Raw genomic sequence first — 274,988 nt, 5'->3', positions numbered from 1 at the left:
AAGTGGGGAATGAACTTGGAATATATGTAAATAGTAGGGAAATGTCCACATATACCACACAAACAAGTGTATATTTTATTCCCTGAGAGTCTTAGGTGGGGAATGAACATGGAATATATGTAGATAATAGGGAAATGTACACATATACCACACAAACAAGTGTATATTTTATTCCCTGTGTTAGATAAGTGGGGAATGAATATGGAATATATGTAAATAATAGGGAAATGTCCACATATACCACACAAACAAGAGTCTTAGGAGGGGAATGAACATGGAATATATGTAGCTAATAGGGAAATGTCCACATATACCACACAAACAAGTGTATATTTTATTCCCTGAGAGTCTTAGGTGGAGAATGAACATGGAATATATGTCGATAATAGGGGAAGGTCCACATATACCACACAAACAAGTGTATATTTTATTCCCTGAGAGTCTTAGGAGGGGAATGAACATGGAATATATGTAGATAATAGGGAAATGTACACATATACCACACAAACAAGAGTATATTTTATTCCCTGAGAGTCTTAGGAGGGGAATGAACATGGAATATATGTAGATAATAGGGAAATGTCCACATATACCACACAAACAAGTGTATATTTTATTCCCTGAGCTTCTTAGGTGGAGAATGAACATGGAATATATGTCGATGATAGGGAAATGTCCACATATCCCATATAAACAGGTGTATATTTTATTCCCTGTGTTAGATAAGTGGGGAATGAACTTGGAATATATGTAAATAGTACGGAAATGTCCACATATACCACACAAACAAGTGTATATTTTATTCCCTGAGAGTCTTAGGTGGGGAATGAACATGGAATATATGTAGATAATAGGGAAATGTACACATATACCACACAAACAAGTGTATATTTTATTCCCTGTGTTAGATAAGTGGGGAATGAATATGGAATATATGTAAATAATAGGGAAATGTCCACATATACCACACAAACAAGAGTCTTAGGAGGGGAATGAACATGGAATATATGTAGATAATAGGGAAATGTCCACATATACCACACAAACAAGTGTATATTTTATTCCCTGAGAGTCTTAGGTGGAGAATGAACATGGAATATATGTCGATAATAGGGGAAGGTCCACATATACCACACAAACAAGTGTATATTTTATTCCCTGAGAGTCTTAGGAGGGGAATGAACATGGAATATATGTAGATAATAGGGAAATGTACACATATACCACACAAACAAGAGTATATTTTATTCCCTGAGAGTCTTAGGAGGGGAATGAACATGGAATATATGTAGATAATAGGGAAATGTCCACATATACCACACAAACAAGTGTATATTTTATTCCCTGAGAGTCTTAGGAGGGGAATGAACATGGAATATATGTAGATAATAAGGAAATGTACACATATACCACACAAACAAGTGTATATTTTATTCCCTGTGTTAGATAAGTGGGGAATGAATATGGAATATATGTAAATAATAGGGAAATGTCCACATATATCACACAAACAAGTGTATATTTTATTCCCTGAGCTTCTTAGGTGGAGAATGAACATGGAATATATGTCGATGATAGGGAAATGTCCACATATCCCATATAAACAGGTGTATATTTTATTCCCTGTGTTAGATAAGTGGGGAATGAACTTGGAATATATGTAAATAGTAGGGAAATGTCCACATATACCACACAAACAAGTGTATATTTTATTCCCTGAGAGTCTTAGGTGGGGAATGAACATGGAATATATGTAGATAATAGGGAAATGTACACATATGCCACACAAACAAGTGTATATTTTATTCCCTGTGTTAGATAAGTGGGGAATGAATATGGAATATATGTAAATAATAGGGAAATGTCCACATATACCACACAAACAAGAGTCTTAGGAGGGGAATGAACATGGAATATATGTAGATAATAGGGAAATGTCCACATATACCACACAAACAAGTGTATATTTTATTCCCTGAGAGTCTTAGGTGGAGAATGAACATGGAATATATGTCGATAATAGGGGAAGGTCCACATATACCACACAAACAAGTGTATATTTTATTCCCTGAGAGTCTTAGGAGGGGAATGAACATGGAATATATGTAGATAATAGGGGAAATGTACACATATACCACACAAACAAGAGTATATTTTATTCCCTGAGAGTCTTAGGAGGGGAATGAACATGGAATATATGTAGATAATAGGGAAATGTCCACATATACCACACAAACAAGTGTATATTTTATTCCCTGAGAGTCTTAGGTGGGGAATGAACATGGAATATATGTCGATAATAGGGGAAGGTCCACATATACCACACAAACAAGTGTATATTTTATTCCCTGAGCTTCTTAGGTGGAGTATGAACATGGAATATATGTAGAATAATAGGGGTATGTACACATATATCACACAAACATGCACATATTTTATTCCCTGAGCGTCTTAGGTGGGGAATGAACATGGAATATATGTAGATAATAGGGGAATGTACACATATACCACACAAACAAGTGTATATTTTATTCCCTGTGTTAGATAAGTGGGGAATGAATATGGAATATATGTAAATAATAGGGAAATGTCCACATATATCACACAAACAAGTGTATATTTTATTCCCTGAGAGTCTTAGGTGGAGAATGAACATGGAATATATGTCGATAATAGGGGAAGGTCCACATATACCACACAAACAAGTGTATATTTTATTCCCTGAGCTTCTTAGGTGGAGTATGAACATGGAATATATGTAGAATAATAGGGGTATGTACACATATATCACACAAACATGCACATATTTTATTCCCTGAGCGTCTTAGGTGGGGAATGAACATGGAATATATGTAGATAATAGGGGAATGTACACATATACCACACAAACAAGTGTATATTTTATTCCCTGAGCTTCTTAGGTGGAGTATGAACATGGAATATATGTAGAATAATAGGGGTATGTACACATATATCACACAAACATGCACATATTTTATTCCCTGAGCGTCTTAGGTGGGGAATGAACATGGAATATATGTAGATAATAGGGGAATGTCCACATATACCACACAAACAAGTGTATATTTTATTCCCTGAGCTTCTTAGGTGGAGAATGAACATGGAATATATGTCGATAATAGGGGAGTGTCCACATATCCCATATAAACAGGTGTATATTTTATTCTCTGTGTTAGATAAGTGGGGAATAAACATAGAATAAATGTGATGCGATTTATTTTTTGAAAGGAGGTGTAGATTTGGTGCAGGAATATGGTGTAAATTTCACCCCCAAATCTGCATCTCTTGGCAAAAAAAATGCACAAAAACGGTTTTCACGTCATTTCGGTATGGTTTTTTGCCAGGAGGTGGAAGTTTGGTGCTGTAATCTGAAAGCTGGATAGCTTTGAATGATGTAGAATACATGTTCTCAACTTGTGTGTCCTGGAATTCGTATTCACAGATGATCTTTTACAGCAGCAAAGAACACTTTTTTCTTTCGTCTGATCCCTGGACTTAGATGTGTGTGTACAGCAGCTGATTATATGTCTCTTCCGGTGTTGCGCTCACTTGGGGTGGTTGTGTGATTCACACCATTATCATCTATATCCTGTTTTTTAACTAGTTAAGACCCTATTGCACCTCTTTGTTCCCTTATTACATATTTCTTATGCCTATGGCACAGTTGTGATGACAGCTGTCATTACATAATGAGACAGTGGCCCCTTACAGTCGCTTGCACAGTTGGTTGGCACAATGTACAACACAAATCTCTGGTTGATCCACTTCAAGTTTATCTTCCACCACTTCACACTAAACTTGGTTTACTAAAGAATTTTGTAGTTACAATTGATCATTCTAGAAATGGTTTCCAGTATTTGAAGAAGTTGAGCACACTGAAAACTGAGGCTAAAATAAAGGTCGAAATTGGCAGCGAAATCAACAAACTAATGCATGATGACCCATTCCGAACAAAACTCAGCAGCTTGGACCATTTGTGCTCGCTGTACAGAACTGACTTGGGAGCAGACGAGCTGAGCAAATAGACAACATGGCTATAGCATATGAACAACATGGCTGCCAAATGTCAGTGTAAATGTATTTTTTACAGTTCTATTTTTACTTTTTTGCACCTAATTTGGGAGACGTAACTGACGAACATGGAGAAAGGTTCCATAAAGACATTTCTACTCTGGAGATCAGATACCAAGGCTGCTGGAATCCCAATATGACAGGGAACTAGAGCTGGATTTTACCAGGACCGGGTCTTGCTCCAGAAAGACTTTTAAACTGGAATACGAGACCTTTTGAAAATTTTTTATTACATTACAATTGCATATAACTGTTTTCTCCGAAAACTTTAATGCAGATCATGTAATTATTGGTGTAAAACTCGTTCTGTACAGAATAATCCAAAGCTTTCCAAGTGCTTGATTCATTTGGCCAAACTTCTGCATAACAAAAGTTTCTGATGTGTTACAACAACTTTGACTTTGGAATCTGCTTTCCATTTAGTATAGGACATATGGATTTTTCCCAGTAGCAGATGAACATTTTTTGAGGATTTGATCTTTTATTATGGACATAATATAACTAGGCCTCTGTAGACATTAATATAATTAGCATTCCCTGCCCTATCTAGTGGGGGAGTGCGGCCTTTGTTCCTCTCTCTGCAGGAGACCTTGATGTTACACAATGTTACAGACATTATGGAGTTCTGCACACTTTGAATTGAATGTAAAGGCCCAGTCACACACAATGACTTACCAGTGATCCCGACAATGATACGACCTGATAAGGATCGCTGGTAAGTCACTGGGAGGTCGCTGGTGAGATGTCACACAGTAAAGGGGGCTTTACACGCAGCGATATCGCTAGCGATATCGCTAGCGAGCATACCCGCCCCCGTTGGTTGTGCGTCAGGGGCAAATCGCTGCCCGTGGCGCACAATATCGTTAAGAGCCATCACACGGACTTACCTGCCTAGCGATGTCGCTGTGGCCAGCAAAGCGCCTCCTTTCTAAGGGGGGCAGTTCGAGTGGCGTCACAGCGGCATCACTAAGCGGCCGCCCAATAGAAGCGGAGGGGCTAAGATTAGCGGCTGTAACATCTCGCCCACCTCCTTCCTTCCTCATTGCCGGCGGCCGCAGGTAAGCTGTAGTTCGTCATTCTCGAGGTGTCACACATAGTGATGTGTGCTGCCACGGGAACGACGAACAACCTGCGTCCTCAACAATCAACGATTTTTTGAAAATGAACGACGTGTCAACGATGGATGATTTGGTGACTATTTTCCATCGTTAACGGCCGCTCGTTGGTCTCACACGCAATGACGTCGCTAACGATGCCGGATGTGCGTCACAGAATCTGTGACCCCAGCGATATATCGTTAGATACGTCGTTGCATGTAACGGGGCCTTTAGACCTCACCAATGACGCAGTAACGATCAGCGACCTGTATGACGATCTCGGCGGGCATTGGGACCGTGTTAGGAGGTCGTTGGTAGGTGTCAAACACAGCGATGCATCCTGCCCAGCAGGACATCGCCTTTGAAGAAAATGGTCTGGACCATTCGGCAATGACTAGCGATCTCACAGCAGGGTCCTGATCGCTGGTAGGTGTCACACATAGCGATCTCGTTGTGTGTGACAGGGCTTTTATAGTTGTTTAAAGAGGTGGGGTATAATCTTACCCCTAGAAGCAGAAGAAACTAAAATACACATTTTTGAAGGATGTTGGTGCTGCGTATTGGAAGCGTTCAGATCAGCCACTACTTGGGTTGTTGGAGAATGTGAACCCTTTCAAAACGTGGTCTTGTGTGGTCTTGCCTCTGCTGCATTTGGAGAATAGTTATGAGGACCATTGTCTTATTTTCCTTGATGTCGGTTTACTGGGTAGAATCCCCTGATTTATTCCTTTCGCTGTTCCCTGTGTTACAGACTAATCGTTACTTTTTGCCATCTATCTATCTAGACAGACTTTCACAAAGTGACATCCGTAAATACACAATATAACGTAAATGTAAAAATGGTTACAAATACTTTGTACATACTTCAAGTTCATTCTCCACATAACAAATACAAGGAATATAATAATACACACTGTCCCACATAAAAGATTGATAAGTAAAATGAGAAAGCTTGGGCTCGGGGAAAATGTGTATAGATGGGTAGGTAGCTGGTTTAGTGATAGAAAACAAAGAGTGGTTATTAATGGTGCATTCTCAGATTGGGCCATGGTTGCTAGTGGGGTACCACAGGGGTCTGTATTAGGCCCCCTACTATTTAATATATTTATTAATGATCTGGTAGATGGCTTACAGAGTAAAAAATCAGTATTTGCAGATGATACAAAACTAATCAAGGTAGTTAACACAAAGGAGGACAGTTTGCAACTACAGATGGATTTGAGTAAATTGGAGAATTGGGCTGAAAAATGGCAAATGAGGTTTAACACAGATAAGTGTAAGGTTATGCACATGGGAAGGAGAAACAGATGATACGATTACTTACTAAATGGGAAACTGCTGGGGAAATCAGACATGGAAAAAGACTTAGGGGCCCTTTGCACACTACGACATCGCAAGTCAATGCTGCGATGCCGAGCGTGATAGTCCCCGCCCCCGTCGCAGCTGCGATATTTTGTGATAGCTGAATATTATCACTACGACAGCTTCATATGCACTTACCTGCCCTGCGACGTCGCTCTGGCCGGCGACTCGCCTCCTTCCTAAGGGGGCGGGTCGTGTGGCGTCACAGCAACGTCACACGGCAGGCGGCCAATAGAAGCGGAGGGGCGGAGATGAGCGGGACGTAAACATCCCGCCAACCTCTTTCCTTCCGCATTGCAGACGGGACGCAGGTAGGAGATGTTCCTCGCTCCTGTGACTTCATACACAGTGATGTGTGCTGCCGCAGGAACGAGGAACAACATCGTACCGTCGCAGCAGACAAAATAATGAAAATGACCGACACTACACCGATCATACGATACCGACGCTTTTGTGCTCTGTAATCGTAGTTAAAACGATTTACACACTACGATGCCGGAAGTGCGTCACCTGCGATGTCGTAGTGTGCAAAGGGCCCCTTAGGCATCTTAGTCAATAAGAAGCTAAATTGGAGTGCCCAGTGTCAGGCAGCTGCCACCAAAGCAAATCACTCGTCAGACTACACTTGGAGTATTGTGTGCAATTTTGGGCACCGCTGCTCAAGAAAGACATTACTGAACTTGAAAGGGTTCAGAGGCGGGCAACTAAAATAATAAGTGGAGTGGGTGCATTACAATACCCAGAAAGGTTATTAAAATTAGGTCTATTTACTCTAGAAAAGAGAAAACTTAGAGGAGACCCAATAAATATGTACAAGTATATCAGAGGGCAATACAGAGATCTCTCCCATGATCTGTTTGTACCAAGGACTGTGACAAGAACAAGGGGGCATTCTCTTCGATTGGAGGAAAGAAAATTTCTGCACCAGCATAGAAGAGGGTTCTTCAGGGTAAGAGCAGTGAGGCTCTGGAAGTCTCTTCCTGAGGAAATGGTGATGGCCAACTCACTGAATGAATTTAAGAGAGGAATGGATGCTTTTCTTGAAAGCAACAGTATAGAAGGTTATGACTAACATAATATTACAGGTATAGTTGACCCAGCTTAGGAGTCAGGAAAGAATATTTTTCCCTATGAAGAAAATTGGCTCCTACTCTGTGGGTTTTTACCTTCCACTGGTTCAATACTGCAGAACAGCGGCACTAAAATAGGCTGAACTAGATGGACATAATGTCTTCCTTCAGCCTTACAAACTATGTTACTATGTTACACAACTGTTTATATAGGATAAATATTCATTCCGCTGTAATCTGCCCACATTCCTTGCTCATTGCTCACCAAAGAAGCACAGAGAATATAATGTACACCTATTTATATGGTATATGTGTTCATTTCACTATTATCTACATATAATCCTTGTTCATTCCACACATAAGAAGCACATGGAATATAATATACACCTGTTTATATGGAATATATGTCCATTTTCCTGTAATCTACATATATTCCATGTTGATTCTCCATCTAAGAAGCAGAGAGAATATAAAATTCACCTGTTTCTATGGGATATATATTTATTTACCTGTTATCTACATGTTCTCCATGCTCATTCTCTACCTAAGAAGCTCAGGGAAAAATACATATATTCCATGTTCATTCCCCACATACAGTTAGGTCCAGAAATATTTGGACAGTGACACAAGTTTTGTTATTTTAGCTGTTTACAAAAACATGTTCAGAAATACAATTATATATATAATATGGGCTGAAAGTGCACACTCCCAGCTGCAATATGAGAGTTTTCACATCCAAATCGGAGAAAGGGTTTAGGAATCATAGCTCTGTAATGCATAGCCTCCTCTTTTTCAAAGGACCAAAAGTAATTGGACAAGGGACTCTAAGGGCTGCAATTAACTCTGAAGGCGTCTCCCTCGTTAACCTGTAATCAATGAAGTACTTAAAAGGTCTGGGGTTGATTACAGGTGTGTGGTTTTGCATTTGGAAGCTGTTGCTGTGACCAGACAACATGCGGTCTAAGGAACTCTCAATTGAGGTGAAGCAGAACATCCTGAGGCTGAAAAAAAAGAAAAAATCCATCAGAGAGATAGCAGACATGCTTGGAGTAGCAAAATCAACAGTCGGGTACATTCTGAGAAAAAAGGAATTGACTGGTGAGCTTGGGAACTCAAAAAAGGCCTGGGCGTCCACGGATGACAACAGTGGTGGATGATCGCTGCATACTTTCTTTGGTGAAGAAGAACCCGTTCACAACATCAACTGAAGTCCAGAACACTCTCAGTGAAGTAGGTGTATCTGTCTCTAAGTCACCAGTAAAGAGAAGACTCCATGAAAGTAAATACAAAGGGTTCACATCTAGATGCAAACCATTCATCAATTCCAAAAATAGACAGGCCAGAGTTAAATTTGCTGAAAAACACCTCATGAAGCCAGCTCAGTTCTGGAAAAGTATTCTATGGACAGATGAGACAAAGATCAACCTGTACCAGAATGATGGGAAGAAAAAAGTTTGGAGAAGAAAGGGAACGGCACATGATCCAAGGCACACCACATCCTCTGTAAAACATGGTGGAGGCAACGTGATGGCATGGGCATGCATGGCTTTCAATGGCACTGGGTCACTTGTGTTTATTGATGACATAACAGCAGACAAGAGTAGCCGGATGAATTCTGAAGTGTACCGGGATATACTTTCAGCCCAGATTCAGCCAAATGCCGCAAAGTTGATCGGACGGCGCTTCATAGTACAGATGGACAATGACCCCAAGCATACAGCCAAAGCTACCCAGGAGTTCATGAGTGCAAAAAAGTGGAACATTCTGCAATGGCCAAGTCAATCACCAGATCTTAACCCAATTGAGCATGCATTTCACTTGCTCAAATCCAGACTTAAGACGGAAAGACCCACAAACAAGCAAGACCTGAAGGCTGCGGCTGTAAAGGCCTGGCAAAGCATTAAGAAGGAGGAAACCCAGCGTTTGGTGATGTCCATGGGTTCCAGACTTAAGGCAGTGATTGCCTCCAAAGGATTCGCAACAAAATATTGAAAATAAAAATATTTTGTTTGGGTTTGGTTTATTTGTCCAATTACTTTTGACCTCCTAAAATGTGGAGTGTTTGTAAAGAAATGTGTACAATTCCTACAATTTCTATCAGATATTTTTGTTCAAACCTTCAAATTAAAGGTTACAATCTGCACTTGAATTCTGTTGTAGAGGTTTCATTTCAAATCCAATGTGGTGGCATGCAGAGCCCAACTCGCGAAAATTGTGTCACTGTCCAAATATTTCTGGACCTAACTGTACCTAACACAGTGAATAAAATCTACACCTGTTTATAAGGGATATGTGGACATTTCCTTATTATCTACATATATTCCATGTTCATTCCATGTCTATGTCTAAGAAACCTATTATTTATCTTAATAATTTGGAACCAAGAAGATATTATGTTCATTCTTTTTGCTCATTCTTTTTAGTATGTCCTCTAAACTCCTCTCCAGGTTTGCAATGCTCCTGAGTGTTGTGAGCTGCATATTTAGATCAGTTACCTGGGCTTCCAAATATGTAACACGCTGACATCGAGTGCAGACATATTCACCCTCCAACGGCTGCTCAAGGAATGCAGGGGAAAAGGAAAAGGGTGGGCCCAGCACCAAAAAAATCGGGAATATTAAAACATCAAAATTTTATTGGATATCTAAAATTACAGAGAGTTAAAAAATGAGAGGACACGCATAAGGGCACCTTACACGTTTCAGACAATAAGTAAAAACAAGTCCTTAATCATAGGTGAGTATGCGTACATCAGACGTGTGTTAAATACCCAAAAGCAAAATTCTAAAAGGCAGGCATAATCTGACAAGACACACACCTGGTAGCATTGTCCATGGAGCCGCTATTAAATGGGGATGAACAGTGCAGATAAAAGCAAAAAACAATGGGAAACCTGTAAGGAAAACTCCAAACCCTGCTCTTGTGTCACACTATGATATTGTGCTTATACTATGCACTTCCCGGCCCCCTCAGACTTTACTGCCCCTCACAAGCTCAGTGACCCTCGTTACTGTGGCCGGGGGAAATAGTTCTGGAACAATCTAGAAACAGCTGTGGCTACTGCCCCCTCAGACTTCACTGCTCATCCCTGGATTTCCAGGATATCTGCTCCATGTCCGTCCACGGCTTCCAGGATGTGTCCTGTCTACATACAGCCTCCATTACCTCACTGTGACCCCCTGACATAACCTCCCCTCACCCAGCACCATGACACCCAGCACAGCAGAGCCCTGCATACACTGAGGAGCTGATCATGTGACCCCTGACTCCTCCCCTCCATGTGACATCATCACAGGTCCTGTAAGCACAGAGCAGCCATATATCCGGTGCGCGGCTCTGCAGGTGGAGGTAGGTGCAGAGCAGTGGCGTACCGTCAATAGAGGCAGGCCACGCCACTACTATGGGGTCCGTGACCTTAAAGTTGCCCCATGATGGTGTAGAGCGCTGCCACACCCCAGGCCCTTGGGATACTCGGTTCCGGGTGGTGGATAATGGGGATCCCCGTCACAGGTGGCCGTGCCCGGTTCTGTTACCTGGGGGCGCTCAGTAACAGGGTTATTTTGTATGTCAGTCATTTGTGACATCACTGGCGGGTTGCGGTAATAAGATGTCCCGCCGCTGCTGTAGTTTTAGGGACACATGGTATAGCAGCAAGTGTGTTTGCACCCTCCGCCAGTAGAGGCTTAAGTCCCATGTAGGTGTGCTGCACCTTGTGGTGCGCCAGTAATAGACACGACACAGTTCTTGCAGATTAACCGGTATTTACTCGCTGGATGTTGCAAGTGCAGTTTGGCACGGCTGGTCAACCGACTTTCCTTTGTCCCAGGGCTGACGTGAGTCCCAGTTGAGCCCTCCGTGCACATGCAGAGCTGATGGTCCCCTTGCCTGAAGCTGTTGGTGACCTGTGGCGCTTCGCTCCTTTGTATTTCCGGGTCCAGTATGACAGGCCTCACGGTCCCTTGTGGGGTAGGCTACTTCTCGGTGCCCTCTCCCGGGTCCTATATATGAGGCTGTGTCCCTGAGCCTATGGGTGGTGTGGTACCCTGGAAGTCACCACACACAGCTGGATCAGCAGACCGCCTTGAGCTGTCGTCTACTCTGGAGTCCAGTACCCCGTCGTGCGTAGTACCTGGGATCTTCTCTCTATCTTCAGGCTACTACCTTCTAGTTGCCCTTTTTGGGGTCTCCTCACAATCCTCACACCCCTCTCACTCACTGACTCCTTTCAACTGCCACTCCTTCAACTGTCATTTTTCCTCTCTGCTAACTCTGCCTAGCAACACCTGTTGCTTCCCACAAGCCACACCCCTTTCCCAGGCTAACACCTAAGGGATTGGTTCTCACATCTGACCACTGTTAACCCTCTACATGCTGCGCCCAGGTCTCAGGGAATGTGCCCCTACCTGTGTGTGAGGTGTGGGTTGTCAGCAGAGGGTGTTCCAGAAAGCCTTAGGATCCTGCAGTCCACTTGGCTAGCATATCCCAGGGGGCTGCATTGGCTGCCCGCTGTGTCTGCGATTTCACTTTTCTCATTTCCAGCATGGGCTGCCCGGTCAACAAGCAGCTGATTAAGGCCGCAGGGGGCCCGCACTGTTTGTACAACTGCAGTCCACTGCAACACAGAGGAGCAGACATGCCCACACTGCACACTGCGTGGTCTCTGCTGAAGAGGAGGGAGTGGCCAGGCAGCATCTTCTTCCAATCAGAGAGGTGTAAGAGATGCCAGGAGGAGAACAGCCAATCAGGAGAGGGGGCGGAGCTTGTTCAGTACAGCGTGCCCGTGGCAGAATGAAAATATGGTAGGGCAGAAGGAGCAGAGACCTGAGCATTGCACGTAGAGAAAAGAGGGAGATTGAGCAGAGAAAACGAGAAGGGAGAACAATAAGAATAGAAAGAAAAAGCAAAGGACAGGATCTGAGCACAGCCAGGAGAACTCACAGGAAGTGCATGCAATAGGAAGTCCGGAGGCTGCCACTCACAGCACAGGCGCAGGTGTAATAATGTACAAATGTCTGCCTGTAACACTACAGAAAGAAACTGTCCTGTCACATCACTGTGTGTGTTATCCCTGTACTTTGACATCACTGTGTGTGTTAACCCTGTACTGTCACATCATTGTGTGTATTTACCCTGTACTGTCACATCACTGTGTGTGTTAACCTTGTACTGTCACATCACTGTGTGTATTAACCCTGTACTATCACATCACTGTGTGTGTGTGTTAACCCTATACTGTGACATCCCTGTGTGTGTTACCCCTGTACTGTGACATCCCTGTGTGTGTTAACCCTGTACTGTGACATCTCTGTGTGTATTATCCCTGTACTGTGACATCGCTGTGTGTATTATCCCTGTACTGTGACATCCCTGTGTGTATTATCCCTGTACTGTGACATTACTGTGTGTATTATCCCTGTACTGTGACATCACTGTGTGTGTTATCCCTGTACTGTGACATCACTGTGTGTGTTATCCCTGTACTTTGACATCACTGTGTGTGTTAACCCTGTACTGCCACATCACTGTGTGTATTAACCCTGTACTGTCACATCACTGTGTGTGTTAACCCTCTACTGTCACATCGCTGTGTGTGTTAACCCTGTACTGTGACATCGCTGTGTGTATTACCCCTGTACTGTGACACTGCTGTATTACTCCTGTACTGTCACATCACTGTGTGTGTTATCCCTGTACTGTAACATCACTGTGTGTATTAACCCTATACTATCACATCACTGTGTGTGTTATCCCTGTACTTTGACATCACTGTGTGTGTTAACCCTGTACTGCCACATCACTGTGTGTATTAACCCTGTACTGTCACATCACTGTGTGTGTTAACCCTCTACTGTCACATCGCTGTGTGTGTTAACCCTGTACTGTGACATCGCTGTGTGTATTACCCCTGTACTGTGACACTGCTGTGTGTATTACCCCTGTACTGTCACATCACTGTGTGTGTTAACCCTGTACTGTCACATCATTTTGTGTATTAACCGTGTACTGTCACATCACTGTGTGTATTAACCCTGTACTGTCACATCACTGTGTGTGTTAACCCTGTACTGTCACATCACTGTGTGTATTAACCCTGTACTATCACATCACTGTGTGTGTTAACCCTGTACTGTCACATCACTGTGTGTGTTAACCCTGTACTGTCACATCACTGTGTGTATTAACCCTGTACTATCACATAACTGTGTCTGTTAACCCTGTACTGTCACATCACTGTTTGTGTTAACCCTGTACTATCACATCACTCTCTGTGTTAACCCTGTACTGTCACATCACTGTGTGTATGTTAACCCTGTACTATGACATCACTGTGTGTGTTAACCCTGTACTGTGACATGGCTGTGTGTATTATCCCTGTACTGTGACATGGCTGTGTGTATTACCCCTGTACTGTGATATCACTGTATATATTACCCCTGTACTGTGACATCAATGTGTGTATTACCCCTGTACTGTGACATCACTGTGTGTGTGTGTGTGTGTGTGTTAACCCTGTACTGTGACATCACTGTGTATTATCCCTGTACTGTGACATCAATGTGTGTATTACCCCTGTACTGTGACATCACTGTGTGTATTATCACTGTAGTGTGACATGGCTGTGCGTATTATCCCTGTAGTGTGACATGGTTGTGTGTATTATCCCTATACTGTAACATGGCTGTGTGTATTATCCCTGTACTGTGACATGGCTGTGTGTATTATCCCTGTACTGTTACATGGCTGTGTGTATTATCCCTGTGCTGTGTGACATTGCTGTGTGTATTATCCCTGTACTGTGACATTACTATGTGTATTATCCCTGTTCTGTGACATCACTGTGTGTATTATCCCTGTACTGTGACATGGCTGTGTGTATTAGCTCTGTACTGTGACATGGCTGTTTATTACCCCTGTACTGTGACATCACTGTGTGTGTGTTATCCCTGTACTGTGACATCACTGTGTGTATTATCCCTGTACTGTGACATGGCTGTGTGTATTATCCCTGTACTGTGGTACTGTGACATCACTGTGTATTAACCCTGTACTGTCACATCACTGTGTGTGTGTGTTAACCCTGTACTGTCACATCACTGTGTGTTAACCCTGTACTGTCACATGACTGTGAGTGTTAACACTGTACTATCACATCACTTTGTGTTAACCCTGTACTGTCACATCACTGTGTGTATGTAACCCTGTACTGTGACATCACTGTGTGTGTGTGTGTGTGTGTTAACCCTGTAATGTGACATCGCTGTGTGTATTATCCCTGTACTGTGACATCACTGTGTGTATTATCCCTGTACTGTGACATCACTGTGTGTATTATCCCTGTGCTGTGCAGTGATTTATTATGGTACCTAAGGCTATAAAGGAGGTCATAATTTTTACTATTATATGGGAGAGACATCTGAAAATGTATATTGTGTGTGTGGTGAGGGGCACGAAAGAGGACATCGCTACTTTAGTTTAAGTTCACATACTGCAGATTGTTTTGGGGATTTGCGGTGTGAACTCACTTGTCTTTGTGCAGTGGACTTTGCTCAGTAACAGGATGGTGCTTATATTCAGACTCCATGTGGTGATAATATTTGGTCATGGTGTGGCGGTATTATTTTGCAATGTATAGTAGTATTACTGGTTTTGGTATGGTGGGTGCTGTTCAGTAACACTTTATAGTATGTGTTATTTGGTAATTGTATGACTATTTTGTCGCAGGATTACTCAGCGAGCGTCAGGCCCTGCGGTGCCCAGCGAGCGTCAGGCCCTGCGGTGCCCAGCGAGTGTCAGGCCCTGCGGTGCCCAGCGAGTGTCAGGCCCTGCGGTGCCCAGCGAGCGTCAGGCCCAGTGGTGCCCAGCGAGCGTCAGGCACTGCGGTGCCCAGCGAGCGTCAGGCCCCGCGGTTCCCAGCGAGCGTCAGGCCCCGCGGTTCCCAGCGAGCGTCAGGCCCCGCGGTTCCCAGCAAGCGTCAGGCCCTGCGCTCCTCAGTACATCGCACACAATCACAAGACAGGAGCACAGACACACAGCACTGCCTAGACTGGTCCTCTGCAGACGGAGCCAGGCCCGGTAATAGTCTATTTACTGGACTGGTAGATGTAGAGCCTGGCTAGGATAAAGATTAATTCATGATGTGTATATGCGTCCCCAGTCACTTTTCTGCCCCCCACTGGCTTCGGGGGGGGTTGGCATTCAGACTTTTGCTATGGGGCCCCATGATTTCTATGTCCGCCCCTGGTGCAAAGTCTCTATTATTTGCTCTCATTCATTTTCCTGTTCCTGTCGTCGTCTTTATTGTTTCTTTGCTTTTATGACGAGGCTGGAGTCGGTTTCTTATTCGGGTTTTTTCTGTTTTGTTTTTTTACAGATTTTATCAACAAAAATAAAAACTCCCAACAATAAAATCCAGTGCAGTGCGGAGCCCGGATGGGAATAACTTACAAGGAAGGAAATAAGTATTGGATCCCTCGCTGATTGTGTAAGTTTCCCACTGACAGAGACATGAACAGTCGATAATTTTAAGGGTCGGTTATTTGTAACAGTGAGAGAGAAAATCTACATACATAATCGCCAGTTTCTGTAACCCTATTCCGGCATGCACCGCGGCACTGTCAGTTGTGCAGGTGCAGTTCGAACTGCGCCTGTGCAAGTGATATCCACGTCACTGCAGCGTCCGGGCACGAACTGCGTGTGCGCAAGTAGCGGTGACGTTACCGCTCGTCCCACACACGCAATGCATGTATACACTGAACACAGACACACACATACACACACACACCTGAATACTCACCTCACCCCAGAGCTGCTCTGGCTTCCATCTCTTCAGTGCAGTGAATATTCAGTTAGTATAATGAGGAGCGGTCAGGATCAGGAGGCAGCAGAGCCGAAGAAAACAGCGCTGGATACAGGTGAATATAGAAAATCTTTTTATTTAAAAGACCCGTGTTTTCTCCGTAGGTAGGGAGTAGAGATGAGCGAACTGGTCGCGGTTCGGCTTGAGCTCGGTTCGCCGAACCGAGGTCTGGTTCGCGTTCGGTTCGGCGAACCACTCGAACCCCATAGGAAACAATGGGAGGCAATCACAAACACAAAAACACCTAAAAAACACCCTCAAAGGTGTCCAAAAGATGACAAACAACTCACAAAACAACAAAAACACATGGGAAAGTGACATATACTCATGCGAAAACAAAAGAGCTGGAAAAGGAAAAAGAGGAGGAGACACAGACATAGGCATGGCATGCCCTTCTAAAGTGATGTAAAACACCGCAAGGTGACTCAAAGCGGAGTCTCCCTTTTTTCCAAAAATTGGGCCACACAGACACCACTTCAGTGGCAGCACTTGTGCCCCAGTTGTACACTTCACAGGTAGATTTGCATCAAGCACATTTAAAAATACGCCATCCTTAACTGTCCCCAGGATTGCACCGGGGTAGGTAGCAAAGTCTTTGCTGAACCATGACTTGTTCATCTTGGCTCCTTTTAAAAACCACAGCAAGGGTTACTCCAAGCAGTCTCCCTTTTTTTCCAAAAATTGGGCCACACAGACACCCCATCAGGGGTAGCACTTGTGCCGCAGTTGTACACTTCACAGGTAGATTTGCATCAAGAACATTCAAAATTACGCCATCCTCAACCGTCCCCAGGATGACACCGGGGTAGGTAGCAAAGTCTTTGCTGAACCATGACTTGTTCATCTTGGCTCCTTTCAAAAAACACAGCAAGGGTTACTCTAAGCGGATTCTCCCTTTTTTCCAAAAATTGGGCCACACAGACACCCACCCCTTCAGTGGCAGCACTTGTGCCCCAGTTGCAAACAGGATGTTTTGATTTGCATCAAGCACATTCCAAATCCACAAGCATTTACTCTCCCCAGGATGACACAGGGGTAGTAAATTCCTTGTGGATCCATGACTTGTTCATTTTGATGAACGTTAGTCTGTCCACATTGTCACTGGACAGACGTGTGCGCTTATCTGTCAGCACACACCCAGCAGCACTGAAGACACGTTCAGAGACAATGCTGGCAGCTGGACACGACAAGATCTCCAAGGCGTAAGTGGAGAGCTCTGGCCATTTTTCAAGATTTGAAGCCCAAAATGAGCAAGGCTCCATTTGCAAAGTCATGGCATCGATGTTCATTTGGAGATACTCCTGTATCATCGGCTCCAGCCGTTGACTATGTGTCAGACTTGTTGTCTCTGGTGGCCTTGCAAAGGATGGTCTAAAAAAATTCTGAAAAGATTCAATAAAATTACAGTTACCAGCACCAGATACGGTGCTGCTGGTACGGGTAGACTGTTGAAGATGACGAGACCGTCCCATGTTTGTCAAGTTAAAACTGGGAGATTCACTCCGTGCACCACGGTTGTTTGGTGGAAAAGCCGAGTTAAGATCGAGTAACAGCTTTTGCTGATACTCCTGCATACGTGCGTCCCTTTCTATGGCTGGAATTATGTCACAAAATTTGGACTTGTACCGGGGATCTAATAGTGTGGCAAGCCAGTACTCATCATCACTTCTAATTTTGACAATACGAGGGTCATGTTGGAGGTAGTGCAGCAAGAAGGCCCTCATGTGTCTGGCGCAGCCATGCGGACCAAGTCCACGCTGTGTTTGTGGCATAGAGGTGCTAACCGTTCTTTCTTCCTCTGACATCTCCCCCCAACCTCTTTCAACTGAAATTTGACCAAGGTCTCCCTCATCCGCTGAGTCTTCCATGTCCATGGACAGTTCGTCCTCCATTTCTTCATGTTCTCCTGCACCTTCCTCAACATTTCGCCTGCTACCATGCGCCCTTGTTGATCCCTGTCCCCCATGGTCCCATGCCTACCGCCTTGGTGATGATGAACGTCTGGACCTTGGTGATGTTGTTGTCCCTTGCGCATATGAATCCTCCTGTACTTCCTCCCCTTCCTGTTGTCCCACCCCCTGACTGGACTGGAATTGTCATGCTGATAATAGCATTGTCAGCGCTAAACATATTCGTCGCCATGTCGAAACTGTGCAGAAGGGTGCATAGGTCCTTGATCTGAGACCACTCCATCAGGGTGATCTGCCCCACCTCTGCATCTCGTTGGCCCAGGCTATACGTCATGACGTATTGCACCAGTGCTCGGCGGTGCTGCCACAGTCGCTGTAACATGTGGAGAGTCGAATTCCAGCGTGTCGGCGCATCGCATTTCAGGTGATGAACCGGCAGGCTGTAAGACTTCTGGAGCGATGCAAGTCGCTCAGCTGCGGCGGTTGAACGGCGGAAGTGAGCAGACAGTTTTCGTACCCTGTTCAGAAGGCCATCTAGGCCGGGATAGTGTGTTAAAAATTGCTGGACAACAAGGTTCAACACGTGAGCCATACAAGGCACGTGTGTCACCTTGCCCAGGCGAAGGGCCGCACCCAGGTTTGCAGCATTGTCGCACACAGCCTTACCAGGCTGCAGGTTGAATGGAGACAACCATTTACCAAACTCAGTCTCCACAGCTGCCCACAACTCCGCCGCTGTGTGACTCTTAGTTCCAAGACATTTCAAGACAAAGACCGCCTGATGCCGTTGCGCTCTGCTGCCAGCATAGTAATGAGGGGTGCGTGATTCCTTCTGCGCAGTTCCAACGCTGGTGGTCTGACCAGGCAGGCTTGGGGCGGAGGTGGAGGACCCAGACGAGGTTGAGGAGGCAGAAGCAGTGGAGGAACTTGGACAGACAGAGGATTGACGCCCAAGTCGTGGGGACAGAAAGACTTGTGCAGCAGACCCTTCACCATCTATCACCATAGTTACCCAGTGTCCAGTCAACGACATGTAACGTCCCTGTCCATGCTTACTGGTCCAAGTATCGGTGGTGAAATGCACCCGTCCACACACAGAGTTTCCCAAGGAAGCGGTGATGTTGTGTGCGACATGCTGGTGTAGCGCAGGCACACCTTTCTTAGAGAAGTAGTGGTCACTGGGCATCTGGTACTGGGGCACAGCGACAGACATAAGGTCTCTAAAATCCTGTGTGTCCACCAGGCCGAAAGGCAGCATTTCGGTAGCCAAGAGCTTACAGAGGGATAAAGTCAACCTCTTAGTTTTGTCATGGGTCGCAGGAAATGGCCTTTTATTTGTCCACATCTGAGGGACAGAGATCTGGCTGCTGTGTGTAGACGGTGGTGAGTAGGGTGTCCCTGAAAAAATGCAGGTTTGTGAGGAAAGTGCAGGCGTAGACATGATGTTGCCTTCATCCAATGTTGATGCTATCGATGTCTGAGAGAGCTGTACACACGCACTTGTTTCCTCTTCCAAACCAACTGACGACCTACCAAGCAAACTGCCTGTTGCGGTTACAGTAGTGGAAGTTGTGCGTGGAAAACCAGGTGTGACAGCTGTCCCCACAGTCCTAGAAGATGAAGAGCGCGCGGATGCACTGGAAGGGGCAGGCGGTGGATGGTTCGCTCCGCTAGGCCGCATTGCAGCACGGTGAGCTTCCCACTGGGACATATGATATTTATTCATGTGACGATTCATGGAAGAAGTTGTCAAACTGCTGAGGTTTTGGCCTCTACTAACAGATTCCCGACAAATTTTACAGATCACATAATTTGGGCGATCCTTTGCAAGGTCAAAAAAGGACCAGGCTAGGCAAGGCTTAGAGGGCATGCGACCTGCTGAGCCCCCCCGACTAGTGCTCAGAGGCAGAGTGGTGGCTGAGGATGCAGTTGTAGACATGCTACCAGTACTCCTCCTCTGTCCAGGAAGGCGCAAGGTAACTTCGTCGTCAGTAGCATCCTCCTCCACCGCCTCTGTTGACCTCCTTGAGTGCCTGACTGTGGGTTGACAGTAGGTGGGATCTAGAACTTCCTCATCAAGCGTTGTGTTTGCACTCCCCTCCTCCTCAGACCGAGCCTCTTCCTGCCCTGAACAAATATTTAAGTTGTCATCCCAATCTGGTATCTGCGTCTCATTGTCATCAGTATGTTCCTCATTGTCTATTACAACAGGTGTTTCAGTTTGTGAATGAGGGTCTACATTATGCTCAGAAACTTGGTCATCACGGCCTGAATCTGAGTCACAAAGGTTCTGGGCATCACTGCAGACCATTTCCTGGTCTGTACTCACTGTAGCTTGGGAGCAGACCTCTGATTCCCAGGCTATAGTGTGACTGAACAGCTCTGCAGACTCAGCCATCTCTGTTCCACCATACTGTGCAGGGTGGATGGAGACTTGAGAGCTGGGAGAAAGCAAGTGTGATTGGGATGACAACTCCGAGGACTGGTGTTTTTTGGATGCGGTAGTTGAGGTGGCGGAGAAGACACTTGTTGGACCACTTGAGATCCATTCAAGCATTTTCTTTTTTTGGCCATCATCTACCTTTGTTCCAGTTGTTCGTGTTCGTAAAAAAGGGAGCACATCTGATTGTCCACGGAAAGTAGTAGACATCTTACTTTTGCTGGAAGATGGCCTATCTTCAGCAGATGTTAATGGAGCTTTGCCACCTTCCCCACGGACACAAACTTTTTTTTCCTTTTCCAACACGCCTGTTCCCCTTTCCACCAGCATCTGTCATTTTGCCACTCATTTATATTGCGACAAGATTGTGCACTTAAAATGTGTTAGTAAAAATTGAGAGGTGGTGTAGATTGCAGCGGTGGTCTACCTTTATTGACAGCAGAATAAACAACAATAATTATCACTGACAATGCAACTACGGCCCTTAAACTGGCAGCAGTGTTTGCTAGTATAATGGCTTAGTAACAATGAGTTTGAGTGTGCAATGCAGAGGTGCTGCAAATATCTTGGCACCAGTGGGACACTATTGAAGTCCAACAGCCACTTTTAGGATGCCACTAAGTTTCCTCAGTGTTTGCTAGTATAATGGCTTAGTAACAATGAGCTTGAGTGTGCAAAGGGCAGGAGGGTACAGTGGCCGGGTTGTGGGCCAATGTAGAGGAAAGGAAGCCTCACTTTCTATCCCTCCTAATGGTGAAATGTAGCAAGGAACTCCCTGACCTTAGTTACACAAACACTCTTACCTGTAGCTGTTAAAATCTGTTTCCAGGACCTGACTGTCACCTATGGCTCTGAGCCTGCTGTAATTAGCCCTTACAAGGGCTGAAAGAAACTTTTATCCCTATTCTGTATAGCGCTGTGTGTAGAGCGTACACAGGAGTATCGGAGACAGGAGCTGCGCCAGCGGTGACTGACACCCAGACGCAGAAGGCAGATAATGGCGTCCAGACGGGCAGATACCCGTTTTTATAATGCAGGGACATGTGACATGGACAGCCTATGACACATGCCCTTGCTTCTCTGGCAAAAAGTCCACTTAGCTGTGTGTGTGTCTGGGATTGGCTGACATGCTGGCCCGCCCAACTACACGCGCGCTTAGGGAAGGAAGACAAGGAAAAAAAAAAAAAATGGCGATCGCCATTATCCCAGCAGCAGTGATCTGAACGCGCTATTCCCGCACACTATACGCTGAAATTTCATAATAGTGTGAGTCACAGAGTGACTTACACTATTACAGCGAAAAGCCAGCTAGTAATTAGCTTGGCTTTTTGCTGCTAGAACCGTTCTCGAACGTAACTAGAACTATCGAGCTTTCAGCAAAAAGCTAGAGTTCTAGTTTGATCTAGAACAGCCCCCAAAATCACTCGAACCACGAACTGGAGAACCACGAACCACGAACCGCGCTCAACTCTAGTAGGGAGGGAGAGAAAGAATGCACACACACAAACCTATACACAGATGACACGTACACACAGCGTACAGCCATATACACACACATGTACACAGACAAAATGTACACACAGCGTACAGCCATATACACATACATATGCACAGACGACACATACACACAGCGTACACCCATACACACTCCCACACATGTACACAGATGACACATACACACAGCGTACAGCCATATACACACACACACACGTGTAAACAGATGACACGTGCATACAGCGTACAGCCATATACACACACATGTACACATACAACACGTACACAAAGCGTACAGCCATATACACAGGCACACAGACGACACATGCACACAGCGTACAGCCATATACACACACACTTGTAAACAGACAACACGTACATACAGCGTACAGCCATATACACACACACTTGTAAACAGACAACACGTACATACAGCGTACAGCCATATACACACATATGTACATAGACGACACATACACATAGCGTACAGCCATATACACACATACGTACACAGACGACACGTACACAGCGTACAGCCATTTACACACATGTACACTGACGACATGTACACACAGCGTACAACCATATGCACACACATGTACACATACGACATGTACACACAGCATGCAGCCATATATATACACGTACACAGACGACATGTACACACATCACAGCTCAAGAAACACAACACCAGATACCAATATACAGCACACAACAAGGAAGAGACACACACGGGTGAAAGACGTCAAATAATGCAACACATACAATACACAAATGCGGAACGATGGCATACAACAGATATGTTGGAAAGTGCAAACAGTGTGACACATGTCCACTGCTCCTGTCAGCACCACTAAGCATAGACAGATGTTCATTTCACTGCACTCCCGATGCGATAGCATCGAGCCTATTTCTAGTCAATATTAAAATCCAGAAAATTACATTGTTTAAATTATATGCATTTATTTGCATTTTTTAGAGAGAAATAAGTATTTGATCCCTCTGACAAACAAGACTTAATACTTGTTGGCAGCGCAGCAGTCAGTCGTTTTTTTAGTTTGATGATGAGGTTTGCGCACGTCAGGAGGGATTTTACTTCTCTCCTCTTTATAGATCATCTCTAAATCATTCAGATTTTAAGGCTGTCGCTTGGCAACTCAGTGCTTCACCTCCTCCATAGGTTTTAAGGTCTGGAGACTGGCTGGGCCACTCCATGACCTTAAAGAAGTTGTCCAGTTACTTTTTTTTTTTTCTGATAAATCTTGCTAATATGTGCCCCTCAACACATCTATTATGTTTTTTCAGCAAAATTACCTTTTATTGTGCACTAGCAGCACACGGTCATTGCTGGCTCCAGCTCTGATGGGGTTAATCTCTCCTCTGACTTCCTGTGTTCAGTTCCTACAAGTCCCAGAATTCTTTGTGGCTCTAGGGCGGTGTCTGGCTTATCTAACACACCCACTGTGTCTAATACACCCACTCTGCTCCCACCCAAACCCTCCTCCCTGCCTCTTCCCTGTGGATGCACTGAGATCAATCATACAGAGACAGCAGCAGCTCTACACAGCCAGGGGAAGAAAGTGTGTGTGCGCGTATATACAGTGTATGTGTATATACAGTGTGTGTGCGTATATACAGTGTGTGTGTATATACAGTGTATGTGTGTATATACAGTGTATGTGTGTATATACAGTGTGTGTGCGTATATACAGTGTGTGTGCGTATATACAGTGTGTGTGTGTATATACAGTGTGTGTGTGTATATATACAGTGTGTATGTGTGTGTGTATGTCATACTCACCTGTCTGCAGGGTCCCGGTGCCATGCCTGCTTCCAGCTCCTGTCTCGGTACCGCCGCTCTGGCTGTGTGCAGTCTCACCGGGGCACGTACGAAGCTTGCAGGACCTGGCGGTGTATCACCTGATGTAGTCACCTGACGCATCAGCTGATCGATTCTCGTGGTGTCGACGGCTTTTTCGCGGCCGGCTATCAGCTGATCCTGCCGTCAGGGGACTTCATCAGCTGATTACCGGCAGCTCCTGCAGTGATGGGCCAGGATCAGACTCCCCTGCATGAGCTGCCGGTAATCAGCACAGACGTGAGTATTTTTTTTTTTTTTTGCACTGATGCTTCAGCTGATTGTATAATCGGCTTTTATACAATCAGCTGATGTGTCATGTGATTCACGTAGTTTAACCTGACACATCATCTGATCGCTTTGCCTTCCAGCAAACCGATCAGATGATATTGGATCCTGATTGGACGGCGCGGGACCCTAACCCAGGATTACTGCGGAGGGGGGTTTATTTCAATAAAGATGGAGTCACTAATTGTGTTGTGTTTTATTTCTAATAAAAAAAAATTTCTGTGTGTTGTGTTTTTTTTTTTATCATTACTAGAAATTCATGGTGGCCATGTCTAATATTGGCGTGACACCATGAATTTCGGACTTAGGGCTAGCTGATAATATACAGCTAGCCCTAACTCCATTATTACCTAGCTAGCCACCCGGCATCAGGGCAGCTGGAAGAGTTGGATACAGCTCCAGAAGATGGCGCTTCTATGAAAGCGCCATTTTCTGGGGTGTGGTGGCTGCGGACTGCAATTCGCAGTGGGGGTGCCCAGAAAGCTTGGGCACCCTTCACTGTGGATTCCAATCCCCAGCTGCCTAGTTGTACCCGGCTGGACACTAAAATTAGGCGAAGCTCACGTCATTTTTTTTTTAAATTATTTCATGAAATTCATGAAATAATTTTAAAAAAAAGGGCTTCTCTATATTTTTGGTTCCCAGCCGGGTACAAATAGGCAGCTGGGGGTTGGGGCAGCCCGTACCTGCCTGCTGTACCCGGCTAGCATACAAAAATATGGCGAAGCCCATGTCATTTTTTTTTTCTTTTTGGGTAAAAAACTGCATACAGTCCTGGATGGAGGATGCTGAGCCTTGTAGCTCTGCAGCTGCTGTCTGCTCTCCTGCATACACTAGTGAATGGAGGATGCTGAGCCTTGTAGTTCTGCAGCTGCTGTCTGCTCTCCTGTATACAATGAACATTTTGAATAAGGAAATGACATCAGACCTTTTTTTTTTTTTTTCATCAACAATCTTTAATGGCATTGTGCACTGATTAAAAACGCAGCAAAAAAGGCACCAAATCGCGGCAAAAACGTGACATGCAGCACCGCAGGTGACAGAGCAGAGCAAGTTGGTGACATGCTCTGCTCTGACACATAGTGTGCTGCATGTCACTGTATCCACTCTGGGACTTGTTGTGCAGGTGACCGGATGATACATGTCACTAACTGCCCCACTCTGTGATTTCTGCTGCATAGTACCAACTGTATACACTCTCACCTGCACAAGTCCCATAGTGGAGACAGTTAGTGACATGTAGCATCCGGTCACCTGCACAACAAGTACCAGAGTGGAGAAAGATAGTGACATGCAGCACACTATGTGTCAGAGCAGAGCATGTCACTGTCTCCACTCCGCTGACCTCACAGCCCGTACACGCTGCGATGGATGCAGGGGGACACAGAACAAGTAATCGGCCGACACTGGAGTCATCTGATTACTTGGGATGAATTGAGCAGTAAAACGCTCTGGTGCTCGATGGGTGTAGCCCATGCCGATTTTTTTTTTAAAAAAAATTCATTAAAAATAAAAAAACAAAAAAAATCACATTGTTTGTGGGCTCCCGCTGCATTTTCTATTGCTAAGGGTAACCAAAGCAGCTACTGGCTGCTAGCCCCCGCTGCTTGGTGTTACTTTCACTGGCAATAGAAATGCAGGGAAGCATTTTTTTTTTATAAAGGTTTTTCCCTGAAAACGTTTTTAAGAAAATGACGTGGGCTTCGCCATATTTTTGTATGCTAGCCAGGTACAGCAGGCAGCTACGGGCTGCCCCCAACCCCCGGCTGGGAACCAAAAATATAGAGAAGCCCTTTTTTTTCATGAATTTCATGAAATAATTAAAAAAAAAAATGATGTGGGCTTCACTAAATTTTTGAGTCCAGCCAGGTACAACTAGGCAGCTGGGGATTGGAATCCACAGTGCAGGGTGCCCAAACTTTCTGGGCCCCCCACTGCGAATTGCAGTCCACAGCTGCCCCAGAAAATGGCGCTTTCATAGAAGCGCCATCTTCAGGCGCTGTATCCAACTCTTCCAGTGGCCCTGGTGGCAGGTGGCACGCTGGGCAATAAGGGGTTAATACCAGCTATGTTTTACCAGCTGGTATAAAGCCCGAGATTCTTAATGTCAGGCCAAGTTTAACCTGGCCATTAAGAATCTCCAACAAAGGGTTTTAAAAAAAAAAAGACATCACACAGAGAAAAATACTTTATTAGAAATAAATACACAGACACAGTAGGGACGCCATGTTTATTACTCCCTCTCACCCCTCGATGGAGAGATTTCTGTACTGACCATGCCAGGAGAGAGCGAGGAAAAGAGAGCGAGCGGGGGGGGGGAAGAGAGCGAGCGGGGGTGGAGAAGAGAGCGAGCGGGGGGGAGAAGAGAGCGAGCGGGGGGGAGAAGAGAGTGAGCGGGGGGGAAGAGAGCGAGCGGGGGGGAAGAGAGCGAGCGGGGGGGAGAAGAGAGAGGGGGGAGAAGAGAGAGAGGGGGGAGAAGAGAGAGAGGGGGGGAGAAGAGAGCGAGGGGGGGAGAAGAGAGCGAGGGGGGGGGGGAGAGAGCGAGGGGGGAGAAGAGAGCGAGGGGGGAGAAGAGAGGGGGGGAGAAGAGAGAGGGGTGGAGAGAGAGGGGGGAGAAGAGAGAGGGGGGGGAGAAGAGAGAGAGGGGGGAGAAGAGAGAGAGGGGGGAGAAGAGAGAGAGAGAGGGGGGAGAAGAGAGAGAGGGGGGGAGAAGAGAGAGGGGGGGAGAAGAGAGAGAGAGGGGGGGGGGGAAGAGAGAGGGGGGGAGTGGGGGGAGAGAAGAGAGTGGGGAAAGAAGAGGGGGGGGGCAGTGGTGCTCTGTCACCAACTGTCTCCACTCTGTGACTTGTGGTGCAGGTGACAGAGTGCAGACAGTTGGTCCCATGCAGCAGGACAGGTGGCAGAGCACAGCGGTTACATGCCTGTCAGTGTCTTGCTGCTGGGAGGAGCAGATGATCACACTGCCCGACACCGGCCGCTCTCCTGACATCGCAGCAGAGCGGGCGGGTGGACAGTGTGATCACATACTTACGTGCAGGGGGGGATTCAGCTGAAGAACCCCCCCCTGTACTGCACACTGGCGCCCCGTGCCTCACCATCTGCAGGACGCTTCCGGCTCCACACTGACGTCCTCCGGATCCTCCCCTCGATGCTGGGCTGTGACGTGCGGTAGTCACCGCCCACAGCCCTGTCACTCAATCTGAGTGGCGCCGGCATCCTGTGACGTACCCGTCTTGTTTGAGAGCCCGGAAATGCCGGGACGTCAGAGGATGCCGGCGGCCACAGCTCCAGGGGGTCATGTGACAGGCACTGAGCGTGCAGCATAGCGCCACTCAGTGCCAGAAATGGAAACACAAGCCAATGGAGAAAATACCTAGAATTGTAAGTAGAACTTCGACAGAAAATAAAAAAATGGGTGAACCACCCCTTTAATGTGCTTCTTTTTATGCTTGGATTTTCCTTTTAGGAACAAAATCACTTAATGGTTTGAATCTGAGACGCGATGTTATGTTTCCTTATTGGAATTTGTTTATGCTGTTATACATTTGTATTTTTATATATTTGTATATTCATAAATCATCATATAAGTAAACTATTGTATCTTTTCCTTTTTCTTTTTTTTCCTTTGCTTGTATTGATAACATGTGTATTGTGTGTTTCTACTATTAAGTCCACTCCATATCTGATTGGCTGGCGTGAACTTATATACTGTACCTTAAGGGTAAATTTTCCCATTAGGGTTGACAAAGAACACAGACCATGTTTGAAACGTGTTGCTGTTTCCATGTCTTTCTGGCTCCATTTCATTATATTTTGATGTATGTCCATGTCCATTTTTTTCTGGATTTTAAATGAATAAAGAATTGCAAACTTTTGTAAGGACAATTCGGAAGCTGGATCTCTTCTTCTCCTCAGCCCACCAAAAAAGTGGACACCCTCAAAAGAAAGCAGAACCCCCCCCCCCAGACCAGTTCCCCAACAATTACAATTGGCAAGTACCGATGGTGGGTGGGCTCTCACACAGAGATCTGTGTCACTGTCAGGTCCCTCGCTGTTCCAGCTGCATTGCACCGCAGAGCTGTGTATACAGTGACAGAGATGGCAGAGGCAGTAATATACCGTCTATGCCTTATGTAGAGATGGACGGATTTCCTCTCTGTTGCTACATGTTTGTGTATAGATGTACTGATATGTAATGACATTGCAAAACATCATTGCAGAGTAGGAGTCAGATAAAATGGGCATGTAAAGTATACAAGCTCCGAAACCAGTTTAGGACATCTACATTTTTTTATTTACAGAATTTTTCTAGTTTAGCAGTGAAATATAATGTGGGCACATTTTGTAATTGGGATAATTTTCACTATTTTGCTGCCTTCATACAAGAAATGGGTGGTAAATTGTGCGTCAGCGAGTACACAGATCCGTACGCCATGTGTGCGCCCCTCTTCTTCCATTAGAAGCAAGAATACATTGAACCCTACCTCCATTGCCTGTTCTTACCTGAAAAACTCAGAAATGTTTTGTTTTTGCACTTTCATATTTTTCTTCTCTTCTTCTGGGAGCAATTACTCTTTTATTTTTCCACCCACATTGTCGTATGAAGAATTGTTTTTTTGAAGATGACTCAAAGTTTTTCATTTTACCATAAAATCTATTGGAAATTAAGTAAAAATTCAAAGTACGGTGAAATGATGAATAAATAGTGGGTGCACACTACATCCGATCTCGCTGTTGTTACCCCCAGTGCGAGCCGATCAAACACTGCAGGTGGCTCACACCGGGCTGAGCACCGAGCGTACCCGAGCACAGCGATGCTCGCGAGATTGGTTTACATAGGTAAAGCATCCGATCTCCGCCCCTTCTTGGAAAAGTCTGAGTTTGTACCGAACACTGTACTTCAGGTTCACTCATCTCTAGTGGTGAATAAAAATCACTTTTGTAAATAAAATCAGTTTGTGTTTCCATCTTCAGACACCGGTAACATTATTATATTTGCGTCGATGGAGTTGAGTGAGGACATGTTTTTGTTTGATGAGTCGACATTTTCATTCATCCCATTCTAGGTGCAATATGAATTGATCACTTTTCATTGTATTTATATTGCTATAAAAATAATGTGCTACTTTTATTGGACGGTTTTACTACTTACATAGCACATTTCATGTTGAATTTTTTTTTTTCTACCCAAGTGATATCTTACCTCCCTTATTATCTGCAGTATTTTACATATGGGCTCATCTCCTTCCCATTCAGGTCCTTATAAAATCAGATCCTTTCAGTGGTTTTATTCTATATAAGAGAATTCTCCTGATTGCCCCGTGAAGGATGGATATGGACAGGGACAAGAAGGCGGAGAGGATATTACACCTCACCCTAGAGATCCTCTTCCGGCTTACTGAAGAGGTGAGAGATTCTGATGACGTCACATTACATCATTCTTATCTATGGGAATAACAGATGGACAGAACTGGAGAGGTGAGGACTCTGGAAATGTCTGGAGTGAGATTTATTACTGTGTCTCTCCATAACCAGGATTACACAGTAGTGAAGAAGACCTCTAGTGAGCGCTGTCAGGCCCCTGTGTCTGAGGGATGGGGAAGACCCCTGAGCCCAATCACGGGGCCTCCACCTCACCCCCCGATACATGAGGACATCAATGACCAGAAGATTCTAGAACTCACCTACAAGATGATTGAGCTGCTGACTGGAGAGGTGACACTGCTGGGAATGCTGGGACATTATACAGTAACGCTATGAAGGGATCGGGGGTGACGGTATCATTGTATGTTTAGTAAGCGGATATGTCTGGCTCACAATTGTGCAATTTAGGTGCCCAGAAAAAATAGTAGTCAATAAAATAGTGATAAATCTGGCACACTGAAGTTATGACACATGAAACGTTTCTTTAGAATGCTGAATCGAATTTATTAGTGCAAAGAGTTGAGAATAATTTATCCAACGTTTCGACCGTATCTTATGGTCGTTGTCAAGGACAAAATTATCTATAGCAACACTGTGAAGATATGCATTCAATGCTAAATGGACATCACCATTGGGTATAATGAGATCAGAAAAATCGATCCTCACATACTATCAGTTAGATATAGGGAAGATGGCCAAGGCCTTTATTGCAGGACTGGAAAAAACGCAAGTTTTTGTTGTTGTTTCTGGTTTACTGGACAGAAACCATAACACAAGACACTAGTGGGAGTAAAGTGATTCCCACACTGAGTGTTTCTTAGTTACCTCCAAATGAGCAAATGCTTATTGCAGTGTTTCTGGACAATGATTGTCAGGTACTGCTACCATGGGAAATAGGGAATACATGTCCCTTTAAGACTCTGGAAAGGTAAATAGGAACTCACAAGCAAAGAGTTGCTAGGTAGATTTGTGGAGGAACAAGTCTTATAATGCTGGTGATGGATATAGGTCCCTGGGTGGCACGCCACCCAGGGACCTATATCCATCACCAGCATTATAAGACTAAGACATAACTAAGAAACACTCAGTGTGGGAATCACTTTACTCCCACTAGTGTCTTGTGTTATGGTTTCTGTCCAGTAAACCAGAAACAACAACAAAAACTTGCGTTTTTTCCAGTCCTGCAATAAAGGCCTTGGCCATCTTCCCTATATCTAACTGATAGTATGTGAGGATCGATTTTTCTGATCTCATTATACCCAATGGTGATGTCCATTTAGCATTGAATGCATATCTTCACAGTGTTGCTATAGATAATTTTGTCCTTGACAACGACCATAAGATACGGTCGAAACGTTGGATAAATTATTCTCAACTCTTTGCACTAATAAATTCGATTCAGCATTCTAAAGAAACGTTTCATGTGTCATAACTTCAGTGTGCCAGATTTATCACTATTTTATTGGTATCATTGTATGTGTCAGGTTCCTATAAGGTGTCAGGACGTCACCGTCTATTTCTCCATGGAGGAGTGGGAGTATTTAGAAGGACACAAAGATCTGTACAAGGACGTCATGATGGAGGTTCCCCAGCCCCTGACGTCACCAGGTAATAGACAGGACTAAATACACACGGCCTATAATTATCTGTATGTAAGGAATGAATTCAGTCCCTGTATGTGTCTCCTCCAGTTCTATCCAGTAAGAGGACAACACCAGAGAGATGTCCCCGTCCTCTTTTCCCACAGGACTGTAAACAAGAAGATCCCGATGTTCCTCAGGATGTGCTTCCTCCAGCTCTATCCAGTAAGAGATATCTACTCATGTACTTTCTGCACTAATTTTGTGTTTACATCTTTAGGCTTTCTGCTCTGTTTTTTTTTCAGCTGTTCATCTGTATTTTCTTTGTTTCTGCTTCTTCTGCTGTTTGTTTCTAGTCCCTTCTCTATGTTGTTATGAGGGCAACTCAAAGATCTGCAGAGGGTTCATGAATACCCTGTTTCCCCGAAAAGACGACCTTCACCAAAAATAAGACCTACACCGAAAATAAGACCTAGCATGATTTTATGAGATTTTTGGAGAATACTTGAAATATAAGCCCTACTTCAAAAATAAGCCCTAGTTACAGTCAGGGCCAACGTTGGGAGGAGTCAAACTGCGCAATGTCTTAGGCACCCCACTCTTAGTGACCCCATCAGTTCTATTCTAAGGTTGATTGTTTGAGGACCTTTGATGACTTCATAGTCATGTGACATGATGTAACCAAAGGTCTCTTAATTGCAGGAGTCTAAGGCTATGTGTCCACGGTAGAATGTACCTGCGGATTTTTCTGCATGAAAATCCGCGACTTTTTGCCGGATTTGCCGCGGATTTACCGCGGATTTGCCGCGGATTTTGATGCGGATTTTTTTTTTTTTCCCATTCTATACCCAAAATCTGCACCAAATCTGCAACAAACAATTGACATGCTGCAGATTTTTCCGGATCAAAATCCGCGGCAAATCCGCAGCGGAAAAATCCGCAGCATGGACACAGCATTTCCAAAATGCCATTGAAATGGCTTGGAAGTGCCGCTGCTGCAGATTTTCGGGAAATCCGCGGCAAATCCGCGGCAAAATCCGCGGTAAATCCGCAGCGTGGGCAAATAGCCTAATAGAACTGAATAGAAGACAGGCTGGCATGCAGGACTGGCATTAGGGGAAAGGGAGAGCAAACTAAGCTATTGCACAGGCCCCCCATTCTCCTAGGGCCCCAGTGTTTTTATGCCGATTATAGGACTGCTTAAGAACCTTTTCAACATCACATCATGTGACCAAAGGTCTCTTAATTGCACGAGTCTAAAGATGAAGAGGAGACAGGCTGGTGTGTGTGTGTATTCACTTCAATTTTAACCAGCTTTGCCAAAATTGGCAGAGCTTGGCCAGAAGAAGGGTGTGATGCCACCGCTTGTCTTCTTCATAACAAACTGCAGCGTTCCCTATGCCAGAAATCTCACTCCAGTCCGTGATGTCATTTTTCAGTGTATTGTCTTATTTGGAGCCCTAATGTTTATCTGCACAGACCACAAGACCCTGCTACCTGTTTTTGTTACAAAGCCTAAGGATAGGCCATCAGCGTTAGGGGTACTTTGCACGCTGCGACATCGCAAGCCAATGCTGCGATGCCGAGCGCGATAGTCCCCGCCCCCGTCGCAGCTGCGATATCATTGTGATAGCTGCCATAGCGAATATTATCGCTACGGCAGCTTCACATGCACTCACCTGCCGTGCGACATTGCTTTGGCCGGCGAACCGCCTCCTTATTAAGGGGGCGGGTCGTGCAGCATCACTGCGATGTCACACGGCAGGCGGCCAATAGGAGTGGAGGGGTGGAGATGAGCGGGATGTAAACATCCCGCCCACCTCCTTCCTTCCGCATATGTTAAAAAATATACTCTTAAATATATTTTTCTTCAAATACGTAAAAGCACATGAAAGAAAGAACTTCAAAAAAATGTAAAAAATAAATGTATTTTATCTATTTAAAAATGGTTGCCAGGGTTCAGTTACAGAAAGGAAAAATAATATACTTTGTTAGCTTAGGTAAAAAGAGTTCATTTAGTCCATACTGATCAATGGGAAATCTTTACCCATCTTTCCTTGGGTCCTGAATGGCAAAGCAGGGGGTGTCATCTCTTAGGCCGGACAGCGTATGTTCGTCCTGCAGCACTGGAGTCGTCTGACCGCAGGCAATGTGGAGGAGCGAGCAGTGGCCCCCTCCATCGTGTATTATATACCAGCTGTTCAGTCCATATAGGGTGTTCTAGTTGTATAGTTCCATATGACATAATCTTCTGGAAGCTTCGGGAAGGATTTATATATATCCTTCCACGTCAGTACTCAAGTATACTCAATATAGATATTTTAATACTTATTCCTTAAAAACTTAATTAATAAACTATGCCCTCCAACATAAACAGAACTGTGAACGTATATGTATTACTATGAAATATTTGATAACTAGATGTATTAATTTTAATGTTTTTACAAACCCCCCTTGAAGCGGGTGGAGTAACCCCGAAAATTAATTAATACATCATTAAAATAACAAATCTTATTTCCTTATTTGGTGATAATGGATTAATATCAATAATAATGATGAATAATAATTAATTTGCATTATTCATGTTGTAAGTTCAATAATATAATAATGTGGATTCATGTTATGATAGGCCATGACTGATCAATCATATAAAAATATATATCTATACTTCGCTAGACCTAAAAAGAAATGTAAAAAACAAATCCGGTCACCATATGATGTCCTCTGAGTTGACGTCTTCTTATCTCCGATGTAATCCGGCATAAACACAGTCTCTTAGAAATAAATCCTTTGATAAAATGAATGGTTACCAATTTACAGTCCCATATTGTGTTTATCATTGTTAGATCAAAGTCCATAAACTTTATTTTTTATTACAAAGTCCATAGCCAATGTTGATAAACCACAGTTCATGAGTGTAGAAGAATAGCAAAAGTCTTTGATGTCTGTGCAGTGTAATTTCCTTCATGCTGCCTGTTGTCAAATCCTGGAACAGATGTTAAGACGTTCTTGGTCAGCACGACAGGGGTTAACTTTAACACGTCATTGCTCTTCTTAGTAACTTTAGGGAGGTCTTAATGCACAGACCATTGTCATTGTCCATCCTGGAATCATAGGACCACTATGTTTCTGAGATGCAAACGCGGTAAGTGTATTTTGTATGTTTCACAGTCTTATTTGTGACGTTACCTTTTGGACCTTTTTGCAGAATCCCTTTTAACTTTAGGATAATTATAAAGTCTTTTTATCTTCTATAATCTTGATTGAAGACTTCATTCCCTAATCTAAATACCAAATATGGCAATAACTATCACTAATAAATGTCACAGCGTATCATAACTCTAATACTATAATACCATGTCATTATTATTATCGTAGAAGTATTAATATAATTGATACTCAGAATGATAAAATACTGCATAATGGTATAGACAATAGTATTTTCTTGTAATGACCTTTTTTGTCGTTGGTGCATTACCCTTCCAAACCCATAGGTGGCAATGTGTTGAATGTAGCCGAAATATAATATAAAATATGAAACACTATAATGTGTACCTATAACATGTATCATATTATAAATATGAAAGGCAACAATGTGGCTTTTTAGTTAGATCATTTGTAAAATTATAAACCAAAGCAAATAACCTTTTAGAAAAGACTGGATGATTTCATCAAAACACAATAATACCCATTATAAATTATTATTGATTAACAATATAATATATATTATTTGTAAATTTAGAAAGGTAAACCTAGATGTACCTTGATCTTCCATCTTTATTATTCTAATTTAATTTATTTGATTTGTCTATTATTTATTAAATAACCTACTATAAGAAAATGTGTAACTATAAGTAATATTTCATCCTTATTGTGTTAACATACTAATATAAAAATAATGTATTACTAGGAAATAAACAATTGTATATATTGATGAAGGAAGTATCTTTTCTTCCAGAAAAGTGGAACTTTTCCCTTTTAATATGATTCATATTTAATAAAGTAATATTCTTATATTCGATATTACTGAACTAAATATTAAAGTGTTTTCTCAATTGAGATATTTAAAATCTGAAGAAAAAATAAAAATTGTAGAATTAAGATTTTGATTAAAAATGTGAATATTAAATAATAATTAATATAAAAAAAAAATAGGAATCAAAGGAAAAATGAAAATCGGAATAAAAAATAAAAATTGAAATAAAAATAAGGCCTTCTATGTATATAACACCTATGTCTTTAATAATACAGAACCTTAATGTTAATAATTAAGTCATGTAACCTTGCAAATAATACACTTCTCTTAGTATATAAATGCATTATGATATCCCGTATTTTTCGGACTATAAGACGCACCTGACCATAAGACGCACCCTGGTTTTAGAGGAGGAAAATAGGAAAATAAAATTTTAACCAAAAAATATGGTCATGACACACTGTTATGGGGCGAGGATCTGCTGCTGACACTGTTATGGGGTAATGTCCCCAAATTCTCTACTAAGGTACCCCATTCTGGTAAGGATCCTCCTGCCTTGTATATGATCCTGCTCATATACCCCCATCCTGTTCATAATATACCCCCCATCCATCCTGCTCATAATATACCCCCCATCCATCCTGCTCATAATATACCCCCCATCCATCCTGCTCATAATATACCCCCCATCCATCCTGCTCATGATATACCCCCATCCATCCTGCTCATGTTATGCCCCCATCCATCCTGCTCATGAAATGCCCCCATCCATCCTGCTCATGATATGCCCCCATCCATCCTGCTCGTTATGCCCCCATCCATCCTGCTCATGATATGCCCCCATCCATCCTGCTCATGAAATGCCCCCATCCATCCTGCTCATGATATGCCCCCATCCATCCTGCTCATGTTATGCCCCCATCCATCCTGCTCATGTTATGCCCCCATCCATCCTGCCCATGTTATGCCCCCATCCATCCTGCTCATGTTATGCCCCTATCCATCCTGCTCATGTTATGCCCCCATCCATCCTGCTCATGTTATGCCCCCATCCATCCTGCTCATGTTATGCCCCCATCCATCCTGCCCATGTTATGCCCCCATCCATCCTGCTCATGTTATGCCCCCATCCATCCTGCTCATGTTATGCCCCCATCCATCCTGCCCATGTTATGCCCCCATCCATCCTGCTCATGTTATGCCCCCATCCATCCTGCTCATGTTATGCCCCCATCCATCCTGCCCATGTTATGCCCCCATCCATCCTGCTCATGTTATGCCCCCATCCATCCGGCTCATGTTATGCCCCCATCCATCCTGCTCATGTTATTCCCCCATCCATGTATATGGCCTGTGGCACAGAAAAAAAAAATAAACGTTTATACTCACCTTTCCTCACTCCCTGAAGCACCGATCTCTGTCTCAGCTGCAGCGCCGCTGTATGGAGCCGTCACCACGTGTGGAGCCTTCCCCCTGCAGCATCGCGCGATGTCTTCCTGTCTGTGCCGGTCAGCTGAGCTGGTGGACACTAGCGGCGCGCACAGCGATGACGTCATCGCTGTGCGCGCCGCTAGTGACCAGATCAGCTGACCGGCACAAACAGGAAGACATCGCGCGATGCTGCAGGGGGAAGGCTCCACACGTGGTGACGGCTCCACACTCGGTGACGGCTCCACACTCGGTGACGGGTGAGTATACTGATTCACTGCACCCCGCGCTGATAATGATGCACGGGGGGCAGTGAATACAGCCGCACATGATCACTCCAGGCTGTAGTTGCCAGGGGTGATCACGGCCGGCTGTTAATTATGCGCGCACCCCCCCGCCCATCACCCCGCCCACCTGTCAGCGCCGTGTTCGCTGAGAGATGATGGGCGGGGGGATGGGCGTGCATATGTAATGAGCGGGCCCACGTGGTCACGGCAGGCGCTGCTGCAGCCTGCTCGTGCTCCCGATGACCCGCTCCACCGCAGCACCCACATTCCCGGCCGCAGCCCTATAGTCAGACCATAAGACGCACCCCCCACTTTCTCCCAACATTTGGGGGGGAAAAAGTGCGTCTTATGGTCCGAAAAATACGGTACTTCAAATATATTTTTTTTTATTCCCAATTCTTCCTTTGTACTTGAAATATTAATTATTAAAGTATCCTGTAAACACATATATTTATCAAATATAAAATGTGTGATTGAGACCAAACCTCCCCCTTCCAATATCATGAAATATGATATTATAAAAATTAATATGTTTAGATTAAATTAAATTAAAATTTGTGTTGTATATTTTCAAGACCATATTATAAATATCACTTCCATATTTGAAAAGAAAAATGATTACCAATCTATGTATCAGTAAAAGAAGTGACTTAACACAAAAGATCCTAACATCTCTATATTAAAGAAATATGTCTAAAAATAATATATATATATCCGGTATAAATTCCTTCATTTATACTTATGTACTATAACCTATTTATTCTAATAGTATATATACATATATTATAACCTCGAAGTTAAAACAAAAATTCCCTTTTTTTTTTTCTGGATCCAAGTACTCTGACTTTAGCAGCTGCTCAAACAATCAATCATTCATATACACATCTATGCACACAAGACTGCCATGGTTCTTTAACATATACTTCTACATAGAAACTGACAGACTCATATCCCTTTTTTCCAAGTATTCTATGCGCATTTCAAAAATTATGTTACTAATTTGAAGTACTTCTCGAAAAAAATACAAATTCCAATGTATTACATGCTGTAACATTTGACCATAGAACAAACATTTATTATTAGCTTTAGTAATTCAAGTCACATGCTCTGGTACGTGCAATGAACACCATTCCAAAACAGCAAGCAGTTTTACTACACTCCAAAGCTCAGATTACATTTCTAATAACTCTAAAGAAGATGCATGTATATTCATAAAAGAAACGTTAAAGTAATAGTTGTCTAGCAATTGGTACCTGAGAAAATAATAATTATTATTATTAATCGTACTTTTGCGATTATCCTTACCCAATAAAATATATGTTACCTGATTGAGGATCAGAACAAATGTATAAATAAAAAGTTAATACTTCATCAATCTGCTTTACTGATAAATTCTGAGGGAAATAAAAGAATAAAATTATTATCATATTCATGATAAAAATGAAACACTTAAAATCTGTTACTTTCTCTTATTATTTTATTTTAAATATTATTATTCATATACAGAGATCAAATTATTAATTATAACATTAAACTATCATTTACTAAATGAAAATATGACCTTAATTTACTGTCACTACCTTTAATATATATATATATATATATATATATAGATAGATTCACTGTATATGAATAAACATATTTATCAAACAATAAATTAATTTACCCAGAAATCCACTTTATTTAACTGAAGACCATACCTAATTTTTTCTTCAAAGATTCGCTTTATTAAATTCACTTTGAACTTATAGGAATCTCGGAACTTATGTAATTCAAGGTTTTCTGTTAAATGAGAGAGAATGTCTCTCTCTGAAAGACCACCCAGCTGTCGCGGACTATCAAATCCCAACCCAGGGAGAGGATCTCCACAAGACACCTGTTTCTGTCTTTCAAAGCTCTTACTCATCATTTGTCTGGAATCCTCAATCCCAGTGACCGATCCCGTCACTGGTGACAAGGGTTTTTCCTGTGGAAAAAGACTTTTAGATGACAAAAATTGGGGTGGATTGTATGGTTTGTAACACGTATGCATCTTCCTCCGAACTTCATACACCCTGTCACAGAAATATCTGGATCTGGGAGACACTGTTGGTTTTTCACAAAAACTCTCCCTTTTTTGTGTTGGTTTTTCAGAATTAATTAATTTCTGTTTTGATTGACTTTGGCGACTTCTAACAAAATCGATAAATGTCGTACATTCGAATAGGGACTTTTTATTTAATGCCACCGCACAGGCTGCATTGTCAAGGAAATGAAATTTCTTGATGAATAAACGTATCATTCCATCCAATCTGACATTTGGAATAACCGCCCTATACAAACGTTCAAAAACGGACATAAATGAGAACATACTCTCATTCTGTTCAATTTGTAATTCCTTCAACATCTCATAATTTGGATCAGATTCATTCCTTGCACAGAAGATGAGATTTTTCAGCCTTATGATATCGTTATCATTTGAACAATCAAATGTCTCATTGTCAGAAGACTTTTTTAATGCCAATTGTCTAAAAAAATGCTGAGGTAACCACATACGGAATAACTGATTCGTCTCACTATTGGTTAAATTTAACTTCTCAACGGAACTTTCAAATATCTCTGAATTTCTGCAAACATGTATTTTAGGATTATATGCGGGAATTAATTTGCATATGTCCAATAGACTCTTCCTAAGTTTAATTCCTAAATTTGTCTGTTCTATTTTTAGAAACTGATCGTCGCCATTTTCTCTCTCCACGTGTCCTTTCTGCACGTCTCCCACTCTGGCTCCTCCCCCTTCTGGCTTCTCTACGTCATTTCCTGCTTCTTTCCCAGTATGTTGAAAATGACCTTGATTACGTAGCACATGTCTGCCGCCATTATCAAAATTCTGATTTGCAAAATTACAGCCAACATTACAGTCAGAATTCACAATATCACTGACTGACATTCCAGGTTCTAAGCAGTCTTTGGATTTCTCTGTCACTGACTCTCCTGACAATTCAGGTTGTCTATTTCCACCATTTTTACACTTTTCTACGATTAACTTGTGAAAATCATAGACTAAATGACAGACATTTCTGATTTTCTGTTTCTCTCTATTAAAAGACCTTACACATTCTATACGTGAATTCTCAAGTTCACACTCCTCATAAAAGCGTAACCAAATCTCTTCCACATTAGAAATATCTGGATAAGTGAACTGAAGTTTACTTTGCTTAACATATGAAGAGATAAAATCCATTTTCTTACCTGAAATGATCAGATGATCTGATGGATGATCCTGTAAGACTTGATTCACCTTGCTCAGCACGTCCAATACTTCTTATGGACTGACTTTGTAAAGATTTTAAAGTTCATTAAAAAAAAAAAAAAAAAAACATTCATGCAACTTGACTTATACGTATTTCCTAGGTTCTGCGTGATTTTTTATAAATTGTCGATTCCTGATCCTTTGCAGGAGATACTTGACTTCGACCCCCCTTATGCAAAGTGAAGGAACAACAAAAAATGTAAAAAAAATTACGAATGACTGAGCTCGCCAAATGTTAAAAAATATACTCTTAAATATATTTTTCTTCAAATACGTAAAAGCACATGAAAGAAGGAACTTCAAAAAAATGTAAAAAATAAATGTATTTTATCTATTTAAAAATGGTTGCCAGGGTTCAGTTACAGAAAGGAAAAATAATATACTTTGTTAGCTTAGGTAAAAAGAGTTCATTTAGTCCATACTGATCAATGGGAAATCTTTACCCATCTTTCCTTGGGTCCTGAATGGCAAAGCAGGGGGTGTCATCTCTTAGGCCGGACAGCGTATGTTCGTCCTGCATCACTGGAGTCGTCTGACCGCAGGCAATGTGGAGGAGCGAGCAGTGGCCCCCTCCATCGTGTATTATATACCAGCTGTTCAGTCCATATAGGGTGTTCTAGTTGTATAGTTCCATATGACATAATCTTCTGGAAGCTTCGGGAAGGATTTATATATATCCTTCCACGTCAGTACTCAAGTATACTCAATATAGATATTTTAATACTTATTCCTTAAAAACTTAATTAATAAACTATGCCCTCCAACATAAACAGAACTGTGAACGTATATGTATTACTATGAAATATTTGATAACTAGATGTATTAATTTTAATGTTTTTACAGCATAGTCAACGGGAGCCGCGGTAAGGCAGGTAGGAGATTTTCCTCGCTCCTGTGACTTCACACACAGCGATGTGTGCTACCGCAGGAGCAAGGAACAACATCGGACCGTCGCGTCAGCGTAATTATGAAATTCGCCGACGCTGCACTGATGATACGATTACGACGATTTTGCGCTCGTTAATCGTATCATCTAGGAATTACACACTACGATGTCGAGAGCGACGCAGGAAGTGCGTCACTTTCGACATGACCCCACCGACATCGCACCTGCGATGTCGTAGTGTGCAAAGCCCGCCTTACAGTCCCAGACAACCCCGTTAAATATCCGGCACATGTCTCTAACAGAGACGGCTCTTAGCCTTTTAAACTTGACTCAATTTTTGACAGAGATATCACAACTCCAGTCGACACCTTGTGACTCGATTGCGGGATACTGAAGGGTTACTAATAGGGATGTGTTCGCCACTATTCGGTATCCGACGGATAATGGGGTATTTGAGGTATTCGCTATCTGACGGCTAATATGGTATTCGCTATCATACTTTCATTTTCATTTCTGACTTCCTGGCGCCTTTATCCAGCCAATGAACACATCTGATGTTGCTTGCCCTCACAGTAACGCCACAGCTATCTTTGTTGTAGTGTTACTGTGATTGGCTTGGCCGCACGACGTCATAGGGGCTATATAAGCCAGCGGCCATTATGGTCAGTCGGTCTCGCCCTCTCCTTTTCTTACTCACCGATCACGGGCGCGGTGCTGCCCGGCTGTCACACTGTGGCGGGTTCTCCAGCTTTTGAAAATGCCGGCCGCACATTAATCCATCTCGTATTCCCTGCTTCCCCCGCCCACCGGCGCCTATGATTATTTGCAGTCAAACACGCCCCCACGCTGAGTGACAGATGTCTTACTGCAATCAATTACAGCCACCGGTGGGCGGGTCTATATCACGTAGCAAAATAAATAAATAATGTAAAACAACGACATGCGCTCCTCCCCCAAATGATACCCAGCCGAGGTAAGCACACAGCAGCGGGCCGGTATTCTCAGGCTGGGGAGGGCGACGGCCATGGTTACGGCCCCCCCTTCCGCAGCTGAGAATATCAGCCCGGTGATGCCCCGAGAATGTCGCATCCATTAGATGCGACTGTCCCGGCGTGTCACTGGCCCTTCCTGATTGCCGTGATGCGGTGGCCATCAGGGTAATAAGGAGTTAATGGCAGCGCATCGCTTCCACTAAGTCCAAGATTAGTAACGGCAGCGGCTATGACACGCTATCACTATCTATAGTGAAAGTAAATAAACACACACCGAAAAAATCCTTTATTTGAAATAAAACACCAAAAAGCCCCTCTGTCACCACTTTATTAACCCCCCCCAAATATCCAGGTCCGGCGTAATCCACACTCGGCGACGTCTGTGAGCGAGTGCTCAATGCAGACTGATTCCGTGAGCGATGCTGCAGAGGTAACTCCAGGTCATTTCTCACGGTCGGTGATGTCAACACATTACCGATCGCGAGAACTGTAATAAAAGCTGTAATATCATCTATCTATCCCTCTATCTATCCCTCTATCTATCCATCTATCTATCTACCACTCTATCCATCTATCCCTCTCTCCATCGATCTATCTATCCATTATCTATCCCTCTATGTATCTATCCCTCTATCTATCCCTCTATCTATCCCTCTATCTATCCCTCTATCTATCCCTCTATCTATCCATCTATTTATCCATCTATTTATCCCTCTATCTATCTATCCATCTATTTATCCATTATCTATCCATCCATCCATCTATCTATCTTCCTATCAAATTCAAATATGCTTTATTGGCAGGAACAAAATACAATTAGTATTGCCAAAGCAAGAGAAATACAGTAAGGGGTACTTTGCACACTACGACATCGCAGCTGCGATGTCGGTGGGGTCAAATTAAAAGTGACGCACTTCCGGCATCGCATGCAACATCGTAGTGTGTAAAGGCTGGATGATACGATTAACGAGCGCAAAAGCGTCGTAATCGTATCATCGCTGCAGCGTCGGCGTAATCCATAAATACGCTGACGCGACGGTCCGATGTTGTTCCTCGCTCCTGCGGCAGCACACATCGCTGTGTGTGAAGCCGCAGGAGCGAGGAACATCTCCTACCGGCGTCACTGCGGCTTCCGTAGAATATGCGGAAGGAAGGAGATGGGCGGGATGTTTACATCCCACTCATCTCCGCCCCTCCGCTCCGATTGGCCGCCTGGCGTGTGACGTCGCTATGACGTAGCACGACCCGCCCCCTTAACAAGGAGGCGGGTCGCCGGCCAGAGCGACGGTCGCAGGACAAGTGAGTCCATGTGAAGCTGCCGTAGCGATAATGTTCGCTACGGCAGCTATCGCAATGATATCGCTGCTGCGACGGGGGTGGGTACTATCGCGCTCGGCATCGCAGCATCGGCCTGCGATGTCGCAGCGTGCAAAGTACCCCTTAGTGTGGTGGGAGGGGATCAGGGTTATGGGGAGTTGGGAGCACAATTTGGGCTCTGAAAGTCCTTTTAAGTCCTTATGTTCCTCTCAGCTTATGACAAGTGGAGACATATTGGGCGGCGATCTCCACCATTGATTCCTCTTCCCCCAGTAGGATGCAGAGTTTCCTCTCCTCGTCCATGAATGGAAAGTCCGGGGTATGAGTGGTAAGTTTCTGGAAGTGGGAGGCCCTCACTGCTGAGTATTTGTCACAGTGCAGTAGGAAATGCGCCTCGTCCTCCAGAGCCCCCTGCTGGCAGTGCTGGCACAGTCTGTTCTTGTATGTCTGTCGGTGCCGCCCTGTTTCCATCTCTAGGCTGTGGGCACTCAGTCTATACAGACTCAGGGTCTGCCTGTTTTTGGGGTGGCGTAACCTTTCCAGGTATGGGGCCAGAGTGTAGTCCCTCCGCAGTGACCGGTAGATGGTGAGTTTCTGGGAGTTCTCTAATTCACTCTTCCAGTCCTCTATGTATTGCATCTTGCAGCTCTCTGAGATCTCTTTTATTTGGGCTTTTGTCAGGGTGTGTTGCTGACTTTGGCTGTACTGGCTGCCGGGGTTCCTTGCTTGCTCTGGACTCTGGCTCAGTAGGGCTTTATAATGGTAGGAGCTGGGGTTGCTGTTCTGTATGTGCGCTTGGTGTTATAGCGCCCTCTTGTGTATACTGAGCCATAAGGGGAATCGGCCCAGCTCTTCCCGACAGGCTATGTTTGAGGTGATGCGATGGACTTGGAGAAGATATTTACAGAACTCCAGGTGGAAGACTTCGGTTGGGCTGGAATCCCACTTTGTGTGGTCTGGGTTGCTCGCTGGGCCCCATAACTTGCTGCCATACAGCAGTATAGGGGTGATGACGCTGTCAAATATCTTGAGAAAGACTCTCACAGGTGGTTTGAGGTGGTACAGTTGTCTTCTGACGGCGTAGAAGGTTCTGCACGCTTTTCCTTTCATGGCTTCTGCTGCTTGCTTGAGGCTCCCGTTATTGCTTAGCTCCAGACCAATGTAGGTATAGTTGCTGGTCTTCTCCAGCGTGGTGCCATTTAATGTGAAGGAGGGAGTGGGTATTTTGTTCTGGTTCCTCTTCTGAAACACCATGACTTTGGTCTTCTTTTGGTTGATGGATAAAGCCCATGTGGTGCTGAATGTTTCCAGCACTGCCAGGCTATCTTGGAGGCCTCTTTCGGTTGGGGAGAGTAGCAGGAGGATAGATAAATAGATGGATAGATAGATAGATAGATAGATAGATAGTGGGATAGATAGTGGGATAGATAGATAGTGGGATAGATAGATAGTGGGATAGATAGATGGATAGATAGAGGGATAGATAGAGGGATGGATAGATAGATAATGGATAGATGGATAGATAGATAGATAATGGATAGATAGATAATGGATAGATAGATAGATGGATAGATAGATAGATAAATGGATAGATAGACAGATAGATAGATAGATGGATTGTAATGCCTGCCTGGATCCACTGACTCAGACGGGCTGTAATGGACAGAGTAGAGGGAAGCCACTCACCCAGCAGGACCCCTAGAACCCTGAAACCCTTTAACCCCTATACAGGGATTTGGAATTACACAGGGCCCCGGAGATCACTACCTGTGGAAGGCTGCAGTCCGATGAGAGTAGTCGTCAGGCAGGGTCAAACCAGGAATTGTAGAACAGGGACAGAATCGGCAGGCAAGGACGTAATCAGAAAATCAAGCAGAGGTCAAATCCGGATCGGGCAGTGAGGTACATAAACGACTGGCAGAAGTGTAGTCAGGAAACAAGCAAGGTCAGCGCACAGGAATCAAAATACAAATCGCACAGGAGCCAGGAATACAAACTATCTCTGGCAGTGGTCACATGACAGGAGGGGGAATAAGACGGGTGTGGTGTCTTCCCATTGGCTGCAGGTGAATGATAGCAACTTCAGCTGAAAGACACACGCCACCTACAGTCAGCCAGTGGTACTGCAGGTTCCAGGGAAACCCAGCCTAGTGGATGAGTGGAGCCTGTGCTCAGCAGAGCCACGGGCACCGACTCCTCTCCCACCACCAGCACTATCCATGGTGGGAACATAGCGTCGCAGGAGAGGACTCCGGCTGGGACATGACAGTACCCCCCCCCTTCATGAGGGGCCACCGGACCCTCAAAACCCGGCTTGTCAGGGAACTGGAGGTGAAATCGCCTGACAAGACCTTTAGCATGAACCTCACTTGCCGGGACCCATGATCGCTCCTCAGGGCCATAACCCTTCCAATGTACAAGATACTTCACCACCCCTCTAACAATACGGGAGTCAAGGATTCTCTGTACTTCATACTCCAGGTTACCCTTGACCAAAACAGGAGGAGGGGTGGCCTGACTGGGTGAATGAGAAAACGATACAACTTGAGGAGGGATTTGTGGAACACGTTCGATATTTTGAAGGACTGAGGGAGGTTCAGGCCGAAAGCTGTGGGATTGATGACCTCGACTATCTCATAAGGTCCAATAAATCTGGGACCCAGCTTAGCAGAAGGGACTTTGAGATTAATATGATGAGTGGTCAACCATACCTTATCCCCAACTCCAAGGCTTGGGCCCATGGAACGCCTCTTATTAGCAGCTGAGGCTTGACCACCCTGTGCCCTCTTCAAGTTCTCTTTCACCTCAGACCAGATAACTTTCAGTTTGTTCACAGTGCTTTCAGCCTCAGGAGTATCCACCGTAGCAGAAGAAAAGGATCCAAAACGCGGATGCAACCCAAAATTGCAGAAAAAAGGTGTAGTCTGGATAGACTCCTGATACTGATTATTGATGGCAAACTCAGCTAGTGGTAGATATTCCACCCAGTTAGACTGATGATCGGACACATAACACCGGAGATATTGTTCTAAGATCTAGTTAGAATGTTCAGTCTGACCATTGGTCTCTGGGTGGTAGGCGGAAGAAAAAGATAACTCTATATTAATCTTTTTACGAAAAGCCCTCCAGAATTTCGAGACGAACTGTGTTCCTCTGTCTGAAACAATATTCTCAGGAACCCCATGTAACCGCATAATATGCCTAATGAACAACCTGCTAAGAGTTTTAGAATTAGGTAATCCGGACAACAGAACAAAATGACACTGTTTAGTGAATCTATCCAGGGAAGGAGTCTTGCGAGGATAATTTGCATATTCCCAGTGCCTTCTGGGATAAGTGAAGAGTCACCGCGAGCTCAAGGAGAACCGGGTTTTGGCCGTTACAGCCGGAAGGAAGACTTCTGAAAGCCAGGGAAGGAGTCTTGCGAGGATAATTTGCATATTCCCAGTGCCTTCTGGGATAAGTGAAGAGTCACCGCGAGCTCAAGGAGAACCGGGTTTTGGCCGTTACAGCCGGAAGGAAGACTTCTGAAAGCCAGGGAAGGAGTCTTGCGAGGATAATTTGCATATTCCCAGTGCCTTCTGGGATAAGTGCAGAGTCACCGCGAGCTCAAGGAGAACCGGGTTTTGGCCGTTACAGCCGGAAGGAAGACTTCTGAAAGCCAGGGAAGGAGTCTTGCGAGGATAATTTGCATATTCCCAGTGCCTTCTGGGATAAGTGACGAGTCACCGCGAGCTCAAGGAGAACCGGGTTTTGGCCGTTACAGCCGGAAGGAAGACTTCTGAAAATTTTAGCCTGTCTTCTTCATTGTGAGCGTGAGTGAGCAAAGTGTGAGCAAAAGTAAGTGTGAGTAGAATTGTTTGTATTTAGTTGTTTAATTACTTAACATTTGTTTAGTGCTATCCCCATTAGAAAATGTGCTCCACTATTGCTAATGCGATCCAGTGTACATCTTGTCTCATGTATGCAGTCCTTGAAAAGCCGTTCGAGGGTGCATACTGTTGTTCGAGATGTGAGCAAGTTGCACATTTGGAAGCCCAGATACTGGATCTAAATGAGCAGCTGGCAACTCTGAGATGCATTAGCAATATGGAAAGGAGTGTGCTGCTCACTGAGCAGCAGCTTGCTGGGTCAGATGTGGGGGAGGATCGTAGTAGGGAGCGGCAGGACGGTGAGGTAGGTAGCTGGGTGACAGTTAGAAAGGGGGGCAAAGGGAAAAGTGCTAGGAAGGCTAGTCCTGAACTGACACACCCCAATAGGTTTGCAAACTTGGCAGATGAGGGGGATGTCATTACAGGGGGAGCATTGCTGCAGCAAGGCATGACCTCTGAACGCCAGAGGAGTGTCTGCTCCAGTAAGGGGGGGAATAGGAGTGCAGGGCAGGCAAGACAGGTACTGGTAGTGGGGGACTCAATTATTAGGGGGACAGATAGGGCAATCTGTCACAAAGACAGTGATCGCCGAACAGTGTGTTGTCTACCTGGCGCTCGAGTTCGGCACATCGCTGATCGGGTTGACAGATTACTGGGAGGGGCTGGGGAGGACCCAGCGGTCATTGTACACATTGGCACAAATGACAAAGTTAGAGGTAGGTGGAAGGTCCTTAAAGATGATTTCAGGGAATTAGGTTGTAAGCTTAAAGCATGGACCTCAAAGGTGGTATTTTCGGAAATACTACCTGTGCCACGAGCCACACCAGAGAGGCAAAGAGAGATCAGGGAGGTTAACAGGTGGCTCAGGAATTGGTGTAGGAAAGAGGGCTTTGGGTTCCTGGAGAATTGGGCCGACTTTTCAGTTGGCTACAGATTCTATGCTAGGGATGGGCTGCATCTTAATGGGGAAGGTGCAGCTCTGCTGGGGCAGAAAATGGCTAGAAGGTTGGAGGAGTGTTTAAACTAGGAATGGGGGGCGAGGGTATTCACTTTATAGAAGGGGAATGTAGTGCAGATAGTGACCAGGGCACAAGTAATGAAATTGGGGGTGGTACGGGGGGAAGGGTTAGGACAGTTAATACAGTAAGCAGGAATACAGGTACAGAGTCATACGTAACGTGCATGTACACTAATGCCCGAAGCCTCACAAATAAGGTGGAGGAATTAGAATTAATATTGTTGGAAGAAAATTATGATATAGTGGGGATATCAGAGACATGGCTGGATGAGAGCTATGACTGGGCTGTTAATTTACAGGGTTATAGCCTATTCAGGAATGACCGTACAAATAAGCGAGGGGGAGGTGTGTGTCTATATGTAAAATAATCCTTAAAACCCATCCTGCGTGACAACATATGTGAGGGTACTGAGAATGTAGAGTCCCTATGGGTGGAGATAAGGGGGGGAGAATGAATAATAAAATACTGATAGGGGTGTGTTATAAGACGCCGAATATTATGGAAGAGGTAGAGAATCTCCTCATAAAGCAAATTGATAAAGCAGCGAGTCTCGGAGAGGTAATTATTATGGGGGACTTTAACTATCCTGATATAAATTGGGGAACAGAAACTTGCAGTTCCAGCAAAGGAAATAGATTTTTGATAACAATGAAAGATAATTACCTTTCACAAATGGTACAGGACCCCACAAGAGGGGGAGCACTACTAGACCTTGTACTAACCAATAGGCCAGACCGCATATCAAATATACAAGTTGGGGGTTACTTGGGGAATAGTGATCACAAAATAATAAGTTTTCATGTATTCTTTAGTAAGATGTCTAGTAGAGGGGCTACAAGGACACTAAACTTCAGGAAAGCAAATTTTAAACGGTTGAGAGATGATCTTAGTGCAATAAACTGGGATGATGTACTAAGTAATAAAAGTACACAAAGCAAATGGGAGACTTTTATGAGCATCCTGAATAGGGCTTGTGCAGAAAATATACCCTATGGGAACAAACATGCTAGAAATAGGAGGAAACCCCTATGGCTAAATAGAGCTGTAAGGGAAGCAATAAAAGAAAAACAGAAAGCCTTAAAAGAATTAAAGAGGGTAGGTAGTGATGAGGCATTATATAATTATAGAAAATTAAATAAAATATGTAAAAAGCAAATTAAGTTAGCTAAGTTTGAGACAGAGAGACTCATTGCGAGAGAAAGTAAAAATAATCCTAAAATATTCTTTAACTACATAAACAGTAAAAAACTGAAAAGCGATAGTGTTGGCCCCCTTAAAAATAGTCTTGGTGAAATGGTGGAAGGGGATGAGGGTAAAGCCAACCTGCTGAATGACTTTTTTTCTACGGTTTTTATACAAGAAAATGCCATGGCAGATGACATGACCAGTGATACCATAAATTCACCCTTGAATATTACCTGCTTAACCCAGCAGGAAGTACGCCGCCGCCTCGAAATCACTAAGGTTGACAAATCTCCGGGCCCGGATGGCATACACCCCAGAGTACTACAGGAATTGAGTTCTTTGATAGATAGACCATTATTTTTAATCTTCTCAGATTCCTTAATAACAGGGTCGGTACCGCAGGACTGGCGCATAGCAAATGTGGTGCCAATATTCAAAAAGGGGACAAAAACTGAGCCGGGAAATTATAGGCCGGTAAGTTTAACCTCTACGGTTGGTAAAATCCTTGAGGGTTTCTTGAGAGATGCTATACTGGAGTATATCAAGAAAAATAACCTTATGACAGAGTATCAACATGGGTTTATGAGGGATCGATCCTGTCAAACTAATTTGATCAGCTTCTATGAAGAGGTAAGTTCAAGCCTGGACCAGGGAAATGCAGTGGATGTTGTGTATATGGACTTTTCAAAAGCTTTTGATACGGTGCCACACAAAAGGTTGCTACATAAAATGAGAATAATGGGGATAGGGGAAAATATGTGTAACTGGGTTAAAAACTGGCTCAGTGATAGGAAACAAAGGGTGGCTATTAATGGTACGTACTCGGACTGGGTCTCAGTTCATAGTGGGGTACCACAGGGGTCAGTATTGGGCCCGCTTCTTTTCAACATATTTATAAATGACCTTGTTGGGGGCATGCAGAGTAGAATTTCAATATTTGCAGATGATACTAAACTCTGCAGGGTAATCAATACAGAGGAGGATAATTTTATATTACAGGGAGATTTATGTAAATTGGAGGATTGGGCTGAGAAGTGGCAATTGAAGTTTAATGTAGATAAATGTAAGGTCATGCACTTGGGTAGAGGAAATAACATTTATGATTATGTACTTAATTGTAGAACACTGGGTAAAACAGACACAGAAAAAGACTTGGGTGTATGGGTGGATGGTAAACTTCACTTTAGTGGACAGTGTCAGGCAGCTGCTGCCAGGGCTAATAAAATAATGGGATGTATTAAAAGAGGTATAAGTGTTCATGAAAAAAATATCGTTCTACCTCTGTACAAGTCACTAGTGCGACCGCACTTAGAATACTGTGTACAATTCTGGTCACCGATATATAAGAAGGACATAGCTGAACTGGAGAGGGTGCAGAGAAGAGCGACCAAGATTATTAGAGGAATGGGGGGAATGCAATACCAAGACAGGTTATTAAACTTGGGGTTATTTAGTTTGGAAAAACGAAGGCTTAGGGGGGATCTAATCACAATGTATAAATATATGAGGGGACAGTACAGAGACCTTTCCAAAGATCTTTTTACACCTAGGCCTGCGACTGGAACACGGGGGCATCCGCTACGTCTTGAGGAAAGAAGATTTAATCATAATCACAGACGAGGATTCTTTACTGTACGAGCAGTGAGACTATGGAACTCTCTGCCGCATGATGTTGTAATGAGTGATTCACTACTTACATTTAAGCAGAGCCTGGATGCCTTTCTTGAAAAATTTAATATTACCAGTTATGTATATTAGATTTTATGACAGGGTATTGATCCAGGGAACTAGTCTGATTGCCGGATGTGGAGTCAGGAAGGAAATTTTTTCCCCATTGGAACTTGTTTGCCACATTGGGTTTTTTTTTGCCTTCCTCTGGATCAACATGTTAGGCTACGGGTTGAACTAGATGGACTAAGGGGCACTTTGCACACTGCGACATCGCAGGCCGATGCTGCGATGCCGAGTGCGATAGTGCCCGCCCCCGTCGCAGCAGCGATATGTGGTGATAGCTGGCGTAGCGAAAGTTATCGCTACGCCAGCTTCACACACACACTCACCTGCCGTGCGACGTCCCTGTGGCCGGCGACCCGCCTCCTTGTTAAGGGGGCGGGTCATGCGGCGTCACTGCGACGTCACACGGCAGGCGGCCAATCAGACCGGAGGGGCGGAGATGAGCAGGATGTCAACATCCTGCCCACCTCCTTCCCTCCGCATATCCTACGGAAGCCGCAGTGAGGCCGGTAGGAGACGTTCCTCGCTCCTGCGACTTCACACACAGCGATGTGTGCAGCCGCAGGAGCGAGGAACAACATCGGACCGTCGCGTCAGCGTAATCATGGATTACGCCGACGCTGCACCGATGATACGATTACGACGCTTTTGCGCTCGTTAATCGTATCATCCAGCCTTTACACACTGCGATGTCGCATGCGATGCCGGAAGTGCGTCATTTTCAATTTGACCCCACCGACATCGCACCTGCGATGTCGCAGTGTGCAAAGTGCCCCTTAGAGTCTCCCTTCAACCTTAAAAACTATGATGAAACTATCCACTACTACCCAGATTCAAGTCTTCCCTTCCGAGGGTGGGAGGTCAGTGATGAAGTCCATGGAGAGATGGGTCCATGGACTTTCTGGAAGAGGTAGGGACTGGAGAAATCCAGCGAGACGGATATGGGGTGTCTTGGCTCGAGCACAAGTTTCACAGGCCAGTACGTATTCCTTACAGTCCTTTGCTACTGTTGGCCACCAAAAGTTCCTAGTTACAAGTCGGAGGGTATTGCCTATACCAGGGTGACCTGCAAGGAGAGAATTATGGGACTCCTTAAGTACCCGTAGACGAAGTGGGGGAGCGACAAACAGTTTACGATCAGGAGTGGTTTCAGGGGTCTGGTCTTGGGCATCACGGATTTGTTCTATCAAATCTATGGATACCGATGACACAACAATGCCTTTAGCTAAAATAGGGACTGGTTCGATGTTTTCTGAGTGAGAGGGACAGAAGCAACGGGAAAGTGCATCAGCTCTTGTGTTCTTGGTACCGGGCCGGAACATTACCACAAAATCAAATCTGGAAAAGAACAATGCCCACCTAGCTTTCCTAGGATTAAGTCTCTTAGCAGATTCCAGATAAGTGAGGTTCTTATGGTCTGTGATGACTGTGACCTTATGTTTGGCGCCCTCGAGGAAGTGGCGCTATTCCTCGAAGGCCCATTTAATGTCCAACAGCTCACGATTACCAATATCATAGTTTCTCTCGGTCGGAGAAAATTTGCGGGAAAAGAAGGCACAAGGACGAAGTTGAGTGAGAGACGGAGTACCTTGTGATAGCACCGCCCCCACTCCAACCTCGGATGCATCGACTTCTACAATAAATGGACGCGTAAGGTCAGGCTGAACCAGAATAGGGTCTGAGGAAAAACATTGTTTTAATTTAGAGAAGGCATGGATCGCCTCTGGCTTCCAATTAATCACATCAGCCCCCTTTTTAGTCAAATCGGTGAGGGGTTTGGCAATGTTGGAAAAATCCTTAATAAATTTGCGATAATAATTTGAGCCAGATCAGACACACCATACTTTGCACTGACGAGGGGCAAGCACCCCGAAAACACCATGTCTGCAAATTGGGATTCTGATCTGGCATAAAATCCTAAGTCATATGCAAAGGATTGTTAAAAATCCACTTCTGACTTTTCGGATCACTACTTCCAATAGGTGGCGCTGCGCTAGATTTTTTCCTTTCCTGGAGATACAATTTCGATAATAATTTGCAAACCCAAGGAAACGCTGCAAGGCTTTCAGAGACTTGGGTTGCACCCACTCCTTAATCGGTTGTAGCTTAGAGGGATCCATGCGGAAGCCTTCTGCAGACAATATATAACCCAGGAAATTAACCTCATCAACAAAAAAAACACATTTTTCATACTTAGCAAACAGGAAGTTCTCCCTGAGTCTCTGGAGTACAGTGCGGACATGTTTGACATGTGACTTCGCATCAGGAGAATAAATCAGGATGTCATCCAGATAGACCACCACATATTGACCATAGATATCTCTGAAAATGTCATTAACAAAGTTCTGAAAGACAGCCGGCGCATTACTTAACCCAAAAGGCATTACCAGGTACTCATAGTGTTTAATGCTATTTTCCACTCATCTCCTTCTCTGATGCGGATTAGGTTATATGCACCCCTGAGATCCAGCTTTGTGAAGCACCGGGCTCCTGTGAGCTGGTTAAAGAGTCTTGGGTATGAGTGGCAGAGGGTACTGATTCTTTACAGTAATAGCATTAAGTTCATGGTAGTCAATACAAGGTCTGAGGCCACCATCTTTTTTCTCCACAAAAAAGAATCCAGCGCCGACTGGTGACCTGGATGGTCTGATAAGCCCTCTCTGCAGACTGTCTGCTATATAATCTTTCATGGCCTGACGTTGTGGACCAGAAAGATTATAAATCCTACCTTTGGGGAGTCGGGAATTGGGGGAACTTGGGGCAGTCATAATCTCGGTGTGGAGGTAATTTTTCAGAGTCAGAAACAGAAAACACATCAGCAAAGTCTCTGAATGCATGAGGTATGAGGACAGGTTCAGCTCTAGTCAGGTTAATAGATAAAGACATACATTTTTAGAATTATTTAGAAAGAAATTTAAAAAAAATGGGATTCCCCTCAAATTGGTTCATCAGCCAAGGTAAAGCAGACAGCTGTGGTTCTGGTATTCTCAGGGTAGGAAGGTCCATAATTATTGGCCCTTCCCAGCCTAAAAATAGCAGGCCGCAGCCGCCCCAGAAATGGCGCATCTCGTTGCCCTGATGCGGTGGCAAATGCTGTAATAAATGGGGTTGATACCAGATGTGTAATGTCACCTGACATCAAGCCCAGCAGTTTGTGATGTCATGGTGTCTATCAGATACCTGACATCACCAACTGTCAGTAATAAAAGTAGAAAAAAAATAGATGCCAAAAAAAAAATTATTTGAAAAAACACTCCCCAAAACATTCCCTCTTTCACCAATTTATTGTAAAGAAAAAAAAATCTCTTGTAATCCATTTTGGAAGTCCCACGACGACTCTGGACCTTCTAGAATATAGGGGGCATGCTCAGGGAACGTGTCCCCCATTTTCTAGGAGTTCAGACGCTCCATGTGAGGCGTGTGGGTGAAAAGAATCTGCACCTACCCTCCCCAGGTCACAGCAGCAGAGTGCGTGCATTCAGCGCAGCTCCACAGCCGTTCTCACGGAACACAGGAAGCTGAGCTGAGCTGACAGCCGTGCTCTGCGCATGTGCATAGTGTTCATTGTGAAGGAGGAGGGACGCGGGGGATCAGCGCTGCAAAAAGGTAAAAACAGCAGGGGAACAACGGGGGCGTATGGGGGGGGTGACTTAGCTGGACTCGGGGAGTAGTTTTCTGTCGCATGTGTCATGGCTCATGCGACAGAAATCAGAAGAAGAGGGGGAATTCGGGCGGCGTGTTAGTGTGCGTCCTATCATCTTGGATGAAACGGGAGAGGGCAGAGATGCAGTGAGGCACCTTCTATAGGCTGTGCCCATACTGTTTCTGCCTTTTCCCATCCATTTCCGCCTCTTCCTCAGTCACCACAGCTCACCGACGGGTCCAACATAAAATTATTCTGGTTTCCCATAGACTTGCATTGGGGGCTGAATATTCGTGAATAATCGAATAACTGTGAGGTATTCGTCGGATATTCGGCGGAGCGAATAATAGGGTATTTGATCATCCCTAGTTACTAAGTTCATTATCGCTGCTGTATTGGTGCTCTTTGAATGTTCAAAATATAAAATTAATTACAACAATCCATAAACGTTCGAGAAAAGTTGATGATATAAGATGTGTTTTTTCACCACTCCTCCCTGATCAGTCGCGCAGCAGCAGGAACTACAGAATGGAGCGGATACAGGTGAATTGTCACATAGGAGCTAATTTTTTTTTATTAGATGTGGCTTTAACTATTTTATTTTCAATAAAAAAATCTCTTTGAAATTGTCTATGTTGTGGATCAATGTCACAAGGAGACTTTTGCAGGCATCGTCAACTGTCATGGCGGCATCAGGATCTGTAGAAACTACTGATTCTGACACTCTGCCTGTTAACTTCTTTGATGTCTGTGATCAACAAACTGAGTCTATTTAGTCTAGTAAGGTTATTCTCTCCTGGGCTGCTTGTTAATGTCTTTGATCATATGCTGTAGGGAAGATAGTGTCATTCCCTTCCCTCCTGTATATGCCATTAATGCCAGCTATTGTTTACCTATACAGGTGTGATGAAGTGTTGTGATTCAAACTAACTTCTGGTATTTGTGTTCATTATTTCTGTGGGCAGTTGTGGTGTTATCCTTTGCTGTCTTTTTGTTGCTGTCTTCCTGCTCTTGCTTTTCTCCTTAGTCTCTCACTCTTTATTTCTGTGCGTTCGCAGTGTGCATGAATTTTGGTTTTCCCATCTGTTTTAATCTGTGTTTCAATCATACTATTGCCCCTTCCTTCCCTTGGGGGATAACAGATTAGATCTGGTCAGGAGAATAGTAAGGCACAAGACTCTGGCATCTCCTCCTTCAGGGGTAATCCAGAGGTTAGGGATAGCCTAGGGTCTTCTCACATGAGGAACAGTATAGGAGCCCTCTGTCCCTCGTTATCCTGCAGTCACATTGTGACAATCACTCAAATTATTTATTGTAGCACATTTCAGAGAACTGGTACTACTGGAGAGATAACTTGGATACAGGAATGGAAGGTCTCAACTAACAAAGATGTAACTCTTAGATCTCAAAATTGGAAAACAGATTCAGAATATTTTTTTCCCTAATTTAATTTCTGCTGTTATGGTTTAAAAAACTGTACTTTCAAAATAATATCATTAAATAACATTATGTTTATTTTTAGCGGATGACTGTATTGGGAGTTCATCTGGACCTCTAATATCTTCAGAATTTAAAACAGATGATCAAAGTATCACACATGATACATATGAAGAGCATGCTGCTGTCCCAGATATACCTTCAGTCCTTCCTAGGAAAAATCTATCATCAGCTGTTTTCAAACAAGTCCAGAATTGCGATCATCAAAAAACTCACACAGGGGAGAAACCATTTTCATGCTCAGAATGCAGTAGATGTTTTACTCAGAAATCAGATCTTGTTATACATTACAAAATTCACACAGGGGAGAAGCCATATTTGTGTTCAAAATGTGGGAAATGTTTTATTCAGAAATCAGATCTTTTAAAACATCAAAAAACTCATACAGGGAAGAAGCCATTTTCAAGCTCAGAAGGTGAAAAATGTTTTACTCGGAGAATAACCCTTGCTAACCATCAAAAAAATAACTCTAGTAAGAGTCCATTTTCATGCTCAGAGTGTCGGAAATGTTTTATTCAGAGATCACATCTTGTTAGACATCAGAAAATTCACACAGGGGAGAAGCCATTTTCATGTTCAGTATGTGGGAAATGTTTTATCCACAAATCACATCTTGTTACACATCAGAAAAATCACACAGGGGAGAAGCCATTTTCATGTTCAGAGTGTGGAAAAAGTTTTCTTCGGAAATCAAACCTTGTTAGACATCAGAAAATTCACATAGGGGAGAAGCCATTTTCATGTTCAGTATGTGGGAAATGTTTTATCCACAAATCACATCTTGTTACACATCAGAAAAATCACACAGGGGAGAAGCCATTTTCATGTTCAGAGTGTGGAAAAAGTTTTCTTCGGAAATCAAACCTTGTTAGACATCAGAAAATTCACATAGGGGAGAAGCCATTTTTATGTTCAGAGTGTGGGAAATGTTTTGTTCAGAAATCAGAACTTGTTTCACATCAAAGATCTCACACAGGGGAGAAGCCATTTTCATGTTCAGAATGTGGGAAATGTTTTATCCAGAAATCACATCTTCTTACACATCAGAAAAATCACACAGGGGAGAAGCCATTTTCATGTTCAGAATGTGGGAAATGTTTTGTTCAGAAATCAGAACTTGTTTCACATCAAAGATCTCACACAGGGGAGAAGCCATTTTCATGTTCAGAATGTGGGAAATGTTTTATCCAGAAATCACATCTTCTTACACATCAGAAAAATCACACAGGGGAGAAGCCATTTTTATGTTCAGAGTGTGGGAAATGTTTTGTTCAGAAATCAGAACTTGTTTCACATCAAAGATCTCACACAGGGGAGAAGCCATTTTCATGCTCAAAATGTGGTAAATATTTTACTAGGAAATCAAGTCTTGTTTACCATCAAAAAAATCACACAAAATAAACCATTATTATGTTTTGAATGTGCAAAATGTAATCCTCAGAAATCAGATCTTGTTAAACATGTGAAGAAGCCGCACAGGGAATGAACCTTTTTCATGTTGTGAATAATTGAAATGTTTAACTGGTAAATCAAGTTTTGCCAACCATCAGAAAACCAACAGAGCGGAGCAGCCATTCTTGCTTTCAAAATTTGCCAACTGTTTTTTTTATCATTAATCAGGTCCTGTTGTCAGATGAGTGTTAAAAATATATCCCTTAAATATATTTTTCTTTATATACGCGATGAGATATAAGAACCGATAGACTTCAAAAATGTAAAAAAATAAATAATGTATTTTATATTGAGTATATCACAAAAATAGAACAGTTTATTAGTTCAGTAACAGAAATGAAAAATAGTATTCTTTGTTCGCTTACGTGAAGAGTTCAATAATAGTCCATATCTTTAACTAAATCTGTAGAAGTCTTCATTCATCTTTCCCAGGTTCCTGAATGGATGACATGCTGGAGACCCGCATGTGTTGCTTCTTCTTGGATGGGTGGATGGTTCAGCCGCTTGACATGTGTATAGCTTGGCTCTTCAGAGCAAGAGAGACCCCTCTCCTTAGAAGTATCATGTTATATATGCAGCTGTTCAAAACCATATAGGGAGATTCTGCTGAACGCATGATGTAAGCCTCTAGAAGTTTAAAGACAGTATATATATATATATATATATATATATATTCAATGTCAGCATCTAGCTATATTCAATAAAGACTCAAAATATTAATTTCTATAAGTACTGTTTTCAATAAATTATGCCCTCCAATATAGACAGGACTGTCAACAATGTTTTTACAATTCCCCCTTGAGGCGGGTAAATTATTATTAATGAAACCCACAAAATAAATTAATATATCATTAAGATAACAGATCTTCTTTCCTTCTTTGGCGATAGTGGATTAATGTCAATAATAATGATGAAAATGATAATCAATTTTGCATTATTCATGTTGTATGTTCAACAATATAATAATGTGGATTCATGTTATGGTAGGCCGTGACTGATAATCATATAAAATACACAATTATACTTTCCTAAAACTAAAAATATGCAAAACAGATCCGGTCATCATCTGATGTCCTCCGGGATGATGTCTTCTTATATCCGATGTCATCTGGCATAAATACATTCTTTTGAAATAAATCCTTTGATAAAAAATGAATGGTTATCGATTTGATACAGTCCGTTATTCCATTTGGTATAGTATTATGTCTTATTGGAGTATTTGATACACAAATTTGCACTTGTCCCATCTATTCCAATAGTGTTTAGTTCACACAGGACTAAGCCCTTGGCCTAACCTTATATGTATTGTATTGTACTATTGCAGGCCAGTACTAATTTGTTAGTCTAGCCAATGTGATTATATCCTTGCTATAGCTGTAACTGCATTAATATATGTATTCTATCGGTCCCTTAGGCATTGACCTATCTATGTCTCTTCTGAGGAGCTACATGTGAACATTGCTATTCTGTACTCATTTTGCATCGTTTTTCCAGATACTATGTATAGCTATAGGCCTTAATTAATTAACATTTGTTTTTTGTTTTTTTGCCTACCAGTTTCATTATAGAGAGGTTCCTACAAGCATTTTATATGCTACTATTTCCTCATAGAGGGTTCTGACTTTGAACTGTATGCCTGATTGGCTTTTTTAATTGTTTTTAATCTACATTTCTTGTGTGTCCCACACTGCCAGTGTGTTCGGTAGTGTGGTTTCTGTGCTTTCAAATAAAGATTATGTATCTATTTAATACATGTGTTTGGTGATCCCTTTTATGGTATACTCTTTTTCTTGATGGTCTAGTCCGTTATTCCATTTATCATTGTTAGATCCATAAGCTTTATTCTTTATTTGCAAAGTCCATATATTTAACCAAAGTCCATGATCAAATGTCGATAAAACAGAAAGGTCATAAGTGTAGAAGAATAGCATAGGCCTTTGATATCTGTGCAGTGAAATTTACATTAGTCACCTTGGATCCTCTGCGCTGCCTGTTGTCATTCCTGGAACAGGTGATGAGACGTTTTTGGTCAGCACGACAGGGGTTAACTTTAACACTTTCTTGCTCTCCTTGGTAACTGTGGTTAAGTCTTAATGCACAGAACATTTGTCAGGGTTGCAGCTTCCTGACAATCCCGCATCTTGAAGGTTTGGAAATGATAACAAAACAGAGACTTTTTATAACATTGTCCATCCTGGCGTCATAAGATTACCATTCTTCTGCAGTCCAGAAGCGGTCAGTGTATTGTAATTGACACAGTCTTATTTGAGACGTTACCTTTTGGACTTCTGGGTATCAGCTTCTGCAACTTTTTGTAGCATCACTTTTGACTTTTTTAGAAAATAGTAAAAGTCTTTTGTCTTTCTGTAATCTTGATTGAAGACTTCATTCACTATCTAAATACCAAAATATGGTAATAGTACTACCACTAATAAATGTCACGGCATATGATAAATCTAGTATTATAATACCATGTCATTATTATTATTATCGTAAAAGTATTAATATAATTGATACTTAGAATGATGAAATGCTGCATAGTGGTATATACGATAGTATTTTCATGTAATACAATTTTTTTGGCATTGGTGTAATTATTTTTCCAACCCATAGGTGGCAATGTGTTTGAATGTAACCAAAATTTAATACTAAATATGAAATAATATAATATGTACCTATAATATATACCATATTATAAATATAAAAGGCAACAGTGTGGCTTATTTAGTAAGATCATTTGTAAAATGCTAAAGCAAAGGGGTAATAATTGACAATCAATAAAACAACCTTTAAGAAAAGACTGGATGATTCCATCAAAACACAATATTACCATAAATGATTATTATTGATTAAGAATATATTATTGTAGGACGTTAAACCTAGATGTACCTTGATCTTCCATCTTTATTACTCTAATTTAATTTATTTGATTTGTCTATTATTTATTAAATAACCTACTATATAAGAAACTGTGTAACTATAACCAATATTTCATCCTTATTGTGTTAACATACTAATGTAAGAATAATATATTACAAGGAAGTAAATGAATGAATATATCGATGAATGAAGTGTTCTTGTCTTCCAAAAATTGGAACTTTTCCTTTTTATTGTGATTCATATTTAATAAACTAATATTCTTATATTAGACATTACTTAACTAAATATTGAAGTGTTTTCTCAATTGAGATATTAAAAATTAGAAGGAAAAATAAAAATTGTAGAATTAAAATTTTGATTTACAATTCAAATATTGAATTAAAAATAATCAAAATAAAAAAATAGAAATAAAAAGGAAAAATGAAAATCGGAATAAAAATAAAAGATAAATTTGGAATAAAAATAAGGCTTTATATGTATATGACACATGACCTTAGTAACACAACCTTAATATTACCAATATCTTATATGATTTCCATACCTGTCATATCATATGATATGTCATATCATTAACCTATAGAAATAATTAAGTCATGCATGTAACCTTGCTGATAATACTCTTCTTTAGTATATAAATGCATTGTGATTACCATACTTCAATTTTTTTATTCCTGATAATTTTCCTTTGTACTTCATTAATATTGATTATTAGAATAATGTGAAGACATGTATATTAACCAAAAAATATATAATTAGGACCAAAACTTTTTTCCTCTTAATATAATAAAATGTGATGTTATAAAAAAAAACTCATATCAAGTTTAAATTAAATTAAAATTTGTTATTTATCTTCAGGATACAACTTTACATTACTTTTATATTTGAAAAGAAAATGTTTACCAATCTGTGTATCAGTAAAATAAATAACATAACTGTATAAAAGTAAAGATATTGGGAATACTTTTCTAAAATAAGAGTCTTCGGAGTAAACCTTTGAAATGGGCACTGACACACATCTATACTAAAGAAATATGTATATGAATAAGATATATTCTGTATAAATTCCTTCATTATTAATGCTTATGTACTTTAAACTTATTTTATCCTATTTATATATTTTTTAAAATAATATAATATATATATATATATATATATATATATATATATATCCATATAAACTTTGAAGTTAAGAAGTGGTTTGTTTTTTTCTTTTAAGCTTCAAACGTTTCTGGATAGAATTTCAGTCAACAGCTGTTCAGTCAATTAGACTGTAAACTCTCATGTATATACAGGACTGTCCACATAGACATTGACAAACACATATTCCTTTTGATCTCCAATTATTATTTATGTGCATTTTAAAGATATTATCATTTAATTTGAAGTACTTCTTTAAATATGCAAATTACATTTATCACATATACTCATGAGTAATACAAATACTGTACTTTTTGGCCACTAACAGTCACATATTATTAGCTCAGTATTCAATGTCACATGCCTTAGTTAAGTACAAAGATGCAAAGAGCATTCCATCAACAACAATACGCGTGTAAGTATTCCACTCCAAAAACTCAGGTTACACATATTAGTTACATTATTAATAGTACTAAGAAAGATATATGTATTCATATTCCTAAAAAGAAATGTTAAAATTGATGGTCCTCTAGCGATTGGTACCTGAGAAAATAATAATAATAATTATTATTATTAAGCATGCTTTTGTAAGCCTTACACAATATAAGATATATGTTACCTGTTTGAGGATAAGAATTAATTTATAAATAAAGAATTTAATACTTCATCAATCTGCTTTACTGAGAAATTCTGAGGAAAATAAAAGAATAAAATTATTATCATAGTACTGAGAAAAAATGAAACACTTAAAGTAAGTTATACTTATTCCTTATCATTAATTTTTAAATATTATTATTTATATACAGATATAACATTTATTGTTTATAAAATTAAACTGTAATTTCTTAAACTAAATGAAAACATAACTTGGATTATACGGTCACTAATTTTAAGTATACAATATACTATATGAAAATAAATATATAAATATATATATATATATATATATATATATATATATATATACTAGAAGGTGGCTCGATTCTACGCATCGGGTATTCTAGAATTTATTATGTAGGTAATGTATGATTTGTGTTATATATATACAGTGCCTACAAGTAGTATTCAACCCCCTGCAGATTTAGCAGGTTTACACATTCAGAATTAACTTGGCATTGTGACATTTGGACTGTAGATCAGCCTGGAAGTGTGAAATGCACTGCAGCAAAAAAGAATGTTATTTCTTTTTTTATTATTTTTTTTAAATTGTGAAAAGTTTATTCAGAGGGTCATTTATTATTCAAACTCTCAAACCACAAGAATTCTGTTTGGTTCCCCTAAAGTATTAAGAAGTATTTCAGGCACAAAGAACAATGAGCTTCACATGTTTGGATTAATTATCTCTTTTTCCACCCTTTTCTGACTAATTAAGACCCTCCCCAAACTTGTGAACAGCACTCATACTTGGTCAACATGGGAAAGACAAAGGAGCATTCCAAGGCCGTCAGAGACAAGATCGTGGAGGGTCACAAGGCTGGCAAGGGGTACAAAACCCTTTCCAAGGAGTTGGGCCTACCTGTCTCCACTGTTGGGAGCATCATCCGGAAGTGGAAGACTTATGGAACTACTGTTAGCCTTCCACGGCCTGGACAGCCTTTGAAAGTTTCCACCCGTGCCGAGGCCAGGCTTGTCTGAAGAGTCAAGGCTAACCCAAGGACAACAAGGAAGGAGCTCCGGGAAGATCTCATGGCAGTGGGGACATTGGTTTCAGTCAATAACATAAGTAACGTACTCCACCGCAATGGTCTCCGTTCCAGACGAGCCCGTAAGGTACCTTTACTTTCAAAGCGTCATGTCAAGGCTCGTCTACAGTTTGCTCATGATCACTTGGAGGACTCTGAGACAGACTGGTTCAAGGTTCTCTGGTCTGATGAGACCAAGATCGAGATCGTTGGTGTCAACCACACACGTGACGTTTGGAGACTGGATGGCACTGCATACGACCCCAAGAATACCATCCCTACAGTCAAGTATGGTGGTGGCAGCATCACGCTGTGGGGCTGTTTCTCAGCCAAGGGGCCTGGCCATCTGGTCCGCATCCATGGGGAGATGGATAGCACGGCCTACCTGGAGATTTTGGCCAAGAACCTTCGCTCCTCCATCAAGGATCTTAAGATGGGTCGTCATTTCATCTTCCAACAAGACAACGACCCAAAGCACACAGCCAAGAAAACCAAGGCCTGGTTCAAGAGGGAAAAAAAAATCAAGGTGTTGCAGTGGCCTAGTCAGTCTCCTGACCTTAACCCAATTGAAAACTTGTGGAAGGAGCTCAAGATTAAAGTCCACATGAGACACCCAAAGAACCTAGATAACTTGGAGAAGATCTGCATGGAGGAGTGGGCCAAGATAACTCCAGAGACCTGTGCCGGCCTGATCAGGTCTTATAAAAGACGATTATTAGCTGTAATTGCAAACAAGGGTTATTCTACAAAATATTAAACCTAGGGGTTGAATAATAATTGACCCACACTTTTATGTTGAAAATTTATTAAAATTTAACTGAGCAACATAACTTGTTGGTTTGTAAGATTTATGCATCTGTTAATAAATCCTGCTCTTGTTTGAAGTTTGCAGGCTCTAACTTATTTGCATCTTATCAAACCTGACAAATCTGCAGGGGGTTGAATACTACTTGTAGGCACTGTATATAGATGTTGCTGTGTGTAGTTGCCAAGTGTGTGTGTAGGGCACTGTAAATGTTCTGGGTGTTGTCTGGGGGGGGTGAGAGCGGTGTTGTTTGTGTGTTGCGTTGTGTGTTGCGTTGTATGTGGGGCGCTGTGTGTCTGTAGCATTGTGTGTGTGTGGTGCTGTGTGTGTTGCACGGTTTGTGTGGGTGTGGCTGTGGGGTGCGTGTGTGTGTGTGTTTTGGGGGAGGTATGTTTTGTGCAATGTGTGTGTGTTGCGCGGTATGTGCGTATATTTGTGTGTGCCGCGGTGTTTGTCTGTGTGTGTGTGGGTGTCTGTGTAGGGGGGTGTTTGTGGTTCCCAGTGTGTGTGTAGTGTGTGTGTGGCGGTGTGTGTGTGTTTTGGGGGGAGGTGTGCACCCCCCTTCGTGGTCCACCCCCCCTCCCACCACCATTAGCGTAACATGGGGTTTGGACGTCATCGGCACCACATGTCCTCACCAATGCTAGCATATTTCACTTCCATTTCTTAGGGGAACAATATGTCGGCGGTTCTGATTGGCCCTTGGCTAGTACGACTTTGATTGGAGATTCTCCATATATAAGGATGACTTTTTTGAACATGAGACTGTGGCGCCCCTGACTTGGTCAGGCACCACTGAGTACTGCACCCATGCTGGGGGCAGTGCAATACAGGTAATCCAGAAGGCTGACCGAGGTGTGACTACACAGGTGCATAGTAATCAGGTCTCACACATCTACCTTTGGGAGGACTCCTGAGAGATTCCAGGAGGGGGCGTGGCCTCCATGTCCACTCAAGGGGTGTGGTAGAGAGCCTAAACCCGACCTGGTGTTCTGTAATGATCCTCGGTAGAATCATGGCCAACCTGTTAGCCATGATCTTGGACATTATTTTTAAATCCTGGTTTATAAGCGATATGGGCCTATAGCTAGAGGGATCATCTAGGTCTTTGGTCCCCTTGGTGAGTAGTTTGATGTATGCTACATTAGAATTTTTGGGAATTTCCCCTCCTTCCAGGAATGCATTAAATACAGCCGTAAGATCCGGCGAGATCATATCCTTCATAGCCTTGTAAAATTCGCTATTAAAACCGTCAGGTCCCGGTGCCTTGTTGGTCCCCAGTTTTTCTCATTACCTCCTCCACTGTAATAGGTGCATTCAGGGCACTCAAGTCTTCCTCATTTAACCTGGGCATGTGTGCTTGTCTCAACCATTCTGCGTCGTCAGTCATGTCATTATCTCCTGGCCCATATAATTTTCTATAATAATCCAGCAGTTTATTAATTTCCTTAGGGTCCGTGGTTATCCCTCCCCCCTTTGTTTTCAGTTTGGAGATCACTGTCATCTTTCTGCTGCCCCTTACCAGGTTTGCCAACATTCTCCCCGCCTTGTTGCCGAATCTATGCAACTCAGCTTCTTTGTGCGACCAGAATAATTGTTCCTTCTTTTTGGCCCAATCATCAAATCCCCTTTTCGCCTCCAGCCATCTGTCTTTAGCTGTGGGAGATCTGTTTGCCAAGTACTTAGTGTAAGCTACCCGCACTGCTTCACTCAGGGCATTATAGTTTTCATTAGTTTTCCGTTTGATCATGGCCGCATACCCCATCAATCGACCCCTCAAGACCGCCTTTGCCATTTCTCAATATAACACTGGTGTCCCTTTATGTTCCTTGTTGTCTTCTATGAAGTCTCCCCACCACTCTTGCAATATTTTTTGGACGTTTTCTTGTCTAAGAAGAAACGATGGAAATCTCCATATGATATCTGTACCTCTCTTGAATTTTTCTCTAATGCCCAATCTCACTGGACTATGGTCTGATATCACCATGTTCTCTATCTCACAGTTTTGTACTCCATTCACTAGGTCTTGAGATATCCAGAACTGGTCAATACGTGACCAACTATCATGTGGGTGTGAGAAGTGCGTATATTCTCTATCATGCGGATGCGTTAGTCTCCAGATATCTTTCAATCCTACATCTTCTAATGTTACCTCTCTATTGTCTGACCTCCTGTCCATGTTTCCTACCCACTCCTCCCTCCTCCTCCTATCCTCCGCTGAGTCTGAAACTGTGTTAAAGTCTCCTCCCACAATTATGTTAGTTCCCCCCCCCTCTGTTAGTAAGCTGGCCTTTATGCCTTCATGAAAGGAGTTCTGTTGTGCGTTTGGACCGTAAACATTATAAATACTAAGTTTGCCCGCTGGACTAATGATTGCTAAGTGTTGCCACCTTCCCTGGTCATCAGCCTCGTGTGTCACTACTTCATGACTTAGTTGTTTATTTATTAGAATCATGGTACCCGCTTTCCTGCCTTGTGCCTCTGCCCCGTATACGGTGCCCACCCAGTGTTTCTTCATGCGGAAAAAATCCTCCTTCCCCAAGTGCGTTTCCTGTAATAGTGCAATGTCTGTTTTAAGTCTTTTCAGGCGTCTCAATATCATTGCTCGTTTGTTAGGAGATCTCAGACCTTTAACGTTCCACGTAATTATTTGTACCATGCTTACTAATGCATTCTGCTTTTGCTGGTCCCTCTCCTGTGGGCCCTAGCCTCCCGATAGACGAGACAATCATCACTAAATAAATTGTTAGCCCCCCAGAATTGACACTCCCCTTCCCCACCTTGTAAGTATAACAAAAGTAACAAAAAACAAGTAACTGTGAAACATGTTTTCCCTATCGAGAAATTTTTGGCACTTTTCGCCATGTTAGTGACTTCCACTTTTCCTGACCAAACCATTAAGCTCCCTAGTCCCCCCCCCTTAAAGTATACATTCTATCCCCGGACTATCATGAACGAGCCCCGAATGATATGAGGAGATTGAGACAATATGTTAAAACCTCTTAAGAAAAAGAAAAGAAAAAAAAAACTTTCGGGTCCAACTTAGCTCTAAGTCCTGGAAACCATCCTGACGTTCAGATTAGATCCACTTCATTTGTGTCTGTATGCCGATCTTGAACAAAGGAAAGAGGAGGTGAGGGAAGAGGGGGAAAAAAAGAGGGGGGAAGGTGAAGCAGTGAGTCAAAGGAGGAGGCCCAAAAATTGGCACATAACCTCCCCTTCCACCTCTCACGACCCCTCGCCCCTCTCTCCTCGACAAATGACAAAAGGGATCTAGTTAATTTCAGTTGTCCTGAATCTTCCCCAAGAGTTATTCTCTGTGATCCGAGCGAGGAGTAAGTTGTTGTGATCCTGGGCTTGTTCTCTCTCCTTTCTGCTCTCATCTTGCGCTTGCCCTCCGAGATGTTCCGGATCTTTTCCTGGGCTCATGGAGGATCTTCTTCTGTTGCTCCCTTCTCCACTAGATCCTCTTTTTTGTCCATCTGGCCGGGACTTGTCTTGCTCTGCCATGATAGCATTTTCTGCTTTTTTCTAATCTTTGTAGTAAGCAAACGAGCCATTGAGGTTTTTAACTTTTAGTGTAGCAGGGTACATCAGCTGGCACTTTATTTTTTTGTTATATAGAAATGTGCAAATTTTACTAAATTCTTTTCTTCTTCTAGATACTTCAGCCGAGTAATCTCCAAAAATCAGAAATCTATTGCCTTTTTATTATTATTATTATTTATTTATAGAGCACCATTAGTTCCATGGTGCTGTACATGAGAAGGGGGTTACATACAATGGTAATGTAACGGGCGCTTTCGTTCTCTAAAGGCCCTCAGTATCTCCTCCTTGTGGTTGTAATCTAGATATTTAACTATCACCTGTCTAGCCCTCACCGGGTTTTTCTTGTTGAGATTCTGTTCCTCTCCCTTGTTCGCCTCTTGTTGTCGCAGTGGTCCCACTCTATGAGCCCTTTCTACTCTGAATTTTGCCTTTATGCCTAAGGCCTGAGGTAGCTCCAGCTCACATATATTGTCCAGTTGCCCCAATGATACCGATTCTGGCAGCCCGACTATACGTAAATTATTACGTCTCGATCGATTCTCCAAGTCTTCAGCCTTGTCTTTCAGATATTCATTAGACTTCACTAGACTTGCTATTTGTCCTTGCATAGCCAAAATTGTTTCTTCAGAATCAGATATTCTCTGTTCCGTTTCTGCCAGTCTAGATGCCTGGACGTTTATCTGCTTTTGCATAGCAGCAAATGATGTTTGTATGGCTGTCTCAATGACCACTTTGATGTCTTTTGACAGTTGTGATGCCACTTCTTCAGCTAATTTTTTATAATCTATATTGAGCTCCTGGTTGTACTTGTTTTGGCCTGCAGGTGGTGCTATTGTCTTATATTTCTTATTTTGCACTGAGCTTTTACCTCTCTCTCCCAGCAGTAACTTGCATGCTTGAGACATTGGTGTTCCTGGCTGCTTCTTGTTTTCTTTATAGGGGGTATTAGTGTTTCTGGCATGTAGCTTCTGGTGAGGTCTTTCAGGATTAGGTCCCTTATGTTGCTTGATTATTTTCCCGTCTCTTCCTGCTGCTCCACTGTGCACCCTTTCCTTGGCACCTCCTCCTTCCCCTCTCTCATCCTCTTCCATGTCGCCTTCATCTTCCCACTGAGTTCCTCCCTCTTCTGTCCCCTGCATCCATCTCTCACCAGCCCCCTCTTCTGACTCATCGCTCACATCTCCTTTATCTCCCCCTCTCCTGTTCTGTGTTAACGCGGCTTGCAGCTGGGACTCCGACCCCTCCTCCATCAGACTCTCCGGCGCCATGTTAATTTCTTCCTCCCCACGCTGCACATCAGAATCGCTGCTTCTCCAGGACCCCTCGCTGCAGCCAGCACTTCTCAGCAGGTACCGCTCCATGCCTGCTGGCTTCTGATTCCCCACTGCGGTCTTTTTGTCTCGTCCACGTGTCCGGGTGAGTTATTTTCTGTCGGTTTCTCCGGGGGGTGGCAGGAGCTTCCCCTCTATGCTGTCACCTCAGCCAGGAACTGATCCGGAAGTCCATTTCACACTTTTCTAAGTATTTCATTCCACATGTTTTAATTCATAGTTTTCATGCCTTCAATGTGAATCTACAATTTTCAGAGTCCTGAAAATAAAGAAAACTCTTTGAATGAGAAGGGGTGTCCAAACTTTTGGTCTGTACTGTATGTGTCTCTGATCTTGGTGTATATGTCGTTCTTCCTGGTATATATGTTCCCCATCTTTCTCCCATCCTGGTATATATGGCCTTCATCCTGGGCTCATCCTGGTATATATGATCCCCATGCTGGTATGTATACCTCTCATCCTGGTATATATTGCAATCATACTAATATATATGATCCCCATCCTAAGCCCATTTCAGAATATATGTCCCTTATCCTGGTATATATGATCCCCATCTTATTATTTACAAGTGAAAATGGGCCCCCTTACCTCTTGGGCTGCAGGTTGCACCAATGATATGTCTGCCCCTGCTGTCATCCTGGTATAATATCCCTCATCACATTGCAGAAATAAAAAAATGATTATACTCACCATCCCTCTGCTCCCCCTGTGTGTGGTGTTGTCTTTGATGCTGGCAAGTGAATTCAGTGTATCAGCGGCGCATCACATGACGTCACTGCCATGCACCTGCAGTTACACGCAGATATCAGCTGCCGGAATATTCACTGCTTCCCACACCTGGGATTATGGGCTTGGGGACAAGTGAATTATTAAAAAGAAGTAATAGTCACTGCTCCCCACGCCCATAATGCCACACACCCCTCGATTTTCGCTTCAGTGTCTAGAGGTAGACAGGATTATGGGAGTGAGCAGCAGTCAATATTCACTTTTGTTATTAGAAGGCACACTGTTAGCCCCAGCGCTGGTTCCTGCCTCCTGTGACTCACTCCTCCACTACCACTCCTCCAGCCACAGTCAGGAGCATTCGGACTATGAGACAACCCCCCCCTTCCTGCACATTTTTTTTGGGGGGGGATGTGTCTTAAAGTAGAAAAAATACAGTAATTGTTTAACAATTAATAATAGTAAAAAGAGTACAATAGACAAAATCACATATCATAAAAGGGCACAAATTATTGTGAATCTGTCTGACGGTTTTCGGCACCACCCTCTTTCACTAAACTTCTCTTACATTTCAAAATAAAAAATGTCAAAAGTCACAAAATGTTTGAACAACTAAGGTGTGTTGCACAAAATGTGTGACTTTTACACAATAGTTTGCAGCACAATGTGTTTGATGACTTTCCCTTTAAATACTGCTTATCATCACAAAATATATATCACGGGATCCTTTATCAAGAATGCTTCAAAAAAAAAAAAAAAAGACAGAACTGCTGCTCAAAGAGAGCTGGAAATTACCTTGTTAAGGTTAGAGGCAGCAAAGCAATCATATCCCACTATCCATCTTACCAAACGTATAACGGATATTACATTTCAACTACAAACTTTTTTTGGCAACAAAACGGAGCGAGCACTAAGATGGACGCAAGCGACATACTACAAACTTTCCAATAAAATAGATAAACCATTAGCAAGAAAACTTAGCGATATGGAAAGGATTAACTCAGTATACACATTAAACGACAATCAGGGAGGCCAAACCTCCAATCCTGATAGAGTATACCAGTTATTTTATAACTTTTATCAATCTTTATATACCCAGCCAACACCTGCTACCCCAAATGCAATACATAGCTTTTTAAATTCCATAAATCTTCCTACCCTTACCCCGAATTTCTCAGCAACACTTTAAGCTCGAGTCACTAACGAAGAGGTCGAGGAAATGGTTAAAAAGTTAAAACCTCACAAAGCCTGCGGCCCGGATGGACTCTCGGCAGTTTATTATAAGAAATTAATTCACATTTTGAAACCCCATATTATAAACATATGTAATTACATGCTCGAAGGTAAAGCGATGCCCCTGGAATTTCTCCTAGAACATATAACTGTTTTACCAAAACCCAAAAAAGACCCCCTGCAAGTGAAAAACTACAGGCTTATATCACTTTTGAATGTTGACCTGAAGCTCTTTACCTCTATTTTGGCTAGTAGAATTAATCGAGGACTACAAGCACTTATACATCCAGACCAAGTCGGATTCATCCCGTTTTGCCAGGCACCACACAACATCCGTAAAAATCTCAAAATAATTCAACATGCCAGTAAGTCCAAATCGTCAGTACTCCTTCTCACCCACGATATAGAAAAAGCCTTTGACTCGGTAATGTGGCCATACCTATATAGGGTGTTGGATAGATTAGAGTTCACTCAGAACTTCATCCGAACTATACATTTTCTCTATAACAACCCCACGGCGTACCTAAAACTCCCCACTACTAGCCCACAACCGATACGCATTGGACGGGGTACTAGACAGGGGTGTCCATTATCACCGGCCCTGTTTGCATTAACGATGGAACCTCTGGCCTAGGCTATTAGAGAAGACCCAGACATAGGGGGTTACAAAATTGGTCTTGAGGACTATAAATTAAGCCTATTTGCTGATGATTTGCTCCTGACAATGTCAGACCCTCACATATCTCTTGCTAACTTCTTTTCGCTGCTACATAGATTTGAATCTCTCTCTGGGTTAAAAGTGAATGTAGATAAGACGGAAGCACTTTCCCTAAATACGCCAACCAATATTCAAACCAATATACTCTCAAACTTTAAACCCCAGAGACAATCTCACTATATCCCATTTTAGGGGTCAACTTAACCAATCATAGGAGTACATTGTTTAAATGGAACCTCTCTCCAACAGATGGTACAAGACTTCAAGAAATGGTCACAACCCTCCATATCATTTCTAGGCAGAATTCATGCAATTAAGATGAATACTCTTTCACGATTTTTATATTTATTTCGCTCATTGTCTATACACCTGCCACAAAAAATGTTTAAAAGAATACATGCAGAGATATCTAAGTTAATTTGGAATAATAAAAGAGCGAGGATAGCACAACAAACACTCTTCAGCCATAAAAGATGGTGTGGAATATCCCGCCCTAATTTCTCCCATTATTATAAAGCAGCCCAATTTGCACAAATTTCCGCTATCATGATGGGCAACTAGACCCCCAGGTGGGTCAAACTAGAAGACACCTTGCTGGCGCCATACACTATTAGCAGTTTAATTTGGATGACAGGTCCACTGCCTCTTAAGATGGCGGAATCAGCCCCCTTCTCCTACAATACCGTGATGTTATGGAGGTCAAATCGATTTCAGTATTTACGGCAAACAAACCCATCGCCACTTCTTAATTTTTTTAACAATCCAATATTTTTGCCAGGGGTAACCACTAGAGGATACTCCTGGTTGAGAAATAGAGGTATCACTCGCTTGAACCATCTTCTTACCCCCCCACCTGTTTAGTTTATACTCTAAAGCAGAATTTGTGTCTCAATTCTCACCGCCAGGAGAGGAAACATTTAGGATTGAACAGATATACCATTTTGTGGGTACAATCGCAACAGATAAAATCAAAATTATTTTATTAAAGACATTATTTTAAAAGACATTTTTAAAAAAACAACATTTTTTTGAGAAAATAGAACAATAAAGGGGATATTTGCCAATAAACAATCCTTCCATTAACCACTTCACATACGTGTGTATCACAGGAAACCACAAATATTCACTTAGGGTTGTAATTTTTCAGTTTATCCTTGGCTGGCACTCCTCAATTTACTATAAAGTCAGTACTTCTTTCTAGACAGTATCATTTATCCTAAAACTAATTGTGATTTCACTGCCCTCTTATTTGTATCCCCTTTGGGCATTCTTATCTCTTCTTATATGGGCAAGTCAATTCAAACTTTTACTTTAATATGTTTTTCTGTCTAAAAAAGCCATATTGGCAATAACTCTTATAATATGTACTTGCATGCAATTGTTTCCACATTTATGGGAGAGTGCAATATTTATTTGCTATTGTGAGGTTTTATAAATCACCGCTTGTTCCTTCTTCTTTTCTCCCTGGGGCTGTACAATACTTCCCCCTGGGGTTGTGCAATATTTTCTGGGAGTTTTTCTTTCTTTTAGCATGCTATTTTATCTCCCATTTTCTCTGCACACTGAAAAATTACAACCCTAAGTGAATATTTGTGGTTTTCTGTGACACACACGTATGTGAAGTGAAGTGGTTAATGGAAAGATCATTTATTGGCAAATATCCCCTTCATTGTTCTATTTTCTCAAAAAAATGTTTTTTTAAAAAAAGTCTTTTAAAATAACGTCTTTAATAAAATAATTTTGATTTTATCTGTTGCTATGTACAGTCTTATGAAAAAGTTTGGACACCCCTATTAATGTTAACCTTTTTTCTTTATAACAATTTGGGTTTTTGCAACAGCTATTTCAGTTTCATATATCTAATAACTGATGGACTGAGTAATATTTCTGGATTGAAATGAGGTTTATTGTACTAACAGAAAATGTGCAATCCGCATTTAAACAAAATTTGAATGGTGCAAAAGTATGGGCACCTCAACATAAAAGTGACATTAATATTTTGTAGATCCTCCTTTTGCAAAAATAACAGCCTCTAGTCGCTTCCTGTAGCTTTTAATGAGTTCCTGGATCCTGGATGAAGGTATATTTGACCATTCCTGTTTACAAAACAATTCCAGTTCAGTTAAGTTTGATGGTCGCCGAGCATGGACAGCACGCTTCAAATCCTCCCACAGATTTTCAATGATATTCAGGTCTGGGGACTGGGATGGCCATTCCAGAACATTGTAATTGTTCCTCTGCATGAATGCCTGAGTAGATTTGGAGCGGTGTTTTGGATCATTGTCTTGCTGAAATATCCATCCCCTGCGTAACTTCAACTTCGTCACTGATTCTTGCACATTATTGTCATGAATCTGCTAATACTGAGTTGAATCCATGCGACCCTCAACTTTAACAAGATTCCCGGTGCCGGCATTGGCCACACAGCCCCAAAGCATGATGGAACCTCCACCAAATTTTATTGTGGGTAGCAAGTGCTTTTCTTGGAATGCCGTGTTTTTATGCCTCCATGCATAACACCTTTTTGTATGACCAAACAACTCAATCTTTGTTTCATCAGTCCACAGGACCTTCTTCCAAAATGTAACTGACTTGTCCAAATGTGCTTTTGCATACCTCAGGCGACTCTGTTTGTGGCGTGCTTGCAGAAACGGCTTCTTTCGCATCACTCTCCCATACAGCTTCTCCTTGTGCAAAGTGCGCTGTATTGTTGACCGATGCACAGTGACACTATCTGCAGCAAGATGAAGCTGCAGGTCTTTGGAGGTGGTCTGTGGATTGTCCTTGACTGTTCTCACCATTCTTCTTCTCTGCCTTTCTGATATTTTTCTTGGCCTGCCACTTCTGGGCTTAACAAGAACTGTACCTGTGTTCTTCCATTTCCTTACTATGTTCCTCACAGTGGAAACTGACAGTTTAAATCTCTGAGACAACTTTTTGTATCCTTCCCCTGAACAACTATGTTGCATAATCTTTGTTTTCAGATCATTTGAGAGTTGTTTTGAGGAGCCCATGATACCACTCTTCATAGGAGATTCAAATAGGAGAACAACTTGCAAGTGGCCACCTTAAATACCTTTTCTCATGATTGGATACACCTGCCTATGAAGTTCAAAGCTCAATGAGGTTACAAAACCAATTTAGTGCCTTAGTAAGTCAGTAAAAAGTAGTTAGGAGTGTTCAAATCAAGAAATTGATAAGGGTGCCCATACTTTTGCACCGTTCAAATTTTGTTTAAATGCGAATTGCACATTTTCTGTTAGTACAATAAACCTAATTTCAATCCAGAAATATTACTCAGTCCATCAGTTATTAGAGATATGAAACTGAAATAGCTGTTTGCAAAAACCCAAATTGATATATAGAAAAAAGGTTAACATTAATAGGGGTGCACAAACTTTTTCATATGACTGTACTCTGGTTACTTCATCGGTACTCTTTGACTTTAGAGTTAGCATTTTTGTGATTGGGCCATTAATTTGGTGTTCATTTTGTGGGTACATTGCTGAGAGAAAGGCGAGCATTTTTGATCTGGGAGGGAGAGGTACACTATCATTGATTTATAATATATTAAACTGCCCCACGCCGAATATTAAGCTGAAAGTGATGGACCAATGGGAGAAAGATTTGGGGATTTTGATGACCCTAAAAATATGGAATAACTGCTATGAAAACATTACAAAGGGGAGCAATCAAATCTCCCTTTCTGAAACTTCTATAAAAATATTCCACAGAGCTTATTATGTCCTGACATACCTAAGCAATATGTACCCGGGTACCTCAGACAGCTGTTTTCGAGGGTGTGGTCAAAGAGGAGACATGGCCCATATATGGTGGACCTGTCCAGTGGTAACAGGTCTCTGAGGAAAAGTTGTTTCTACAATAAATAAGTTTTGTGATAGCCCAAATATAAACTCACCAGAAGTTTTGCTGTTTGGCGACAAACCGGTCAGGACAACCAATAAATGCTATAGACTAGTATTGTTTATAACATTGGCGGCTAAAATCTACATTGCAAGTCAGTGGAAAACACCTACTCTATCGGGCACTGTGGTTCTCCAGAAAATCAACAACATTATGCTCTATGAAAAAATAGAAGCGATTAGGAACGACTCCCTTGGTTTGTTCCATGCAGTCTGGGATCCATGGATCCATTCTCAACTTCCCAGTCCCCTGGAAGATATCATAACATTGTCTACGTAATGATGGATCTATCTGCTAATACCTAAAGACTATATCTTAATCATTGTTGTTTGATGGCACATGAACTTTGTCCTATAGTTGGAGGTGACACATGTTCCCTGTGTTTTTTTCCCCTTGTGTTAATGTTTACTCCGATGGTTCTACAATGAATTAGATTTGAGTGATTCAATAACTTGAAAACTAAAGTAGCATAATTTTTTTTTTTTTACAAGAAATAGTTGATACCTGTTTTCATGATCCCATTGGGGGAAGATACTTTGAAAATAGCATAATGTCATTGCATTGTCCGGCGCTGCTGCGGCTGCTGCTGCTCGGTGGCTCGAGCGGTGGGCCGGATCTGGGGACTCGAGCTGCGCCCCTCGCCCCTGAGTGAAAGGGGTGGTTGGTTTGGGGGATTTAGTCCGTGACGCCACCCACGGGTTGTGGTGAAGATGGGCACCACCGCTGCTGGTGACGGTGATCCCAGGAGCGATGGTAGGGAGCAGCTGGGATGTTGTTTTCCCCTTCCGTTGGTAGGGGTCGGTGGTCCCGGGGCCCGATGATGTGACGGGGAGGCAGGGTTGGTGAGGTGCAGGGTCGCAGGGACAGTGCGGCGCGGTGCCAGATGGCACGGGTGTACTCACTCAGCAAGAGATGCACAAAGTCCTCGGTAAACCAAACGGCTGGATGGACGGGTCCCGCAGCCAGCTGCAGTGTCTCTCCCCGGACAGGTGATGGCGGCTGTCTTTCCCTGCACCTTTGTGTACTTGTTTGACTACTATGGATCCCCAACGGTAGTCCGCTCCCCGGTGTATGGATACCGGAAGAGCCCCCTTTGCCCGCAGGCGCTGGCCCTTGGGTCTCTAGCCTTGGGCGGTAGCTGTATACCCTCACGGTGTGGGCGGTTGCCTTCTATCGGGTCTTTGGTTGTTAGGAAACCCCTGGGGTTCCGGTCACATTCGGATTTGACTATTGTCGGCGGCTCCAAGCCTGGTCGGGGTCCGATGGCCCTGCCTGTGTGTGCTGGCTTCACTTCACTCCCCGGTCGGTACCGGCGGGCCAACGCCCGACCCCGGTCCTACAATTCCGCGTTGCTTCACCGCTCCTGCAGACGGCCACCACCGTCTGCCAACCTTGCTGTCAGTGCCTGGGCCATAAACCCAGGCACCTCAAGTGTTTACTCCTCACACTTCAACCTCCTAAACTGTTCTGTCACTTTTCCCGCCTCCAGGCCTGTGAACTCCTCGGTGGGCGGGGCCAACCGCTTGGCTCCGCCCCACCTGGTGTGGACATCAGACCCTGGAGGGAGGCAACAAGGGTTTTGTGTTTGGCTGGTGTCACTGTCTAATGGGGGTGGGGGTGTTTGTGTGTTATCTGTGACGACCTGGCTAGTCCAGGGTGCCACATTGCCCCTTGGTGAAATGCAGACCGTCCGCGGGCTGCCCGTCCATCACCGGTTTTATTTTTTTTCAAAACTATAAAGATATAAATTAACATGTAAACATTTTGAACATAAGTATTTTTGTGAGGTCACTTCAAACGTTGCAGATAGAAAACAAAAAATTTTTAATACTGACGGACGGATGTCTTCTGCTCTCCCACCCAAGCAACCTAGCCCTGATGCTGCCCTAAGAAGTGGGCAGCACCCCTTGACCCCAGTCCAGGTTCAGGCTGCCCAAGCGGGAACGGGTAGGGTTACTCGCACCCGGCTGTCACTTCAGGGGGCCCCCACGTCCAGGGGGACCCCTGACCCCCGGAGGATGGCCACCGGTCCTGGTGGTGGCCGTGCCCCAGCCTACTCTGCTGCGGGCCCTTCCTCCAATCTGCCTCTCCGGAGGCGGCTCCGACGGAAAATCAGCCCTCAACTTATTTACAAGCCCACAAGTTCGTAGGTGGCCTGCCAGTTCTCGGCCATGTCCATGAGTAGTCTCTCATGCAGGTGGTAAACACTTAGAGTCCCTCCGGGGACAACTTGCCGGCAACAGCCAGTATAATCATATGGACAATCAGATGAGGATCACGGTTCATTAAGGTCATTCAATCAAACTGCTGAGGGTCCCAACAGGGGACAACTGCTTGCAACGGCGGACCGCTGCCACTACTTGAGGTCGTACTCCTCCAGGACCTTCTCTAGCTCCACATCTGGACGGCTTGGTGGAGGAGGAGGGGGCTGGGGCCACATCTGCTCACCGCGGCTTCCTCTGCTTGACGTCCAGGGCGAATCAGCCCCTCTCCCCGCAGTGGCGGGTGTAAGTCACCAGGTCGCCCGGCAACAGATCACGACCTGGATGGCCCGTGGGGAGGTGCGAATTTACATCTCGGCGGGCCACAAATACCTCGGCCTCCAGGCCTGGCTCGTAGATGAAGCCGAACCCCCTCCGTTGGTCAAACTGCCGGACTTGGCCCTCGTACACCGGGCCCCGCACCCGAAAGGTGGCATGGCGGAGTGCATCTTTCTCTCTGATCACCTTCGCCATCACTTCGGCCCTCTGCTGCTCCCTGGCGGCAATCTCCCGGCTCAACGGGTTTGGTTCCTTGTCCCAATAAGGGGTGTTGGCAGACCCCTGCACCCGGGTCGGGCCCCGCTGGACCGCGCCCACACTGGCCACTACCGGTACTCTCTCGTGGGGGTCCTGCGGTGACGTGGCCTGTACTGCTGCTGTGCAGTGGCGGCCCGGCGCAGCCTCAGCCGAGGCGAGGGATTCAAGGATAGTTGGCCTCACCGGTTGGGCCTTCGGGCTGGCAGCGGCCGGCTCTTCCACGGCCGGGTGGACTGCCGGAGCCTGGACGGTCTCGGGTGCGGCCACTTCCAGGGCCGACGGCTTCTCATCGTGGACTGCTACTTCCCATGGGGCCTTCCATGGTAGCGGGGGGACACAGGCCTTTCCCGAACAACGCCCCCAGGCCGGTCGTCTTGGGCGGACGGGTCAGATTCCGCTACCGGTGTTAGGGGTAGCGGACCGAGCGGAGGGGCAACAGCAACCGGTACGGATGGTGGGGGAGGCAGGAGGGTGAGCGGGCGCAGGCCGGGCCCCTCAGCCGCAGTGTCCGGTCCTTCTCGGACACAGGGGCGTGGGTCGCTTACCCGCTTCTCCAACTCTGCCTCCACCTCACGTCTCCGCACGGCCGCCGCCACTTCCTCCATCTCGGCCACCCAGCGCTCCATCAAGAACTGGACCTGGGCTTGAAGGCGGCAGCACATCTGTGCGGTCCGGGCTTCCACCCACGCCGCTGTTCCTGGCGTGGGCTCGGGGATCTCCGCGGTGCCGGACGGACGGGACATCGTGCGTGGCCGTGTGTCCAGGAACCAATTGTTTGCAGAGTCCTGGCGTCCCCGCTTTTATAGCCTTGGCTATATTAGGCAGACACACACCGCCCCCCCCTTGGTTCTCTTCAGCACTTCCGTTTGTTGGGGGCGGGGCTTCGCTTTCGCGCCTTCCCTGCTCGGAGAAGACGCTTGAGCGGGAGATTTTCGTGCCAAAATGGCGGCACTTCGAAATTTTCGGCCGGACACCGCCGGCGGAGATCACAAGGTGCACTTCTACTGGTAAGTAGAGGGGTTCAATCCTGTCCGTGACGCCAAGTTGTCGCGGGCGGGGAGGACGCCGCCGCTGCTGGTCACTCGCCAACGCTCGGGTCGGCGCGGTGCCGGATGGCACGGGTGTACTCACTCAGCAAGAGATGCACAAAATCCTCGGTAAACCAAACGGCTGGATGGCGCTGGCCCTTGGGTCTCTAGCCTTGGGCGGTAGCTGTATACCCTCACGGTGTGGGCGGTTGCCTTCTATCGGGTCTTTGGTTGTTAGGAAACCCCTGGGGTTCCGGTCACATTCGGATTTGACTATTGTCGGCGGCTCCAAGCCTGGTCGGGGTCCGATGGCGCTGCCTGTGTGTGCTAGCTTCACTTCGCTCCCCGGTTGGTACTGGCGGGCCAACGCCCGACCCCGGTCCTACGGTTCCGCGTTGCTTCACCGCTCCTGCAGACGGCCACCACCGTCTGCCAACCTTGCTGTCAGTGCCTGGGCCACAAACCCAGGCACCTCAAGTGTTTACTCCTCACACTTCAACCTCCTAAACTGTTCTGTCACTTTTCCAGGCCTGTGAACTCCTCGGTGGGCGGGGCCAACCGCTTGGCTCCGCCCCACCTGGTGTGGACATCAGACCCTGGAGGGAGGCAACAAGGGTTTTGTGTTTGGCTGGTGTCACTGTCTAATGGGGGTGGGGGTGTTTGTGTGTTATCTGTGACGACCTGGCTAGTCCAGGGCACCACAGTATCAAGAAATGTAACCATATAATGCTTTCATTTATCTGTCAATAATTTGAATGACTCGATAAAAATCTGTTGAAACTAAAATAAATATTTACATGAAAAATTTGTAATGAGAAATTGATTTTGTAAGTCTATTTTCATTTATTTTCAGGTATTGCCTTATTTAACATAGTTATCTAAATGGTCAGAAAAAGTAATGACAAACCGAAGGTCATTTTCGGATTCAGTGCACCCAAAAACATAAGGATTACGTGGAAAAAACAAAACATCTCTGCATTTTTTGCAGACCTGTGTTATAGATCCTTTTTCTACATTTAAAACAAAATATGCTCTCCTCATAATAAAAGCTTTTGAGAAAGGAATCTTAAAGAGAAGCAACCACCATCCAACATATTGTATAAAGATTTAGAGCAGACACCAGCTAGAGTGACTGCAATCTATGGTAAGTTGTATTATTTTCCAAACTGTCATATTCTCATTTTTTATATAAAGAAGCATCCAATAGCACTATATACATCCCGCCTTGTCTGACTTACGTATAACCAAATAGTTGTTATTTTCTTCTTCATTTTCAGCATTAAATAGATTTTTGTTAAATTATATACTTTATTTTTATTGGAGGCGACATAACGGTGTAGAGCCAACTGGTGCTTTCCTATCATATTCTGGAACATGTGTAATGATGGGACGCGAGATGTTACTGGATAATAATGAGGGTTTGAGACCTTTGGTTTTACATCATGGTGCCCCATCAATTCTTCCAAATTACGATCCTCATCCATTTAGTTTAGCATTACAATGGCTTCTGTTCAGAGAAGGAGAATCCTTCAAATTCATTAAAGGTTGTAAATTTATTACTAGAGTAATTCTGACCTGAAACATTTCTATCCTCAGGAAAAAAATGCCTCTGACAAAATTTAAGCCCCTATCCAGGACTTCGATCTGCTCAACCGATAAGACTGTGGATGTCAAAACCAAAACACTATGTCACGCCAGAGCGTACAGACACTCAGCGTGCAGCGTAACACGAGGGTAACAACGGGAATGGTAAAAAAAAGGCCCTGATGATGGGGAGAGGGGACACCACCTGCAACTCACCTGAGTCTGTACCCTATACTCCCTAACGTCTCTATACGGGTGCTTCCCCCTGTTGTTATCATGTGCCTAGGCCTTCACTAAGCTTTGCTAGTGAGAAGGTCAGCGAGAGCAGTAGTCTCACCACTGCAATACTACAACACAAGGTAAATGAGACAGAGGGAAAATAGACACAGAAAGGAAAAAGGCTTCAAAACTCTTCCAATGCAGCTAAACACCACAGCTGCAATAGTCACAACTCCTCAGCTTCTTCCAGAGACAGACTCCTTTGAAAGAGGTCAGCATGGAATGAGAATCTATAACTGGCATCAGATGGTAAAATACATGACTTTTTATATTGAAGGGAAGTGGTCACAAAAGAGATGCACCTGAGTTTAAAGCTACAAAGCATAGCCAGATTGGAAAGCGTTCTTAACCCCTACAGCATTAAAAGAAAGTAGATTCACTCAAATAATGTTGTAGACCTATGAACAATAAGGCGCTGTGACCTTCTGATCCCAGAGTCACCAGAAGTCTCCTCAGAGCGGGACACACTCATGACACATTATCCATAAATTCATTCATAGTCAAGTTCATTTTTTCTTGTCCCGTATTGGAGATCTTTTCATATCCTTCTTATTGGTTCTCCTTTTTCTCTTTCTTTTTCTGAATCCTGAAATTCTCTGAATGACGCATTAGAATGAACATTTTCTCTTTAAATTATCAGGATTACAGTCTGAAGATTCCAGATCTGTAGATTTTTGCAGCGTCCGTGCAATAGTTATTGTGTGAGGTTTTCTTTAAGATTTAGGCTATGTGCACACGTTGCGTTTTTTCTTGTGTTTCCGCAGCGTGTTGAGCTGCAGCGTTTTAATGCAAAAATGCAGGCGTTTTGATTTCCAAGCAAATTCTATGGGAAATAGGCATATTTTGTGTGCACTACGCGTCCAAAAACGCAGCGTTTTTTGTGACAAACATTTGTCAAAATCTTTGCGTTTGAAGAAGCAACATGTCAATTGTTTTGTGCGTTTTGGTAACATTGAAGTCAATGACAGTTGTGAAGACGCATCTAAAATCAAAAATCAAGCGTTTTACATGCATTTTTGATGCAAAACACATGCTTTTTTGTCAAAATGTAAGCATGCGTTTTTGGCATTATAGTGAGGTCAAGAGGTTTACTTTTGTCCTCACATGCAGCCCGACTTTAAAAAGAGTCAAACAATAAGATAAATTTATTTTTAACATAAATATTAAATCTCAATAATCTTTTTATGAAAATTATCATTATAGTGTATGATTTAAAGCATGATTTTTTTTTATTTTTTTCCCCTTTTTTTCCTAGTGTTTGAATGTTCAAACTTTATTTAGTAGTGTTTTTGTCTTGAAAACGCATCCAATGTTAATCACTGAAAAAGCATGTAAAAAGCAGTCAAAACGCGGCAAAAACGCAAGAAAAACCCATGAATTTTACCCGCGTTTTTGGGTCACAAAGAAATTTGACAAATTCTGCCAGAGGATGCGTTTTTTTCTGCAAGGTACTGGACGCAACGTGCGCACATGGCCTTACTTCTGTGAAAGGTGTTTGCCCAACATTGCGCTATGAGCCAAATGTCTATCATGGTGCAGAGAAAGGCGGCAATCGCTCTCCCCCTAGAAGTGGACTCCTGGGACAAACAGGGGACAAATGTGGAGTGGGAAAATGTGTGATCAGTGTTGGACAGAAATAAACTCCATTTTAGCATAGGTTATTACTTATGTTGTGCTCTGATCTGGAAGAACAGGAATTGTGAGCACTTTGGGAATGTCACAGTATGGATTGATAAAGGTATAACTAGATTGTACCCCATTATTAGAGGAATGTAATATGTACATTGTGTAATGTTCAGCAGAGATTTGGGAAACAGAAGAATGACTTTCACTATCTGCAATTATTATTTTACTTGATAAAGGATAAAAATAAATGGTATTCACTGATAAAGGGGAGAATAGATCAATAGAGAATTAATCAATAGATGTAAGGGGAAGAGAAATTCAGAGTTGTCACAATTTTATCCATCATTGTTGGATATTTGTCTGACAACATCCACTTGTTACACGCCTGTCCCGTGTCTGGGATCTGCTCCTTCCCCCGCTCTGCTAAACTTTCCTGTGCTCCACGTTGGGTTTTGTAAGTAGCCGGACACGCTCCATGCGCTGAGCTTAACTGGCCTCTATAAGACTACCAAGATACACCCCTGTGTCCTGGTATTAAGACTATTAGTCTGTGCACAGCGACCTGTCTGCAGCCTCCAGAACATCTCCAGACTATCTGTGGCCTCCAGCACCTCAGCTACCAATCTGCCTGTGGCTTCCAGCATGTCTGCCCCTGTCTGAGGTCTCCAGGACGTCTGCGACTTCCAATACCTCAGTTACCTGTCTGCCTGTGGGTGTCAGTACCTCTGCAGCCTGTCTGAGGTCTCCAGGACTTCTGCTGTGTACACACACGGCTCCGCTCCGTACACCTCGTACACACACTGCTCCGCTCCGTACACACACTGCTCCGCTCCACACACCTCGTACACACACGGCTCCGCTCCGTACACCTCGTACACACATGACTCCGCTCCGTACACCTCATACACACACGGCTCCGCTCGGTACACCTCGTACACACACGGCTCTGCTCCGTACACCTCATACACACACGGCTCCGCTCCGTACACCTCGTACACACTCTGCTCAGCTCCGTACACCTCGTACACACACGGCTCCGCTCCGTACACCTCGTACACACACTGCTCCGCTCCACACACCTCGTACACACACGGCTCCGCTCCGTACACCTCGTACACACATGACTCCGCTCCGTACACCTCATACACACACGGCTCCGCTCCGTACACCTCATACACACACGGCTCTGTCCATACACCTCGTACACACACGGCTCTGCTCCGTACACCTCATACACACACGGCTCCGCTCCGTACACCTCGTACACACTCGGCTCAGCTCCGTACACCTCGTACACACTCGGCTCAGCTCCGTACACCTCGTACACACACGGCTCCGCTCCGTACACACACTGCTCCGCTCCACACACCTCGTACACACACGGCTCCGCTCCGTACACCTCGTACACACATGACTCCGCTCCGTACACCTCATACACACACGGCTCCGCTCCGTACACCTCATACACACACGGCTCTGTCCATACACCTCGTACACACACGGCTCTGCTCCGTACACCTCATACACACACGGCTCCGCTCCGTACACCTCGTACACACTCGGCTCAGCTCCGTACACCTCGTACACACACGGCTCCGCTCCGTACACACACTGCTCCGCTCCACACACCTCGTACACACACGGCTCCGCTCCGTACACCTCGTACACACATGACTCCGCTCCGTACACCTCATACACACACGGCTCCGCTCCGTACACCTCATACACACACGGCTCTGTCCATACACCTCGTACACACACGGCTCTGCTCCGTACACCTCATACACACACGGCTCCGCTCCGTACACCTCGTACACACTCGGCTCAGCTCCGTACACCTCGTACACACACGGCTCCGCTCCGTACACACACTGCTCCGCTCCACACACCTCGTACACACACGGCTCCGCTCCGTACACCTCGTACACACATGACTCCGCTCCGTACACCTCATACACACACGGCTCCGCTCCGTACACCTCATACACACACGGCTCTGTCCATACACCTCGTACACACACGGCTCTGCTCCGTACACCTCATACACACACGGCTCCGCTCCGTACACCTCGTACACACTCGGCTCAGCTCCGTACACCTCGTACACACACGGCTCCGCTCCGTACACACACTGCTCCGCTCCACACACCTCGTACACACACGGCTCCGCTCCGTACACCTCGTACACACATGACTCCGCTCCGTACACCTCATACACACACGGCTCCGCTCCGTACACCTCATACACACACGGCTCTGTCCATACACCTCGTACACACACGGCTCTGCTCCGTACACCTCATACACACACGGCTCTGCTCCGTACACCTCATACACACACGGCTCCGCTCCGTACACCTCATACACACACGGCTCCGCTCCGTACACCTCGTACACACTCGGCTCAGCTCCGTACACCTCGTACACACACGGCTCCGCTCCGTACACACACTGCTCCGCTCCACACACCTCGTACACACACGGCTCCGCTCCGTACACCTCGTACACACATGACTCCGCTCCGTACACCTCATACACACACGGCTCCGCTCCGTACACCTCATACACACACGGCTCTGTCCATACACCTCGTACACACACGGCTCTGCTCCGTACACCTCATACACACACGGCTCCGCTCCGTACACCTCGTACACACTCGGCTCAGCTCCGTACACCTCGTACACACACGGCTCCGCTCCGTACACACACTGCTCCGCTCCACACACCTCGTACACACACGGCTCCGCTCCGTACACCTCGTACACACATGACTCCGCTCCGTACACCTCATACACACACGGCTCCGCTCCGTACACCTCATACACACACGGCTCCGCTCCGTACACCTCATACACACACGGCTCCGCTCCGTACACCTCATACACACACGGCTCCGCTCGGTACACCTCGTACACACACGGCTCCGCTCGGTACACCTCGTACACACACGGCTCCACTCCGTACACCTCGTACACACACTCTGCTACATCCAGACTGTAAACCCCTCCTGACCCCACACATAAACTTCCCCTCATCCAGCACCATGACAACCAGCACAGCAGAGTCCTGCATACACTGAGGAGCTGATCATGTGACCCTGACTCCTCCCCTCCATGTGACATCATCACAGGTCCTGTAAGCACAGAGCAGCCATATATCTAGTGTGCGGCTCTGCAGGTGGAGGTAGGTGCAGGGTATTATATATCTAGTGTGCGGCTCTGCAGGTGGAGGTAGGTGCAGGGTATTATATATCTAGTGTGCGGCTCTGCAGGTGGAGGTAGGTGCAGGGTATTATATATCTAGTGTGCGGCTCTGCAGGTGGAGGTAGGTGCAGGGTATTATATATCCAGTGTGCGGCTCTGCAGGTGGAGGTAGGTGCAGGGTATTATATATCTAGTGTGCGGCTCTGCAGGTGGAGGTAGGTGCAGGGTATTATATATCTAGTGTGCGGCTCTGCAGGTGGAGGTAGGTGCAGGGTATTATATATCTAGTGTGCGGCTCTGCAGGTGGAGGTAGGTGCAGGGTATTATATATCTAGTGTGCGGCTCTGCAGGTGGAGGTAGGTGCAGGGTATTATATATCTAGTGTGCGGCTCTGCAGGTGGAGGTAGGTGCAGGGTATTATATATCTGGTGTGCGGCTCTGCAGGTGGAGGTAGGTGCAGGGTATTATATATCTAGTGTGCGGCTCTGCAGGTGGAGGTAGGTGCAGGGTATTATATATCTAGTGTGCGGCTCTGCAGGTGGAGGTAGGTGCAGGGTATTATATATCTAGTGTGCGGCTCTGCAGGTGGAGGTAGGTGCAGGGTATTATATATCTAGTGTGCGGCTCTGCAGGTGGAGGTAGGTGCAGGGTATTATATATCTAGTGTGCGGCTCTGCAGGTGGAGGTAGGTGCAGGTTATTATATATCTAGTGTGCGGCTCTGCAGGTGGAGGTAGGTGCAGGGTATTATATATCTAGTGTGCGGCTCTGCAGGTGGAGGTAGGTGCAGGGTATTATATATCTAGTGTGCGGCTCTGCAGGTGGAGGTAGGTGCAGGGTATTATATATCTAGTGTGCGGCTCTGCAGGAGGAGGTAGGTGCAGGGTATTATATATCTAGTGTGCGGCTCTGCAGGTGGAGGTAGGTGCAGGGTATTATATATCTAGTGTGCGGCTCTGCAGGTGGAGGTAGGTGCAGGGTATTATATATCTAGTGTGCGGCTCTGCAGGTGGAGGTAGGTGCAGGGTATTATATATCTAGTGTGCGGCTCTGCAGGTGGAGGTAGGTGCAGGTTATTATATATCTAGTGTGCGGCTCTGCAGGTGGAGGTAGGTGCAGGGTATTATATATCTAGTGTGCGGCTCTGCAGGTGGAGGTAGGTGCAGGGTATTATATATCTAGTGTGCGGCTCTGCAGGTGGAGGTAGGTGCAGGGTATTATATATCTAGTGTGCGGCTCTGCAGGTGGAGGTAGGTGCAGGGTATTATATATCTAGTGTGCGGCTCTGCAGGTGGAGGTAGGTGCAGGGTATTATATATCTAGTGTGCGGCTCTGCAGGTGGAGGTAGGTGCAGGGTATTATATATCTAGTGTGCGGCTCTGCAGGTGGAGGTAGGTGCAGGGTATTATATATCTAGTGTGCGGCTCTGCAGGTGGAGGTAGGTGCAGGGTATTATATATCTAGTGTGCGGCTCTGCAGGTGGAGGTAGGTGCAGGGTATTATATATCTAGTGTGCGGCTCTGCAGGTGGAGGTAGGTGCAGGGTATTATATATCTAGTGTGCGGCTCTGCAGGTGGAGGTAGGTGCAGGGTATTATATATCTAGTGTGCGGCTCTGCAGGTGGAGGTAGGTGCAGGGTATTATATATCTAGTGTGCGGCTCTGCAGGTGGAGGTAGGTGCAGGGTATTATATATCCAGTGTGCGGCTCTGCAGGTGGAGGTAGGTGCAGGGTATTATATATCTAGTGTGCGGCTCTGCAGGTGGAGGTAGGTGCAGGGTATTATATATCTGGTGTGCGGCTCTGCAGGTGGAGGTAGGTGCAGGGTATTATATATCTAGTGTGCGGCTCTGCAGGAGGAGGTAGGTGCAGGGTATTATATATCTAGTGTGCGGCTCTGCAGGTGGAGGTAGGTGCAGGGTATTATATGTCTAGTGTGCGGCTCTGCAGGTGGAGGTAGGTGCAGGGTATTATATATCTAGTGTGCGGCTCTGCAGGTGGAGGTAGGTGCAGGGTATTATATATCTAGTGTGCGGCTCTGCAGGTGGAGGTAGGTGCAGGGTATTATATATCTAGTGTGCGGCTCTGCAGGTGGAGGTAGGTGCAGGGTATTATATATCTAGTGTGCGGCTCTGCAGGTGGAGGTAGGTGCAGGGTATTATATATCTAGTGTGCGGCTCTGCAGGTGGAGGTAGGTGCAGGTTATTATATATCTAGTGTGCGGCTCTGCAGGTGGAGGTAGGTGCAGGGTATTATATATCTAGTGTGCGGCTCTGCAGGTGGAGGTAGGTGCAGGGTATTAGATATCTAGTGTGCGGCTCTGCAGGTGGAGGTAGGTGCAGGGTATTATATATCTAGTGTGCGGCTCTGCAGGAGGAGGTAGGTGCAGGGTATTATATATCTAGTGTGCGGCTCTGCAGGTGGAGGTAGGTGCAGGGTATTATATATCTAGTGTGCGGCTCTGCAGGTGGAGGTAGGTGCAGGGTATTATATATCTAGTGTGCGGCTCTGCAGGTGGAGGTAGGTGCAGGGTATTATATATCTAGTGTGCGGCTCTGCAGGTGGAGGTAGGTGCAGGTTATTATATATCTAGTGTGCGGCTCTGCAGGTGGAGGTAGGTGCAGGGTATTATATATCTAGTGTGCGGCTCTGCAGGTGGAGGTAGGTGCAGGGTATTATATATCTAGTGTGCGGCTCTGCAGGTGGAGGTAGGTGCAGGGTATTATATATCTAGTGTGCGGCTCTGCAGGTGGAGGTAGGTGCAGGGTATTATATATCTAGTGTGCGGCTCTGCAGGTGGAGGTAGGTGCAGGGTATTATATATCTAGTTTGCGGCTCTGCAGGTGGAGGTAGGTGCAGGGTATTATATATCTAGTGTGCGGCTCTGCAGGTGGAGGTAAGTGCAGGGTATTATATATCTAGTGTGCGGCTCTGCAGGTGGAGGTAGGTGCAGGGTATTATATATCTAGTGTGCGGCTCTGCAGGTGGAGGTAGGTGCAGGGTATTATATATCTAGTGTGCGGCTCTGCAGGTGGAGGTAGGTGCAGGGTATTATATATCTAGTGTGCGGCTCTGCAGGTGGAGGTAGGTGCAGGGTATTATATATCTAGTGTGCGGCTCTGCAGGTGGAGGTAGGTGCAGGGTATTATATATCTAGTGTGCGGCTCTGCAGGTGGAGGTAGGTGCAGGGTATTATATATCTAGTGTGCGGCTCTGCAGGTGGAGGTAGGTGCAGGGTATTATATATCTAGTGTGCGGCTCTGCAGGTGGAGGTAGGTGCAGGGTATTATATATCTAGTGTGCGGCTCTGCAGGTGGAGGTAGGTGCAGGGTATTATATATCTAGTGTGCGGCTCTGCAGGAGGAGGTAGGTGCAGGGTATTATATATCTAGTGTGCGGCTCTGCAGGTGGAGGTAGGTGCAGGGTCTCTTTTATTTTGGGGTCATCATCATTATCATTAACCCCTTCATGTCCAGTTCCAGACCAGTTTACTCCGGTTCTTGATCAGGCACATTTTCATATTAGAAAGGGGAGGAGCCAGCACTGCTTGATCAGACATGTCAGATGGGAGGTAAATACCCCTCCCCCGGTCCCCCGTCTGGCCAAAGTGCCCCCCATTCCCCCTCCCCACACTGATCATCTAAGATGGTGGCCGCATGCTGCATTCATCCTCCTCCTCTGATTTCTGTCACATGTGACATGTCAGATGTGACAGAAACATCCTCCCCAGGTCCAGCTAAGTCCCCCCCTGTCACTCCCTGGTCCTCCCCCGGTCTTCTGATACCAGCTGCTGCTCCGTCCTCGCGATTCCTACTCATCCTCTGAAAAATATCGGCCGCATGCGCAGAGCGGTTCTAACCCCAGGGCTTGATGCCAGGTGACATTACACAGCTGGTATCAACCCCATTTATTACCCCGTTTGCCACCGCACCAGGGCAACGGGATGAGCCACAATGAAGTGCCAGGATTGGTACATCTAATGGATGCGCCACTGCTGGGACGGCTGCAGCCTGCTATTTTTAGGCTGGGAAGGGCCAAATAACCATGGCCCTTCCCACCCTGAGAATACCAGACGCCAGCTGTCAGCTTCACCTTGGCTGGTGATCCAATATGGGCAGAACCCATGTTTTGTTTTGTTTTAATTATTTATCTATAATTAAAAAAAAAAGAACAGTGTGGGGTGCCCTCTGTTTTGGATTACCAGCCAAGGTGAAGCTGCCAACTGTGATCTGCAGGCTTCAGCCATGTGCTTTACCCTAGCTGGCTATCAAAAATGGGGGCAACCCAGATAGGTTTGTTTTCAATTATTTATTTTTTGGCTAAATATAATGGAAAATACCCTTTACTGCCACATGAAAATCACTATAGGGTGCCAGCTTAGATTATGCTGGGGGGGTGGGACATTATATGTGTTTGTCTATCCATCCATCTATCTTAGCTTTTTAGGCTATGTGTCCACGATCAGTGTTTGCAGCGTTTTAGACACAAAGTCTTTTCGCTGCGTCCAAAACGCTGTGCTGTGCAGTACAAGCGCAATGGAAGGATTTTTGGAAATCTCCCACTGTGCTTGTTTTTTTCCTTGCAAATCAAAAAAGGTCCGTGGAGCCTCTGTTAGGAGTCTCGACACAGAAATAGCCAGATATCCCTCCGGGAAGGACCTAGCCAAGGAGTGTCTCTTTTTATGAGACCACCATAACCACCATATTAAGTGGCCCTTTTAGTCAATATCCAACTCTTTGACGAGTCCAAAGATATGACAAGGGAAATACCAAGGCCAGGTATCCATCCACAGACAGCTGTTTCGGGGTGTTGCCCCTCATCAGTGTGGAGTAGGATTCTGGCTAGGTGGGAGCAGTGCCTAGCAGACCAACAAGATAAAGCAATCACTGATCTCTGGGAGACCAGCCAGAGAAAACACTGCCGGCAGCCAGCGAGGGCGCTCAAAACAGTGAAATCCTAGGTGCATTGCCCCCTGGGAAGTAAGCAAATCAAAAAAGGTCTGTGGAGCCCCGAGATCAGTGATTGCTTTATCTTGTTGGTCTACTAGGCATTGCTCCCACCTAGCTAGGTCACTGTTTTGAACGCCTTTGTTGGCTGCCGGCAGTGTTTTCTCTGGCTGGTCTCCCCGAGATCAGTGATTGCTTTATCTTGTTTTTTTCCTTAGCATAAACTGACCTGCAGCGCGACTTCCTGAGCCTCAGCATGTCAATTTATGCTGTGGAGACGAGAGTTTCGTCCAAAGGGAAAATAGAGCTAAACCCCTCAGCAGCCTGAACCTGGATCGTGGGCCCGGGCAGCTGCGTTCTCCAGTGGACAATACACGCATCTCTGCACGAAAGCTGACATTGCGTCTGGACACAGTGCCGCTGAGTCGTGGGCACACAGCCTAAAAGTGAGAAATTTGGCGCTACAGCAACATTTTTGTGAAGTACCTGTGGGTTCAAAATGCTCACTTGTGGGGATTTATGCAGTATAGGTTTCTTAGGGGTCCTGAAAATTCAACATGGTGTCCGCAATTTATTTCAATTTTTCCAAAATTCACATGGTGCTCCTTCTGTTATGAGCCCTCCCGTTTGTCCAAACAGAGGTTTTTAGCCACATGTGGGGTATCACTGCGCTCATAAGAAATTGGATAGCAAACTGTTAGTCCACATGATGGTGTTGCTGCTTGAAAAAGTGAGAAATTTGGTGCTAAAGCAACATTTTTGTGAAAAAAAAAAAAATTTTCATTATGACAACCTAAGTTTATTAAATTCTATAAAGTACCTGTGGGTTCAAAATGCTCCCTATACCCCTGGATAAAATCCTTGAGGGGTCTAGTTTCCAAAATGTGATCACTTTTGATGGAGCTCCACTGTTTAGGCGCCTCAGGAGCTCCAAACGTGACATGGCATTCGCTAATGAATCCAGCCAATTTTACAGCCAAATAGCGCTCCTTCCCTTCCAAGCCCTGCCGTGCACCCAAACATTCAATTTCCAGCACATATGAGGTATCTGTGTACTCAGGAAAAACTGCAGAATGAATTGTATGGTGCATTTTTTCCTGTTACCCTTGTGAAAAAAAGAGCTTTGATGTCACTTTGATGCCCATTTTGTGCCAGTTTTATACTATTTTTTTTCCTGCTTTTATCAGGGCTCCGCACTGTATTGTATTTTATTATTGTGATTTTTTTTATGTTTGTTGTTTAACTGAAAAAAATCCAAAAATTAACCAATTTGTCTTGAATAAAAAACTGGATGAATAAGAAACCAACTTCAGCATTGTGTCTGATGTCGAGCGATACCAGTTTGAAAATAAGAGAAATGTGTTTTTACCACATAAATACCCTGCCCTACACTGACTGACATCCGCTGAGCATTGGAACCTGCTGTCAGTCAGTGCCGAGAGTGCGGTATATTGAGCAGTGACTGCGAGGTAAATCCTGGGATATGAAGAGGAATTATGATGTCCAGTAATAATTTCTCTAATCGCTCCCCTGATGGCACCCCTCCCTTCTCCCTTCACACACAGGAAGCCTTTGCAGATTGGTGTCAAAGGAAAGGTGTCAAATCCACTTAGGGGTGCTTCACACACAGCGAGCTCACTGCCGAGATCGCTGCTGAGTCACGCTTTTGGTGACGCAGCAGTGACCTCATTAGCGATCTCGCTGTGTGTGACACTGAGCAGCGATCTGGCCCCTGCTGCGAGATCGCTGCTCGTTACACACAGCCCTGGTTCATTTTCTTCAAAGGCGCTCTGCCACTGTGACGCACAGATCGCTGTGTGTGACAGCGAGAGAGCGACAAATGAAGCGAGCAGGGAGCAGGAGCCGGCATCTGACAGCTGAGGTAAGCTTGTAACCAAGATAAACATCGGGTAACCAAGGTGGTTACCCGATATTTACCTTAGTTACCAGCCTCTGCAGCTCTCACGCTGCCTGTGCTGCCGGCTCCGGCTCTCTGCACATGTAGCTGCTGTACACATCGGGTTAATTAACCCGATGTGTACAGCAGCTAGGAGAGCAAGGAGCCAGCGCTAAGCAGTGTGCGCGGCTCCCTGCTCTCTGCACATGTAGCTGCATTACACATCGGGTTAATTAACCCGATGTGTACTGTAGCTAGGAGAGCAAGGAGCCAGCGCTCAGTGTGCGCGGCTCCCTGCTCCCTGCACACACAGCTAAGCGGTGTGCGCTGGTAACTAATGTAAACATCGGGTAACCATACCCGATGTTTACCTTAGTTACCAGTCTCCGCAGCTTCCAGACGGCGGCTCCGTGCAAGCGCAGCGTCGCTTGCACGTCGCTGCTGGCTGGGGGCTGTTCACTGGTCGCTGGTGAGATCTGCCTGTTTGACAGCTCACCAGCGACCATGTAGCGATGCAGCAGCGATCCTGACCAGGTCAGATCGCTGGTCGGATCGCTGCTGCATCGCTAAGTGTGAAGGTACCCTTACACAGCCAGAGGCAATCTCCTATGATATGGAGATTAGCTGAGCTGTGATCAAAAGACCCAGGCAGATCCCCCTCAGTGACACTGTAATAGCAGTTTGTATCTACTTAGCAGGCTTTGAAGTATCCAGACAGCCAGACTCCGGTAAAATATATGTAATATCTCATGAGCCGTGCTTCCTATAAATATGTCAAGCAGAAATATGGCATTGGGGCAGGCTGACTAGCCCCGCACATATTTTATATAGGCGTAAGACCCTTGGAAGGACCCCAAACGTGATATAGGCCAGTGGGGAATCAGCAGACCAGCCATGTGTCCTACCATTTTGAAGATAAAATCATAACTGTAAAAATGAGAGCATTGGCGTCCGCCTACGACGTTCCCAGGCAAAGTTATGGCCAAAAAATCCCTTTGGAGTATTACTTTGACTCAAGGCAATGGGAGTGGCAGTGCTCCCCTGAGGTCACTAAGGTAGGAGGGGACAGGGATTGAGCCAAGTTGATAACCTCAGTGCAGCCATTTTCAGTTTGTTCTTGCTCGGGGGTCTGTGTCTGAGAACACATGTGAGGAAGTTCCTGGAAACCTGGTCAAACAGCGCCCCCCTGTGACCAGACGCACAAGGTAACTGCTTGAAATGTATGCCTGTTTGTAAACCATACTTTATTGTAAATGTACTCTGACTTATGTATATCCTGTACCTTCCATATTGTATATATTGTAGTTTCTAGTGTGGCTTAGGCTGATTAAAATATATAATTAATCTTGGGCTGTTCTGTTATCTCGATCTTGAATCCCACGTCTGTGTGCTCGGTTAATAGTTACCGTAAATCGGTTGGTGGCAGCGAGTTTGTGCCAAGGATCATTGTGGGGCAGCCAGTGAGATTTGGGGAGGTTTTTATATATTCCATCCGCGGAGGTCGGGGGAATATATACCTTACTCCCCCCGGGAGCCCTTCAAGCATCGGCACAGTAGAATAGCGGCCTCCTTGCTTATTCTCGGGCAATTCCATAATTGGCCTGACTATAAGAAGGGCGCTAGAGAGCGCGTCACGTGCTCTGTCTGTCGGTCGGACGGGTGGTAGAAAGGAAGGACGCATCAGGGCTCCGCACTGTATTGTATTTTGTTATTGTGATTTTTTTATGTTTGTTGTTTAACTGAAAAAAATCCAAAAATTAACCAATTTGTCTTGAATAAAAAACTGGATGAATAAGAAACCAACTTAAGCATTGTGTCTGATGTCGAGCGATACCAGTTTGAAAATAAGAGAAATGTGTTTTTACCACATATATACCCTACCCTACACTGACTGACAGCCGCTGAGCATTGGAACCTGCTGTCAGTCAGTGCCGAGAGTGCGGTATACTGAGCAGTGACTAAAACTGCATCGGTGTCATCCCTATGACTGAAAGCTGGACGCCGTCTCAATATATGTCTATGATCACATTTACATATTTCATAGCTATTTAGTAACAATTGTTATTTTGTATATATGGCTGTTTTTTACCTGGTCGGGGCTAATAACAGAGATTTGGATTGACAGTGGTATTTTCCTATATATCACACATTTGGAAGGGGGCGGGGGGCGTCAGTTCAGTATTTATTTATATTTTCATCTTACTTCCCTTGTGACTCAGCGGTGACCACATGGCCTCTGTGTATGGGGAGAAAGCACCGTCAGCTCTTTTTACCCTGTTTCCTCGAAAATAAGATGTACACTGAATATAAGCCCTAGTAGGATTTTTGGGAACTTTTTTTGAGTATAGTTAAAATATAAGGCCTACTCCAAAAATAAGCCCTAGTTGCGGTTCCATAGGGAAGTGTCCAAGCAGCTAATAAAGTTAGAGAATACAGCAGGTCTTTTATCAAAGAAGGCAGGCACCCCCCAAAAAAAGCAGATACCCCACCAAACAAAAATAATTGCACATTCACCAGACCCCAAACAATTACAGTTGGCAAGTACTGATGGTGGATGGGCTCTCACACAGAGATCTGTGTCGGTGTCAGGTCCCTCGCTGTTCCCGCTGCATTGCACCGCAGAGCTGTGTATACAGTGACAGAGAAGGCAGAGGCAGTAATAAACCGTCTTTGCCTTATGTAGAGATGGATGGATTTCCTCTCCGTTGCTACATGATTGTATGTAACTGCGCTGCTCTTTTATTTTTCTATCCACACTGCCGTATGAAGGATTGTTTTTTTTTTTTTAAAATGACTCATAGTTTTTAATTTTACCATAAAATCTACTGAAAATTAAATAAAAATTCAAAGTGCGGTGAAATGGGGAAAAAAAAAAGTAATTCCACCATTGTTTTTTTTTTTTTATTATTATTTTTACTCCATTCACGATGTGCTGAAAGTGAGCGGTCAGCGTGATTCTCCAGGTCAGTGTGATTACAGCAATATCAGACATTTCATATTATGTAAAGGCCGCTTTAGCCACTGCGATATCGGTCCCGATATCACTAGCGTGGTACCCGCCCCCATCTGTTGTGCGACACGGGCAAATCGCTGCCCGTGCCGCACAACATGGCCCAGAGCCATCACACATACTTACCTGCCCGGCGACGTCGTTGTGACCGGCGAACTTCCTCCTTTCTAAGGGGGCGGTCCGTGTGGCGTCACAGCGACGTCACTGAGTGGCCACCCAATAGAAGCAGAGGGGCGGAGATGAGCGGCCGTAACATCCCGCCCACCTCCTTCCTTCCCCATAGCAGCCGGGAGGCAGGTAAGGAGAGCTTCCTCGTTCCTGCGGTGTCACACGGAGTGATGTGTGCTGCCGCAGGAACGAGGAACAACTTCGTTACTGCTGCAGTAACGATAATTGAGAATGGACCCCCCATGTCACCGATGAGCGATTTTGCACGTTTTTGCGACGATGCAAAATCGCTCATCGGTGTCACACGCAACAAGATCGCTAATGCGGCCGGATGTGCGTCACAAATTCCATGACCCCAACGACTCCGCATTAGCGATATCGCAGCATGTAAAGCCCCCTTAAGTGGTGACTAGAGATGAGCGGACCCGTGGACGTTCGGCTTCTGCTGGTCCAGCTGAACATTTCTAAAGATCGGTTCTGGACTTGGACGTGACCTACACTTTATTTGAAGTCACTGATTGGCAATTCAGGTCTCCGCCCACATGCAGCCATAAACAGATCACTTCCGGGGGAGGGCGGGTTTTTTCAGTTTTACTTCTTGGTGCACAATACATCTGATCACACGAGTGGTTTCCATACGTAAAGCCCCCGAACTCCAAACCTGAACTTTGCTATCTTGGAAAAGTCTGAGTTTGTACCGAACTCCAGGTTCACTCATCTCTAGTAGTGAATAAAAATCAGACTTTTGTGAAAAAAAAACCCAAAAAAAACCAAACATAATAAATGTGCCTCCATTTTCCGATATCAGAGTTGAGTGAGGACTTGTTTTTTTCTTGATGAGCCAACGTTTTCATTGATACCCTTTTAGGTGGAATACTTATATGGGTCAGTTTTGCAACTTCATTTCATGTTGAAATTTTTTTTACTGCCCAAATTATATCTTCCCTCCATTATTATCTCCATTAATTTTCCATATCGGCTCATCTCCTTCCCATTCAGGTCCCTATAATATCGGATCCTCTCAGTGGAGATCTTCTATAGAAGAGAATTCTTCTGATTGCCCTGTGAAGGATGGATATGGACAGGGACAAGATGGATCTCACCCTAGAGATCCTCTTCCGGCTTACTGGAGAGGTGAGAGATTCTAATGACGTCACATAACATCATTCTTATCTATGGGAATAACAGATGGACAGAACTGGAGAGGTGAGGACTCTGGAAATGTCTGGAGTGAGATTTATTACTGTGTCTCTCCATAACCAGGATTACACAGTAGTGAAGAAGACCTCTAGTGAGCGCTGTCAGGCCCCTGTGTCTGAGGGATGGGGGAGACCCCTGAGCCCAATCACGGGGCCTCCACCTCACCCCCCGATACATGAGGACATCAATGACCAGAAGATCCTAGAACTCACCTACAAGATGATTGAGCTGCTGACTGGAGAGGTGACACTGCTGGGAATGCTGGGACATTATACAGTAACGCTATGAAGGGATCGGGGGTGACGGTATCATTGTATGTGTCAGGTTCCTATAAGGTGTCAGGACGTCACCGTCTATTTCTCCATGGAGGAGTGGGAGTATTTAGAAGGACACAAAGATCTGTACAAGGACGTCATGATGGAGGTTCCCCAGCCCCTCACATCACCAGGTAATAGACAGGACTAAATACACACGGCCTATAATTATCTGTATGTAAGGAATGAATTCAGTCCCTGTATGTGTCTCCTCCAGTTCTATCCAGTAAGAGGACAACACCAGAGAGATGTCCCCGTCCTCTTTTCCCACAGGACTGTAAACAAGAAGCTCCCGATGTTCCTCAGGATGTGTTTCCTCCAGCTCTATCCAGTAAGCGATATCTACTCATGTACTTTCTGCACTAATTTTGTGTTTACATTTTTAGGCTTTCTGCTCTGTTTTTTCAGCTGTATTTTCTTTGCTTCTGCTTCTTCTGTTGTTTGTTTCTAGTCCCTTCACTATATTGTTATGATGGCAACTTAACCCCTTCCGCCTCGGGCTCTTCCCGTTTTTCCGTTGTTTTTTTTGTACTCCCCTTCTTCCGAGAGCCGTAACTTTTTTTTATATTTCCGTCAATCTTGCCAGATGAGAGCTTGTTTTTTGCGGGACGAGTTGTACTTTTAAATGAAACCATAAGGTTTACCATATAATGTACTGGAAAAAGGCAAAAAAATTGTGATCGCACAATAGTATTTGGGATATTTTATTCACCATATTCACTATATTGTAAAACTGATGTGTTGTTGTGATGCCTGAGGTCGGTGCAAGTTTGTAAACACCAAACATGTATAGGTTTACTTGTATCTAAGGGGTTAAAAAAATTCACAACCTTGTCCAATAAAAGTGGCGTACATTTTGCGCCATTTTCCGAAACCCGTAGCGTTCTCATTTTACGGGATCTATAGCTCAGTGACTGCCTTTTTTTTGCGTCTCGAGCTGACGTTTTTAACTGTATCATTTTTGGGCAGATGCTACGTTTTGATCGCCTGTTATTGGATTTTGCACAAAACTTGCGGCGACCAAAAAACGTAATTTTGGCTTTTGGAAATTTTTGACGCTACGCCATTTACCAATCAGATTAATTGATTTTATAATTTGATAGATCGGGCATTTCTGAACGCGGCGATACCAAATATGAGTATATTTTTTAATTTTTTAACCCTTTAATTTTCAATGGGGTAAAAGGGGGGTGATTTGAACTTTTAAGTTTTTTATTTTTTTTATTTTTAAAAACTTTTTTGTTTTACTTTTTTTATATTACTAGTCCCCCTAGGGCAGAGCGATCAGATTGTTGATCCATATAGCCCCCTATCTGTAGATCTCAGCTACAGAGCTGAGAACTGCAGATATGCTGCTTTACTCTCCGTGCTGGCACTATGCCGGCACTGAGAGGGAGTGAGTCATGTTAGCTACAGGCGTCATCACATGGGCCTGTGCTACCATAGCAACCACCGAAAGTCACGTGATCATGCACGTGACTTCCGGTGGGGGCGGTGGTAAGTGAAAGTAATGGCCGCGCGCATATACATCTCGCTGTCAGACTGTGGCAGTGAGATGTAAGGGGTTAAATGTTGCGGGTGGATTGCGATTCTACTCATAACATGCAGGCACACATGTCAGCTGTTGAAAACAGCTTATATGTGCGCGGATCACCGCGACCTGCCCACGGCAGGGGGTGGGGATTAACCTCACACGATCCATGACGGATATATCCGTCATGGGTCGTAAAGGGGTTAAATACCTGCAGAGGGTTCATGAACACCTTGTTTCCCTGAAAATACGACTACACCGAAAACAAGCCCTAACATGAGTTTATGGGATTTTTGGAGAATGCTTGAAATATAAGCCCTACTCCAAAAATAAGCCCTAGTTACAGTCAGGGCCAGCGTTGGGAGGATTCAAACTGCACAATTTCTCAGGAACCCCACTCTCTTAGTTACCCCATCAGTTGTATTCTAAGGTTGATTGTTTAAGGACCTTTGACTTCAAAGTCATGTGACATGATGTAACCAAAGGTCTTTTAATTGCAGGAGTCTAAAAGAACTGAACAGGAGACATGCTGGCATGCAGGACTGGCATTAGGGGAAAGGGAGAGCAAACTGGACAATTTCACAGGGCCCCCATTCTGCTAGCGGCCCCAGTGTTTATATGCCAATTATAGGACTGCTTAAGGACCTTTTTGACATCACGTCATGTGACCAAAGGCTGGTGTGTGTGTGTGTGTGTGTGTGTGTGTGTGTGTGTGTGTGTTCGCGCCAATTTTACCCAGCTTTGCCAAAATGGGCAGAGGTTGGCCAGAAGGGTGTGATGCCACCGCTTCTCTAATTCATAACAAACTGCGGCGTTCCCTATGCCAGAAATCTCACTCCAGTCTCTGACGTCATTTGTCAGTGTCCATTGCCGGTCTTGATGAACTGGAGCCCTAATGTTTATCTGCACAGACTGCAAGACCCTGCAACTTGCTTTGCTTACAAAGCCTAAGGTTAAGCCATCAACGTTATAGTCCCGGACAATCCCGTTAAATATCCGGCATCTGTCTGTAACGATTTTATGTTAGTCTTGAAAAAAAATTTCTTTGAAGTTGTCTAAGTTATGGATCAACGTTACAAGGAGATTTTTGCAGGTTTTGCTAACTGTCATGGCGGCATCAGGATCTGTGGGAATGATAGATTCTGGTACTCTGTGTGCATTATTAGTGTGTATGTCTTATGCTAAGCAGCCGCCCCTCCCCTCTAGTGTGGAGGTTGAGTGGCTGTGACATCAGCATCTTGCACCTTGGCTGCAGCCATCTTTATGAGGAAGGCTCACCACATTCTGTGTGTGCACATATCATTTGTCTTGGCTCCTTTTTGTTGTTTTTTTGATATAGTTCTTTGTGGTTTTTCTAACTAATTCAGTGTAGGGACTCGCAAGTGTGAGAATCCTTGACGAACGGATTGCGAGCTTACATATTTTGGGCCAAAATATAAACTAATATCTCACTATTTGAGGTATGGCACATATTATCCATTTTTGCAGGATGTGTGTGGACCTTTTGAATTCAGGTGGTTAAATGGTGAGCCTGTCATGTGTTATGTACTCATAGTGCTAACTGACCCGCCTGGACCTGGTGTTGTGCGTCATTTATAGGCCATTATTCAGACACTGTGCGTCTCGTGTATCCGTGCGAGATGCACCTATATAGTGCTGTTCTGCCCGCCTGACCTGGGTTTCTGGCGTCATTTATAGGTTACAGTTCAGACACTGTGCATTTCACTCATTATATGATGGGCTCCCAGTGCAAGCCTTATTAGTGTGCATGTCTTATGCTAAGCAGCCGCCCCTCCCCTCTAGTGTGGAGGTTGAGTGGCTGTGACATCAGCATCTTGCACCTTGGCTGCAGCCATCTTTATGAGGAAGGCTCACCACATTCTGTGTGTGCACATATCATTTGTCTTGGCTCCTTTTTGGTGTTTTTTAGATTCTGGTACTCTGCATGTTTACTGCTCTGATGCCTGTGAACAGCGCAGGGAGACGCAGGCTTCAAACCTCAGGCTTGGGCAGGCTAGCAAGAGTTATTCTCTGCTGGGCTGCTTATTAATATCTTTGATCGCATACTGTAGAGGAGAAAGTATCGTTCACTCCCCTTCTGCATATGCTGGCTGGACTATTTCATAAATGGCTCATAGACTCGATTGAACTTTGACTGTCACTGTGCGAGTGTCGCATCGCATCAATCTCCAGACAGCAGCGGGTCGGCTGCTTGTGTTTCCATGCAGCTGAAGCGCTCCTGTCCTGAGATCAGTCCGTGCGGGGTGATGCCCATGCGAAACGCAAGTGCAATCTATATAATGTATAGGTACCGTATTTTTCACTTTATAAGACGCACCCCAAATTTAGGGATAAAAAAGGTAAAAAAAAATGGGGTGCGTCTTATACTCCGGTGTTGTGTTACAGGAGAAGGGCAGCAGCAATGGTGGAGCGGGCTCACAGGAGGCAGAGGTTGTTCTGGCAGGCGCGGTGACGTCAGTGGCGGCAGGCGTGGCGGGTCAGTGGCGGCAGGCGTGTGCGGGTCAGTGGCGGCAGGCGTGTGCGGGTCAGTGGCGGGTTAGTGGCGGCAGGTGCGGCAGCATCCACGGCAGCAGGTGTGGCGAATCAGTGGCGGCAGCAACGGCGGCAGGTGAGTGGTGCAGTAGGCCGGTGCGTTGAGTGTCCCAGTGTCTCCGCGGTCCCGGTTCAAATGATGGTGCCTGGAGCAGCGCATGCGCAGATGGAGCTCTCCTCCAAGGGCTTAATCTGCGCACGTGCTGACTCCATGCGTTGACTCCTCCTGCCGCCATCATTTGAAACTGGGACCGCGAACACACTGGGAAACCTGCCGCACAGCCGCTCGCACAGAGTGGCATCCAGCAGGCCACCCGCACAGAGAAGCAGTCGGCACCGACAGGCACCCAGCTGCCACCTGCACACAGGCACCTGGCGGCCGCCCGCCTGCACACAGGCACCCGGCTGCTGCCTGGACGCAGCCACAGGCACCCGGCCGCCTGAACGCACCTGATCGCCGCACAGACAGGCCCCCCCGGTAGTTATATTTGGATTTTAAGACGCACCCCTCATTTTCTTCCCAAATTTTTGGGAGGAAAAGTACGTCTTATAATCCAAAAAATACAGTATATTTTTGAGTAAAATGTACACTGTTGTAAAATAAATACAACATTTTTTGGTTGGAGATTCGGAGACGTCAGTAGTTTATAAAATAAAAGAACAATTTACATTTTACTCACAAATATAAAGAAAAAAAATAAGAAAAACTGAAAATTTTGCAGTGGTCTTTTAATTTTTGCCAGAGCTGTATATATATAATATATATATATATATATATAATATATATATATATAATATATATACATAGTTGTATAAAAATAAATAATTGAAAAAATGACGTACATAAAGCAGATGGCCACGGGCTACCACCCCCATCTGCCTGGCTTTACCTTGGCTGGCAATCAAAATACAGGGAAGCCTTTTTTGCCAAAAATAAAAAATAAATGACGTGGGTTTTGCCATATGTTTTGTATGCTAGTCAGGTACAGCAGACAGGTACGGGCTGCCCCCAACTTTTAGCTGCCTATTTGTACCTGGCTGGGAACCAAAAATATAGGAAGGTCATTTTTTAATTATTTCATGAATTTCATGAAATAAAAAAAAAAAATTGTGTGCTTCGCCCAATTTTGTGTCCAGCTGGGCACAACTAGACAGCTGGGGATTGGAATCTCCAGCGCAGGGTGGCCCAAGCTTTCACTACCCCCCGCTGCAAATTGCAGTCCGCAGCCACCCAAGAAAATAGCACTTTCATAGAGGCGCTTTATCAACTCTTCCAGTGGCCCTGATGGCAGGTTACAGGCTGGGTAATAAGGGGTTCATACCGGCTTTGTTTTACCAGCTGGTGTTAAGCCCAAGATTCTTAATGTCAGGCAAGTTTAACCCGGCCATTAAGAATCTCCAATAAAGGGTTAAAAAAAGACCCCACACAGAAAAAAAATTACTTTATTAGAAATAAATACACCGACACACTTAGGGACTCCATCTTTATTACTCCCTCTCACCCCTCCACGATCCTGGTCTTCTGTCACTGATCTAGCTCTGCTATATCAGAATGCATGGGGGGGGAGGAAGAACGCTGCTGCTCCCGCACTCTCTAATCACTCAATGAGTGATCAGAGGCTGCGGATTGGTAAGCGGTGATGTCACCGCTGCCACCATTGCAATAGTAACCTAACGAACGGGTTACTATACTATAGTAACGGTGATCTCTGATCACCTTATTTCCAGCGCCGCTATTCATCATCGGCTGTGGCAGTCAATCCTTGCATGTGGGCTGACTCTGTAAAGAGCGCCAAGATGCAGGGAGGGGGAGCTGAGCATGTACCCGAGCATCTCGCCGAGTTTACAGAGTACTGAGATGCTCTGGCAAGCACTGTGTACCGGCGAGTATGCTGACACTACAGGAACTTTGCACGATGTCATAATCATGTGACCCAGTCTGTAGCCAATGAGAGAATACAACATTCCCACGTGACTGATCACATGGCTATGATGTCACGAAAGATCCTTTTGGTTACCGGGAGAACTCCGCGATGATCGTACTCAGAAGCAGCGGGAGACAGAGTGCAGGACGCGTGAGAGACCTGTAAGTAATGTTTATTAACTGTATTCTTTATTTTAAAGCCCCCCCACCCCCCAACCAAGATCGGTGATCGGACGCAAGATCGTGTTATCTCGATCCCGATCTACAAAATGATCCGACGAGTCTCCCCGACCATCGGGGGGATCGCCCATTACTATTCTTAAGGCCCTGTTACGCGCAACGACATCGCTAACGAAATATCGCTGGGGTCACAGAATTCGTGACGCACATCCAGCGTCATTAGGGCCGTTGTTGCGTGTGACACGAGCGACCGCTAACTATCCCAAGTTCCGCAAATATCGTTGATTGTTGACATGTCGTTTCTTTCCTAAATATCATTGCACTTTTAGGATGCAGGTTGTTTGTCATTCCTGAGGCAGCACACATCTCTACATGTGACACCCCGGGAACGACGAACAACAGCATTCCTGCGTCTTCCGGCAACGAGGTGAGAGTGACGTTTATGCGGCTGCTCTCCGCCCCTCCGCTTCTATTGGTAGCCTGCTGTGTGACGTCACATGAAGTTCCCCCTTTAGAAAAGATGTTGTTCGCCGGCCACAGCGACGTCGTTAGTAAGGTATATGCATGTGACGCGCACTACCGATATTGTCCACCACGGGCAGTGATTTGCCCGTGACAAACGCACGACGGGGCGGGTGCGATCACTAGCGATGTCGCTGCGTGTAAGGCCCGTTTCACACGTCAGTGAAAAACACAGACGTTTTTCACTGGCGTGTAAAATACGCACATGTCCCTGCGTGTGCCGTGAATCACGGCACACGTGGGTTGTCTAAGTGCAATCCGGGCTCCGTTCTCCGTGGCCCGTGATTGCACTTAGAACACAACTCACCTGTGCCCGCTCCCGCTGTCCTTGGTGCTGATCGCTCCCGCGGTGCAGCATCCGGCCGGCGGTGACCCCCGCAGCAGCTGCTTCCGGGTCGGCTGTGTCGCGCATAATGAATATGCGTGACAATAATGAGCCGGCTCAGAAGCAGCAGGGAGACCGGGCTGCAGAGGACATCGCTAGACGCCGGGTGAGTTAAAATGTTTTTTATTTTAAAAGCACGTTTTTTTTCTGGCACGTGTTTCACGGACCACACCACTGCGTGGTCCGTGGAACATCAGTGATGCCAGAAAAAAATGGACATGTCTCCGTGCGGCAATCACGCACACGCGGGTACGCTGCACGGAGACACGTGCAGTGAAAAATCACTGACGTGTGAGCAGACCCATTCATTATAATGGGTCTGCGTATGTCAGTGATTCTGGTACGTTTAAAAAAAAGCACAAACGTACCAGAATCACTGACGTGTGAAAGGGGCCTTAAGCAGCCTTTAGATGTCGAAATTGGACAACAGATTCAGAAAACATTTTTTTTCTAATTTAATTTCTGATGTTATGGTTCAAAAAAATGTACTTTCAAGATATTATTTTGTAATGATAACATTGTTTATTTTTAGCAGATGACTGTATTGAGAGTTCAGATGGAAATCTATTATCTTCAGAATTTAAGACAGATGAAGAAAGTATCACACATGATACATATGAAGAGCATGCTGTTGTCCCAAATATACCTCCAGTCCTACCTCAGAAAGCTTCATCATCAGATTTTTTCAAACAAGTCCAAAATTCCGATTTATCACAGAATTGTAAGCAAAACAAAAGTTACAGAAGGGATGTGGAACATGAAACAGCTCCTGTAAGGGTGAAACCATTTTCATGTTCAAAATGTGAGAAATGTTTTACCAGAAAATCACATCTTAATATCCATCAAAAAACTCACTCAGGGAAGAAGCCATTTTCATGCCCAGAATGTGGGAAATGTTTTATTCAGAAATCACTTTTTGTTCGGCATCAAAGATCTCATGCAGGGGAAAAGCCATTTTCATGTTCAGAATGTGGGAAATGTTTTATTCGTAAATCACAACTTGTTGTGCATCAAAGATGTCACACAGGGGAGAAGCCATTTTCATGTTCAGAATGTGGGAAATGTTTTATTCAGAAATCAGACCTTGTTAGGCATAAGAAAAATGACGCAAAGCCATTTTTATGCTTGAAATGTGGTAAATGTTTTACTAGTAAATCAAGTCTTGTTGACCATGGAAAACGTCACACAGGGGAGAAGCCATTTTCATGTTCAGAATGTGGGAAATGTTTTATTCGGAAATCAGAACTTGTTGTGCATCAAAGATGTCACACAGGGGAGAAGCCATTTTCATGTTCAGAATGTGGGAAATGTTTTATTCGGAAATCAGAACTTGTTGTGCATCAAAGATGTCACACAGGGGAGAAGCCATTTTCATGTTCAGAATGTGGGAAATGTTTTATTCGGAAATCAGAACTTGTTGTGCATCAAAGATGTCACACAGGGGAGAAGCCATTTTCATGTTCAGAATGTGGGAAATGTTTTATTCGGAAATCAGAACTTGTTTGGCATAAGAAAAATCACACTGGGGTGAAGCCATTTTTATGCTTGGAATGTGGTAAATGTTTTACTAGTAAATCAAATCTTGTTGACCATGAAAAACGTCACACAGGGGAGAAGCCATTTTCATGTTCAGAATGTGGGAAATGTTTTGTTCGGAAATCAGAACTTGTTGTGCATCAAAGATGTCAGAAAGGGGAGAAGCTATTTTCATGCCCAGAATGTGGGAAATGTTTTATTCAAAAATCAGAACTTGTTGTGCATCAAAGATGTCACACAGGGGAGAAGCCATTTTCATGTTCAGAATGTGGGAAATGTTTTATTCGGAAATCACATGTTGTTCGGCATAAAAAAAATCACACTGGGGTGAAGCCATTTTTATGCTTGGAATGTGGTAAATGTTTTACTAGTAAATCAAGTCTTGTTGACCATGGAAAATGTCACACAGGGGAGAAGCCATTTTCATGTTCAGAATGTGGGAAATGTTTTGTTCGGAAATCAAGCCTTGTTCGGCATCAAAGGTCTCACACTGGGGAGAAGCCATTTTCATGTTCAGAGTGTGGGAAATGTTTTATTCAAAAATCAGAACTTGTTGTGCATCAAAGATCTCACACAGGGGAGAAGCTGTTTTCAAGCCCAGAATGTGGGAAATGTTTTACTAGGAAATCACACACAAAATAAACCATTTTTATGTTCTGAATGTGGCAAATGTAATTCTTAGAAATCACATCTTGTTAAACATGTGAAGAAGCTGCACAGGTAAGGAACCTTTTCATGTTGTGAATAATTGAAATGTTTAACTGGTAAATCAAGTCTTCCCACATCACAAAACCAACAGAGCAGAGCAGCCAGTTTTGCTGTCAGAATTTGCCAAATGTCTTTATCATTAATCATGTCCTGTTGTCAGATGAGTCACATGGGAGAAGCCATCATGATGTACCATAATTCAAAGGTTTTATCCTAAAATCGGCTATAGTTCCTTAAGTAAGAATTTGTGAGGAAAAGAACCATTTTCTTCTTTTTTTTTTTTTTAGAAATTATTGTATTTTTTGAACCATAAGATACACTTAGGTTTTGAAGGAGGAATATAGGGAAAAAATTAACATAAAAAATGGGGTCATGAATAGAGATGAGCGAACCGGTCGCGGTTCGGCTCGAGGTCGGTTCGCCGAACGGAGCTCCCGTTCGAGTTCGGTTCGTCGAACGTTCGACGAACCGAACTCGAACTGCATAGGAAACAATGGCAGGCAATCACAAACACATAAAAACACCTAGAAAACACCCTCAAAGGTGTCCAAAAGGTGACAAACAACTCACAACACAACACAAACACATGGGAAAGTGACAAGGACAAATTCTCATGTGAAAACAAAACAGCGTTAGGAGGAAAAAAGAGGACGAGACACAGATATAGGCATGGCATGCCCTTCTAAAATCATGTAAAACACCGCAAGGTGACTCCAAGCGGAGTCTCCCTTTTTTCCAAAAATTGGGCCACACACACACCATCCCCTTCAGTGGCAGCACTTGTGCCCTAGTTGTACACTTCACAGCTAGATTTGCATCAAGCACATTCAAAAATACGCCATACTTAACCGTACCCAGGATGACACCGGGGTAGGTAGCAAAGTCTTTCCTGATCCCAGCTGTATGCATCTTGGATCATTTTTTAAAACTATGTAAGCAAGGGTTACTCCAAGCGGAGTCTCCCTTTTTCCAAAAATTGGGCCACACACACACCATCCCCTTCAGTGGCAGCACTTGTGCCCTAGTTGTACACTTCACAGCTAGATTTGCATCAAGCACATTCAAAAATCCACAAGCATTTACTCTCCCCAGGATGACACAGGGGTAGTGAATTCCTGGTGGATCCATGACTTGTTCATTTTGATGAACGTTAGTCTGTCCACATTGTCACTGGACAGACGCGTGCGCTTATCTGTCAGCACACACCCAGCAGCACTGAAGACACGTTCAGAGACAACGCTGGCAGCTGGACACGACAAAATCTCCAAGGCGTAACTGGAGAGCTCTGGCCATTTTTAAAGATTTGAAGCCCAAAATGAGCAAGGCTCCATTTGCAAAGTCATGGCATCGATGTTCATTTGGAGATACTCCTGTATCATCCTCTCCAGCCGTTGACTATGTGTCAGACTTGTTGTCTCTGGTGGCCTTGCAAAGGAGGGTCTAAAAAAATTATGAAAAGATTCCATAAAATTGCTGTTACCAGCACCAGATACAGTCCTACTGGTACGGGTAGACTGTTGAAGATGAAGAGACCGTCCCATGTTTGTCAAGTTACAACTGTGAGATTCACTCCCTGCACCTGCACGGTTGTTTGGTGGAAAAGCCAAGCTAAGATCGAGTAACAGCTTCTGCTGATACTCCTGCATACGTGCGTCCCTTTCTATGGCTGGAATTATGTCACAAAATTTGGACTTGTACCGCGGATCTAATAGTGTGGCAAGCCAGTAGTCATCATCACTTCTAATTTTGACAATACGAGGGTCATGTTGGAGGTAGTGCAACAAGAAGGCACTCATGTGTCTTGCGCAGCCATGCGGACCAAGTCCACGCTGTGTTTGTGGCATTGAGGTGCTACCCATTCTTTCTTCCTCTGACATCTCCCCCCAACCTCTTTCAACTGAAATTTGACCAAGGTCTCCCTCATCCGCTGAGTCTTCCATGTCCATGGACAGTTCGTCCTCCATTTCTTCATGTTCTCCTGCACCTTCCTCAACATTTCGCCTGCTACTATGCGCCCTTGTTGATCCCTGTCCCCCATGGTCCCATGCCTGCCGCGTTGGTGATGATGAACGTCTGGACCTTGGTGATGTTGTTGTCCCTTGCGCATATGAATCCTCCTGTAGTTCCTCCCCTTCCTGTTGTCCCACCCCCTGACTCTGAATAGTGTTTAGCGTGTGCTCCAGCATGTAAATGACTGGAATTGTCATGCTGATAATGGCATTGTCAGCGCTAAACATATTCGTCGCCATGTCGAAACTGTGCAGAAGGGTGCATAGGTCCTTGATCTGAGACCACTCCATCAGGGTGATCTGCCCCACCTCTGCATCTCGTTGGCCCAGGCTATACGTCATGACGTATTGCACCAGGGCTCGGCGGTTCTGCCACAGTCGCTGTAACATGTGGAGAGTCTAATTCCAGCGTGTCGGCACATCGCATTTCAGGCGATGAACCGGCAGACCGAAAGACTTTTGGAGCGATACAAGTCGCTCAGCTGCGGCGGTTGAACGGCGGAAGTGAGCAGACAGTTTTCGTGCCCTGGTCAGAAGGCCATCTAGGCCGGGATAGTGTGTTAAAAATTGCTGGACAACAAGGTTCAACACGTGAGCCATACAAGTCACGTGTGTCACCTTGCCCAGGTGAAGGGCCGCACCCAGGTTTGCAGCATTGTCGCACACGGCCTTACCAGGCTGCAGGTTGAGTGGAGACAACCATTTATTAAACTCAGTCTCCAGAGCTGCCCACAACTCAGTCGCTGTGTGACTCCTATTTCCAAGACATGTCAAGCTAAAGACCGCCTGATGCCGTTGCGCTCTGCTGCCAGCATAGTAATGAGGGGTGCGTGATTCCTTCTGCACAGTGAGAACGCTGGTGGCCTGACCAGGCAGGCTTGGGCCAGAGGTGGAGGACCCAGATGAGGTGGAGGAGGCAGAAGCAGTGGCAGAACTTGGACAGACAGAGGATTGACACACAAGTTGTGGGGACTGCAAGACTTGTGCAGCAGACCCTTCACCATCTATCACCATAGTTACCCAGTGCCCAGTCAGCGACATGTAACGTCCCTGTCCATGCTTACTGGTCCAAGTATCGGTGGTGAAATGCACCCGTTCACACACAGAGTTTCTCAAGGAAGCGGTGATGTTGTGTGCGACATGCTGGTATAGCGCGGGCACACCTTTCTTAGAGAAGTAGTGGCGACTGGGCATCTGGTACTGGGGCACAGCGACAGACATAAGGTCTCTAAAATCCTGTGTGTCCACTAGGCGGAAAGGCAGCATTTCGGTAGCCAAGAGCTTACAGAGGGATAGAGTCAACCTCTTAGCTTTGTCATGGGTCGCAGGAAATGGCCTTTTATTTGACCACATCTGAGGGACAGAGATCTGGCTGCTGTGTGTAGACGGTGTTGAGTAGGGTGTCCCTGGAAAAATGCAGGTTTGTGAGGAAAGTGCAGGCGGAGACATGATGTTGCCTTCATCCAACGTTGGTGCTATCGATGTCTGAGAGAGCTGTACACACTCACTTGTTTCCCCTTCCAAACCAACTGATGACCTACCAAGCAAACTGCCTGTTGCGGTTACAGTGGTGGAAGTTGTGCGTGGAAAACCAGGTGTGACAGCTGTCCCCACAGTCCTAGAAGATGAAGAGCGCGCGGATGCACTGGAAGGGGCAGGCCGTGGATGGTTCGCTCCGCTAGGCCGCATTGCAGCACGGTGAACTTCCCACTGGGACCTATGATATTTATTCATGTGACGATTCATGGAAAAAGTTGTCAAACTGCTGAGGTTTTGACCTCTACTAACAGAATCACGACAAATTTTACACATCACTTAATTTGGGCGATCTTTTTCTATGTCAAAAAAGGACCAGGCTAGGCAAGGCTTAGAGGGCATGCGACCTGCTGAGCCCCCCCGACTAGTGCTCAAAGGCAGAGTGGTGGCTGATGATGCAGTTGTAGACGTGCTACCAGTGCTCCGACTCTGTCCAGGAAGGTGCAAGGTAACTTCGTCGTCGGTTGCATCCTCCTCCACCGTCTCTGTTGACCTCCTCGAGTGCCTGACTGGGGGTTGACAGTAGGTGGGATCTAGAACTTCATCATCAATTGTTGTGTTTGCACTCCCCTCCCCCTCAGACCGAGCCTCTTCTTGCCCTGACCGAATATTTAAGTTGTCATCCCAATCTGGTATCTGCGTCTCATCGTCATCAGTATGTTCCTCATTGTCTATAACCACAGGTGTTACAGTTTGTGACAAAGGGTCAACATTATGCTCAGAAACATGGTCCTCACGGCCTGAATCAGAGTCACAAAGGTTCTGGGCATCACTGCAGACCATTTCCTGGTCTGTACTCACTGTAGCTTGGGAGCAGACCTCTGATTCCCAGGCTATAGTGTGACTGAACAGCTCTGCAGACTCAGCCATCTCAGTTCCACCATACTGTGCAGGGCTGATGGAGACTTCAGAGCTGGGAGAAAGCAAGTTTGATTGTGATGACAACTCAGAGGACTGGTGTTTTTTGGATGCGGTACTTGAGGTGGCTGAGAGGGCACTTGTTGGACCACTTGAGATCCATTCAAGCATTTTCATTTTTTGGCCATCATCTATCTTTGTTCCTGTTGTTCGTGTCCGTAAAAAAAGGGAGCACATCGGATTGTCCACGGTAAGTAGTAGACATCTTACTTTTGCTGGTAGATGGTCTATCTTCAGCAGATGATAATGGAGCTTTGCCACCTTCCCCACGGACAAACCCCTTTTTTTCCTTTTCCACCACGCCTCTTTCCCTTTCTGCCAGCATCTGTCATTTTGCCACTCATGTTGATTGCGACAAGATTGTGCACTGAAAATGTGGTAGTAAAAATTGAGAGGTGGTGTAGATTGCAGCGGTGGTCTAGCTTTATTAACAGCAGAATAATAAAGAATAAATATCCCTGACAATGCAACTACGGCTTTTAAACTGGCAGCATAAATTGCTAGTATAATGGCTTAGTTATAATGAGTTTGAGTGTGCAATGCAGGCAGACGTGCTGCCAATATCTTTGCACTACTGGGACTATACAGAAGTCCAATAGCCACGTTTAGGATGCCACTAAGTTCACTCAGTGTTTGCTAGTATAATGGCTTAGTAACAATGAGTTTGAGTGGGCAAAGGGCAGGAGGGTACAGTGGCAGGGTTGTGGGTCTCTGGGTAGAGGAAAGGAAGCCTGCCTTTCTATCCCTCCTAATGGGGAAATGCAGCGAGGAAATCCCTGACCTTAGCTACACAGACGCTGTCATCTTGTGTAGCTGTTAAACTCTGTTTTCAGGACCTGTCACCTATGGCTCTGACCCTGCCGGTATGAGCCCTTAAAAGGACTGATAGAAAGTGCTAACCCTATGCTGTACAGCGCTGTGTATGGAGCGTACACAGCAGTATCGGCGATAGGAGCTGCGCCAGTGATGTCTGATACCAAGGACACAGAAGGCAGATAATGGCGTGCTGGAGGAAAATGTCCGTTTTTATAATGCAGGGACATGTGACATGGACATCCTATCACACATGCCGTTGCTTCTCTGGCTAAAAGTCCACTTAGCTGTGTGTGTGTCTGGGATTGGCTGACATGCTGGCCCTCCCCACTACACGCGCGCGCTTAGGGAAGGAAGACAAGGAAAAAAAAAAATGGCGATCGCCATTACCCAAACAGCAGTGATCTGAATGCGCTGTTCCCGCACACTATACACTGAAATGTCATAATAGTGTGAGTCACAGAGTGACTTACACTATTACAGCGGAAAGCCAGCTAGGAATTAGCTGGGTTTATTGCTGCTAGAACCGTTCTCGAACGTATCTAGAACTATCGAGCTTTTGCAAAAAATTTGCTCTGACCCGAAATTTATCAGAAGTTAAGCTGTGTTGTGCTGTTAATAACAGACTATTCTGCCTTTGCTTCATCACACTGTCTGGGGGCAGTGAGGTACAGAGTATTGCATAGAGGTACATGTACATAAATTCACTTGTTTCTTACTGTATATGGGAAGTTGGCTGGGTACCCTGATTGAATTGTAAACATAAAGCCTGCTTTACACGTTACAATTACACATGCAATCTCGTATGCGTTCGCACACGCCCCCATCGCATGTGCGGCACGTTTAATTTATTGCCCGTGTCGCACAAACTATTAAATTCCGTCACACCTACTTACCTTCCATACGACCTCGCTGTGGGCGGCGAACAACCACTTCCTGTAGTGGGAGGGATGTTCGGCGTCACAGCGACGTCACACGGCAGCTGGCCAATAGAAGCGGAGGGGCGGAGATGAGCTGGACGTAAACATCCCGCCCACCTCCTTCCTTCCGCATTGCAGGCGGGACGCAGGTAAGATGTGTTCATCGTTCCCAGGGTGTCACACACAGCGATGTGTGCTGCCTCGGGAACATTGAACAACCGGACGTTCAATTTTTAGAATTTGAACGACGTGTATGCGATCAAAATATTTTCGTACAATCGCAATCGCACGTAGGTTTCACACGCTACAACAACACTAACGATCCCGGATGTGCGTCACTTACGACGTGACCCCGCCGACACTTCGTTAGATTTATTATAGCGTGTAAAGCCCGCTTAAGGGGAGGTTGTTGTAAGATGATATCCTTGGAGGGATCACGTGCTGTTATCTGTAGTACAGTTAGGTCCAGAAATATTTGGACAGTGACACAAGTTTTGTTATTTTAGCTGTTTACAAAAACATGTTCAGAAATACAATTTTATATATATAATATGGGCTGAAAGTGCACACTCCCAGCTGCAATATGAGAGTTTTCACATCCAAATCGGAGAAAGGGTTTAGGAATCATAGCTCTGTAATGCATAGCCTCCTCTTTTGCAAGGGACCAAAAGTAATTGGACAAGGGACTCTAAGGGCTGCAATTAACTCTGAAGGCGTCTCCCTCGTTAACCTGTAATCAATGAAGTAGTTAAAAGGTCTGGGGTTGATTACAGGTGTGTGGTTTTGCATTTGGAAGCTGTTGCTGTTACCAGACAACATGCGGTCTAAGGAACTCTCAATTGAGGTGAAGCAGAACATCCTGAGGCTGAAAAAAAAAGAAAAAATCCATCAGAGAGATAGCAGACATGCTTGGAGTAGCAAAATCAACAGTTGGGTACATTCTGAGAAAAAAGGAATTGACTGGTGAGCTTGGGAACTCAAAAAGGCCTGGGCGTCCACGGATGACAACAGTGGTGGATGATCGCCGCATACTTTCTTTGGTGAAGAAGAACCCGTTCACAACATCAACTGAAGTCCAGAACACTCTCAGTGAAGTAGGTGTATCTGTCTCTAAGTCAACAGTAAAGAGAAGACTCCATGAAAGTAAATACAAAGGGTTCACATCTAGATGCAAACCATTCATCAATTCCAAAAATAGACAGGCCAGAGTTAAATTTGCTGAAAAACACCTCATGAAGCCAGCTCAGTTCTGGAAATGTATTCTATGGACAGATGAGACAAAGATCAACCTGTACCAGAATGATGGGAAGAAAAAAGTTTGGAGAAGAAAGGGAACGGCACATGATCCAAGGCACACCACATCCTCTGTAAAACATGGTGGAGGCAACGTGATGGCATGGGCATGCATGGCTTCCAATGGCACTGGGTCACTTGTGTTTATTGATGACATAACAGCAGACAAGAGTAGCCGGATGAATTCTGAAGTGTACCGGGATATACTTTCAGCCCAGATTCAGCCAAATGCCGCAAAGTTGATCGGACGGCGCTTCATAGTACAGATGGACAATGACCCAAAGCATACAGCCAAAGCTACCCAGGAGTTCATGAGTGCAAAAAAGTGCAACATTCTGCAATGGCCAAGTCAATCACCAGATCTTAACCCAATTGAGCATGCATTTCACTTGCTCAAATCCAGACTTAAGACGGAAAGACCCACAAACAAGCAAGACCTGAAGGCTGCGGCTGTAAAGGCCTGGCAAAGCATTAAGAAGGAGGAAACCCAGCGTTTGGTGATGTCCATGGGTTCCAGACTTAAGGCAGTGATTGCCTCCAAAGGATTCGCAACAAAATATTGAAAATAAAAATATTTTGTTTGGGTTTGGTTTATTTGTCCAATTACTTTTGACCTCCTAAAATGTGGAGTGTTTGTAAAGAAATGTGTACAATTCCTACAATTTCTATCAGATATTTTTGTTCAAACCTTCAAATTAAACGTTACAATCTGCACTTGAATTCTGTTGTAGAGGTTTCATTTCAAATCCAATGTGGTGGCATGCAGAGCCCAACTCGCGAAAATTGTGTCACTGTCCAAAGATTTCTGGACCTAACTGTATATCTGTAGTACTGCACTCGGGTAAGCCCCATTAATAGATAGGGGAGGGAGCGGTATAGCAGGGGGGAAAAAAAATAGAGTTTAGTTCATCTCTACAGACGGACACTTGAAGTTCTCCAAGTTGCATAAATTGTTATTGTTTTTTCCGGGCTGTTGTGGTCCATAAGTTGTAAAAGAACTGATTTTGTAAATATTTTTTAGACTTATAAAGAAAACCTGTTATTCACCATCTTTGTGTCCCTGGGTTTTCTATAGTGTCATCGTACCTTAATAGTCATAGCGACTGGCATCCGGCGTATATAGCAAAGTCGGCAAGATACGGTGCTTGCTATGATTAAGGGTGGCTTTACACGCTACGATATCGGTACCGATATCGCTAGCATGCGACCCACCCCCATCATTTGTACGAGACTGGCATATCGCTGCCCGTCGCGTACAAAATTGCGCACCCCCATCACAATTACCTGCCCTGCGACGTCTCTGTGACCAGCGAACCGCCTCCTTTCTAAGGGGGCGGTCCGTTCAGCGTCACAGCTACGTCATTAAGCGGCCGTCCAATGAAAGCGGAGGGGCGGAGATGAGCGGGACGAACATCCCGCCCATCTTCTTCCTTCTGCATTGCGGCCGGCGGCAGGTAGGAGATGTTCCTACGGGGTCACACACAGCGATGTGTGCTGCCATAGGAACAAGGAACAAAGCAATAGCATCGATAATTGGGAGAGGGCCCCCATGTCAACGAGGAGCGATTTTGGACGTTTTTGCAATGATTCGAAATCGCTCCTAGGAGTCACACACAACGAGATCGCTACAGCGGCCGGATGTGCGTCACAAATTCCGTGACACCAACAAGATCGCTGTAGCGAAATTGTAGCATGTAAAGCCCGCTTAACCCTGAGCAAGTGGGAGACGCTGCAACACCCCTGTTGTACTTCACCCCCTTCCCCTTGGTGACCAGCAGTGAGCGGCTAATAGGGTGCTCTGCAACGGGCGCGCTGCTAAATCACCTGGCTAAGTTCGAAGGGTATAACTTACTGTTCAGTGATTGGGTGGGCCGGCTGAAGAACGCCATTGCCTTGCACAGCGTACACCTCAAACTGCAGCCCCAGGTCGCACTGAATGCTCTGGAGTGAGATTCCTGCAAGGTTGTTCTGCTGAAACCAGAAAGCCAGCGGAAGACAGTAGATGAGATAATTCAGATCTTGGAAAAAGCTTTTGACCAAGTGACAGCGGCCGAACAACTGCGAGTACAGTTTTTCGCTCAGATCCAGAGGAGCAGAGAGTCTGATTCAGTATGGCATCACATTGGAAGAATTGCATCAAGAGATTAAGAAGAAGTCTAACGTAATGGTGGGCGCTGAGGCCGAGGTTGATCGCATTTTAAGTGATCAGTTCATTGAGGGGATCCAAAATGAAATAAGGAGCGAACTACTGTTGAATGCAAGGAGTACCCCTGGTGTTACCTATGCTGAAATACAGCAAGAGGCAGTGGCGTGGACCCTGGAGGTGAAGTCTGCTCCGAAATGGAGTCACATGCAAACAGTTGACACAAGGGAATTGAGTCAAGACTCTGGAGGGTCTGGTGGAACAGATGCAACAAATGCGGGCTCAGGGGATGCCGCCAACATACCCTGCACCGATATGCCCCTATACTCCCATGCCTAGCCAAATGCCGCCTCCTATGGTAGAAATGCAGTCACGGCGTTATACACCATGAGAAACAGAGGTAGCAAGAAGCGGGATGAGAGGGCCTATCCAGTGTTGGAGATGCCGAAGGATTGGACATCTGCAACGAGATTGCAGGAGGGGCAGAACAGAAGAAACTGCGACAGCAGTAAAAGGGAAGCCCTCTCTGTAGCTAGGCATACGGTGAGGCAGAACTGAGAACCAATGCCCGAACTCTGCTCAGAAGGTCTGATTGTGGAGAGTCCTGAACTAGAGGTACAGTTTCCTTGGAAGAAGTTCGCGTGTCTGGTAGACACTGGATCAGAGGTGACGACTATGCTGGTGGAATATTTCCAGACGTATTTCAAGGAAGCTGCTAAACCAGAATCGGGGCATTTATTAAGCCTGAAAGCGGCTAACAATGAAGAGATTCCAGTAGTGGACATCGCATAGATGAAGGTGCAGCTGTGCGGACAGAAGCTGGTAACCAAGGGAGTGATACTAGTGAAAACGCAGGCAAGGCCAAATCTCCCGGTGGTCCTAGGGATGAACATCCTGAGGAAACTGGATTCTCTTCTGTTCGAGCGTGATGGTCCAGGATACAGGAAAAGAGCGATAACTCATAAGGTCACGCAGAGGGCCCTACAGCAGATGGTCCGTTTGTGTGGCATACAGCAGAGTTCAGCGGGAGGAAGAGCAGTGGGAGCGGTGTACATCTCACGTGGCCCTGCTGTCACTATCTCTCCGGATCAAGAGAAGCCGGTGTTGATGCCGGTGGGGACCCATAGGAAGCTGAATGGTGTGGAAGTAATTTTGAAGCCAGTGAGACAGTCCGAAAGCATGGGAGGCTTCATGATTGCCAGGACGCTGGCCACTGTACAAAATGGGAGGGTGTCTGTGAGGTGCCTGAACTTGCAGAGCCATGAGGCGACTTTGGTGGCGGGCTCAAAACTGGCTGATGTGTATGTGTGCGGTGAAGAAGTTCTCCACAAGAATCAGTTTACGTTGAAAGGAAACTGCCAGACTGCTTGCATTCTGTCGATGTGGGCAGCAGAAGAATAGTCACCCACGCCCATGTGGAATGCTAAGAAGAGCATAGAGCTGATGGGGATGGATATAACCCAGCTAACACCGGAACAGGTGTAACAGCTACAGACTACCCTATGGGAACACCAGTCTGCCTTTTCAAGGAGTGATGAAGACTTTGGCTGCACAAAGGCAGTGGAACACGAGATACCCACAGGGGACGTGGCCCCAATCCGAGAGATATCGCCAGATTCCCCCGAATCTTTATCAGGTGGTCAAGAGTATGTTAGCGTAAATGTTGGATAATGGTGTGATCCACCCGAGTCAGAGTCCCTGGGCTGCGCTGTTGTACTGGTTCGGAAGAAGGACGGGTCCATACAGTTTTGTGTTGATTACCGCAAGCTGAATGCGCAGACCGTGCGTGAATCATACCCGTTGCCAAGGATTGAAGAGTCTCTGTCTGCTCTGGGAAAGGCAAAATACTTCTCCACATTGGAACTGGCTAGTGGCTATTGGCAGGTACCCATGGCAACTAAGAATCGTCAAAAAACAGCTTTCATCCTTCCCATGGGACTCTACAGGTTTAATCGAATGCCTTTCGGACTGACTAATGCCCCGGCCACATTTCAGCGACTGATGGAGTACGGTCTAGGCGATTACAACTTTAAATCTGTCTTGATATATCTAGGCGATGTAATTATATTTGGAGATTCGTATGAACATCATCTGGGAAGCTACGGCAAGTGCTACATCGGCTAAAAGACAATAGACTCAAGATGAAATGTGCCGCCCCTGCAGCGTTCAAACTGCTTGGATCCAGGGTCTGCTGTGGCTTGTAGGTCTCCGGACCCGGGGGCTCGCAGCCACTTCATATGGAAAGGGGGTATTTAGAGGGGATAAGAGTTTGTGACGCCACCCGTGGTTCGCGGTAAGGGGAGTACCACCGCTGCCGATGGTGGGGCAGCCAGATGACGACCCCCCTCCATGGGTAGGGGAGGCCCCGGGACTCCGAACGGTGGAGGTGTAGGGCAGCGCAGTGCTAGTTGGAAGCAGGTGAGAACAGCGTACTCACTCATGCAGTGTTGGTAGTGATGCAACCGCAAAGCAGACTCTGACACAAAGGTAAACCAAGTCTCCGGGTGCCGCTGCCTCCCTGGGGGAGCTCGTCCAGCAATCCGCTTCCTTTAATGTTGCTAGTGGTCTTGACCTGCCTCCTTGCACTAGTTTTAGGTGTTTTCGTGTGACCCCCTCGGCTTGCAGCTTTTAGGGTCCGCTTCCCACTATTAGGTAGAGAAGCTGTGCTCTCGATGGCTGACACTTGGGATTTCAATGGGCTGCATGGGTTGGAAAGCCCTATCACCTTCGTTGTGGTGGTGCCTTCGTTCTCTGAGCTCTTGGGGACAGTTCATAGAGATACTATCCTCCACAGGTTAATTACCAGGTTGCATGAAGCTACTCCCTGATCTAGGATCCAGTGCCCTACCGTGCTCGGTACCGGTTCAGTTACTAGGTACTCTGGTGCCGACCATTCTCGAAAACTAAGTCTGGTTCCTTTCTCCAATACCCTGCGACCGGGTCTCCGACTCCTCCGGTCCCAGACCACCATCTGTGACCTAGCCAAAGTCTCCCAGGGAGCTCCAACTCCCTCTAGCTCCTCACTCTCTGAGGGCTACCACTGTTCTGACTGTGTCCCTCCCACCAGTCTGTCTGACCCCTAGGCGGGTGGCCCTATTCCAGCTAGACCACTCACTGGTGTGCCTGCCCGGGTGTGGTGTAAGGTGACTAGGGTTTGAATGCTGATGGAAGCAACATCAAAGTTAGGATCCCAGAACCATGGAGGGTGGGTTCTGCACCAGTAAGAAAAAAGAGGGTGCAGTTCCCTGTGACACCCTGACTAGTTCGGGGGCGTCACACAAACCCAAGAAGTATTGCTTGTTCGAGACCCAGATTGAAAATATCTGAGACATGTGGTGTCAGCGGATGGGAGGCGTCCGGCCGAGAGCAAGATACAGGCTTTCCAGGAGTGGCCCACTCCCAGAACTGTGAGAGACGTGCGGGCCTTCCTCGGTTTGGCCGCATACTATGGTCAGTTTGTGAAAGACTTCGCTAAGATGTCTGAACCATTGAATGAGTTATTGAGGGGGACATCTCAGGGCCCCAGGAATCAGCCTAACCAATGGACCAATTGAAAACAACAGGCATTCGACCAAATTTGGGCCGCTCTCATACAGGCACCTCTGTTGGCATATGTTCACTTTGACCGGCCCTTTACTCTGTATACGGACGGAAGTCTGCATGGGCTGAGAGTAGTGTTGGCCCAAGAGCAAGAATGACGGAAGAGGGTGGTCGCGTATGCCAGCAGATCCCTACGGGACACTGAGCGCAACCCTGATAACTATACTTCTGTTAGGTTGACCTAACGGTCACAGCTGTTGCTAGCGATGTCCGAATGCGGAGAGAGTACCGGTAACCCCCCTCTGCTATTCCAGCCTCAATGAAAACAGGCAGACGCTGTTATACACATAAGACCTGGAGATGTGCGGCTCCCAAATAGAACTGTATTGATTTTTGTTTACATTACAAGGTTATACAAAGTTGATTAGGGCGTAACTATGCAACATACATGTTCATTAAAGGCGTGAATTACAGGTTTCCAGCAAGAAAAATTAACATAATGACTTTCATTCCCATAACAGTCTATGACACTTCTTCCCATAATAAGATGTTTTTCAGTTGTTTCTAGGTCAAAAAATTCTGTGTCCTTGAATTGTTTTCAAAGTCTTTTACGTAAACAAGTCTGGTTGCGCTCTTGCAAAGGAGAATGAATTTCTATTATTTTTCTAACCAGTAAAAATTAACCCTTTCCTCACAATTCGTTCAAACTGGAGATGTTAGCCCTGGTGTGGGCCATGACCGAAACATTTGCTGAGTATCTGTTGACATTGGAGGTTTTTGTGATTACAGACTATAACTTGCTGGCGCATCTGGTGAATGCCAAACTGAGAGCGTTAGAACAGTGATGGGTGGCGCGAATGTCCAAATTTAATTACCCGATTCGGTTCCGATCCAGCAAAGGGAACTCCAATGCGGATGCCCTGCCACAGGTAACGCGAGATACGACAGGGTGTGAGGTAGACGAAGATATCGAGGGTACCGAAATTCCTAACCTGAGGTGATTACCTGAGTTTGTAGATCTGGCACGTTCAAGTGGGGTGGTGACACGAGTAGTCAGATTGGCCCATTCTTGATGAGTCTTCCCCAGCAAGCTACAGAACTTGGACCCCTGGCTGTCATGAGTAAAGAGGTGGGTGAATCAGAAAACTTGGCCTGATGTGAAAGCTAGACCTCAGCTGAGCTCGGAGAAGCAAAAGTTACGGCAGTGAGACAGACAGAGGGAGTGTTGTATCGCTGGATCTACTTACCGGCTGAGTTAGAGTACCGATGGCAGGTAGTAATCCCATCCTTAGCAGCCCCAGACATTGCTCACGAGGCCAATACCCAAGGTGCTCACCTTGGGCCTGAAAAAACTTTATCGATGGTTGCACCGATTTGTATACGCTCTCGGCTTGGAAGAAGTTGTAAGGGAGGTGTATGCTAGATGCCGGCCCTGCGAGTTGAATAAGTCCCCTGAACAAAGGGCCCCTGTTCAAACCATCGTGACTTTCGCACCGCTGGAGGTGTTAATGGTAGATTACCTGACCATTGGGTATTCTAGGAGTGAGCACCATTCGTGCCTTGTGATGACTGATCACTTCACAATATTCGCCAGACCAGACCGCTGAATCCGCAGCGGACGTGATCTGTAAGTGTGCCGCCCTCGTGCCAGCAGCCGGCGCTGCTCTGATCCGGATATATGGTACGGCTCGATGGATCCTGCCGGTCCTGGTGGTCACGCAGACACTCCCGACTAAAAGGGGACGTATTTGTACGGGGATGGTAGTAAACTGTCTGTAACGCCACCCACGGTGTTTGGTGAGATGTGCCACCAGTGCTGCTGTTGTGGGAGACCCGGGGTGATGGGATGGCAGCTTGTTGTTAACCCCTCCGTGGGTAGATATGGTGGCCCCTTGGACCCGGTGACTTGGTGCTGGGGACGGTGATGGCAGGGACCGGTGCACCTGGTCAGACCAAGGAGTCTCAGCTTACTCACGATTAAAGAAGTCAGACAAGTCCATTGGTTAACAAAGGTGATGGTGGCTAGCCCCCGCGGTCGGGTGTATTCTGGTCCCCCACCCGGGTTGGTGGTCTGTATCTCTTCCCTCTGCCCTGTGCTGTAGTGTTGTGGACTTCCCGGTCTGGAACGTGGGAGTCCGCTCCCGGTAATACTGTTGGGAGCCGTGCCCGCTGATGCTGACCCGTGGGATCTACAGGCTCCGATGGATGCCTTATCCCTCTCTGTGGGTGGTTGTCACTTTTCGGGACTTAGGTTGGGACAGGACCTATAATCCTGCCCTGCCCAGATTTTGGCAGCGACAAGTAAGGGGTTAAAAGTTGCAGGTGGAAAGCAATTCCACTCGTAACGTGCAGGCACACATGTCAGCTGTTGAAATAAGCTGATATGTGCGCAGATCGCTGCGGCCTGCCAACGGCAGGGGGCGGGGATTAACCTCACACGATCCATGACGGATATATCCATCATGGGTCGTGAAGGGGTTAATTCAAGACTTAGTGGGGAAAAAGGACCGGGTTCTGCCCACTGGAATATAGCCTGCTCTACGTAAGAAAGCTAAATCCTAATGGGCAAACGGACCAGGTCCCAATGAGTGCTTTAATGTAAGAGTTAGTGGGATAAAGGACTGGGTCTTTCTGCCCACTGGGATTTCTACTGTTCTACAGTATATCAAAAAGCTAAATTGTAGTGGGCTAAAATCTATCCTGTGACTTCTCCCAAACAGTTTCACCCCATTGCTTCTAGTCTTTCCTTGTGCAAATGAGAATAGGGCTGACTCCTCTGCAGTGTGAAAGCCCTTGAGATAGTTGTCGATGGCTATTAAGTTTCTTCTATGTTTTAATTTTTCAAGCTAAACATTCCCAAATCCTGTAACCGTTCCTCATAGGACATGGTTTGTAGACTTTCACCATTCTGGTCGCTCTTCTCTGAACTTGCTCCAATTTGTTGATGGCTATTTTAAGATGTGGTGCCCAGAATTGCAGATGAGGTCTGACCAAAGAGTAGAGAGTGATAATTACTTCATGTGATCTGGACTCTGTGCTTCTGTTAATACATTCCACAATTGTGTTTGCATTTTTTGCTGCTGCATCACACTGTTGACTCATGTTCAGTCTGTCATGTATTGGTATACTATTAGTAGTACTAGATTTGAAAGTGTTGACATAATTTTTTTTCACATAGGCTAAGTGATGTGGAAGACTACATTCTAAGCCAGACCTGGGCAAGGGGCGGCCCGCGGGCCACATCCGGCCTGCCTACTCTCTGTGACCGGCCCGCCTGGCTCAGGGCGTCCTTGCTGGCTGGTCAGTGATGAGGGCAATCTGACCTGTTGTCTGGAGCTCCAGGCTCCAGGATGCCCGTGGTCAGATTGCCCTCATCACACGCTGTGTGCCGGGCAGGGAACAGAGGACAGATCCTGCAGCTCTGCACAGTCAGTGCAGGCAGCGGAACGCAGGAATCTCTCCTCTGTTCCCTGTCCGGCAACCTTTCTCTGTGACACACGCGTGCCCTGATGTCGTCAGTACGGCGCACGCGTGTCATTTGAAAAGTTCCCGCCCGGCAGGAGAAGAAGCTGCAGCGGCGGGGCCTGTACGGAGAGAAGCAGCGGCGGGGGCTCCTAGGAATACAACGTTGGCGCAGCCTGGGCATGTGAAAGAGAAGATGCTCAGCGGGGGGCTCGTTCGGAGGTTCCTGAGGAGGGGACAATAAGAAGAGAGAGGTGAGTGGTTACTAGTAACCTGCGGGGACAATGGGTGGGGGGGGTTAACTGTTGACAAATATTTGGGGTGTAGTGGTTTAGTATATGGGAATGTAGTTTTACAGGTGTGGTATATGGGGGGGTGTAGTATATAGTGGTGTAGTATACAGGGGTGTACTGGTGTAGTATAATACAGGTGTATATTGGGGTGTAGTATAATACTACACCCCTATATACACCTGTATTATACTACACCACTACACCCCTATATACACCTGTATTATACTACACCCCTATATACACACCTGTATTATACTACACCCCCATATGTACACCTGTATTATACTACACCCCTATATACACCTGTATTATACTACACCCCTATATACAGCTGTATAATACAGGTGTATATAGGGGTGTAGTGATGTAGTATAATACAGGTGTATATAGGGGTGTAGTGGTGTAGTATAATACAGGTGTATATAGGGGTGTAGTGGTGTAGTATAATACAAGTGTATATAGGGGTGTAGTGGTGTAGTATAATACAGGTGTATATAGGGGTGTAGTGGTGTAGTATAATACAGGTGTAGTATATAGGGGTGTAGTATAATACAGGTGTAGTATATAGGGGTGTAGTATAATACAGGTGTAGTATATAGGGGTGTAGTATAATACAGGTGTATATAGGGGTGTAGTATAATACAGGTGTATATAGGGGTGTAGTATAATACAGGTGTAGTATATAGTGGTGTAGTATAATACAGGTGTATATAGGGGTGTAGTATAATACAAGTGTAGTATATAGGGGTGTAGTGATGTAGGTTATCACAGTTGCAGTATATAGTGATGTAGTGGTGCAGTTTATTACAGGTGTAGTATATAGTGATGTAGTATATTACAGGTGTATATAGGGGTGTAGTGATGTATTATATAGTGGTATAGTATATAGAGGTGTAGTTTATTACAGGTGTAGTGTATAGGGATGTATATTACAGGTGTAGTATGTGGCGGGTGTAGTGATGTAGTATATGGGAATTGTGTGTGTGTATGTATGTATACATTGTGTGTGTGTGTATATGTATGTATGTATGTATGTATGTATGTGTATATATATATATATATATATATATATATATATATATATATATATATATATATATATATATATATATATATATATATATATATATATATATATGTAGAACAAGATGAAGAAGGATCCAGCAAGGCAGAATGACTCCAAAGGGCAACAAAAAAAATAAATAAAAAATAAAAAAAAACAACTTTTGTTGCCCTTTGGAGTCATTCTGCCTTGCTGGATCCTTCTTCATCTTGTTCTACACATGTTGGAAGTCTCCCACTTCGGGTCCGTGCAATAAGGAGAACAAGGAGGCGGGGGCTTGAGCTCAGACAGGTGAGCTGGTCTACAACCTTTATTTCAAAATTATATATATATGTGTATATATATATATATATATATATATATATATATATATATATATATATATATATTTATATTTATTATATTAGTCCGGCCCTCTAAAACTATCCAAACTTCTCATGCGGCCCCATGGGAAAATTAATAGCCCACCCCTGATCTAAGCTCTTAGGTTGCATGTACAGCAGCTGACGCAGTGTCAGCCCGCCTGTGGAAATGCGAGTTTGCTCTGCAAGAGAATGCAGAAGTCCGTGCCTACGATCAGGGTTCGGGGCGCTACCAACTTTTGCTTTTTTTCTCCCTGTGGAGAACATTCAGGCCACAGCAACAGAAATTGACATGCTGCGGCTCAGAAAGCCACACCGTATATCAATTTATGGAGCAGAGAAAAGAAGCGCAGTGGGCAGGAGATTTCTATAAAACCATCAACTGTGCTTGTACTGTACAACACAGCATTCCGGACGCGGAAAAACACGCTACTTCCAAAACGTTGCAAACACTGACTGTGCACATACCCTTACAGTCACAAACCAGATTGAGCATGGTCTTCACTGCTGTAGTGTTCTATGCTGTTTGGCTGCAGCTGTGGCATCACTTCAACATTGCTGCAGCCAATCACAGATCTCCATGGCTCATCCGACGTAGCTGGAACAAGTTGCTAAGGTCAGTGATTGGCTGCAAGAGATCAATGTCTTAATGAAGACACTTCTGAACTCATGTAGTGGTACTAAAGTTTCCTATTGTTGTGTTACACATGGGATCAAAGGGAGAAAAAAAAAAGAGTGAATGGGGGCGTGGCCTGGCAATGGCACGGGTTAGATGTGTGTGCTGAGAGCTCTGAGCACCCACATGGAAAAGAGCTGACTACCGTGCTAATTCAGGAAGAGAGGTGACCCCAGCTGGGAATGGTGTGCGAGGGAAGTGCCCACAGATCTCCATCGGGCAGTTTGAGGACTGGGACGATTGTGCAGAAGGACTTTTGGGGCATAACTTGCTGGAGCAGCGTGGTGACAGGCCTGCGGCCTAACAAGATCCTCTACCTACTGCTACACCTCATGGTCAGTTCCTGAGTGCTCTGGGCGCCTGTGGCAGACTTCAGTCCAGGGCTCCTCCATCGGGTCTCCGGTGGATGTGAGCGGGGCCGCTGAAGAGGACAAAACCTGCCCCCTGCTCTGAATCAGGGCACCTGAGTGAGCAGCGACATGACGAGCACCTGCCGTGCAGAAGCCAGGGTAAGGCTGCTTTCACACCTCCGGTTTTTGCAATGCGGCACAATCCGGCACTTTGCAGGAAAAACTGAACCGTTTTTTTTTTGCTGGCGGTTGCGTTTTTCCTGCATAGACTTTAATTAGTGCCGCATGGGCTCGCGTTCCGTCCGTTTTTTGCCGCATGCGGCAGATTTAGCCGATGCGGCGGCCGGATGGAACGTTCCCTGGCACGTTTTTTGCTCCGGCAAAAAAAACCGCATCGCGCCACATCCTACCGATGCGGCGCTTTTTCCAATGCATCCCTATGGATGCCGGATGCAGCGCGATGCGGCAAAAACCGCATCCGGCTGCCGCATGCGGTTTTTGCCACTGCGCATGCTCAGTAGCATGCTGCAAGCTGCAAAAACCGGACGGGCCGCATTTAAAAAACTTATGCAAAGGATGCGGTGTTTTCACCGCATCCGTTGCATAGGTTGCACAGCCGGATTGAGCCGCACCGCTAAAACCGTATGTGTGAAAGCAGCCTAAGCTGGATCAGCAGATTTGCATACAGCTTTGTGCACCCAGGGGAGCATCATGCAACTGCTGAACAAAGGAGACTGTGGGGGTTAATTATACAGCTGAACAGCCTATTGTCAAGCATACAGATATCCCCTGGTGTTAAGGTCCAGTCACACTAAGCAACTTACCAGCGATCCCAACAACGATAGGGATCGCTGGTAAGTTGCTAGGAGGTTGCTGGTCAGATGTCACACTGCGACACTCCATCGATCCCACCAGCAACCTGACCTGGCAGGGATCGCTGGAGCGTGGCTACACGAGTTGCTGGTGAGCTCACCAGCAACCAGTGACCAGCCCCCAGTCTCCTAGTTACAGCACACATCGGGTTAATTAACCCGATGTGTGCTGCAGCTAAATGTGCACAGAGCAGGGAGCAGCGCACAATGCTTAGCGCTGGCTCCTTGCTCTCCTAGTTACAGCACACATCGGGTTAATTACCCGATGTGTGCTGCAGCAAAATTTGCACAGAGCCGGAGCCGGCACTGACAGTGAGAGCGGCGGAGGCTGGTAACAAAGGTAAATATCGGGTAACCAAGGACAGGGCTTCTTGGTTACCCGATATTTACATTGGTTACCAGCCTCCGCAGAAGCCGGCTCCTGCTGCCTGCACATTAGTTGTTGCTGTCTCGCTGTCACACACAGCGATCTGTGCTTCACAGCGGGACAGCAACAACTAAAAAATGGCCCAGGACATTCAGGAACAACCAACGACCTCACAGCAGGGGCCAGGTTGTTGCTGGATGTCACACACAGCAACATCGCTAGCAACGTCACAAAAGTTGTTCGTTAGCAGAGATGTTGCTAGCGATGTTGCTTAGTGTGACGGGGCCTTTATCTTGGTATTGAAAGCTGAAGCCCCAGCAGGGTGTGTTATCTCCCCTAATTTAATTTAGCTGTCCTGCATTATAAAACACTCTGTGTGGTCTTGCTAACCTCCTAATGATAAGGAGAAGTAAAAGAACATTACCCTCACCATCCCCACACCAGTGGTGACTCCAGGCTCAACCTCCCTGAAGGGCATTCAGAAATTCTTCAAAGAGGGAAATGGTCATTGCAAAAATACAGATAACAACATGGCGTCCACAGCTCCTCCCAAAGCACCGGCCACAACACAGCAGAAGGAACAGAATACAGGAAACAGGACAGCTCTTGCCCTACAGAGAAGAATAATAGCACTCACTCTCAGGCAGCTCCTGGGGCAACTCTAAATGAAGCATCTTTTATGCAAGCGTCCCTTATGATTGAAGAAATTAAGGATCTCAGGTCCCGAATGATGAAATTCCATACCAAAGTTGATATGGAAGGATATATAGCGTCGCTTGAGAATCTTTATAAATCTGAAATACAAGCTTTAAATGCTACGGTGACACAGGTATCGGACAAGGTATCTCAATTGGAAACCAACTTAACCTCACTGGCAGGGGAACAGACGACACAGAGGGAGACCTTTTAGCTCTTCATTCAAAACTGCTGGACTATCTTTTTGGCGCGGTTGAGGATCTGGAGAACCGCAACCGACGCACTAATATCAGGATTCGTGGTCTTCCAGAAGCTGGCTCTGCATCAGATTTGCTATCCACCCTCAGAGGTATATTCAATTCCCAGCTGAGGAAAGAGCCCACAGAGGAACTGTTGATTGCTAGAGCACAACGAGCTCTACGGCCTCATAACCAGGACTCCGACAATCCCAGAGATATTATTTGCCGAATCCATTATTTTACTATCAAAGAAGAAATAATGAAACGGGCCAGGATCAACAGTCCATTTGATTTTGATGGCTCCTGTCTGTAGTTCCTAGCGGATTTGTCCAGAACTACGCTGTCCAAGCGTAGAGCTTTGCGACCAATCCTGGAGGCATGGAAGAAGAGGGGTATCCCCTATTCCTGGGGATTCCCTTTTCAGCTGCAGGTCCGAGATCAAAGCGGAGTGGTGTCTCTGAAAGATCCGAATGGTTTGCCAGACTTTCTGACATGCCTGGATCGCCCTCCAATCTCAATTATGGACTGGCAGACCTTCCCGTTGGCACCCCTGGAGCGTGTTAATGGCCACAGACAGGGGTGTAACGATCGTGGTCGCAGAGGTCACCACTGCGCCTGGGTCCGCAGGGTTATAGGGGCCCGGTAGCCGCTCTGTAGAGCCGGCTCCTCTCTGTAAGAGAGGAGATGCGCTGTGTAGTGGCCAACTATGTGACTGCCAGGAGGCCGGCGTGTGAGTCAGGGGGGCCCGGTGTCAGCAGGGGGCAGAGGGGTCCCTGACCTGGAGAGGCCCACCAGGCGTTTCTGAGCCGGAATCCATCCTGCCAGGACCTGTGATGATATCACACCCATGTGACTGTGTGGGAGGAGACACAGGATTGCCAGGCAGAAAGCATCAGAAGATATCGATTCCTGAAGGAGATTGGGACACATGACTGCTAATGAGAAAATAGGGGCCATGTTGGGGAGTGGGGGTGCAGGGTAAGTGGCATATGAGGGGTGCAGACTGTGACAGAAGGATGTGAAGGGGTACAGAGTGTTTGAGAGGGGTAGGTTGGGGTACAGGCTGCGTGAGATATGTGGGGCAGGGTGTGAGACATATGGGGGTATAGTGTGTAATATGGGGGTGCAGGCTGTGTGGGGTGCAGGCTGTGTGAGATATGGGGGTGTAGTGTGTGTGTGATATGGGGGGAGCAGGGTATGTGAGATATGGGGTGTAGTGTGTGATATTAGTGGCACAGGGTGTATGGGGGAGCAGGGTGTGTGATATGGGGGGTGCAGGCTGTATGGGGAGCAGGGTGTGTGACATATGGGGGTGTAGTGTGTGTGATATGGGGGTGCAGGCTTTATGGGGAGCAGGGTATGTGGGATAGAACACTACAAAGGAGGTGAAGATGAGGCATAACGTGGAGCTGGAGATGTAAGGGACTTTTACTGTAGAGTGTGAATGGTGAATAGGGGTGTTCACACCGTATACAAAGTGATGGCACATTATGCGAGGCAGTAAGGACAGTGTGAGGCCACAGTATGAGGGGAGCAGTATATGGAGGACAGTGTGAGGGCACATTGTGGAGGCTGTAGGATGTGAAAAGGGGTCACAATATGGAGAGGGGGTAGTGTGGTGAGGGACACGGAAGATGTGAACAGTGTGGAGGCCATTGCTTATATCACAGGTCTTGCCTCCTGTCGGTATACTCACTGGCGGCTGTTGTGGGCAGCCAGCGGTGAGTTCCGCACATGTCAGCTGATTTGAACATCTGACATGTGCAGCTATCAGGCATGAGTGGATCCGCTCTCCACCCGTGCCTGTTAACCCCCTTACACCGTGCTGTCAATGCCACAGCGCGCTGTACATCCCAGCTGCGGTAAGCGCTCACTTACCTGGCAGAATTGGAAGTCACGTGACATCATCACGTAAAGCCGAGGGTTGCCATGGTAGCACAGAGTCATGTGATGACTCCTGTAGCTGTCATGAGTCAGTTCCTCTTACACCTGGCAGACCGCCGGGGGAAGAGGAGAGCAGCTTTTCTGCAGATCAGAGCAATGCAGCAGGGGGACTAGTATTAAAAATTAAAGGGTTAAAAAAATATGCACAGATTTGGTATTGCCATGTTCAGAAATGCCCGATCTGTCAAAATGTACAATCAATTAATCTGATTGGTAAACGGCGTAGCGGCAAAAAAATCCAAATGCCAAATTACATTTTTAGGGCACCACAAAATGCAATAACAGGCGATGAAAACGTAGCTTCTGCCCAAAAATGGTACCATTAAAAACATCAGCTCGAGACGCAAAAATTAAGCCGTCACTGAGCCATAGATGCTGAAAAATGAGCGCTACGGTTTTTGGAAAATGACGCAAAAAATGCGCAACTTTTTTGGACAAAAGTCAGATATTTTTTTTAACCCTTAAATAACAGTAAACCTATACATGTTTGGTGTCAACAAACTTGCACCGACCTGAGGCATCACAGCGACACATCAGTTTTACCATATAGTGAACACGGTGAATAAAATATCCTAAAAACAATCATGCAATCGCACTTTCATTTGCAATTTTTTGGCACTTGGAATTTTTTTTGCTGTTTTCCAGTACCCTATATGGTAAAACTTATGGTTTCATTTAAAAGTACAACACGTCCCGCAAAAAACAAGCCCTCATATGGAAAGATTGACGGAAAAATAAAAAAGTTACGGCTCTTCATTAGAAGGGCACAAAAAACAAAAATGGAAAATCGCGCGGGGGTGAAGGAGTTTATGAGAATGGATGGTTTTACGGATATTTTTCATAAGGAAATACAGTGTGGCGGCCATAAATCATGGTGGAGGGATGGTGCAGTGGTCATAGTACATGAGTGGGACAGTGTGGGGGCCATGTGTCATAAGGGGGACAATGCGGGGTCACTTTTTTGTCAGGGGCATAGTGGGGGAATTATTTTTTTTCAGGTGCACAGTATACGGTTATTTACTGCACAGTATATGGGTTATTTCGTGCACAGCATGCGGGTTATTTAGTGCACAGTATACGGTTATTTAGGGCACAGTATACGGGTTATTTCGTGCACAGCATGCGGGTTATTTAGTGCACAGCATGTATGGATATTTTTTATTTAAGTGTAATAATGACACTGTTATTTTTTAGGGCATCGTGTTAGGATCTGTTGTGGAAAACCAGAGAAGATGGAAGTCAGCGGAGACGAGTTGTGGATGTCCAAGGTCATCATGGCGTCTGGACCAGATGAAGAATGGGATGAGACCATTACAATCTGAGAAGGAGTCACCAATAAGGTACATACAGTTAGGTCCAGAAATCTTTGGACAGTGACACAATTTTCGCGAGTTGGGCTCTGCATGCCACCACATTGGATTTGAAATGAAACCTCTACAACAGAATTCAAGTGCAGATTGTAACGTTTAATTTGAAGGTTTGAACAAAAATATCTGATAGAAATTGTAGGAATTGTACACATTTCTTTACAAACACTCCACATTTTAGGAGGTCAAAAGTAATTGGACAAATAAACCAAACCCAAACAAAATATTTTTATTTTCAATATTTTGTTGCGAATCCTTTGGAGGCAATCACTGCCTTAAATCTGGAACCCATGGACATCACCAAACGCTGGGTTTCCTCCTTCTTAATGCTTTGCCAGGCTTTTACAGCCGCAGCCTTCAGGTCTTGCTTGTTTGTGGGTCTTTCCGTCTTAAGTCTGGATTTGAGCAAGTGAAATGCATGCTCAATTGGGTTAAGATCTGGTGATTGACTTGGCCATTGCAGAATGTTCCACTTTTTTGCACTCCTGAACTCCTGGGTAGCTTTGGCTGTATGCTTGGGGTCATTGTCCATCTGTACTATGAAGCGCCGTCCGATCAACTTTGCGGCATTTGGCTGAATCTGGGCTGAAAGTATATCCCGGTACACTTCAGAATTCATCCGGCTACTCTTGTCTGCTGTTATGTCATCAATAAACACAAGTGACCCAGTGCCATTGAAAGCCATGCATGCCCATGCCATCACGTTGCCTCCACCATGTTTTACAGAGGATGTGGTGTGCCTTGGATCATGTGCCGTTCCCTTTCTTCTCCAAACTTTTTTCTTCCCATCATTCTGGTACAGGTTGATCTTTGTCTCATCTGTCCATAGAATACATTTCCAGAACTGAGCTGGCTTCATGAGGTGTTTTTCAGCAAATTTAACTTTGGCCTGTCTATTTTTGGAATTGATGAATGGTTTGCATCTAGATGTGAACCCTTTGTATTTACTTTCATGGAGTCTTCTCTTTACTGTTGACTTAGAGACAGATACACCTACTTCACTGAGAGTGTTCTGGACTTCAGTTGATGTTGTGAACGGGTTCTTCTTCACCAAAGAAAGTATGCGGCGATCATCCACCACTGTTGTCATCCGTGGACGCCCAGGCCTTTTTAAGTTCCCAATCTCACCAGGCAATTCCTTTTTTCTCAGAATGTACCCGACTGTTGATTTTGCTACTCCAAGCATGTCTGCTATCTCTCTGATGGATTTTTTCTTTTTTTTCAGCCTCAGGATGTTCTGCTTCACCTCAATTGAGAGTTCCTTAGACCGTATGTTGTCTGGTCACAGCAACAGCTTCCAAATGCAAAACCACACACCTGTAATAAACCCCAGACCTTTTAACTACTTCATTGATTACAGGTTAACGAGGGAGACGCCTTCAGAGTTAATTGCAGCCCTTAGAGTCCCTTGTCCAATTACTTTTGGTCCCTTGCAAAAGAGGAGGCTATGCATTACAGAGCTATGATTCCTAAACCCTTTCTCCGATTTGGATGTGAAAACTCTCATATTGCAGCTGGGAGTGTGCACTTTCAGCCCATATTATATATAGAATTGTATTTCTGAACATGTTTTTGTAAACAGCTAAAATAACAAAACTTGTGTCACTGTCCAAATATTTCTGGACCTAACTGTAGATCTAAGGGAGCATTTATACTGGACAATCCCTCCTTTAAAGGGAATCTGTCACCAGGATTTGCTCCCCCATCTGAGCGCAGCATAATGTAGAGACAGAGACCCTGCTTCCAGTGATGTGTCACTTACTGAACTGTTTGCTGTCATTTTGATAAAATCAATGTTTTCTCTGCTGCAGATAAAAGCTCTTGAATATGCTGGACTACCTGGCAACAGGCCAAGTAGTCCTGTAATGATAATCTGCTGCTGATTAATCCATGATTTTATCAAAACTACACTAAGCAGCCCAGTAAGTGACACATAGTTGGAATCGGGATCTCTGCCCCTATGTCATTCTTCTCTCAGATTAGAGGTCATAAACCTGCTGACAGATTCCCTTTAAATGATTGTTGACTGTTTGGTTATATGAGCCGATCGGCAGCTGTTTAATGGCTTGTGAATCCTCATTGCATGCGCACAGCGAGCGGTCATGGTTTTCCAGTGCTGTTGGTGAGAGGAGGCTGTCGTGACCACAAGTGTGCGATTTACATACCTGTGGTCACATCTGCATGAGACTTTAGACTGACTTACTGGTAGGGTCAGCATGAACCCAAACTACGGCCCTGCCACTATGCTTAACTGAATCATTGTGCACATGCACACTGCAATTTTTTTTCCTTAGACCGCTTGGTCCAAGGACAGAATTGAACATAACCACTGCCTCAATGGATAACATTGGTCCGAGTGCAATCCAATGTTTTGTCAGATCGCATGCGGACCAAAAATACAGGTGTCTACACAAGCTCTTATGGTGTGACACCATAGATGTAAAAATGTTTACCTGGTTAGGGGCCACTCAGAAGTTTTGCCCCCTCTGAGCTGAAACCCCCCAGCTACGCCTCTGGTGAGGACATGTTTTTATTTTTATTAATCAGTGAGTAAACGGTGGCCAGAGGTCTATGGGGGTGCATTATACTATATGGAGGTCTATGGGGGTGCATTATACTATATGGAGGTCTATGGGGGTGCATTATACTATATGGAGGATTATGGAGTGTGCATTATACTATATGGAGGATTATGGAGTGTGCACTATACTATATGGAGGATTATGGAGTGTGCACTATACTATATGGAGGATTATGGAGTGTGCATTATACTATATGTAGGATTATGGAGTGTGCACTATACTATATGGAGGATTATGGAGTGTGCACTATACTATATGGAGGATTATGGAGTGTGCACTATACTATATGGAGGATTATGGAGTGTGCATTATACTATATGGAGGATTATGGAGTGTGCATTTTGCTCTATGGAGGATTATGGAGTGTGCATTGTACTATATGGAGGATTATGGAGTGTGCATTATGCTATATGGAGGATTATGGAGTGTGCATTTTACTCTATGGAGGATTATAGAGTGTGCATTGTACTATATGGAGGATTATGGAGTGTGCATTGTACTATATGGAGGATTATGGAGTGTGCATTTTACTCTATGGAGGATTATGGAGTGTGCATTATACTATATGGAGGATTATGGAGTGTGCATTATACTATATGGAGGATTAGGAAGTGGGCATTATACTATATGGAGGATTATGGAGTGTGCATTATACTATATGGAGGATTATGGAGTGTGCATTATACTATATGGAGGATTATGAAGTGGGCATTATACTATATGGAGGATTATGGGGTGTGCATTATACTATATGGAGGACTATGCTCTACACTATACTATATGAAGGATGTGCATTATCTTAAATCGAGGACTATGCTCTACACTATACTATATGGAGGACTAAGTGAAGTGTATTATAATATATGGGGGACTATGGGAGGTGCATTATAATATATGAAGGGTTATGTGGGACCCATTATACTATATGGAAGGCTATGTGGGGGTCATTATAGTATTTGGATAACTATATACGAGGGGGACAAAGATACAAGCATGGCATGGGAAAGTTTTGTGCTGAGGAAAAGAGGCTCTTTCCTTCAGCACCCAGCTTTCTCATGCTCTGATATTATGGGAAAGCTGGGTGCCGAGGGAAAAATGTATAGCAGAGCATGGGGAAGCTGGCTGCTCATTGAAAGATGTATAGCAGAGCATGGGGAAGGTATGTGATGAGGACAAGATGGATATTAGAACATAGGAAAGCTGGGTACTGATAGAAAGAGATTTCAGATCATGGGAAATATGGGTGCTGAAGGAAAGAGCCAAGTGTCATCGTCATTATCCCATACCCTGAGTGATGTGTACGGTTGGGGGGCCCCAAGTCCAAATTTTGCACTGGGGCCCATCAAACTCTAGTTACGCCACTGCTCATTTGCCTAATAATTCTGCACACAGTGTATAAATCACTTGTAAGGCCACATCTAGAATATGGATCCAGTTTTAGGCTTCAGATTTTGAAAAGAACATTCAGAAGTTAGTCACTTCAAAGGCGAGTAACTAGACTACTACAAGGAATGGAGGCCTCACATACCTCACATATCATATAACGTCTGTGTTTTTCACTGACGTGTGAAACAGATCTTATATGTATAAATACATGTGTGGTCAATATAAAGGACTGGCACATGACTTATTCCTTCCAAAGATAATACTAAGGACCAGGGGGCATACACTGCAAGTGGAAGATAAGTGATTCCGGCAGCTACATAGGAAAGGGTTCTTTACAGTTAGAGCAGTCAGACTGTGGAATGCCCTACCACAAGAGGCAGTAATGGCAGATACTATAACAGCTTTTAAAAAGGGGCTGGATGATTTCCTCCGTACACACAACATTGTTGGTTATAAATGACTTAATGACAAAATAATATAATTGTATAATTGGTGGAGAAAGGTTGATCTAGATGGACCTAGGTGTTTTTCCAACCTATGTGACATGACCTCTGTGCAAAGAGAGACAAGCTCACAGCAGAGCAGGTAAGTAGTTGGTATCCACCTACATGTATCTATGTAGCCTAATAGTTAAAAGAAAAAATGCGCAGGATAAACCCTTTAATCTCTCCATATTCTCCGCACTTTTATCCGATTCTTGTATATGAAGGAGTCGAATTAAAGTGAATGACACTCGGCTCCACACTCGAGTCTGATACATGAGAGAATATACAACAGTGTGAGCACAGTCTAAGGGAGAGGCCTGAAGAAATGTCCACCGAGATGCCGCAAATCTATAACACAGAGAGCTCCGGACCCCGGGACTGAGCGCAGGTCAGAGAAATGGGGCTGTAAGGCCAAAAACACAATAATACAAGGGTTGAATGAAAGGTAATGCCTCCACCTCCATAACTCATCACAGATGGCAGCGCTGGTATGCAGCAGGTACTGGACTGTTCAGTAGACTCTCCTCTACAGCTCCAGTTGGTGGGAAACCTTACAATGAACGGTTGTGTTGTTACAGTGTAAAGAATGGATCCTGCGCAGGTGATCTGTCAATGTGATTTAGGCAACGTGCTGTCATTGAATTCTTGACAGCAGAAGGTGTCACCCCAAAGGAGATCCATCAGAGAATACAAGCCGTGTATGGTGATTGTGCTGATGTGCACTGTGCGTCGTTGGGCCAGTGGTAAGATTACAGATGGTGAGGCGGGAACATCTGACTTGTGTGACAAAGAAAGAGTTGGACGTCCTGAGACCGCAACCACGAAGTTACACATGGAAAATGTAGACAGATTCAGGCTGATGGTCGTATCACTCAGAGAGAAGTTGTAAGCACAATCGGCATTTCACAGGAACGTGTAGTCACATTATTGCTCTGCTTGGTTATGGGAAGATCTGTGCACGATGGCTGCCCCGGATGCTGACGTCTGTCATGAAAGCCACAGACCAGACATTTACCAGGAAATTCTCTCACGTTACGAGAATGAAGGTGACGCCTTTCTGCATTCAATTGTGACCGGAGACGAAACTTGTGTACAGCACTACGGACCGGAGCCGAAACGTCAGTCCATGGAATATCAGCACAAAGGCTCGCCCCAGAAAAAGACATTCAAGACCCCGTCCTCAGCCGGGAAATCCTGGCCTCAGTGTTTGGGGCGCAGATGGCGTTATCCATGGGGATTTCCTACAACGCGGAGAAACAATCACTTCAGAGCGTTACATCACAACACCGCCAACTGTGAAACGACGACTAACGTACACTGAGGAGCTGATCATGTGACCCCTGACTCCTCCCCTCCATGTGACATCATCACAGGTCCTGTAAGCACAGAGCAGCCATATATCTAGTGTGCGGCTCTGCAGGTGGAGGTGTGTGGAGATTCCCCATTACTGGACACAGGCGGGATTAACCCCTTCAGCTCTGAGACTAATTGAGGTGGGTGAGGTTCCTCTCTCTGCTCCTCAGATATAATGACGGCGACTCTATCTGTCTCGGTCACATACGCTCTGCTGATATTCCGGCCTCTGTACTGGGAAATGTCGTCTCCATCTTGTTATATTCTCAGGGATTTCCCTATAGTGAAGGAGATTTCTTGTTGATAGAACTTTGATTCTTTTGTATCTCCAGTAATTGTATTATTACAGCGGATTCTTTATGATGTTACATCGTCATCTTCTCCCCATTCAGGTCCCTACAATATCGGATCCTCTCAGTGGAAATCTTCTATATAAGAGAATTCTCCTGATTGCCCCGTGAAGGATGGATATGGACAGGGACAAGATGGCGGAGAGGATATTACACCTCACCCTAGAGATCCTCTTCCGGCTTACTGGAGAGGTGAGAGATTCTGATGACGTCACATTACATCATTCTTATCTATGGGAATAACAGATGGACAGAACTGGAGAGGTGAGGACTCTGGAAATGTCTGGAGTGAGATTTATTTCTGTGTCTCTCCATAACCAGGATTACACAGTAGTGAAGAAGACCTCTAGTGAGCGCTGTCAGGCCCCTGTGTCTGAGGGATGGGGAAGACCCCTGAGCCCAATCACGGGGCCTCCACCTCACCCCCCGATACATGAGGACATCAATGACCAGAAGATCCTAGAACTCACCTACAAGATGATTGAGCTGCTGACTGGAGAGGTGACACTGCTGGGAATGCTGGGACATTATACAGTAACGCTATGAAGGGATCGGGGGGTGACGGTATCATTGTATGTGTCAGGTTCCTATAAGGTGTCAGGACGTCACAGTCTATTTCTCCATGGAGGAGTGGGAGTATTTAGAAGGACACAAAGATCTGTACAAAGACGTCATGATGGAGGTTCCCCAGCCCCTCACATCACCAGGTAATAGACAGGACTAAATACACACGGCCTATAATTATCTGTATGTAAGGAATGAATTCAGTCCCTGTATGTGTCTCCTCCAGGTCTATCCAGTAAGAGGACAACACCAGAGAGATGTCCCCGTCCTCTTCTCCCACAGGACTGTAAACAAGAAGATCCCGATGTTCCTCAGGATCATCAGGTAGATGGAGAGAAGGTGCATGAAATCTCCCTATGATGTGTAGACGGCTGTGAAGGTCTTGTGCTCAGTCTTGTTTTATCCTCCAGTATTATATGTGTTATACTCGTGTAATGAGAGCGGTGGAGATGGCAGGATTAGAGCTGATCATAGATGGGACTTCTCCATCTGTCTGTGACTTTTACAATATTTGTTTCAGGGGGAAGATCTGCCCCATATTAATACTACAGAGACATATGTGAGGGGTGATGAGCGGAGTAAAGAGGAGATTCCTACAGATAACCGCCCAGGTGAGTAGTGACCACTAAATGCAGAGAAGTCACAGATTCTTCTCAGTCACCGGCTGTGGCTGCTTTATCAGGGTTGTAGTCCGGCCATAGAAAATGGTCACCATTCTGCTGCTAGACCACCACATGCTCCTCCACCCAATACTGACAATATTATTTTGGGCATTGTTGGAGTCAGATCAGCTACAGTAGATTTTACAGGTAGGAGATAGGTTATCATATTCCCTGAAATTATAAGACGTTCTCCTGTGATTTACCATAAATTGGATCTTTCTCTCATTTTCTTTGATAGAAGGTTTGATTTGCAGAATTTACAATTATTTCTTATTGTTTATGGAACAATAATAATATTTATTCATTTATATTGCGCTATTAATTCCACAGCGCTTTACATACATTGGCAACACTGTCCCCATTAGGGCTCACAATTTACAGTCCCTATCTGTATGTCTTTGGAGTGTGGGAATTAACTGGAGCACCCGGAGGAAACCCACGCAAACATGGGGAAAACAAACAAGCTCCTTGCAGATGTTGGCCTTGGTGGGATTTGAACCTCAAGCGCTGCAAGACTGTGGTGCTAACCACTGAGCCACCACAAGACTGCAGTGCTAACCACTGAGCCACCATGTCACCAATAAGTTTTTATTTTGTTATTCAATAATTAACAAATATTTTTTACAACCATATATTCCAATAAAAAAACAGAGACAGAACAATGTCATACAAAAGGGATTAGGGGGTAGAAAGAAGAACAGACACCATAAAATATGGTAACACATTAGGGAGCACAATAGGGGAAGAAAAGCACCAATTCAAGTACAAAAAGCCTTATATCATTACTAGATTTGGTTAACCAAGTCCCAAAGTTAGGAGAGCTAAAGGAAGGACGGGGTAACCATGTCCTCCTATTCACAAGACTCAGAACGGAGCCAATCATATGAAATTACTAAATCTTCTATCGATATAAAAAAAGTCCTCAGATTCAGCCCATTCCAGCTGAGAGCGGAGAGGACGATCTCCAGTGTCTAGAGATGACTTGCCTCATTGCTGTCAAAATCTTCCATCCATATAAAAAAAGTCCACAGATTCAACCCATTCCAGCTTAGGGCGGAGAGGACGATCTCCAGTGTCTAGGGATGACCTGCCTCATTGCTGTCAAAATCTTCCATCCATATAAAAAAAGTCCACAGATTCAGCCCATTCCAGCTGAGAGCGGAGAGGACAATCTCCAGTGTCTAGAGATGACTTGCCTCATTGCTGTCAGAGATATTCAGAAGAGACCTTTCTTGATGGATGAAATTGACAATGGAAATACTGAATGTAACGTTGCTTCTGGAGAGTTCTGTAGTGTTGTACCAAAGACTTTATTAAAGAGATCAAAGATTGAGTCACAAACTTGCCCCACCAAAGATTGGTTATATTGCCCACAGGTGAATCACATCTCTAAAGCCCGCTTTTCACGCTACAATATATCTTACGATGTGTCGGCGGGGTCACGTCGTAAGTGACTCACATCCGGCATCGTAAGGTATATTGTAGTGTGTGACAGCTACGTGCGATTGCGATTGAACGTTAAAACGTTCATCGCATGCACGGCGTTCAATTACTAAAAATTGAACGTCAGGTTGTTCATCGTACCCGGGGTAGCACACATCGCAGTGTGTGACAGCCCGGGAACGATGAACAGATCTTTCCTGCGTCCAGCGGCTCACGGCCGGCAATGCGGAAGGAAGGAGGTGGGCAGGATGTTTACGTGCCGCTCATCTCCGCCCCTCCGCTTCTATTGGCCGCCTGCCGCGTGATGTCGATGTGACGCCGAACGTCCCTCCCACTCCAGGAAGTGGACGTTCGCCGCCCACAGCGAGGTCGTATGGACAGGTAAGTACGTGTGACGGGGGTTAATCGTTTGTGCGACACGTTCAACAAATTGAACGTGCCGCACATACGATGGGGGCGGTTACGATCGCATACGATATCGTATGCGAAATTGTAACGTGTAAAGCAGGCTTAACACTTATCAGATGTACCAGGGAACATATGATGAATGTGCTTGGGGGTCCTATACCACCTTGACAAGATCTTAAGGCTGCTTTACACGGTACGACCGATTGTGCAATTTCACAATCGATCGTACCCGCCCCTGTCCTTTTTGCGTCACGGGCAAATCGCTGCCCGTGGCTCACAAAGTCGGTAACCCCCGTCACACATACTTAACTCTCGTGCGACCTCGCAGTGGGCGGCGAACGTCCACTTCCTGGAGTGGGAGGGACGTTCGGCGTCACAGCGACATCACACGGCCGCCGGCCAATTGAAGCGGAGGGGCGGAGATGAGCAGGAAGTAAACATCCCGCCCACCTCCTTCCTTCCACATAGAGCCGGCGGCTGACGCGGGAGGCAGGTACGCGATGTTAATCGCTCCCATGGTGTCACACGGAGTGACGTGTGATGCCACGGGAACGATGAACAACCGTCGCCCGATTTCAGGAACGATATTATGGAACCTAGCGAGCAGTACATGACTCACGATTTGTGAGCGATACTGCGTCGCTAGGAGGTGTCACACAGGCCGGCATCGCCAGCGATGCCGGATGTGCGTCACAAAAACCGTGACCCCGACGATCTATCGCACGATAGATTGTCTGGTGTAAAGCAGCCTTTATAGTTAGTCTCTCGGACGTGACAAGATACGGAGATCTGATAAGTAAGGGCAGAGTCACAATTGCGTATGATTCAAACAAGTGCAATGCGAGAAAATCTCATATTGCACTCGGCCCCATGTAAGACAATGCTGCAGCTCAGATCTGTGAGTTTTTCCTCAGCCCTAATCGGACTGAGGAAAAAAATTGCAGCATGCTGCGATTGTATCCGAGTCTCGGATCACTCGCACCCATACAAGTCTATGAATACGAATGTACGAATGAAACATTGGACTGCACTCTGATGACATCCAAGTGCAGTGCAATATACGCACAGGCTGACAATGGAGGAGATTAAGAGATCACTCTCTCCCTCTCCTCCGCAGCTATGATCCGATCACAGGATCAGATCACAGTTGCATGACACTCAGCTCACGCTTGCAGCAGAGCAGGAGCCTAGGGTCATTAGTATATCGCATTCAGTGCTCTAGCATAGGACGAAATGCGCTATTGTGACTTTGCCCTAAGAGTAAAGATCACATCCCATTCAGCAGGAGAAAATGATCTATTGAGCTCCCGTTCCCATGCCCCCTGAAATGGAGCCAGGGAATTTAATCTTTCTGCCTCCCTCAACAACCTACTCAGCAACACAATGAGAAGGAGCTTCCTCTTTGATGCAAAGTTTTTCAAACTCCATTAAGGGTCTCAGACAAACCTCTTGACTTGGAATTAAATGGAAGAGACCAGATATGTGACTGTAACCCATGCGGATACGTGCGGCTGCGGAACATGCTGAGGATAATAGGTAATCCGCATGAATGTCCGCAGGTTTTCCACAGCTATTTCGCTGTACTACCGCAGCTATTAGCTGCGGATTCCGGCGAGCAGCTGCGGGAAACCTGCGGCCGTAGCTGCGGATATATCCGCAGGTGCGAGCTCCCGTGGGCACATAGCCTAAAAGTCTTAGCATCCTGTGAATCCCGTATGAATGGAGGCATAGGGCCAGGTATAGAAGAGATATTAGATTTATGAATTATCCAATCCCAGAGGAATATAAATAATGTTATAGGATTCATAGATTCTTCCAGCTCAGTCTATATTTTGTTGGAAGGATTTATGATTATATTTAAAATACAATTAAGCATGGAGGCTTTATGGTATACCAAAAACTGGAACACCTGCCCCTCCCCTCCTTGTGCCCTAGAGTGCATCAATACTGAGTATATGTCAGGCGGTGTCCTACCCCTCACTGACTAGGTGTCATGGTGACTACAGACCCTATTCACATTTGCTCAGCCAGAGTCAGGTGTCGTCTCTTTAGTGCACTCTGGTCTTCGGTTTAGCAGGAGTTAATTCCTGCTGACTGATGAATTGCTGCTGGGGTCACAGGTTGCTGAGGTCTTATCACAATCCCCTCCGCCATATAATAAGTGGTAGAAGCTAGCCTCACATGCTGATGATGGCTCTAGCTTTGCTCCAGCGTTATCGGTCTTGTGCGTGCTGATCCTGTTGTTGGTGAACTGTCGTATGCTATTTGGTGTGCTGTGGAAATATCCTTGTTTTTTCCTCCCTGTACTTTTATTTCTCCCTGAGCATGTATTGTTGTTTTACCTGTATGTGCTTGCAGTGAATAAGGGACAGTTTGCTATTGGACAGCCTATACATCGGACACTGATCCTTGCACTCGCCTTTCCTGGTCTCACTGGCTCTCCTTGCCTCTTCTTATTCCCTGGCTACATCATTTATTCTTTATGCTCTATCTCTACAAAATATTCATTCATTTGTCTACCTAATGATTAATTTACCTTTACAAAGGCTCACCACTGAGCCGAAATGCTGTCAAAACTGAGTTTGACTTTTTTTTTGCAGAATAAACATACATAATAGCCAGTTTCTGTAACCCTATTCCAGCATGCACCGCGGCACTGACGTCACCGCTCTTCCCACGCAAGTGGAGGACCAGCCGCGCGTCGATCACACATTTGTATACACACCTGATGTGTGTATGTGTGGCATCCGTGTTAAAAACAGATGTCACACGTACATGAAACACGGACGTCTGAAACCGGCCTAACATTGTGCTACGCATACCACATCTACATACATAATTGCCAGTTGTTGGATGTTACCGTATCCCTCAATGCACTGCGGCACTGTCAGTTGCGCAGCCGCACTTTGCGCCCACATCATAGCCATGGTAACCAGGAAAAACAGTGCAGGTGGAACCCAAATAGAGGTGAGTGACGAGACATGGTGGGTGGCACTGAAAGGGACATGACGGGCGGCACAGAAAGAGACATGGCTGGCTGCACTGAGAGAGACATGGCTGGCGGCACTGAGAGAGACATGGCGGGCGGCACTGAGAGAGACATGGCGGGCGGCACTGAGAGAGACATGGCTGGCGGCACTGAGAGAGACATGGCTGGTGGCACTGAGAGAGACATGGCTGGCGGCACTGAGAGAGACATGGCTGGTGGCACTGAGAGAGACATGGCTGGCAGCACTGAGAGAGACATGGCGGGCGGCACGGAGAGAGACATGGGAGGCAGCACTGAGAGAGACATGGTGGGCAGCACTGAGAGAGACCTGGCTGGCGGCACTGAGAGAGACATGGCTGGCGGCACTGAGAGAGACATGGCGGGCGGCACTGAGAGAGACATGGGGGGCGGCACTGAGAGAGACATGGCGGGCGGCACTGAGAGAGACATGGGGGGCGGCACTGGGAGAGACATGGTGGGCAGCACTGAGAGAGACCTGGCTGGCGGCACTGAGAGAGACCTGGCTGGCGGCACTGAGAGAGACCTGGCGGGCGGCACTGAGAGAGACATGGCGGGCGGCACTGAGAGAGACATGGTGGGCAGCACTGAGAGAGACATGGTGGGCGGCACTGAGAGAGACATGGTGGGCGGCACTGAGAGAGACATGGCTGGCGGCACTGAGAGAGACATGGCGGGCGGCACTGAGAGAGACATGGGGGGCGGCACGGAGAGAGACATGGGAGGCAGCACTGAGAGAGACATGGTGGGCAGCACTGAGAGAGACATGGTGGGCAGCACTGAGAGAGTGAGAGATAGAGACTCCAATCATAGTCACGACAGCTTAGAAGAGACCATATAGTGTAAACATACACAGCACACAGGGGAGACAGCACATAGTGAACACAGCTCAAGAAGCACAACACCAGATACCAATATACAGCACACAACAAGGAAGAGACAGTGCACAGGGGTGAAAGAAGTCAAATGACACAACACATACAATACACAAATGCGGAAGGATGACATACAACAGATATGTTGGAAAGCGCAAACAGTGACACACGTCCACTGCTCCTGTCAGCACCACTAAGCAGAGACAGATGTTCATTTCACTGCACTCCCGATGCAATAGCATCCAGCCTATTTCTAGAATATCATAATATCCTGTGTGAATTCTTATGTGTTCCAGAAATATTTTTCTACTATATTAGCGTTTTATTCTGAGCACCAACCATAATAGTTGTAGCGGAGCTTCTCCATTATTAGTTTAGGGCCCCTAGTATGACAGCCAGTTGAGGTGACCCTTCTTCTGGTTACTGTGTCATACCCATGACACTATGAAAGCCTGGACCTCAGGGTTCCCCAAATGAACCTGGAAGAAAAAGATTTAAGTCTTAAGGCTACTTTACACGCTGCGATATCGGTCCCGATATCGCTAGCGTGGGTACCCGCCCCCATCTGTTGTGCGACACAGGCAAATCGCTTCCCGTGCCGCACAACATCGCCCGGACCCATCACACATACTTATCTGCCCGGCGACGTCGCTGTGACCGGCGCACCGCCTCCTTTCTAAGAGGGCGGTCCGTGCGGCGTCACAGCGACGTCACTGAGCGGCCGCCCAATAGAAGCGGAGGGGCGGAGATGAGTGTCCGGAACATCCCGCCCACCTCCTTCCTTCCTCATAGCGGCCGGGACGCAGGTAAGGAGAGGTTCCTTGTTCCTGCGGCGTCACACATAGCAATGTGTGCTGCTGCAGGAGCGACGAACTACATCGTTACTGCTGCAGTAACGATAATCGAGAATGGACCCCCATGTCACCGATGAGCGATTTTGCACGTTTTTGCAACGATGCAAAATCGCTCATCGGTGTCACACGCAGCAACATCGCTAATGCGGCCAGATGTGTGTCATAAATTCCGTGACCCCAACGACTCCGCATTAGCGATGTCGCAGCGTGTAAAGCCCCCTTTAGAAAGATCTGGGTAGGTTGAAGGGGATAGTCTGGAAGAGGTAATGGATCCTTGGTAAAATGTCCATCTTCAGCATATTAACCCTACTGAACGATGAAACCAAGAGCTCGGACCAGGTCAATAAATCGCTCTCAATATTACATAGAAGAGATAAAAAATTTAGAGCATTTAGTGATCCCTAGATATTTGATGTGGTCATTCCGCCATTTAAAGGGAAATGTAGAACTAAGGTGTAAGGCTTCAGCCCCCAGCATATTTATATTAATCATCTGTGGTTTAGTCATATTCACTTCACAGTTAGATAAAAAGGAAAAGTATTTAAATTCCACTCCAGAAAGAAGACCATTGTAATGTTTTCCATTTACAAAAAAAAATAAATCAGAAATTTGTTAAAAATTTACAATAATTAGAAGTGATCAAACATTGTATTTGGATGCTTTTAACCTCATAACGACGGCCGTACGACTTAAAGCGGTGGAAAAACAGGGTACTTATTCTGTTCCGCCGCTTTAAAGCGTCGGGCCAAAAAAACACTGTAGCGCCCCCCCAGCGATCGAAAATCTCGGGGGTTTCAGCTACCGGGGGTAGCTGAGACTCCCCAGATTATGAATCGGGGTGTTTTTTCCGGACCCCGATAAACTGATCGCCGGTATACACCGTATTCCGCCGGTCACATTAAAAAAAATTAAATGGCAGGTAAAATTGATTTATTTCTCATCTGACGTGATCAAACATGTCAGATGAGAAATAAATATGAGCCCCTAGTGCCCCCAAGGTCCCCGGTACCGGAGAAATCCATCCACCCTCCCCCTCCGGACAATCCAAGATGGCGCCGACGCGCGCTGAAAACTGCCGCCACCGCCGGCTCTGCATTCATTTCCCTCCGATCTGAAATGATCAAACATTTCAGATCGGAGGGAAATGTCCTCCCCCTGAGCTCTCCTCCGATACACCGGAGCACTCTGGTCCCCCGGAGCCCTCTCCAGTTCTCCAGAGCCCTCCCCCTTCCCCCCTCAGGAGCATGCAAAATGGCGACGCGCACAGTAGTGCGCGGCCCGCATTCATCCTACTCTCATTTCTGTCACATGTGACACGTCAGATGCGACAGAAAAGTCGTCCCCAGGTCCTGCCAGGTCTCCCGCCGTCATCCCCCGGTCCTCCCCGGTACCTGGCTTCTGCTCCGGTCCCCGCGATCACTCCGCCTCCTTCTGGAAAGCTGGCGGCGCATGCGCAGACAGCGGCTGTCAGCCAGCTCCTTGCAAGCATGGACGCTGACCTCACTGCTGCTCAGCTGCTGTACCGTGGACCGGGGGAGCGTGAGTGCAGTAATCTGCAGCCACACTCCTCACATGGAGGACCTGCTGTTCTAGAAAATGGGGGGTACGTTCTCTGAGCGTGCCCCTCATATTCTGGAATGAGGTTACTGCAGGTCACTCTGCCCTAGGTTGGATCGGGGCAGTGTGAGTACAGTATTTTCAGATTACTGCACCCAGACTGCTCACGTGAAGAGCTTGCTCTTCCAGAAAATGGGGAATACGTTATTTGAGCGTGCACCCCACCCCATATTCTAGAAGGTACAGAGTCGTCGTGGGACCTCCAAAATGGATTACAGCGACCGGAATTTGTTTATTTTCAATAAATTGGTGAAAGAGGGAATGTGTTGGGGAGCATTTTTTCAAATAAAAATTTTTTTTTTGTCTTTCTTTTTTTCTATTACTGACTGGGTTAGTGATGTCGGGTATCTGTTTAGATGCCGTGACATCTCTAACCCCTGGGCTTGACATTACAGCTGGTATCAACCCCGTATATTACCCCGTTTGCCACCGCACCAGGGCACGGGATGAGCTGGGGCAAACGCCAGAATTGGCACGTCTAATGGATGCGCCACTTCTGGGGCGGCTGCGGCCTGCTATTTTTAGGCTGGGAAAGGCCAAATAACCATGGCCCTTTCCACCCTGATAATACCAGACCACAGCTGTCTGCTTTACCTTGGCTGGTAATCCAATTTGAGGGGGACCCCACATGTTTTTTTTTTATTATTATTTCTAAATAATTCTAAAAAACAGCCTGAGGTGATCTCCAAATTGGATCACCAGCCAAGGTGAAGCTGCCAGTTGTGGTCTACAGGCTGCAACCGTCTGCTTTACCCTAGCTTGCTATCAAAAATGGGTAGGACCCCACGTTTTTTTTTTTTTATTTATTTATATTTGGGCTAAATACAAGGCACAACACAATCAAAGTCACTAATGGGCACCAGCTTAGAATATGCAGGCGGTAGGATATTATATATGTGTTAGACATCTATCCATCCATCTATCCTAGCTCTTTAGGTTTTGTGCCCACAATCTGGATTTGCAGCGTTTTTGAGGCAGAGTGTTTTCACTGCGTCCATAACGCTGCATTGTGCAGTACAAGCACAGAGGAAGGATTTTTAGAAATCTCCTGCCCATGTCACTTCTTTTCTCTGCAGGATAAAGTGACCTTCGGCACGGCTTCCTGAGCAGCAGCATGTCAATTTATGCTGCTGAGACTAAAGTGTTCTTTGGAGGGAGAATAAAGTCCGCAGCGGCCCGAACCCGGATTGTATACACAGGCAGCTGCGTTCTCCCGGGACAGCATATACATCTCCGCAGGAGGGCTGGCACTGCATCCTAAACACAGTGTCGCCGGATTGTGGGCAGGTAGCCTAAAAGTGAGAAATTTGGCGCTACAGCAACATTTTTGTGAAGTACCTGTAGATTCAAAATTCTCACGATACCCCTGAATAAAGTGCTTGAAGGGTCTAGTTTCCAAAATGAGGTCACTTTTGGGGGTTTCTGCTGTATAGGTGCCCAAGGGGCTTTGCAAATGTGACATGGTGCTTACAATTTATTTCAACTTTTACAAAATTCAAAATCATGCACCTTTCGTTCTGAGCCTTACTGTTTGTCCAAACATACCATATTTTTCGCTCTATAAGACGCACCGGATTATAAGACGCACCCCCAAATTTGGTGAAGGAATAGAGAATTTTTTTAATAAATGGGGTCCGTCTTATAATGCCAGTGTCCGTCTAACAAATCATATAGAGTATATGTCCTTCATAGCCCCCCATCCTAAAATTAGCCCCCTTAATCTGGATATGGCCACCTTATATTGAATATAGCCCCCCGTGGCTGGCACACATGGCCCGTGGCTGGCACACACGGCCCCCTGTGGATGGCACACACGGCCCCCTGTGGATGGCACACACTGCCCCCTGTGGATGGCACACACGGCCCCCTGTGGATGGCACACACGGCCCCCTGTGGATGGCACACACGGCACCCTGTGGATGGCACACACGGCCCCCCTGTGGATGGTACACACGGCCCCCCTGTGGATGGTACACACAGCCCACTGTGTTAGATCTCGTCCCCATGCTGCTGCTTTTAGTAAAATAAACTCTTTCCTTACTTTCTGCAGCACTGTCCTGTCTCGTGTCTCCCTCCTCGGGGTTGAACTCCTCCTGTCTCCTGCACTTCCTACTTCCTGGTTCTAGTGCCGGTCATGTGATCGGGACAGCAGAGAGATATCTCTGCATGCCTGATGATCACAGCGGCAGGAGGGAGACCGGGCAGACACGCTGGAGGAGGTGAGTAAAGAGTTTATTATTTTACTATGGGCAGCAGCATGTGGGCCATAGCTAACACAGGGGGAGGGGGCATGTGCGATCAAAGGTAAGCACAGGCAGATAATATGCGCAGCTCCCCCAGCCCATCGCCACGGTGCAGTTTCAGCACCATGGTTATGGACAGCGGCTGTGCATATTATATGAGCGGGTGCAGGAGATCTAGCACTGCCGCCCCCAGCACCACTCCAGAGTGGCCCCTACCTCCCCTGGACCCTGCAGTATATAATCCGTATATTCGGTTTATAAGACGCACCCCCTACTTTCCCCTAAAATTTGGGGGAACAAAAGTGCGTCTTATAAAGCGAAAAATACGGTAGTTTTTTTGCCGCATATGGGGTATCACTGCGCTCATAACAAATTGCATAACAAACTGTGTGGTCCATTTCTTGGTATTTCCTCTTGAAAAAAGGAGGAAATTGGTGATAAAGCAACATTTTTCTGAAAAAAAATTAAATTTTCAATATAACTACCTAAGGATATCAAATTCTATGAAGTACCTGTGTGATCAAAATGCACACTATACCCCTAGATTAAATCACTGAGAGGTCTAGTTTTCAGAATGGGGTTACTTGTGGGGAGCTCGACTGTTTAGGCACCTCAGGGGGTCTCCAAACGCAACATGGCGTTCGCTAATGATTCCTGCCAATTTTGCAGTCAAATGGCGCTCCTTTCCTTCCGAGCCCTGCCGTGCACCCAAACAGTTGATTTCCACCTCATATGAGATATCGGTGTACTCAGGAGAAATTGCACAATACATTTTATATTCATGGCTCGATGTTATAAAATTCTGTGAAGCACCCAGGGGTTCAGGGTACTCACCAAACATCTAGATAAATTCCTTGAGGGGTCTATTTTTCAAAATGTGGCCACATGTTGGGGAGCTTCACTGTATAGGCACCTCAGGGGCTCTCCAAACGCAACATGGCATCCACTATTGATTGCAGCCAATTTTGCAGTCAAATGGCACTCCTTCCCTTCCGAGCCCTGCCGTGCGCCCGAACTGTTGATTTCCACTACATATAAGGTATTGCCAAACTCAGGAGAAATTGCACAATAAATGTCATGGGGATTTTTTTCCTTTTACCCTTGGGAGAAAAAAAGCTACCTAGTTGAAGTAACAATTTTGTGGTAAAATTTTATTTTTTATTTTCATGGCTCAACGTTATAAAATTCTGTGAAGCACCTGGGGGTTCAGGGTACTCACCAAACATCTAGATAAATTCCTTGAGGGGCCTAGTTTCCAAAATGGGGTCACTTGTGGGGGGTTTCTGCTATTTACGTACCTTAGGGGTCCTACAAATGCGACATAGTGCCCGCACTTTCTCAGCCAAACTTCCTTTCCAAAAATCAAATATTGCTCCTTCCATTCCAAGCCCTCCCAATTGTCCAAACAAAGGTTTGTGTCCACATATGAGGTATCCCCACGCTTATAAGAAAATGGGTAACAAACGTTGGGTCCAATATTTCCAATTACCTCTTGAAAAAGTGAGAACATTGATGCTTAAACAATATTTGTGAGAAAAAAAATGAAAATTTTCAATATGACAACGTAATGTTATCGAAATCTGTGAAGTACCTGTGGGTACAAAATGCTCACTATACCCCTAGATAGAAGCCTTGAGAGGTCTAGTTTCCAAAATGGCATCACTTGTGAGGGGTTTCTTCTGTTTAGGTACCTTAGCAGACCTGTAAATGCAACATGGTGCCCGCAATCTATTTCAGCCAAATTTGCTTTCCAAAATTCAAATATTGCTCCTTCTGTTCCGGGCCCTCCCATTTGTGCAAACAGAGGTTTGTTACCACATGTGGGGTATCGGCATGCTCATAAGAAAGTAGGTAACAAGTTTTGGGGTCCATTTTGTTGTGTTATTTCTTCTAAATTTGAATAAATTTGGAGTAGAGCAACATTTTTAGGTAAAATTTTATTTTTTGCTTTTGTTCATTCCACATTGCTTTAGTTTCTGTGATGCACTTGAAGGGTAAATAAACTTCTTGGATGTGGTTTTGAGCAGTGTGAGGGGTGCAGTTTTTAGAATGGGGTCACTTTTGGGTATTTTATGTCACCTAGGCCTCTCAAAGTCACTGCAAATGTGATTTGGTCCCTAAAAAAATGGTTTTGTAAATTTTGATGTAAAAATGAGAAATTGCTCATAAATTTTGAACTCTTCTAACTTCCTAACAAAAAAAAAATGTTGTTTCCAAAATCGCGCTGATGTAAGTAGACAAGTGGGAAATGTTATTTATTAACTATTTTGTGTCACAGAACTCTGGTTTAACGGTATAAAAATTCAAAAGTTGAAAATTGCAAATTTTTCTAAATTTTTGCCAAAATTCAATTTTTTTTATAAATAAATGCAAAAATATTGTCCAAAATTTTGTACTAACATGAAGTCCAATATGTAATGAAAAAACAGTCTCAGAATCACCGGGATCCATTGAAGCGTTCCAGAGATATAACCTCATGAAGTGACACTGGTCAGAATTGCAAAATTTGGTCTGGTCATTAAGGTGAAAATTAGCTCCATCACTAAGGGGTTAAAACAAACAATGATACCGCAACATATAGTCAGTAAATAGCATTTACCGTATTCTGCTTTAGTCTAAATGACTACCTTGACCCCACAGGCAGTCTCTGGAAATTAGTATGGAGTGGATGTTGTATAGTGAAAATTGCAAATCTGCCATTTTACTGTCCAATACATAGCACCCAGCTTGTGCTCCATGAGACACACACCGTAAATATTTATGTGGGTTCTTCCCTGTGGCAATGCCAAACATGTAGATACTAACAGTGTTTGGGACATTGCAAGGCTGAGAAGCATCGAGGACTTTTGGCTTTGGGATTTTGCTGAATTGGATTATGAAACCATATCTCTTTATAATCAAGAGTCGTCAGCTACAACCATTGTGGAAACCCTCCATTTTTTTCACTGAAGGAATCGATTTTTTTGTATAATTTTGGCTTATAAAATATTATTTGGTGGCTTATTATTCCAATATAAAGGAGGCAAAGTGAACAAAGAGGGTTGAACTCTATGTTCTACTACCGTAGTTCCTACTCTGAGGTCTACTGTTAGATTGTGTACGGTCTTTGTTTTAGTAAATGATTACTTTTTGCTCCATAACTTGCAATTTATTTAGATATTTTATTAATTATACCCTTAAATGTGCTGATATTAAAATAATTTTCATTCTTGACAGATGACTGTACTATTAGATCAGATGGACAACTGACATCTTCAATTTTTACATCAGATGACCTTGATATCACACAAGATATAACTGAAGTGAGTGACTCTATTTCAGATATACTATCAACTCTTTACAGCAAAGATCTATCATCTGATTCAATTGAACAGGTTCTACCTTCTGATTCATCACAGACTATTAAGAAAAATAAAAGTCACAAAAGTGGCATTAAAAATCGAAGTGTTCCTACAGGAAAGAAGCCATTTTCAACTTCAGAATATGAAAAAATCCATCGAAATATTCAAACAAGGGAGAAAAGATTTTTTTCAGATTCTGTTAGTTACCACAGAACTCACACATGGGAGAAGCCATTTTCATGCTCAGAATGTGGGAAATGTTTTATAAATAAGTCCGTTTTTGTTGAGCACCAGAAATTTCACACAGGTGAGAAGCCTTTTTCATGTTCAGAATGCGGGAGATGTTTTACGCGTAAATTATTTCTTGTTACATATCAAAGAATACACACAGGGGAGAAGCCTTTTTCATGTTCAGAATGTGGGAAACATTTTAACCAGAAATCAAATCTTGTTAGACACAAGAGAACTCACACGGGGGAGAGGCCTTTTTCATGTGCAGATTGTGGGAAATGTTTTGCACATAAATCGGAATTTGTTACACACCAAAGAACTCACACGGGAGAAAAGCCTTTTTCATGTTCAGAATGTGGGAAATGTTTTGCACAGAAATCGCATTTTATTTCACATCAAAGAACTCACACGGGTGAAAAGCCATATTCATGTTCAGAATGTGGGAAACATTTTAACCAAAAATCAAATCTTGTTATACACCAGAGAATTCACACAGGGGAGAAGCCATATGCATGTTCAGAATGTGGGAAACATTTTAATCAAAAATCAGATCTTGTCATACACCAGAGAATTCACTCAGGGATGAAACCTTTTTCATGTTCAGAATGTGTGAGATGTTTTGCAGATAGATCAAGTCTTGTTAGACACCAAATAATTCACACAGGGGAGAAACCGTTTTCATGTTCAGAATGTGGTAAACATTTTAACCAAAAATCATACCTTGTTACACACCAGAGAATTCACACAGGGGAGAAGCCTTTTTCATGTTCAGGATGTGGTAAACATTTTAACTGTAAATCACATCTTGTTATACATCAGAGAACTCACACGGGGGAGAAGCCATATTCATGTTTAGAATGTGGGAAACATTTTAACCAAAAATCGGATCTTGTTATACATCAGAGAATTCACACAGGTGAGAAGCCTTTTTCATGTTCCGAATGTGGGAGATGTTTTGCAGATAAATCACGTCTTGTTAGACACCAAATAATTCACACAGGGGAGAAACCATTTTCATGTTCAGAATGTGGTAAACATTTTAACCAAAAATCATACCTTGTTACACACCAGAGAATTCACACAGGGGAGAAGCCATATTCATGTCCAGAATGTGGGAAATGTTTTGCAGATAAATCAAGTCTTGCTAAACACCAACTAATTCACACACGTGAGAAACTATTGACATGTTTAGAATGAGGAAAATATTTTACACACAAATGTCCTATTTTTAATATCACAAAACTCATAAGGGTAGAAGCCATTATCATACATAGAAGGTGAGAAATATTTTACTTGAATATTTGTAGACCTCTAAGAAAAACTCACACGGGGAGAAACCATATATTTGACAAACTGAACAAGAAAACACAAAAGACAGTCACAGTAAAGGTAAGTAAGTAAACAAGAAAGGGAAAGCATGTTAATGTTACATTATAATTATAATACATACAGTGACTAATAGACGTCTGTTTTCTGAAAATAAAAAGCAATATTCCATGTGCATTGAACATTTCACATTGTTATATATCCACAGTATATTACGAAAGTTAGTACATCCCATACAATGTTCTAAATATTTTATTATAACTTTTCCTTGCTCCTGGACAAAGCACTGAGGTTGCAAAACAAGCGTCAGGTGCATGGAGATACCGCTTTAGTTTTTACCCTTCTTTGGACCCTGATATTTAACCTCTCCTCTGCCATCTTATTGTCTTATATCATATGATGTCCAAATGTTGTTTTTTCATTCTAATTTCTCACCCTTGGGAGTATTAATTTATTTATATTTGAATTTATATATTTGATGATACAGTATTGGGACATCACATATTTATGTTACTTATTTGAAGCTGGTTAGTTTATTTACAATTTACATTAGGATTGTTGCCGGATCCTCCCAATTAATACCATCTGTCCCTTGGGTTGTTCCATTTTATTGTGTTTATTTTTTTATTATTGTTCAATAAAGAATATACAAATTTTTATCTTTATATTCTCGGCTTGGATATTTTTCTCCTTTGGTGTTGGTATGACATTTCTATATGCTTTGAGCCCCCACTAGTGGGTTGTGATATTGGTGTTACATCCTTGTCCCCTGTAGGAATGTGACCATCCTTGTCCCCTGTAGTAATGTACCTATGCGTATCCCCATCCTGTACTAATGTTCCACCATCCTGTAGTAATCCTTTGTCCCCTGTAGCAATGAGCCAATCCTTGTCCCCTTGAGGTAATGTGCCCATCCTCGTCCCCTGTAGTAATTTGTCCATCCTTTTCCCCATCTTATAGTAATGTGTCCATCCTTTTCTCCTGTAGTAATGTTCCCTCATCCCCTGAGCTCACCCCCGCTGTACTACAGAACACAAGTGACTGCCTGACTGCAGTTTGCAACATTATGTCTGCTCTCTATCTGAAACTTAACCTTTCCAAAACTGAACTTCTTCTTTTCCCTCCATCTTCCAACCTTCCTAAACCTGACATCTCCCTCTCTGTGTGTGGCACAACGATAAGTCCTAGGAAGCAAGCCTGCTGTCTGGGTGTTATAGTTGACACTGATCTCTCCTTCACCTCCCACATACAATCTCTTGCCCGCTCCTGCCGCTTGCACCTCAAAAACATCTCTAGAATCCGCCCCTTTCTCAAAATGGAAACGACAAAAACCCTCACCGTGGCCCTGATCCACTCTCGCCTTGACTACTGTAACTCTTTATTAATTGGTCTCCCTCTAACTAGATTCTCTCCTCTACAGTCCATCATTAATGCAGCAGCCAGGGTCACCTATCTGGCTAACCGCTACTCGAATGCCTCCTCTCTGTGCCAGTCATTGCACTGGCTGCCCATATATCACAGGATCCAATTCAAACTGCTTTTTCTCACCCACAAAGCTCTCCACAGTGCGGCTCCCCCCTACATCACCACCCTCCTCTATGTCTATCACCACAAAGCTCTCCACAGTGCGTCACCCCCCTACATCTCCACCCTCCTCTCTGTCTGTCACCCCACCCATTCTCTACGCTCTGCAAATGACTTTCGACTAACATCCACACTAATTCGAACCTCCCACTCCCAAATCCAAGACTTCTTCCGAGCTGCACCAATCCTCAGGAAAGCTCTACTTCAAGAAGTTAGGAGGAATCACAACTTACTCAGCTTCAGAGGCACCCTAAAAACGCATCTTTTTAGGGTAACCTATCACATTCCCTAGCCTAACTAAATTCATATAATCCCTCCACAACGTCTCAGAATATAACCCCACGTCAAACTCCATGGCACCCAAATGCATCTCAAGGTTCTGGCCAACTGGTCCAGGCAGCCATTATCTATCCCCCATTTCCTTGAGATGGCTGGATTGTCATTGTAATTAAGCACTTGTACCTTGCCCCTCACCCCATCTCATTGTAGATTGTAAGCTCTCACGAGCAGTGTTGTCTTTTTTCCTTCTAAATATTGTATTTTCTATAACTGTTACTTGTTTGTATATGATCCTCCTGAATTGTAAAGCGCTGTGGAATATGTTGGTGCTATAACAATAAAGAATAATTATTATTATTATTTGCTTGATTCTTTTGTAAAGCCTATCACACGGTATTATATGTATTTTACAGGTAAAAATATTTTCAGCAGTTTCAATGGCTATACCTGAATTTTCTATATGAAAATACGCAATATCCATTTTTTTGTATGTTTGATATTTTGTTCCTTTGTGCAATTCCTTGGGTCAGTGCAATATATTAACCTATTATTATCCGGCTTTAATATAGCACTTTATTATATCTGGGTGGTGCAATAATATATATCCTTTCTGGGCTGTGCAATAAATACTATGACCCTTCTATTTATTATGATATATTGGCACTAATTTTGATCTATTTTATTCTTGGACCACAGTGACCCATACTGATCAAATTTGAGAAATCATCTTTCTGGATGGGTTGATGCAATAATATATTTTTTTTTTTCTGGGCTGTGCAATAAATATTATGAACTTTCTATATACAGTGGAACCTTGGATTAAGAGTAACTTGGTTGGAGAGCGTTTTGCAAGACAAGCAAAGCTTTTTAAAAATTTGTAACTTGGTTTAAGAGCAATGCTTTGCAATAAGAGCAAAAACTCATCGAGCACACCTCCGATTCTGTCCTTTCACCGCACTCTGGAGGTAACTTTCTGTACATATGTACTGTATACTGTATACAATATACCATTGTACATTGTACAGTATATACTATACAGCATGTCAATTAATTTGCATCTATTGATACAGTATTGTACTTTCTTTCTGCACATTGCTTGTATTGTAATCTAATTACCTGTGCAGTGTTTCTGCCCCACATGTGACTTAGTTCTGCCCTTATTTTGCGGAGAATAGATTTGGGGTGTGTTTGTTTTTTTTTGTGTATTGTATTAGAATAAAGGTTGTCATATTTATACATCATTTTTTTCTCTCTATACTGTACCTCACACACATCAACAATTCTATCGTAAGCTAAACTGCAGTTTAATTTGTTTTCTATGTTTTGTTTTTTTTTAAACCAAATTTTTATTTGTTTTCTTGTAATGGTAAAATAGGGTACAGAATGAAGAAAATAAGGGTCAACAAATCAAAATATCAAATAACATAGTCTCTACAATTTATCGATCAAATATTTGTCACGGTCATCAAATTTGCTCCTTCCCCTTCTTCGTCAATGTATATTTCCATTATTCAGTCTCCGCTACCCCCCTTCAGCATTCCTTGATAACTTGTTACAAACATTACTTATAAACACTATCCCTCCCATTCCCCCCCTCCCCTCTCCATGCGACACAACCCAGAATTTGGCCAACTATACTTTCAGCTCGCACAGGGACCCTGACAGGTCTTCCTTCATGTACCATTCCGTATACACAAATGTGGACATTATTTGTATTGTTTCTTCTCTAGAACATATAATGCTTATGAACTTTCTCCATTTACTGAAAAAGTTTGCTGTCATCCTTTCTTTACACCTCTCCACCATCATCTTCTCCAACATGAGCGTTTTTTTCAATTGATTAACAAGTTCTTCTTTTGTTGGTATTTCCTTCACCAGCCACTTCTGAAGAATAGCCCGTTTACTTATCATTGCTATATCATGGAAAAGATTCGGTAACTTGTCTCCCCCTTTCTCTCCCTCCTCCCGATGCTGATAGTGAAATAACCAGACCATTGGATCTAACTCTACATTTCTATTCCAGATTTTCCTCACTACCCCTTGGACTTGTTTCCAAAATCTTTCAATCCTTTCGCACTGCCATATCCCATGATATAGATCTGTTTTTTCCGTACCACAATTTGGACAACTCCTCATCTTATCTGGATGTCTTGCATTCAGTATATTAAATCCATAGATAGCTCTATGTATGATCCTGAATTGGGTATCTCTTAAGTTCTCATTCACAATCTTCTTTCTCATCACCATCCAAAATCTTCTCCTCCACTTCTTGATCTCCCAACTGCTTTGCCCACCCTTCCAACATTCTTCCTGATATGTTAGGGACTAACACTTCTCTCATCTTTCCATAAAGACTTGATATATTTGTGGCATGGATGTCCCTTAATATGATCGCATCCATCTGATTTGCCTCATATTCGTTATTTATGTTGTATAGTTTCTTCATTATCCCTTGTTTCACCTGTTCAAACTGGAGAGTCTGGAATGGGCGCAAGTCATACTTTACTCTCAACTCCTCACACGTCATCCATCTCCGTTCTGTATCATGCATCAGGTTTTTAGAGTTCCAATCCCTTTTTCCCTCCATTCTTTAAAGAGATAATTTTCCCTTCCCTGTGGAAAGTCAGGACAAGCCCATATATTAAGGAATTTGGAGATGTTCCAGGCTAACCCGAACTTTTTCCTAACCGCCTTCCAAGTCATCACTGTGTCTCTACAAATCAGTGTCTGTTTAATGTTGGGCGGCAAATTTGGAATGGAGGTATGTAGGATTGAACTCAGGTCCCAAGGTTTACAAAATTCAGCCTCTATATCCCAGTCAGAATACCTACTTGTTCGTCTAATCCAATCGACTACATGTCTTAAGATACAGGCCAAATTGTACCCCCTGATGTTAGGTAGTCTGATCCCTCCATTTTCTGTTGATAACATTAGCTTTTTGGCACTAATCCTCGGCCTATATCCCTTCCACAAAAAAACGTGAGAACGCTTTTGTCAATCTGTTCACATCCGAGTGTTTAAGAAGCAATGGGATTGTCTGCATTGGATAGAGAAGCTTGGAAAAGCTCATCATTTTTATTAGATGATTTCTTCCCAGAAGAGTCAACGGCAAATTTGCCCAACATTGCAGTTCACGTTCAATTTTCTCGATCAAAGGGGAATAATTTAATGAATATATGGTTTTTGTATCCCTCCCAACCTGTACTCCCAAGTATTTAATTGTATTTCTAGCTATTGGAATGTCACATAATGCACCCCGCTCCCCCTCCGCTCTCTTTCCGTCCAAGAAGAGAATTTCACATTTGTTTTTGTTAAGTCTAAACCCTGCTAACCTCCCAAACTCCTCAATTTGTTCTATCACTCTACTCAATTGTGTTTTAGGTTTGCTCATGAACAGGATTATATCATCAGCAAATAAGGCTGAGTGCAATGACTTCCTCCCTACCTTGATCCCTTCAAACCACCCCCCCTCATTCAAATGTCTAGCCAGTGGTTCAATAGCCAAGTTAAACAATATTGGTGACATCGGGCATCCTTGCCTGGTGCCCTTCATCAAAGGAAATGTTTTTGACAGAAATCCCAGGGTACTCACTCTTGCCTGAGGATTTGCATAAAGGACCCTCACAAAATTCCTAAAAGCTCCGTGTAAGCCCAGGTGATCTAACACCTGTTCCAGCCATGTCCACCTCACATTGTCAAAGGCTTTCTCCGCGTCCAAGGTGATCAAGGCTGGATTCCACTCCCACCCTTCTCTCGTCTAAAACTGCTTTACTACATCAATTGCTAGCATTACTTTCCTAATGTTTGTCACCACTGAACGTCCTTTAACAAAGCCAGCCTGGGGTAGATCTATAATCTCTGGCAATACTGCCGCTAACCTATTTGCCATCAACTTCGCTAAAATTTTTAGGTCTTGATTAATCAGCGAGATGGGCCTATAACTAGATGGGTCTTCTAAATTCTTTCCTCCTTTAGGAATGAGCTTTATATAGGCTGTATTAAGTGTACCCAATATTCTTTCCCCGTCCATTATCTTATTGAATAACTCTGTCAGTATAGGTGAGATTTGATCCTTCATAATTTTGAAAAAACTGCCGCTAAAGCCATCTGGTCCTGGGGCCTTTGTCGTTTTTAACTCTCCTATAACCTGTAGCACCTCCTCCTCCGTCACCTCTTTATTCAGAGCCTGTAAATTTTCCTCCGAGAGCGTAGGCATTTTTGTTCCTTTTAACCACTCATTTCCTTCTCTCCTATCATCTAACCCCTCCTCTTTATATAAAGCTGCATAGAAGTCTCCAAGAATGTTGTTTATCTCTTTGGGATCTGTCGTTTTACTCCCCACAGCGTTTCTCAGTGTCATAATATGTGTCATCGGTCGTCGTCCCCTTGCCAGATTTGCCAATAACGTCCCTGCCTTGTTCCCGAAACGATTCAACTCTGCCTCCTGTTGTGTCCTGTACATACCTTCTTTCCTTTCTACCCAGTTCTCAAAATTGCCCTTTGCCTCCACCCACTTTGCTTTTGTCACCCTTGATGTTTTTTCTAAGAAGTCAGTATATGCTTCTCTGACTGCCCGGCTAGCGTCCTGAAACTTTACTTGTGCCTGTCGTTTCGCCTTTGCCGTATATCCTATCACTTTTCCTCTCAAAACTGCCTTAGCCGTCTCCCAATACAATAGTGTTTCCCCACTGTGCTCCTGATTCGTCAATGTATAATCCACCCACCATTCTCTCAGTGTTCTATGGAAGTTCTCGTCCAAAGTCAAGAATGAGAGGAAGCGCCATATATAATCTTGTCCTCTCTGAACTTTGTCAGCTATACTGACTACCACTGGGCTATGATCCGATATTACCATAGTCTCTATAACTATCTCTTCTACCCTCTGCAATAAATTCTCACTTGTCAGCCAAAGGTCAATCCTTGACCAAGAGTCGTGTGGGTGGGAATAGTGTGTAAATTCTCTCTCTTGCGGGTGATATAATCTCCAGCAATCCTGTAGTGTAGTTGTATTTAACAATGCTCTCAGCGACCCCTCCGTGTTCCTCCCCTGCTTCCCCTGACTCCTCCTGTCTTCTTCCTGAGAAACCACTGTATTGAAGTCTCCCCTCACCAATTTACATATATCCCCATCAAGCAAAATCTTACTAGCTATATTTTAAAAAAAAAAACCTTTGTTCCGTATTGGGTGCATATATATTATGGATACTAAAAGTGCCTTGAGTACCTGAAATCTTTATATGTATGTATCTTCCTTCTTCATCTGAATCTTGTGTTTCCACCTTGTCTGCAAAGTTTTTATTGATCAAAATAAGAACCCTTGCTTTCCTACCGTTTGAGGCCGACCCATATACCCTTCCCACCCACATCTTGTTCATACGGAAGAACTTCTACTTTTGCAAGTGCGTCTCCTGTAATAAAGCAATATCAACCTTAAGCTTCTTGAGATGACGTAGTATCATATTTCGCTTGTGCGGCGATCTGAGTCCCTTAACATTCCACGTAATGAGCTTAACCATAATCCCCAAAATCAACTGTTCCTTTTTCAGGCCGTGTCGCCTGGATTCCCCAACTCTCTTCCCCTCCCCTCCCCCAACTGTATATAACCCCTCCCATCCCCAACTTTACAAATACAATTAACTTCTTCCATTTTTTCTGAGATGATTTGAGACTCCTTTAAACCCCTGCTTCGAGTCAAGCTCTCCATGAAGCCACCCCACTAAGTCACCTCTCCCCCTCTATTGGCTATTAACTCCTTGCCCCTAAACAGCCTTTATAAATTTATCAAGCTCCTAAAACCGTCATTAAGAGAAGAAAAAGAGAGAGAAGGAAAAAAAAAAAAAAAAAAAAAGCATTAGTAAATGATAAAAGGGAAAAAGTGATAAGCATGAAAAAGAGAGAGAGAAAAAGGGAGTGAAAGACAAAGAAATAGAGAAGGAGGTAGGCGAGACTTTAGAGAGTTAAGGCACATTTGTCACCATACGGCTCCATTCAGCAGTCTCAACTTAAGTCCTTGTCTTGCCTGTTTCTTCATGAGCTGCTGCCTCTTCCTCCTCTTTTCCCAGCTGAAGTCGCCATCTGTCGCTTTTCCTTTGGACTGGCTGGTCTGGATCTCGATTGACTCCACTCTGGCTCGTTGTCGGGTCTAACTGCAGATGTTATGTTTGCAGATGTTATGTTTGCAGGATCTGCATGTTTCAGATCAGTGAAAGTCCCTTCTTTTCCATTCCTCTCCTGTCGCCGTGTTCTCCCGTCCTGTAGTATCTCTCGCTCCGCCTCTGAAGGATCCCGAAAAGTCTTTGTGACCCCATCTGCTCCTCTTACTCTTAGTATTGCTGGGTATAAAAGCTGAAATTTAATGTTTTTGTGATAGAGGGCAGTGCAGATCTGGCTAAATGCTTTTCTTTTTCGTGTGACTTCTGCCAAATAGTTGCCAAATAATAGAATCTTGTGTCCCTGAATGCATAGTGCCTGTTTCCTATTCCTGAAGGCCTGTAGAATTTCTTCTTTATCTTTTGTATTCCAGGTATTTTATAATAACCTGTCTTGCTCTGGACATTTCACCTTGCTTGGAGGTATTATCATTGTTACTGTGGCCATCTCTTTGCTCCCTTATGGTTCCCACTCTGTGCGCTTTTTCTACACGGCAGCTATGTGGTAAGCCTAAAGCCTGGGGTAATTCTTTTTCACAGATTGAGTCCAAATATTTTGTTGTCACTGTCTCAGGCAGACCCACCAGCCTTAAATTATTCCTCCTAGATCTGTTTTCGAGATCTTCTATTTTATCCTTCATAAGTTGAGCATTAGTGTTTAGCTCCTTAAATCTGCCCTCCAATCTTGTCAGATTCTCTTCAGCATCAGAAACTCTTTGCTCTACCTCTGTCAGTCTCATATCATGGTGCTCCACATCCTCCTGCAGCGCAGCCAAAGCCTCCTTCACTGAGGTTGCTATTGCCTCTCTGATTTCTGCTGTCAGATGATCTGCCATTTCTTTTGCCAGCCTTTTGTAATCCATCTCATATCTTTCCCCTAAACCCAATGTCTCTGTACCACTCTGCATACTCTGAATTCTTCTGTTATCTGGGCCTCCTGCACATTGCTGCAGCTGCCCTTGTGGTTCCTCTCCCTCCTCCCCCTCCTTCCTCCTCACTGTGGGTGCCATGTTATCTGCACTCACCCCCTCCTCCCTCTGCTCTGCTCTGGGCTTGAATGGTGTTCCTCCACTTCTGAGGAGATAACGATCCATGCACTGACAACTGGTAATTCAGTGCAGTCTCTCTATGTTGGTCTAGGGTGCTATTTGTTTCTGTAGGTCGCTGTATATTGCAGGGGCTGTATGGAGCTGCTCCTTCTCCCTCCTCACATCTCAGCGCAGGAACAGGAAGTCTCTGTTTTTACTGTACTGTACAGTATTTTGTATTAGTGTACTGTAAGAATTTGATATGACTACATTATATTTTTTTGTATTACTGTATATGTGCAGACCTGCTCCTAAACCTCAGATCGCTCCTAATATCACGCAGACCATGCCGTCCACTCTCCTTTTCCTACCTGCTCTCCCTTTCTCTACTTCTCACTGCTGGTGACATATCCCCCAATCCCGGCCCCCCACAGATGGTACACCCCTCTTTATAACCCACTTATCACTCCCCACATACTAGTAACTACCGAAATCTCTCCAATTTAAAATCCATTTCCCTCTCACCTACTCCACCGCTCCCCTTCTCTGGAGAACTCTGGTTCTCTGGTACTCTGGCCAGTTCTGTCTGTAATAAACTGCACATCATTCATGATCTCTTTACCTCTAGCACTCTATCCTCTCTGGGCCTCACCGAAACATGGCTGACACCCTCCAACACTGCCTCCCCTGCTGCACTATACTATGGTGGCCTTCATTTCACCCACACTCCTCGCCCTGACAATAGACAGGGTGGAGGAGTGGGCCGCCTTCTTTCTAACAACTGCAGCTTTAACCCAATCCCACCATAACCCTCCCTTAGCCTGCCTTCCTTTGAAGTGCACTCTATCCGAATATTTTCTCCCTCCAACTTCAAGTGGCCGTCATATACAGACCCCTGGGCCCTACCACTGCCTTCATCGACCAGTTCGCTGCTTGGCTTTTGCTGACATTCCCACTATCATCATGGGTGACTTCAAAATCCCCACTGACACCAGCCAGTCGGTGGCCTCCAAACTCCTGTCCCTCGCTTCGTCTTTGGACTAACTGAGTGGTCCGCCTCTGCCACCCATAAAGATGGACACACATTAGACCTTATCTTCACCCATCTCTGCTCTCTATCTGACCTCACAACTTCCCCCCTCCCCCTATCTGACCACCACCTACTGACCTTTTCAGCCCTGTCCTCCACACCTGCCCCCCCCCGTCCAGCAACTAGCACACTCCGCAAAAACCTTGCACACCTCAACATGCACACCCTCTCTGACTGTATCCTATCGCTGTCCTCCATATCGTCACTCCACGACACAAACAGTGCCACCATTTTCTACAACACCACACTCACATCAGCTATTGATTCAGTCGCTCCCCTTGTGCATGGCAGAGTGAGACGAATCAATAGACTTCGGCAAGTGTCTAGGGCTGCAGAGCGGTGCTGGAAGAAAACGCACTCCCAGGAAGACTTCACCACATTCAAAAATGCAATTCACACATTTCGTTCAGCCCTCACCTCCGCTAAACAGGAATACTTCAGAACCCTCATATCCCCTGTAACACACAACCCCAAACAGTTATTCAATACTTTCAACTCCCTCCTTCGCCCACAACTGCCCCCTCCAACCTCCCTCATTTCTGCAGAAGACTTTGCCACTTATTTCAAAGAAAAAAATTGACCAAATAAGACAAATCTTCTCTGCTCAGTCACCACAACCCCTTCATATAACTCCCCACCATCACCAAAGGAGAGCTTGCACATCTTCTCTCAAAAGCGCACCTCACTACCTGCGTACTTGACCCCATCCCATCCCACCTCCTCCCAAACCTCACCACTATTCTTATTCCAGCCTTAACCTATCTTTACTGACTGGTACCTTCCCCTCTGCCTTTAAACATGCAACAGTCACACCTATCCTAAAGAAACCTTCCCTCGACCCAACCTGTACAACCAGCCACCGCCCCATATCACTACTCCCGTTCACCTCAAAACTCCTAGAACAGCATGTCCATGCTGAACTTTCCTCCCACCTCTCATCTAAGGGGTACTTTGCACGCTGCGACATTGCTAGCAATCTCATTAGCGATGTGAAATTCTAGATAGCAAGTGCGATCTTTCGAGATCGCACATGCGTAAAATGTTGTGAATGTTAGTTATGTTTTGGCTGCTGGGAGGCTCCCTCTGGTGGCCAGGAATGGTTTGGACTTGGACTAGGTGTGTTGTGCAGTGGGTGTTTCCTTTGCTAACTCTCTGCTTATTTAAATCCTGGTCTGATTGCAGGCTGTTGCCAGATGTCAGTTGTTCTTTGTATCTCCAGCCTGCTTAATCCTGTTCTACACCACATCTTCCCCAGATAAGTGCTTGCTCTTTATTTATTGTCTGGTTCTTTTGTTTATCTGGGTTTGTCATTTGCTGTGGTTGGTTTCAGTTTATTTGCTTGCAGGGATTTTCCCCCTCAGTGGATTGTTGGGGAACTCCCTGCAGTTCTGTGTGGAGTATAGCTCCTTTGGGTCCATGTGTTTGTGGCTTGTTGACTTTGTTATGATTCTTGTTTTCTGTTCATTGGTGTGACAGGGGCACCTGGTATAGGACGGAGTTCAGATCGTGCGATCTGAGGGCCTTTTTGTACTATCAGGAAGTTGGTATTTTGCAGGGTTTTTCTCTGGCCACCATCAGTCCCTTTCCTGTCCTTTCCTATTTTAGTCAGCGGGGGCCTCACCTTTTGCTACTCCTGTCATCTACCTGTGTATTGTGTTTTTCCTATATCACCACAGTCTTTTAATGTGGGGGGCTTGCTATTCTTGTCTATTTTCTGAGGCAGAGAGTTATTCATCTTTCCTACCTTTAGGATAGTTAGTTCTCCGGCTGGGTTCGCGGTGCACAGGATGTTAGTTCACCCCTTGGCTACTTCTAGTTGTGATGGTTAGTAAGGGGATGGCGGCCAGATTAGTTGCCAATGCTCTTGTCACTTTTTGCCAATGATTTGTGGTGGTCTTCCATGGTTCCAGATCATAACAGTAAAGTGACCTTCGTGCGATCTCAAAAGATCGCACTTGCAATCTAGAATTTCACATCGCTAACGAGATCGCTAGCGATGTCGCAGCGTGCAAAGTACCCCTAACTCTCTCTTTGACAACCTACAGTCCAGCTTCTTCCACATCATTCTACCGAAACTGACCTGACTAAAATCACAAATGACTGACTTAAGGGTACTTTACACGCTGTGATATCGCTATCGATCTAGCTAGCGACCGTACCCGCCCCCGTCGGTTCTGTGTCACGGGCAAATCGCTGCCCGTGGCGCACAACATCACTTACACCCGTCACATGGACTTACCTTCCTTGTGACGTCGCTGTGCGGGGCGAACCGCCTCCTTTCTAAGGGGGCGCTACGTGCGGCATCACAGCGACGTCACACGGCAGCCGTCCAATAGAAGCAGAGGGGCGGAGTTGAGTGGGACGAACATCCCGCCCACCTCCTTCCTTCCTCATTCCGGCCATCCGCAGGTACGAGGTTGTTGCTCGTTCCTGCGGTATCACACATAGCGATGTGTGCTGCCGCAGGTACGACAAACAACCTCGCTACTGAATAGGCAACGATTTTTGGTAAGTGAACGACGTCTCACATACCAACGATTTTTGCCTCTTTTGCGATCGTTTAAGGTCGCTCATCCGTGTTACACTCTGCGACGTCGCTAACTACGTCGGATGTGCGTCACAAACACCGTGACCCCGACGATATATTGTTAGCAATGTCACAGTGTGTAAATGGCCCTTTACTGCCAAAGCTAACAAGCACTTCTCCATACTCCTACTTCTAGACCTGTCCTCAGCCTTTGACACTGTCGACCACTCCCTCCTATTACAGATCCTCTCTTCCTTTGGTGTCAGAGATCTTGCCCTTTCTTGGATCTCTTCATACCTTTCCAACCGCACTTTTAGTGTCTCCCACTCCCACACAACCTCTTCTTCCCAGCCTCTCTCTGTTGGCGTCTATCAAGGCTCTGTCCTGGGACCTTTACTTTTTTCTACCTATATAGTTGGCCTGGGATAACTCATAAAGTCCCATGGCTTCCAGTACCACATATATGCCGATGACACTCAGATCTACCTCTCTGGCCCAGATGTCACATCTATGCTGTCCAGAATCCCGGAGTGTCTAACTGCTATATCCTCCTTTTTCTCCTCTCGCTTCCTAAAGCTCAATGTGGCCAAAACTGAACTAATTATCTTTCCTCCATCTCACCTACACTCTCCACCAGATCTATCTATTACAATAAATAACACCATGCTCTCGCCAGTACCCAAAGTTCGGTGCCTCGGAGTGACCTTTGACTCTGCCTTGTCCTTCATACCACACATGTGACGCCCTGGCCTATCAGGTCGTCACAGGGTATTGTGCAATCTGCCCTTCTGCATAGTATCCACCCTCCTTGGTTACGGGTCTTGGTTCTTTGGTGTTGCTAACAGCTTAGCCAATCAAAATCCTAGGAACACTTTGCACTTTACCCACCAGACACACCATTGGGGGGCCTGAAGGGAATAGGGCCGCCCACATGGGGGGTTGGTGAGGGGAAAGTGAAGAAAGTGACAGTTGAGCTAGAGTTGAGCTGAAGTTGAGCAAGGGAGAGGAGTGTGAAGCGGTGACTCTCTGAGAGGGAGAGGTCACCGGCTGGGAGCAGGGCTCCTGTAGTACTAGGTGGCAGAAGTTGGTCTGGGCCTGGTAGGAGCTGGAATCCCAGTCGCAGTGGATAGTGTCAAGGGCACGGACTGCCGAGGAGGGCAGCCGGCGGCCTTGAGCTATCACCGGTCAGGGGCTAGGGCACGACGGGGTACGTGGATCCCAGGCCAGAAAGTAGCTTCATGCGTTCTGGTAATTTTTCCCGACGGGGGTGAAGACTTCAAGATTCATCCTCAACCCGTTCCAAAATTGGGGTACTAGCGCACCGATGAGATAGGACTTTCCCAATACAGTCCAAAGAAATCCTACGCATGAACCCTGAGAGCAAGCTCACTCAGTTAGCCATATGGGTGAGCGGGACCCAAAGAGTTTTATACCCAAGGGTCCAACAGAGACAGAGGTGCCAAGGGCAGGGCCACAGGCTAACAGCAACACCAAGGACACGGACCCAAGCGTGCTCCCTACAAGCTGCAGTGGTGCTCAGAATTCTGGTTTTACAAGCTGTCGGTGTTATTTCCTGGACTGAGTGAGTACACTGAAAATCCCTGTTCTTATCCCCCATGGCACCCGAGCACCAACCATCCAACGGACCCCGGGACACAAACCCCCTACCCTCGGAGGGGTTAAACATCAGCCTGCCACACAATCGTCACCGGGCTCCCCAACGGCAGCGGTGGTCCCTCACATTACCACACACCGTGGGTGGCGTCACAAACTTTCCATTCCCCCTGTAAATAGTCCCCCCCCTTTTTTCTGAGTGGTCGCATGACCCCTGGGTCCAGAGACCCCTTGAGCTACCGCGGATCCGGATCCGAGCAGCCCGGCTGCTGGCACGGAGGCGGCACAACTCAGATTTTCTGGCTTCACGAACAGCCTACGAGCAGGACCCACTTACCTGGCTGACGTGCACCTTGAAAGCCGAAGACCGAAAGTCAAGATTCAGTTTCACGCCAAGTCCTCCATTTTCCGCCATTTTTAAGCGCCAAAACCCCGTCTTCTCCGAGAAAGCGTGCAAAGACTAAGCTCTGCCCCTCGTCTTCCCAGTGAGGCCGGAACCGGAAGTTCCCAGAGTGCCACGGTCAGCAAGAGGGTGCTGCAAAAAGACCAAGGGGACGGGCCAGAATGTGTTACTAGCGGAAGTGGAGCAGGGATGCCAGGACTCTATTAAAACGTTACTGGAAGACGCAGTGGCAAGATGGCGGAGCGAGACTGGTCCCAGAGCATGCCATCCCTGGGATCGTGGCATGGATAGAGGAAGAAACAGAGCAGCTGTGCCGGAGGATGCAGACGCAATTCCTCTTCATTCTGAACCACTGGAGGGAAGAGATGAGGAGCCTGGCTGTGGCGGTGCGAGCCCGTGAGATTGAAATCCCACGTGAAGAGAGGGTAAGCGGTTACCCAGTCCCTGTATATTGCACAAATCCGGCCAAAGAAGCTGAGGGATACGGACCATCCCAGCTCGCGGTGAGCGCTCCACTACCGACTACCCCGTCCTCAGCGGACGCCGAGCTGCCCCACCAACCCCGGCAGCGGAACCTTCAGTTTGTTTATCAGAGTCTCCGGCTGCAGCGATCCAGAACAAGGCCATCTTTCCAGCCACAGCAGCGTTCACCCAGACACCGGCCAGACCAGATCCAGTCGCATCTCGGGGCCCGTCCTCAGAGGCGGAGCACCCGGGCCCTGCAACCCCGGCTGCGGAGCAGTTGGTTCATTAGTCTACACCAGCAGGAGCGGAACCAAGATGTGTGCCTGTTCCGTTACCGCGCGGCATCCCGAGGGCTGTTGGGGCCGCCCGAGTTCAAGTAAAGCCAGAGCCAGATAGGGAGCTGAGGCCTGATTACCTGCCTCCCAGTGAGCGGGAATAAGAATGTTAAAAATGTTACATTACCAGTAGTTGCGATGCAATAGAATTGTTAGGCATCGATGTTTTCGTTTGTTATTTTCCATAGCTTATTATTTTTCATATAGAAAACGCTAGTGAATAAGTGCCTAATCAACCTAATCAACCAGTTTTAGTGAAAAGGGTGAAAATTACCTGATTTACAAGTAAATTGTTGAAAAGTGTACAACAAGTACATGGACTCTGTTACAAAGTTTTAAATATATTAAGTAAAAATGGACCACGGTCACAGGACTGGCGTGACCAACACAAACTTGTGTCTTGTATAATAGTTGCACCTCCTGTGCCAAGCAGAGTCGTCTAAAGTACAAAACTCGGGACCTTAACCCAGTCAAGGACCCACCTTAGGTTTCCAGGGGGAACAGGTTGTTTGGGATCCGGGATGTTGGGACTGGACTGTAGCAGGAAGGGGCTGCAACGGAGTAGGTTGAGCCTCCGTTGCCATGGAAACCAGTAGCGTCCCACCGTTGGGCGACGAACTCTTAACAGAATTTTAGTAACGTTTAAGTGAATTGCCTCCCCTGTGTGGGATGGACCCGTTAATAAAAATGTGTTAACCGTTATATTTTTACCTTTTCCAGTTTAAAAGCAAAACAAAAATAAACCGCTGGTATCTTGTAGCTCGCGGATGAGCTATGTTTAACCAAGGGGGAATGTGATGCCCTGGACTATCAGGTCGTCACAGGGTATTGTGTAATCTGCCCTTCTCCACAGTATCCACCCTCCTTGGTTACGGGTCCTAGTTCTTTGACTAAGCTGTTAGCAACACCAATCAAAGTCCTAGGAACACTTTGCACTTTACCCACCAGACACACCATTGGGGGACCTGAAGGGAATATGGCCGCCCACATGGGGGTTAGTGAGGGGAAAGTGAAGAAAGTGACAGTTGACCTACAGTTGAGCTGAAGTTGAGGAAGGGAGAGGAGTGTGAAGCGCTGACTCTCTGAGAGGGAGAGGTCACCGGCTGAGAGCAGGGCTCCTGAAGTACTAGGTGGCAGATGTTGGTCTGGGCCTGGTAGGAGCTGGAACCCCGGTCGCAGGGGATAGTGTCAATAGGCACGGACAGCCGAGGAGGGCAGCCGGCGGCCTTGAGCTATCACCGGGCAGGGGCCAGGGCATGACTAGGTACGTGGACCCCAGGCCGGAAACTAGCTTCACGCGTTCCGGTAATTTATCCGACGGGGGTGAAGACTTCAAGATTCATCACCAACCCACTCCAAAATCGGGGTACTAGCGCACTGATGGGATAGGACTTCCCAATACAGTCCAAAGAAATCCTACAAGCTGCAGTGGTGCTCAGAATTCTGGTTTACAAGCTGTCGGTGTTGTTATTTCCTGGACTGAGTGAGTACACTGAAAACCCCTGTTCTTATCCCCCACGGCACCCGAGCACCAACCATCCAACGGGCCCCGGGACACAAAACCCCTACCCACGGAGGGGTTAAACATCAGGCTGCCTCACCATCGTCACCGGGCTCCCCAACGGCAGCGGTGGTCCCTCACATTACCACACATCATGGGTGGCACCACGAACTTTCCATTCTCCCTGTAAATAGTCCCCCCCCTTTTTTCTGAGTGGCCGCACGACCCCTGGGTCCGGCGACCCCTCGAGCCACCGCGGATCCGCATCTGAGCAGCCTGGCTACTGGCACGAGGGCGGCACACACATCCAATCCCTCACCACCTCCTGCCGTCATCAACTCAAAAATATTTCCAGAATCCGTCCTTTCCTCAATTTGCAATCTACAAAAATGCTAGTGCATGCCCTCATAATCTCCCACCTCGATTACTGTTACATCCTCCTCTGTGGCCTCCCTGCTAACACGCTCGCCCCTCTCCAGTCCATCCTTAATTCTGCTGCCCGACGGATCCACCTCTCGCCTCAATACCACCCCGCTTCTCCTCTCTGTAAGTCCCTCCACTGGCTCCCAATCTTCCACCGTATCCAATTCCAGCTACTAACACTGACATACAAAGCCGTCCTCTGTCTCCTCCATATATCTCTGAACTAATCTCCCACCTCAGACTATCTGCTACCCTTGCAAGGTTCAAACGGAACCTGAAAACTCATCTGTTCAGAAATGCCTATAATCTACAATGACCTCATTGCTTCACCACCGTGTGGAGCTGCTGCCCCACCACCGTGCGGAGCTGCCGCCTGACCACCATGCGGAGCTGCCGCCTGACCACCATGTGGAGCTGCCACCCAACCGACACCCCACCTACTGTCTCCTCCCCAAAATCCTATAGAATGTAAGCCCGCAAGGGCAGGGCCCTCTTCCCTCTATACTAGTCTGTCTACTGTTACTTGTATATGTATTCTGTATGTAACCCCTTCTCATGTATAGCACCATGGAATTAATGGTGCTCTATAAATAAATAATTATATTACTGTAATAAGTTTGTATAAATACAGTAAATATTTCTGGGTTGTGGACGAATTGTCTACATTTCAATTATTTCCTATGGGGAAATTTGCTTTGATATAAGAGTAACTTGGTTTAAGAGTACACTGACGGAACAAATTATGCTCGTAATCCAAGGTTCCAGTGTATTATGATATATATTTGCACTAGTTTAGATTTATTTTATCTTTCATCACAGTGACCCCTAGTGACCACACTGAGTAATTTATTCTCTAGGCAAAAAATTCTATTCATTAATATTTTGTGGATATTTGCTATTTAGCGTATTTGCACATTTGGGTAGGTGCAATAATATATATTATTTCTGGGTTACAAGTTGTTGTGATATACTTTGTTCAGACCGGCATATATGAATATTTGGATCAACCAATTGGATTAATCTCTTTATTTTTTGCACAAATTGTGACCTCCAGTGACTTCTATAAGAATTTTTCATCCGGGGCATAAAACCTTTTTAAGTAACAGCTAATGGATATGTCATTTACCATTATAAATGTTTTTCTGGTATAAACACGTGCTTTTATGGATGATTTGTGGAGGAAGAATGTTCTCTGCATATTCCCCACTATTTATTGTCATTGTTTAGATTGTTTTTAATTTCTTCAATAAAGAAATAGATTTTTATAAAAGAGAGGACATCTTTTCTGGCTTCAAACTTGGTTTGTTTTCATAGGTTTGTTGATTAGGAGTTACCATTGTGAATGAGATTTGGCCATTCTTTTTGGTTTCATCTAATTATCTGTATCCTTACAGTCGTTTCAGGCCAATATGGACATCAAGTCCAGAGAAGACTCATGGAAGTCAAGGAGATAAGCAGCACACTATGAGACATTTTATAACCTGCAAAACTAAGAATGTAGTATATGCCGTTTTCTGTCCCTGCGGGCACTACTACATAGGCAAGACAATAAGACCTACAGTACAGACCAAAAGTTTGGACACACCTTCTCATCTCTAGAACAACTGTTAAGAGGAGACTTTGTGCAGCAGCCTTCATGGTAAAATAGCTGCTAGGAAACCACTGCTAAGGACAAGCAGAAGAGACTTGTTTGGGCTAAAGAACACAAGGAATGGACATTAGACCAGTAGAAATCTGTGCTTTGGTCTGATGAGTCCAAATTTGAGATCTTTGGATCCAACCACCGTGTCTTTGTAGAAAAGGTGAACGGATGGACTCTACATGGCTGGTTCCCACCGTGAAGCATGGAGGAGGAGGTGTGACTGTGTGGGGGTGCTTTGCTGGTGACACTGTTGGGGATTCATTCAAAATTGAAGGCATACAGAACCAGCATGCCTACCACAGTATCTTGCAGCGGCGTGCTATTCCATCTGGTTTGCGTTTAGTTGGACCATCATTTATTTTTCAACAGGACAATGACCCCAAACACACCTCCAGGCTGTGTAAGGGATATTTGACTAAGAAGGAGAGTGATGGGGTGCTACGCCAGATGACCTGGCCTCCACAGTCACCAGACCTGAACCCAATCGAGATGGTTTGGGGTGAGCTGGACAGCAGAGTGAAGGCAAAAGGGTCAACAAGTGCTAAGCATCTCTGGCAACTCCTTCAAGACTGTTTGAAAAGCATTTCCGGTGACTACCTCTTGAAGCTCATCAAGAGAATGCCAAGAGTGTGCAAAGTAGTAATGAAAGCAAAAGGTGGCTACTTTGAAGAACCTAGAATATAAGACATATTATCAGTTGTTTCACACTTTTTTAAGTATTTCATTCCACATGTTTTACTTCATAGTTTTGATGCCTTCAATGTGATTCTACAATTTTCAGAGTCCTGAAAATAAAGAAAACTCTTTGAATGAGGTGTGTCCAAACTTTTGGTCTGTACTGTATGTTTGTAAGGTTTAGAGAGCACGTAAATTAAATTATAACGGGAATAAGTGTGTCGCATCTAATTAATCATGTTCAGGAGGTGCACGCAGGAAGCAAAAAATCTTATCTTTTGCTGGTTTAGAAAAAATGATTCCTTCCCCAGCAGGGGCAGACTCTCATAAAGCCCTACTAAGAAAAGAGTCTCACTGGATTATTGAAAAGATACCAATGGGACCTCTAGGGTTTAACGATAAAATTGATATGATAGTGTTGCTCTGAGTTTAAGAAATAGTGTAGGATATATAATGTTGCATTCTGTTAGTGTTTTTGTCGATGTTTCTATATTATTATGTTTTTAAATTGTCACATGTTTCTGAGACCCTATAAAGGGAACACAACTGACATTAATCAGTATGGACCCGTTGAAGCACCACCGCTGGTGTGAAACGGCAGCCGTAGTCCGGATGTGCTCTGCACTCACTCCCTCCCCTGATGCCTGAAGTCTGAATAAAACATCTACTTGCAATGACGGTGCGTGCCTCCAATCCTTTCCATTTTTGGAAGACTCTTCCTGAATTCCTACATCTAGATGGGTGTGAGAAATGGATTTCATCAGGTGTCAGTACAGCCGAGGAAAGGAAGGAAACGGACCAGGAGGTCATAATATCTTAAAAAAAAAAGAAAGACCAAGAGTATAGGCTTAAATTGTCATGTTAGGCCTCACAGAGGAAAAATGGATGTACTTTTAGAGAAATTAGCAGCTAAAGCTTTGTTAGTGAGAAATTTCAAAATGTCAGTAATAAGAGTATTGTATCCAAGATATTTAATGCCATAATGAGGGAACAGGTTGGGCGACCTCTGCTCCAGCAAAAAGGAAATGGAGGAAGAAGAAATGAAGAACATTAGTTTAGATACTCAGATTTTATGAGCTACAGTAAAAATCCTGGATATAGAATTTCATAATTATTCAGTATATTATTTAACACCAGAGATATTATCAAAGATGGGTAACAAAACGGACCCTGAGTGTCCTAAGTGTCTGATTATGTTGGAGGACATGTGTCATAATAATAATCTTTATCTTTACATAGCGCCAACATATTCCACAGCGTTTTACACCACTTTATTGATCAGCAACACTGTCCCATTAGTACCATACAAATAATCCAGATTTTTATATTCATATGCATTTTATGCTAGCTCCATATGATTCATATATTACAAAAGAACTGGGAGCAATTCCACATATTCATATCAAAATATCAAATTTTATTATAATTTAGTGACAAAAAGTGAAAAAGACATATATACACAAAAAGTTTTTTCTAAAAATGTAATGTTACAGTTGTACAACACACATGGTGCATTGGATGAATGCGTCTTGATATAATTAATTCATGACAGTTTTACAATAAATGTTCAATTATCATACAAATTTTGTTTCATTTAGTGACTACACTCTGATGGGAGATAACTATTTGTTGTGTTGTTATTAAGTTGGGCTGTATAAATAATTTTATCCTGATGGTAGCCGGCAGATGTAGCTAGCATTAGCCATGTGATGAGTGTAATCACAAAACGGTATGCATTTGTCTCTCTGGGAGGCTGCCGATTAATTTACTATCCTATACTTGTAGTTGCTGTGATCAAATTTCATTACATAGAATGCGATTATTTCTACCTTTGCAGTTACTGTATTCAATGACTATTATAACCACAGGTTACCGATTCAGGATTAAGGCCACTTCACACATAACGAGATCGTACAACGAGATCGTTACTACGTCACAGTTTCTGTGACGCAAGAACGACTTCAATTGCGATCTCGTCATGTTTGACACGTACCAACGATTCACCCCCTGCTGCGAAATCGCTGATCGATGCCGAACAGCTTGGGCCATTTTTGGCTCGTTGGAGTCCTGCTGGGCTGCATGAATCTGTATGTTTGACACCCTATTTACGATTTCGTTGACGACCTAGATGAGATGCACGAAGGCGTGTTGTTGCGTCCCCGTTTCCACGCCCCTTCTGCGCCCATTGGTTGGCGCTGAGAACAATAGTGTGTAGTTACGTCGCCATTTCCACGCCCCCTCTCTGCAACGATTGGTTAGCAATGAGAACACTATTGCGCTCTGATTGGGTATCGCTTCATGCTTTGTTCCCTTTTGAGTCTTCTAGGAGCAAACCTGTGACTACACCCAGATTCATTCGTGCTTTGTTCCCACTTGCTTGGTTTTCGGATCAAAGCTGCATCTTCCCTCATTCGTTCCCGAGCGTGTCGCTGTATTACAGATTCATTCGTGCTTTGTTCCCGCTTGCTTGGCTTTCGAATCAAAGCCGCATCTGCACTTGTATATCCCTCATTCGTTCCCGAGCGTGTCGCTGTGAGGATCGAAACTGCGATTATTAATAGATAGCATAGACGGCTGCATTTTCTGGACGTGGTAAGTCATTTTCGTAAAGTCTATGTTACTTGTTCCATGTTTTTGTTATAGTATGGAAAGTATTTGTGTTTATAGATAGTAATTATTTTTGCGGATCATGAAAGTGGTTGGTTGTTATCTGTATACATATTGCCTTTTGTGCGTCCATCGTCCTTTTATGTGTCCTTATCTAGTATTGCTGGTTATTTTGTCTCTTTGCTACAGCCGCCATTTTGTTTCTGTGACACAGTTACAGCCGCCATTTTGTTTCTCTGACACAGTTACAGCCGCCATTTTGTTTCTCTGACACAGTTACAGCCGCCATTTTGTTTCTCTGACACAGTTACAGCCGCCATTTTGTTTCTCTGACACAGTTACAGCCGCCATTTGTTTCTCTGACACAGTTAGAAGTGGTGCACTTCTATGGGGGCGGCCATTTTAGTGTCTCTTTTACACCCCCCCAAAAAATGTGATTGGTTTATAGCAACTTTTCTCATCTTTACATGTTTTTTTGCAGTGTGGACAACATGAATGACATGCAGCGTGTTGTGCTGGGTGCTGCATTGATGTTTGAGGCCGGTCGGCTACGTGAAGTGGAACAGAGGCGTTCCAAACGAAAGCGCCGCATGTGGACCAGAGAGTGGCTGCAGAAGAGGTACAAATACTCCCACATGCAACTGCTAAGAGAGCTGCAGGAAAATAATCCTCAGGATTTCCGCAATTTTCTGCGGATGTCAGAAGAATCATTTAGCCTTTTACTCGAAAGAGTTACGCCAATTATTCAGCGCAAGAATACAGCGATGCGTGCTGCCATCCCGGCAGATGAAAGATTGGCAGTCACGCTGCGTTTCCTGGCCACCGGACGCTCCCTGCAAGACTTACATTTTTCTTCTGCAATTTCAAGGTCCCTGCTCAGCGTTCTTATTCCGGAGACATGTAGAGCAATTTTCCACAGTCTGCGTAACTACATTGAGTTCCCCAAAACTGTGGAGGAATGGCAGAAGATTGCCACCGATTTTGAACACCTTTGGCAGTTCCCAAACTGTGGTGGTGCTTTGGACGGGAAACATGTGCGGATCACTCAACCACTGAACAGCGGCTCCTATTTTTATAACTATAAGGGCTATTTCAGCATCATCCTAATGGCCCTTGTGAATGCCAATTACGAATTTATTGCTGTTGATGTTGGCATGAATGGCCGGGTTTCTGACGGTGGGGTTTTAGAACACACAGGCTTTGGTGAACGTTTGCAAAATGGTGAACTGCACTTGCCCCCCAACTCTGACACTACCGCAAACCTTAACTTTGTATTTGTGGGCGATGAAGCCTTCCCACTTCATCCCAATCTCATGAAACCATTCCCACAGAAAAGTCTAACGGCGGAAAGACAAAGGTTCAATTACAGATTATCAAGGGCACGCAGGGTTGTGGAAAATGCCTTTGGGATAATGGCAAATCGCTTCCGCGTTTTCCACACACCAATTAACCTGAGTCTACCATCAATAGACGCAGTTGTTTTGGCCTGTTGCGCCCTTCACAACTTTCTTCGACGGCGAGATGCTATTACGTACTGTCCAACAGGCTTTGTAGACTCTGATGACTTAAATGGCGAAGTGGTGCTTGGCGAATGGCATTCTGAAGATCCCGCAATCGCAGGACTTCAACCATTGGCGCCCGGCAGAAATACCGATGATGCGAAGGCCTGTCGAGAAAAGTACTGCCAATATTTTAATGGTCCTGGTGCAATTACGTGGCAGCATTAGATAAACTTGTATTGAGCACATTTATTATGCTGAGTTTTATTTTCTTGTATTGATTTGTTTTAGAAACTTCCCTTCTTAATTTTAAAATATATGGTTACTTGTATTATGTTCATCACATTTATACTAATTTTAAAATATATGGTTACTTGTATTGTTATGTTCATCACATTTATACTAAAATGTCATTTTTGCAAAATGATTACTTTAATAAACAGTTGTTTTAACTTTCCACAAGATTTGTTTGTCATTCATTCACTATTAAGGGCTACTGTGGGGAGCAGTACCACCATTGCTGCCGTTACATCACCCCCGGAGGCCCCATACAGCAGCGGCGGATTAAGGTGGCGTCACGAATATAAACTACAATCACCCCCACTGAAGCCATGACTCCGGCAACCACTTACGACCCCCAGACTAGTCCGGCCCGGCACCGGGTGTCATCACCGCTATCATTGGGCCTCCTGCTCCGGATCGCACATTGAGAGTGAGCGTAGCGAACAACAGCGTGCCAAAATATGTGCCAAACCAGTTGATTTCAACCACATATTACATATGGGTGCACTAAGAAGAAATTGCACAATATATTTTATGGTGAATTTTATCTTGATACCATAGTAGAAATGCTCAATGGTATGACTAAAATTTGTTTTTGGGTTTAAAAGTAAAATGTTCACTTTTAACTTCAACATTGCTTTTCTTTAGGTAAAACCCTGCAAAGGTTTATTTACTTCCTCAATTTGGCGTCCAGCTGTATGATGAATACATCATTTAGGGCTCTTGTACAATTTTGATTTCCATGTACCAATGCAATAAAAAAAAAAAACACACAAATTATGAATATGAAGCCTTATATATTTTCATTTGGGGTTTTTAAACGGGGACGTTTGTGCGTCCCCGAAACCTTCAAACGACATCTCTTTTTCGATTTTTTATAATTGTATGTGCGCTCGCAGTGTGTGATACCACGACCCCTTGACACAGCATTTGCGTCATGGCGCGATCTCATTTCTGCAGCAAAGATCATTCTGATTTGTTAAAAGTGCGTCGCACTTTCACCTTCAATCATAGCAATTGTAATATTTCACAAATCAACAATCCAGGCATGGCCGAAGATGTAATATCGGCGGCCATTGGCTGGAGCAGGATCAACAACGTCCACCCCAATCTGATTGGAGCTAGCGTTCACGTGACGCTATCCGTCGAATCAGATGTGAAGAGGCGTTACCGCGGGTGACGCAACTGCGTTTGCTACGCAGACACACCAGCGAACAATGGCGGCACGCAGGAGGGCAACAGCTTGGGGAGAGGCGGAGGTCCGTTACCTAATTAGAGAAGTGGATGCTCGCGATTATGATTGCCGTGAGGCGCAAGAGCATCCACTTCTCCATAAGAAAGCGGTCTTGCGCAGGATCCAACGTGGGTTGAGGAGGAGATTTCATTTGGAGCGCACCTGCGCCCAGATCCGCAAAAAATTAGCGGATCTGCGGTACCGCTCCAGTGCCCGGATCTCTGCCATACAAGCAGAGTTACAAAACCAAGGTAGGCGCAGATGAGTGTGCCTTGGCAACGTATAATGGTGTTCTTAAATATATATCTATTTATATATAATTATATATATATATATATATATATAGATATATATATATATATATCTATATATATATATATATATATATATATTTATTATAAAAATAAATATATAAATATATAATACATATATAAATAATATATATATATATATATCTATATATAGAAGGATTTTTGTGTACTCACCGTAAAATCTCTTTCTCTGAGTCTTCATTGGGGGACACAGGACCATGGGTTATGCTGCTGTCACTAGGAGGCTGACACTAAGTAAACAGAAAAAGTTAGCTCCTCCCCAGCAGTATAACCCCTGAGCCAGAGGCGGACTCAATCAGTTTAGTGCACAAGCAGTAGGAGGAGAACCAAACAATCCTGAATAAAACAAGGTAAGAAACTATGACGATCATTCGTGTGACCAGTGACCTGGGAATACAGGCACTGGGGCAACAGGCATGTCCTATATAACAAAAAACACAAGCAGGGTGGGTGCTGTGTCCCCCAATGAAGACTCAGAGAAAGAGATTTTACGGTGAGTACACAAAAATCCTTCTTTCTCTATCGTTTCATTGGGGGACACAGGACCATGGGACGTCCAAAAGCAGTCCCTGGGTGGGAAGAAAAACCATCACCGGAGTGGGCTTGACCCAGACCTACAAGCGCCTAATGTTGCAACAGGTGTGCCAATGCCACCCGCAAACCCTACGCCAAGACTGGCCTCTGCCAAGCTTGGGTGTGAACCTGGTAGAAAATAGTCAAGGTATGCCAGCTAGAGCGGGTGGCGGACCAGGGGACCTGGTCGATCTACGACTGGAGTCCAATCGTTCGAGGGTGCCCCCTTGCCCGGTAGACCGCGGCGGAAGCCCGTCCTTCATGCGATAGTCTACACATATGGAGGAAAGGATCCATGTGAAATTCTGGCCCTTGGCGCCGGCACACGCTTCTTGGGCAAGGGTGAAAGAATGTATTGACGATCGGCGTAACCGAAAGATGGTGTCCTGCAGACACGAAAAACTGAGGGCTCGCACCAGCCCTGGAACGAACTATGCCCCTTTGTGGCTGAGAGAGGAGCCTAGAGCCGAAAGACCGAAACCCAAAGTCCTCTGCTGGAAGGAACAGCGAGGTGTCTTGGACAGAAACGAAAGGTTCTGGCTGGAGCCCCCCCTTGTCCTGTTGGCGGAGCCGGAAAATGGGGAAAAAACGACGAGAGGGCTGACCGCCCTGATGCCGTCTGTAACAACCCGATGGCCATGAGGAGCCCACCTATCAAAACAGGTGGTAGCAGGGAAAAAAGGGGAACCTTGAGCGAACCCATCACTGGATTCAGGTCCCACATTTCTAGTGAACGATGAAATAAAATCTGCAAGGAAACTTGATTCCCGGCCCTCTTCAATATCTGCCATCATCTTGCCCACCGTCCTGACGAGCCAGCATCCGGGATCCCCTGATGAGGCTATGTAACTTGGGACTTCTGAGCCCTGGTAGAATAGAGGGGCCCCGACACGGAAGAATTTTGCGGTCTGGAAGGGGCCACGGGGCATTTGCGAGGAGATGAGTAAAATATGTGAAACTATGCTCGCCTGGGTCACCCCCGATCTATCGCTTGCCTTGGTCCATCTTGAGAACCCTTGAGATCATAGGAAGCCGCGGGCAGATGCACGAGAGCCTGAACAGGCTACACGACCGGACTAGGGCGTCGACATCTAGTCCGGAGCAGGTGCATACCCTAAGCACCCTTGACTGAGATTTGGATCGGAAGGCCAAAAATGGTCCACGACCAGAGGTCTTCCTTCGCCAGCGATCTGGCTGGTGATTTCCGCGTTGGAGCCCTTTACCTACGGGAGGTCCATCCTACCGCGGACATCGGCCGTCCAAACGTCCCCGCTAGGGATGTGCTGCCGAGATTAGCGAGTGAAGGGACCCGTCCCAGAGCAAGATCTTCTTGGCCTCTTCCCTTGCCATGACACTCACTGCATCTTCCTGGTGGATGATGTAATCACCGCTGTGGCATGGTCCGACTGGAACCTGGCTGGGTCACCGCGACCTAGAGAAGAAATTGTAACTGGGCTAACCAGCTGCCTCTGAAGTCCGGAATGTTGAAGGAGAGACGACGCTCTAGGAGTGTCCCTCGGGACCCTGCCGAGGAATGGTGGGATAGCATACCCTAGCACGGGAGGCTGGTGACTGTTGATAATAAGCTCCAGGGGAGGAAAGGGAGCTTTCCAGGGATGGTTGCGAAGACTGGTCCGCTAGGAGGGGATTGACGGGTCACCCGCGAAGACGGAACCTTCCTGTCTCCGTTCCTCAGCGTGCTCCATTGGAGAGTCCGGGATGAAATCTGGCATGTGCACCGTCGCTACCACCGCCACAGGCTGTGAAGGAGCCAAAAAACCGAAGGGAAGAAACGGGCACGGGAGGCAAAAAGCACGTGGGGCTCTGTGTCAGGAGTGAAAAAACTACTCCTGCGTGAGAAGTAGCCACCCTTCAACGGCTCGAATACTGTGCCTGAGGGATGATGGACCGGACCGGGCCCGGTCTGGGAGGACTCCATCCGGTAGCTCAGCTACCCTAGTAGCAAGGAAGGGGTAGCTTCCTAGAGGGTGAAGATGGTCTGAGCCTCAAGGCGATGGTTCTTGAATGGAGACTCTGGGCCTCCCGGCCGTTTCTGGGCGGAGAAAGCCTAGCAGCTCTGCAGAGTAGAATACGTAGGGACAGTGATCCCTGTAAGCGTTTTTAGAAAGGCTGGAAAGGACCGCAGCCATGCCAGGCAGAGATGGCTGTTGTAGGGATAAAGGTTTTCAGACGGGTTTGCGTGAGGGAACGAAACCTGGTGCATCAGGGCCGATGCCGGGAAGGGGATATACCCTTCTCTTACGTAGCCTAGGGGGGAGAGTAGCCTACCCTGACGTAGCCTAGGGATAAACTAGACTCGACCTATCTCCGAAAGGGCGTTCCCGAAAGTCGGAAAAAAAGTCAGGGACTTCCTAGATGTCGAATCTGCGTTCCTGATCCCGAGTCAGAGGTCTCGATGGTGGAAACACTGATGCTAGAGGTTCAGGCCGGGTAGCGGGCAGACATCAGCTTTGTGAAAAGAGGGTACTCACTCAAGAGGAGACTCAGCCCTGGGTCGGCATAGGTGAGACGTGGACCACTGCGTATGGTGTCCGGGAAATCCCTGCGGAGCGGCACGATAGTGACGAGAAGCCCGGAGGAACCCAGGCGGGTCGCATAAAGGGTAGCGTGCCGCTTCCTTTCTGAGCCCCCTTCGAGAAGGGGCAAGACAAATAAACGGACTTACCACTGGGAAAAAACACGTCCGGGGATTATCCATGATCACGTAGTCACCGTGCCAACTGGCTGTCCACTGAAAACAACCGTAGTGGCCCCCACCTTGCTTCCTGCAAAGAGGCATGCCCCCTTTCTCCAGAGCCCTTTGGGGGGATGAAATGACAATAACACGACTTACCACTGGTAAACGCCGTGTCTGGTTGTCGTCTGTGATCATTAGCGACTCCAGTATAGTGTGCCCCTTCTCTTCCGAAATCGCCTTGGAGAAGGGAAAAAAGACAATGACAAGACTTACTGCTGGTCAACTCCGTGTCCGGTAGCTGTCTGTGAGCCCGTGGTAACTCAGCGAGCTCTGGATGCCGTCTGATCACATAAGGGACTGCTCCAAATGTCTTAAGGGAGACCTGCGTGCACGGAGAGAAGAGGGCTGTCCGCAGCCTTACGGCTTGACTCACCATTTTTAGCAGGCTATTCGTCATGCGCCAAGACATCTAGGTCCTGCTCGGAATCCAGCAGAGGTGGAAGCCTGGGCCATCACCCGAGATGTCGGAAGACTGCCAGAGGAAGGTCAGTCTGGACCTGGGGGATACGTGGAAACTGGGGAGCCACAAGGACGAGACCTGGTCCACTTCCAGCATAGAAGAAAAAAGACCCTGGTACGGGACTCCCCTCCCCGAGGGGATTGCGCCAGTCCTATGGATGGTATGACCGAGCATCGGCCGTAGACGCGGCGCATGCGCACGAACCCGAGGGACGTAGCGAGGGGAGTTGTGGCCTGAGACAGGGCGTTACAAGCCGGCAGGGGACAAAGCAATCTGACCTCTTCTTGAAACTAACTCACAAAAGGGGGGACCGAGTCTTGGGCTTACCGGCCCAAAATCACTAAAAAGTCGAGCTGTAAAACGCTATGTATTAAAAACGTGAAAGAAAAAACAAGTGCCCGCATAAGCAATGTAGGAGTCAATGTATGCAAGATCATGCACGTATCTATAATAAAAATCGATCCAATATAAAAAATATACACTACCAAAAAAGTGTGTTCTGTTTTTCCCATAACTTTTTTTTTTTTAAATAAAATGAACACTGAGGGAGCGGGAAAAAAATATCCCACACCCCCCTGATGATGCCTGGGGCAGCGCAGGAGGCGGGCCTGGGACGCCGAGGACCAGGCCGAAGCCGGGGGCTAAATTTTGACGCCGCCTCGCGGCCGAGGCAGCGCCGGCGGCCCCGGCCGCGAGGCGGCGGCGTCGCGGCCTAGGACGCCGAGAACCCGGCCGAAGCCGGGGGCTAAATTATGACGCCGCCTCGCGGCCGAGGCAGCGCCGGCGGCCCCGGCCGCAAGGCGGCGGCGTCGCGGCCTAGGACGCCGAGGACCAGGCCGAAGCCGGGGACTAAATTTTGACGCTGCCTCGCGGCCGAGGCAGCGCCGGCGGCCCCGGCCGTGAGGCGGCGGCGTCGCGGCCTAGGACGCCGAGGACCAGGCCGAAGCCGGGGACTAAATTTTTGACGCCGCCTCGCGGCCGAGGCAGCGCCGGCGGCCCCGGCCGCGAGGCGGCGGCGTCGCGGCCTAGGACGCCGAGGACCAGGCCGAAGCCGGGGGCTAAATTTTGACGCTGCCTCGCGGCCGAGGCAGCGCCGGCGGCCCCGGCCGCGAGGCGGCGGCGGCGCGGCCTAGGACGCCGAGGACCCGGCCGAAGCCGGGGGCTAAATTATGACGCCGCGCGCGGTGCCGGCGGATCCGGCCGCGAGGCGTCGGCGTCGCGGCCTAGAACGCCGGGGGCCCGGCCGACGCCGGGGGCTAAAGTATGACGCTGCCGCGCGGGCAGAGGCAGCGCCGGCGGATCCGGCAGCAAAGCGGCGGCGGCGCAGCCTGGGACGCCCAGTACCAAGCAGAAACCGGGGAGCGGGGGTGCCCGGCGACTAGGCCCAGACCGGGGCCTAACATTTTTGCAGGCGCCCGAGGGGGAGAAGGTAGGAGATGGTGTCCTACCTGATCCTCGGCGCGCTCCAGAGTGCAGGCTGAGACTCTGCACATGCTCCTGTGTGCTCCGCTCGCAGAAGGGATGGCTGCGGGCACCAGGGAAACGGCTGAAGAAGGCAGGGAGGTGGACCTGGTGGGGGATAGAAACCCCTAAAAACGTAGCAGCGCTGCGGGCCCCATCCAGATCGAGACGCGCTGTGGTCCAGTCCCTATTTGCCTAGCCACTTGCGCCCTTTGGGGTGATACCGCAGAGCGGATAGGGGTGCCCAGGAAGATTCTGCCCCGCACGAACGCACCAGGGATTGGTACCGCGGGAATGGACGGGGGCGAGGGCCCGAAGACTCAAACCTCTGCGACCCTAGGGAGTGGTACCCACCGGGCTGCGAGAGCTGAGGAAGATAAGTACGAAACCTGCAGAAACAGAAAAGTACCACAGATGAGAGCGACGAGCGTCGCCGAGAAAAAATGAAAAAAATACGCAAAAAATCAAGTGGCTGAAAGGGGCCCAGTCGGCCCACATCAGCCTCCTACGACACTAAGCAAAAAACTGATTGAGTCCGCCTCTGGCTCAGGGGTTATACTGCTGGGGAGGAGCTAACTTTTTCTGTTTACTTAGTGTCAGCCTCCTAGTGACAGCAGCATAACCCATGGTCCTGTGTCCCCCAATGAAACGATAGAGAAATATATTTTTAAATTAAATATATATATAATTCATATTAATTATATATAAATATAAATATAAGAAAATATACATATATAATAAATATATAGATTTAAATGTATATATTTATGATATATATATCCTTTTACTTAATTAAAATTATATATATATAATCTATTTTATAGATCGATAGATTATATATATATATAATACATATAAAATATATATATATATATATATATATATATAGATAAAATTCTAAAAATATATTTAGATATATATAATAATAAAAATAAATATATACATATAATATATATATAAATAATATATATCTATATATAATTATAAAAATATATAATATATTAATTATATATATATATAATTATAAAAATAAATATATACATATAATATTTAAATAATATATATATATATTTTAATGTATATATATTTATTATATATATATATATATATTTATTTATTTTTTCTTTTAATTCATTAAAAGTATTTATATAATATATCGATCTATGTAATAGATCGATAGATAGATTATATATATATAATATGTAATAGATATATATATAGAGATCTATTGCATTGAACGATAGATAGATTATATATATATATATAATATATATATAGATTATATATATATATATAATATGTAACAGATCTATATATAGAGATCTATTGCATAGATCGATAGATACACCGACACTTGTGGTACGGGCTAATTACACTGACACTCGGGACACAGGGAAATTACGCAGACAGTAGGCTCTCTACACCAAGATTTCCCATGAACTGACAACCCTCTATCAGCACACAGTTTTCATATGTTCTGATATACCTCTTGTCCTTGGCACCCAGCTTCGCCATGCTTGGCAAAACATCATTCCCTCACCACCCAGCTTTTCCCATATCAGAGAGAGCATGGCAAAGCCGGGTGCTGTGGGTAGTGGGTCTTTTTCCCTCAGCATAAAAAAATTCCATCTCCTGCTTGTATTTTTGTCCCCCCTCATATCTAGTTCTCCAAATACAATATTGGCCCCCACATAGCCTTCCATATAGTATAAAGGGTTCCACATAACCCTTCATATATTAGAATGCATCCCATAGTCCTCCATGAACTGTAATGAATTTCCTAGAGTTCTCCATGAAGTTTCATTCACCCCAGAGTTCTCCATATATTATACTGCACCACATAGTCCACAATGTGTTCAAATTCACCCCTTTAGTCCTTGTATAAGGTAGGCTACGTAGTCCGCCATATATTTCAATGTACCCCCCACAGTCCTATATGTATCATAACGCAACCACATTAAACTTTATATTTTCTTAAGAACCCCCAGAGGAGCAAGGCGCCACAGAGGAGGGAGAGCATGTGCCCGAGCCCCCGGTGGATCTACAGCCACCAGAGGAGGAGGAGGAGGAGGAGGAGTACCACCCACAGGGGCCACCGGCCGGATCGGCCCCCGGTAATTTTTTAATATAACATTAACGCCATATAAAGTACAAAACAAAAAGCTGTTGAGTACTATAAAGTGTTTTTTGTTTTCATAGATGCTAGTCCAGGCTCCATAAGTGAGTCTTTATCGGATGAGGGGGATAACCGTAAGTCATGAATCTCCTACTTTGTAATAATATGTAGAGCTGTAGGGGGAAAAAGCGCAATAGGGTCTTACCCGGTATGAGGGTAGAGAGACAGAAAGAGGTACACTCACCTGGTAGGGTTGTGAAAGTCACAACTCCTTATGATCGCATGTGAGTGCCTTTTTGTGGTTTAGCAGCGGCCCCGGAATGCAGTATATAAAATATAAGTCAGGTAAAGAGAAAACCGGTTTAAATGCCGCGCTAAAAACCACTGATGTTGTAGATGAAAAAGATTTCCTTTATTTCATAATTCTACGCGTTTCAGAGACATCTCCGTCTCCTTCCTCAGGAAAATAAATCATATTACAAAAAAGGGGGCAACAGAGCCTATATAAAGGAAGACCAGTAGCCACATATGCATTTGAAAAGTGAACAGCCCATATGACTCAGAGCCGATGACTCAGCGGCGCTGAGTCATCGGCTCTGAGTCATATGGGCTGTTCACTTTTCAAATGCATATGTGGCTACTGGTCTTCCTTTATATAGGCTCTGTTGCCCCCTTTTTTGTAATATGATTTATTTTCCTGAGGAAGGAGACGGAGATGTCTCTGAAACGCGTAGAATTATGAAATAAAGGAAATCTTTTTCATCTACAACATCAGTGGTTTTTAGCGCGGCATTTAAACCGGTTTTCTCTTTACCTGACTTATACTTTGTAATAATAAGCAGAAATAAAAATTATGATTTATTAATTTTACCATTCCCTCCATAGGCATACCCACTTTGGCCGAAATCATGTCCTCCCAAAGAAGGATTATGTCAGCCCACAGGAGGCTGATGGCCAAAGTGGAGCGGCATGCGTCGCTGCTGGCACGTTATGTGGCTGGACAAGGGGAGGGCAGCAGCAACTAACGTTTTTTGTTTTTTTTTTGTTATTGTGTACATATACATGTGTTATAAAAAATTTGAAATTGATATCTGCTGTTTGGTATGTCTCATTGCATAAAGCAAGTTAACAGCTATCACCACTCACAAACTCACCACTCACAAACATCATATTACATGTAGGCATCTGTATAGATGCACCAATCCCATTATCCACGAGGGGGTGACTAGGCTTTACTGGTTGTTTGCTGTACATGAGTGTGGGGGTTGTGTGGTGGTATGCCAATGAGGGTGGAGTATGGTACAATCTCTGTAACTACCGTGTTTTGCCAGGGCATCACAACCATATGCTGAATTAAGTAACGCAGGCAGCAAGATTGAACCAACATAAATTTATTATTACAATGAAAATATAACAATCAATTAAAATTAATCTCAAATAACAAAACAACAATAACAAAATTTAGTTGCCCTCTTCATATTGGTTGACATATTCAGGCCGGGTGGGAGATGACAGTTGGCTTAAAAATGAATCATTTGAATACCTGGGATAATGTGGGGGGGGAACTGTGGGGGGGGATACTGTGGGGGGGGATACTGTGGGGGGTGGTCAAGCTGCAAGCGTGGTGGATGCATCCTGTTTGGTGTACTTTGCAGGGGCTGGCGAGGAATCCATGTAGTAGAATGATGGGGCTGGTTCAACTTGCATATCGTGTCATTGTCATCAAGTTCTCCTCGGCCTGCCTTTCTTAGGACTTCCAACATTAGTCTCTCGGCTTGCTCCCTCTGTGTGGAATCCAATTTGCAGAGTCTGTCCGATGCAAATGCGGCAAAGCTATCCACTGGAGTGCTTTTTGGCTGTGATAGCAGTTGGGTTGCCAAAGAATAAAATTAAGCGGATGTCACAGGGGTGTTGGCCTTCTTTTTGCGTAAATGTGTTCGCCGCATTTCACCAGAGGGTGCAGGTGCCTCATTATCCTCCACAATAGGCTCGCTCGATGTGGTGGGGTTCTCATTCAATTGGGGCCTCACCATATCTGTCTGAGGGTTCTGCGGGAACAGAAAAATAAATGTTAATTAAAAGTCATACATTAATAGTTAGTAAATTTAATTAAAGTGTGACAAAATTGTATTGGAGTGTACTTATCTGAACTGGAAGGGATAACTTTTCCAAACTGCACAATAAATCATGGTAACAATAAGTTACTATTTTGTGTTCCTCAATGGCATGTACATAAAAAGTTTGAATACTATGTACCGTGAAGCAAATAAGGTACTTACATCTACAACAGCGGAGGTGTTGTCATCGATCGGGATGTCATCGTTTTCAATGTCTGCTTCCAGGTCTACGTTTCTTTGGTAGGAGCTTTCCATCATTCGTGGTAGCTCCTGGTCCCTTGTGAATTCCAGGAGATTGAAATACCACAAGGGAGAAACATATACCTGGTCAGTGCCGGCCCCTGACTTTTTTGATTTGTCCACCTTATTTGCTTCTTTCTTATATACAGTCCTCAAGCCTTGTATCTTCTTTTTTACTACTTTGACATCCACCGCCTCGCCTCCACTGTGTTTTTTAAAAAGCTCCACCAGTTGGGCATAGGCGGCTTGTTTTTTTATTCTGTCAGAATATTCTGTGGATTTGATTCTCCGCAAGCAGGGCAGTGATTTATACAAATCCAGCAGCTCACGCACAAAGTCTTCTTTGTTATAATAAGCCATCTGAAATAAAGAATGAAAAATTTATATGTAAACATAAAAGAAGTTGAAATAAACCGATCACAATTTTTGGTTATGGTGTGGCAGAGACTAAAATGGCCGCCCCTATGTGTGGCAGAAACACAAAATGGCGGCTGTAGCTGAGAGACAAAAGATGAAAAAAATCCAGCACTCAAAGCATTCAACTGAAATTGTTTTATATTTTATTCATGGATCTGTGTAATTATTAAAGACGTTTCGGTCATCCGACCTTCATCAGTTTACACAGAAAAGGTTCTGTAGACAGTATGTGACATTGACTGCAGACCCGGACGGGCAGCTTTTTCCTCTGGTCCAGCTTTTTCATATATTTCTACAGAACCTTTTCTGTGTAAACTGATGAAGGTCGGATGACCGAAACGTCTTTAATAATTACACAGATCCATGAATAAAATATAAAACAATTTCAGTTAAATGCTTTGAGTGCTGGATTTTTTTCATTTTTTGATCTGGGGTGGGACCCTATCCAAGCACCAGCGACTATAGAAGGAGTGCCACATTTCTATATTTTATTTAATGAGAGACAAAAGAGCCAGCAATGCTAGGATAGGACACATTACAAACAGCACTATGGAGAGACCCCTCTTTAAAAGGCATTATACACACACAGATAAAAGCCAGCAACTTTAATTAACTCACATAATAAATATTAACATATATCTAACAGCAATCAACTCACATAATAAATATTAACATATATCTAACAGCAAGAACATTATTCAAAAAAAAGCCCACCCCCCCAACAAAAAAAAAGACCTACCTTTTCAAAGAAGTGTATATCAATGTAGAATCCAAGCGGAATCGCAAATACGATCTCACCGACACTCGAGAGCACTGCAAGGATACTCCAGGTGCAGCTGCGGCTTCGATCCGAAAAACACACCAACAAAGCGACCGGGTACAATGGACGAAGGAATCAGGGTGGAGACGCAGGTTCTATCTCAAAGCAAAGCGCAAAAGAAGTGACAAAGGGTGACGCGATCCAAAATTTAACCGCTAGATACGCCCCCTGCATGCCCAATCAGAACGCAGTATTGGCCGCCAAAGAAAGCGGAGGGGGGTATGGAAAAGGCGACGCAAATGCACGCCTACGTGACTCACTGCATAATGGGATTGGAATCGTTAACATAGTAGCTGTGTGACAGGGTCCTTATCAATCAGAGCGGAGGGTGTGGAAAAGGCGACGCCCGCCCGGCCGCCCAATCAGAACGCAGTATTGGCCGCCAAGAAAGCGGAGGGGGGTATGGAAAAGGCGACACAAATGCACGCCTACGTGACTCACTGCATAATGGGATTGGAATCGTTAACATAGTAGCTGTGTGACAGGGTCCTTATCAAACAGAGCGGAGGGTGTGGAAAAGGCGACGCCCGCCCGGCCGCCCAATCAGAACGCAGTATTGGCCGCCAATGAAAGCGGAAAAGGCGATGCAAATGCACGCCTACGTGACTCACTGCATTTTACTACGCCCCTAATGGGATTGGAATCGTTAACATAGTAGCTGTGTGACAGGGTCCCAGCTATTTGAAAGATCGTTATACGGGACGCATGCTCGTTCATAAACTCGTTATGTGTGACACCCAACATGCGATTTCAACAACGACTCATATACGATCCAGAAAATGTGACGTAGTAGCGATCTCGTTCACAAACTCGTTATGTGTGACTGGACCTTAAGGGATCATTTTGAATGCTTAGCAAGCCTTTGCAGATGTTTTGTGATAATTATTCTAATTTTCTGAGATAATGACTTTTGTGGTTTCATTGGCTGTAAGCCATAATCAACAATATTAACAGAAATACACAGTTGAAATATATCAACGTGTTTGTAATGACTGTATAAATGTTTCACTTTTTGTATTGAATTACTGAAATTAATTAACTTTTGAATGTTATTCGAAGTTATTGAGATGCACCTGTACTGTATATTGCATCTCCCTGTGTGAATTTTTCTTAATGCTCAACAAATTATAATTTTAAAGTAAAACATTTCTAAAACTTCTAGGTATGATAATGGCTTCCACCTGTGTGATTTATGGGATGTTTTTAAAAAAGATTGCATTTTTAATGTAATATAGAAATATATATCCAAAAACTGCAGCAGACAAATTCCAAGACAGAGATTATTTTCTTAAAATATTCTTGCAAAGCAAATTTTATTAGATAATTCCATGAAAAATAGATCCACACATGGGGCAAAAAATGGTATGTCGGATAGGGTAGTAGTCTCGGACTACGCGTTTTGGTCCCTTATTATTAATGTAAAATATTTCCCACATTCTATCATGAAAAAGACTTCTCTGTGTGAGTTCTCTGGTGTCCAACAAGATGTGATTTTTGGATAAAACATTTCCCACATTCAGAACAGGAATATGGCTTCTCCCCTGTGTGAGTTCTGTGATGTTTTACAAGAATTGATTTCTGTGTAAAACATTTCCCACACTCTGAACATGAAAATGGCTTCTCCCCTGTGTGAGTTCTTTGATGTACAACAAGCTCTGATTTCCATGCATAACATTTCCCACATTCTAAACATGAAAAAGGTGTCTGCCCAGTGTGAGTTCTCTGGTGTGTAATAAGATGTGTTTTCTGTGCATAACATTTCCCACATTCTAAACATGAAAATGGCTTCTCCCCTGTGTGAGTTCTATGATGTGTAACAAACTGTTGTTTATGTGCAAAACAATTCCCACATTCTGAACATGAAAAAGGCTTCTCCCCTGTGTGAGTTCTCTGATGTGCAACAAAATGTGATTTATGTGCAAAACATTTCCCACATTCTAAACATGAAAAAGGTTTCTGCCCTGTGTGAGTTCTCTGGTGTATAATAAGATGTGATTTCCGTGCATAACGTTTCCCACATTCTGAACATGAAAATGGCTTCTCCCCTGTGTGAGTTCTCTGATGTCTAGCAAAATGTGATTTCTGTGAAAAACATTTTCCACATTCTAAACATGAAAAAGGCTTCTGCCCTGTGTGAGTTCTCTGGTGTTTAATAAGATGTGTTTTCTGTGCATAACATTTCCCACATTCTAAACAGGAATATGGCTTCTCCCCTGTGTGAGTTATTATTATTATTATTTATTATTTATTATTATAGCGCCATTTATTCCATGGCGCTTTACAAGTGAAAGAGGGTATACGTACAACAATCATTAACAGTACAAGACAGACTGGTATAGGAGGAGAGAGGACCCTGCCCGCGAGGGCTCACAGTCTACAGGGAATGGGTGATGGTACAATAGGTGAGGACAGAGCTGGTTGCGCAGTGGTCTACTGGGCTGAGGGCTATTGTAGGTTGTAGGCTTGTTGGAAGAGGTGGGTCTTGAGGTTCCTCTTGAAGCTTTCCACGGTAGTGGAGAGTCTGATGTGCTGAGGTAGAGCGTTCCAGAGTATGGGGGATGCACGGGAGAAATCTTGTACACGATTGTGGGAAGAGGAAATAAGAGAGGAGCAGAGAAGGAGATCTTGTGAGGATCTAAGGTTGCGTGCAGGTAGGTACTGGGAGACTAGGTCACAGATGTAGGGAGGAGACAGGTTGTGCATGGCTTTGTATGTCATGGTTAATAATTTGAACTGGAGTCGTTGGGCGATGGGAAGCCAGTGAAGGGATTGGCAGAGTGGCGAGGCTGGGGAGTAGCGAGGGGAGAGGTGGATTAAGCGGGCTGCAGAGTTTAGGATAGATTGGAGGGGTGCAAGAGTGTTGGAAGGGAGGCCAGAGAGCAGGAGGTTGCAGTAGTCGAGGCGGGAGATGATGAGGGCATGCACTAATGTTTTCTGATGTTTAACAAGAATTGATTTCTGTGTAAAACATTTCCCACATTCTGAACATGAAAATGGCTTATCCCCTGTGTGAGTTCTCTGATGTGCAACAAAATGTTGTTTATGTGCAAAACATTTCCCACATTCTGAACATGAAAAAGGCTTCTCTCCTGTGTGAGTTCTCTGATGTATAACAAGCAGTGATTTTTGTGTAAAACATTTCCCACATTCTGAACATGAAAATGGTTTCTCCCCTGTGTGAGTTCTCTGGTGTGCAACAAAATGTTGTTTATGTGCAAAACATTTCCCACATTCTGAACATGAAAAAGGCTTCTCTCCTGTGTGAGTTCTCTGATGTATAACAAGCAGTGATTTTTGTGTAAAACATTTCCCACATTCTGAACATGAAAATGGTTTCTCCCCTGTGTGAGTTCTCTGGTGTCTAACAAAATGAGATTTTTGTGCAAAACATTTCCCACATTCTGAACATGAAAATGGCTTCTCCCCTGTGTGAGTTCTTTGATGTGCAACAAGATATGATTTCTGTGAAAAACATTTCCCACATTCTGAACATTGAAAAGGCTTCTCCCCCGTGTGAGTTCTCTGGTAACTAAGAGACTCTGAAGAAACTCTTTTCTCTCCTGTGTGAATTTTTTTAAGTATTTTTTCAGATTCTAAAGTAGAAAATGATGTTTTTACTGTAAGAGCATTTCTATTTTGAATGCTTGTTTGGTGACTTTTATTTTTCTTAATAGTCTGTGATAAATCAGAAGGTAGGACCTGTTCAAAAGAATGAGATGATACATCTTTGCTTTGAAGAGATGGTGCTATATCTGGAGCAATGGCATTCGCTTCAGTTATATCTTGAGTGATATCAAGGTCATTTGATTTAAAAACTGAAGATGTCAGCTGTGCCTCTGATCTCCTGGTACAGTCATCTGCCAAGAATAAAATTATTTTTATTAATATATATAGAAATGAAAGGATACGATTTATGAAATAGCTAAAGTAATTGCAAGTTATGTAGCAATCTTTAATTAGAATATTTACTGAAATAAAAAATGTTCATAATCTAACAGTAGACGTCATAGCAGGAACCAGTAGACCATGATGTTCAACGTTCTTTGTTCATTTTGCATCCCAAATATTTGAATAATAATCCACCAAATAATGTTTTCTGGCCAAAATTATACCAAAAACCTTCTACTCGGTCAGTGGAAAAATTGAGGGTTTCCACATTAGTTATAGCTGAAAAACTCTTGAAAAGCAATATGGCTCCATAATTCAATCAAAAAAAATCCCAAAGCCAAATGTCCTTAATTCTTCTCAGCGTTGCAGTGGCCCAAACACAGAGGTGTGCTGGTGACAGGTGGACCCGTAGAAGCGCTTTTCTAAGCGCAAAACGGCAGCCATTATCCTCACTTCTCTCATCCTCTCCCTACCCTCGTATGTCTACATGAAATATAAGACACTGTATTTTATTTTCGGCGAGTGCCGCTCTTCCTTCTAGGATTTTGTGAACAAATCAATCTTAAATTACAAATAAGAACATACAATGTGCCACAGAAAAAAATCTCAGATACTGGGATCAGACTAAGCATTAGGCTACCTTCACACGTCAGTGATTCTGGTACGTATGTGCTTTTATTTATAAGTACCAGAATCACTGACATACGCAGACCCATTATAATCAACGGGTCCGTTCACACATCAGTGATTTTTTCACTGAACGTGTCTCCGTGCAGCGTACACCCATGGCCGTGTTTCTGCACGGAGACAAGTCAGTTGTTTTCTGGCATCACTGATGACCCACGGACCACACTATGGTGTGATCCGTGAAACACGTACCAGAAAATCACTGACATATTAAATATTTTCAACTTACCTTGCCTGTGATTCGCTCTGCAGCCTCTGCTCTCGGCAGCTCCTGCCTGGCTCATGAATATTCATGAGAGCAGGAATAGCCGACCAGGAAGTAGCTGCTGAGAGCGGTGGGCGGACGCTGCAGAGCAGAGGAGTTCAGCACCATGGACAGCAGTAGTGAAGGCAGGTGAGTAATGTCCATATGCAATCACGGATTGCACATGGACAACCCACGTGTGCCGTGAATCACGGAACACGGAGGGACATGTGCGTGTTTTACACGTCAGTGAAGAACGTCGGTGTTTTTCACTGACGTGTGAAATGGGCCTTACAAAGGTGTTATCATGTAAAGTGACAGATGTCAGATTGGAGAAATGGGGCCTGGATAGGAGCAGAAAACTGGCTGCAGTGGAAAGCCATGAAATAAGAGCGGCTTTGGTACTAACTACTATAGAGAAAACTGTGATTATAGACAATAACACCGCTACTAAAATGACCGCCCTCCACCCTGACAGCTTTCACCGTCAGAGATTTAGTAACTAGAGGTGACACATCTGGAGTAATTACAGTATGTGGCTCGGGGGCTCTCGGCAATCCAAACTATTATAGGGGCCAATATCTTCTGTCAGATGAGTTTCTTGAAGACATTAGACATTTAGAGAGAACGTTAACATAGTCCAGTAAATCAGAGTTGTACTCATTTACGATGGACCATTGGTGCTACTATGAGTTTTGGCTAGAATAATAGAGGAAGTATTAGTGCTCCCCATTTCAGGAGAGATTGTGCAGTAATCTGAATTCCTTAGGATCGGAAACAAAATAGAATTCATGATGATCCTGTAGATGTGAGTAACTGTATTTTAGAGCTATCAACCAGGCACAGCTTAGCAATTTATCATGGCGGAGGTGTCATGTTCTTGTGTAATCACAATCCTCTTTGAAGGACACAAGTGGGATTGGAAAGAACATCTGTGCTCTATCCCCACAAAGCAGGACCTGGAGACCATGTATAAAGGGAACCTGTCACCTAGAATATGCGTTCTGACCTATCAGCAGACGCATGTGTGCCCTAATTACACCTCCCTACCTTTCCCTGTGCTGTAAAATTGTATAATATGAAAGTAATAAAAAACGTTTTATTACCTTCATATTTCGTATGTAAATAGCAGGGAATGTGGTCACAGGGGCGGCGCCTTGCCCTATGAATGTCTCCATACTTTCCGTGGTATCACGCCCCTGTGGGCGTGATACCATGGAGCGACGTCCTCGTCGCTCATTCTATCCTGCGAGCATTGCGGCAGGCTTCTCTTCCGGGTTCTCCTTGTCAGTTTCAGTTTGCATGCGCAGTGCGCGTCTGATGCCGGATGCCGGCAATTGCACACCCGGAAAAGAAGCCTGCTGCAATGCGCGCAGGATAGAATGAGCGACGGGGACGTCGCTCCATGGTATCACGCCCACAAGGGCGTGATACCACGGAAAGTATGGAGACATCCATAGGGCAAGGCTCCTGTGACCACATTCCCTGCTATTTACATACGAAATATGAAGGTAATAAAACATTTTTTATTTCTTTCATATTATACAATTTTACAGCACAGGGATGGGTATGGAGGTGTAATTAGGACACACATGCGTCTGCTGATAGGTCAGAACGCATATTCTAGGTGACAGGTTCCCTTTAATAGACTAGAAGAGACTCAATAGGCATCAGAGTGTATGACTAAAGCGGGCTTTACACGCTACAACATATCTAACAATGTGTCAGCGGGGTCACGTCGTAAGTGACACACATCTGGCATCGTTAGTGGTGTTGTTTCGTGCGACAGCTACGTGCGACTGCGATTGAACGTAAAACCATTCATTCATCGCATACACGTCGTTCATTTCCTAAAAATTGCACGTCGGGAACATTGAACAACCCGAGGCAGCACACATCGCAGTGTGTGACACTCCGGGAACGATGAACAGATCTTACCTGCGTCCGGCGGCTCCTGACGGCAATGCATAAGGAAGGAAGGAGGTGGGCGGGATGTTTACGTCCCGCTCATCTCCGCCCCTCCGCTTCTATTGGCCGGCTGCCGTGTGACGTCGCTGTGATCCCGAACGTCCCTCCCACTCCAGGAAGTGGATGTTCGCCGGCCCCATCGAGGTCGTATGGAAGGGTAAGTACGTGTGACATTGCATATGATATCGTATGCAGAATTGAAAGGTGTAAAGCAGGCTTTAGAGTCTGACACAACGTCTTTACATCTAACAATAGAGAACCAATATCTTATGTCTGAACATACCACTCAGATCTCAGACATTCTAACATATATAGATGATATAGAGAACCATTACAGACTAAACAATCTCTGTATTTGTGGCCTGTCTGAAAAAATCTCTTCCCATATGCAGGAGAAAACCATTAATACTTTATCCTATGATTTACTTGGGAGGAAAGAGGACTCGCGTATGGAAATGGATATACTTCACAGAGATATTGGTCCCAAATCCACCTTGGCCTGAAGACCACGTGATGTTGTGTCCTGCATTCATTATTACAAGGAGAAGTAAATTCTTTCACAAGCTGCAAGATCTAAATAGAATATACAGCTGGAAGACTGAGGCATGGCTATCATCCCAGATCTGGCCAGGAGCACACTACAACTTCATAAAGCCTAATGATCACTCACTCAGTTTCTTCGAGACCCAAGGGATCTCCTACCACTGGAGGTTTTCTCATTTCTATTTTTTGCAAAAAAAGATAGCCGCTCCACAGAATTCAAGAACTTGGGGGACCTCCCGACCAACTTATCTACCTTCGACTTGCCTCAGATCCATCTGCCAGAATGGCCTGCACTTCATACTCTACCTCCTTTGATCCACATGCTAATTGTGAGACGGAGCTGTCACCAAAATCGCAACACTTATCCCTCAGTGATGGGCCTCTTAAGACATGAGGTCTTCTCCAGGATGACTGATCTGTACTTATTACCATCACTAGATTACAATTTGGTCATTATTGATGCCTTTAAATGGTGGCCAGGAGTTTGGTTTGAGAAATTCTATCAGGAAATATATATATATTTTTTTTTTTTTTACACACCCACTCTATCATTATCACTTCCTTTTCCTACTTCTATTATCTTTTTTTCGGCTTTCTCTCTTTCACCTTTATTCTTTCTATATTGCTGGGTATACTATACATATTTTGGGTATTTGAGTAATACGGGTCTCTTGTGGAGGACATCCCTGTCTTGGCTTCCTCAACCCCACTTAGATTGTGGGACCTGTTGATAAGGTCCAGTTTTCTCCTGCTAGGAGTTAATAGTTTAGTGTGGCCTATGGAAGTTGTCTCTTCCAATTTCGCATTTCTCCCCAGGTTTGTCTCGTCTATGTCCTAGCTTAGTCGTTCTTCCTCCCTTTCTCTAATTGTGACATTTACATCTTCTATTGTAAATAGTTCTTTGAAAAGGAGTCAGATATATTATCTAGATGCAAAGCGTCTCAATAGCTATACTTCAGGAAACATACTTTAAGGCTATGTGTGCACTAGAAATGTGAAGTTTCTCAAGAAAATTTCTTGAGAAACTTCTGCCAGTGAAAGATTTCCGGACCTGCGGAAAAAATCCGCACCAAATCCGCATGCGTTTTTGCCGCGGATTTGCCGCGGATTTACCGCAGGTTTGTCCCTGCAATAAATAATAAAGATAATCGATAGACAGATAATGGATAGAGGGAAAGATGGATAGATGAATAGATAGATAGAGGGATAGATAGATAGATGAATAGATAGATAGATAGAGGGATAGATGGATAGATGAATAGATAGATAGATAGAGGGATAGATAGATGAATAGATAGATAGATAGAGGGATAGATAGATAGATGAATAGATAGATAGAGAGATAGAGGGATAGATAGATAGATGAATAGATAGATAGAGGGATAGAGGGATAGATAGATAGATAGATAGATAGATGAGAAAAACCTATAAAATGTTCCACCTCCCTGCATTTTCTAAGCTGGCACCCTTTAGTGACTTTCATGTGGCACTTAGGCTACTTTCACACCTCCGGTTTTTGCTATGCGGCACAATCCGGCACTTTGCATGAAAATCGCAACCGATTTTTTTTGCTGCCGGTTGCGATTTTCCTGCATAGACTTTAATTAGTGCCGCATTGTGCCGCATGGCCTTGCGTTCCGTCCGGTTTTTGCCGCATGCGGCAGATGTAGCCGATGCGGCGGCCGGATGGAACGTTGCCTGGCACGTTTTTTCGTGCGGCAAAAAAAAACCGCATCGCGCCGCATTGGGCCGATGCGGCGCATTTTTCAATGCATGCCTATGGCGGCCGGATGCGGCGCGATGCGGCAATAACCGCATCCTGCCGACGCATGCGGTTTTTGCCACTGCGCATGCTCAGTAGCATGCCGCAAGCGGCAAAAACCGGACTGGCCGCACAGGAAAAACGTATGCAAAGGATGCGGTGTTTTCACCGCATCCGTTGCATAGCTTGCACAGCCGGATTGAGCCGCAGAGCTCAAGCCGGATGTGTGAAAGTAGCCTAAAGGGTGCTTAGCCTTGTATTTAGCCATAAAATAAATAAATAATAAAAAAAAAAATGACGTGAGGTCCCCCCATTTTTTGTAGCCAGCTAGGGTAAAGCAGACAGCTGCAGCCTGCAGACCACCGCTGGCAGCTTCACCTTGGCTGATAATCCAAAACAGTGGGCACCCCACGCTGTTATTTTAAATTATATAAATAATTTAAAACAAAAAACGTGGGGTCCCCCCCATATTGGATCACCAGCCAAGGTAAAGCGGACAGCTGGGGTCTGATATTCTCAGACTAGGGAGGTCCACTGTTATCGGACACTCCCCAGCCTAAAAATAGCAGGCCGCAGCCGCGCCAGAAGTGGCGCATCCATTAGACGTGCCAATCCTGGCGCTTTGCCCCAGCTCATCCCGTGCCCTGATGCGTTGGCAAACGGGGTAATATATGGGGTTGATGCCAGATGTGTAATGTCACCTGGCATCAAGCCCTGGGGTTGGTGAGGTCAGGCGTCTATCAGATACCCGACATCACCAACCCAGTCAGTAATAATTAAAAAATAGACAACAAAAAAAGTTTTATTTGAAAAAACACTCCCCAAAACATTCCCTCTTTAACCAATTTATTGAAAAGAGCACAATCAATTCCACGTCCGGCGTAATCCAATAAGGGGGGGGGGCACGGCGATCCATACCATAGTCGCTGTCCCAGTCAATGAAAAACAGAATGTTCCCCATTGGCTGGGAGAGCAATGCAGTGACCTGAGCTAACATCAATAGGTCAGCTCAGGTCACTGCAGGGGATGACGAGCGCTGCCATCAGGAGCATAGATGAGATCATTACCTTCTGTGATCATCTCCTGTACTGCTGACGTCAGCGCTGTCACTGACTTATCGCGAGAGCCCGTGACGTCACCGCTAGTGAAAGTCTCGGGCCGCTCGCGAGACGGGCATAGACAGCAGTGACAGCGCTGACGTCAGGAGGCAGGAGATCGTCACAGCAGGTAATGATCTCACCTCCTGACAGCAGCGATCATCATCCCCGCGGCTCCCAGCACTGCAGGATGTCAGTGTCTGCCTGCGCTGCCGCGTGACAAGCTGCTGACACTGCGGGCAGACACTGACACCCTGCAGTGCAGGCAGCCGCGAGGCCGGAGCAGGACACACACTGCACGGGCACCTGGAGGTCGCACGGAAGTGCTTCTGTGCGGCGTCCAGGGAGTGTGACGTGTGTTTACTCTGCTCCTCTTCCTGGCATAATGACATCGCTTCCTGCAAAACCGCAGGCAGCGATGGGCATTACCGCAGGTAAATCGCGGCTATTCCGGTGGTATACCGCACATCATTGCTACCTGCGGAATACCCCCGGAATACCGCAGGTACCTGCGGAAATTAATGGACATGCACATTTTCTCAAGAAAGTTTCTCGAGAAAATTTTCTCAAGAAATTTTCTTGAGAAAAATCCGCACAGTGCGCACAACTATTTTTTTTTCTCATTGAATTTCATGGGAAATGTCTGCACAAAGATTGCAGACATTTCTCAAGAAATTTCCGGGGCAAATCCGCGGGTAAATCCGCGGGAAAAACGGTCTAGTGCGCACATAGCCTAAGGCCTGTTTAGTTCAAGTACAGTGGTACCTTGCATAACGAGTAACCCTCTTAACGAGAATTTCGCTTAACAAGCAAAGCTTTCTGTAAATTTGTAACCCGCTTTACGAGAAAGCTTTTCTGTACGAGCGAAATTCTCACCGCACACACTTCCGGTTCCGTCCATCCACCACACTCTGACCCGCACTTGCAGTCCACACAAACACACACATGTACGCACAAACACACATAAACACACACGCACGCACACAAATACAGTATTATGCTCACCTTACCTTCCATTCCACCGCCGGTCTCATGGTTCTTGTAGTTCCCGGGTACATCGCGACGTCCTCGCGGTGAACTACAAGACCCAGGAGGCATGCGATGGAACGGAAGGTAAGGTGAGCATATAATATAACATAATATGTTTACCTTTCGTTTCATCGCCGGCCTCCTGGGTGCTGTAGAGCGCCGCTCCGCTCCAGTCCACGCTGTGTATCTGCAGCCATAGCGACGAGGGAGGAACTTCCTGTCATCGCTAATGAAAGGCAGAGCGCTGGACAATCAGAGGCAAGTGGCTCTGCCTTTGACGTCAGCGCTCTGGCCGGGAACTTCCTGCCTCGTCGTTATGGTAACGCGTTACACAGCACGGTCCCGTACCAGCGAACAGCCAGTCCCAGCAGACCGGCGATGGAACTGAAGGTAAGGTGAGCATATAATATGTGCGTGTGTGCATGTGTGTGTTTGTGCGTGTTTGTGCGTGTTTGCGTGTGTTTGTGCATGTGTGGAATGACAGAATAGGGGACCAGGATGGGACATTTTAGAAGTTGTGGAACGGATCGTCAGCATTGCAATGATTTCCTATGGGAAATCTTGCTCTGCTGAACGAGTACCTTGATTAACAAGCACAGTCCCAGAACGGATTGTTCTCGTTAAGCAAGGTACCACTGTATTCAAATAGATACTACAATGCCTGTTCCCTTTCTACTAACCCAAATAATAAACCGAAGGGTGTTTCTATTGCTTTCCACAAATCCCTTCCCGACCAGATTTTGGAGTCGCGAGTCGATCTGGACGGTAGATACATTTTCCTTATAGTGCGTATTGTAACATTTATTTGGTCAACACAGAACAAAGACCATTTGGAGTCAAAGTTTTGCAGTCATTGGCTGAGTTCACCGGGGGTGCCTCTATCATTCTGATGAGATACTATGTAGATACAAGAGGGATGGGCTCTGCCTCTAGCTCCTCCCTCTCCCTCCTCCCTGTTTCCAGCTTCTCCCTCAACCCCAAGTTCCTCCCTCTGCCTCTAGCTACTCCCTCCTCTCGTCATCATAGAGTCTCAGCAGTAATAACAGATCGGAAATATTAAATTTTCTTTATGTCCCATGTGTAACTCAGAGGCTGCAGATCTATTTCACATGTATTGCGATTGCCCGGAAAGTAGGAATTTCACTGCTCATGGAATGGTGTCTCGTCATAAAAGGGAAGTTTAGCAAGAAAGACTGGACCTTCGTAACGACCCGATCAGCACATTCAGCAGAAGGGAGAGAAGGAAGATTCAGCAATAAGATGTCAAGATTCTAGGACGTCACCAGCATCATTACCCTCCACTTTCTCTTAGGGGTCCACCATACAGATTAGATTTTTCTTCCCATGATTTTCTGAATTGTATGCACATTCTACGTACGCTGTCATTTGGCTTTGCAGATTAGAGATCTGGGCACCTAAGGGTCAACATCAACTAATTTCAGGGGATAGGATGGATCCTACCTGTAAGATCTGGCTGATACAGATCTCACTCCAACAGAAGGATGTCCAATGCCCAAAATGATGGGGACAGTGCTGGGTGGAGGAGCATGTGGGGGTCTAGCAACAGAATGGTGACCATTTTCGATGATGGGACTACAACCCTAATAAAGCAGCCACAGCCGGTGACTGAGAAGAATCTGTGACTTCTCTGCATTTAGTGGTCACTACTCACCTGGGCAGTTATCTGTAGGAATCTCCTCTTTACTCCGCTCATCACCCCTCACATATGTCTCTGTAGTATTAATATGGGTCAGATCTTCCCCCTGAAACAAATATTGTAAAAGTCACAGACAGATGGAGAAGTCACATCTATGATCAGCTCTAATCCTGCCATCTCCACCGCTCTCATTACACAAGTATAAAACATATAATACTGGAGGATAAAACAAGACTGAGAACAAGACCTTCACAGCCGTCTACACATCATAGGGAGATTTCATGGCATCTTCTCTCCATCTACCTGATGATCCTGAGGAACATCGGGATCTTCTTGTTTACAGTCCTGTGGGAGAAGAGGACGGGGACATCTCTCTGGTGTTGTCCTCTTACTGGATAGACCTGGAGGAGACACATACAGGGACTGAATTCATTCCTTACATACAGATAATTATAGGCCGTGTGTATTTAGTCCTGTCTATTACCTGGTGATGTGAGGGGCTGGGAAACCTCCATCATGACGTCCTTGTACAGATCTTTGTGTCCTTCTAAATACTCCCACTCCTCCATGGAGAAATAGACGGTGACGTCCTGACACCTTATAGGAACCTGACACATACAATGATACCGTCACCCCCCGATCCCTTCATAGCGTTACTGTATAATGTCCCAGCATTCCCAGCAGTGTCACCTCTCGAATCAGCAGCTCAATCATCTTGTAGGTGAGTTCTAGGATCTTCTGGTCATTGATGTCCTCATGTATCGGGGGGTGAGGTGGAGGCCCCGTGATTGGGCTCAGGGGTCTTCCCCATCCCTCAGACACAGGGGCCTGACAGCGCTCACTAGAGGTCTTCTTCACTACTGTGTAATCCTGGTTATGGAGAGACACAGTAATAAATCTCACTCCAGACATTTCCAGAGTCCTCACCTCTCCAGTTCTGTCCATCTGTTATTCCCATAGATAAGAATGATGTAATGTGACGTCATCAGAATCTCTCACCTCTCCAGTAAGCCGGAAGAGGATCTCTAGGGTGAGGTGTAATATCCTCTCCGCCATCTTGTCCCTGTCCATATCCATCCTTCCCGGGGCAATCAGGAGAATTCTCTTATATAGAAGGTCTCCACTGAGAGGATCCGATATTGTAGGGACCTAAATGAGGAGAAGATGACGATGTGACATCATAAAGAATCCTGTACAGTAATATAATTACTGGAGACTTTATATCCGATCACTGGCAGCAGAAATAACGCTAACACGTATGACATGAAGAAGACAATTCATGGTTTTGGGCTGCGGGAACCAAAGTGAAAATCCTTAATCCAATAATATTGAGAAGCGGGTTTTACTCCACATGTATGGCATGTGACCATTTTATGAGTATTCGCCTGTTGGGAGTTTTGTTTTTTTTAATGTTTGACATTGTTTGCGGGGGTTTAGCTTCTCAGATTTTTTCGTCTGATTCTTAGGGCGGCTTTGCACGTTGCAACATCGCGCGTGCGATGTCGGTGGGGTCAAATTGAAAGTGACGCACATCCGGCGTCACTTTCGACATCGTAGTGTGTAAATCCTAGATGATATGATTAACGAGCACAAAAGCGTCGTTATCGTATCATCGGTGTAGGCTCCGACTTTTTCATAATTACGCTGCCGCGACAGGTACGATGTTGTTCCTCGTTCCTGCGGCAGAACACATCGCTGTGTATGAAGCCGCAGGAGAGAGGAACATCTACCTGCCGCCGGCGGCTATACGGAAGGAAGAAGGTTGGCGGGATGTCTACATCCTGCTCATCTCCGCCCCTCCGCTTTGATTGGCCGCCTGCCGTGTGACGTCGCTGTGACGTTGTACGACCCGCTCCCTTAGGAAGGAGGCGGGACGCCGGCCAGAGCGACGTCGCAGGACAGGTGAGTGCATGTGAAGCTGGCGTAGCGATAATGTTCGATACGCCAGGAATCACAAGATATCGCTGCTGCGACGGGGGCGGGGACTATCGCGTGCGACATCGCAGCATCGGCTTGCGATGTCACAACGTGCAAAGCCCGCCTTAGACTGCAATTTTTTTAAATAGTCTCAAAAATACTGTAGAAAATTGACACTAAAAAAGACGTGGCTGGACGAGAAAACCAACCAGTGCCAGGAAGCTGCTGCCAAGGCAGATAACATAATAGGATGTAGTGAACGAGGCACAGATGCTCCGGACAGGAACAGTTTTGCCTCTATACAAGTCACTAGTGCAGCCACATTTACAATATTCTGCACAATTTCGGGCTCCAGTGAATGAGGAGGACATAACTGAACTAGAGCGGGCGCAGAGAAGAGCGACCAGTAAAGGAATGAAGGTCTGCACTAGGAGGACAGGTTAGCAAGCTTGGGGTTATTCATTTTGGAAACACAAAGGCTATGGGGCGATTTTATTACAATGTACAAGTATATCAGGGGCATTACTGAGATATTTCTAATGAGCTTTTTACAACTGAGGCCTGCAATGATGACAAGGAGGTTCAATCATAATCACAGATGGGGATTCTTTACTGTAAGAGCAGTGACAATATGGAACTCTCCGACACATGATGTGATAAATGTTGATAGACTACAAAAAATTCAAGGCGGGCTTGGATGCCTTCCATAAAAAGTATATTATGGCAGGTTGTCAGTACTAGATTTTGTGATGGGACATTGATCCAGGGAACTAGTCTGATATTTTTAGAGTCATGAAGGCATTTTGCCCCTAGGAAAGGTATTCACACCCCGGAACGTTCCACTTATTTTAGCGTCATACCCACAAATGTAAATGTATTTTATTGTGATTTTACGCGATATACCAGCATTAAGTGACAAGTATTTGTGAAGTGTAAAGGAAATGATAGATGGTTTTCTAAATATTTTAAAAATATAAATCTGAATATTGTGACGTGCATTTGTATTCAGTCCCTTGTAGTATGATGCCCCTGAGTGACCAATTGCCTCCAGAAGTCACATAATTAGTAAATTGAGTCACCTGTATCATTTATTCTCATTATAACTACAGCTATTTCGTGAAGGTTTTACAAGTTTTGTTTCAGAACATTAGGGATCAAACAGCATCTTGAAAACCAAGGACCGCACCAGACAGCTCAGGGATCAAGTTGTGGAGAAGAGTAAAGCAGGGTTCAGTTATAAAAATAAATTAAAAAAAAAAAAAAAAATAGCCAAAGCTCTGAACATCTCACTAAGCACTTTTCAATCCATCATCCAAAAATGGCAGGAGTATAGTGTGGAGACACGAGGGTCAGTGTGTACAGTTGTCCGCTGGCCTGGATGTCTTCAGAAAGACCGCTCGGACCAGGGCTCATCCCACTGAACGCTCACACTCATTTTTTGTGGGCAGAACCAGGGGTGGGATTCAAATTTTTAACAACAGGTTCTCTGTAAACCCTGCCCATTTGAAAACCACACCCATTCAGTAACCACACCCATTGTGTTAGCCACACCCATTTTCACGCACTTTCCTCAACTAAAAAATACAAGTAATTTAAAGTTATATCTCTTTCCCCTTCTTCCCCTCCTCTACCGTCACTCTCCTGTCCAGCACCAAATGTTCAAGTCACTGTCACTCTTATTGTATTAAACGGTTTTTCTACAGTTTTTAAAAATTATAACTAAAGGAGCCCTGCTAAAATTGGAATGGACGACCTTCCCCCTACAGATTCCATCCCATGTGGCTCCTTTCCCCCAACAGATCCTATCCCATGTGGTCTCTTGCCCCCTGCAGATTCCATCCCATGTGGTCTCTCCCCCCCTGCAGATCCCATCCCATATGGTCTCTTGCCTCCTGCAGATTCCATCCCATGTGGTCTCTCCCCCCCTGCAGATCCCATCCCATGTGGCCTCTTTCCCCAGCAGATCCCATCCTATTATGGCCCCGTTCCCCCTGCAGATCCCATCCCATTATGGCCCCTTTCCCCCTGCAGATCCCATCCCATTATGGCCCCTTTCCCCCTGCAGATCCCATCCCATTATGGCCCCTTTCCCCCTGCAGATCCCATCCCATTATGGCCCCTTTCCCCCTGCAGATCCCATCCCATTATGGCCCCTTTCCCCCTGCAGATCCCATCCCATTATGGCCCCTTTCCCCCTGCAGATCCCATCCCATTATGGCCCCTTTCTCCATGCAAATACCATCCTATTATGGCCTCCTCTCCTCATATAGCCACATATAGCTCCCCTCTTATGTGGCCTCCTCTCCCCATATAGCCACATATAGCTCCCCTCTTATGTGGCCCCTCTCCCCATATAGCGCTCCCCTCAGGTGGCCCCTCTCCCCATATAGTCACCATCTCATGTGGCTCTTCTCCCCATATAGCTGCCATGTTATGTGGCCCCTGTCCCTGCATCTTCGGCCCACTGAGCGCTTACCTGGCTGCATCGGCGGCCTCTCCTGTGTCTCCCGTCCTCCTCCGCGGCTCTCTGGACGCTGACAGACGGCAGGAGGAGGAGATACCTTCTCACGCTGCCGTGCCATCTCTGCAGCGTCGGCGCGTCACTGCACGCCGAGTCAGGGAGCCGACAGGCTCCACTGAACCAGGAAGTGCGGCGCGGAGGGGCGGGGATTCATTTGTGCTAGTGTCTTAAAGAGACACTAGCACAAATGAATACAGAGAACCGGATGGCCGCAGGTGTTTCTTGCCGGTTCTGGGAACCGGCTGCTATTTTAACAACCGGTTCTCCAGAACCGGCTGAATCCCACCCCTGGGCAGAACACTTCTCAGACAACACAGGGTGAGGGAACCACACCTTGGTAGGATGTTACTGGTTCTCCAATAGGAAAAATCATATTGTACATTTCCAGAAAGATCACAAGATGGTACAAGCGACAGTCTCACCCATCCATTGGCTCGCGAGGGATTAGAATCTTTGCGACTTCGGGGCTTCCAGGGCCAACTATCCCAGTCAGCAGCACCTCGCTTTTGATGAGCACCCACTGAGAGGAGATAGTGGCAAGCTTAGAAAGCTGAACGAAGACAGCAAGATATGTAGCCAGGCAACTGAATTGTCCTCACCTGGGTTCTCCAGGCACAATTGTGGGCTCAGCATTGAGCAGTGAAGCAGATCTGTGATCTTCCAGCTAAAAATGTGGATTTTAGGCTGAAGTCCTGCAAAATGAATGTGGAAAGAGGAGCAAAGCCCTTTTTATACCCGAAGGTCTCACTTCAGAATATTGTGTCTTACAGGATTGGTGGTAGATGGCCGTTCTCTCATTGGTTCAGTTCAATTCGACTGCATAATATTCCTCTAATTGACATTGTCAAAGAGGCTGAGGCAATCCATATTTAACAGGATATAGGGCTCCAGTCAGTCTGAAATTAAACAATGGCCAACTTCTCTTGATTTGGCAAAGAAACAAAAGGTCTGGCCTAATTAAGAACCATTCACCCCTCACACAAATCTCTAGATGCCAAGTTGTCACATATAGCACAACTGCACAATGACAAAGACATGGCTGTCCACCTAAACTGACATCCCAAGCAAGGAGAGCACTAATTATAGAGAAGCAGCCAAGAGGTCTGTGGTCAATGGAGAAACAGGAGCGATGCAGAGCTCAGGGGGAGGATCTGTCCACAGGACAACTATAAGTCATAAACTCCACAAATTTGGTCTTTATAGAATAATGGATATTTTTATAAGCAAAATAATAAGAATTGAAAATTTCTTCACTGACGCCTTCATCCAATTTACCTGCGATAGAGCTGTTTTATAAAGTAGAAGGGGCAAAAATGTCACCTCTAGATGTGCAAAGCTGGTAGATGCATGCCCCCAAGAGCCTGGCAGCAGTAATTGTAGTGAAAGGAGGTCCTGCAAAGTATTCACTCAGGGGGCTGAATACTAATGCACATCACAAATTTCAGAGTTAAATTTCTTAACATATTTAGAAAGTCATGTAAAATTTCCTTTATACTTCACAAGTGTTAGCTGCTTTGTGTTGGTATCACATAAACCCCAATAAAATCCATTTGTGGCTTGTAATGTTAAAAATGTGGAAAAGTTCACTGGGTATGAATAGTTTTTCAAGGAACGGCAGGTCTACCTTCAACCTAAAAAAACTATGAAATTGTGTCATGAATGTTCTCCAGTCCACACTCGAGCTATTTTAAGTAGACCCAGGGCTTTTTTTTTTAAAAAAAATATTTGCTGGTACGCATCTCTGAGGCGAGGTGCGGGCGGGGGGGTGCTGTCAGGCGGCCGGGAGATCCTGTGCACGGTTTACCTGTTGAGGCACTGGGTGGCGGAAAACGGCAGTCCCCATACAGCTTCGCCCCCCAGATGGAGGGGGCAGCGGTTGATGGAGGGGGGAGGCAGATGGAGGGGGCAGCGGCTGATGGGGAGAGCGGTGGCAGATGGAAAGGCAGCGGCTGATGGGGAGAGCGGTGGCAGATGGAGGGACAGCGGCTGATGGGGAGAGCGGTGGCAGATGGAAAGGCAGCGGCTGATGGGGAGAGCGGTGGCAGATGGAGGGGCAGCGGCTGATGGGGAGAGCGGTGGCAGATGGAGGGGCAGCGGCTGATGGGGAGAGCGGTGGCAGATGGACTGGGCAGCGGCTGATGGGGAGAGCGGTGGCAGATGGACTGGGCAGCGGCTGATGGGGAGAGCAGTGGCAGATGGACTGGGCAGCGGCTGATGGGGAGAGCAGTGGCAGATGGACTGGGCAGCGGCTGATGGGGAGAGCGGTGGCAGATGGACTGGGCAGCGGCTGATGGGGAGAGCAGTGGCAGATGGAGGGGGCAGCGGCTGATGGAGGGAGGGAGACAGATGGAGGGGGCAGCGGCTGATGGGGAGAGCGGTGGCAGATGGAGGGGGCAGCGGTTGATGGAGGGGGGAGGCAGATGGAGGGGGCAGCGGCTGATGGGGAGAGCAGTGGCAGATGGAGAGGGCAGCGGCTCATGGGGAGAGCAGTGGCAGATGGAGGGGGCAGCGGCTGATGGGAAGAGCGGTGGCAGATGGAGGTGGCAGTGGCTGATGGGGAGAGCGGTGGCAGATGGAGGGGGCAGGGGCTGATGGGAAGAGCGGTGGCAGATGGAGGGGCAGCGGCTGATGGGAAGAGCGGTGGCAGATGGAGGGGCAGCAGCTGATAGCGAGAGCGGTGGCAGATGGAGGGGGCAGCGGCTGATGGGGAGAGCGGTTGCACATGGAGTGGGCAGCGGCTGATGGGGAGAGCGGTGGCAGATGGAGGGGGCAGCGGCTGATGGGGAGAGCAGTGGCAGATGGACGGGGCAGCGGCTGATGGGGAGAGCAGTGGCAGATGGACGGGGCAGCGGCTGATGGGGAGAGCGGTGGCAGATGGAGGGGGCAGCGGCTGATGGGGAGAGCGGTGGCAGATGGAGGGGGCAGGGGCTGATGGGGAGAGCGGTGGCAGATGGAGGGGGCAGGGGCTGATGGGGAGAGCAGTGGCAGATGGAGGGGGCAGCGGCTGATGGGAAGAGCGGTGGCAGATGGAGGGGCAGCAGCTGATAGCGAGAGCGGTGGCAGATGGAGGGGGCAGCGGCTGATGGGGAGAGCGGTTGCACATGGAGGGGGCAGCGGCTGATGGGGAGAGCGGTGGCAGATGGAGGGGGCAGCGGCTGATAGCGAGAGCGGTGGCAGATGGAGGTGGCAGTGGCTGATGGGGAGAGCGGTGGCAGATGGAGGGGGCAGCGGCTGATGGGGAGAGCAGTGGCAGATGGACGGGGCAGCGGCTGATGGGGAGAGCAGTGGCAGATGGAGGGGGCAGCGGCTGATGGGGAGAGCAGTGGCAGATGGACGGGGCAGCGGCTGATGGGGAGAGCGGTGGCAGATGGAGGGGGCAGCGGCTGATGGGGAGAGCGGTGGCAGATGGAGGGGGCAGGGGCTGATGGGGAGAGCAGTGGCAGATGGAGGGGGCAGGGGCTGATGGGAAGAGCGGTGGCAGATGGAGGGGCAGCGGCTGATGGGAAGAGCGGTGGCAGATGGAGGGGCAGCAGCTGATAGCGAGAGCGGTGGCAGATGGAGGTGGCAGTGGCTGATGGGGAGAGTGGTGGCAGATGGAGGGGGCAGCGGCTGATGGGGAGAGCGGTGGCAGATGGACGGGGCAGCGGCTGATGGGGAGAGCGGTGGCAGATGGAGGGGGCAGCGGCTGATGGGGAGAGCGGTGGCAGATGGAGGGGGCAGCGGCTGATGGGGAGAGCGGTGGCAGATGGAGGGGGCAGGGGCTGATGGGGAGAGCGGTGGCAGATGGAGGGGCAGCGGCTGATGGGAAGAGCGGTGGCAGATGGAGGGGCAGCAGCTGATAGCGAGAGCGGTGGCAGATGGAGGGGGCAGGGGCTGATGGGGAGAGCGGTGGCAGATGGAGGGGGCAGGGGCTGATATGGAGAGCGGTGGCAGATGGAGGGGGCAGGGGCTGATATGGAGTGCGGTGGCAGATGGAGGGGGCAGTGGCTGATGGCGTGAGCGGTGGCAGATGGAGGGGACAGCGGCTGGTGGATGGGGCAGCGGCTGATGAATGGGGCAGCGGCTGAGGGGGAGAGCAGCGGCAGATGGAGGGGGGACAGCAGATGGAGAGGGGGCGGCGGCGGCTATAACTTACTAATGCGGCACTTGCAGGGATCGCACTCCTCAGCTTCCACAGACGCCGGAGTGAAGCTGAGGGGAGCGGCTCTGGCCCCAGATCCACAGCGATTAGAGAGATCGGTCACAAGGCCGGTCTCTCCAATCAGAGCTGGGGGCGGGTGAAGCAGAGGTCACCCAGCTCCAGCCAATGATCAGTGCTATAGCTGCACTGATCATGGCTGGATTTCAACCATTTTCATTGGCTGAAACATTACAGTGGCTGTGATTGGCTGAGAGGCGTTCGTCAGCCAATCACAGCCTCTGTAGGTCCGGGGAGGCACCACCCCTCCTGAGGTCAGGCAGGTCCTGCAGCTCCAGTAGCTGCTTCGCTTGTGCCTCCGCTCCACACATGGCTAATTTGTACAGTTTAAAGAAACCACCCAAAAACACAACCTCTAAAAATATTTCTTTATTAATAATCATAAAAAGACACCAAATGTCTATAACATAGAGGACAAAAGACAATGTGCTAGTGTATGACCAAATGAGGAGCAGAGGAAGTGTGCAGGATTATAGTATGAAATGCATAGTAGGATAGACTATATAGGATGGTATATCCTATGATGTCTCCGTATGCTATAGCATACGGAGACATCATAGGATATACCATCCGTGGCCCTGATACCTGGACCTCCCACTCTCTGAACCTAAACAGCGCTTGGAACATTTGACCAGAGGTTACGCCATATTACTGGAGTGAACATTGTCCGCTTCGGTTCAAAGCAGAGTCCCAGCGTCTCCATCCAGGAAAGATTTATTTTTCAGAGCCACCGCTTGAATTATAGAATATAGATCGATCTAATACAGGAGAAGGTGGATTCCCTCTCCTAGCCTGTCCGGTTTGCACTGACAAGAGCCCTAGTATTACAACTGTGCTATGTGGGACTCCTGTGCTATCCAGGAGTCGAGAGATTGATTTGATATACTGACAATTTCTGTGAAATGTGGGTATCTATATGATATGAGGTGTCTTCACCTAACAACATCCCATTTATGCTGAGACAATTTTCTCTGGCTAAAAGGAAGTCAAATATGCTTTATTGGAGATTTTAAGGCGTACCAAGCAGGCATATTTTGCCGCCGCTTTATTTACCTTGGTAGTGTTTCCAAGTGTTGTTGGCAATTTACCCCTGATTAACCCCAGAACATTAAGTTAGGAGGGGGAGAAACGCGTCGGGAGAAGCTTGGGGTACCGGCCTAATAGGTGGACCCAGGAGCTTGATCCTAACTGCTGTTTTTTACAGTATCTTGACTGGAACACATGTTCAAGTCTAATTCAGGAACCAACAGAATTTAATTTATACGTTTGTCCTGTTTTCACACAATTCACCTGGTTGGTGGTGGGCATAGACCAGCTAAGAGCAGGGATAGTCAGGGTTAGCCATCTGGAGTGGGGGGTGTTCAAAACATTAAGACACTCTCCGCTGGTAGGAAGGGCAAGTAGTAGATCCATGTAGCCCCTTCTAGACCTATATAGTCTATCCTACTATGCATTTCATACTATAATCCTGCACACTTCCTCTGCTCCTCATTTGGTTATACACTAGCACATTGTCTTTTGTCCTCTATGTTATAGACATTTGGTGTCTTTATATGTCTTTTTATGATTATTAATAAAGAAATATTTTTAGAGGTTGTGTTTTTGGGTGGTTTCTTTGGAATCTTACCTCGTTAATTTATCTATTGTTGTGGTTTACTCTAATTTGTACAGTTTACAAATTAGCCATGTGGACAGAGCCAGAGGTGCTCTTCTGATTTTCCAGTATGCCGTAACAGCGCAAAAAAAGCACTGTGTAGACCAAATACTTTGGTGCAAACTTGCCACCATTTAGGAAAACATGAGACTTGCACTAAAAAGACACAAACACAAGTCAAAGGGAACAATACAAAGTGTTTCTATTGTGCGCAAAATTCATGATCCACTTGGACCAATATGAAGAATTTGACACAAAAAACATCAATACGAGAATTCAAAAATCGGCTTAAAAAATAACAAAACAAAAAACACCCCAAAACACCACAATTGATGAGTTGGCTGTGAGTTTTGTGGTGCGGAGCCCGTTATACCGTCAGACGGGATGTGACCGGAGGCAGAAATATTCACAGAAGGGAAAGATTTTACACTTTGTAGATAAATCCTCTCTTCCCGGGATGTAACGGCCTCTAATGCCGGGATCACACGGCCGGATAAAGAATCATCACAGCTTCATCCAGAAAACTAGGACAAGTCTTTTCTTATTTGTCGTCCATATACAATCCGGTATTTACAGCCGCTATTAATAATTTACAAGACCATTTACAGCTTCCTCCATTACAGAACTGCAATGTACCCGTAAACACAATGTCTGCTGTATGGTGGAGCTGGTGGGAATCTGATGGTTTGTGCAGACACAGACCTGAATGGACGAGTCTCCTCCGATTTACAGAAGACACTAGAGGATGCTGGGATTATTCTCACACGCAGATTCTGTCAGTGAGAAAGAAAATCCCCATCTGCACCGCCACATCCAATAACAATGGTCTAAGGGCGAGACGCTGTGTTATTTTATGGACAGCACTGATAATACAGTAGTGTGAACGAGAACTAAAAGGAATCACCAAAGCTCTTATCTCTCCTAATCCTGCCATCTCTACCACTCTCATTACACACGTATAACACATATAATACTGGAGGATAAAACAAGACTGAGCACAAGACCTTCACAGCCGTCTACACATCATAGGAGATTTCATGGCACCTTCTCTCCATCTACCTGATGATCCTGAGGAACATCGGGATCTTCTTGTTTACAGTCCTGTGAGAGAAGAGGACGGGGACATCTCTCTGGTGTTGTCCTCTTACTGGATAGAACTGGAGGAGACACATACAGGGACTGAATTCATTCCTTACATACAGATAATTATAGGCCGTGTGTATTTAGTCCTGTCTATTACCTGGTGATGTGAGGGGCTGGGGAACCTCCATCATGACGTCCTTGTACAGATCTTTGTGTCCTTCTAAATACTCCCACTCCTCCATGGAGAAATAGACGGTGACGTCCTGACACCTTATAGGAACCTGACACATACAATGATACCGTCACCCCCCGATCCCTTCATAGCGTTACTGTATAATGTCCCAGCATTCCCAGCAGTGTCACCTCTCCAGTCAGCAGCTCAATCATCTTGTAGGTGAGTTCTAGGATCTTCTGGTCATTGATGTCCTCATGTATCGGGGGGTGAGGTGGAGGCCGCGTGATTGGGCTCAGGGGTCTTCCCCATCCCTCAGACACAGGGGCCTGACAGCGCTCACTAGAGGTCTTCTTCACTACTGTGTAATCCTGGTTATGGAGAGACAGTAATAAATCTCACTCCAGACATTTCCAGAGTCCTCACCTCTCCAGTTCTGTCCATCTGTTATTCCCATAGATAAGAATGATGTAATGTGACGTCATCAGAATCTCTCACCTCTCCAGTAAGCCGGAAGAGGATCTCTAGGGTGAGGTGTAATATCCTCTCCGCCATCTTGTCCCTGTCCATATCCATCCTTCACGGGGCAATCAGGACAATTCTCTTATATAGAAGATCTCCACTGAGAGGATCCGATATTATAAGGACCTGAATGGGGAGAAGAGGAGCCGATCTGTAAAATTAATGGAGATAATGGAGATGAGATATCATTTGGGTACTAAAAAATATTCAACATGAAATGTGCTATGTAAATAGTACAACTGTAAAAGTAGTATTATCTTTATAAAAAAAACCCAATCCTTCATACGACAATGTGAGCGGAAAAAAAGAGTAATTGCTCCCGGAATAGGAGTAGGAAAATACAAATGTGCAAAAACAAATAATTTCCCAGTTTTTCGGTTAAGAACAGGGCAATGGGATTAGGATTCGATGTTTTCTTGTTTCTACGGAAGAAGAGGGGCCCGTACGAATCTGTGCACTCGCTGACGCGTACAATTTACCACCCATTTCTTGTTTGAAGGCAGCAAAATAGTGAAAATTAACCCCATTACAAAATGTGCCCACATTATATTTCACTCCTAAACTAGAAAAATTATGTAAATAAAAAAGTTTAGATATTCTAAACTGGTGTTGGAGCTCGTGGACTTTAACCCCTTATTGACCGTGGGCAGTAAAATTATGTCCTAGCGGTCATAGTGTTAATTCCCTCCCGCTGCTGCCAGCAAGTAATAAAGAAATCAAGTGTATACCGCCCCCAGCATCGGATAATTTATGTGGTTTCAGCTACCAAGTGTAGGTCAGACCCTGGAGATCATGATTTGGGCAGAAAAAAATTATTTATCTCCCACCTGGCATGATCAATCATGTCAAATGGGAGATAAGGTGCCTACCACGGTCCCCTGATGTGGCCAAAGTGCCCCCCCAGTCCCATGCCCCAACTGATCATCTAAAATGGCCGGCGCACACGGTGCGCTCATCCTCCTCCTCAAAGTTCTCCCCAGGTCCAGCCAGGTCACCCTGTCAATCCCAGGTCTCCCGTTACCTCCTGCAGTGACGATCCCCCACGATCCCACCTCTTCCTACTCAGAAGATCCTGGCCACATGTGCAGAGTGGCTCTCAGATGGCACCCTGTTAGTAGTGACACCGAGCTTACTGCAGCTCACACTGCCATGCTGTGGACCCGGGGAGTGTGAGTGCAGTATCACTGCACCCACACTCCTTACATGGAGGGTTTGCACTTTCAGAAAATAGGGGATATGTTCTCAAAGTGTGCCACGCATATTCTGGAAGGTCCAAAGTCATCGTATGACCTCCAAAATGGATTATAGCAGACCGGATTTTATTTTTAATAAATTGATGAAAGAGGGAATGTGTTGGGGAGTGTTTTTTCAAATAATTTTTTTTTTTGCCTTTTTTTTATTACTGACTAGGTTAGTGCTGTCGGGTATCTGATAGACGCCGCGACATCATTAACCCTAACCTAAAACAACCTCATTTATTTCCCCATTTGCCACAACACCAGGGCAATGCAAAGAGCTGGGGCGAAACGCCAGGATTTGCGCATCTAATGAATGCGCCACTTCTGGGTGGCTGTAGCCTGCTATTTTTAGGCTGGGAAGGGCCAAATAACCATGGTTCTTTCCACCCTGAGAATACCAGACCACAGTTGTCCATTTTACCTTGGCTGGAAATCCAATTTGGGGAATATCATGGTGTGATATTGTGGGTTATGTACCATTTTGTGTGGATTCATGTTTTGGGCGTGGTGGTCTGTCTATTCGATATATTGTTTGTCCTGTTAAGTCAGGTTATATCCCCTTGAAGTGCTCCTGTGCCTAGGTCTGGGGGAGGGGGCCTGGAATCCACCTAAACTCTGTTTACCTGAGAGATTAGTGATTCTGGGTGAGACTTACAAGAGATAAGAAACAGACTTGGGGTACCTTCACACTTTAGCGATGCAGCAGCGATCCGACCAGCGATCTGACCTGGTCAGGATCGCTGCTGCATCGCTACATGGTCGCTGGTGAGCTGTCAAACAGGCAGATCTCACCAGCGACCAGTGACCAGCCCCCAGCCAGCAGCGACGTGCAAGCGACGCTGCGCTTGCACGGAGCCGGCGTCTGGAAGCTGCGGACACTGGTAACTAAGGTAAACATCGGGTATGGTTACCCGATGTTTACCTTAGTTACCAGCTCACACCGCTTAACTTAGCGTGTGCAGGGAGCAGGAGCCGGCACTGGCAGCATGAGAGCTGCGGAGGCTAGTAACGAAGGTAAATATCGGGTAACCACCTTGGTTACCCGATGTTTACCTTGGTTACAGCTTACCGCAGGCTGTCAGACGTCGGCTCCTGCTCCCTGCACATTCAGGATTGTTGTTCTCTCGCTGTCACACACAGCGATGTGTGCTTATCAGCGGGAGAGCAACAATAAAAAAACGAACCAGCACTGTGTGTAACGAGCAGCGATCTCACAGCAGGGGCCAGATCGCTGCTCAGTGTCACACACAGCGAGATCGCTAATGAGGTCACAAAAAACGTGACTCAGCAGCGATCTCGCTGTGTGTGAAGTACCCCTTACAAGAGATTGAACCTCTGAGGGAGACACTGAGGCTGCGGCCAGCACCCCAGAGAGACTGTGAGAAACCCAGATTTCCCTGGCGAAGGACTGCTGGAGGAGTGTGACTGAACTCTGGGACATTTATGCCGTTTCTGGACTAGTTTTACTTTCTGTGTGGTGGATTATTTTATGGTCATTCTATATTGCATTGAATAAATATGCTTTGGATTGTTCACTCATCTCTCGCTCTGCTGATAGTGCGATATGGGAGAAAGACCCCTTCACAGGGGGGACCCCACTTTTTTTTAATTACTTATAAATTTAATAAAAACAGCATAGGGAGACCTTCATTTTGGAATACCAGCCAATATGAAGCTGCCAGCTGTGGTCTGCAGCCATCTGCTTTACCCTAGCTGTTTTTTTTGTTTTGTTTGTTTTAATTATTTATTTAATTTGGTTTTTTTTGGAGGGCTAAATACAAGGCTAAACACCCTTTAGTGCCACATCAAAGTTATTAAATGGTGCCAGCTTAGAATATGCAGGGGGGTGGGACATTATATATGTGTTTTACATCTATTTATCTAGCCATCTATCCATCCATCCTAGCTTTTAGGTTATGTGCCCACGATCAGGATTTGCAGCGGTTTGGACGCAGAGTGTTTTGACTGTGATGTTGTGCAGTAGAAGCGCAGTAGTGGGATGTTTATAAATCTCATGCCCATTGTGCTTCTTTTATCTGCAGCATAAACTGACCAGCGGTGCGGCTTCCTGAGGTCTACGCAGGATATCAGTTTATGCTGTGGAGATGAGAGTGTTCTTCGCAGGGAGAATAGAGTCCGCAGCGGCCTGAACCTGGATCGTGAGCACGAGCAGCTGCATTCTCGTGTGGACAACACTGGCATCTGCACAGAGGGGCTAACACTAAGTCCTAGATGCAGTGTCACTGGAATGTGGGCACACAACGTAAAAGTGAGACATTTGGCACTACAGCAACATTTTTGTGAACTACCTGTGGAGTCAAAATGCTCACTGTAACCCTAAATAAAATTTTTGAGTGGTCTAGTTTCCAAAATTGAGTCACTTCTGGGGGGGGGTGTTCTGCTGTATAGGTACCTTAGGGGCCCTGCAAACGCGACATGGTGTCCGCCATTTATTTCAACTTTTCCTAAATTCACATGGTGTTTCTTCCGTTCTTAGCCCTCCCGTTTGTCCAAACAGAGGTTTTTGGCCACATGTAGGGTATCAATGAGCTCATACAAATTTGGTTAACAAACTGTTGTGTGTGCTTTTTGGTGTTTCCTCTTGAAAGTGAGAAATTTGGTGCTAAAGCAACATTTTTGTTAAAAAAATGAAGATTTTCAATATGACGACCTAAGGTTATCAAATTCTGTTAAGTACCTGTGGGTTCAAAATGCTCAATATACTAATGGATAAAATCCTTGAGGAGTCTAGTTTCCAAAATATGATCACTTGTGGGGGAGCTCCTCTGTTTAGGCCCCTCAGGGGCTCTCCAAACGCAACATGGCATTCGCTAATGATTCCAGCCAATTTTACAGTCAAATGGCGCTCCTTCCCCTTCGATCCCAGCCGTGCACCCAAACAGTTGATTTCCACCACATATGAGGTATCTGCATACTCAGGAGAAACTACACAATAAATTATATGGTGCATTTTTTCCTGCTACCCTTGTGAATAAAAGGTTTCTTTTTAAAGTAACAATTTTGTGGTAAAAATGTATTTTTGTTATTTTCACGGCTCAACGTTCTAAAATTCTGTGAAGCCTCCGGAGGTTCCAGGTGCTCACCAAACACATAGAGAAATTCCTTGAGGGGTCTAGCTTCCAAAATGTGGTCACTTGTGGGGGTTTCTGCTGTTTAGGTACCTTAGTTGCCCTACAAATGCTACATGGTGCCTGAAATCTATTCCAGCCAAATTTGTGTTCCGAGATTCAAATATTGCTCCGTCTATTCCGGCTCCTCCCATTTGTCCAAACAGAGGTTTCTGGCCACATGTGGGGAATCACCACACTCATAATAAAGTGGGTAATAAACCGTGGGGTCCACTTTTTGGCGTTACCTCTCGAAACCTGTCAAAGTGACACTGGTCAGAATTGCAAAAAAATGGCCGCGTCATGAAGTACAAAACTGGCTCCGTCCTTAAGGGGTTAAACTGAATGTAAATGAGCCGGTCAGGAATAACGGGAAACTGGTCTTGAACTGGTTAAAGTTGAAAATAGTTGAGAAATGAAGGGGTTAATGATAATGATGACCCCAAAATAAGAGAGACCCTGCACCTACCTCCACCTGCAGAGCCGCACACTAGATATATAATACCCTGCACCTACCTCCACCTGCAGAGCCGCACACTAGATATATAATAACCTGCACCTACCTCCACCTGCAGAGCCGCACACTAGATATATAATACCCTGCACCTACCTCCACCTGCAGAGCCGCACACTAGATATATAATACCCTGCACCTACCTCCACCTGCAGAGCCGCACACTAGATATATAATACCCTGCACCTACCTCCACCTGCAGAGCCGCACACTAGATATATAATACCCTGCACCTACCTCCACCTGCAGAGCCGCACACTAGATATATAATACCCTGCACCTACCTCCACCTGCAGAGCCGCACACTAGATATATAATACCCTGCACCTACCTCCACCTGCAGAGCCGCACACTAGATATATAATAACCTGCACCTACCTCCACCTGCAGAGCCGCACACTAGATATATAATAACCTGCACCTACCTCCACCTGCAGAGCCGCACACTAGATATATAATACCCTGCACCTACCTCCACCTGCAGAGCCGCACACTAGATATATAATACCCTGCACCTACCTCCACCTGCAGAGCCGCACACTAGATATATAATAACCTGCACCTACCTCCACCTGCAGAGCCGCACACTAGATATATAATACCCTGCACCTACCTCCACCTGCAGAGCCGCACACTAGATATATAATACCCTGCACCTACCTCCACCTGCAGAGCCGCACACTAGATATATAATACCCTGCACCTACCTCCACCTGCAGAGCCGCACACTAGATATATAATACCCTGCACCTACCTCCTCCTGCAGAGCCGCACACTAGATATATAATACCCTGCACCTACCTCCACCTGCAGAGCCGCACACTAGATATATAATACCCTGCACCTACCTCCACCTGCAGAGCCGCACACTAGATATATAATAACCTGCACCTACCTCCACCTGCAGAGCCGCACACTAGATATATAATAACCTGCACCTACCTCCACCTGCAGAGCCGCACACTAGATATATAATACCCTGCACCTACCTCCACCTGCAGAGCCGCACACTAGATATATAATACCCTGCACCTACCTCCACCTGCAGAGCCGCACACTAGATATATAATAACCTGCACCTACCTCCACCTGCAGAGCCGCACACTAGATATATAATACCCTGCACCTACCTCCACCTGCAGAGCCGCACACTAGATATATAATAACCTGCACCTACCTCCACCTGCAGAGCCGCACACTAGATATATAATACCCTGCACCTACCTCCACCTGCAGAGCCGCACACTAGATATATAATACCCTGCACCTACCTCCACCTGCAGAGCCGCACACTAGATATATAATACTCTGCACCTACCTCCACCTGCAGAGCCGCACACTAGATATATAATACCCTGCACCTACCTCCACCTGCAGAGCCGCACACTAGATATATAATACCCTGCACCTACCTCCACCTGCAGAGCCGCACACTAGATATATAATAACCTGCACCTACCTCCACCTGCAGAGCCGCACACTAGATATATAATACCCTGCACCTACCTCCACCTGCAGAGCCGCACACTAGATATATAATAACCTGCACCTACCTCCACCTGCAGAGCCGCACACTAGATATATAATACCCTGCACCTACCTCCACCTGCAGAGCCGCAAACTAGATATATAATACCCTGCACCTACCTCCACCTGCAGAGCCGCACACTAGATATATAATACCCTGCACCTACCTCCACCTGCAGAGCCGCACACTAGATATATAATACCCTGCACCTACCTCCTCCTGCAGAGCCGCACACTAGATATATAATACCCTGCACCTACCTCCACCTGCAGAGCCGCACACTAGATATATAATACCCTGCACCTACCTCCACCTGCAGAGCCGCACACTAGATATATAATAACCTGCACCTACCTCCTCCTGCAGAGCCGCACACTAGATATATAATACCCTGCACCTACCTCCACCTGCAGAGCCGCACACTAGATATATAATACCCTGCACCTACCTCCACCTGCAGAGCCGCACACTAGATATATAATACCCTGCACCTACCTCCACCTGCAGAGCCGCACACTAGATATATAATAACCTGCACCTACCTCCACCTGCAGAGCCGCACACTAGATATATAATACCCTGCACCTACCTCCACCTGCAGAGCCGCACACTAGATATATAATAACCTGCACCTACCTCCACCTGCAGAGCCGCACACTAGATATATAATACCCTGCACCTACCTCCACCTGCAGAGCCGCAAACTAGATATATAATACCCTGCACCTACCTCCACCTGCAGAGCCGCACACTAGATATATAATACCCTGCACCTACCTCCACCTGCAGAGCCGCACACTAGATATATAATACCCTGCACCTACCTCCTCCTGCAGAGCCGCACACTAGATATATGGCTGCTCTGTGCTTCCAGGACCTGTGATGATGTCACATGGAGGGGAGGAGTCAGGGGTCACATGATCAGCTCCTCAGTGTATGCAGGACTCTGCTGTGCTGGTTGTCATGGTGCTGGATGAGGAGAAGTTTATGTGTGGGGTCAGGAGGGGTTTACAGTGTGGATGTAGCAGAGCCGTGTGTGTACGAGGTGTACGGAGCGGAGCCGTGTGTGTACGAGGTGTACGGAGCAGAGCCGTGTGTGTAGGAGGTGTGTGGAGCGGAGCCGTGTGTGTACGAGGTGTACGGAGCGGAGCCGTGTGTGTACGAGGTGTACGGAGCGGAGCCGTGTGTGTACGAGGTGTACGGAGCGGAGCCGTGTGTGTACGAGGTGTACGGAGCGGAGCCGTGTGTGTACGAGGTGTACGGAGCGGAGCCGTGTGTGTATGAGGTGTACGGAGCGGAGCCGTGTGTGTACGAGGTGTACGGAGCAGAGCCGTGTGTGTACGAGGTGTACGGAGCGGAGCCGTGTGTGTACGAGGTGTACGGAGCGGAGCCGTGTGTGTGTACGAGGTGTACGGAGCGGAGCCGCGTGTGTACGAGGTGTACGGAGCAGAGCCGTGTGTTTACAAGGTGTACGGAGCAGAGCCGCGTGTGTACGAGGTGTACGGAGCGGAGCCGCGTGTGTGCGAGGTGTACGGAGCAGAGCCGTGTGTGTACGAGGTGTACGGAGCAGAGCCGTGTGTTTACGAGGTGTACGGAGCAGAGCCGTGTGTTTACGAGGTGTACGGAGCAGAGCCGTGTGTGTACGAGGTGTACGGAGCAGAGCCGTGTGTGTGCGGAGCGGAGCCGCGTGTGTACGAGGTGTGCGGAGCGGAGCCGTGTGTGTACGAGGTGTGCGGAGCGGAGCCGTGTGTGTGTACGAGGTGTACGGAGCGGAGCCGTGTGTGTACGAGGTGTACGGAGCGGAGCCGTGTGTGTGTATGAGGTGTACGGAGCGGAGCCGTGTGTGTGTACGAGGTGTACGGAGCGGAGCCGTGTGTGTACGAGGTGTACGGAGCGGAGCCGTGTGTGTGTATGAGGTGTACGGAGCGGAGCCGTGTGTGTACGAGGTGTACGGAGCGGAGCCGTGTGTGTGTACGAGGTGTACAGAGCAGAGCCGTGTGTGTACGAGGTGTACAGAGCGGAGCCGTGTGTGTACGAGGTGTACGGAGCAGAGCCGTGTGTGTACGAGGTGTGCGGAGCGGAGCCGCGTGTGTACGAGGTGTGCGGAGCGGAGCCGCGTGTGTACGAGGTGTACGGAGCGGAGCAGTGTGTGTACGAGGTGTACGGAGCGGAGCCGTGTGTGTACGAGGTGTGTGGAGCGGAGCCGCGTGTGTACGAGGTGTGCGGAGCGGAGCAGTGTGTACGAGGTGTGCAGAGCGGAGCCGTGTAGGGACTTTTCCAAAAAAGTTTGTAACTGCTCCATTGGGAGCCATGTTCTTGGATTCTGTGAAGGACTCACAAAGTGAGGTAATGGAGGCTGTAGGGAGACAGGAGGCCGAAAGCCGTGGACGGACATGTAGCAGATATCCTGGAAAACCTGGGGCGAGCAGCAGAGGCACTACCAGTCACAGGCATACAGCAGAAGTCCTGGAGACTGCAGACAGGCTGCAGAGGTACTGACACCCACAGGCAGACAGGTAACTGAGGTATTGGAAGCCGCAGACGTCCTGGAGACCTCAGACAGGGGCAGACATACTGGAAGCCACAGGCAGATTGGTAGCTGAGGTGCTGGAGGCCACAGATAGTCTGGAGATGTTCTGGAGACTGCAGACAGGTCGCTGTGCACAGACTAATAGTCCTAATACCAGGACACAGGGGTGTATCTTGGTAGCCTTATATAGGCCAGTTAAGCTCAGCACATGGAGCGTGTCCGGCTACTTACAAAGCCCAACATGGAGCACAAGAAAGTTTAGCAGAGCGGGGGAAGGAGCAGATCCCAGACACGGGACAGGCGTGTAACAAGTGGATGTTGTCAGACAAATATACAACAATGATTGATGAAATTGTCACAATTCTCAATTTCTCTTCCCCTTACATCTATTGATTTTTCTATTGATCTATTCTCCCCTTTATCAGTGAATACCATTTATTTTTATCCTTTATCAAGTAAAATAATAATTGCAGATAGTGAAAGTCATTCTTCTGTTACCCAAATCTCTGCTGAACATTACACAATGTACATATCACATTCCTCTAATAATGGGGACAATCTAGTTATACCTTTATCAATCCATTCTGTGACATTCCCAAAGTGCTCACAATTCCTGTTCTTCCAGATCAGAGCACAACATAAGTAATAACCTATGCTAAAATGGAGTTTATTTCTGTCCAACACTGATCACACATTTTTTTCCCACTCCACATTTGTCCCCTGTTTGTCCCAGGAGTCCCACTTCTAGGGGGAGATCGATTGCCGCCTTTCTCTGCACCATGATAGACATTTGGCTCATAGTGCAATGTCGGGCAAACACCTTCTTTCACAGAAGTAAATCTTGGAGAAAATCCCTCACAATAACTATTGCACGGACGCTGCAAAATCTACAGATCTGGAATCTTCAGACTGTAATCCTGATAATTTAAGTGATAATCAAAGAGAAAATGTTCATTCTAATACGTCATTCAGAGAATTTTGGAATTCAGAAAATGAAGAGGAGGAAGGAGAATCAATAAGAAGGATATGAGAAGATCTCCAATACAGACCAAGAAAAAATGTACTTGAGTATGAATGAATTTATGGATAATGTGTCATGAGTGTGTCCCGCTCTGAGGAGACCTCTGGTGAGTCTGGGATCAGAAGGTCACAGCACCTTATTGTTCATAGGTCTACAACTTGATTTGAGTGAATCTACTTTTTTTTTAGTGCTGTAGGAGTTAAGGACTCTTCCCATTCTGGCTTTCCTTTGTAGCCTTAATCTCAGGTTCATCTCTTTTGTTACCACTCCCCTTTGTTAGAAAAATGCATGCATCTTACCATCTGACACCGGTTATAGCTTCTCATTTTATGCTGACCTTTATGGAAGGAGCCTGTCTCTGGACGAAGCTGAGTTCTGACTATTGCAGCTGTGATGTTTAGCTGCATTGGAAGAGTTTGAAGTGTTTTTCCTTTTTGTGTCTATTTTCCCTTTGTCTCCTTTACCTTGTGTTGTATTAGTGCAGTGGTGAGACTACTGTTTTCGTCGGCCTTCTCACTAGCCATGGTGAGATCAGGGCGAGCGAAGGTCTAGGCACGTAATGACGTCGGGTGGGGGAGGACCTGTATAAAGATGCTAGGGAGCGTAGGGTACAGATTCATGCGAGTTGCAGGAGGACCCCTCTCCTCATCATCAGGGCCTTCCTTTTTTACCATTTTCGTTGTTACCTTTTTCTTATGCTGCACACTGAGCATCTGTAGGCTTTGACGTGACGTAATATTTTGGTTTTGACACCCACAGTTTTATCAGTTGAGCAGATTAATGTCCTGGCCAGGGGCTTAAATTTTGTCCCTGGCATTTTTTTGATAAGGATAGAAATCTTTCAGGTCATAATTACTCTAATATATTTACAATGTTTAATGGATCTGAAGGATTCTTCTCTGCACAGAAGGCCATTGCAATGTTAAACTAAATGGATAAGGATCGTAATTTGGAAGACGAGACTCAAGAGCATGGAGCTAGGCAGACCTAGAAAAAAGACAAGTTTGGAAGCACAAGAAAGTGGATCTTCTCCGAATGTTTATCTCCAATGCATAATTACACTTGCCCAGGAATGAAGCATCTGGGTTCGGACAGGAGCATTCCATCCACGCATGACACCAACAAGACCTTTAGAAGGTGTCGAATCGGTATCTGCTAACTCTCCACCACAGCTCGCTGAACAAAATTCCCAATAGAACTGGAGTCAAGATGAGCCGTTTAAGGGAGCTGAACGTCTCCAAACGATGCAGACATGGACTGGAACGAGGAATAGGAAGAAGGCTTGCTTTTGCCGAGGGTAATACCTCCTTCCAATTCCAGGTAATAGGTTTCCGGCTTCAAAGGACAGGTTTGGACAAGGTGCTCTGCTCCTAAACACAGTACCACGATTTGGAGATTTTCACAATGTAGATCAGATGTTTTGATACTGATTACTTTTGTAGGCTCAGGAACAGGAGCGGAAATAGGAACCTGGGAATCAAATGGCCTTTGGAAGGATGGAGCCAGGCGGATAGCTTTCTTCACACAGAAGACTTCCTTGGAACATTCCTGGAACATATGGCAAAGGAGATAAGATCATCCAGGGTAGTACGTATATCAAGACCAGCCAGTACATCATTGGTTCTCTTAGATAAAACCTTCCCAAAAAGGTGTCCGCCAGTGCCTGATCATTCCATCGTAATTCAAAAGGGTGCAGTCGAGATGACCTGCGTCAGTTCCTCAAAAACTCTCCAGCAATTCTAAGAGGTCAGTAGTAATTTGGTCATTTTTTTTTCCGACAAGGTACAGACCCAGGAGACAGATTCTCCACCAAGGTGCAAAATCAGAAACACCACTTTGGACTGGTCTGAAGAAAACGATTGACCCAACAGCTTAAAATGCAGGGTGCATTGGTTAATGAACCCTGGGCATTGCTTGGGATACAGCATCCTAGTGCCAGTATGGCACTGCCTTTGCTTCATATAGCAAAATCCTGAAGGGGGCGTAGCCTGCGGCCGTTCAAGATGGACGCTAGGTGAACAAGCTCTATGAGTCAGTAAGTTCAAGCGACAAATAAATCTACCCAAAGAAGAAAACACTGATCAAATCCTTTTTCATCAGACATAGGAATATCCTGTGATCATTTAGAGACTAGCCTCATCAATTTCCTGAGGTAGATAAGAAAGATATAGGGAGTTATTCCCGGCAGGTCTGTGACACAATTCTAGGCCTGGGAGTCCCCTGAAAGTGAAAGCACTGAAGAATAGTGATTCCCCCAATGAATTGGTCCCCAGGGACCTTATAGGAGAAACTCACTACTGATAATCTTTGATTCACTGTTGGGGGATCTGAAGACCTTAAAACAAACTGTTTCTGATAAGGAATAGATTAGATATCAATCATCTTTCCAGGCAGTGAGGGAAGCTGCAGCACCGCTGATATCCCTGGACTCCTGTCATCACAGAGTATGTGAGGGCTGTAACACCAAATAAATCACTCGGTCACCAAGCTCAAGCACATAAAAGTTTTATTAATTTCACACCAAAAGAATAAGAAGCTCCTAATGAATTGTCATTAAAGAATTTGTGACTGAAAAGCATCCAGGGTGTGAGGAAGAGGCCGGGCTGCTGTGCTGAGGTTGCCATGGTTACTCCTCACACACTATACCTGCTGCTGTAACATGGCAGTGGATCTGTGGTGCAGTACTTATAGGATCCTCAGTGGAGGCTGTTCTGACTGAGACAACTGAAGAAATCCTCTTATCTACAGGAGGCTCCTTACCTGTGAGGAACCGGAGCAGACCTGTATCTTCTGCTCTACCTCCAAATAAGTTTTATAGATAACTAAAGAGTACTTCATTAACATAAGTGGTACTGAACAAATTAAAGAAAATGCCTAGGGTTTGGAAAAATAATAAAACCACCTTAAATAGAAGAAACACTACACATAAAACAAATACCCCTCTTGTGCCTCATCAAAATGACAAAGGCAGGCAGTTAGGGGTACTTTACATGCTGCGACATCGCTAACTACGTATCGTCGGGGTCACGGTGTTTGTGATGCACATCCGGCGTCGTTAGCGACATCGCAGTGTGTGACACGTACGAGCGACCTTCAACAATCGCAAAAGTGGTAAAAATCGTTGGTGTTGGAGAGGTTGTCCAAACCCCAAATATCGTTGTCTGGTGAGTAGCGATGTTGTTCGTCGTTCCTGCGGCATCACACATCGTTATGTGTGACACCGCAGGAGCGACGAACATCTCCTTACCTGCGTCCACCGGCAATGAGGAAGGAGGTGGGCGGCATGTTCCAGCCGCTCATCTCCGCCCCTCCTCTGCTATTGGACGGCTGCCGTGTGACGTCGCTGTGACGCCGCACAAACCGCCCACTTAGAAAGGAGGCGGTTCACAGACAACAGCAACGTCGTTAGGCAGGCAAGTGCGTGTGACGGGTGTTAGTGATCTTATGCATCACGAGCAGCGATTTTCCTGTGATGCTCAACCGACGGGGGCGGTACCGATATCGCAGCATGTAAAGAACCCCTTACAAGCATCTAATTTTTTAGGGCATAACCCTTCGGACCCTCCTGCACTTGCAAAAATTGGGCTCTCTTCTAAGGCCTGTAAGGAACTCTTGGTCCAGGTCCACAGCATGTAACACAGATTCTAAATCGATGACATTGGAACAGAAGTGCAGTCAACGCAAAACAGAAAAACCTGCTGTACTTACCCAAAACCAGGATTATAAGATACCCTGGAGACAAAATACACCAAGAGGCTCAATACGATCTCCTTCCAAGCCTACAATACCCCTGCCTCAGGAAATAGATATACAAAAACACAAGTCAGCGGCTGCAGATATAAAAGCTGTGGAGATCAAAATAGCTTCACCCTCCCATGAGGAAAATAATGATAGTGTTCAAATACAAGGAGAGGACCACTGGATGGGCTGTCATCTACAGGAGATAGCTCATTTTCTTCCTGCAAGGGTAACTTCAGAAGAAGACGACAAATATACAAAACTAATTTACCACACTAATATATCTGATGCAGCTAACATAGAGGAACCCAAGACTAATAGGGAAATTTCCACCCCTTCACCAGTTGATGAATCTGAAGCAGATGCATCTACATCTAACAGCTCTGAGAATCTTCAATTCAGAAGAGACAACTTTATGAGTTCAAAGGATTCCTTATGGGAAAAAGACTCATTAAGTAATATCCTTGCTACTAATTCTCCAATCACCAGATTATATCTAATAAAGTTATGTAAAGCATTTCAGGACAATATAGATAAACATCTCAAAAACATGAGTGATACAATTAAACCCAGACAAAGATTCCATTACGGATGACTCTAAAATACTAGATTGTGTTGATGCCTACAGCCCAGATACCCATATTTCTCAATTGTCTGGTAAGGATTTTAATTCCCCTTCACGCAATAGTACAAAAGACTCTAAAATAATGGATTGTGATGATACCTACTATACAAACACACATGTTTTAGAACTGTCTACTGAAAATTATAATTTCCCCTCAAGCAATTGTACAGAAGACGATGTCAACTCTCCGGACACTTATATATCAGGATTGTCTGCTGAGGATGGTAATTACCCTCCAAGCGATTGTACTGTGGATTCAATAATACTGGACTGTGATGATGCGACTGCTCAGACACCCACATCATAGAATTATCTGCTAAGAAAATATTAAATGAAATGCTGGCCTCTATCAAACAAATATTTGCCATACAGATTACAGGTTTATCTACGGAAATCAATAATATCCAAAGGAAAACTGAAAATATGGATAATGCAATTCTGGTTATACAACAAGAAAAAGAAGATTTAAATAATTCCATCAATTTAATACGTAAAGACATTTCAACTTTAAAAATGCAAAAGGCAAATTCTGAGGATTATGCTAGAAGAAAAAAATCTAAAAATAAGAGGCGTTCGAGAATCGGTAATCCCAACTGACTTAAAATATTACCTTAAGACAATGACAAGCACACTGATACCAGATCTTTCAAATAATGAACTTGTGTCTGATGCCTATTGGAACTCCAAAACCTTCTTACCTCCCCAAGGAGACCCCAAGGGATGTAATCGTCACCTTCTCCTCTCTCTACGCAAGGAATAAATTGCTGTCACTAACAAGAAACTCAATGAAGCTCCCAAGACCTTTCGACTCTATCTCACTATTCAAAGACCTTTGTAAGTCAACTTTACAAGCTAGGAAACTTTTCAGTGGCTTCACAAAAGAACTTATCAATAGTGGAAAAAAATATAAATGATTACAGTCTGCAACCATCAAGCTAGGTTTAAAAAACAAGTCCTTCTTTATTTAATCACCAGAGGAAGGATTTCGGTTACTTCAACGCTTTAACATAAACATTGATCAGAATGGCCATCATATCTGCTCCACTTGATTAAGAATTCTTTTTACATGGTCTCTGATCAGTTGTAGTCTGAAAATATGGATCTTGATCTTAGGCGTTTTTAACTGAAAAGAATACTAAATCTTTCAGCCCTACTGGATCTACCAGTTATAAGGCTACTGTAGGATTACAATGGATAACTTTATACCACTAACTTTATACTTTGGAACTACTACTCTTTCTTGGAATATCCTTTAGTACTTCTTCATTTAATGGTGGACTAAGGACCTTAATTCAGGAACTGTTCGTTTTACCTAAAGGCCGGACTCTCTTCCCCCAGAGTTGAGGTTTAATCTTGATCTGGGCAAGCGTAATAAACATTGTGAGCTAAGTATTGCTTGATATGTATTACTAACCTGACTTTTTTTCCCCTTCTAGCTGTTGACCTTTCTCCAAGGAATATATTATACCGTACTCTACCTTTAGAAAGTTATATTCAAGACTTTTCATAATCCTCCGCTACTAAAGGCCACTGTACACAGTACGATCTCATTAGCGATCTCGTTAGAAGTGCGGCACGCCCAAGTCGCGTGTGCGATTTCGCAACATCGCTGTGTGGCCATTTTGATGTCATGTAGCGGTCATACGTAGCGTTCTCGTTTCATCTCGGAAGTGACACCACATCTTCCCACAATGTGCTTCAGATCCTTTTGTGTCGTGTTATTGGCGTCACACCATATTCCTACTTACGATGTTATGAGCGACGTAGGCGTGTTTGCCTTCCGTACGGAACCCAAAGGCGTGTTTTGCCTTTTACATCAGTAATGTCCAATCATGACGCTGATGCGTTAACCAATATGAGGAAAGGAGGCGTATTCTTCCTTTTGTCTAAACAAATACGCCCATATCGATGATGACGCCCGCAACAGCGATATTCATTGTCGCTCAAAGAGTGTCACACGTAATGAATCTCATAAAAATGGTAATAATCAGCGACTTTTGGAGACAAATTACAACGATATTTGAGAATGGAGACCCAGGTAAGCGATTAGTGATTTTGAGCGGTTTGGCGACGATTTCACATCGCACATTAGAGTTACACGCAACGACCTCACTAACGATGCCGGATGTGCATCACAAAATCCGTGACCCCCAACGACATCGCTTGGGCGATGTCGCAGCGTGTAAAGCGGCCTTTACTCTATGCATTAATATTTAGCACTACTTATCCAAGAACTGAATTATCATGTAATTATAGATGTTTAGATGCTTGTCATCTTTCCTTTTTTAAGGGATTTCCCTCTCCTTCTTGCTCTTTACCTCTTCCCTAATAAAGATTTCCATCCCTACCTTTCCCTTTTCCTCACCTCCCTTATGTTTCAGATTCCTATGTGTTAAATGTTTATGAACAATATGAGTAAGTAACTAAGTTATTGGAAGCTTTTAATTATTTATGGTAATGTACTGTATTGTACTGTATTGTATTGTATATACCCTTATGTTCAAATTATCCTATAAAAATATTTTCAACATAGCAAAATCCTGGTGGTTCGTTCTCTTTAAGATTCCTTTCTCAAAAGCTTTTGTTATGGGGAGAGCATATTTTGTTTTAAATGCTGAAAAAGGATCCATAGTTGTAATCCCTTAGTGCAGAGGTCCCCAACTCCAGTCCTCAAGGCCCACCAACAGTGCAGGTTTTTGGGATTTCCTTAGTATTGCACAGGTGTTAATGTAATTACCTGCCCAGGTGCTGGTTCCAACAGCAGTGCAATGCTAAGGAAATCCTGAAAACATGCACTGTTGGTGGGCCTTGAGGACTGGAGTTGGGGAACCCTGCCTTAGTGTATGGGGTCGGAGAGATTAATCTCAGCTTCCTTAAAGTCATTCCTGTTTTGCATGAATATTCCATCCCCCTTGTCTGCTAATAGTTACTATATCTGAATCATTTCATAATGATTTTAGAGTAACTTTTTGTTTTTTTATTTTGGGTATATGGGAGTGTAAATGTGATGCTACCACCAGGGGGAGCCAGTACTGAGGCAGAATGTAGTGCTTCCAAGTGTAGTTAGGCGCAAGCCCACTAGAGGTCACTAGCATCTGCGGAATGATGCAATAGAAATGGTCGATAAGCCGAAAGTCAGTGCCAGGAAGTCACGTAGGTACAGAGGGATAAGCAGAGCTGGAGTCAAGTGAAAGCCGAGGGTCGGAAAGCCAGGAGGTATCGTCAGGAGCTGGAGGGGAGCAGAGCCGTAGTCAGATAGCAAGCCGGGGTCGTAAACCGAGAGGACAAGTTAGTATAGAGGGAGTAGAGACGGGATAACAAAGCAGAGAGCGGGTTAAGGAGACAGGTAGGTAAGACAAGACGGGAAGAACAAAGGTAAGGTAATGGAGTACTAGGTAGTGGGCAGGATCAGAACAGACTCACAGGAACCAAAAGCGCACACTGCAGAGCAGGAACTATCACTGTAAGCGTACCAAGGAAAACAGTTCCAAGATAAGGAAGCATGACCCCCGGAATGAGGCACAACATAATAGGCTCCTCCCATCAGACCAAACCCCAGAGAATAAAGACAGCAGGAAAACAAACACATATAATTGCTTTCCACAAGCAGAGTCATATGTGAATCATGATAGTAATTTTTCTGATTTTATTGAACTCTTCAAGCACCAAGTCGAGGAAAGTGTCCAAAAAATTACCTTGGCTTTCAAGGGGTAAAAGCTTGATTTTGGAAAAACATCAATATGTAGTTCAGTGTCATATAGAAATTATAAAATCCATAAAGACGCAATAAGACCCATATGCAGCTGACCCCCTCCTTTGGAAACAGGTAACTAAAAAGAATCCTTTAGCAGATGTAAGGCCAATCTCATCTTGAATGCAAGAAGAATGTAGAAAAGGACAGATTTATGACCGGTAGAGATAAGAGCAGCAGTTGAACAGAAAAATAGCAGAGAAATTCAAATCCTTTGTTTCTCCTTATAGAAAATAAGAATTGAAGTTTTATGAACTGCATCAATATAATAGATAGGAAAGTCATATTTTGACATTTGTGATATAGTGGAGAACACAAAGCATCGTTCTGCATCTATGGGTGATGGGCGGGGTCCCGCCAATTGGATATCGGCCAGATAGGAGACATTGCATAGATATTTTTATCTATCTATGAACAGATATAATCGTGATAGGAAAGATGATTGTAATATCTCTCGTCTGGGACCTCCAGGGGCAAAGATATCAGAATGTTGGGACCCTCATAATTTTCTAAGACTTGGATACATCCTATAGTTATCCGAAGTCCAGCCCTGTTATGAGTCACCAGTATGTGAGTGTAACTTGTGTTAATAAAAGCTAATGCCAATTATGATCCTTGTTCAATGAAAGGAATATTGCCATGTAGGATTGCTCCACGTTCCATTGGAGTCTTTCCCTCCATAAATCTGAAGCCAATTTTTGTGACCCAGGTTCAATAATTTTTTTCGTTATTCCCTTTTATTTTATGTAATTGTATATACTGTATTGTTTTGTTCCCCTTTGTAATATCTTTTGTATATTTTATGAACACTGCTTACTTTTCAGATTATCTAAAATTTAATAGCTTCATTCCTCTTACTCTATATAGTGCATCCCGAAGCCATACGCTACCTGTAACATGTGTCCAATTGGCCTGTATAAGCGATTGGTGGTGGCAGCAAGCAGTAGTTCCTTTTTTTATTGTGGAGTTGGTAGTGACTGTATCAAGATGTAGATATATTCCAGAGATAGAAAAGGTTGTATATATACTATACCCTCACTGTGAGCTCCCCAATAATCGTCTAGTAGTGGAAACAGTCATGGCCTCTTCCGTTAAGCGTCGGTCAATTGCATAATTACCCTGACAATTGGGGGCAGCATCGTGCTGTTTTGTGACATCTTGTATCAAACGTTTTTCTGTTTGGGGGATTATCCTTATCCATTGTAAAATTTAAGGAATAATTTATATAAGATTGTGTGACGGTCTATGAATAAGGAGTATTTATCTATGGTATTTGTGTGACAAATCAAGAGTATTATAGACAGCACAATAGACTACATTTCCGAAACGTAATCGGAAAATTAAATAGAAAATTAGCACGATTATTATTGTCATTTAGTTGACATACATTTTTTCCTTAGATTAGCTAAATAAATGTTTATCTGACCATCCTTTAAATGGAATTTGTCACTGGGTTTTGCTATCCCATCTCAGAACAGCATGATGTAGGGGCAGAGACCCTGATTCCAGCGATGTGTCACTTCCTTGGCTGCTTGCTGACGTTTTGATAAACATCAGTTTTATCTGCTTAAGATCTACCAGTTCTCTAAATGCTCCTCTGTGTATAACCCACCCACACCACTGATTGGCAGCTGTGTACAATGAGCATAGACAGAAAGCTGCCAATCAAGCAAGGGTGGAATTATACAGAGCTAATGGAGATGGAGGATACAAGGCAGCAGTTTTACTAGCTCTCAAGTGATAATCCCCTAGCGATCATACAGTGATTTTATCAAAACTACAGCAAGCAGCCCAGTAAATGACACATCATTGGAATCAGAGTCCCTGTCTCTCATGGGTAACAGAGAGAAAGCTGCCAATCATGGGTGGGGAAGGGCTATACAGATCTAATGGAGATCGACGATACATGGTAGAAGTTTACTAGTTCTCTAGTGATAATACAGTGATTTTATTAAAACTACAGAAAGCAGCCCAGTAAATGACACTTCAGAGTCCCTGTCTGTCACAGCGTTTGGCTGCGTAAAATGCTCCCTGACTTTCTATTTTTTACTGCTGTCTGAATTCATTGTACTAGGTATCTCCTCTGTTGGGTTTTCATCCTTTTCCCCGTTAGGACCTAAGGGAACTCTTCTTCCCTTCAGTTGCTAATAATCTGTATTTTCCCTTGGGTTTAAATACTCTCATGTTCCCTGGACTTGTGCTGGTGATATTCAGTTCCTTCACAAGCTCTGGATGCAAGCAGGTGGCTTCCATGTATCAGTAGGATCTTTGCTGCTCTTTACTGAACTTTTTACTGAGTCGTCTAGAGATAAGTTGTTTGTTGTTTTCCCTTGTTCGTTATCCCTGTGTATCCTTTAGTGCTCAGTGGGGTTGACAAAAAGCTCATCCCATCCGTTCTCTATTTAGGGCTCAGATCAGGGTCAGCCTAGGGTCAGGTATGCAGCTTGGTGCATAGGTGTGGAATCTATCTAGGGTGGTGAGGGAACTCAGTGCCCAGTGGTAGGCTTAGACAGGGGTTACCATATCCCCCTTCCATAGGCACAGGGTTTCTCTTCCCTTTCGCCGTTCACTTGGTACTTCACCGTACCTAGCGTGGCACTATTTTTACATTATTCTGATTATTGATTAAGTAGTAAACCAAATCCCATTAAATTCTCAAAACCTCAGCATAGGTATCATAAATGTTACTTGCTCTTCATCAAGAGATAGACCCTTTTCAGTTCTGGTCTCTTCTACACCCATAATCTAAACTGTAATAAAGGTTTGTGGGCAGAGATGAGTGAACCTGAATAGTAAAGTTCAGCGTTTGTACCAAATACAGGCTTTAAACAAAAAATCAGTGTTAAGGCCGCTTTACACGCTGCGACATCGCTAGCGATGTCGAGCGTCATAGCACCCGCCCCCATCGCGCCACATGCACATACCAGCTCTGCAACGTCGCTGTGACTGGCGAACCGCCTCCTTTCTAAGGGGGCGGTTCGTTCAGCGTCACAGGGACGTCACAGTAGCGTCACCGAACCGCCGCCCAATGGAAGCGGAGGGGCGGAGATGAGCGGCCGTAACATCCCGCCCACCCACTTCCTTCCTCATTGCGTGCGGCCGCAGGTAAGGTGAGGTTCCTCGTTCCTCCGGTGTCACACGTAGCGATGTGTGCTGCCACAGGAGCGACGAACTACTTCGTACACCGATCAGCAGCGATATTCGAGAATAGGGGGGCATGTCACCGATGAGCGATTTTGACCGTTTTTGCGATGATTCAAAATCGCTCATAGGTGTCGCATGCAAAGACATCGCTAAAGCGACCGGTTGTGCGTCACAAATTCAGTGACCCCAAAGAGATCGCTTGAGCGATGTCGCAGCGTGTAAAGCCTGCTTTAGAGTTCGGAGTTCGGGTGCTTTATGTATCCTAACTGCTCGATTGCATTGGTGTGCTCAGGTACACTCAGTGCTCGGCCTAGTGCGAGCTGCTTGCAGTGTGTGTGTGACTTTCACGGGGAGGTAAAAACATCGTTATAGGATGTATTGTGCACAAGGAAAAAACCCTCCCTCCCCTGGTAATAAATACTCTGTTAATGGCTGGATGCATGTGGGCGGAGACCCAAACTGCCCAATCAGTGTCTTCCAACGGGGTTCAGGACAAGCCCGGTCCCCGAACTGAACTTTATCTAAAGTCCGACTGAAAAAGCCGAACCCGAACTTCAACGGGTCCGCTCATCTCTATTTGCGGGTAGCCCCACAAAAAAACAATCCCTTTGGATATCAGACAGATAAAATCCTTCCAGTTTTTTTTATTACAACAATTATCTTTTGTAAAAGGAATCGCTTTTAAAACATAAAGGGCCCACTCTTGATGGATGAAGTGGTGCATGCCTCTTCATGAATCTGGAGCGTTTGATGAGTGGCATGTGCCTCCTTGTACCATGCTAGAAATATTACTCCATCAGGGACTGGAGTGAGATTTCTGGCATAGGGAACACCACAGCTCGTCATGAATTTAAAGAGCTGTGGTGTCACGTTCTGTCCCACCCAAACTCTGCCAATTTTGGAGTGAAAATGGCAAAATCCGCCAAAATTTGAGAAATATGAATTGATTCAAATTTTTGTGACTTTTCAAAGCTTGTGCAACTTTTTTTGGCATAAAAGCTTTGATAAACTGGGACCAGAGTGTCTTAACAACTTCCACATATCTAGGATGCAGAATGCGATTCACTTCTTCCTTGTCACAGCTGGGAATAGAAGCTATACCAGCTGTATATTACAATACAAATGGAAAGGGAAAAGAATGCCCTATCACTAGGGAAAGGGGGAAGTGGTGACCCCTGGCAATAACCTGCAGCTCACCCTCACTGCCCTCACCAACCCTATACAGGTTCTGCACCTATCGCCGAGCAGGAATACCTCACCCTAGGCAAACCCTGATCTGGGCCCTAAGTAAGAATGGTAGGTATGAGCTCTTCGTCAACACCACTAATGCTAAGGGAGACAAAAGGAAACAATACAGGGGAGACACAAATGATACCACCTAAGCCCAGGTAGATAGCAAACGACGTCAAACACTTATCTTAGGAGTAGCTACCGCAGAAGTCTGTGGAACAACAAGAGGAAACGACTGCTGCAAACCACAGCCAGGAACAACTATAAACCTCATCCAAAGCACCCCAGGGTGAGGATTATAAAGGAAGTCAGAGGCCAGCAACAGAGTAAAAACTGACAGTTTCCCAGAGTCATAGAGTCCGCTGCTGTACAAACAAAAAACTGTCAGTTAACAACACGTTCTGCAAATCTCTGGGATTTTCCAACATTTCTGCCATTGGATTCCAGCCGTGATAACTCTGTGACATCCCCTCACTATTTTTGTGCTAAATGCCTACAGCTCTGCCTCAACTTCTGAGGTTCTGAGGCAAAATCATAACATCTAAACAATAGAGAAAGACAGACATGAATATACATTTACCAGCATTTATTAACAAAACAAGTTTAGAAATGCAATTATATACAATATAATATACTTATGAGTTCCTATCTCCAATCTGGGACTGCGCTTTTTAGTAAATAAAGCAGTGGGAAACCTGAGATTAGTGAATTATCTAAATATAATCCAGTATCAAAACCTTTCAGAAATGTTCATAAAGGCTCTCGAAATACCCAACTTAAGTTACTAGCAAAGTGGAGCTCGAATTTCCATTTTGTGGGATCTCAGTGTGCAGGGCGGGATCCCACAAATCTCTGCGGCTGCTCTAAGGACGAGAAATTGCTCTCTCAACTAATCTAGCGTGGTCACATACTTTTTAAGGTTTTACTGAACTGCTTAAGAAGGATGCCACAGAGCTGGGGTCGTAGAGCTTACTCTTCCACTGTGAGTGATCACTGAGGGTTGTGGGATCTCACAACCTGAAAGTTCCTTTTGGGGACATTAGGAACACTTCCAAAAGTTTTGGTACTGGATTATATTTAAAAAAATTCACTAATCTGTGGCTCTTCACTGTTTTAGTAAATAATAAAGGCAGCCACAGATTTGATATAAGCATATTTAAATGGAAAGTCATCAAACACATTGCACTAGAAACTGGGGGATATTACCCTCGTAACAGTGTCAGCAGCAGAACCCCCCATAACAGTGCATCATGACCACATTCTTATGGTTTGAAAAATACGATAAGTTTAAAAAGAGAGAAAATGGTTCTTTCAATTGTAGCTGATTTTTGGATAAAACCCTTTGAATTATAGTACATTATGATGGTTTCTCCCATGTGACTCATCTGACAACAGAACCTGATTAATGTTGAAAAACATTTGGCAAATTCTGAAAGCAAGAATGGCTGCTCCGCTCTGATGGTTTTCTGATGGTCGGCAAGACTTGATTTACCAGTTAAACATTACATTATTCACAACATGAAAAAGGTTCCTGCCCTGTGCGGCTTCTTAACATGTTTAACAAAATTTGATTTCTGAAAATTACATTTTCCACATTCAGAACATAAAAATGGTTTATTTTGTGTGATTTTTTTGATGGTCATCACGATATGATTTCCTAGTAAAACATTTACCACATTCTGAGCATGAAAACGGCTTTTCCCCTATGTGATTTGTCTGATGTCTAATAAGGTGTGATTTCCGAATAAAACATTTCCCACACTTTGAACATGAAAATGGCTTCTCCCCTGTGTGACTTTTCTGATGTCTAACAAGGTGTGATTTCTGAAGAAAACATTTCCCACACTCTGAACATGAAAACGGCTTCTCCCCGGTGTGACTTGTCTGATGTCTAACAAGGTGTGATTTCCGAATAAAACATTTCCCACACTCTGAACAAGAAAATGGCTTCTCCCCTGTGTGATTTTTCTGATGTCTAACAAGCTCTGATTTCCGAATAAAACATTTTCCACACTCTGAACATGAAAATGGCTTCTCCCCTGTGTGAGATCTTTGATGCCAAAGAAGATATGATTTCCGAATAAAACATTTCCCACATTCTGAACATGAAAATGGCTTCTCCCCTGTGTGAGATCTTTGATGCACAAAAAGATCTGATTTCTGAATAAAACATTTCCCACACTCTGAACATGCAAATGGCTTCTCCACTGTGTGATTTTTCTGATGTCTAACAAGGTCTGATTTCTGAATAAAACATTTCCCACACTCTGAACATGAAAATGGCTTCTCCCCTGTGTGAGATCTTTGATGCCAAACAAGATATGATTTCCGAATAAAACATTTTCCACACTCTGAACATGAAAATGGCTTCTCCCCTGTGTGAGATCTTTGATGCCAAACAAGATATGATTTCCGAATAAAACATTTCCCACATTCTGAACATGAAAATGGCTTTTCTCCTGTGTGATTTTTCTGATGTCTAACAAGGTCTGATTTCTGAATAAAACATTTCCCACACTCTGAACATGAAAATGGCTTCTCCCCTGTGTGATTTTTCTGATGTCTAACAAGCTCTGATTTCCGAATAAAACATTTTCCACACTCTGAACATGAAAATGGCTTCTCCCCTGTGTGAGATCTTTGATGCCAAACAAGAGATGATTTCTGAATAAAATATTTCCCACATTCTGAACATGAAAATGGCTTCTCCCCTGTGTGAGATCTTTGATGCACAAAAAGATCTGATTTCTGAGTAAAACATTTCCCACACTCTGAACATGAAATTGGCTTCTCCCCTGTGTGACTTTTCTGATGTTTAACAAGGTTTATTTTCTGAATAAAACATTTTCCACACTCTGAACATGAAAATGGCTTCTCCCCTGTGTGGCTTTTCTGATGTCTAACAAGGTTTGATTTCCGCATAAAACATTTCCCACACTCTGAACATGAAAATAGTTTCTCCCTTGTAGGAGCCGTTTCATGTTCCACATCCTTTCTGTAACTTTTATTTTGCTTACAATTCTGTGATAAATCGTAATTTTGGACTTGTTTGAAAAGATCAGATGATAAAGCTTTCCGAGGAAGGACTGGAGGTATATCTGGGACAACAGCATGCTCTTCATATGTTTCATGTGTGGTAGTTTGATCATCTGTTTTAAATTCTGAAGATATATTTCCATGTGAACTCCTGATACAGTCATCTGTTAAAAACAAACACAATGTTATTATTTTTTAATTATATAATTTTGAAAGTACATTTATTTTTTTAAACTATATTATTAGAAATTAATTTAGGAAACAAATTATTCTGAATCTGTTTTCCAATTTCGAGATCTAAAGGGTACATTACACGCTGCGACACTGCTGGCGATGTCGAGTGCGATAGCACCCGCCCCCGTCGTTTGTGCGACTTTTGGTGATCGCTGCTGTAGCGAACATTATCGCTACGGCAGCTCCACACGCTTGTCAGCGACGTCGCTGTGACCGCCGAACAATCCCTCCCTCAAGGGGGAGGTGCGTTCGGCGTCAAAGCGACGTCACTGCGGCGTCACTAAGCGGCCGCCCAATAGAAGAGGAGGGGCGGAGATGAGCGGCCGGAACATGCCGCCCACCTCTGTCCTTCCTCATTGCCGGTGGACGCAGGTAAGGAGATGTTCGTCGCTCCTGCGGTGTCACACATAGCGATGTGTGGTGCCGCAGGAACGACGAACAACTTCGTACCTGCAGCAACGATATTAAGGAAAGGAGAGACGTGTCAACGATCACCGCTTTTGAACGATTTTGCGATCGTTGATCGTCGCTCCTTGGTGTCACACGCTGTGATGTCGCTACCGGCGCCGGATTTGCGTCACTAATGATGTGACCCCGACGATATATCAGTAGCGATGTCGCAGCGTGTAAAGCACCCTTTAGAGTTACATCTTCGTTAATTCGGATCTCCCATTCCTAGCACCAGTTCTCTGGAATGTGCTACAGTAAATAATCTGATTGATTGTCGCAATGTGACTGTAGGATAATAAGGGACAGGGAGCTCCTATACTTTCCCTCATGCTAGGAAACCGTAGGCTATCCCTAACCACTGGATTACCCCCGAACGTGGAAGGAAGGGACAGGAGTATGATGGAAATAAAGATTAAGACAGACAGGAAAACCAAAATTCAGACACATTGCAAACTCACAGAAATAAACAGTGTGAGACTAAGGAGAAAAGCAAGAGCATTAAGGCAGAAACAAAAAGACAACAAGGGTTAACACCACAACTGCTCACAGCAATAATGCACAACAACCACTAGTTTGTATCACAACACCTCACCAGACCTGTATAGGTAAACTATAGCTGGCATTAATGGAATAGTCCAGCCAGCATATACAGAAGGGGAGCAAATGATACTGGCTCCACTACAGCATGTAATCAAATACATTAACAAGGAGCTCAGCAGATAATAACTGTTGCTAGTCTTACTAAGTATGTGTGTTACGAACTGGCGCCGCCATAGCCGCAAGCAGCCTGCTGCGGTTCCTGTTGCGCCCAGGCGCCGGCTGCCGTTCTTGGCCGTGCCTCGGGTTGTCCAGTTGGCTGTTCCTTCCACCACGTCTAAGTGTGGAGAGGCGGCTATTGCGCATGCGTGCGCCGATTTACCCCAGCCAGAGTTTAAGCCCGGTGTTTTGCCTAGTGAGCATGCTCAGCCTGATTGTGTTATGTCTGAGACTAAGTCCTCAGTTCGGGCTACTGAGCATGCTCCCACAATTAACCCTAACAGCCTCTTTGCACAGGTACTTGGACTTCGTGCTGTGTCTAAGTTCTGGGATGTGCCTACTGAGCATGCTCAAACTGATAGTCTGCTTTCTGAGCCTGTTGCTCAGGCTACTGGGCATGCTCAGACACTTGATGCACCAGAGGCTAGGTCCGGTAAGGACCTCACTGAGCATGTCTGTGAGGTGGCAGGCCCTGATAGGGCAGAGGGTGTCAGGTGTCCTGATGACGTGGCAACTCCGGACTGGCTCGCAGAGGCCCGCCCCTATGATCTGGCACCTCAGTATTGGTCGTCAGACGATGACTGGTGAAGTGTTTGGGGCGTGGCTGCCATGAGGTCATCAATGATGTGGTGGTTCCGGATAGGTCGCATGTGATGTCACTGATGACATGGCACTCTGCTATTGGACCTTGGTGGTTCCACCCTGGGTTTGGGGCGGACCCAGGTTATAAAAGGGGCTGGAGACAACATGGAGGTGCGCAGTCTTCACATTTGCTCAGTCAGAGCACACCTCCATGTTAGAGCCTCATTGCGGCATAAGCCTATGTTGGGCAGCGGTAGGTAGGGTTAGGCGAACGGTGCCTGTCACGCCAAGATTCGTGGCTCGGCACATCAGGGTCAGGCGCCGTGCTTCCCTCCTGCCATTCCAGTCTTGCTATAGCAGCCCAGTGGCGTTAACTGGGCTGCGGCTGCTGTGCTTCCTGTCCGATTGTGCTCCCTACGCACACGGACAACGCACCTGCTGTGCCACCTGTCCGGTTGTGCCCCCTACGCGCACGGACAGCGTACCCCAGGACCCCTGTGGAGTTAACAGGGTGTTCCTTATCCTACTCGGCTTCCCGGTCAACGCTACTGGTGTACCCATCTGGCCTGACGTGTCCTACACACACGTGGCCAGTCGAGAGGTGGCCAGAAACGCTAATCGGAGGACCGTTCGGCCTGACGTGTCCTACACACGTGGCCGACAGGGCGCTTTCGTGGCGGTCTTCCGGTTAACGCTACCTGGTTACCACCCGGCCTGACGTGTTTCCTGCACACGTGGTTGGTGTAGCGCTAGGTGCACCTAAACGCTAATCGGGTTGTCGTCTGGTCTGACATGTCCAAACACACGTGACCGGTTCCCAGAGTTCCTGGGTTATCTCAGAGCCATCCAGCTGTATAGTCTCCGCCTAACCCTCAGGTGCCAGCAGCTCCTTTGTCATCTGGAGCACGGTGGGCCCCGACTGGCGATTAGGATATATACCCCCTGGTCCTAATCTGCCGGTCCCCCCGTAACAGTAAGACTGCGCCAGGGTCTGGCTGGCATGGCGGAGATGGAGCAGCTACGTCAGTTCATGCTGCAGCTTGATGCGAGAGTGAGGTCTCTGGAGAAGTCTGCTCTTGCTGCTGATATGGATGATGTGGTGGCTCAAGCGGCTGCAATGGTGTCAGTCACCAAGCCTACTCCAACCCTCCCTCACCTCTCGCTGCCCAACAAGTTTACGGGGAACAACAAGGCATGTAGGGGATTCGTGAACCAGTGCTCAGTCCATCTAGAGCTGTTGGCTGCACGGTTTCCTACAAAGAGGTCGAAGGTGGGGTTTATCATCTCCTTGCTCTCTGATAGAGCACTGGAGTGGGCTACACCATTGTGGGAGAGGAATGACCCCGTAGTACAGGACTCTAAGGAGTTTTTGGAGTCCTTGCGACAAGTGTTCCTGGGGCCTGAGGTCACTCATGACTCGGCCCTACAGCTACTGACTTTGGAGCAGGGGCGTACCTCCTCAAGTCAATATGCTGTGAGTTTCAGGACACTTGCTGCAGAACTGGGGTGGTCAGAGAGGACTCTCATTCCACTGTTCTGGAGGGGATTAGCCTCGCACGTGAAGGACGCATTAGCGTCGCGTGAGGTACCAACTACCCTTGAGGGCCTCATGACTCTGGCTACCCGCATTGACCTGCGGACCTCCGAACGTCAGCTGGAGCGCAGGTCAGAGGGTCGTTTAGCCACTGTAGTGGTCTCTCCTACTGCACCTCCCTTAGAGGACATCTCTGTCCCTATGGACATCGCTAGGGTTGGTGTTGCTAGGTCTTCGAGTCACAAGGGCATTTCCTGTTTCGCTTGTGGGCAGTCTGGTCATTATGCCAACCGTTGCCCAAAGCGTCAGGGTAAGCGACCGCGATTGGTGACCATAGCTGAAGGTAGACTGGACTCTGCGTCATCCATTAGGGTGACGTTTCCCGCGTCCATTTCCTTTAAGGGGTCAACATGGTCCACAAGGGCAAGTGTGGACACAGGTGCTGGGGATAGTTTCATCTCCTCCTCTTTTGCCCGGCGGCATGCCATCCCACTGGTGCAAATGCCAAGGCCAGTGAGAGTCCGTGTATTGGATGGGTCCTTGTTGCCCAAGGTAATTCACCAGCGGACAGTGCCCATTACCCTTGCCATGTCATCTGGGCATAGGGAGACCATTTCATTTCTGGTTCTCCCTAAGGGTGCAGATGATATTCTGCTGGGTATTCTTTGGTTGAAGCAACATTCCCCACATATCGACTGGTCATCGGGGGTGATTACGCGGTGGAGCGAGTCTTGCAGCTCACACTGCATGTCTCCATCTTCCGCCCGTCGCTCAGTGGTATCTGTGGCGACTATAGACCATTTGAGTGGGAGGGCCGCTAGAGGGGGGGTTACTGTTAGGAACTGGCGCCGCCATAGCCGCAAGCAGCCTGCTGCGGTTCCTGTTGCGCCCAGGCGCCGGCTGCCGTTCTTGGCCGTGCCTCGGGTTGTCCAGTTGGCTGTTCCTTCCACCACGTCTAAGTGTGGAGAGGCGGCTAGTGCGCATGCGTGCGCCGATTTACCCCAGCCAGAGTTTAAGCCCGGTGTTTTGCCTAGTGAGCATGCTCAGCCTGATTGTGTTATGTCTGAGACTAAAGGCTGTGTCACACACATAGATAAACTGACTGGCGATTAGGATATATACCCCCTGGTCCTAATCTGCCGGTCCCCCCGTAACAGTGTGGTTCGACGCCTGCGTCTCCCTGCACTGCTCACAAACATCATAGAAATTAGCAAGCAGAGTGCCAGAATCTGTAATTTCCACAGATCCTGATGCCACCATGACAGTTGGTGATGCCTGCAAGCATCTCGTTGTGACATTGATGCACAACATAGACAATTTCGGCCATGGCCTAGCAGAGCATGGTGCTGGTCACATAATCCAGGAGCTCTGACAACTTCAGGCGGTGAAGTGGCTCACACATCTTACCGGCAGTTCCTTCAGCGGTGAATCTTTCTCTAGGCACTCAGTATCACCCTGGGATCAGATGAGGCGGTCCAAAACCAGGCTCCGGAGCTCCCCCAGAAAGGTATCTGACTTCTTTGCCAGAGGCTCCGGGCTGGAGAGGATTTCTAAGATGGCTGCTGCCTCCCCTCATGCTGCAAAGTCTGCAGGGCCTGCACGCTCTGCTACTTCCTCTGTCTCAAGCAGAGGAAGCTCCATGGAGACTGCGGGCACTGTGGAAATGGTAAGTCCTGATAACCAGCCTGTCACAAAGGAGGAAATGAAATCCCTCTTTGCAGCTTTCAGGAAATCTAAGCAAAATGATATAAAGAGCATGTTGGCAGAGCTGAAGGGGGAAGTTAGAGCCATAGGGAACCGCAGAGATCATTTGGAGAACAAAATGGAGGAGTTAACAGGGTTCCACAATGCCCTGATAGATGAGCATGAGGAGCTTAAAGCTGAAGTCTGCAAGTTAACATCTAAAATGCTGGACCTGGAGGACAGATCCAGGAGAAACAATGTTAGAATAAGAGGAATACCAGAAGAAGTACATGATAAAGATTTGCTCCCCCTGTTACAGGACTTTATTCAAGCTGTTGTGCCTAAAGCAGAAGGGAGAGATATCTTAGTGTACCGGATCCACAGAATCCCTAAGCCTCAAGGACTTAACCCTTCGATTCCTAGAGATACTATTGCCTGCATTCACTTCTATAAATCAAAGGAGGCCTTCCCGCTTGGTTTAAAGAAGAAACCTTCCCTGCCAGACAGATTTGCTCGCCATTCGGTGTTCCCTGATCTCTCAGCTGGCACGTTTGCGAGGAGGAGAGAATTCACCTCATTTACAAAGATTCTACGGGATAAAGGCACTATATATCGTTGGGGTTTCCCTATCAAGCTCATTGTCAGTAAAAATGGTAACACTCGGGTTTGCTTCTCTACTGCGCAACTTGGAAAAGTGTTTGAGGACTGGGATATTCCACCCCCTCCGCCATCTACCTTGGATAAAGATTCACCCCAAAACAGGAGAATTAACCCTGAATGGTTTAAAGCTTGAAGTTCCCATAACTTTCGCCTTTTGAGGTCGTGGTCTCCATTTTTCTGGATTTTTTTTTTGTTTCTACAGAGGGTGCTGGCTACTAAATTTTGTGGCCGCATCCTGCCCACCTGCAGTTCCTGCCCCACGAGCGTCTTTTTTTCGCTCTTACTGTTTTGAGTGCTTGTCAGTCCTTGTGTAGCTCCGTCATGTTATGTGAGGAGCAACTTGTTTCTCAGTTTTTCTTTAATTGTTATGTCATGTTATTTGTTGATGGGTCTTGCCTGTTTGTACCATTTCTTTCTGCAGGATTAATACTCCAAAGGAAGCAGATTCTCGGCTATTACAGCCACTTCTGGCCTTACATACCATGGGTTTAAAGGTATTGTCTCTAAATGTAAAGGGATTAAATTCTCCGCATAAAAGGTCATGGGTCTGGAAGGAGGCAATAAAGGCGAGTAGTGATGTTTTGTGCATTCAAGAATCACATTTATTAGCCCAGGATAATGGTAGAATGAAAAATGTTAATTATCCTCATCAGTTTTTTGGACAATAAGGTCCACAAAAGGGCAGGTGTAGGAATCCTCATTAAAAGCTCTGTAGCCTTCCAGCTTGAAAGGGTGGTGGGGGACATTGAGGGGAGATATGTTATTTTAATTGGTCTACTAAACAATGTGCAATTCACTATTGCTTCAGTGTACGCTCCCAATGTGGGCCAATTAAAATTCATACATACATTTTTGGAGTCTTTTAGGGGAGTGGCAAAGGGTTCCTCGGTGATATGCGGAGACTTTAATGTCCCTATGTGTAAATCCCTAGATTGTTCCCACCAAGCCGCGGCCAGAAAAGAGATGGGCCACCTGATCCGTGAGTTTCGTTTTCATGATATATGGCGATATGCTCATGCAGGAGAGAGAGAGACTACTCTTTTCACTCCCTAAGGTTTAATACCTACTCTAGAATAGATTATATCTTAGTAGATGATTTGTTACTGTTGGGATGTGAAAAGGTTAACATTGGCCCCATTACGTGGTCAGACCATGCGCCCGTTATGTTAACAATTTCAGGCGAGGGTCCTACCCGGTCTCCTTACAAATGGAAACTGAATGATTATATCCTCACTAACCAAGATACCAGCGATGAAATCGCTCGGCAAAAAATAAATTTTTTGCCATTAACCCCTTAACGACCGCGGGCCGTAAAATTACGTCCTAAATGACATAATCTTACTGCCCGCGGTCCTCCGATTTTCACAGCTGAGATGTGTGCCTGCTAGGCACGAGCAGAATCGTTATCTGCTCGTGACGATTAACCCCTTATATGGCGCTGTCAATACATGACAGCGCCATTATAAGCGCGATTGCGGTAATATTTTCCTTACCGCCCGATACCGGAAGTCACGTGACGCAATCACGTGACTCCCGATAGTTGTCATGGTAGCACAGGGTCATGTGATGACTCCTGTACTACACCTGACTTGGTTTCACTTTCGCTGTGCCCGGGGCACAGCAAAAGAGAAAGACAGCGTATCTGCTGTTTACAGCCTTGCAGCTGTGATCAGCAGATACTGCAGAGCGATCGGAATGCTGATCGCAATAGCCCCCTAGGGGGACTAGTAAAATAAAAAAAAAAAGTTAAAAAATAAGTTTTAAAAAATTAAAAAAAAACAAAAAAACCTAAAAGTTCAAATCACCCCCCATTCGCCCCATTGAAAATTAAAGGGTTAAAAAAATAAAAAATATACACACATTTGGTATCGCCGCGTTCAGAAACGCCCGATCTATCAAAATATAAAATCAATTAATCTGATCAGTAAACGGCGTAGCGGCAAAAAAATTCCAAACGCCAAAACGACGTTTTTTTGTCGCCACAACTTTTGCGCAAAATGCAATAAGAGGCGATCAAAACGTAGCATCTGCGCAAAAATGGTACCGTTAAAAACGTCAGCTCGAGACGCAAAAAATAAGCCGTCATTGAGCCTAAGATCCCGAAAAATGAGAACGCTACGGGTCACGGAATATGGCGTAAAACGTGCGCCACTTTTTTCGGAAAAACTTCCGATTTTTTTTTAACCCCTTATATAAAAGTAAACCTATACATGTTTGGTGTCTACGAACTCGCACTGACCTGAGGCATCACACCCACACATCAGTTTTACCATATAGTGAACACAGTGAATAAAATATCTCAAAAACCATAGTGCTATCGCACTTTTTTTGCAATTTTTCAGCATTTGGAATTTTTTTGCCATTTTCTAGTACACAATATGGTAAAACTGATGGTTTCATTTAAAAGTACAGCTCGTTCCGCAAAAAAATGAGCCCTCACATGACCATATTGACTGAAAAATAAAAAAGTTACGTCTCTCAGAAAAAGAATGGCGAAAAAAAAAACGGAAAGCGAAAAATCGGCCGGTCGTGAAGGGGTTAATGATAATCAAATGGTCTCGGATGAAACTCTTTGGGCAGCCCATAAGGCCTTTGCTAGAGGTGTCCTCATCAAAACTGCAGCAATGGAGAAAAGGAAAAGGTTAAAAGCATTTAATGATATTTTGTTTAAACTCCAGCTCCTGGAAAGGGCAAACAAGGCCCACCCCTCTGACATTTGCCTTGACTCTATTAGAGGTCTGAGAGATCAGCTGAGATCATTTATGCTGTATTCCTAAGAAAAAAAATCTAAAAAAGCTTAAATCCAAATTCTATAGCTTGGGTGATAGAGCCGGTAGGGTCCTAGCAAGTCGTTTGAAGAAATGGGAGGCTCGGATGGCCATTCCCTTTTTGATTAAGCACGACGGGTCCAAAGTTTTAAACCCTACTCATATAGCTAGTGAGTTTAAAGAATACTATTCCCAACTATATAATCTCGTCAGATCCTAAAACACTCCAGCCCACGAAGGGTGAAATTTCTTCTTTCCTTGCTAAACTAAATTTTCCCAAACTTTCCCCCATGGCTCTGGCTGCTCTTAATGCCCCCCTTCCTGAGGAGGAAGTAGTTTGGGCTATTAATTCCTTTAAGAGACTTTCTGCCCCCGGGCCAGATGGTTTTTCTAATTCTTACTACCGCCAGTTTGCGCACATCTTGGCTCCATTTTTGGTTAGAACGTTCTCACTATGGAGGGACTCATCTGATATCCAGTCTGAAAGCTAGGCTGCGACAATCACTACTATTCCTAAACCGGGGAAGCCTCTAAGCTGTCCTGGTAACTTCAGACCTATCTCTCTTTTGAATTGTGATGTGAAGTTATATGCAAATGTCTGGGCTAATAGACTCCTCTCAGGTTTGCCGGCCCTGGTCTCCCCTGACAAAGTGGGATTTGTCCCAGGGAGGCAGGCTATAGATGGCACTAGAACAGTGATTGATTTGATGGATTTTCTTGAGTCCAGTGGTACCGGCGGTGTATTCCTGTCTCTAGATGAGGAAAAAGCGTTTGACAGGGTACACTGGGACTATGTGGATGCCGTTTTGGACACATTTGGTTTCTCTGGTAATATAAAGGGTGCTATTATGGCCTTATAAAAAAAAACAAATGCTTCGGTCTGTGCAGCAGGCTTCTATTCTGATAGATTTGACCTGACTAATGGGACCCGCCAGGGTTGCCCCCCTTCTCCTATAATTTTTGCTTTAGTCATGGAGCCCCTGGCGGAGTCCATTAGGCTCAACCCGGAAATCTCTGGAGTTAAAATAGGCCCTGTAGAACATAAGATCGGTCTATATGCAGACGATGTAATACTTTCTTGCACTGATAGTGAAAGATCATTGATAGGGATCAAAAAAGCTCCACTTGAATTTTCTAAGATTTCATATTACAAGCTAAGCGAAGGAAAATTGGTTCTCTTCTCAGTTAATGTTCCACCATCTGTTACAGATAAAATCTCCTCACTTGTCTCATATACTTGGGCCCAGGATGGCTTTTCGTACCTAGGACCAAGGATTTGTAAACTTTCCAATATTGTCAAACAAAATTTTAATACGCTGCTTGATTCCATTCGAAAGGACATAGACAATCAAATACATTTACCCCTTTCCTGGATGGCGCGCATTCAGATAGTTAAGATGATGTTCCTACCAAAAATTATTTATTGATTCCGCTGTCTTCCCTTGAGGTTCCCCAAGAGGTTTCTCTCTCTCCTGCAGGAAGTTGTGAGCAGATTTATTTGGGCAGGAAAGAAACCTAGGGTTGGTATGTCTACCTTATTTTATAGTTATTCACATGGTGGTCTGGGGGTCCTGAATTTTTATTTGTACCATAAAGTAGCGGTTCTAGAGGCGTTAAGGGAGTGATATGATGATTCTAGTACTCACAAATGGGTGCTTGTGGAGAAATAATTGAGCCCACGTGGGACTTTGAGATTTCTACTGGAGGCGCGAGTACTTAGTTCCTTTGCCCCCTCTCTTCTCCTGCAGACAATGAAAGTGGCATTTTCTTACTGGTCTGATCTGGTCTCTTCTCATCAGGTGATTAAATTTGAGTCTATCTCCATTAGAGCCTTGGAGCTTCATGCGGATGGCCTCGCGTTAGGCAATTGGGTGATGAGTGGTATTATGGTCATGAAAGATATCCTCTTAATTCAGGAGTTGAAACCTTTCTCTGTCCTAATGGATGAATCTGGCCTTCACAGAAATGACTTCTACCAGTATCTGCAAATTCGGCATTTTTTTTAAATTCATGTGTATTTCCCTTATGCTGCCATAGTGCTGTTTGCTCGCCAATACAGAATTTTTTTAGGTCCTCCTCCTCTCAAAAACACGGCCACTCGGTAGTATATAAAGTGTTTAATTCCCCCGGTAATGGTCCTAAACAAGCGTATATGAGGCGCTGGGAAAGGGGCTCTTGCTTTCTCCTCAACCCCAGACCAATGCTGGTCCGCTTCTGGCAACCTGCAGAAATATTCCTCCTGTATCAATCATCTTGAGCAGCTTAAGAAAGTTCACTTTGACTGGTACTACACCCTGCTGAAGATTTCTAAATTCCGTGGTGCCTATCCCCAATCCTGCTGGAAGGGCTACTCGGGTGTTTGTTCCCTAAGGCACATGTGGTGGGATTGCCCGCTCATCCGGCCTTTTTGGGAAGAAGTGTCTAACATTATTACCTCAGTTACAAGCCTGGCTGGAAGTTTGAGCGGTCCGCTAGTGGTTTTGGGGATCGGTTTACATATATTCCCTGGCGATTTGAGACCAATTGTATCACACATTCTAATAGCAGCACGTATGTGTTTGGCAGACCACTGGAGAGAAATAACTATCCCCTCTAAATTGGAAATTATCCAAAAAATCAATAAACATTACCGATACGAGCTCCTTCTAACCTCAGATCTGTTTACCAAAAATAAAATAAGGAATCGTTAGTCCCCCTGGGCGATGTCCAAATTCTTGTCCTTCCAGTCCTGACTGGTGGACCTGTAATCTTATTACCTATCATCCCTACCATTGCTTCCTATGTTGCAAATTGTATGCCCTAACCCTACTATGCAGAACCGGTGGTGGACCCGTGAAAGCACCCCTAGAGGTGCGAAACGGTACCGTTGTGCTCTGTGCCCCCTCCCCTCACCTCCCCTATGTTGTCTCACCTGTTTGAATGAAGCAACATTAACATTTTTCACACCGCAGAGTGCTGCCGATCTTACTTTTTTTAGATGCCAAATATTTAATGGGCTTGTCCGGGACTGTAACATTGATGGCCTATCCTTAGGCTTTGTAACCAAAGTAGGTAGCAGGGTCTTGCTGTCTGTGTAGATAAACATTAGGGCTCCAATTCATCAAGATCAGCGATGTACACTGAAAATTGATGTCAGGGACTGGCATGAGATTTCTGGCATAGGGAACATCACAGTTTGTTATGAATTAGAGAAGCGGTGGCATCACACCCCTTCTTCTGGCAAAGCTCTGCCCATTTTGGCAAAGCTGGTTAAAATTGCCATGAAACCTCCAAAAGTTGCACAATTTATTTTTTGTACAGTCATTTATTATTGACTGTAGAATGGCTATGATCTATCAATGTTTGGAATCAGAAGTACAAAAGGATGTTGATGAAATAGAGAATCATGACTGTAAGTCACTAGAGTGTTAATAAGTGCTGAGAAAATCGTGCAATGTAAAACCAACAACGGTCATCGTAATCAAAGCAAACAAGAGACTATAACAATATAGCTCTGCAGTGCAGCCAGGCCAACCATCTGTCTTTATAAAATCCTTCCCCGGTCTTCTTTCCAAACTTATAGAGCAATTCACTGGAGGCAAAAAGGGGGTCCCAATTTCATTGCAACATCCATGTCTTCCTTAGATGCATGACCTCTTTCATGAAGATGCACGAATTCCATTAGGTATGGTACCAGAAGATGGTTAACAATGAACCCTGGGGTGTCCTTGCATGACACAGGCATCTTTCCTTGTGTTTTACTGAAGTGCATGAGACAGTCAGAAGTCGTTTGGCTAGTCATTGGTGTCTTATTGACCTCCACCAGCTTCATCATTGGTATTGGATTAAAGAAATGCAGCCCTCCGAACTAATCCTGCCTAGTTGTGGAGTTGGCTATGTCAGTTATTGGCAATGAGGAAGTGTTGCTGGCAAATATGGTGTGTTCTGGTGCAAATTTGTCCAGTGTCTTCATTAGTGCGTTTTTCACTTCCAAGTTTTCTATTATGGCTTCCACCACCAGATCATTGCTGTGCACCACGGCCACTGGGTCTGTGCTTGTGCTGAAGTTTGAGAGGGTTTTGCTGATGAACTGTGGAGCAGCTCAGGCTTGTCTGCAAACATCTTCTTAAGGCCCCGTCACACTAAGCAACATCGCTAGCAACATCGCTGCTAACGAACAACTTTTGTGACGTTGCTAGCGATGTTGCTGTGTGTGACATCCAGCAACAACCTGGCCCCTGCTGTGAGGTCGTTGGTTGTTGCTGAATGTCCTGGGCCATTTTTTAGTTGTTGCTGTCCCGCTGTGAAGCACAGATCGCTGTGTGTGACAGCGAGACAGCAACAACTAAATGTGCAGGCAGCAGGAGCCGGCTTCTGCGGAGGCTGGTAACCAATGTAAACATCGGGTAACTAAGAAGCCCTGTCCTTGGTTACCCGATATTTACCTTTGTTACCAGCCTCCCCCGCTCTCACTGTCAGTGCCGGCTCCTGCTCTGTGCACATGTAGCTGCAGGACACATCGGGTTAATTAACCCGATGTGTGCTGTAACTAGGAGAGCAAGGAGCCAGCGCTCAGTGTGCGCTGCTCCCTGCTCTGTGCACATTTAGCTGCAGCACACATCGGGTAATTAACCCGATGTGTGCTGTAACTAGGAGAGCAGGGAGCCAGCGCTCAGTGTGCGCTGCTCCCTGTTCTCTGCACGTGTAGCTCCGTGCACTGGTAACCTAGGCAAATATCGGGTTGGTTTCCCGATATTTACCTTAGTTACCAAGCGCAGCATCTTCCACGCGGCGCTGGGGGCTGATCACTGGTTGCTGGTGAGCTCACCAGCAACTCGTGTAGCCACGCTCCAGCGATCCCTGCCAGGTCAGGTTGCTGGTGGGATCGCTGGAGCGTTGCAGTGTGACATCTCACCAGCAACCTCCTAGCAACTTACCAGCGATCCCTATCGTTGTTGGGATCGCTGGTAAGTTGCTTAGTGTGACTGGACCTTTAGTGACCCTTTTCAAGCTGTCTTCAATACTTTTGGCAAACTTTTTCAAGATGTTATCAGAGTGGTCAACTAAAACAACAGTGTGTCTGGTTGCTGCAGCTACATGCACTATCCCGGCACCCATCAGACCTCCTCCAATCACAGTCACGTGCTTGAAAGTCAGCTTCTTCGCGGTGGCGAAGCCCATGGCGAGGCCATGTCTGCTTGTACTGTTGGGAGCTGAAGGACATACGAGTGATGTCAGCACAGCGCGCCGTGATAATTTAGTCGCACAATCTTTTTTCACAACTCTGTGTTGCACAAAAAATAGATTGAAAAGTGATTTCTGACAGAATTCTGGCATAATTGCTTTGAAGAATCAAAGGTCTATGTGTCAAATGTCCTTCTATAGGTGTCTCCAATCCTTCCAGGGTAGTTTGCCAGTAGTTCACATTCTCTAAAGCAATAATTTTATTAGATATTTTTTAGCAGTTTAAAAATTTGGTATTTCAGTGTGCGGCTGTAACTCTTTTTTTTTTCTATTATCTAGCTATACACACACACACACACACACACCAGCCTGTCTCCTCTTCAGCTTTAAACCTTTTTGACATCACATCATGTGACCTTTGGTCACATGATGTGATGTCAAAAAGGTCCTTAAGCAATCCTATAATCGGCATATAAACACTGGGGCCGCTAGGAGAATGGGGGCCCTGTGAAATTGTCCAGTTTGCTCTCCCTTTCCCCTAATGCCAGACCAGCATGTCAGCCTGTGTCCTGTTCAGTTCTTTTAGACTCCTGCAATTAAGAGACCTTTGGTTACATCAAGTCACATGACTTCATCAAAGGTCCTTAAACATTCAGCTTCCAAATAAAACTGATGAGGTCCTTAAGAAAGTGGGGTTCCAGAGAAATTGCACAGTTTGACTCCTCCCAACGCTGGCCCTGACTGTAACTAGGGCTTATTTTCTGGGAAACAGGGTATTCATGAACTCTCTGTAGGTCTTTCAGTTGCCTTTGTGACCCCCTGGACTAGCCAGGTAGTCACAGATAGACCCCCGTATTACACCTGTCCCCCAATAAGGTAACATCAGCCAACCATTAAAACCTAGCAAGAAGAGAATGGCACTTCCTATATATGCGTCTAGGAGATATTGGGGTGCACTTCAGGTTCCAAAGCCAAACAGTGAGAAGTATACAAGGCACTCCCAAGATGATTTGAAGAAATATTTATTCATGTGCGTAACAAAAACGTTTTCGGTCCCGTGTGGACCTTCCTCAGTAGCACATGTGTGAGGGAACACGCTGTGTGGGCTGTCAGACGCGGAATCCACCGCTGTATGGGGGCTGTGCCATGACAGGAAGGTCCACATAGGACCGAAAACGTTTTTATTATGCACATGAATAAATATTTCTTCAAATCATCTTGGGAGTGCCTTGTATACTTCTAACCATTAAAACCTAGTCACCTCCCTCAGTGCTTGATGGACACACCAGGGGGCGGAGCCAGGCGGTTGGCTACGCCCACCGAGGAGTTCAGAGAGCCTGAGGATGGAAAACAGTTGAGTTTTAGGAGGGAGTCTGTGAGGAGTGAAGGAGAGTGGAAGCAGGCCTGTGTAGCAGGTCTGCAGCAGTCTAACAGGTGCCAGGGTCAGAGCCCTGGTACCGTGGCTAGGAGGAAAACGGTGGCCTTAGCCTGCAGGAGCCGGGAAGACGCCTCGGTGGAACCGTGGTGGACCGGGACAGGGTAGTGGCCTGCCGGTACCGACCCGGGGACCCGACTCGGAAACCGGAGCACACAGGGGGGTACTTAGACCCTGAAACGAGGTCCAGAATTCACTGGACTGAGTTAATTAACTGATTGCGGTCTGGACTATAGGTCTTCTCCCACCCAAGTTCCGACTGAAGACAACAGCCCACCGAGCCGGGGAGCGGACTCCCGCCGCTGAAGCGCAGGTAGTTTACAGATACACAACACGGTGCAGGAGAAAGGCCAGGACCACCGAACCGGGTGGGGGACCAGATGCAGCCAGCAGCGGGCACCGACCACCATCAACTTGGTTTACCAGACCAGAGACTTGTGTGTGTCAAGAACTGTGAGTACAACAGTGCCATCCGGCCACGCACCACCCTGCACCGCCCAGCTATTCCCCAACGGGTCCCGGGGCCATCATCCCTACCCACGGAGGGGATAACATCTTGCGGCACTACCATATCCCCCGGGGTGCCCAGTAATCGCAGCGGTGGTGTCCAACTTCACACGACCCGTGGGTGGCATCACGAACTCAAGCAGGGCTCCGGCTGTGCTCCCACCTAACCCCCCACCAAAAGCAACAGCACCCCCTTTCAGAGCGAAGTGACCCCGCGTCCGGAGGCGCTCGAGCCACCCACCAACGAGCCCGGATCCGAGCGGCTCTGCTGCAGCCGAGCGCGGGGCGGTACACATCGACTCTTCTGGCATCACGAACAGGATACTTACCTATTCACTTACCTAGTGAAGTGCGCCTTGAAGTAAAGTCAGCGGTGATCCGTTGCTAAATTCTCAGAATCCGCCATCTTTTGGCGTGAAGATTCCCGCCAGAGTCTTCTTCCCTGCAGTAAGGGAGCGAAAAACTGAAGCCCCGCCCCTTGGGAACGCAGCCGTGCAGCAAAGCGAGAGGTCGGAAAGCGAAACTGATCGGCCGAAAAAGAGAGTGCAGCGAAAAGACCAAGGGGGGGGCGGGTGAAGATTCAGCGACACGTGACCGAGCTGATAAAGGGCAGGGACTCCAGGACCCGGCCATACTTCTGGTTCTTGGACCCTGCAAAAGCACCATGGCTAACCCGTTCCGCAAGCCTGCAGCACCGGAGCCCGCGCCTGGAACAGCAGCGTGGGTGGAAGCCCAGACGACGCTGATGTGCCGCCGTCTGCAAGCCCAGGTGCGCTTCCTAATGGAGTGGTAGATGGCCAAGATGGAGGAGATAGCTGCGGCCGTGCGGGTACGTGAAGTGGAGGCAATTTTGGAGGAGAGGGTAAGCGACCCACGCCCCTGTGTCCCCGAGGGACCAGCCGACGCGGCTGAGAGACCCGGTCTGCCCCTGCCCTCTATGTTGCCTTCCTCACCACCCATATCGGCTGCCGCCGCTCCCCCGCTCAGTCCGCTGCCCCCGACACCCGTGAGAACCCACCAGTGGAAGCAGCCCGCGGACAGCCAGTCATCCGACCGGCGCCAATACCGCTTCCTTGGAAGACCCATCTCCAGAGGATGCCGGCTCCTGGTGTGAACCCGCCAGTCCCGGAAGTGACCGCGCCTCAAGAGATCTAGGCCCCGGCAGTCCGCCCGGCCAAGATGGAGCTGGCTGTTGTCCGGAAGCCAGCCCAGCAGTTAAAGCTGGCCGCTCCCAGGTTCCAAGCCTTGGCTGAGGCGTCGCGGGGTTGCCGCTGCGAGGCAGCTCAGCAGGCCACGACACAGCGGGGCTCCCCAGTGCAGAAGGTGCCGGTCGTAGCCGGCACGGGGGAGCTCCAGCTGGGCCCGACCCCTGCGCAGAGGGAACCGGAGAAAGAGGACGCTCCATATTGGGAGCGGCAGCAGCGCCAGCTGGGCCGGGAGATTGTGGCCCGAGAGAAGCAGAAGGCGGAGGTGCTGGTCCGGACCATCAGAGAAAAAGAAAATCTCCGCAGCGCCACCTATCGGGTACGGGGCCCGACCTACGAAGGCCAAGTCCGGCAGTTTGACCCCAGCCATGGATGGGGGTTTATCTTTGAGCCCAGCCTGGAGGCGGAAGTGTTTGTGTTCCGCAGGGACGTGTACACGCACCTGCCCGTTGGTCACCCCGAGCGGGACCTGGAGCCCGGAGAGCTGGTGAGCTACACCCGGTATTGCGGGGAGAAAGGATGGTTCGCCCTCAATGTGAAAAGAAGGGTGATCCGCAGTGCCCGGAGGCACACCCAGTCCCCTCCCCCGCCATACAGTCCCGAAGTTGCTGTTGAGGAGGAGTACAAGGAAGAGTTTGAGTAAGGTAGCGGTTCTCGGCTGCCATACTGCCCGTCCCCGTTGCGACTTTGTTTGATCCCCATTACTGCCCGTTTAAATGAACATGGCTGAGAACTTGCAGGCCACCCAAAAACTTTTAGGCTTGTAAATAATCCCGGACCACCCTTTCAGGTCCTACAGTCCCCGGGGAGGCTGGTTGGAGGAAGGGCCTGCGGCAGAGGAGGCCGGGGTCCCATCACCATTGGAACCGGTGACAACCCTCCGGGTCAGGGGTCCCCTGGACGTGGGGCCTCTGAGAGACTGCCGGGTATGAAACTTTGTACCCAGCCCGTATGGGCAATACCCGGACCTGAACCCGATTCCTGGACTGGGGAAAAGGGGTGCTGACCTGTTTTTAGAGGCAGCATCAAGGATTAGGTTTGCTTGGGTGGGCAAATGAAAGGACCCGGTCCCGTCCCGTTCCTGTTTAATAAAAATGTTTTTACAAGTTTGCAACGTTAAAGCATAGTGCCTCCCTTCTTTGGACAAACCAGAAGTAATCATAATTGTAAATATGTTAGTATGCTTGTTAACTGTTTTTTTTTATCTTTTTCAGTTACAAAATAAATGGTGGTGGTCGGACAGCCCGCGGACGGTCTGTAATTAACCAAGGGGGAGTGTGACGCCCTGGACTGGCCATTTAGTCACAGATAGACCCCCACATTACACCTGGCCCCCAATAAGGTAACATCAGCCAACCATTAAAACCTAGTCACCTCCCTGAGTGCTTGATGGACACACCAGGGGTGGAGCCAGGCGGTTGGCTACGCCCACCAAGGAGTTCAGAGAGCCTGAGGCAGGAAAACAGTTGAGTTTTAGGAGGGAGTCTGTGAGGAGTGAAGGAGAGTGGAAGCAGGCCTGTGTAGCAGGTCTGCAGCAGTCTGACAGGTGCCAGGGTCAGAGCCCTGGTACTCTGGCTAGTAGGCAAACGGTGGCCTTAGCCTGCAGGAGCCGGGAAGACGGCTCGGTGGAACCGTGGTGGACCGGGACAGGGTAGTGGCCCGCCGGTACCGACCTGGGGACCCGACTCAGAAACCGGAGCACACAGGGGGGTACTTAGACCCTGAAACGAGGTCCACAATCCACTGGACTGAGTTAATTAACTGATTGCGGTCTGGACTATAGGTCCTCTCCCACCCAAGTTCCGACTGAAGACAACAGCCCACCGAGGGGGATAGAAATCCACCACACAGGAAGAGAGATCCCACGGGCCAGCATCTGCGGGCAAAGGGCTCACCCGACATTCGCAAAGCCGGGGAGTGGACTCCTGTCGTTGAAGCGCAGGCAGTCTACAGATACACAACACGGTGCAGGAGAAAGGCCAAGACCACCGAACCGGGTGGGGGACCAGACAGACGCAGCCGGCTGCGGGCACCGACCACCATCAACTTGGTTTACCAGAGACTTGTGTGTGTCAAGAACTGTGAGTACAACAGTGCCATCCGGCCGCGCACCACCCTGCACCGCCCAGCTATTCCCCAACGGGTCCCGGGGCCATCATCCCTACCCACGGAGGGGTTAACATCTTGCTGCACTACCATCTCCCCCGGGGTGCCCAGTAATCGCAGCGGTGGTGTCCAACTTCACCACGACCCGTGGGTGGCGTCACGAACTCAAGCACGGCTCCGGTCGTGCACCCACCTAACCCCCCACCAAAAGCGCCAGCACCCCCTTTCAGAGTGAAGTGACCCCGGGTCCGGAGGAGCTCAAGCCACCCACCAATGAGCCCGGATCCGGGCGGCTCGGCTGGAGCCGAGCACGGGGCGGTACACATCGACTCTTCTGGCATCACGAACAGGATACTTACCTATTCACTTACCTAATGAAGTGCGCCTTGAAGTAAAGTCAGCGGTGATCCGTTGCAAAATTCTCAGAATCCGCCATCTTTTGGCGCGAAGATTCCCGCCAGAGTCTTCTTCCCTGTAGTAAGAGCGCGAAAAACTGAAGCCCCGCCCCCTGGGAACGCAGCCGTGCAGCAAAGCGAGAGGTCGGAAAGCGAAACTGATCGGCTGAAAAAGAGAGTGCCGCGAAAAGACCAAGGGGGGGCGGGTGAAGATTCAGCGACACGTGACCGAGCTGATAAAGGGCAGGGACTCCAGGACCTGCCATACTTCTGGTTCCTGGACCCTGCAAAAGCGCTATGGCTGACCCATTCCGCAAGCCCGCAGCACCGGAGCCCGCGCCTGGAACAGCAGCGTGGGTGAAAGCCCGGACGACGCTGATGTGCTGCCGTGGAAGCCCAGGTGCGCTTCCTAATGGAGCGGTGGGTCCGGAGCGCTCGAGCCACCCACCAACGAGCCCGAATCTGAGTGGCTCGGCTGCAGCCGAGCGTGGGGCGGTACACCTTCATAACAATATAGAGAAGGCACTAGAAACAAACAGCAGAAGAAGCAGAAGCAAAGAAAATACAGCTGAAAAAAAACATAGCAGAAAGCCTAAAAATGTAAACACAAAATTAGTGCAGAAAGTACTTGAGTAGATATCTCTTACAGGATAGAGCTGGAGGAAACACATCCTGAGGAACATCGGGGTCCTCTTGTTTACAGCCCTCTGGGAGAAGAGGACGGGGACATCTCTCTGGTGTTGTCCTCTTACTGGATAGACCTGGAGGAGACACATACAGGGACTGAATTCAGTCCTTACATACAGATAATTGTAGGCCGTGTGTATTTAGTCCTGTCTATTACCTGGTGATGTGAGGGGCTGGGGAACCACCATCATGACGTCCTTGTACAGATCTTTGTGTCCTTCTAAATACTCCCACTCCTCCATGGAGAAATAGATGGTGACGTCCTGACACCTTATAGGAACCTGACACATACAATGATACCGTCACCCCCGATCCCTTCATAGCGTTACTGTATAATGTCCCAGCATTCCCAGCAGTGTCACCTCTCCAGTCAGCAGCTCAATCATCTTGTAGGTGAGTTCTAGGATCTTCTGGTCATTGATGTCCTCATGTATCGGGGGGTGAGGTGGAGGCCCCGTGATTGGGCTCAGGGGTCTTCCCCATCCCTCAGACACAGGGGCCTGACAGCGCTCACTAGAGGTCTTCTTCACTACTGTGTAATCCTGGTTATGGAGAGACACAGTAATAAATCTCACTCCAGACATTTCCAGAGTCCTCACCTCTCCAGTTCTGTCCATCTGTTATTCCCATAGATAAGAATGATGTAATGTGACGTCATCAGAATCTCTCACCTCTCCAGTAAGCCGGAAGAGGATCTCTAGGGTGAGGTGTAATAGCCTCTCCGCCATCTTGTCCCTGTCCATATCCATCCTTCACGGGGCAATCAGGAGGATTCTCTTCTGTAGAAGATCTCCACTGAGAGGATCCAATATTATAAGGACCTGAATGGGAAGGAGATGAGCCCATATGTAACATTAATGGAGATAAGGGAGGTGAGATATCATTTGGGTAGGAAAAAAAATTCAATGTGAGATGTGCTACGTAAGTAGTAAAACCGACCGATAAAAGTAGCACATTATCTTTATAAAAAAACACAATCCTTCATATGGCAATGTGAATGGAAAAATAAAAGAGTAATTGCTCCCGGAATAAGTGTAGGGAAATATGAAAGAACAAAAACAAATAATTTCCCAGTTTTTCGGTTAAGAACAGGGCAATGGAATTAGGATTCGATGTATTCTGGTCTCTAACGGAAGAAGAGAGACCACACATGGTGTACAGATCTGTGCACTCACTGACGCACACAATTTACCACCCATTTCTTGCATGAAGGCAGCAAAATAGTGAAAATTACCCAATTACAAAATATGCCCACATTATATTTCCCTTCTAAACTAGAAATATTATGCATACTTTATTGATTTTTATAACGTAGAGTGAAATACAATTTTTACAAGCTATGTTGACAATATGCAAAATAAGTAACAAATTATAGTTGAATCTATATAGGTTTAACATTTTAACCTGGGAGGGAGAAGGATGAGGGGATGAAAGAGAAAAAAAAAGGAAAAAAAACTAAAGGGACGAGAATTGTGTAGGAAAAGGAGTTTTGAAATTTGCTTAACCCCTTCAGCCCCAGAGCACTTTCCATTTTTGCATTTTTGTTTTGTGCTCCCCATCTTCCGAGAGCCGTAACTTTTTTATTTTTCCGTCAATCTTGCCATATGAGGGCTTATTTTTTGCGGGACAAGTTGTACTTTTAAATGAAACTATAAGTTTTACCATATGGTGTACTGGAAAACAGCAAAAAAAATTCCAAATATGTGTATATATTTTTTTTTAATCCTTTAATTTTCAATGGGGTGAAAGGGGGGTGATTTGAACTTTTAGGTTTTTTGGGTTTTTTTTAAATTTTTTAAAACTTTTTTTTAATTTATTTTACTAGTCCCCCTAGGGGGCTATAGCGTTCAGCAATCCGATCGCTCTGATCTATCTGCTGATCACAGCTATACAGCTGTAAGCAGCAGATACGGGCACTTCCTGCTTCACTGGCCTCCGGGCCGGGTGAAAACGAAAGTGAAACATCATAGCTGCAGGCATCATCACATGACCCTGTGCTACCATGGCAACCACCGAAAGTCACGTGATCACTCACGTGACTTCCGGTGGGGGCGGCGGTAAGTGAAAATCTTCACCGCGTGTATATACATCTCTCTGCCAGACTTTGGCAGCGAGATCTAAGGGGTTAATGTTACGGGTGGAATGCAATTCAACTCGTAACATGCAGGCACACGTCAGCTGTTGAAAACAGCTGATATGTGCGCCGATCGCCACACCCTGCGCGCGGCAGGGGGCGGGGCTTAACGTGACATGCTCCATGACGGATAGATCCGTCCATGGTCGTGAAGGGGTTAACTTTTAGTTGTATTTTTGTACATAAAATCTTGTCTAACTCTAAAATTGCAAAATATAATCTCAAGATAAATAAACGGAAGAATTCATCTATATTACCCTTAAAACTAGATACATAACTCATCATGGATTAAACATTGTCAGATTTGGAGTGAATTTTTTCGACCATAAAGTCCATCTTGTTGAATATTTTGTGTAAGATTTCTCCTTTAATGCAAATTTATATTCGGATATATTGTGTGAAGAGACTCTTTCTATTATTTCATGCACAGATGGAACTGTCATCTTTCCAGTTGGCTGCTAGAAAAATGTTATCACTTGGATGATGTGACATGTGATGTGTCTACAATTCAGATTAAGTTCATCTAGGCCGATGGATAATTAAACCAATTCCGCTGTAAGACTAATTTTATTAGAATTCACATTATGGATGAGTATCTCTACATCTCTCCATAATTTCTTCAATTTTGGACAGCTCCAGAATATATGTCGAGTAATTCCTTTTTCACCACAGTTTCTCCAGCACATTTCAGAGTTTGTGGTAGAGAATCTACCGCATTTTTCGCTTTATAAGACGCACCTGAAGACTCACCCCCAAATTTGGTGAAGGAAAAGAGAATTTATTTTTCAATGTTAAATGGAGTCCGTCTTTTAATGCCAGTGTCCGTCTAACACATCATATAGGGTATATGTCCATCATAGCCCCCCCATCCTAAAATTAGCCCCCTTAATCTGGATATGACCCACTTATATTGAATATAGCCCCCTTGTGCTGGCACACAGCCCCCAGTTATGCCACATGTCCCCCACTGATGGCACATGTCCCCTATTGCTGGCACACGTCTCCTATTGATGGAACACGTCCCCTATTTATAGCACACATCCCCCTGTGCTGGCACACGTCTCCTACAGCTGGCACAGGTCTCCTATAGATGGCACACGTATCCTACAGCTGGCACAGGTCTTCTATGGATGGCACACGTCCCCCTATGCTGCCCATGGCCCCCTATGGATGGCACACGTCTCCCTGTGCTGCCCATGGCCCCCTATGGATGGCACACATTCCCCTTTGTTTGATATGGCCCCCTATGGATGGCACACGTCCCCCTGTGTTTGATAGTGCCCCCTATGGATGGCACACGTCCCCCTGTGTTTGATATGGCCCCCCTATGGATGGCACACGTCCCTCTGTGTTTGATATGGCCCCCTATGGATGGCACTTGTCCCCCTGTGTTTGATATGGCCCCCTATGGATGGCACACTTCCACCGTGTTAGATATGGCCCCCTATGGATGGTCCACTTCCCCCTGTGTTAGATATGGCCCTTATGGATGGAACACCTCCCCCTGTGTTCGATATGGCCCCCTATGGATGGCACACTTCCCCCGTGTTAGATATGGCCCCCTATGGATGGCACACCTCCCCCTGTGTTAGATATGGCCCCCTATGTATGGCACACCTCCCCCTGTGTTAGATATAGCCCCCTATGGATGGCACACTTCCCCCGGGTTAGATATGGCCCCCTATGGATGGCACACCTCCCCCTGTGTTAGATATGGCCCTCTATGGATGGCACACCTCCCCTGTGTTAGATATGGCCCCCATGCTGCTGTCCATAGTAAAATAAAACACTTTCCTTATCTTCTGCAGCGCTGTCCACCCGTGTCTCCCTCCGTGCTGCTGATCTCCTACACTTCCTGGTTCTCGGTGCCGGTCATGTGATCGGCACAGCAGAGTGACATCATCTCTGCATGCCTGATCACAGCGGCAGCAGAGAGATCAGCGAGACACCGGGAGACACGCTGGAGGAGGTAAGTAAAGAGTGTTTTATTTTACTATGGTCCAGCAGCATGGGGACCATATCTAACACAGGGGGGGCATGTCCCATCAAAGTGGGGCGCAGGCTCATATAATATGCATCGCTCCCCCAGCCCGTCACCGCGGTGCAGTTTCAGCACCACGGTGATGGACAGCGGCAGTGCATATTATATGAGCGGGAGCAGGAGATCTGTCACTGCCTCCCCGCAGCTTTCACCAGCCCCCAGCACCGCTCCAGAGCTGCCCCCATCTCCCCTGGACCCTGTAGTATATATATAGTATACCCAGTATATTCGGATTATAAGATGCACCCCCTACTTTCCCCCAAAATTTGGGAGAACAAAAATGCATCTTATAAAGCGAAAAATATGGTATTTAGCTTTTGTGGGGTATAATATCACTCAGCGCATATCTTAAAATAGGTTTCTTGTAAAGATGCACAAGACGAGTTGGAGTAAGTATTAGCTATAGCAGATTTCCATTTATTAGTTGGAAATGTCATTCCAATTTCTTTTTCCCATTTTTCCATATTTTTCAGTTTCTTAAATTTGTAGTCATCATTTAGTATTGAGTATATGTAACTGGTCCTCCATAAGCTCATGTTTGTTGGGTTGTTAAGTAAATTTATAATGGTTTTAGGACATTTTGTAGACATAAGATGTGTTTGTTGAACAAAATCTATGATGCAGTTCCACTTATTTTTTACGGTTGTTGGTAATTTGTGTCTTACACTCAGGACCTCGAAGGGGATAATGTTGTCGTTATCTATTATGTCACTGAGGTATGTTATTCCGTATTTTTTCCAATCTGATATTTTGATTCTTGGAATTATTAGTTCCAAATTGTCTATAGTTATGTCTTTAATTTCGTTCATTAAGTCTCCTTGTTTTGTTAGAGATTTTTGCAATTCTCTCCAAGCTTTAATTTCCACATTATTAGTGGGGTTAGTTGGTAACTTTTTGTTGCTTTTAATTAAGCATGCTAGAAGTATATCTTTCTTATTTTTATTACAAGAGAAGAATTTTTCTAAGAACATCCAGCTATTGTTTAGTTTCTCAAGTAATGTATTTTGTGTTTGTTTCCATAAGTTGATTAAGTAATATGACTGTATGTTGGGTAATCCAATGCCTCCATTTTGTGTATGTTTGAATAGTACATTTTTAGAATTTCTAGGTTTCCTATTTTGCCATATACATTTTTGCAGTTGGGTTTGGATTTTATCTGTCCAAATTTTGGGGATATTTTTGGGTAGACATCTAACAATATAGAGAATTTTCGGCAATATAATTGTTCTGTAGGATACAAGTTTCCCTATCCATGAAATTTCTTCAATTTTTAATGCTTTTAGGTCATTATCTATAGCGAGAAGGACTTTGCTTATGTTTAACGGTATGATTTTGTTTAAGTTGTTTGAGAGTATTATACCTAAATAAGGTACATTTTCTTTTTCCCAAGAGTAATTAATTTCTTTTTTTATATCTTTTTTCAAATTTGTCGATGCTAAAACAAAGAATTTGGGACTTAAGATTATTAATTTTATAGTAAGATATGTTATTAAATTCCATTAAAAAATTTTTAATATGTCTAAGGGATTCTAGGGGGTCTGTAATTGACAAAATTATATCATCTGCGTATATTGTTATTTTGTACTGTCTCCAATTGGTGTTATTACCTTTAAACTTATCGTTTATCGTTATATATTCTGCTTATGTCTCCATCATTAATGCAAATAAAAGTGGGGATAGTGGAAAGCCCTGCCTTGTACCGTTAAGAGATCGGGAATTTTCTAGAAAGGTAATTATTAACATAGATTTGAGCAGAAGGGTTAGCATAGAGTATGGAGATCAGATTTTTTATTTTTCCTTCAAATCCGAATTTTTGCAGAGTAGCTTTCAGATAATACCCGTGGATTCTGTCAAACGCCTTCTCAGCGTCCAATGAAAGAGGAAAAGAAGGCGTTTTTTCTTTATTTTGACTAATCAAATTAATACGTTTTCTCGTAGCGTCAGAAGCTTGTCTGTTCTTTATAAACCCAACTTGATCTTTGTTTATTATTTTTGGAATTATTCTTTGAATTCTGTTTGCAATTATTTTTGAGATTATTTTTGTATCAGTATTTACTAATGAAATCGGTCTGTAATTTGATAGATGTAGTGGGTTCTTTTAATTTTTTTGCAGCATTATTATGTTTGCTTCTAACATTTCTTCTGGTATATAATTATTTATTGATAAACTGTTGGTAAGTCTAGTTAGGTATGGTGTTAAGGTGTCTTGAAAGGTGATATAGTATTCATTATTTAGTCCATCTAGGCCTGGGGATTTTTCACTTTTAAGTTGTTTAATAATATCTTCTATTTCTTTGTTTGTGATGGGGTTGTTTAATGTATCTAAGTCAAATTTCTTTAATTTTCGTAGATTAATTTTATCTAAAAAGTAATCTATTAGATACGGTGTAGGTTGATTTTGTTCATTGCAGTTTTTTAAATTATACAAGTTATAGTAGTATTCAGCAAAGGCATCAGCAATGTCTGCTGGATGTTTGCATAATTGTCCTTGCTTATTGTGTATGGAGAGAATTCTATTTTTAAAGGGAATCTGTCACCAGTTTTATGGCCTATAAGCTGAGGCCACCACCACCGGGCTCTTATATACAGCATTCTAACATGCTATATATAAGAGCGCAGGCTGCTGTGAAAACATAAAAAACACTTTATAATACTCACCTAAACCGGTCGCTAAGGTGCTGGTTGGCCCGGTGGGCGGCGCTGTTCTCCGGGACCGGCGCCTCCTCTCTCGGCCATCTTGCTCCTCCATCTTCTGAAGCCTGTGTGCATAACGCGTCCACATCATACACACTCACCAGCACTGAGGTCCTGCGCAGGCGCACTTTGATCTGCCCTGCTCAGGGCAAATCAAAGTATTGTAATGCACCTGTGCAGGACCTCAGTGCCGGCGAGTATTTATACCGCCCTCCCCCCCGAACTGTATGTGCTGGTCCCCACAGCCATATGTGCTGGTCCCCGGAAGCTGTGTGTGGCCCCCAGAGCTGTGTGGGCACATGTCTCAGCTGCTCCCACTATAAGCTACAAGCCTTGAATAAAAAGGAGATAACTAAAACAGTATGTGTGTGCAGCAGAGCTGTATGTGTGTGTGCAGCACAGTTGCATGTGTGTGTGTAGCTGAGCTGTGTGTATAGCAGAGCTGTATGTATGTGTGTGCAGCAGAGCTGTATGTGTGTGTAGCAGAGCTGTGTGTATGTGTGTGCAGAAGAGCTGTATGTGTGTGCAGCAGAGCGGTGTGTGTGTTTAGCAGAGCTGTATGTATGTGTGTGTGCAGCAGAGCTGTGTGTATAGCAGAGCTGTATGTATGTGTGTGTGCAGCAGAGCTATATATGTGTGTGCAGCAGAACTGTATATGTGTGTGTTCAGCAAAGCTATGTGTATACAGCAGAGCTGTGTGTATGTGTGTACAGCAGAGTTGTGTGTATGTCTGTGCAGCAGAGCTATGTGTATGTGTAGCAGAACTGTATGTACGTCTGCGCAGCAGAGCTGTATGTATGTGTGCAGCAGAGCTGTATATGTGTGTGTTCAGCAAAGCTATGTGTATACAGCAGAGCTGTGTGTATGTGTGTACAGCAGAGTTGTGTGTATGTGTGTGTGCGCAGCAGAGCTATGTGTATGTGTGTGCAGCAGAGCTGTGTATATGTGTGTGCAGAGCAAAGCTGTGTATGTATGTGCAGCAGAGCTGTATGTGTGTGCTTCAGAGCTGTATGTGTGTATGCAGCAGAGCTATATGTGTGTGCAGCAGAGCTGTGTGAATGTGTGTGTGCAGCAGAGCTGTGTGAATGCGTATGCAGCAGAGCTGTGTGTATGTGTGTGCAGCAGAGCTGTGTGTGTGTTTGTGCAGCAGGGCTGTGTGTATGTATGTGCAGAAGAGCTGGATATGTGTGTACAGCAGAGCTGTGTATGTATGTGTACAGCAGAGCTGTATGTATTTATGTGAAGGGATGATCAAAAGAAATCGGGTTAAATGCTGCGCTAAAAACCACAATCCAAAGATATATCCTCTGCATGCAGCATGTGTTATGCTGTTCTTTTCTGACTTTTGTCCTGATGAAGAAGGCGGAGATGCCTTTGAAACGCGTTGACCTGTGAAAATAAAGAAAAGGAATTCACGATATATCTTTGGATTGTGGTTTTTAGCGCAGCATTTAACCCGATTTCTTTTGATCATCCTCATCTTGTTGCAATATCGGGGCTGCAGCTGACCACTTTTGTATTCATTTACCATTTTCCGTGCTGACAAGGAGTTGTGCCTGTCACAACTGAAGCAGGTGAGTACCTGTCCTATTCCCTGCACCCATCTCTATCGGTTAAAATCCTATGTGCGCTTTCTTTCCACAGTTTTTGCTATGTATTTATGTGAAGGCAGTAGAGCTGTGTGTTTTTCTGTGTTTGTACATCTGCAGCAGAGATGTGTGCAACAGTGCTATCAGGGTGCATGTGTGCAGCAGAGCTGTGTCTTTGGGCAGCAGAGTTCTGTGTGTGTTTACAGCAGTGCTTTGTGTGCAGTGTATGAAGGCAGCAGAGCTGTGTGTGTTTGTGTCTGTACATCTGCAGCAAAGATGTGTGTGTGTGTGTGTGTGTGTCCAGCAGAGCTATGAATGTGTATCCATACATCAGAGCTGTGCATGCGGCTCCCCATGTGCTGTCCCCCAGAGCTGTATGTGCGCCCCCCAGAACCATATGTACAGCCCCCCAGAACACTATGCAAGCCAACCCAGTAATGCGTATGCCCCAAGAGCTGTTTGCCACTCCAGTAACATCTATGTCCCCAGTAATGTCTATGCCCGCTGCCCCTCCTGTGATGAATATATTGTAGCCCCCAGCCCCTCCTGTGATGTATATACAGCAGTGCAGTGTCAGTGTGCACTGTGCACGGCCATGTCTGTTAGTGATGGCCATCATGCAGTACAGCCCCATGCCTGGGAGAATCTGGACAGGAGACAAGCGAGGAGGTGAGTGAGGCTGCTGCCGGCCTCCCTATATTCAATCCTCTAATGTGTCTGTGTGTGTGTATGATGGATATATCTATGTATGTCAGTGTGTATGACTGTGTATAGATTTATGTCTGTTTATATGTATTTTTCTGAATTTCTCTTTAAATATGTATGTGTACATTTGCCTGTATGTGTATGTATCTGTATGTGCGTGTCTGCGTGTGGATGGGGCCCACGAAAACCTGTAGCCGGCCCTGCCCTGCACCTACCTCCACCTGCAGAGCCGCACACTAGATATATAATAACCTGCACCTACCTCCACCTGCAGAGCCGCACACTAGATATATAATACCCTGCACCTACCTCCACCTGCAGAGCCGCACACTAGATATATAATACCCTGCACCTACCTCCACCTGCAGAGCCGCACACTAGATATATAATACCCTGCACCTACCTCCACCTGCAGAGCCGCACACTAGATATATAATACCCTGCACCTACCTCCTCCTGCAGAGCCGCACACTAGATATATAATACCCTGCACCTACCTCCACCTGCAGAGCCGCACACTAGATATATAATACCCTGCACCTACCTCCACCTGCAGAGCCGCACACTAGATATATAATACCCTGCACCTACCTCCACCTGCAGAGCCGCACACTAGATATATAATACCCTGCACCTACCTCCACCTGCAGAGCCGCACACTAGATATATAATACCCTGCACCTACCTCCACCTGCAGAGCCGCACACTAGATATATAATACCCTGCACCTACCTCCACCTGCAGAGCCGCACACTAGATATATAATACCCTGCACCTACCTCCACCTGCAGAGCCGCACACTAGATATATAATAACCTGCACCTACCTCCACCTGCAGAGCCGCACACTAGATATATAATACCCTGCACCTACCTCCACCTGCAGAGCCGCACACTAGATATATAATACCCTGCACCTACCTCCACCTGCAGAGCCGCACACTAGATATATAATACCCTGCACCTACCTCCACCTGCAGAGCCGCACACTAGATATATAATACCCTGCACCTACCTCCACCTGCAGAGCCGCACACTAGATATATAATACCCTGCACCTACCTCCTCCTGCAGAGCCGCACACTAGATATATAATACCCTGCACCTACCTCCACCTGCAGAGCCGCACACTAGATATATAATACCCTGCACCTACCTCCACCTGCAGAGCCGCACACTAGATATATAATACCCTGCACCTACCTCCACCTGCAGAGCCGCACACTAGATATATAATACCCTGCACCTACCTCCACCTGCAGAGCCGCACACTAGATATATAATACCCTGCACCTACCTCCACCTGCAGAGCCGCACACTAGATATATAATACCCTGCACCTACCTCCACCTGCAGAGCCGCACACTAGATATATAATACCCTGCACCTACCTCCACCTGCAGAGCCGCACACTAGATATATAATACCCTGCACCTACCTCCACCTGCAGAGCCGCACACTAGATATATAATACCCTGCACCTACCTCCACCTGCAGAGCCGCACACTAGATATATAATACCCTGCACCTACCTCCACCTGCAGAGCCGCACACTAGATATATAATACCCTGCACCTACCTCCACCTGCAGAGCCGCACACTAGATATATAATACCCTGCACCTACCTCCACCTGCAGAGCCGCACACTAGATATATAATACCCTGCACCTACCTCCTCCTGCAGAGCCGCACACTAGATATATAATACCCTGCACCTACCTCCACCTGCAGAGCCGCACACTAGATATATAATACCCTGCACCTACCTCCACCTGCAGAGCCGCACACTAGATATATAATACCCTGCACCTACCTCCACCTGCAGAGCCGCACACTAGATATATAATACCCTGCACCTACCTCCACCTGCAGAGCCGCACACTAGATATATAATACCCTGCACCTACCTCCACCTGCAGAGCCGCACACTAGATATATAATACCCTGCACCTACCTCCTCCTGCAGAGCCGCACACTAGATATATAATACCCTGCACCTACCTCCTCCTGCAGAGCCGCACACTAGATATATAATACCCTGCACCTACCTCCACCTGCAGAGCCGCACACTAGATATATAATACCCTGCACCTACCTCCACCTGCAGAGCCGCACACTAGATATATAATACCCTGCACCTACCTCCACCTGCAGAGCCGCACACTAGATATATGGCTGCTCTGTGCTTACAGGACCTGTGATGATGTCACATGGAGGGGAGGAGTCAGGGGTCACATGGTCAACTCCTCAGTGTATGCAAGACTCTGCTGTGCTGGGTGTCATGGTGCTGGGTGAGGGGAGGTTATGTCAGGGGGTCACAGTGAGGTAATGGAGGCTGTATGTAGACAGGACACATCCTGGAAGCCGTGGACGGACATGGAGCAGATATCCTGGAAATCCAGGGATGAGCAGTGAAGTCTGAGGGGGCAGTGGCCACAGCTGTTTCTAGATTGTTCCAGAACTATTTCCCCCGGCCACAGTAACGAGGGTCACTGAGCTTGTGAGGGGCAGTAAAGTCTGAGGGGGCCGGTAAGGTCATAGTTTACACACAATATCATAGTGTGACACAAGAGCAGAGTTTGGAGTTTTCCTTACAAGTTTCCCATTGTTTTTTGCTTTTATCTGTGCTGTTCATCCCCATTAATAGCGGCTCCATGGACAATGCTACCAGGTGTGTGTCTTGTCAGATGTATGCCTGCCTTGAGCAGCTGTTGGAGGGTGAATATGTCTGCTCTTGATGTCAGCGTGTTACATATTTGGAAGCCCAGGTAACTGATCTAAATATGCAGCTCACAGCACTCAGGAACATTGCAAACCTGGAGAGGAGTTTAGAGCTCACTGAGCGGCTCTGGCTGGGGCCAGTGCTATGGAGGAGGGTGGAGGAGGGGAAGGTCAGGACCCAGAGGTAGGTAGCTGGGTAACAGAAGAAGAAGTAGAGGGAAATGTGTCAGGGAGCCTAGTCCTGATTTGGCACAACCTAGTAAATATGCCTGTTTGGCTGATATTAAGAATGCAGGACTAGGATCACTACAGCAGGACATTGCTCCTAGCAACCAGGAAAACGACTGCTGTAGAAGGAGGGAAATAGGAGTGCAGCAAAGGCCAGACAGATCTTGGTGGTAGGGGACTTTTTAATTAGGCGGACAGACAGGGTCATCTGTCGCCGAAATCGTAAATGCTAAACAGTGTGTTGTCTGCCAGGTGCTCGTGTTCGGCATATTGTGGGTTGGATTGACAGATTGCTGGGTGGGGCTGGGGAAAACCCAGCGGTCATGGTGCACATTAGTACCAATAACAAAGTTAGAGGCAGGTGGAAGGTCCTTAAAAATTATTTCAGGGAACTAGGAGAGAAGCTGAAGTCCAGGACCTCCAAGGGGGTGTTTTCAGAAATACTACCGGTGCCACGAGCGTCACTAGAAACACAGCGGGAGCTTAGGGACATAAATACGTGGCTTAGAAATTGGTGCAGGAAGGAAGGGTTTGGGATCATGGAGAACTGGGCCAACTTCTCAGTCAGCTTCAGGCTCTACGGTAGGGACAAGCTGCACCTCAATGGGGAGGGTGCAGCTGTGCTGGGGAGAAAATTG

At 45.5% G+C, this 274,988-nt stretch overlaps 4 protein-coding genes across 4 annotated transcripts; 2 read left to right on the top strand and 2 right to left on the bottom strand.

Annotated features, from left to right (window-relative positions):
- Positions 1–10,912: 10,912 nt before the first annotated feature.
- Positions 10,913–30,228, top strand: LOC142259018 (oocyte zinc finger protein XlCOF29-like). Its single transcript, XM_075331555.1, has 4 exons — positions 10,913–10,969; positions 15,993–16,103; positions 29,725–29,874; positions 30,004–30,228. Exons 3-4 carry the CDS (start codon positions 29,797–29,799, stop codon positions 30,226–30,228), a joined length of 303 nt encoding a protein of 100 aa, XP_075187670.1. The 5' UTR covers positions 10,913–10,969; positions 15,993–16,103; positions 29,725–29,796.
- A 1,171-nt stretch (positions 30,229–31,399) lies between these two features.
- On the top strand, positions 31,400–157,245 carry LOC142259028 (uncharacterized). The gene is made up of 13 exons (XM_075331564.1): positions 31,400–31,500; positions 31,584–31,697; positions 56,626–57,987; positions 71,503–71,757; positions 105,740–107,298; positions 107,402–107,439; positions 118,589–118,705; positions 119,006–119,137; positions 128,588–128,885; positions 139,257–139,334; positions 139,531–139,621; positions 153,336–153,421; positions 153,494–157,245. Exons 1-13 carry the CDS (start codon positions 31,416–31,418, stop codon positions 154,886–154,888), a joined length of 5,610 nt encoding a protein of 1,869 aa, XP_075187679.1. The 5' UTR covers positions 31,400–31,415; the 3' UTR covers positions 154,889–157,245.
- Positions 157,246–192,982: 35,737 nt separating this feature from the next.
- LOC142259027 (uncharacterized) lies at positions 192,983–229,387 on the bottom strand. The gene is made up of 10 exons (XM_075331563.1): positions 229,310–229,387; positions 227,984–228,097; positions 216,054–216,177; positions 215,873–215,970; positions 205,523–205,672; positions 205,214–205,393; positions 204,827–204,946; positions 204,539–204,629; positions 194,578–195,505; positions 192,983–193,869 (listed from the first exon to the last, which is right to left on the bottom strand). Exons 1-10 carry the CDS (start codon positions 229,385–229,387, stop codon positions 193,089–193,091), a joined length of 2,664 nt encoding a protein of 887 aa, XP_075187678.1. The 3' UTR covers positions 192,983–193,088.
- A 10,245-nt stretch (positions 229,388–239,632) lies between these two features.
- LOC142259010 (uncharacterized) lies at positions 239,633–262,513 on the bottom strand. Its single transcript, XM_075331547.1, has 3 exons — positions 262,396–262,513; positions 262,199–262,312; positions 239,633–242,237 (listed from the first exon to the last, which is right to left on the bottom strand). The coding sequence occupies exons 1-3, from the start codon at positions 262,478–262,480 to the stop codon at positions 240,652–240,654; spliced, it is 1,785 nt and encodes a 594-aa protein (XP_075187662.1). The 5' UTR covers positions 262,481–262,513; the 3' UTR covers positions 239,633–240,651.
- Between the last annotated feature and the right edge of the window lie 12,475 nt (positions 262,514–274,988).

This window comes from Anomaloglossus baeobatrachus (assembly GCF_048569485.1).
Source record: "Anomaloglossus baeobatrachus isolate aAnoBae1 chromosome 5 unlocalized genomic scaffold, aAnoBae1.hap1 SUPER_5_unloc_22, whole genome shotgun sequence".
NCBI classification, from domain to species: domain Eukaryota; kingdom Metazoa; phylum Chordata; class Amphibia; order Anura; family Aromobatidae; genus Anomaloglossus; species Anomaloglossus baeobatrachus.
This window is presented reverse-complemented; position numbering and strand designations above follow the sequence as displayed.

Coding starts and splice junctions, on each gene's coding strand:
- LOC142259018 (XM_075331555.1), top strand. CDS start 29,797: ATGGATATGGACAGGGACAAGAAGGCGGAGAGGATATTACACCTCACC. Junction 29,875..30,003: donor TCTTCCGGCTTACTGAAGAG/GTGAGAGATTCT, acceptor CTCCATAACCAG/GATTACACAGTAGTGAAGAA.
- LOC142259028 (XM_075331564.1), top strand. CDS start 31,416: ATGGAGGAGTGGGAGTATTTAGAAGGACACAAAGATCTGTACAAGGAC. Junction 118,706..119,005: donor TCTTTATCAGGTGGTCAAGA/GTATGTTAGCGT, acceptor GGGACTCTACAG/GTTTAATCGAATGCCTTTCG. Junction 119,138..128,587: donor GTAATTATATTTGGAGATTC/GTATGAACATCA, acceptor TGGCGTCCACAG/CTCCTCCCAAAGCACCGGCC.
- LOC142259027 (XM_075331563.1), bottom strand. CDS start 229,387: ATGAAGTACTCTTTAGTTATCTATAAAACTTATTTGGAGGTAGAGCAG. Junction 205,394..205,522: donor TCTTCCGGCTTACTGGAGAG/GTGAGAGATTCT, acceptor CTCCATAACCAG/GATTACACAGTAGTGAAGAA. Junction 193,870..194,577: donor CTTGTTAAACATCAGAAAAC/ATTAGTGCATGC, acceptor AATAATAATAAC/TCACACAGGGGAGAAGCCAT.
- LOC142259010 (XM_075331547.1), bottom strand. CDS start 262,480: ATGGAGGAGTGGGAGTATTTAGAAGGACACAAAGATCTGTACAAGGAC. Junction 262,313..262,395: donor CCAGCCCCTCACATCACCAG/GTAATAGACAGG, acceptor TGTCTCCTCCAG/GTCTATCCAGTAAGAGGACA. Junction 242,238..262,198: donor GTTTCCTCCAGCTCTATCCT/GTAAGAGATATC, acceptor TGTTTTTAACAG/ATGACTGTATCAGGAGTTCA.